This window comes from Saccopteryx bilineata, chromosome 10, assembly GCF_036850765.1.
Source record: "Saccopteryx bilineata isolate mSacBil1 chromosome 10, mSacBil1_pri_phased_curated, whole genome shotgun sequence".
Lineage (NCBI taxonomy): Eukaryota > Metazoa > Chordata > Mammalia > Chiroptera > Emballonuridae > Saccopteryx > Saccopteryx bilineata.
In genome coordinates, this window is record NC_089499.1 from 62,825,141 (window position 1) to 63,113,498 (window position 288,358).

The window sequence follows — 288,358 nt, forward strand, 5'->3', positions numbered from 1 at the left end:
TTAAGAGTGCTGGGCCTGACCTGTAGTGGTGCAGTGGATAAAGCGTCAACCTGGAAACGCTGAGGTTGCCGGTTCAAAACCCTGGGCTTGCCTGGTCAAGGCACATATGGGAGTTGATGCTTTCTGCTCCTCCCCCATTCCCTCTCTCTCTTTCTCTCTCTCCCCTCTCTATAATGAATAAATAAAATCTTAAAAAAAAAAAAAAGAGTGCTGGGTTGTAGTCTGTGTTTAGGTGTTAGAAATAAAAATCACTGGATTACACAATGTAATCAACAGTTTGAATGTTATAGAGTTGTTCACCTGAAACCTATGTACTCTTATTGATCAATTGTTGTGGTGCAACCGCAACAAACCGAAACCGGAGCCCCAAACTGATGCAATCAATTTGGGTTTTATATACTGGCCAGTGGTCTGCCCGCTGCGCCTCTCGCAACGGACAGCGAACGAGCTGGCAGGGGGGTATATATAGGCAAAGACCACAAGGTTACAGTTACTTCAGCACATTTGTACAATATCTTTGCAAAAGCACACAAACACACACTGTTCTAATATAATAAACCGCCTTCCTGCAATATCTGCAGGGCTGATGCACAAGGAACGCACCCTGCCTTTGCTCGCAAGATTAGAATTGCTGAGGCTCGTGAGAATTTTCTACTTTAGCTGGAGCTATAAGCTAAATTGGGTCAGGGGTCCTCCCCAGCATGTGCTGACATGCCAGTACATCAATATCACCCCATTAACTATAATTTCAAAACAAAAAAAGGAAAATAATTACTGTATTAGTTGAAAAACTATTTCAGAGCATTAGATGGCTATTGGCAATGAAATCAAATGTACTATGCCTGTAAAATACTGAATAAGGCAATCACACACTTTGCCATACCTGTTCAGCAGACAAAAAGGTTTTACTTTCTTTTGTTCAAAAAAAGCAGGAAAAGGAAAAAAGGGGAAGAGGAAGTAAAAGATTATAAAACTGATACAAATTTACAGAAAAATAAGTATAATAAACCGAAGGAAAATTTAATTTGAAAAAAATGTAGAGCAGTGATACAGAAATGGAGTGTAGATCATGATATATTAGCAGTGATAAAACAAATTGATCTAAAAAGGTGGTGAGGCCCTGGCCGGTTGGCTCAGCGGTAGAGCGTCGGCCTAGCGTGCGGAGGACCCGGGTTCGATTCCCGGCCAGGGCACACAGGAGAAGCGCCCATTTGCTTCTCCACCCCTCCGCCGCGCTTTCCTCTCTGTCTCTCTCTTCCCCTCCCGCAGCCAAGGCTCCATTGGAGCAGAGATGGCCCGGGCGCTGGGCATGGCTCTGTGGCCTCTGCCTCAGGCGCTAGAGTGGCTCTGGTTGCAATATGGCGACGCCCAGGATGGGCAGAGCATCGCCCCCTGGGGGGCAGAGCATCGCCCCCTGGTGGGCAGAGCGTCGCCCCTAGTGGGCATGCCGGGTGGATCCCGGTCGGGCGCATGCGGGAGTCTGTCTGACTGTCTCTCCCTGTTTCCAGCTTCAGAAAAATGAAAAAAAATAAAAATAAAATAAAAAGGTGGTGATAAAACATGTTGATCTAAAAAGGAAACATTTGGAGGTGGTTGAATAATTTTTAGACTTTGACCTACCTTTCAACCTTTATATCTACTTAGTCATCAGGTTCTGCCTATGCTTGAATCCTCAGCAAAACTGGATGATATTAAAAAATGGTCTTCAAGTTTCACCACCTGTTCTAATTCATTCCTCCAATTCTATCCCAAATTCTTACCCTAAAGCTTAAATTTAAACGATTTTGCTATCTGTGAAAGATAAATCTAAAACTCTAATTTTTAAAAAAGATTTTATTTATTGATTTTACAGAGACAAGAGGCTGTGGGGAACAAGACATATCAACTCATAGTTGCTTCACTTTAGTTGTTCATGGTTGCTTGTCACATGTGCCTTGACTTGGTAAACCCAGGGTTTTGAATTGATGACCTCAGCACTCCAGGTCGACAATTTATGCACTGTTAAATTTTATTTAGATTTTAATCCACCCATGGAATGAATTGTTTACATTTTAAAAACAGATGCTTGCATGAAAATGACTTCAAAACTTAGTGCCCAACTTCAGCCTGGCCTTGCAGCGTCTTGGTTTCCAGACCAGACCAGTGTTTCCAGTTGGCCACTATACATGTTTACCTGAATGACCTACAGATCACTCAAACTCACCCCCTCAAAATTTGCTCCTCTTCATGGATCCCACATCTTTCCTTTCCCTCATCCCTCCTAAAAGCCCTCAGAATCCATTCCCTCTTTTCTGTTCACCCTAGTTAGGCCTTAGTTCAGTCACTAATTATTTCTCATCTGGACTTGCAGTAGCTTCTAAATGGTTTTTCTGCCTCCAATCTTCCACTTGGCCATCATTCTAAAATATACAATTGATCATGTCAGTTGCATGTTGAAAATTTCTTCAGTGGCTCCTCATTGTCCTTAGGATAAAAAATCAATGCATATGGCAAATAAGGTACTTTGTGAGCTGGTTTCTGTCTACTCTTCTAATCTCTCCCTACCTCATTCTTTAAACATACTGCACCTAGTCATGCTGAACTAATTGCTGTTTTTCAAACAAGTCATGCTCTCTTACTTCTGGCCTTGTGGTCAAGCTGTTTCTTAGCCTGAAGTGACTCCCTTTTCTCTGCCTTACATCAACTTGCACCTACTCATCTCGAAGATTCAGTTCATGATCCCTTTTAGTGAAGACTTTTTTTTACCAATTAGGCAAAAGTTTCATACAGACATTTATTCTATATAATCTATAGCAGTGATTTTCAACCTTTTTTGAGCCGCAGCACATTTTTTACATTTACAAAATCCTGGGGCACACCACCTACCAAAATGACACAAAATGACACTCTAACACAGTACATATAATACATATAGTTAATAATATAGTTTCTAAATGTATTTATACTCACTTAGTGTGAAACCTGGGCCTGTTTCGATGAACACAAAAGGGATATCCCGGCAGGAATGGTAGAAAGACACACACGAAACTCTTCCTCAACAGTTCTCAGTCTCTCTCTGTTTATAGTTTTTATCGCAGTCAAGCATGAGAAGCTCAGCTCACATAGATATGTGGTTGAAAACGGGAGCAATGTCAAAATAGCTTTGTTGGCCAGAATGGGGAACTCCTTGGCAACAGATAACCAAAAACTGTCCAAAGGAAGATCAGCAAACTTTAGCTTTAAAGTTAGATAACATTGTGATGCATTGTGATGAATTGTATATCACCCTGTGTGGGGGCCTCTTTTTTAAAAAAAGGTCAAATATCTATATACACCATCAGGATAGACATAACCAGCTGAGGCTGAGGCTTCATCTAGTGGTGGCAACATTTACGTCCAGTACTGACCAGGATTAGAAATCGGGACCATGGGGAGGAGTAGGAGCTTCAACTACTTGCAGCGGCCACACAATGACAAGTGCACGGCAGTCAGGAGTGTGGACCTTCCTGGGTGTGGATGAGAGGCGGCCTACTATTGGTTCATCGCTAGTGGTCGGGATGAATCCTAGAAGGTGATTGGTCAGTGAGCGTTCCCTGTGCCTCCACTCTTCCTGTCACTGATAGCGGAGGGATTGTGAGGGGAATGTTTATGTTCAGATGGAGGTGGGCCGGATAAATAGCCTCCACTGGCTGTATCAGGCACGCGGGCCGTAGTTTCGGGACCCATGTTTAATTTCCCCATGGCACACCTGACTATGTCTCACGGCACACTGATGTGCCACGGCACACTGGTTGAAAAACACTGATCTACAGGATAGTGTTGTACAGCCCTGGCTGGTTGGCTTAGTGGTAAAGCATCAGCCTGGCATATGGATGTCCCAGGTTTGATTACTGGTCAGGGCACATAGGAGAAGCGACAATCTGCTTCTCCACCCCTCCCTTTCCTTTGCTTTCTCTCTCTCTCTCTCTCTCTCTCTCTTTTTCTCTCTCTCTCCCTCTCCCCTGCTGCAGCCATGGCTTGATTGGTTCAAGCACATCAGCCTCAGGCTCTGAAGATGGCTCTGTGGAGCCTCCACCTCAGGCACTAAAAATAGCTCAGTTGCCAGTATGGCCCCAGATGGTCAGAGCATTGCCCCCTAAAGAGCTTGCCAGGTGGATCCCAGTTGGGGCGCATTTGGAAGTCTGTCTTTGCCTTCCCTTCTCTCACTAAAAAAATTAGAAAAAAAAAAAGGAAAGTGTTTTACTTATTGCCACATAATAAATTATCTTAAAACTTAGTGGCTTACAACAGTAATAAATATTTGTGTCTCATAGTTTCTGTAGGTCAAGAATATGAGAACCATCTACCTGGAAAGTTCTGGCTCTGGGTTTCTTATGAGGTACAATTGAATGTCAGCTGGGACTACAGTCATCTGAAGGTTTGAATGGGGTTGGAAGAACCATTTCCAATGACTTAACACATGGCTGGCAAGTTGGTGCTGGATGCTGCTGGAGGCCTCAATTCCTCTTCTGTGGGTCTCTTCTAGAGCTACTTAAGAGTCTTTATGAGATTACTGTGCCTCCTCCAAGCAATTCAAGAAATCAAAGCAGAAGTTGCAAATCCTTCATAACTATTCTTGGAAGTCACCTACTGTAACCTCCACCATATTTTGTCGTTCACATAGGTTAGCCATGATTCATTGTGGAAGATGACTACATAAGAACATGAACACAAAAAAGTGAGGATCATTGGGAGCCATAGGTGATTGCTACTTCCATTTTTGTCAACATTTTATTGTGGATAAAAAAGGGTTTTTTGCCTGACCAGGTGGTGGTGCAGTGTATAGAGTGTTGGACTGGGATGTGAAGGACCCATGTTCGAGACCCTGAGGTCGCCAGCTTGAGCACGGGCTCATCTGGTTTGAGTAAAGCTCACCAACTTGAACCCAAGGTCGCTGGCTCTAGCAAGGGGTTACTTGGTCTGCTGTAGCCCCTCGGTTAGGGCACATATGAGAGAGCAGTCAATGAACAACTAAGGTGTCGCAACGAAAAAAATAATGATTGATGCTTCTCATCTCTCTCTTCCTGTCTGTCTGTCTGTCCTTATCTATCCCTGTCTCTGACTCTCTCCCTGTCTCTGTAAAAAAAAAAATAATAATTTTTTTTCTTCTTTTCCAAATGAGAGGAGGGGATATAGAGATACAGATTCTTGTATGTGCCCTGACTGGGATCCACCTGACAAACCCTATATGGGGCCGATGATCTGCCCATCGAGGGTCATGCTGTCAACCGAGCTATCTTTAGCACTGGAGGCAGAAGCTCCATGGAACCATCCTCAGCACCAGGGGGCCAATGCGCTCAAATCCAGCAATGGTTGAGGGAGGGGAAGAGAGAAAATAAGAGAAAAGGGGAGGGGGAGAAGTGGAGAAGCAGATGGTTGCTTCTCCTTGTGTGCCCTGACTGAGAATTGAACCCAGGACATTCACATGCCAGGCCGATGCTCTACCACTTAGCCAACCGATAAGGGTCAAAAAACATTTTAAATAGCAAAATTATTAGAATTTTATAGTGAACACAGGTCTACACACCACCTAGATTCTATAATTAACATTTTATTATACCTGCTTTATTATGTATCTATCTACTGATCCATTCCTCAAACCAGCCATTGATCTGGTACCTTTCACAGTAAATTCCAGACGTTAATATCACGATTGAAGGTCGAATTTTGTGTTTTTTTCTAGATATAAAATTGACATACAGAGTAAGGCACAAATCCTAAATTTGCTGAGTTTTGACAAATGTAACCCGAATTTCTAAAGTATTACCATCACCCTAAAATGTTTTTTCATATTTCTTCCCAATTTCTATCTCAATCTCCCTCAAAGTTAGCTACAGTTCTGATTTCTTTTTTTTGTGTGTGTGTGCTTATATTTTCCAAAAGGAGCCTTTATGAGTACTTAGCTTCAGTATTTTCTTACGTGGGTGCATAAAATATTCTGCAGACTGTAAATTAGGAATGGTAAGTCTAGGATACTCTGGGGAATCAAAAAATACTTGTTCAAACAAAGATTGAAACTAGGAAAATCACTTTATTGGTTTTTTTAATAGTTTCATTATTATTATTTTTTGTAACAGTGATACAATGTGTACTCCAGAAAAAAAATGTATATAATCTGAAAAAAAATACAGAGAGGAAATTAAAAATTATTCATCATGGAGAATAAACATTTTAAATATTTTTATAAAAATTCTTCCAGATATTTACATATACATATAGTGACCTATGTATAAAAGTCTATAAAAATGACAAACACATATATTATCTGTTTCTATCACTTAACAATATGCTATAGATATTTTCTTTATCAATAAATGCAGAGTGGAGCCTGACCAGGCAGTGGCGCAGTGGATAGAGCGTCAGACTGGGATGCAGAGGACCCAGGTTCAAGACCCTGAGGTCGCCAGCTTGACCGCAGGCTCATCTGGTTTGAGCAAAAGCTCACCAGCTTGGACCCAAGGTCGCTGGCTCAAGCAAGGGGTTACTCGGTCTGCTGAGAGCCCACGGTCAAGGCACATATGAGAAAGCAATCAATGAACAACTAAGGTGTCGCAACGAAAAACTGATGATTAATGCTTCTCATCTCTCTCTGTTCCTGTCTGTCTGTCCCTGTCTATACCTCTCTCTGATTCTCTCTCTGTCCCTGTAAATAAATAAATAGATAAATGCAGAGTGGAATCATCATTTTTAATGGTCACATTAGGTGGACATACCGTTCTTTAATGAAACAGTTACCTACCTATGAACTTAAGACTGTTTCCAATTTTTCAATATTATCTGCAATATTGCAATGGACTTTCTTTTTTTTTTTTTTTTTTTTTCATTTTTCCGAAGCTGGAAACGGGGAGGCAGTCAGACAGACTCCCGCATGCGCCTGACTGGGATCCACCCGGCACGCCCACCAGGGGCGATGCTCTGCCCATCTGGGGCGTTGCTCTGTTGCATCCAGAGCCATTCTAGCGCTTGAGGCAGAGGCCACAGAGCCATTTCCAGCGCCTGGGCCATCTTTGCTCCAATGGAGCCTCTGCTGCGGGAGGGGAAGAGAGAGACAGAGAGGAAGGAGAGAGGGAGGGGTGGAGAAGCAGATGGGCGCTTCTCCTGTGTGCCCTGGCCGGGAATCGAACCCGGGACTCCTGCACGCCAGGCCGACGCTCTACCGCTGAGGCAACTGGCCAGGGCCACAATGGACTTTCTTGTACATACAGCTTTCTCTGAGGTGTATAATTACCTTATGGGAATAAATTGTTAGGAGTGAGATTACTGGGTTATAACCTGAGTACATTTTTCTTTTCTTTTTTTTTTTTTTTTCATTTTTCTGAAGCTGGAAACGGGGAGAGACAGTCCGACAGACTCCCGCATACGCCCGACCGGGATCCACCCGGCACGCCCACCAGGGGCGACGCTCTGCCCACCAGGGGGCGATGCTCTGCCCATCCTGGGCGTCGCCATGTCACGACCAGAGCCACTCTAGCGCCTGAGGTAGAGGCCACAGAGCCATCCCCAGCGCCCGGGCCATCTTTGCTCCAATGGAGCCTTGGCTGCGGGAGGGGAAGAGAGAGACAGAGAGGAAAGCGCGGCGGAGGGGTGGAGAAGCAAATGGGTGCTTCTCCTGTGTGCCCTGGCCAGGAATCGAACCCGGGTCCTCCGCACGCTAGGCCGACGCTCTACCGCTGAGCCAACCGGCCAGGGCCTGAGTACATTTTCATGCTGCTTTATGACACCAGAATGCCCTCTGAAAATGAGGCAGCAATCTATATATACTGACTGGCTAAGTTTTAAGTTTATTTTTGTTTTTTTTCTTAGAGAGAAAGAGAAGACAGATGAAAAGCATCAACTCCTAGCTGCTTGACTTAAGTTGTTTATTGATTGCTTCTCACTTGTGCCTTGACAGAGACAGAAGGGGGAACCTCAAACCAAGCCAGTGACCTCTTGATCAAACCAGCAACCTTTAGGCTCAAGCCAACGGCTTTAGGATCATGTTGATAATCCCATGCTTAGCCTGACCTGTGGTGGTGCAATGGGTAAAGCATCAACCTGGAATGCTGTGGTTGCTGGTTCAAAACCCCAGGCTTGCCTAGTCAAGGCACATATGGGAGTTGATGCTTTTTGCTCCTCTTACTTTCTCTCTCTCTGTCTCCTCTCTCTAAAATGAATAAATAAAATCTAAAAAAAAAAGAGAGAGAGAGAAACCTCCCGATAATCCCGCGCTTGAGTTGGTGACCCCACACTCAAGCTGGCAAGCCTGCACTCGATGGGCAACCCTGAACTCAAGCTGGCAAGACTGTGCTTAAGCGAACAAGCCGATGCTTTAACTGGCAACCTTGGGGTATTATAGAGCAGGGGACCCTCAGCGACCTAGGTTGATGCCTTAGCCACTGCACCACCAATAGGGCTTAAATTCTTAAGAATAGAAAAATGAATGTTAAAAAAAATGATGTTTTTCTCATCCTTCTTTTCCTTTGACATAGAAAAGGGAGAAACACATGAAGGGCTAATATGCTTAGATTGATACCAGCAATCATAAAGTATATAGATGTGCCCCTAAAAGCATTGAAAATCAATCCAGTTGAACTCAACTCTACAGACAATCATTAAGCACTTAGTACATACAAAGATAAGGACAGGTGCTAGGAGCAGAAAGATGAGAGAAGCTATGGACTCAATATTCAGAATATTCACACTCTAATAGGGGTTGGGAACCTTTTTGGCTGAGAGAACCATGACCACCACATATTTTAAAATGTAATTCCATGAAAGCCATACTACGACCCATGTACATTACTAATTATTCAATAAAAATTTGATGTTGTCCCGGAGGACAGCTGTGATTGGCTCCAGCCATCCACAACCATGAACATGAGCGGTAGGAAATGAATGGATTGTAATACATGAGAATGTTTTATATTTTTAACATTATTATTATTTTTATTAAAGATTTGTCTGCAAGCCAGATGCAGCCATCAAAAGAGCCACATCTGGCTTGTGAACCATAGGTTCCCGACCCCTGCTCTAATAGGACAATTTCCCTGGTGACAGTGATTTATCTTTTATTATTGTTAATTTAAGAAAGAGAGAAGAAGGGAGAATGAGAGAGAGAGAGGAAGAAAGAGCAAGAGAAAGAAAAACACTGATTTGTTGCTCCACTTATGTGTTCACTGTTTGTCTCTTCTTTTTTTTTTTTAATTTTGTTTGAGAGACAGGAAGGGAGAGAGCTGAAACTTGTATTTGCAACACTTTCTAAAAATTGTTCACTGGCCCTGGCCGGTTGGCTCAGTGGTAGAGCGTCAGCCTGGCATGCAGAAGTCCCAGGTTCGATTCCCAGCCAGGGCACACAGGAGAAGCGCCTATCTGCTTCTCCACCCCTCCCCCTCTCCTTCCTCTCTGTCTCTCTCTTCCCCTCCCGCAGCGGAGGCTCCACTGGAGCAAAGATGGCCCAGGCGCTGGGGATGGCTCATTGGCCTCTGCCCCAGGCGCTAGAGTGGCTCTGGTCGCAACATAGCGACGCCCCCGAGGGGCAGAGCATCACCCCCTGGTGGGCGTGCTGGGTGGATCCCGGTTGGACTCATGCGGGAGTCTGTCTGACTGTCTCTCCCCATTTCTGGCTTCAGAAAAATACAGAAAAAAAAAATGTTCACTGATTGCTTCTCATATATTCCATGACAGGGTGTGGGTGGGTGGGAGGCTCAAGCTGAGCCAGTGATCCAGTAGTGGGATTCAAGTAATTTGACAACCAGTTCTCTGCTCTAATGACCATTTTAAGTATAAAAAAATGATATGCCGGCCTGACTAGGCAGTGGCTCAATGAATGGAGCATTGGACTGGGACATGGAGGACCCAGGTTTGAAACTCCGAGGTCATCGGCTTGAGCGAGGGCTCATCTGGTTTGAGCAAGGCTCACCAGTTTGAGTCCAGGGTCACTGGCTTGAACAAGGGGTCACTTGGTCTGGTGTAGCCCCCCCAGTCAAGGCACATATGAGAAAGCAATCAATGAACAGCTAAGGCGCCGCAACAAATTGATGCTTCTAATCTCTCTCCTTTCCTGTCTGTCCCTCTCTCTGTCTCTGTCACACACACAAAAAATGATATACCGAAAGATAGTTTATTATTTCATGCTTTTAATACTTAAATAAGAGCAATAAAAGAGGTACACAGAACTAAATTTAAAGTTGGCCCGGTTGCTGAGGATGGCCCATGGACTCTGCCTCAGGCGCTAGAATGGCTCTGGTCGCAACAGAGGAACGCCCCAGATGGGCAGAGCATCGTCCCCTGGTGGGCGTGCCGGGTGGATCCTGGTCGGGCGCATGTGGGAGTCTGTCTGACTGCCTCCGTTTCCAGCTTCAGAAAAATACAAAAAAAAAAAAAGAAAACCATAAAAACCAACAGGAAATCTCCACCCACTTAGTTATTCTCCTTAAGAGGAGTAAATATACAGGCCTTATCCTGTGTCTTCCAAGTCCACAGTAGAGTTTTGTCACATTAATAGTGAAAAGTTATTGTGTAGTCTATGCCTTGGCACTAAAAACTTCCCCTAGAGAATTTGGATCTAGCAATACAGACATACAAATACTCATTTGTCACACAAATAATTCATCAAAAGGCTTTTGGATATGCAAGTGGAAGAACAGATTTCCTCTTGCCCTTTCCCACTGATTTGTTTTTTTAACTTAATTTAGAAATTACACTTAAAGTTTCAGCCTGACCTGACCTGTGATGCCACAGTGGATAAAGCATCAACCTGGAATGCTGAAGTCACTAGTTCAAAACCCTGGTCTTGCCTGGTCAAGGCACATATAGAAGTTGATGCTTCCTGCTCCTCCCATCCCTTCTTTCTCTTTCTCTTTCTGTCTCTCTGTCTCTCTCTCTCTCTCTTTCTCTCCTCTCTAAAATGAATGAAGTTTTTTAAAAAAAGATTAAAAAAAAGCTTCAGGCCTGACCAGCTAGCTCAGTGGTAGAGCATTGGCCGGGCATGTGGAAGTCCTGGGTTCGATTCCCGGTCATGGCACACAGGAGAAGCACCCATCTGCTTCTCCACCCTTCCCCCTCACCTTTCTCTCTATCTCTCTCTTCCCCTCCTGCAGTCAAGGCTCCTTTGGAGCAAAGTTGGCCCAGGCGTTGAGGATGGCTCCATGGCCTCCGTCTCAGGAGCTAGAATGACTCCATTTGCATTGGAGCAATGCCCCAGATGGGCAGAGCATCGCCCCCTGATGGGCATGCCAGGTGAATCCTAGTCTGTTTGACTGCCTCCCCACTTCTCACTTCAGAAAAAAAATTTTTTTTCAAGAATAGCAGAGAACTACCACACACTCTTTATTCAAATTCTGTGTTTTTTAACATTTGGCCACATCCCCCACCCCAGTGCCTCTTCTCTTTTTCTCTCTCTCTCTCTCGTTTTATATATATGGATATATATTTAAATATATTTTTATAATTATATTTAATATATAATACATACATTTTTCCCCTGGATTATTTGAGAGTAAGTTACATACACAATGCCCCTTTACCCTTTGATACTTTGGTGTGTATCTCCTAAACACAAGGATATCCCATCGATTTGTGGGGAAAGGACTGATCTGGCTACTTCCAATTGTCTTTTTAGAGAATCATGGACTTTAAGAGGTAGAAGGAACCCAAAGGGGTCTAGTTCGACTCTTTCTTTTACACACAGAGTAACCCAGAATTAGCAAACGAGTCAGCCAACGTCATATTGACAATATCTAGGAGAAGTTCCTCTCTCTGTCTCTTCCCACTTTATAAGCCATTAGAGATCATGTGGTCCAAACTGTTCAATAAATTTATAAATAAGGAAACCATGATTCAGAGAAAGTTTATAATTTGTCTAAGGTTATATAGGAAGTTACTTGCCTGGACTCCATAGGCAGCTATACCTCTTTGCTAAGAGGCTCGAAGAGAACACTAATTTTCCTGAATGCATATTCAGTGAATAAGCTAAGTGAGTATCTAACATGTTAGTCTGCCCAGTAATCCTTCCCTCTCCTTCAGGCAAGAGTTTTGGGAAACCATCACTCTTCTACTGGATACAAAATTAGTGGGACTGTCCTTCAAAGTGCCTTGCCCTTCTGGTCATGAAATGGGCATGTAACTCAACCTAGGTCAATGGTCTCTGGCGTTTTTAAATTTTGAGGAGAGGATCTCAAGGACTGAAAAATGGTGACCTGAAAAAAAAGAAAAGAAAAAGAAAAATGGTGAACTGATTCCTCTTAAAGGTGGTGCCCTGAAGAGACTGGTTATTGGCTTTTGCTGCTCATCCATTCTGCTTCCAATCCCACTTGAGACTTGCTTCTTTAGTGTTTATTTTCATTCTTTCAGGTACCACCCCATAAGATGTTTCCAATAATTGACATAGCCTTAAATCAGTCAGGGTTAGATTTCATTGCTTATAAAACCAGGATCCTAAACAATAACAGCAGACTAGAAAATATTTTTGCTTTCAGAAACACTTGCCCAACCAGAACTATGATTTGGGTTGCACAAAAAAAAGTTGGGGCCTGACCTGTGGTGGCGCAGTGGATAAAGCGTCAACCAGGAAATGCTGAGGTCGCCGGTTCGAAACCCTGGGCTTGCCTGGTCAAGGCACATATGAGAGTTGATGCTTCCACCTCCTCACCCCCTGTCTCTCTCTCCTCTCTCTCTGTCTCTCTCTCTCCCTCTCTCTCTCCTCTCTAAAGTGAATAAATAAAATAAAATAAAAAAAGTTGGGCCTGACCTGTGGTGGTGCAGTGGATAAAGCATCCACCTGGAGTGCTGAGGTCACTCATTTGAACCCTGAACTTGCCTCCTCAAGGCACATACGAGAAACAACTACAATAAACTGATGCTTCCCGCTCTCCCCCCCCTTCTCTCTCTCTCTCCTCTTGCTAAAATCAATAAGTCAAATCTTTAAAAAGAAGAAGAAGGAAAAAGAGTAGAAGGGAAAAGAGAAGAAGAAAAGTTGGGCCTGAGTACATCCGTCCTCAAAGCTTCGTGTGGAAGTACTTTTCAGGCTCATCATTCTGCTGTTCAGTTTAACTTAGGACACTTCCCTTTCATACTCGCAGAAGTGACTATTCCTAGAAAAATAAAGTAACCTTTCTGTTACCTGTTGCTCTTAGAAATGTCTTTAGCATGGGGGCACAATTTAGTCAGTGTTTATTTTAACTCCATTTCCCTCAACTTACTCCATCTGGACTGTTAAGAGTGCTGAAATACAATCTGACTTGAGCACAAAGGCGCAGGGTGGGCTCCCTGCCTGATTGGTTGTAGGGCCTGCTGTCAGTAGAAGTGAAGACCCCGCTCATTGTCTTTACTGACAATCTGTTTCTGACTTCCTGAGACTTTTGGAAGGAACTCACACATGCAAGTAAGGCATTCAGACAGTGTAGTCTAAATCTGCATCCAGGAAAAAAACCTTCATAAAAGCATAATCATCTGCAAAGAGGTTCCCAAGCTCATGCTGAAAACAATTGTTTCTTTCTTAAAAAATTTTAATTTTAATATTATTTAAAATAATCTACTATATATTACTTATAATGATATATCATATATAATTATTACTTTTATTACACAGCAGTTTAGCTTCTCATTAACCACTCAAGAACCAGATCTTTGTATAGCCAAAGATCCAATCATTTAACAAATTTTTTGTGCCTACTATGTGCCAGGCAATGTCCTAAGTGCTGGAGAAATAAGTCCAGATGGAAAACAAATATTAATGAAGATGTTATCCTCATATTTCATTACAAATTGTTACTAATGCTATGAATAAGAGTAGTAAACCACTTTCCTCAAAACAAGTAGTTTCCATAATTTCATGTGAATATCTTAAAAGTACTATAGGGCAATCTTTTCTCCTATTCAATCAGCCTATATACAGTGTGTCCGTAAAGTCATGGTGCACTTTTGACCGGTCACAGGAAAGCAACAAAAGACGATAGAAATGTGAAATCTGTACCAAATATAAGGAAAACCCTCCCAGTTTCTGTAGGATGATGTGGCAGTATGTGCGCATGCGCAGATGATGACCTAACACCGTGTATACAGTGGAGCAGCCCACGGCCATGCCAGTCGAGATGTGGGTGGTACAGAGGAAAGTTCAGTGTGTTCTGTGGCTCGCTAAATTCGAATCCATGACCAAAGTGCAACATGAATATCGGCACGTTTATAATGAAGTGTCACCACATAGGAATAACATTACTCGGTGGGATAAGCAGTTGAAGGATGCCAGCAGTTTGGTGGAGAAACCCCGTTCTGGTAGGCCATCAGTCAGTGATGAGTCTGTAGAGCTATCCGGGATAGCTACCTAAGGAGCCCTAAAAAAATCTGTGCGTGAGCCCACATCAAACTGCACTGAATAGGTATGAAACTGGGAGAGTTTTCCTTTTATTTGGTGCAGATTTCACATTTCTATCCTGTTTTGTTGCTTTTCTGTGACCGGTCAAAAGTGCATCATGACTTTACGGACACACTGTACAATGGTTTGTAAGTATATCTACACAGCCCTGGTCAAAAACCCATAGACAAGCCTGACCAGGTTGGTGGCACAGTGGATAGCACATTAATCTGGGATGCTAAGGACCCAATTTCGAAACCTCAAGGTCACTGGCTTGAGCATGGGTTTACCAGGTTGAATGCAGGGTTACTGACTTGAGCGTGGGATCATAGATATGACCCCATGGTCCCTGGCTTGAGCCCAAGGTCACTGACTTGAGCAAGGAGTCACCGGCTCTGCTGAAGCCAACCCGGGGACATATGAGAATCAATCAGTGAACCACTGAAGTGCTGCAACTACAAGTTGATGCTTTTCATCTCTCTCCCTCCTGTCTCTGACTCTCTCTCTGTCTCTCTTGCAAAAAAAAGAAAAAGAGAAAGAAAGAAAAGAAAAAGCCATAGACAATCAAGTGTCCTTTTCAGAACGAAATGCAGGGATTCTGCCTTTATTTTCTCATTGTTTTAATTATTAATGTTTTCAAAGCCAAATAGGAGAGGAACACCACTCAGATAAAATGTCCTAATGGATGAAAGATTACCGTTTGAAAGGCAAACACAAATGGAGAGATGTATTCAGTTTTTATTGTTGATGTAATAAATTATCACAAATTGAGTGGTGTAAAACAACACAAATTTATTTTCTTAAAGTTTTATAGGTCAGATGTTTAACTGGTTTTCACTAAGCTAAAATCAAGGTGTTGGCAGAATTTAATTCCTTTCTGGTGGCTCTAGGAAAGTATGTTTCCTTGCTTTCATCCAGCTTCTAAAGGCTTCCTTCATTCCTTGGTTCTTGGACACCTTTTTCCATCTCCAAAGTTAGCAACAGGTTGAGCCCTCTTGTCATGTCTCTCTGTCCTGACCTCTGCCTCCCTCTTCCACTCTTAAGGACTCCTGTGATTAAATGTAGCTTCACCCAAATAATCCAGGATAATCTCCCCAGCTCAGATTCTGTACCTGTAATCATACCTGAAAAGTCTCCTTCGCTTAACACAGGTGCTGAGAATTAGGACATGGGTCTCTTTAAGATATTATTCTGTTTACCACAGAAGGCATGGAGATACTTCATTCTGTGTGGGTAAAGCAATAGGTGTAAGATGAATACCATTTTTTTTATAGTACCAAACTGCTTACAGTAGTTATCTTGGGCAGTGGAACTATGGGTAATTTTTATTTATGATTTTCTGTTTCTACACTAAAAATAGAACACTTTATAAACAAAACCCATATATTATGGCTTTTTAGGAGGATATATTGTTAGGAGATGCATGCTAATCTATTTTGGTATAAAATGTAATTACGTCTTCAACTTAATGTCAAAAGTTGCAGAAAACACATACTTTGGAAGATAAGGCAAATATGGCCAAACAATAACTTTAAATCAAGGATGGATATATATGTTCAGGGGTGGGCAAAAATAGGTTTAGAGTTGTGAATATGTGGAACAGTTTATCTTGTATTATTATTTATTATTCTGTCATTTTTGTATTATTTGTCTTTTTCTTGAGCACTTACAAGATTGTACAAAAGTATAGTTGGCTGTTGTGACATTCTTTAGCGTTACTAAAGCTATTATGACAATCATAACCTGCATGTCCATACAAACAACTGCAGATCTACTTTTGCCCACCACTGTATATTCATTGTAATTTTATTTCAATTTTCCCATACATTTGAAAATTTTTATAAGGAAAGTTATAATAAAAGGCAAAATTCTATATTTTATATTATTCTCATTATCATTTTCAAGAATAACTTCAGCATCTAAGCTAGAGTGGATAAGTTAAAAAACAAAGACAAGTTTTTTTCTGCAAACATCTTTGCCACTGATATCATTATATAATTAGATCCCAGGAAATGGGGAGATGAACCTGTCTGATTTCATTTAAAATGGTCTCAAAGGTCTCTGAGAAATTGATCTATTCTCCAAAGTATAGCCATTTGGTGAGATGCTATTGACTACTATCAATGACAGTGTTGTGCAGTAGTAGCAACAACGCATTTCTCTAAAACAAAAGCTCTAATGTAGTTTATTAAAAGGAAACAAATAATTATATCCAAAACAATGATTTAAAGTGTTATAGTTTTCCCAGAACAAAGAATATACTTAAAAATTTTAAACTACTGGGCCCTGGCCGGTTGGCTCAGCGGTAGATCCCCTCCCGCAGCCAAGGCTCCATTGGAGCAGAGATGGCCTGGGCGCTGGGGATGGCTCCTTGGCCTCTGCCCCAGGCGCTAGAATGGTTCTGGATGCAACAGAGCGACGCCCCAGAGGGGCAGAACATCGCCCCCTGGTGGGCATGCCGGGTGGATCCTGGTCGGGCTCATGCGGGAGTCTGACTGCCTCCCCATTTCCAGCTTCAGAAAAATACAAAAAAAAAAATTTTTTTTAAACTACTGGATGAATAAAGCCACCACATATAAACAGTCTCTGATATATATATATATATATATATATATATTTTTCTTTTTCTTTTTTTTTTTTTCATTTTTCTGAAGCTGGAGATGGGGAGGCAGTCAGACTGACTCCCGCATGAACCCGACCGGGATCCACCCGGCATGCCCACCATGTTCTGCCCCATGGGGCGTCGCTCTGTTGCATCCAGAGCCATTCTAGCACCTGGGGCAGAGGCCAAGGAGCCATCCCCAGCGCCCGGGCCATCTCTGCTCCAATGGAGCCTTGGCTGCGGGAGGGGATGAGAGAGACAGAGAGGAAGGAGAGGGGGAGGGGTGGAGAAGCAGATGGGAGCCTCTCCTGTGTGCCCTGGCCGGGGATCGAACCCGGGACTCCTGCAACGCCAGGCCGACACTCTACCACCGAACCAACCGGCCCAGTCTCTGATATTTTAATTGGTTATTTAACTAAGTTATGTAAGAATAAACCTAGATATACCAAAAAAAAAAAAAAAAAGAGAAAAAAAGTGCCTCATGTGCCTTTTTGACCCATCCTTTTTTTTCTTATGCATTTACTGAAGTCCAGGTAACATCCCTCAATTGATTATAAAAGCAAAAGAACACTTTCAGTAATCAAAAGGGGACTTACAGGCCCTGGCCGGTTGGCTCAGTGGTAGAGCGTTGGCCTGGCGTGCAGAAGTCCTGGGTTCGATTCCCGGCCAGGGCACACAGGAGAAGCGCCCATCTGCTTCTCCACCCCTCCCCCTCTCCTTCCTCTCTGTCTCTCTCTTCCCCTCCAGCAGCCGAGGCTCCACTGGAGCAAAGATGGCCCAGGCTTTGGGGATGGCTCCTCGGCCTCTGCCCCAGGCGCTGGAGTGGCCCTGGTCGCAAGAGAGCATCGCCCCCTGGTGGGCGTGCCGGATGGATCCCGGTTGGGCGCATGCAGGAGTCTGTCTCTCCCCGTTTCCGGCTTCAGAAAAATACAGAAAAAAAAAGGGGACTTACACAAGAGTGACAAAAATAAACATAATTTCTTCCGTTTCCTCTCAACAATGGCTTTTTGTTATTGATATAAAGTGTCTATCACTTTTAGGAATAAGGCTCCTACTGTTCATTTTTCCATTTCTAATAAATAATGTGGCTTTTAAAATTGATTTTTATTTTTAGAGAGAGAAAAACATTGATTTGTTGTTTCACTTATTTATGCATTAATTAGTTGATTCTTGTATGTGTCCTGACTAGAAATGAAACCCACAACCTTGGCACATTGGATGACACACTAACCAATTGAGCTACCTGGCCAGGATCATGTGACGTTAAAAAAATTTTTTTAAACTTATTTATTGATTTTTAGAAAGAGAGGAAGGGAGAAAGGGACAGAAATATTAATCTGCTTCTGTATGTGCAGTGACCAAGGACTGAACCCGCAACTTCTGTCCATAAGCTAACCATGAAGCTATCCAGCCATAGCCCATGTCACATTTTTTTTTAAAAAGAGCATGCCTCAGTGGTTTAGAAAAACATCTGGAAAGATATACCTCACAAGCTGTTAACAGTGGTTAGTTCTACACTGAGGATTTGTGATGAGGCTAGAAAGGACTTTTACTTTCCTCATTTAAATATATGCAATGAATATGTATTAGTTTTATTGATCCCCCGAAAATCATTAAAAAAATTTTCTTGAAGAAAAATAAAAGCTCCCTGAACAGGTAGCTCAGTTGGTTAGAGCGTCAGCCCTATATGCCAAGGTTGCAGTTTCAATCCCTGGTCAGGGCACATACAAGAATCAGTAAATGAATGCATGAATAAGTGGACAAGTCAATGTTTCTCTCTCTCTCTCTCTCTCTCTCTTCCTCTCTCTCTTTATCTCTAAAATCAACAAGTTAAAAACAAATTTTAACAGAAAAAAAATCCCCACCAACATGTACTTTAGATATAACATGGTGATTTAGGACCAGTCACTTAATCTCTTTGGGTCTCAGTTTTCCTACTTATAAAATGGGATTAATAACAACCCAGAGAGATATCATGAGAAAAATGCCTTACCATATGGCAAATATACATTCAATATAGGTTTCTTCTCTGAGCCTCACATTCCTTGCCTGCAAAATGAGGGAGCTAGATTAGTTGTCTGTGATCCTTTTGAGAATTAATGTTCTGATACCCTCTTTTTATGTTCACAGAAAAAGATTGCTAATTGAAAAATAAATGTCTTACTCGTCCTCAAGTAATTATACTTCTTTTATTTCCTGTAGAACCAGGAAGCCAAAAACAGATGAGCAGTACTGCTGGAATGTTTGGGCCACTCCACCCTGGGCACCTGGGAAATGACAGGGTTATTTCCACTCATTAGAATCTCCCTGATGAGGAGAGATTTCCTTATTGGGAAAAGGATCAAACTTAGTTTTAATAAGCCAGTGTGTGCCATTAAAAATATATATTATATACTCTCAATTTTAATCTTTGACTATTCCAAGCCTCCTCTTTAGTTTACTTACCTATATTTGCAATCCATATACTTTGCTTAAGCAGTTATGCAAGTGTTCTATAATTCATTATATCAAATGTCATTGGTTAAAGTCCAGTTAGATCATTATTACTTAGGGAGGGGCTGCATTTTATTTTATTTGATTGATTGATTTTAGAAAGAGTGAAGGAGGAGAGAGAGAGAGAGAGAGAGATTGTTTCATTGTCCACTTGTTTATGCATTCATTAGTTGATTCTTATATGTGCCCTGACTGGGGATCAACCCTGCAACCTTGGTGTATCAGAATGACGCTCTAAAGCTGCTCTAAAGTCTAACCAACTGAACTACCCACCCAGGGCTGGGAGAGCTTACATTCTAAGATTTAACAGAGATGTCTCTTACACATCTGAAATGCTTGTCTTTCATGGTGTCAGAATAATGATTTTTACAATTCTTTCTTTGCTTTTCTAAGATTGAAAGTAGCATGGTTCATAGCAGAGGTAATAATTATTTGTTTATTAAAACGGTAAAAATAAAAAAGGGAGAGAAAGCCACAACATTGGGAAATACTACTGTTCCAAATTTCTCAAAATATTTTTTATTTTAAATATTGTATAGATACAATATCATAGAGAGGAACACCCACATGGCCTAGAATTCTAAATATTTCATGTATGAGATTTCTTAATTTAATTGTTTTCTGTGTCTGCTGAATACCAGTGGGTGAAGAACGCCTTCAATGTTGTTTTGGCATTTCCAGCACCTTGCATAGCTTGGTAGGATTCATTACCCTTCAGGTTATAGCAATCTCAGATTTTCTTGCAAAAAAACCCTTATTCTGCCCTGGCCGGTTGGCTCAGGGGTAGAGCATCGGCCTGGCATGCAGGAGTCTCAGGTTCGATTCCCAGCCAGGGCACACAGGAGAAGCACCCATCTGCTTCTCTACCCCTCCCCCTCTCCTTCCTCTCTGCCTCTCTCTTCCCCTCCCGCAGCCAAGGCTCCATTGGAGCAAAGACAGCCCAGGTGCTGAGGATGGCTCTATGGCCTCTGCCTCAGGCCCTAGAATGGCTCTGGTTTCAACAGAGCAACGCCCCAGATGGGCAGAGCATCGTCCCCTGGTGGGCATGCCGGGTGGATCCTGGTCGGGCGCATGCCGGAGTCTGTCTGACTGCCTCCCCGTTTCCAACTTCAGAAAAATACAAAAAAACCCTCAAAAAACAAACCCTTATTCTGTTTGTTTAACATTAACTTTAAAAGGTATTGTAGAACTGAACATAAAGAGATGTGGTTGTTTGTTTGTTTGTTTTTTCCCCAAGATTGAGGGAGAGAGAGGGAGAGGCAGAAAGGGAGAGAAATGAGAAGCATCAATTCACAGTTGGTTCACTTTGTCTTCATTGATTGTTTCTCAGACGTGCCTTGACCGGGGCCTCAAACCAAGCCAAGACAGTGACCACTAGTCTTCAAGCCAGCGACCTTTGGGCTCAAGGTAGCGACGCCACACTCAAGCTGGCAAGCTCATGTCCCAGACAATGCTCTATCCACTATGCCATCATTGGTCAGACAATACCTACTTTTTTCGAATGAGGAATATGAGACTTAGAGAAGCTAAATGATTTACCATTCATAGTGCTGGTAAATGATGATGCAATATTTGATTCTGAAACCTTAATTTTCACTACTCTACTTCGATCTTCTCGGAGAAAGATGGAAATGTTCTGAAATCCATTGGATTGCCTCCAAGTTCTTCAGCAATTAAAACCACACTTTCGTGCCCCTTTCCTTGACTCCCACAACTCATGCTTCTCACGCAGTAATACAGGCTACTTGTAATTCTCCTAAGTCCTGCTGTATCAAGCTTCTGGGTTTTGTTTATGTTTTCTTTTCTTTTCTTTTTTTTGTTTTTTGTTTTTTTGCATTTTCTTTTCTGAAGCTGGAAACAGGGAGAGACAGACAGACTCCCGCATGCGCCCGACCGGGATCCACCCGGCACGCCCACCAGGGGCGACGCTCTGCCCACCAGGGGGCGATGCTCTGCCCATCCTGGGGGTCGCCATGCTGCGACCAGAGCCACTCTAGCGCCTGGGGCAGAGGCCACAGAGCCATCCCCAGTGCCCGGGCCATCTTTGCTCCAATGGAGCCTTGGCTGCGGGAGGGGAAGAGAGAGACAGAGAGGAAGGCACGGCGGAGGGGTGGAGAAGCAAATGGGCGCTTCTCCTATGTGCCCTGGCCAGGAATTGAACCCAGGTCCTCCGCACGCTAGGCCAACGCTCTACTGCTGAGCCAACCGGCCAGGGCTGTTTATGTTTTCTTGACTTAAAATGTTGTTGTCTCACTACTACAAACCTAGCTGGCCTACTCTTACTAACTTGTCAAGTCTGAGTTTAACTTATTCTACCATGTTCCCTGAATTTTTAAAATCATATTTTATTTTCCCGTTATAGTTGAAAAAAATTCCAGTTGACATACAATATTATATTAGTATCAGGCATACATCCTAGTCATTAGACATTATACAATTTAGTAAGTTATTATCCCAATAAACCTAGTACCCATCTGACACAATATATAGTTATTACAATATTATTGACTATATTCCCTATGCTGTACTTCACATCCCCCTGACTACTCTGTAACTAACAATTTGTACTCTTAATCCCTTCACTTCTTAACCCATCCCTCCAACCCTCCTCCCATCTGGCAACTGTCAAAATGTTCTCTGTATCTATTAGTCTGTATTTGTTCTGCTCACTAATTTATTTTGTTTTTTTAGACTCATTGTTGATATATATATGTATTTATTGCCAAATTTATTAGTCATCTTTTTAAGTCTTTTTCTTCTTCTTCCTCTTAAAGAAGACTACCATTTCATGTAATACTGGTTTGGTGCTAATGAATTCTAGCTTTTTTTTGTCTGGGAAACTCTTTATATGTCCTTTGATTCTAAATGATAGCTTTGTTGGGTTATCTTGGTTGAAGGTCCTTCCTTTTCATCACTTTGAATTTCTTGCTGCTCCCTTCTGGTCTGCAAAGTTTCTGTTGAGAAATCAGCTGACAGTCTTATGGAAGCTCCCTTGTAGGTAACTTTTCTCTTACTGCTTTTAAGATTCTCTCCTTGAGTTCTGGCTGAGTTGCTCAGTTTGTTAGAATTTCATCCTGATACGCCAAGGTTGTGGGTTCAATCCTCACTCAAGGCACACACAAGACTCAACCATGAAAACATAAATAAGTGGAACAACAAACCAATGTTTCCCTCTCTTCCTTCCTCTCTCTCAAAAATCAATGAATGAATTAAAAAGTTTTTTTTTAAAGATTCTCTCTTTGTCTTTAGCCTTTTCATTTAATTATGCAGTGTCTTGGTGTGGGCCTCTTTGGGGTCGTCTTATTAGGAATTCTCTGTGCTTCCTGGACTTGTATATTTATTTCCTTTACCAGGTTGGGAAATTTTCTGTCATTTTTTCAAGTAAGTTTTCAATTTATTTCTCTCTTTTCTCCTTCTGGCACTCCCATGATGCAAATATTAGTATGCTTGAAGTTGTCTCAGAGATTCCTCACACTATCCTCATTTTTTGGATTCTTTTAGCTGTTCTGATTGGGTGTTTTATTCTTCCTTATAGTCAAAATTTGCTGATTTGATTCTCAGCTTTATCTACTCTATTAGTGTTTTCCTGTAAATTAGTCTTCATTTTAGTTAGTGTATCCTTCATTTCTGACTGGTTCTTTTTTATGGTTTTCATGTCCTTTTTTATACTGTTGAAGTTCTTTCTAAGTTCAACTACTCTTCCCCTAAGTTCATTGAACATCCTTATAACTAGTGCTTTGAACTCTGCATCTAGCAGATTGCTTATTTCCATTCTGTTTAGTTCTTTTTCTGGATCTTTGGTAGCCTCTTTGTGTTTGTTTCTATGTATTAGGTAGACTGTTACATCTCCCAGGCTTGGTAGAGTGGCCGAGAGTAGTAGGTATCCTGCAGGGTCCAGTGGCACAGCTTCTCTGTTCATCCAAGCTGGGCACTTCAGGTGCACTACAGCCCCCCACCCCCATGTGGTCTGTGTATACCCTCTTCTGTTGTTGAGCCTTGATTGCTATTGGCACATCAATCCCTGAGGAGGCTGATGGGCTGCAAGGACTGGCTGTAACCACCAACTACCAGTCACCATGGAAGATCACCTGTGCCAGCCTCACCCTACAGAACAGAACATACTTCGGCAGGGCTCTGGTGCCTGCTGAGTCTGCCTTTTGAGTGTATCACTGTAGGGGTGGTTAAACGGTGCTTCAACATGATGTGAAGCTGTCTACTGGGTATGCTGGCTCTGGGGCCTCCTAGGAAGTACAGACCAAGGTCATCTGCCACCCGTGCCCTGCCTGTGACACCCCCCCCATGCAAGCTTGAACTACAAAGTGTTCTGCAAATGGCTGGTACTTGTGCTGGGTTTAGGGTTGCCCAGGAGAGGCCAAGCTGTGAATCAAGGCCACCTGCTACTGGTACCAGGCCTGGGGCCACTTAGTTAGAGGTATGAGGCATGCTGAGGCCAGATGCTGTTTGTTTGAGAGATTTTAGGAGAGTTTGAAGGATGTGCCAAGACAAGCCATTCATATCATAAAGCCACTGGAAACAGCTTGAGTGGGCCTACAAGTTAGGTGGGGTGGGGTCTCAAGGACTCACCACGGTGGAGCAAACAGTGATAGCCAGGTTGATAGAGACTCAGATATGGTGCCCTCTGTGTGGGGAGGGCTCACAAAGGAACAGTGGCCTCTGCCAGCACTTCTGAGAGAAAGCCACCTTTCTAGGCCTGTCCTGATTCCAGATATTTCAGTTCCTCCCTATATGTCCCTGGTACCATTTGAGCTGCTCTCCCAGTGCTGGAGCTCAGAAGGAGTGAGTCAGAGTAAGTCTGAGTATGGGCCCATTAAGAGGAACTGCCTAGGACTCCAGTAGCCCTCTATCTCACACAGCCTCAATACCTGCTGAATTTTATAGTTAGAAGTTATGAGGCCTTCTCTCTCTTTTTTGAGAGAGGCAGAGAGAGAGAGAGAGAGAGAGACAGACAGGAACATTGAACAGCTCCTATATGTACCCTGACGAGGGAGTCAAACTGGTAACCTCTACACTCTGGGATGACACTCCAACCTAGCTATCCAGCCAGGCATTTTCTTTTTTATTTTCAGAGAGACAGAGAGAGTAAGGAAGAGAGAGAGGACGGGGAAGGGAAGCATTCATCTGTCATTCCAGTCAGTCAAGCATTCACTAGTTATTTCTCATGTGCGCCCTGACTGGGGATCAAACCTGCAACCTTGTTGTTTCAGGAGGATGCTTTTTTTTTTTTTTTTTAATTTTTTTTATTTTATTTTATTTTTTTTTAATTTTTTTAGAGAGGAGATGGAGAGACAGAGAGAGAGAGGAGAGACAGAGAGAGAGAAGGGGGGGAGGAGCTGGAAGCATCAACTCCCATATATGCCTTGACCAGGCAAGCCCAGGGTTTCGAACCGGCGACCTCAGCATTTCCAGGTCGACGCTTTATCCACTGCGCCACCACAGGTCAGGCTCAGGAGGATGCTCTTAACCAACTGAGCTAATCATCCAGGGCCAGTTATGGAGACTTCTCTTTCTACCACTGAAACCCTAGGCTTGGGGGCCTGGTGTGGGGCTGGAACACTGCCCCCAAACCCTACCCTTCTGAGGGGACTTCTGCAGCCAAGATATCCCTCCTGGGTGGGAATGGGTGTGGGACCAGCCATTCCACATCCCCACCCCTATTACCTATCTCAATGTGGCTGCTTCTTTAAATCCCTAGTTAGAGGACTTTTATTCAGCTATAGTTTGGGCGGTTCTGAATTATAGTTGTTCCATAGCTTAGTTGTAACTTTGATATGGTTGTGGGAGAATGAAATACTGTATTTACATATGCTGCCGTCTTAACTGGAAGTATCATTACTTTTGATATATGCACTTACTATGGCTCTTATTGTGTCATCACTTATATTGTGTGCAACTCGAGGAAGTCTTTTTTTCTCTCACTGTTGTATTTCCAGGTACTTTCAAAGTATCTGTTTCCCAGTAGGCATTCAATGAAATATTTATAGAATGAATAAATGAAAGAATTCATAAATGACTTATAAATTTATGTATAGTAGTCATTAGAAATGTGTGGAGGGACCTATATAACTTTATTGCATATAAGCCTAAAAGTTACCAAAATAAAAACTTTTCATCCTCTTATTTTAAAACTTTTCAGCATATCCTTGTTTTTCTCTAGAATAAAGAATGTTGAACACAGGGGTAGTTCAATACATGTATGTTGAATTAGTGAAGAGTCTTAGAAAAGTAATACAAATTCTTTATAATCTAGTGAGTATTCATCTCTCCAGACTCACTTTGTGCCACTCCTACTTTATCCGGTAATAATGAGTAACAGTATGTAATTTTCATCTATGTATCAAATATTTATTGAGTCACTAGTAGGTGCTAGACACATTGGTCCACTGTTTCAAATAGCCTTGTTCTTTTTCTCGCTATTCCCTTTTTTGGAAATTTATGAAGCTATTCAGCAAATATATTTATCATAGTTTTCCTACCTTACTTTCTTCAGTTCAATTACCTTTGCTAGAAGGCTGCCCTGGACGTCTTCAGCACCCCATGCTTGCCTCCACCCTTTAGCCCTAATTACATAACAGTCAAGTTACCTGTATCTGTGTTTGTCATCCCCCTAAACCTGCATCCTTATCCCAAAATACCCAGGTGTGCTCTCAGAGCACAGTGATTGAGGTTTTGTTCACCTATGTGTCCCCAGGACTTAGGACAAAGTTTAGCACAGCGCCAAAATCCTATATATAAGTACTGACATAAAGAACAGGTACTCTTTATTAATGTAGATTACCACCTTGAATTCTCATAATAGCAGGTGAGCTATGAATTATCTCCATGCAATAAATGAGAAAACCTGGCTGAAAAGATTTGGAAAGGTCATACTGGTGGAATCTGTTGTCAAGGGAATTTGATGAAGCTGACATTGATTCTAAATAAGACTCCTTCTCACTGTCTTTTCTTGAAATTTTCTTTAAGACTGTAGTTTTCCTTCTTGAGATCAACGACGCCTTATCTACCTTAATATAATGAGTGGGGGAAATACCCCCTTTTTTCATATCGGAAATTGGACGACCTTTTCCTGGAAGCAGCGTGAGCGTGATTTAATCTTGCTATAGTTACATTTTTTCTGGGGTATCATCTGCGTTTGGAGCCCTGGGAGACATGATAGATCCATTGAGAAGACCCGTCATTCGAAATGGAAAGCAGAGACTAAGAAAAGAGTTTTTCTCTCGCCAAGATCCACAAGAGGATAAGGACCCTCTCATCTTAGATGCACAAATTCTAGGACTTGTGGGAATTTGGTTGCTTACACCTAAAGCAGTTGTGGGTAAACAGTATTGCCCACAGATAAGATGGCTATTAATAACATCTCCTGTGGATGGGTCTATCCTCTTTGTTCGTTAGTATTTTCAACGCGGGCTATAGTGAATAAAACTTAGTAAAAGTTGGTGTCTTCTTACCAAGATGGTTAAGTAGGAAGTTGGCCCGTTTTATTGATAAAACCTTCAATGGGTCAAATTCTTTCTTGCCCTCAACTAAAATGGTCGTTGAGGTTTGTCCCATCAATTGAAGCTTCCGGCCCTAACTAAGATGGCGTCCGGAGGCAAATTAAAAATTAGTTTGCCCTCTTTTCTGCCCCTTACCATCATGGCTCCCACGGCGTCGATCACGTGACGTCCACGGACTACGGCGCGGTAGAGGGGGTAGGAGGGCCCTTGAAGGGTGCGCGTTCCCGTGGCGGTGCACCCGGTAGGTTTCAGTCAGAGTCACTATGGCGGCCGGCGCTGGCAAGGTAAGCTGAGGCGGTGGCGGCGGCGAGGGAATGTGGACTTGTCGTGGCGTCCGGGCTTCAAATCCCCGCACTCCGTCTGCAGAGAGGTCGGCGGAGTTTGCAGCCAGTCGTGGGGATTGGAGGGCGGCGGGTTTAGGGGAGCGAGAGCTGAGGCGGGCGGGCACCGCGCTTGACGGCCGTTTGTTTTGGTGTTTCCCTACCAGGTCGGAAAGTTTCCTGGCTCGCCCGGCACAGCCTGAGTGTGTCCCATCCGCCAAGAGTGGTGGAGGCTGCGGCGGACTCAGCCTGGGGCCTCCAGGCCTTTCCCTCAACCTCCGGGCCAGCCTCCCTCCCCCACCCCGTCCGCCGAGAGCGGCGGCTGGTGTCCCTGAGATGCGACCCTCGCTGGGGCGACCCTGAGAAGAGGCGGCCGGTGTGCTGACCAGCGCCCAGGCGCCCAGGGACCAACTTCCTGCGGGCGGAGACCTCCGAGCCTCCGCGAGGTCCTGCCTAGTTCGGTCCGCGCCGGTCTGCGGAGCCAGATCCCCGCCCTCGTGGTGCGGACTCCCGCCAGGTGCCTGGGAGACTCGCTGCGGCCGCCGCCCGCGCCCCCGCGGGTCCCTGCCCCTGGAGCCCAGGAACCCAGCCCCGCCGCCTCAGCCTGTGCGGGCCGGGACCCGGTGCCACCTCCCGGCGGCCTCCGCGCATCTGGGGCGATGCCGACTGTCCCGCCGGCGGTCTAGACTCCCCCGGACCATTCTCGCCCTTCCACTTCCGAGGCCCTCGGGGACGGGTGCTGGCTGCCCACAGGTGCTCGGCGACACCTCCCTCAGCCCCGAAAGGACCTGCCTTCCTGGCTGCATCAAACCGATCCTTCCTTCATGCTGCAGTGCTGCAACATTTCCGCCACCAAGGGGCAAAAGCGGCCGCGATCTCAAACAAAACACAAGAATTGGTGTGTGACTCATCTGGTTGGATACCTCCAGTCTCCAAACTGTCTTCCAGGAGGTTCTTGGCTGAAGCTGTCCGATGTTTGAGCCTTTTTCTCTCGAGGAAGAAGATGGACTGAAAGCTGCCAGGGGACTTTCTGCGATCAGGCGCTGCTGGATTTGGGAGGTGATGGGGCTTGCGCTGGCTTGTCTTCCCACTCAAGCGAAGAGTTGTTGATGCTCACTGGTTATGCTTAGACAATGCGCAGTTTGTTTTAATATAAAATTTTGGGGGGGATAGGGGAATAGGCTTGTGAAGGGCAGTCGGATCCGGTGGAACTCCTCTTTGTCCTTTGGTAGGAGAGACACCCTCAGTCTGTCCTCGATGCCGTCAGCCTTGGCCATCTTCACTTGCCGCCCGAACTCGCACCCATTTCAGGAGCGTCATGTCTACCTGGACGAGCCCATTAAAATTGGCCGCTCAGTGGCCCGTTGTCGACCCGCGCAGAATAATGCTACTTTTGATTGCAAAGTGCTGTCAAGGAACCATGCTCTGGTCTGGTTTGATCACAAGACGGGCAAGGTAATGTCATCACATTGTTTAACAATCATTACTTTTTGTTTCCCTTTACTTTTTATGCATAATGTATGCGGGATCCCAGGGTTTGGACCCAGAGGAGACTTTCAGCAAGGCCACGGAATCAACTTTTTGTGTATCTGGTTCTAGTAGAAATTTAATTGATGTTGGTTGAATGGAAAACAGAGAAGGTATTGTAATTAAATGCCTTGGTAGGGCGATGGCATCTTGATAACGTGGTCATTCCCAGTGAAATCCCAAACCATAATTCGTTTTGGAAAACTAGATAGTGAAACTTGGCTTCTTGCTTTCAGTCTTTTTAGAAAGGTGAATTTGCAGTTCAGAGCTTGATTAAGCAAGCGGCAGTTCCCAAAGCAATGTGGGGAATCCGTGGCCATTATTTCACTGAGGCTTAAGTGTCTCAGTGCTGAGATGTAATTGACACATAATTTTTAGTTGAGTTCATATCAGGGCCTGTCTAGTAAAGGCAGTGGTTTGTGTACAGTTAGATTTTGGAAGATTTGTCACATATATATATATGCCCATGAAGGAGTAATTTGCAATTATCAAAGCCAGTTTAATTAGGCATGAGCAACTAACTACATTTGCAGAGTTTTGTTTGCAAATTAAGTGAACATACAATGCTCACAAAAATTAGGGGATCAGAGAAAGTGCAGATACTCCAGTACTTTCAGCCTTTTGTATAGTGCATTTTCACCAATGAAATCAAAGTTAGTTTTGCATCATTTGCATAATTGAACAACTTTCTTTGACTTGTCATTTGCTTTTCTGATGTTCTTGTTTAATAAAAAAAAAAATCAAATGCTTTTTCTTTTTATCACTTCATATTCATTTTGAAATAACCCCTAGTTTTTGTGGGCAGTATATATTGTTTCTGGAAATCACTTTTTAATGTTGCCTACAGTATGCATATACTTTATGCATACTTAACAGGTGATATTTAAAAATCAGTGTTTGAAATTAATTTTTCTGATTTTATATTCAATTCTATCAATTATTGCATTACCTAGCTGTGATAGGATGAACTTAGTGCTCTTTAAGTGTTACCATTTTATTATTGTTATGTTTGCATCCTAATTTACTATACAAGTCGGTGCTTATATTTTAAGAATGCAAGGAAAAAGTAAAGATCCTTTCAGTTTTTAAAAACTATGTGGGATACTAAAGAGCTCATCTTTGTGCTTAAAACTTTGGTTTTAGTTGAGCAACAGAATCAATTCCAATTTATAGCTATTTAAGACTAAAAGAATATCTCAGATTTCACCTCCTGACTTTTGCTCCCTTTTTTTGAGTTAAATAATTAAGTCTTTTTTTAAAAGAAGTATTTAAGTCTTCAAAAGTAGTGTTTTGAAATACAGAAACCTGAGCCTCAAAAGGAAGAAAGTGACACTCTTGCTACTGAATTAAGGAATTACTATTATATAAATCATTTTTCAAAGAAAGGAAGAAAAGCTTGCCCAAGTGCTGTGTGCTTGCATAATACCTTTATCCTATTCTTAACACCAGATGCTCATTTACCTGTGGAATAGACACTTTTTTCTTCCCTGGAAACTAAAGTTTGGGTGCCTGAAAGATTCCATAGTTTGCCCATAATAATTTAAAGTGAATATTCATAGATCTTATCTTTCCATCAGTCGGATTCAAACATCAGTTAACTGCTAGTGCATTAATTCAATCAGCTTTTACATTTTTGTCTCATTATGTCCCTGGGCAACAGTTATGGTCCTGCTTAATTAGATTACAGGTTTGCTTAAAGTACATACTCTGAAAATGCACATTATTTAGTTTGATTCAGTACTCAAAGGAGACTCAGGTTTTTTTCTTTTACTTATTTACTTATGTACATGAACAGTGCTTTTTATGGTTATACTAAAACCCCCACAGTAAGATAGTTTGAGATGACTAATAATAGGTCAGTAGTGAGTGTTTATTGTATAAATGGTGATGACATGTTAAAATTTTAAATGGGATTTGTTATTAGAAAAACTTACTTTTAAAGGATACACAACTTAATTTTTGCCATTTTTCTTTTTATTTCTGCTTTATTAGCCAAACTAGACTATGAGGCCATTACTTTAGATGTAGACATAATTATTGGCTATTGTATCACCTAATCTAGTTAAAACAAAAAATCTGTCAGATTTTGCTATATGATCCAAGTTATTTTAGGAATTAACTATTTAAAATTTAAATTTGAACAGACTGGTTTTTATTGAGGATCTGTTATATGCCCAATATTGTGAGGTACACAGTTCCAATGAAAACCTATGGTTTGACCAAATACCATTTATTTTCTCTGTGAAATTTCCAGTTTGAGGATTTTTGCTTTAATTGTCTCATAACAGAAGTTCCTGGGCCATTCCCAGTAAATTTTTATGTACAACATATGAATCCTCTCCTTCTGTAAGCATCTCCTCAGGCAATCCTCCCCCCCCCCCCAACATCTCTGAGCCTCTTGTTTTCTCTTCTGGGGCTAATAATGGTACCTACTTTTGTTTTGAGGATTGAGATAATCATGTAAATCACTTAGCACCCTTTTCTTGAGCCTTATTAAGGGCTCAATACTTAGGGAGGTGGGTGTTTGGGGTGGGGGAAAGAAGGACGAACCATCTAGGCAGCTCTCTGCAATTTGTTGTTGTGCTCTGGAGTCTTAGGAAGGTAATAAGAAATATTTTTCTCTGAAGCATCTGTAGAAGTAATTTCTTTTTCTTTCTTTTGAGAGAGGCAAGGAGAGAGAGGTGGGGGAGAGGGAAAGGGAGAGAGAGAGAGAGAGAGTGGGAGAGAGATAGGAACATTGAGTTGCTCTTGAATGTGCCTTGACCAGGAAATTGGACCTGGCAACCTCTGCACTTCAGGATGATGCTCCAACCCACCGAGCTATCTGGCCAGGGCTTAATTTTTATTGATTTTTAGAGAGATAGAGAGAGGAAGGGAGAGAAGGGGAAGGGGAAGGGAAGCATTTGTTGTTCCACTCAGTTCAATTTTTTTCGGTTGCTTCCTGTGAGTGCCCACACTGGGGATCGAACCTGCAACCTTGTTTCCGGGTGATGCTCCTAAATGACTGAGCTAACCTTTCAGGGCCAGAAATAATTTTTAAAATTGAAATATACAAAATTGAGAACTTTGTCTAAATGGGCACTTTATTTACCTGGGAGATGGAAAATTGAAGTAATATGCCCTTTGGTTGATTCTTCATTGTGATTGTTGTGTTCTGCATTGGCCATTATGGGAGGCCCATTAAAATGTGGAAGAAATAATAAACATTTGAAACTTTCTTACTATTCAAGTAGTATATGTCCATTACAGGAAATTTGCAAAGTGTGAGCACATAGAAATGTAGGTGACACTTTTGAATGCTAAGTTTGTGGAATGTGTTATGGTACTTAAAACCTACATGGTAAAGGGTGATAGGCTTGCCACAAAGTGGACTTTAACAGGCCTTCCCAAATCATCTACTCAGGGAGGTTAACAGTTGGATATTGCCCTGCTTGGATGCTGGCCCAGTGCATCATCCTTTTTGAAGGTTAAGCTTTTCAAGTTAGATGGTAATAACAGAATGGTTAATCCTCCTGTTGACTCAAGGTACCATTGAAAAGCAAATCTACCCATATGGTTGTTGGAGAGAAAGGATAGTGAGTGGACTGCCTCTTTCTGATTTGATGGCTCCATCTGATTTGAGGCTCTGTGGACAGGTAATATGATAATCAAGTGTTTGACACAGTATGTAGTCTATTTCCAGTCTCACTGTAGTAATAATAGTTGCTGTTTAGTTCCATTTTCACTTTTTTACTTAATTTCAGCACATACTTTTGAGCTCCTGTTCTAGCACGATCTATTTTAGTGGAGGGCATTGAGAGGGGAGGAAATGGCAAGAACTGGTAAGAAATTGTTATTTCTTTCTAGGAGCTTACATTTTATTTTTATTTATTTTTTTAATTTATTCATTTTAGAGAGGAGAGGGAGAGACAGAGAGAGAGAAGGGGGGAGGAACTGGAAGCATCAACTCCCATATGTGCCCTGACCAGGCAAGCCCAGGGTTTTGAACCGGCGACCTCAGCACCTCCAAGTCAATGCCCCATCCACTGCGCCACCACAGGTCAGGCAGGAGCTTACATTTTAGAGAGGGTGACCATAGTCATCCCTCACCATATTGTGGTTCACTTTTCGCGATCTCATTGTATTGCAGACCTAAAAATTGTATACATCTAATTTTGTATTGTGGATTTTTTGCTATATCGCAGGATTTTGCAGTACATAGGTATTTTTATATATTTATTATTTAATTATTTTTGCAGTAAAATAAGCAAAATAAATGTGGGAAAGGTTTATAAGAGTTTGGGGAAGATGTATAAAGCCTTAAAATATATATAAATAATAAAAATATAAGGTCGCTACTTTGTGGATTTTTGCCTATTACAGGGGTGGGGGTGGGGGCGGGTTCTGGAACCTACCCCCGCAATAGATGAGGGGCCACTGTATACACTTAAACAGTTGGTTGAGATTAGATAGTATTATATAAATTCAAATGGCAAGAGAGGTAGTGTGTGAATTGGTCTTTAAAATAAGGGGTGGATAGATACCAGTTAAGAAAAAGTGATTTCTGGGTTGTTTTGTGTGTTTTGAGGGGATGACAGTGGAATAAAACAGACAAAAGCAGATAATTTTGAATAAGTCTGACATCTTTCAAATACTGTGGAAATGGATTTTGTTCGATTGTAGAGTTCTTTTGGAGAGCAGCTTTGGTGAACATCCATTCTATGTGATGGTTTTAATTTGTTCCTTTTTTTTTAAGAGAGAAAGACAGGAAGGGAGAAAGTTGAGAAGCATCAACTTGTAGTGCTTCACTTTTGTTGTTCATTGCCTCTCATAATTGCCTTGACGGGGGTAGGGGGTGGGGGCTCACGCTGAGCCAGTGACCTTTTGCCTCAAGCCAGCGACCTTTGGGCTCAAGCCAGTGACCTTGGGATCATGTTGATGATCCTGTGCTCAAGCCAGCAGCCCTGTGCTCAAGCCAGTGACCCCACGGTGAAGCCAATGACCCTGTTCTCAATTTGGCAACCTTGAACTGGGTACCTTAGCATTTTGAGCTGATGCTCTATCCAGTACACCCCCACCAGTCAGGCTGTTCCTGGTTTTTGTAATTAGTTGTTGGACCCTGGAGGAAAGAGCCTCTGCCTTTTATGTCTGTTTCCTTTTAATTTTATATAAAGTAGATTTGGGGTAATTGAAGCTGAGTAGATAGTGTGTGCCAGGTTGTGGAGTGCCTTGATTACCAAACTAAGTACATGGATACATAGGTTATGGAAAGCCAGGAAGAGTTTTGTGCAGAGTACTGACATACCAAAACCACCATTTGAGAGTGATAGAACAAAATTTAGAGAGGCATGGGGCAGGGAAAAATGAGTAATAGCTCATAACTAACACTTGTGATGCACTATGTACCATGATGCCCTGTTCTAAATACTTTACGTGTAAATTTATTTAATGCTTAAATAACTGTTCAAGATAGGTGTTTATTTCCCTCATATTAAAATATGAGGAAAATAGGGCACAGGAAGATTTGATTAGATTAACTTGTCCATGTTTACATAGATAATAAATGATAGAGCTGGGATTTGAACTGAGGTATTCTGACTCTTGATTCTGAGGTCAAGAACCCAAACTCATAACCACTCTGCTCTTCTGAGACTTTCTAACAGTTTAGATATGATGTCATTTTTTGTAAGGTGTAGATCAGATTCACATTAGGAATGAAAGTATGTAATTAAATGCCAGAAAGTAAGAAGAGATAAGTGTATTAACTTATCCATTAGGACTTAGCAAAGAGAGAGGCTCTGTATGGACTTGAGATTTTAGGGATGGTTTCATGGATGGGACGGTTTCACAGTGAGATGCAATTTGAGCTAAACCCTAGGACTTTTTGAATAGGGGAAAAGATAGAGTCAGTCTGGGAAAGGAATTTTGGGTGGGAAGAACTGCTTAAGAAAAGGCATAGAAACATGAATGATACAGCATGTTCCAAGGACATTTCAAGGAAATCATTGCAAAGGAAGATTCTCCAGAATTCTACAACCAAGATCGTTTTTTTCCTTCTTCCTTCCCTTATCTAAATATGACAAAAAAGATTCTGGCCTTAGTTTTTGGAAGGATGGCATATTATACATTCATTGATTTTGTTTGTCTTTTGTTTTGACAGATACCTAATTTTTTGTTGACTAAAGTAAAAAGGTGGTTAGGAGGTTCTGCTTTTTGTGAGAAGTCGTTTATTTAACATGTTATATTTAAGGCAAATTAATATAAATATGTTTAGAAGGCCACATTTTATATCCAAAGCACATACTCATTTTCTTCTATGTTACTTTTTATAGAAGTGGAAAATTAATGAAATGCTTAATTTATTGTTTCAAGTTGTAAAACATTTGGATGGTATATGTACTTAAAACATTTTTTTCCTATATAGTTATTTGACTTTACTCCTTAGGTTAAATTTATTCTTTACTTTCTAAGGCTCCTATTTGGTTTTCTTAGGTGGTATTTATGTTAGAGCTTAGTACTTACTCTCTTTGATATATAGGGAAACTATCATTTAGAGTTTTAAGTGAAAAGATTGTGAGATTGTTTCTTATTGTATGTAAGTTACATGAATCAAGAAAGATGGTGGCATTTATTAGCTGTAGAAATGTTCTCAGGACTCTGTCCTGCCCATGCTTCTGTCACTGCCACTACAGGTAAATTAACAGTTTACACCACTGATCAAAAATCTTTGTTGTTGGGGGCTTCTAGTCAAGATGGCGGTGTAGGTAAATGGTACCCTCATCCTTCCACAACCATGTCAAAATTACAACTATATTACAGAAAAGCTATCATTCAGAACGGCCTGAAATTTGGCTGAATGGAAGTTCTACAACTAAGGATATATAGAAGAAGCTAAATTGAGACTGGTAGAATGGGGAAGATAAGGGACGAGCTGGTTCCACACCCACTGTGGTGGATAAAAATTGTTTGAGATATATAGTATTGTTGCAAAAGTCCACTCTGAGGAATGAGAGGCCCTAGACGCATAGCAGTCCCCCACAGCCCAGGGTTCCAATGCCAAGAAAAGAAGTCCTCACAACTTCTGGCTATAAAAACCAGCAAGGATTGTGGCTGAGTGAGATGGGGGTCTGCCTGAGTCCCATGTGTTTCTCTTAAAGGGCCCACGCATGGACCTACTTGGACTCTGAGCTCCAATGCTGGGGCAGCAGCCGGAAGGGCACCAGGAACCTATGGGGATGAACTGAACTGTCTGACATCAGGATGGGTCTGCAGAGGTGGCTTTCTCCCATACAGAAGTGTTGGTAGAGGTCATTGTCTTAGTCTCCATCAACCAGGCTATCACTGTTTGTCCCACCCTGATGATTCCCGGAGACCCCGCCCACCCAATTTGTGAGCTTACTCAAGCTGTTTACAGTGTCTTTCCATACCAGTGGCCTGTCGTGGCTTATGCTTCAGACTTTCCCAAAATCTCTCAAACAAGCAGCATCTGGCTTAAGCATGATGTGTACCTCTTGCTAACTGGTCCTAGGCCTGGCACTAGCAGCAGCCAGCCTTTGGATCACCACTTGGCTTCTCCTGTGCCCCCACCCCCAAGCCCAGCACAGGTAGCAGCCAACTGCAGATAGCTTTGTAGCTCATACTGGGAGGCCCCAGGCAGGATATAGGATGCTGTGGACCGTGGCCTATACCTCATGGGTGGCCCCAGAACCATCAGATCTGATGAACGGCTTCAGATCATGTTGAAGCACCATCCAGGCACCTCTATAAGCGACATACTCAAGGGTGGGACTCAGTGGGCACCAGAGCCCTGTGAAGTATGTCCTGCTCTGTGGGGTCAGCCTCTGCACTGATCCTCCACAGTGGTCATAGCCAGTCCTTGCAGTTGATTGGCTATTGAAATGTTAGCAGCAGTCAAGGCTCAACTATAACAGGAGGGTATACAGAGACCACATAGAGGGGTGGGAGATACACCTGAAGTGCCCAGCTCAGGTGAACAGGGAGGCTGTGCCACTGGACTCTATAGGACACCTATATTAGACCACTCTACCAAGCCTGGGAGACATAGCAGCTCTACCTAATACATAGAAACAAATGCAGGAAGGCTGCCAAAAGGAGGAGAGAAGAAAACATGTCCCAAATGAAAGATTAGAACAAAACTCCATAAAAAGAACTAAACAAAATGGTGACAAAGCAATCTACTAAATGCAGCATTCAAAACATTGGTTATAAAGATACACAATGAACTTAGAACTTCAAAAGCATAAAAAAGGACATGAAAACCATAAAAGGAACCAGTCAGAAATGAAGAATATGCTAACTGAAATGAAGAATAATTTTTTATTTTTTTTATTATTTTTTTTTCATTTTTCTGAAGCTGGAAACGGGGAGGCAGTCAGACAGACTCCTGCATGCACCCGACCAGGATCCACCCGGCATGCCACCAGGGGGTGATGTTCTGCCCCTCTGGGGTGTCGCTCTGTTGCATCCAGAGCCATTCTAGCGCCTGAGGCAGAGGCCACAGAGCCATCCCCAGCGCCCGGGCCATCTTTGCTCCAATGGAGCCTTGGCTGCGGGAGGGGAAGAGAGAGACAGAGAGTAAGACAAGCGGGAGGGGTGGAGAAGCAGATGGGCGCTTCTCCTGTGTGCCCTGGCCGGGAATCAAACCTGGGACTCCTGCACGCCAGGCTGATGCTCTACCGCTGAGCCAACCAGCCAGGGCCAAATGAAGAATAATTTACAGGAAATCAACAGAGTAGATCAGGGGTCCCTGAACTTTTTACACAGGGGGCCAGTTCACTGTCCCTCAGACCATTGGAGGGCCGGACTATAAAGAAAACTATGAACAAATCCCTATGCACACTGCACATATCTTATTTTAAAGTAAAAAAACCAGAACGGGAACAAATACAATATTTTAAATAAAGAACAAGTAAATTTAAATCAACAAACTGCCCAGTATTTCAATGGGAACTATGCTCCTCTCACTGACCACCAATGAAAGAGGTGCCCCTTCCGGAAGTACGGTGGGGCTGGATAAATGGCCTCAGGGGGCCGCATGTGGCCCGCGGGCCGTAGTTTGGGGACCCCTGGAGTAGATGAAGCCAAGAATCAAATCAGGGATTTGGAATATAAGGAAGCAAAAAACACCAAATCAGAACAGCAAAAAATTGAAGACCTCTGGGACAACTCCAAGCATACCAACATTCATATCATGGGGTGCTGGAAGAAGAGAGAGCAAGAAACTGAAAACTTACTTGGAAAAATAATGACAAAACTTCCCCAACCTGGTGGAGGAAATAGACATACAAGTCTAGAAAGCACAGAGAATCCCAAACAAGATGAACCTAAAAAGAATCATACCAAGACACATCATAATTAAAATGCAAAAGGTTAAAGACAAAGAGAATTTTTAAAGTAGCAAGAGAAAAGCAATTAATTACCTACAAGGGAGCTTCCTTAAGACTGTCAGCTGATTTCTCAACAGAAACTTTGCAGGCCAGAAGGGATTGACAAGAAATTCAAAGTGATGAAAAAGGATGACCTACAACCAAGATTACTCGAACCAGCAAAGCTATCATTTAGAATTGAAGGACATACCCATAAAAAGCTTCCTGGAAAAGGAGTTCATCACTACCAAACTAGTTTTATGTGAAATATTAAAGGGTCTTCTTTAAGAAGAAGAAGATAAAAAATGTGAGTAATAAAATAGCAATAAATAAATACATATTTACCAACAAATGTATCTAAAAAACAAAATAGACAAAGAAGCAGAACAAAAATAAAGTCATAGATACAGAGAACATTTTGACAGTTGCTAAATGAGAGGAGAGTTGGGGAAGTGGGTGAAAAAAGGTGAAGGGATTAAGAAGTACAAATTGATAGTTAAGGAATAGTCATAGTGATGTTAAGTACAGCATAGGGAGTATGGTCAGTATTCTAACAACTTAATGTGGGGTCATATGGGTACAAGATATATCAAGATGATCACTTAGTAAGTAATGTAATAGTTAATCACTGGAGTGTACATCTGAAACTAATATGTTGATGTATGTTAACCTTAATTGAAAAATAAAAGTGATTAAAAAATTGTTGCTCCATTAATTTTTAGCGTAATAATACAAATTCCATCAAAATCTGGCTCCTATTTCCTCCCTCTTCAGCTCTGTCTTCTATTATGCCTTTATTTGTTTGCCCCAAACTCTGTGCAGTAGCTATGTAACAGTGCTGACTGTTCCTAAAACAAATGCCTTTTTTGCTGTTTTGTCTTGTCCTTCAGAATGACCTTTCCCCTTCATCCCTTGAGGCCCAGTTCCAATGTGAAACCCTTCCTGACTCTCACTAACTGAAGAATTAATTGATTCTTCCACTATACTCCCATAGAACTTTGTATATAATTTCATTATGGGATACAGACAACAAAATAATTATGATGCAAATATGTACTGTTGCCCTGCCAGATGCGAGCTCTTGAGAACAAAGAAGCACTACATAAATGTTTGAGTGAAACATGAACAATGGAGTAGTTTGTATTTCTGCAAACCATGAGGAGGATCAAAGGACAGAAGCTCATTTGAGTTAGTTCTTAATTTGAGATCATGGACTCAATTACCAATAAGTAGTCTTTATATAAATCATTACTTATTAAGAACTACCAATTTGCAAGATACTTTGCTCAGTGTTTCGGTATTATAAATAATTTGGTTGGTGATAATAATTTTGAGCTATTACATGTACCCCTATTCTCATGCAAAATAATACTTTTAAGGATTTTATAATATTCGGAGTGCTTTCTTATTTTACTTGATTTATGTAACACTGTTAGGTATGTAGAGCAGCTACAGACTGACTCCCTTTTATCCAAAAGGAGTTTGATGTTTAGAGGTTATTTGTACAAGTTCACCTATTAAGAACTATGGAAATTGGAACCAGAATCTAGATTTTTCCTGAAATAAATGCCAACTGCTAAGACATTTATTCTGAACTATCTCATTATATTGATAGACTAAACAATTACTGTAATGAAAATCTGTCTTTTGTTCTCTTGAAAGATAATCTAAGATATTTTTTGGGGCGTGTAGAACTAAAATGCTTGTCATATGACAGACTTTTAAAGACTGAGAGAACCTGAGTTAATTATTTCTCTAACTAGCATTTTAAAAACACATCTCTACTACTCCTAGCAATAAATATATTTTCTGTTAGGCTTGCATTCAGGCAACTGATTTGGATTTGGGTGTTCATGGAAATGAATGGAACAACCTTAGAAAAACTTGTTTGCCATGTAAATTTTTATCCTTTAAAGAGAATAGCTGATAGATGTAAATTAAAAAGTGAAGTTTAGGCCCTGGCCATTTGGCTCAGTGGTGGAGCGTCAGCCTGGCGTGCAGGAGTCCTGGGTTCGATTCCCGGCCAGGGCACACAGGAGAAGCGCCCATCTGCTTCTCCACCCCTCCCTCTCTCCTTCCTCTCTGTCTCTCTCTTCCCTTCCCGCAGCCGAGGCTCCATTGGAGCAAGGTTGTCCCGGGCGCTGGGGATGGCTCTATGGCCTTTACCTCAGGTGCTAGAATGGCTCTGATTGCAGCGGAGCAACGCACCAGATGGGCAGAACATTGCACCCTGGTGGGCATGCCGGGTGGATCCTGGTCGGGTGCATGCGGGAGTCTGTCTGACTGCCTCCCTGTTTCCAATTTCAGAAAAATACAAAAAAAAAAAAAAGTGAAGTTTATATTGGTACTTGAACACATGGAAGCTTTCGGTGATTAGTACTGTATCCTTTGTCAAATATACAATTTAGGTTTGATTTTAATTTTGTTTTTCTTGTTTTTTGGGGGGAATTAGAAAACTTTGTTTTTTTTATTTACATTAAGGTTTTATCAGTACTTGCAGGCTTATAATTTTATCTACATTTATAACTACTGATTTGTTCTAGTTGAGCCAAGTGGAAATGAATTTCCAATGTGGACTTTCAAGCTGTTATTTCTTTTCTTATTTTTTACTAATACAAATGACAGGAATACATTCTCATAAAAATTGAAGCAATAGGGAAGTATATGTCCCTATTCTGTATATGTCCTCCTTCACATAGGTACTTCCCATTCTCTTCCATTCTTCCAAAAGTAATGGTTGTTACAAGTTTGGTATGTGACTTTTTGAACTTTTTCTGTGCATTTACCTATTTGGGTATGTAGGTAAAGAAGCATAGGTTTTGTTATTGTTACTTTTTTTCATGTTTAAATCATAATTTGAAATGTACTTTTTGGCTGATTATATCAAATGAATTGTGGTAAGCTATTCTGAAATGTGTTAATATTCTCTAAGTTTGACCAGCATTCAGACTGTTGTAAAATTAATAGCTTTCATTTATTGAGCACTTACTAGGTGGTGTGCTAAGAGTTATATGCTTTATCTTAATCCTCACAGCAAATTTTTCAAGTAGGTAGTATTATTATTTTAAGTTTATAGATGAGACACAAATAGTGATGGAGTTAGGAGTCAAACTATCTGATTGCAGAATGCACACTCCTGGCCTCTCTGTTGCGTGCCTCAGATCTCTTAGTTATTTAATTTCATCACCAATCTGTTAGCTAACAAAAGTGCATTGAAATAAAAACCTTATTATCTGTTAATGCTTAGATATTTTGGTAGTAAATCAGTTTAGAGTTTTAGTTGAAGATCCATTCCCCAAACAGTATGTATTTATTCATCACTTAACACTTTACAGTTTGAATAAAAACAACTCTTTACATGTAAATTCAGGGTGGGGCAAAAGTAGGCTTACAGTTGTTTGTATGGAAAATAATACAATAATTAATAAATAATAATACAAGAATAAACTGTTCCACATACATACTCACAACTGTAAACCTAGTTTTACCCCCCCCTCCCCGTATATTGGAGTATCACTGTTCAGATACTATAATATAGTAAAAGGGGTACTTCTTTTTCCACTGGGTAATTTCTAAGTTTAGTATATATGGAGTTTGTGTTTTGAATGGAATATATATATCCCCATAGGTAAATCTAATTTAGAAAAGTAACTATATATATCTTTTTTAACTGTTTAGTTATAGAAATAGTAACTATATTATTAGATGGCTAGTTATAAGATTCCTTCCATTTCAAAAATTCAGGGATAGGAAATAAGATCATGTTGTAAGTTACAAGAGAAATCAAAACATACATCCACACAAAAAGTTGTATGAATGTTCGTAGCAGTTTTATTCACAGTAGTAAATAAAAAAAGAAAGTAGAAAGAACCCAAATGTCCATCAACTGATGAATGAATAAATAAAATGTAGTATACCCTGTTATGGAATATTATTCAGCAATAAAAAGGAATGAAGTACTGATAAATGCTACAACATGGATGAATCTTGAAAATACTACGCTAAGTCGAAATAAGCCAGACATAGAAGGCCACATATGGTATAATTTAGTTTATATGAAATACGTGGGATAGGCAAATCAACAGTCAGAAAGTTCATTAGTGGTTGCCAGGTACTGGGAGTAACAGGGAGTGATAATTGATTTTAAATGTCAACTTGGCTATGCCTGACATTCAGTGTTTAGCCAAATACCAGTGTAGATGTTGCTCTGAAGGTATTTTTAAAAATGTGATTAACATTTAAATCAGTAGACTTTGAGTAAAGCAGATTATCCTCCATTATGTGGTGGGCCTCATCCAATTAGTTGAAGGCCTTAAGAGAAAAGATTAAGGTTCCCATGAAGAAGGAATTCTGCCTTCAGAGAGCCATCATACTCAAGACTACAACAGCAACTCTTCTTTGTGTTTCTAGCCTGCTGGCCTGCTGTGCAGATTTTAGATTTGACAACCCCCACAGTCATATGAGCCAATTCTTTAAAATTAATCAGTCTCCCCTCCTCCCAAACACGTGCGAGCGCGCGCACACACACACACACACACACACACACACACACACACACCCTACACCCCTTCTGTTTCTCTGTAGAACCTTGACTGATACAGGGAGTGACTGCTAAACAGGTACAGTATAGGTTTGTATTTAGGATGGTGAAAAGGTTATAAAATTGATTGTGGTGATGGTTGCACAACTCTGAATTGTATACTTTAAATTAGTGAATTGTATGGTATGTGAGTTATGTCTCAAAAAGCTCTTAAGGCCCTGGCCGGTTGGCTCAGTGGTAGAGTGTCGGCCTGGCGTGCAGGAGTCCCAGATTCGATTCCCAGCCAGGGCACACAGGAGAAGCGCCCATCTGCTTCTCCACCCCTCCCCCTCTCCTTCCTCTCTGTCTCTCTCTTTCCCTCCCGCAGCCAAGGCTCCATTGGAGCAAAGTTGGCCCGGGCACTGGGGATGGCTCTATGGCCTCTGCCTCAGGCGCTAGAGTGGCTCTGGTTGTAGCAGAGCGACGCCTCAGATGGGCAGAGCATCGCCCCCTGGTGGGCATGCCCGGTGGATCCCAGTCGGGCGCATGTGGGAGTCTGTCTGACTGCCTCCCTGTTTCTAGCTTCAGAAAAATACAAAAACAAAAAAACAAAAAAAACTCTTTAAAAAGTGTTAGATGGAGTAATAGCTTAGTGAAAGCCGATTAGGGTGTAGGAAGTGGAAGAGTGAAGGGCAAGTGTTCAAATGTATGTAGGATTAACAAACAGGTCAGGCCCTGGCCGGTTGGCTCAGTGGTAGAACGTCGGCCTGGCGTGCGGGGGACCCGGGTTCGATTCCCAGCCAGGGCACACAGGAGACGTGCCCATCTGCTTCTCCACTCCTCCCCCTCCTTCCTCTCTGTCTTTCTCTTCCCCTCCCGCAGCCAAGGCTCCATTGGAGCAAAGTTGGCCCGGGCACTGGGGATGGCTCTATGGCCTCTGCCTCAGGCGCTAGAGTGGCTCTGGTCGCAACATAGCGACGCCGCGGATGGGCAGAGCGTCACCCCCTGGTGGGCGTTCCGGGTGGATCCCGGTCGGGCGCATGCGGGAGTCTGTCTGACTGTCTCTCCCCGTTTCCAGCTTCAGAAAAATCCAAAAAAGAAAAACAACAAACAGGACAGCTTTTGAAGTACCTTTAGCTTAATTTTTGTTACTACCTTCCTATTGTGAATTGTCTTGCTCGTGGTTAGACTTTTGTTTTAAGAAATTTAATAGGTGGAGAGTATTTTCAATTTTGAAATATTTGTTAATAGGCACAATTTGGGTATTATTGAGAAGTTGTAGTGTCAAAGTCTTAATGTGGGAGTTGAGAAGTGGTTAGAAAAATACAGCTTAAGAATCTCAGTCTGAAACTAGGAAGCTTAAGATATTAGTCTGACTCACTAGTGAATCTTCCATGTATGCAAGCACATAAAGTGCTATAAAATGTTGTTAGAATGAGTTATGTCTTGACCAGAAGAAGGTGTTCATTTAAATTATAGTTGAACTTAAATTGGGACAGTTATCATTCCTAGTCTTCAACAAGTATCTGAGTGTCTCATGCTTGCAGTGTAGTGTAGTGTCCAGTAGGTACATAGTACTGAAAAATATAATTACAGTGCAAATAAGTCCAACAATAGAACTATCTGTGAATCATTGTTTCCAAGGAGTGTGGATGGAATGAAGAGGGCTTCACAGAGAAAAAAGTTGTTTTTAAGCCTGTTTGAGGAGTGAGTAGGGCTTTGCTAACTGGATAAAAAAAGAGTAGGGCATTCCAGTCCAAGGGAACAGTATGTGCTTAAGGCAGAAAAGCTTGAAAGAGAATGATGTACTTTGGGAAATGTAAACTCAGAAGTTAGCAGAGAATTAGGGAAGGGAAAATAGAGCTTCTCTCAAAACTTTGAGGGTAGTTGCAAACTGCTTACTGAGGGCCTAGGAGAGGCAGTGTGACAAAAAGCTTAAAGGTTCTGGAGTTGGACTACCTGGTTAAAATTCTGGCTCTCTGCTTGCCAGTTTTGTGAACTTGGGAGTTTCTGTGCCTCAGTTTCCCTCATCTGTAAAAGGAGGCTAATAGTGGGATTCACCTCATAGGATTGTTGTAGAGACTTAATGATAATTTATGTATAGCAGTTAGTAGAATAAGTATCTTGTGGCTATTACAATTTTTCAGTTTTTAGCTATGTGCTTACATAGTAAAACTTATGCGTTTATTTTTCATGTGTGCTTTTTTATTGTTAAAAAAAGTTTTTTTTCTCTTTTAAGTGAGAGGAGGGGAGATTAATGAGACAGACTCCCACATGCGCCCTTACCAGGATCCACCTGGCAACTCCATCTGGGGCTGATGCTTGAATACCGAGCTATTTTTAACACCCAAGGCTGACACGTCAGATCAACTGAGCTATCTTCAGTGCCCAGGGCTATGCTTGAACCAATTGAGCCACTGGTTTCAGGAGGGGAAGAGGGAAAGAAGGAAGAAAGGAAGGGGGAGAGAAGCAGATGGCCACTTCTCTTGTGTGCCCTGACTGGGAATCGAACCTGGGACATCCATATGCTGGGTCGATGCTCTAACAACTGAGCCACTGGCCAGGGCCAAAAAAGTATTTTTCTTTGAATATATGTCTTTGGAGTTATTTAAACTAAGATAATTCTTTAAAAAAATTATTTTTGCATTGATATGAGATGAGAGAGAGAGAGAGAGAGAGAGACGAAGGGAGGAGGGTAAGGGAGAGAGAGAGAAAGAAGCATCAATTTGTTTCACTTAGTTCCATTTAGTTGTGTGTTTATTGCTTCCTCCTCGGATATGCTCTGACCAGGGGTTGAACCCATGACTCCTAATGTGCCTGCATGATCTTTATCTACTGAGTTTTCCTGCTAGGGCTAAGATAATTCTTTTTTTGTTGTTGTTTGTTTGTATTTTTCTGAAGCTGGAAATGGGGAGAGACAGTCAGACAGACTCCCGCATGCTCCGACCGGGATCCACCTGGCACGCCCACCAGGGACACGCTCTGCCCACCAGGGGGCAATGCTCTGCCGCGACCAGAGCCACTGTAGCGCCTGGGGCAGAGGCCAAGGAGCCATCCCCAGCGCCCGGGCCATCTTTGCTCCAATGGAGCCTTGGCTGCGGGAAGGGAAGAGAGAGACAGAGAGGAAGGAGGGGGTGGGGGGTGGAGAAGCAAATGGGCGCTTCTCCTGTGTGCCCTGGCTGGGAATCGAACCCGGGTCCCCCGCACGCCAGGCCGACGCTCTACCGCTGAGCCAACTGGCCAGGGCCTAAGATAATTCTTTAATACCTTGAAACTTTTGGGAGTGTATGTAATATAATGATAATAATAAAAAATTTTGGTCTTTGTCCCAGGTTCCTGGCATACAACTCCTAAAATTCTTGGAATCTCTGGAGTGATAAGAATGTCTTTTGTATACTAATAAGATGATTGGGAACCCCTAGGTAGTTTCAGGATGGAGCTGGTCACCAGAAAGACCTAGTGATTAGAGGGTTGGAATTTTCATTCCCATTTACCAATCTCCTGAAGAGGGATTGTGGCAGGTTGAAAATTAAACTCTGCAAAATATTGAGATTCAGGGAACTTCGGATTTGATGAACACATTCAGGTGCTGGGAGGGTGGCTCCCCAGAGAAGATATGGAAACTCGAATCAGCTTCAGTTATATCTTACCCTTGCATCTTTTCCATTTGGCTGTCCCTAAGTTGTATCTTTTGTAACAAACTGGTAATAGTAAAGCACATTGCCAACATGAGTCATTTTAGTGAATTATCAAACCTGAATTTATAGCTGGTTGTTTGAAGGTATCAGTGACAACCTGGGACTTTTGGACTGGTTTCTGAAGTGGCAATCTTGTGGGACTGAACATCTAACTTGTGGGTTCTAATGTTAACTCTAGATGGTATCAGAATAAAATTGAATTGAATTGTGGGACACCCAACTTATATCAGAGAGTTGCAGTGGTGTTGGAAAAGACACTATGCATTTGATGTTAGAAGTGTTGTGAGTAAAAATAGTTCCAATAGTCTTATAATTAGTAACTGTTATCCAGTACTACCAAGTTTATATAGTTTACCTGTTAAAGCAATAAAGATCAGTAACATACTTGGCTTGCCTTCCTTGAAGATTTGAAATAAAATTGAGTTAACTTTTTCTTTAAACTGAAGCTCTTTTTTTTTTTAAACTTACTGATTTTAGAGAGAGAGGAAGGGAGAGGAACATTGACTTGTTGTTTTACTTATTTATGCATTCATTGGTTGATTCTTGTATGTGCCCTGACTGGAGATCGAATTTATAATCTTGGTGTATGTTGGGATGATGCTGTAACCAACTGAGCTACCCAGCCAGGGATAAGTAAATTTTATGACAAGAATCTAGTCAGTTAATCTGGAAGCATGTAAAAGAGCATATATTAGGTAACATGGGGCATAAAGAAGATGTTAAGATGTTACTTCAGTTTTCAATGAGTTCAGTTTAATTGGGAAGTGAAAGCTAACCCTCCTAAACAATTAGGGAAGAATTAAGTTCATGGAATTAAGAGCTTTGTATAATTAAGGTAGGAAAGGCTTGTTTGTCTGGGAAGGCAGACTTAAATTGGACCTTGAAGATTTAGGGTAGAGAGTAATAGGAATTCTTGGTATAGAGAGGTCTGCATAAAAGGCATACTTTTAGAGGGATAGTCAGGAGGCAGTTTATGTTAAAGAGCCCTACTACTGGACTGATCAAATAGTTGAGATTAAATCGGGTCCCCAAACTATGGCCCATGGGCCACATGTGGCCCCCTAAGGCCATTTATCCAGCCCCCACTGTACTTCCGGAAGGGGCACCTCTTTCATTGGTGGTCAGTGAGAGGAGCATAGTTCCCATTGAAATACTGGGCAGTTTGTTGATTTAAATTTACTTGTTCTTTATTTTAAATATTGTATTTGTTCCCGTTTTGTTTTTTTACTTTAAAATAAGATATGTGCAGTGTGCATAGGGATTTGTTCATAGTTTTCTTTATAGTCCGGCCCTCCAACGGTGTGAGGGACAGTGAACTGGCCCCCTGTGTAAAACGTTTGGGGACTCCTGGATTAAACAATAGAGGTGAAGCTGAGTAAGGTTCCATTTCAGGAAGTCTGTACAAAGTTTAAGGTAGAAAAATTGATGGAGCAGTATAATCCAAAACCTTTAGGGAACCAAGGCCCAGAACTTGGGGGTAAGAATCTTGAATTTACAACTTTGGGGAAATCCATACCTCCCCTTAATCCATTTAGCTAACCCTAATAACTAAACTGATATGGTTTATAGATTATGAAACATCCATCTGCTTTACTTGCTTCTCATATGTGCCTTGACTAGGCAAGCCTGGGGTTTTGAACCTGGGACCTCAGCATTCCAGGTCAATGCTCCATCTAATGCGCCACAACCAGTAAGGCTTTCACATGCAAATTTTCAGGTTTGATGGTTTTTATCTGTTGGCTATTTTAAGTGTGGATATGTTTTGGGTAAATTATAGATTTTGTTGTTATTCTAAATCAGCATTAAGTGAAGGTTTTCATGGAATTTTATTGATTACCACAGTTCTTACTGATTTAGCCCTTCTAGTAATAGTTTGAAATTTGATCATATTTATTACAAAACTTAACCCTTAATTCCCATAGTTTTCACTCTGTAAGACACACCTGACCATAAGACACACCTAGGGTTTTTTTTTTTAATTTTTTTTAAAATATCTTATTTATTGATTTTTTTAGAGAGAGAGGAGTGAGAGAGAGAGACAGAGAGAAAGAGAAGGGGGAGGAGCAGGAAGCATCAACTCCCATATGTGCCTTGACCAGGCAAGCCCAAGGTTTTGAACCGGCGACCTCAGTGTTCCAGGTCGACGCTTTATCCCACTGCGCCACCACAGGTCAGGCCAACACCTAGGGTTTTAAGGAGGAAAATAAGAAAAAAAAATATTCTGAACCAAATGGTGTGTTAAAATATTTAATAAAATACCTGATTTTTTGCTCCATAAGATGCACGGGCATTTCCCCCTCCACTTTTGGGGGAGGGGTAAAGTACATCTTATGGAGCAAAAAATATGGTATATATTATTCTGGGTTAGCTCTTTATTTATTATGGCCCTAATTTGTTTATAATCTCCTTAAAGACCACTATAATAGCCTATGCTGCCTATAATCCTACAGTAAAGGAACAGTGCCTAGTAGTTAGTAGGTAGTTAAAAAATTACTGCCAACATAATACTTTTCTCCAAAGAAATTACATTATAGAAGTACTAACTTAAGAAATTTGTCTTTTTTTTAAAGCCTCTTAGAAAAGAATATAGAATATGTTTATGACTTTGGCGTAGGGAACAATAGTAAGTACGTAATGCACACAGAGCACACATTGAAGTAAAAGATTGATAAATTTAGGTATATTAAAGTTAATTTTTAGCCTGACTGATGGTGGTGCAGTGGATAGAGTGTTGACCTGGGGATCAGAGGTCTCAGGTTCAAAACCATGAGGTCACCGGCTTGACTGCAGGCTCATCTGGCTTGAACACAGGCTCACCAGCTTGAGCTCAGGATTGCTGGCTTGAGTGCAGGATCATCAACATGATCCCAAGGTCACTGGCTTGAGCCCAAAGGTCACAGGTTTGAAGCCCAAGGTTGGTGGCTTGAACCCAAGGTCGCTGGCTCGAGCAAAGGGTCACTGGCTCAGCTGGAGCCCCCATTTAAGGAAAGTATAGAAACAATCAATGTACAACTCATGTGATGCAATTATGAGTTGATACTTCTCCCTCTCCCTTCCTGTCTCTCTCTCTCTCTCTCAAAAAATTAAATTCTAAATTAAAATAGAATGAAAAAAGTGAAAAAGAAAAAAAAACAATGGGAAGATAACTATAATACATATCACATGCAAAGAATTAGTATCCAGAATATAGGAAAGACTTGTCTAAATTAATAAAAAATACAACTTAAAAATGGTCAAAAGACACACAAATAAGAATGTAATAGCCTGCCTGCCTCACCAGGAGGTGGTGCAGTGGATAGAGCATTGGCCTGGGATGCAGAGGACCCAGGTTCGAGACCCTGAGGTTGCCAGCTTGAGCACGGGCTCGTCTGGTTTGAGCAAGGCTCACCAGCTTGAGTCCAAGGTCACTGGCTTCAGCAAGGGGTCATTCAGTGTGCTGTAACCCCCCAGTCAAGGGACGTATGAGAAAGCAATCAATGAACAACTAAGGTGCCGCAACAAAGAATTGATGCTTCTCATCTCTCTCCCTTCCTGTTTGCCTGTCCCTATCTGTCCCTCTCTTGGACTCTGCCTCTGTCACAAAAAACAAAACAACAAAACAAAAAAAAGAATGTAACAGCCTGACCAAGTGGTGGCGCAGTGGATAGTGTCGGATTGAGATGCAGAGGATCCAAGTTTGAAACCCTGAGGTTGCTGGCTTGAGTGCAGGCTCATCTGGTCTGAGCACACCTCACCAGCTTAAGCCCAAGGTTGCTAGCTTGAGCAAGGGATCACTCGCTCTGCTGTAATCCCCTGGTCAAGGTACATATGCGAAAGCAATCAATGAACAACTAAGGAGACTAAGGAGCCACAATGAAGAATTGGTGCCTCTCATCTCTTTCCCTTCCTGTCAGTCCCTATCTGTCCCACTCTGTCTCTCTGTCTGTCACACACACACACACACACACGCACACACGCACACACACACACACAAAAGGTGACAGAAGTAAGAATGGCTTATACTCAAACATACAATAGTATCATATGTTCAACATAACTAGAGAATAGTAAACTTAAACTTGAGATAGCGTTTATACTCATTTACAGGGTTGGATAATATCAAATGTGGGTGACAGTGTAGAACAATAGCAATTCTCATGTTCTGTTTTTGGGAAGTTACATTGATTTTTGAATGTTAAACTAACTTTACATACCTAGGACAAATTCCACTTGATTGTCCTGTATTATCCTTTTGTATTATGTTGCTGGGTTTGGTTTGCTTACATTTTATTAAGGAATTTTGCATCTGAAGGATTAGCCTTAAATGCTTGTTAGAATTCACCAATGAAGACCATCTGGATCTGTTTATATTTTATATTATATTTTGGTTGTTTATTTTTTTGTTTTGTTTTTGTTTTTGTGACAGAGATAGAGAGTGAGAGAGAGAGAGACAGATAGGAGATAGGGACAGTCAGACAGGAAAGGAGAGAGATGAGAAGCATCAATTCTTTGTTGCAGCACCTTTGTTGTTCATTGCTTGCTTTCTCATATGCGCCCTGACCAGGGGGACTACAGGCCTTGACCAGGGTGGCTACAGCAGAGTGAGTGAACCCCTTGCTCAAGCTAGCAACCTTGGGTTTAAGCTGGTGAGCTGTGTTCAAACCAGATGAGCCAGCGCTCAAGCCAGCAACCTCAGGGTTTCAAACCTGGGTCCTCCGTGTCCCAGTCTGACGCTCTAGCCACTGCTCCACCTTCTGGTCAGGCTTGTTTTGTTTTCGTTTATTTATTATTTTTATTTATTTATTTATTTATTTATTTTGTATTTTTCTGAAACTGGAAACGGGGAGAGACAGTCAGACAGACTCCCGCATGCGCCCGACTGGGATCCACCCGGCATGCCCACCAGGGGGCGATGCTTTGCCCACCAGGGGGCGATGCTCTGCCCACCAGGGGGCGATGCTCTGCCCCTCCGGGGCGTCGCTCTGCCGCGACCAGAGCCACTCTAGCACCTGGGGCAGAGGCCAAGGAGCCATCCCCAGTGCCTGGGCCATCTTTGCTCCAATGGAGCCTTGGCTGCGGGAGGGGAAGAGAGAGACAGAGAGGAAGGAGGGGGGGGGTGGAGAAGCAAATGGGCGCTTCTCCTATGTGCCCTGGCTGGGAATAGAACCTGGGTCCCCCGCATGCCAGCCCGACGCTCTACCGCTGAGCCAACTGGCCATGCCCTGTTTATTTTTTTTTTAAGTGACAGGAAGGGAGGCAGAGACAGACTCCCACATGTACCCAGACTCAGATCCACTTGGCAAGCCCACTAGGGAGATGCTCTGCCCATCTGGGGCCCTTGCTCAGTTGCAGCCAGAGCCATTTTTTAGTGCCTGAGGTGAAGGCCATAGAGCCATCCTCAATGCCCAGGGCCAACGTGCTCTAATTGAGCCATGGCTGTAGGAGGAGAGGAGGAGAGAGCGAGAAAGTGAGAGTGAATGTGAAAAGAGAGGGGGGGAGGGGTGGAGAAGCAGGTGGATGCTTCTCCTGTGTGCCCTGACCAGGAATCAAACCTGGGACTTCCACACAGTGGGCTGATGCTCTACCACTGAGCCAACCGGTTTTGTGGAAAGTTTTAAGCTATAAGTTCAATTTCTTTGATATGCGATAAGGCTCTTTGTCCTATTTCATTCTTTTCCAACTAACTTAGGTAGTTTGTATCTTTTAAGAAATTGGCCTATTTCATTTCAGTTGGATTTATTTGTATAAGATTATAACATTACCTTGTTATCCTTTTATTGTCTATAGAATCTGTAACGATGTCACCTTTTTCATTTCCAATATTGGTAATTTGTATCTTTTCTCTTTTTTTTAATTTTTATTTTTCTGAAGTGAGAAGTGGGGAGGCAGAGAAACATACTCCTGCATGCATGTGCTCGACCAGGATCTACTTGGCGAGCCCACCAGGGGGCAATGCTCACCCATCTGGGGTGTTGCTCCGTTGCAACTAGAGCCATTCTAGCACCTGAGATGGAGGCCATGGAGCCCTCCTCAGTGCCCAGGCCAACTTTACTCCAGGGGAGCCTTGGCTGTGGGAGGGGAAGAGAAAGCTAAAGAGAAAGGAGAGGGGTAAGGGTAGAGAAGCAGGTGGGTGCTTCTTCTGTGTGCCCTGGCTGGGTATTGAACCCAGGACTTCCACACACTGGGCTGACGCTCTACCACTGAACCAACCTGCCAGGGCTACTTTGTTGTTTTGACTAGTCATTTAAAGAATCGTTATTTTTTATAGATTTTTCCTTTTTGTTTTTTGTGGATTTTTGTTTTTATCATATCCTACTTTCTGCTTACTTTGGGTTTAATTTCCTCTTCTATTTTCTAGATTTTTAAATTGAAAACTTTAGATCATTGATTTAACATGTCTTTATTTAAAAAAAAATTATTATTGATTTGAGAGAGAGAAAGAGGGTTGAGAGGGGAAGAGAGAACAAGAGAGAGAGAGAAACATGATTTGTTGTTCCATTTATTTATACATTCATTGGTTGGTTTTTACATGTGCCCTAACTGGGGATTGAACCTGCATCCTCAGTGAATCTGATCAGTGCTCTAACTCAGTGGTTTCAACCACTTGTTCACAGAGCTGCAGTTGAAAAATACAGCTTTAACCAACTGAGCTACCTGATCAGGGCAGACATCTCTTCTAATAAAAGCATGTTATGCTATGATATAACTATTGTTATAATGCTAAATTTTTTTTATACCTAATAAACCAGCAGTTCTTTACCTAGGTATATACTCTAAAATACTTTTTATATCTGCAGCAGGATATGGTCAAGCATGTTTATAGTAGCATTTTTCATGATAGTAAAAAAATGGAAATAATTCAGATAAATGTCCATTTATAGGAATGTGTACACATTTCTGTAAATTTACACCATGGCATACTGTATAGGAGTAAATATGAATTAACAACAGCTGTATTTATTAGTTTGATTAAATTCTAAAATGTTGAATGAAACACGCAAGTTGTAAAAGAATACTTAGACTATGATGACAGTTAATATAAAACTGAAAAGGCATAAATTTATTCATAAATCTTTTTTTTACTACATATACAGTAATAGAATGGTAAACATACTTCCTTATGAGAGAGGCAGAGAGGGAACTAAAAATAGCTAAATTTTGTATAAAATATGCTGGAAAGTGTTAAATACTTTATAAATATATACTTATTTAATTCTCATAATTAGATGAATATTTGCTGTGAAGAGGCACTATTATTATTCTCATTTATAAATAAAGAAACTTGAGATACGTTTGTTCTTTTCTGCCAGTGCATGCCACAAAGCAAGCATCATTGAAGTCTCCCCTCCCACAGTCATCATGTCTAAGTCAGAGTCTCCCAAAGAGCCTGAAGAGCTGCAGAAGCCCTTTATTGGAGGTTTGAGCTTTGAAACAACCAATGAGAGTCTGAGGAGCCACGCTGAGCAGTGGGGAACATTCACAGACTGTGTGGTGATTAGAGATCCAAATACCAAGTGCTCCAGAGGCTTTGGGTTTGTCACCTATGCCACTGTGGAGGACGTGGAGGCAGCCATGATTGCAAGGCCTCACAAGCTGGATGGAAGAGTTGTGTAACCAAAAATAAAAATCTATCTCAAGAGAAGATTCTCAAAGGCCTGTTGCCCACTTACCTGTGAAAAAGATTTTTGTCAGTGGTATTAAAGACACTGAAGAACATCATCTAAGAGATTATTTTGAACAGTATGGGAAAATTGAAGTGATTGAAAAATTGACTGACCAAGACAGTGGCAAAAAGAGAGGCTTTGCTTTTGTAACCTTTGATGACCATGACTCTTTAGAAAGATTGTCATTCAGAAATACCATACTGTGAATGGCCACAACAGCCAAGTAAGGAAAGCACTATCTATTTAATCAAAAGACAACTGGTGCTTCATACAGCCAAAGAGGTCAAAGTGCTTATAGAAACTTTGGAGGTAGTCGTGGAGGTAGTTTTAGTGGGAGTGACAGCTTTGGTGATGGAGGAAACTACAGTGGTCAAGGTGGCCTTGGTGGCAGCCAGGCAGTGGTGGATATACTGGCCGTGGGGATGGCTATAATGGATTTGGTAATGATAGCAGTTTTGGAGGTGGCAGAAGCTACAATGATTTTGGCAGTTACAACAATCAATCTTCAAACTTTGGAACTATGAAAGAAGGAAACTTTGGAGGCAGAAACTCTGGCCCCTGTGGTGGTGGAGGACAATGCTTTGCTAAACTGTGGAACCAAGGTGACTATGGTGGTTCCAGCAGCAGCAGTAGCTAAAGCGGAGATAGAAGGTTTTAATTACTGCCAGGAAACAAAGCTTAGCAGGAGAGGAGAGCCAGAGAAGTGACAGGGAAGCCTGTCATAGGTTACAACAGATTTGTGAAGTCAGCTAAGTACAGTGGTGGCAGGGCCTATCTGCTGCAAAGAATACATGTTTTAGACAGTACCCATGTGAATGAGCATTGTGTAACAGTTTATTTTAGTTTCTGTTCCATGGAAAGTGTAAAGCATTCCAGCAAAGAGTTTTAATGTAGACCTTTTTTGCAATCATGCTGTTGATTGCTAAATGTAATAGTCTGATCATGACACTGAATAAATGTGTCTTTTTAAAAAATGTGTTATGTAAAGTTACTCTACTCTCATGTCATCTTGATAAGTTACCCCAACAGTGTGAAGTTAAAATTCCTTCAGGTTGATGCCAGGTTCTGCTTGAAATTTGTTTACAACCTGCTTGGGCACAAAAGCCATTGTCATCAGAAACCTTGGTATAGTTGAATTGATAGTATGTTGTGATCTGGAGTTCACCATTTAAAGGGTCATCCAAGCAGAGGTGTGGGCTTTATTTGGTTATTAACGATTGTTGGCACATCCTATGCACTATATCTAAATTGAATTATGGTACTAGATAAAATTATAGATGAGAATGAAGCTTGTGTAGCTTCATTATTGATTACACATAATAATGAATGTGTAGCATTCATTATTATGTGTAATCAATAAATGATTAAAGATCCACTTGATAAAATGATTGATTGAATGAATGAATGAATAAATAAATAAATAAATAGAGGAACTTATAAGTAAGGGTTCAGAAAACCTTAACGTCCCAAAATCACACGTCTAATAGGTGGTAAACCTAATCAAACCCAGGCAATCTGTTTCCAGACTCTATACTCTTAACCATTAAGCTATACTGCTTGTCCTGGTGGGAGGGGGAGGGAGCTTTTGAAGCTGGGTGTTAATTAGGTAAATGGATGTTATTTTTATTCTTTAGTTTTCATTCCTGTATTTAGGCTTTTTTTTGTTTGTTTGTTTGTTTGTTGTTTTTTTAGCAACAGAGACAGAGAGAGGGACAGATAGGCAGGAAGGGTGAGAGATGAGAAGCATCAATTCTTCTTTGTGGCTCCTTAGTTGTTCATTGATTGCTTTCTCAGTGTGCCTTGACCAGGGGACTACAGCAGAGGGAATGATTCCTTGCTCAAGCCAGCAACCTTTGGGCTCAAGTCAGCGACCATGGGGTCATGTCTATGATTCCACTCTCAAGCCAGCAACCAGCCAGTACTCAAGCCAGATGAGCCCACTCTTAAGCTGGTGACCTAGGGGTTTCGAACCTGGGTCTTCTGCATCCCAGTTTGACACTTCTATCCACTGTGCTACTGCCTGGTCAGGCTATTTATGTTTATTTTTGTATGTATGAACTATTTAGTTAAAATAACAATGGTCAATCCATCTGAAATAGAATGTAAGAAACAATTTTTTTTAACTGTATTCCAAATGGAAGTTTAGGAAGTCAACACAATTAATTTTGTCTAACACTTTCTAGATATTAGTAAATCATGAAATATTTAAAAATCAAATAGATGATATATACTTAATTTTTTATATCTTGACCTGGGTAGTAGTTACAAGGGTGTGTTTACTTAGGGTGATTCACCAATCTGTAGACTTCACATTTGTTCACTTCTTTGTAGGTGTTCCATACTTCAGTAAATTCTTTATAATAATGATATCAGATAAAAAAAATTTTTAATTCCAGGATTTTTTTATTGTGCCTGCAATGTATATGCCTTTGTTGAGATGATTGTATGGGGATTTAAGATGAGTTATAAAGTAAAGGGGCTAATACAAAATAAATGAGGAAATATATTGTCAGGCAACAAAGCAATACAACAAAGAATAGCACTGTATATATAGTAATTACCTTATATATGAAGAGGAAAAATAGGTTACTATATTTGTTATTCATGAATAAAGAAATTAGGAAGGATACATAGGAATTAGTAACTGTGGTTACCTGGGAGTGAGATAAAGTGGAGGCTGGGTTGATATGAGATAAGGATAGCAGGAAAACTTTTTGGTGTATAGAATTTCCCAGGTTTATGATGGTTTGACTTAAGATTTTTCAAGTTTACAATGGTGCAAAACTGATAGGCATTCAGTAGAAACTGTACTTCGAATTTTGATCTTTTCTGGGGCTAGTGATACACAGTAAGATAATCTCTTGTGCTGCTAGGCAGTGGCAGCTCCCAGTCAGGCATGTGATCACGAGTTAAACAACCAGTAACCTACGGTGTGTTCATTGTGGTAAATGATTTTGCCCAACTGTAGGCTAACGAAGTGTTCTGAGTATATTTAAGGTGGACTAAGCTAAACTATGATGTTGAGTAGTTGTATTAAATGAATTTCGATTTACAGTGTTTTTAGCTTACGATGAGTTTATTGAGCATAATCCCATTGTAAGTCAAGAAACATTGTATAGTATAATATTTTTATAGTGGTATATGGTTGGATGTTATGGTAGTTTAGAGGAGGAGCATCTAATTCAATCTATCAGTTAGTTTATGCTAGTTATACTGTGACCTCGGTGTTTTATAACATTGATTTATTTCTTGTTCATGTTACATGTTTAGGTAGATGGCAGTACTATTCACAGTTCTTCTTTCTGGAATTCAGCCTTAAGTATCAGTTCCTATCTGGGCCATGTTCTGGTGGTAGGAGGAAAAGTCTATGCAGAGCCATGGAGTTACAGTGTAAGCTTCTGCCCAGAAGTGGCATAAATCTGTTACACTCATATTTCATTGGCCAAAGCAAGTCACTTGTCCCAACATGTCGCAGTTGGACAGGTGTAATTAGTATTTATATAGGAAGAAGCAATGGAATAATTGAGTACAATCATGCATGCTGTTACACTTGGCTCCTTTCCAACTCAAAGTGAAAATTATGTCTTTGAGAGCTATCAAATAAGAATGCATTTTAGCAAAAATCAAGTTGTTTTACAGTCACTTATGAGCATTCTGATATTCATAAGTGAAATGATTTGTCTCAGAAAAGTTAAAATTTGAAGTAGTGTTCATATGAGAGCTAGAAGACTACAGCATTGATACACTGCTGAATATCTTTTGTGAATAATTGACATTGAGTTAGGAAGTTTAGTCATAGTTTTTTTCAAAATATCTCTTTAATCTACTTTATTCTGTTTATTCATCTGCTTTGTCACAGAATGAATCTACATCAATTTTCAAATAAAACACTGAGATATATTAGTTCATAAGGTCAAATATTAGGATATTTAAAATAGTGACAAATTACATAGCATTTGCTTATTGAGCATCTCTTTATAAGCGTCTGTGTGACATATTTGCTAGCTGAGAGGGATACAAGAGTGAGAAAATGTGACTCCTGCATATAGGGATTCTGCATAAGTAGACATGTTTACAGATAAGTATAATAAAGTGAAATAATTGTTGAGAGGTAATATTTAATGAACTACAGTACAAATGTTAAGGATGGAATAACCAATTGGTAAGGCAATGAAGGAAAGAATAGAATGGCTTCTCTGGATAACTGAAACAAGTCTTAAAAGAAGAGCAGGATTTTAGCATGCAAAGAGAGGGAAGTACATTTTAGGCAGCATTAATAGCATGAGTAATAGCCTGAAGGAGTAAAAATAGGTGGCTTGTTTGAGAAACTTTGAGTGATTTTGTGTGACATCATATGAGGGAAGGATCAGAAGATAAGGCAGAAAGGTACTTGAGAGATTTTATTTTATTTTATTTTTTTGGTGAGAGAAAGAAACAGACAAACGAACAGGTCCAGACAGACAGGAAGGGAGAGAGATGAGAAGCATCATCTTGTGGTTGTGATACCTTAAGTTGCTCATTGATTGCTTTCTCATATGTGCCTTGGCCAGGGACTCCAGCCAAGCCAGTGACCCCTTGCCCAAGACATCGACCTTGGGCTCAAGTTAGCAATCTTGGGCTTCAAGCCAGCAACCATGGGGTCATGCCTATGATCCCACACTCAAGCCTGCGACCTCAGGGTTTGGAACCTGGGTCCTCAGCATCCCAGGCCGATGCTCTATCCACAGCACCACCACCTACCTGGTCAGGCAAGTTTTGAAGGATTTTAATGTCACGCTGCTTTTTCATTTACAACAGGTTGTGAGGAGTTCCAAGAAATTTTAAGTAATAGAATCACATGGTTAGATCTTTGCTTTTAGAGTAGCAGTTTTGATGATAATGTGGAAGACATTGGAATTTTGCGTTGAGGCAAGGAGACCTGGTAGACTGATACACAGTAGAAAGGCCAGTTAGAAATATATTTCTGGCATCCAACCAAATCATCTGGATGGAGAGAGAGAGACACTAGTGTAATGAAGGCTGTAGGAAATACACTCCCAGAGAAGTTGTACATTTCTAGAAAAGTAGAGGCTAAGGAAGAACCCTGGGGGATGATCAACATTTGAACAGCTGGCAGGGAAAAAGAAAACAGAGGGAAAAGAACAGCAAGAGAAATAAAAGGACTGGGAAAGACCGGATTTGTGAGGTACAAGGCAGGGGAGAGTTTTTGAGAAGGTAATTATTAGTAGCACTCAAAGTCTAAGTAGCCCAAATAGGCCTTGGGTAAGAGTCTCATCAGTGGCTTGAGGTCTGTTCAGTGGAATGGTGGGTAGGGAAGCTCACTGGCAATGGGTTAAGAAGGCTGTGAGTGTGACAGCTCTGAAAGTGCTTGACTGAGTTGATACAGAGGGTAACTAAAGGGCATATTCTTCCATATACAGCTAGTGCTCAATTTACAACCATGATTGGTCCCGACAGACTGGTCGTAACACGGTTTGATCGTAAGCTGAGTAGGCTATATGTACAGTACTGTGAAATGATGTTATAAAAATCTTTAAGTCATATTTTATCATAATTTTCTTTCACTATTGTTATATATCATAATTTTCTTTGTTCATTTTATACTATTTGTATCATCTCTACACATTTTGTTTTTTATTTTTACATTCGTCTGGTTTAAGTAAAACACTGCATTACCAGTACAACTGATTTAATATTTGCAAAGACAATTTCCTCTTAGTAGACATCTTGGGAAGGGTTTGATGAAAAATATCCAAGACACAAAACACGAATTGCTGTACCGAATCTGGGATAACAGTTGAAATGGAGCACACAGAGATGGTAGTGCTGCCGGAAGCTGGTCCGCACTGTCGTAGGCCCAGCTGGGCAGCGCTTGCGTTGCCAGACGTGGAGCAGTCGGAGCAGTCGTGGCTAGCGATTGTGCTTGTAAAGTTGAATGATCGTAAGTTGCATAGGTACTTGTATTTTAAATACATTTTATGAATTCTGGAATGGGAAAACTTATTTTGAGCCGGGGGAGGGAAAGAAGAAGATTTTGGAGGACTGACTTATTTATGAGTTTGGCTTAGTAGTATATAGCAGCAGTCTTTTTTAAAAAAACAATACCATTTTTATTTAGCATGTGTTGCAGTTGGGAACGTTTGTACTTTTTTACTTGCACAATGTTTTCTATTGTAAAGCATGTATGTCAAAACCCAGAATTTGCATTATCACTTCCTTAATTGTAATTCTGGCTCTGCAAAGATAACATGCCTGAAAAAAATGCAGATTTCTAAGGTTCTTGAAAAACAGTTTGAGAATGTAAGAAAAGTTAAAGTATGATTAATTTTCTAGTTATATATTTTTAAAAGTATATTTTAATATTGTCAATATAATAATTTTCAAAAAACTCTCAAATGAAGTCCTATATCAACAGAAAACGCGAAAACCACTTGTTTTTGGCATGACATCTAAATTCACTCAGATAAGCATTTAAAAATTGTAATTTTAATGAATAAAAAATCTCATACTTGATCCAATTTATGTCCTTTACTAAACTTTAACCCATAGAAAACATACTATTTATTAATGGAAATCAAATAATTTCACATCAAATTTTGCTTGATATTTTAGATTCAAATAAAGTCAACAGAGGTAAATCAAAAACAGTTTCAAATGTGAGAAGTATAACAGGATTTTTATGTGGGCTATCATTTTAATTTGTTCAGAGGGAATTGTTTGAACTTGAACTGCAGCTTTAATTTTATGTCCATTGCCTGCAGGTGTCTTGTTTAAAAAGAAAAGTGAGTTAAAATGAACTAACTAGTGACATCTGTCATTATTCTAACAATAGTGTACTGTGCTTTAAAGAACACAATTTTGTATTAATTTTATTGATTAAATATTTAAACGCAACAGTGTCAGTGATATTTTAATATTAAATACCTTTTGTTGGTATTAACTTTACTGTATATGTGACAGGCATAGAAACTTAACATATGTACTAATGCTTTAAAATAAAATGCCTTTTTTTTATTCTCCATGTAAACTTACAATTTGCTCAATCAGTCATTGTTATAAATTGCCCTTGTCTCTTTTATGACATTTATGACTGTATTGTAGTTTTTTCTTCTCTGTTATCCTAATTGAATTCCTGTAAGTTGTGACTTTGTCTTTTATTAAAGTTCGTTGTTCTGAGTTTAGTTAGGATTCAATGAATTTTAACAGGTTTTATGTTTTCTTATATCTCAGATACTCATTTTTTCTATTAGAGTTTACTTAAATCATACCTTAAGGGATTTTATCATCTATACTTTGTGTTCCTTTAACTTGATTATGATAAATACTAAGTGTATATATTTATTTTTACTATTTTGGAATCATTTATATTTTTTATTATATTATACTAACAAAATAAGAGAAATTAATATGTTTAAACATTTAAGAACAGTAGCCTACTCTCTCACTGCTTCATTAAGTAACTATTTCATTTAAAAAAAAAAAAAAGCCTGACAGTAGACAAAACGTTGACCCAAACACTGAGTTCACCAGTTTGAAACCCTGGGCTTGCTTCGTCAGGGTACATTGGGGTGCTGATGATTTCTGCTGCTCTCCCTTTCTCTTTCTCTCTCTTTTCTAAAATGAATAAATGAAAAAAAGTTAAACCAAAACAAAGCATAAGTCAGGCAGAATTATGTACTTCTTGGTCAGTGTGCTATTAGAGAGAAATTCTTTTCTTCCCTGAAACTCTAGTTTCAGATTTCAGGTATTTCTGGTTTTCTACCCATTAACATTACATTTTTATTATTTTTTTTATTTTTCTGAAGTTGGAAACAGGGAGGCAGTCAGACAGACTCCCGCATGCTCCCGACGGGGACCCACCCGGCATACCCACCAGGGGGCGATGCTCTGCCCATCTGGGGCATTGCTCTGTTGCAACCAGGGCCATTCTAGCGCCTGAGGCAGAGGCCATGGAGCCATCTTCAGCGACTGGGCCAACTTTGCTCCAATGGAGCCTTGGCTGCGGGAGGGTAAGAGAGAGACAGAGAGGAAGGAGAGGGGGAGGGGTGGAGAAGCAGATGGGCGTTTCTCCTGTGTGCCCTGGCTGGGAATCGACCCAGGACTCCTGCACACCAGGCCAACGTTCTACCACTGAGCCAACCGGCCAGGGCCAACATTACATTTTTAGATGTATAGAATTCCCTAATTTAGATGTGAATTCTTAAAGCATATGTACAGTGTTCTATAGATTTCAAAGTGCTGTTGATTCATTTAGCCATTATTATTTCCTACGTGCCAAGCACTGTCCCTGCTGCTGTGGAGCTAACATTCATGTATGCAGTGTGCCATCTACCATCTTTCATCGTTACCTCATCCTATTTAGGACAAATAGGAGTGCTTCTCATTTATTGATAGGGAATTTAACATAGTTCAGTTCATCAAATTTGCTGTGCAAAAGCAATACTATCATATGTCTCCAACATATTCTGGTTAAATTTCACAGTCATTAGAGAACCTGTTAGATGATTTTGTTGTAGTAGTTATTCTTTTTCTCTCCCTGCTCTTTTCTGTCTTCTTCAGTATGAATTTTAATAGGACTTTTCAAACTTTTATTTTCATGACACTGTAGTTTTTTATTAATTTTTTTGACAGTTTTGACATTTCCATCTTTATTTCCATTGTCTATGATTTCCATAAAGACTTTTATCTTAGTTTCAGATATATATATTTATTTATTATTATTAATTTTAATGGGGTGACATTGATAAATCAGGGAACATATGTTCAGAGAAAACATCTCTAGCTTATTTTGACATTTGATTATGTTGCATACCAATCACCCAAAGTCAAATTGTCTTCGTCACCTTCTATATGGTTTTGTTTTGTGCCCTTCCCCTCTCCCGGTAACCACCACACTCTTGTCCATGTCTCTGAGTCTCATATTTATGACCCATCTATGTATGGAATCATATAGTTCTTAGTTTTTTCTGATTTACTTATTTCACTCAGTATAATGTTATCCAGGTTCTTATGACTGAATAGTACTCCATAGTATATTTGTACCAAAGTTTTTTAATCCACTCGTCCACTGACGGACACTTGGGCTGTTTCCAGATCTTTGCTATTGTGAACAATGCTGCCATAAACATGGGGGGGGTGCATTTTATGGTGTTCTTATGGTATATTCCTAAAAGTGGGATAGCTGGGTCAAAAGGCAGTTCGATTTTTAATTTTTTGAGGAATCTCCATACTGTTTTCCACAGTGGCTGCACCAGTCTGCATTCCCACCAGCAGTGCAGGAGGGTTACCTTTTCTCCACATCCTCACCAGCGCTTACTCTGTGTTGTTTTGTCAAGTGCCATTCTGGCTGGTGTGAGGTGATATCTCATTGTGGTTTTAATTTGCATTTCTCTAATGATTAGTGATGTTGAGCATCTTTTCATATGCCTATTGGCCATCTGTATGTCCTCTTTGGAGAAGTGTCTATTCATTTCTTTTGCCCATTTTTTGATTGGATTGTTTTGTCTTCCTGGTGTTGAATTTTACAAGTTCCTTATAAATTTTGGTTATTAACCCCTTATCAGATGTATTGTCGAATATGTTCTCCCATTGTGTAGTTTGTCTTTTTATTCTGTTCTTATTGTCTTTAGCTGTGCAAAAGCTTTTTAGTTTGATATAGTCCCATTTGTTTATCCTTTCTTATTTCACTTGCCTGTGGAGATAAATCGGCAAATACATTGCTGCGAGAGATGTCGGAGAGCTTACTGCCTATGTATTCTTCTAAGATGCTTAGGGTTTCATGGCTTACATTTAAGTCTTTTATCCATTTTGAGTTTATTTTTGTGAGTGGTGTAAGTTGGTGGTCTAGTTTCATTTTTTTGCAGGTAGCTGTCCAATTTTCCCAACACCATTTGTTAAAGAGGCTGTCTTTACTCCATTGTATGCTCTTACCTCCTTTGTCAAATATCAGTTGTCCATAAAGATGTGGGTTTATTTCTGGATTCGCTGTTCTGTTCCATTGATCTATATGCCTATTCTTATGCCAGTACCAGGCTGTTTTGAGTACAGTGGCCTTGTAATATAACTTGATATCAGGAAGTGTGATACCTCCCGCTTTATTCTTCCTTTTCAAGATTGCTGAGGCTATTCGTGTTCTTTTTTGGTTCTATATAAATTTTTGGATTATGTGTTCTATATCTTTGAAGTAAGTCATTGGTATTTTAATTGGTATTGCATTGAATTTATAAATTCCTTTGGGTAATAATATACATTTTTTAAAATTTTAATTATTTTTATTTATTTATTCATTTTAGAGAAGAGAGACAGAGAGAGAGAAGGGGGGAGGAGCAGAAAGCATCAACTCTCATATGTGCCTTGACCAGGCAAGCCCAGGGTTTTGAACCGGCGACCTCAGCGTTCCAGGTCAACGCTTTATCCACTGTGCCACTACAGGCCAGGCAATATAATATGCTTTTTTTTTTTTTTTGTATTTTTCTGAAGCTGGAAACGGGGAGAGACAGTCAGACAGACTCCCGCATACGCCTGACCGGGATCCACCCGGCACGCCCACCAGGGGCGAAGCTCTGCCCACCAGGGGGCGATGCTCTGCCCCGACCAGAGCCACTCTAGTGCCTGGGGCAGAGGCCAAGGAGCCATCCCCAGCGCCCGGTCCATCTTTGCTCCAATGGAGCCTTGGCTGCGGGAGGGGAAGAGAGAGACAGAGAAGAAGGAGGAGAGGGGGGTGGAGAAGCAAATGGGCGCTTCTCCTATGTGCCCTGGCCAGAATCGAACCCGGGTCCCCCGCACGCCAGGCTGACGCTCTACCGCTGAGCCAACCGGCCAAGGCCAATATAATATACATTTTAATGATGTTTATTCTTCCTAACCATGAGCATGGTATATGCTTCCACTTATTTGTATCTTCCTTGATTTCTTTTATCAATGTTTTATAGTTTTCCAAATACAAGTCTTTAATCTCCTTGGTTAAATTTACTCCTGGTACTTTATTTTTTTTGGTTGTAATAGTGAAAGGGATTGTTTCCTTAATTTCTCTTTCTGACAGTTCATTGTTGGTGTATAAAAATGCTTCTGATTTCTGAGTATTAATTTTATATCCTGCCACTTTGCTGAATTCATTTATCAGGTCCAGTAGTTTTTTGACTGAGACTTTAGGGTTTTCTATATACAGTATCATATCATCTGCAAATAATGATAGTTTTATTTCCTCTTTTCCAATTTGGATGTCTTATTTCTTCTTGTCTGATTGCTGTGGCTAGGACTTCCAGAACTATGTTGAATAAGAGTGGTGAAAGGGGGCACCCCTGCCTTGCTCCTGATCTTAAGGGGATTGCTTTTAATTTTTGCACATTGAGTATGATGTTGACTGTGGGTTTGTCATTGATGCCCTTTATCATGTTGAGGTATGTTCCCTGTGTTCCCACTTTGTTGAGAGAGTTTTGATCATGAATGGGTGCTGGATTTTATCAAATGCTCTTTCTGCATCTATTGAAATTATCATGTGGTTTTTCTCCTTCCTTTTGTTTATGTGATGAATCACATTGATTGATTTGCAAATATTGTACCAGCCTTGCCTCCTCAGAATAAATCCCACTTGATCATGGTGTATGATTTTTTTCATATATTGCTGGATCCAGTTTTCTAATATTTTGTTGAGAATTTTGGCAGGTATATTCATCAGGGATATTGGCCTGTAATTTTTTTCTTTGTGTTCTTTTTGCCTGGTTTTGGAATCAGAATTATGCTCGACTCATAAAAGCAGCTTGGAAGTCTTCCTTCCTCTTGAATTTTCTGAAATAGCTTGAGAAGGATAGGAGTTAGTTCTTATTTGAATATTTAGTAGAATTCACTTGTGAAGCCATCAGACCCTAAACTTTTCTTTTTTGGAAGTTTTTTGATAACTGTTTCAATCTCATTTGTTGTAATTGGTCTGTTCAGGTTTTCTGATTCTTCCAGATTGATTTTTGGAAGATTGTATGTTTCAAGGAATTTGTCCATTTCATCTAGGTTGTCTAGTTTTTTGGCATACAGTTCTTCATAGTATTTTCTTACAATATTTTGTATTTCTGTTGTGTCAGTTGTTATTTCTCCACTCTCATTTCTAATTTTATTTATTTGAGTCCTCTCTTTCTTTTTTTCTTTGTGAGTCTAGTTAAAAGTTCATTGATGTCTGACCTGTAGTGGCGCAGTGGATAAAACGTCAACCTGGAAATGCTGAGGTCGCCGGTTTGAAACCCTGGGCTTGCCTGGTCAAGGCACATATGGGAGTTGATGCTTCCAGCTCCTCCCCCCTTCTCTCTCTCTCTCTGTCTCTCTCTCTCTCCCCCCCCCTCCTCTCTAAAAATGAATAAATAAATTAAAAAAAAGTTCATTGATCTTGTTTACCTTTTCAAAGAACCATCGCCTAGTTTCATTGATTGTATTGTTTCTTTAGCCTCTATGTCATTTATTTCCGCTCTCATCTTTATTATTTTCTTCCGTCTACTACCCCTGGACTTTAATTGCTGTTCTTTTTCTAGTTCCTTTAGATGCAGGGTCAAGTTGTTTATTTGAGCTTTTTCTAGCTTTTTTTTTTTTTTTTTTTTCTTTTCATTTTTCTGAAGCTGGAAATAGGGAGAGACAGTCAGACAGACTCCCGCATGCACCCGACCGGGATCCACCCGGCACGCCCACCAGGGGCGAAGCTCTGCCCACCAGGGGGCGATGCTCTGCCCATCCTGGGCGTCGCCATATTGCGACCAGAGCCACTCTAGCGCCTGGGGCAGAGGCCACAGAGCCATCCCCAGCGCCCGGGCCATCTTTGCTCCTATGGAGCCTTGACTGCGGGAGGGGACGAGAGAGACAGAGAGGAAGGAGAGGGGGAGGGGTGGAGAAGCAAATGGGCGCTTCTCCTGTGTGCCCTGGCCGGGAATCGAACCCGGGTCCTCCGCACGCTAGGCCGACGCTCTACCGCTGAGCCAACCGGCCAGGGCTTTTTCTAGCTTCTTAAGGTATACCTGTAATGCTATGAACTTCTCTCTCAGTACTGCTTTTGCTATGTTTCATAAATTTTGAGTTGATATATGCTTATTATTTGTTTGTAGGAATTTTTTTTTTCTTCTTTGATCTCATTGTTAACCCATTCGTTATTTAATAACGTGCTATTTAGTTTCTAACTGTTTGAGTATTTTTCAGTTTTTTTGTTGTGGTTGATTTCTAGTTTCATGCCATTGTGATCAGAGAAAATACTTGATTTGATTTCAATCTTCTTAAATTTGTTGAGACTGCTTTTGTGCCCTAACATGTGGTCTATCCTAGAGAATGTACCATAAGCACTTGAAAAGAATGTATTTTCTGCTGCCTTAGGGTGAAAGGTTCTGAAGATATCTATTATCTATTAAATCAAGTTGATCTAGTGTGTCCTTTAAGTCTGCTGTTTCTTTGTTAATTTTCTTTTTTGAGAGTCTATCTAGTGATATTAGTGGGGTATTGAAATCCCCTACTATTATAGTATTGCTGTTGATTTCGCCCTTTATATCTATCAAAGTCTGCTTTATATATTTTGGTGCTCCTTTATTAGGTACGTAGATATTTATACTGGTTATATCTTCCTGTTGGATTGTTCCCTTTATCGTTATGTAGTGCCTTTCTTTATCTCTTACAATAGCATTTGTTTTAAAGTCCATTTTGTCTGATATAAGTATTGCTACCTCAGCTTTTTTTTCATTTCCATTTCCATGAAATATTTTTTTTTCCATCTTTTTACCTTCAGTCTTTGTGCATCTTTTGTTTTAAGGTGTGTCTCTTGTAGACAGCATATTTAAGGGTCCTGTTTTCTCATCCATGCAGCTACCCTATGTCTTTTGATTGGATCATTCAATCCATTTACATTTAAGGTTATTATTGATATGTAGTTGTTTATTGCCATTTTATTCTTTAAAGCTGTATTCCTCTTTTGCTATATTCTTTTCCCCCTTTGATCTGTTTACAACAGGCCCCTTAGCATTTCTTTTTTTTTTTTTTTGGTATTTTTCTGAAGCTGGAAACGGGGAGAGACAGTCAAACTCCCGCATGCGCCCGATCGGGATCCACCCGGCACGCCCACCAGGGGTGATGCTCTGCCCATCATGGGGCGATACTCTGCCCCTCCCGGGCGTCGCTCTGCCATGACCAGAGCCACTCTAGCGCCTGGGGCAGAGGCCAAGGAGCCATCCCCAGCGCCCGGGCCATCTTTGCTCCAATGGAGCCTTGGCTGCGGGAGGGGAAGAGAGAGACAGAGAGGAAGGAGGGGGGGGTGGAGAAGCAAATGGGCACTTCTCCTATGTGCCCTGGCCGGGAATTGAACCTGGGTCCCCCGCACGCCAGGCCGACGCTCTACTGCTGAGCCAACCGGCCAGGGCCCCTTAGCATTTCTTGCAGCATTGGTTTGGTTGTAGTAAATTCTTCGAGGTTTTTTTTTTTTTGGTCTGGGAAGCTTTTTTTTTCTCCTTCAATTTTAAATGATAGCTTTGCTGGATAAAGTAGTCTTGGTTGTAGGTTCTTGTTCTGCATTACTTAGAATATTTCTTGCCATTCCCTTCTGGCCTCAAGTGTTTCTGTTGAGAAGTCAGATGTCATCCTTATGGGCACTCCTTTGTAGGTGATAGCCTTTTTTTCTCTAGCAGCTTTTAGTATTTTCTCTTTATCACTTAGCTTTGATATTTTAATTATGATGTGTCTTGGTGTAGATTTTTTTGGGTTTCTCTTTAATGGAGTTCTCTTTGCTTCTTGAACATGTGAGACTTTTTCCTGCCTCAATTTAGGGAAGTTTTCAGCTATGATTTGATTGAACAAAGTTTCTATTCCTTGTTTCTTCTCTTCTTCTTCAGGAACCCCTGTGATGCGGATGTTATTTCTCTTCAAGTTGTCACAGAGCTCTCTTAGAGTTTCCTCAGACTTTTTGAGTCTCATTTCTTTTTTCTGCTCTGCTTCTGTGCCTTCGTTTATCTTGTCCTCTAACTTGCTGATTCGATCTTCAGCTTTATCCATCCTGATTTTAATTCCTTCCATTGTGGTCTTCAATTCTGATATTGTATTTGTCATTTCTGACCAATTCTTTTTATTTCAATGTCCTTTTTTATATTTGCTATTTCTTTATTTAGGTGTTCGTAATGACCATCTATTGTTGTTCTAAGTTCTTTGAACATCCTAACAATCATTTTTTTAAACTCTGCATCTGGTAATTTGGTTATATCTGACTCATTCAGTTCCTTCTCTAGGGATTTCTCTTAATTCATTTGGGTTGTATTTCTCTGCCTGCTCATTTTGTCTTTGTATAAGAAGGGTTTGGCCACTGGAGTCTAATGGGTGTTGCCTCTGTGTTTCCTTGGTGTAGTCAGTTTGCAGGCCTGCCATCCCCTCTGCTGATGCCTAGGGCGTTCAGGTATGGGTGTTGCAGGTTCCAGCCTGCTGAAGCTGTCGTTGCGGTTTCCGCCTCTCCCCCATGGGAGGGGCTGTGTTCATGTGTCCAGTTCTACAAGCCTCAGTGGTCTTGGCGTTTGCCCCGCCCTCTCAGGTGGGGTTGAATGCTGTGCACGGGCCACAAGCCTCGACATTAAGGGCAGGGGTGAGCACCTTTGCCCAGCTGTGGGTTTCCCAGCTTCCAGGGGGTGTTTTGGAGAGGTGTTAGGGTGGCTGTGCTCAAAGTGTTACTCCCTATGCCTCTTAGATTACACTCTTTTCCTGCTACTCCGGTCTTTTCTTTTCTTCCCATGCCCTGTAGCCCTGGGTTGGTGGTTGTGAAAGAGGTTTTCTTGCCGGTCCCTTTAAGAAGAATCCTGGGTCTGAGAAAACTCTCTCTTTCTCACAAACAGTATCCTGACTTGTTTCGCAGCTAAATACTGTCTGTATGCCTCTTCTGGGCTCTGGAGCTGCAGGCTAGGGCTTTGTTCCTGGGTCCCAGGTCCCTCCGCTCTCCACTAAACTCTCTTCCTGCCATGCGAGTCTCTCTGGGCTGCGGTTCACTCCAGGGAACTGGGCAGCCCTCTCCGCGTTTCCGCTTTTCCTACAGGTCTCAATGTGGCTTTTTCAGTGTTCCTTGCTGAATAGTCCTCTTAGTTTAGTTCAAAGTTGGTTTTTTCAGATGATGGTTCTTTAATCCACTTTGGTTCTCGGAGTTTGAAGTTGGTACATCTGCCTATTCCATCACCATATTGCTGCTCGCAAGACTTTTCTAAGTGATTTATTTCTGAATTTATGTCCTTATCATGAATCTCTTCGCCATATTTTTAGTTTATTTTTAAATTTTTAAAGTGTGCACTTCAGTGGATTTTAATATATTTAAAGAATTGTACAGCTGTTACCACTATTCAATTCTAGAACGTTTTCATTGCCCCAAAAAGAAACTCTGCACCCATTAGCAGTCACTCCCCGGTTCCTCCCTTCTCAGTCCCTGGCAAGCACTAATCAATCTACTTTATCTACTTTCTGTGTCTAGAGATTTGTTTATCTGGGTATTCATATATTCATATATATATATATTTTTTTCATTTTTCTGAAGCTGGAAACAGGGAGAGACAGTCAGATAGACTCCCGCATGTGCCCGACCGGGATCCCCCCGGCACGCCCACCAGGGGCCAAGCTCTGCCCACCATGGGGCGAGGCTCTGCCCACCAGGGGGCGATGCTCTGCCCATCCTGGGCGTCGCCATGTTGTGACCAGAGCCACTCTAGCGCCTGAGGCAGAGGCCACAGAGCCATCCCCAGCGCCCGGGCCATCTTTGCTCCAATGGAGCCTCAGCTGTGGGAGGGGAAGAGAGAGACAGAGAGGAAAGCACGGCGGAGGGATGGAGAAGCAAATGGGCGCTTCTCCTGTGTGCACTGGCCGGGAATCGAACCCGGGTCCTCTGCACGCTAGGCCGACGCTCTACCGCTGAGCCAACTGGCCAGGGCCTATTCATATATTATGTAAGTGGAATCACATGACATGTGGCCTTTTGTGTCAGACTTCTTTCATTTAGCATGGTGTCTTCAAGGTTTATCCATGTAGCATGTTTTGACACTTCATATCTTTTGTTGCTAAATAATATTTCACTGTAGGGATATACCACATTTCATTTATCCATGCATCAGTTGATAGATATTTGGGTTGTTTCTACTCTTTCACTATTATGAATAATGCCTCTGAGAACATACATGTACAAGTTTTTTTTTTTTTTTTAATTTATTCATTTTAGAGAAGAGGCGGGGGAGGAGCAGGAAGCATCAACTCCCATATGTGCCTTGACTGGGCAAGCCCAGGGTTTTGAATCAGCAACCTCAGCATTCCAGGTCGACACTTTATCCACTGCTCCACCACAGGTCAGGCATGCATGTACAGGTTTTTATGTAGACATATGTTTCCAGTTCTCTTGGTAATATACCTTTAATAGAATTGCTGGGTTATATCATAACACTATATTTGACATTTTGAGGAACTACCAAACTTTTCCAAAGTGCTTGGACTATTATATATGCTCAATTTCTCTTTTTTTTATATTTTAAATAATTTTTAATTATCTTAAATTTTTTTTAGAGGAGGAAAAACAGAGAGAGACTCCCACATGCGCTCCAATGGGATCCACTAGGCAAGCCCCCTACAGGGTAGTGATGCTCTGCCCATCAAGGGCTATTGCTCAGTAACTGAGCCACCTTTAGCACCTGAGGAAGAGGCTCCACGGAGCCATCCTCAGCACTCGGGGTCAAGTTGCTTGAACCATTTGAGCAATGGCTGCGGGAGGGGAATAGAGAGAAAAAGAGAAAGAAAAGGGAGGGGCGTGGAGAAGCAGATGGTCCCTTCTCCTGTGTGTCTTGACTGTAATCAAACCCAGGATATCCACATGCCGTTCTGATGTTCTACCACTGAGCCAACTGGCCAGGGCCAATGATATTAAATTTTTAAATTTATATTGTATCTTGTGCTTTTGGTGTCATATCTAAGAAGCCATTGCCTAGTTCAGGGCTATGAATATTCACTTTAACCATTTTTGAGTACTTGTTTACTTCACCCTCCTATCCGTATTTAAAACATCAATATAATTATCAAGGTTTTTATGGGAAGTGTTTATTTATTTATTTATTTTTTTAATTTTATTTTATTTTATTTTCATTTTTCTGAAGCTGGAAACAGGGAGAGACAGTCAGACAGACTCCCGCATGTGCCCAAACCGGGATCCACCCGGCACGCCCACCATGGGGCCACGCTCTGCCCACTAGGGGGCGATGCTCTGCCCATCCTGGGCGTCGCCATGTTGCGACCAGAGCCACTCTAGCGCCTGAGGCAAAGGCCACAGAGCCATGCCCAGCGCCTGGGCCATCTTTGCTCCAATGGAGCCTCAGCTGCGGGAGGGGAAGAGAGAGACAGAGAGGAAGGTGTGGCGGAGGGGTGGAGAAGCAAATGGGCGCTTCTCCTGTGTGCCCTGGCTGGGAATCAAACCCGGGTCCTCCGCACGCTAGGCCGACGCTCTACCGCTGAGCCAACCGGCCAGGGCCTGGGAAGTGTTTATTAAGTGTTCTCTTTTTACATTTTTAGATCAAGTTAGTGGAATTCCAACTTTAAAATTAGAATTTCCTGAGATGCTTACTAAAACATCGGTTCCTCAGATGACTTTTGTAGAAAACTTCTTGTAGACCTGGCATCGTGTGATTGAAAAAGTATGAAATTAAAGTAGTCCAGCATGGTGATTAAAAGCGTGGCTTCTAGAGCCTGACTACCTGGGTATGAATTCTGGCTGTGTTACTTTCTTGTTGTACAATCTTGGGCAAGTCACTTTTTTCTCTCTGGGTATTCATTTCCTCTCAAAGGATTGTTGCATGGATTAAACAAGCTAATATCTGTAAATTTGGCAATAGTAAGCACCATATAAGTGTTAGATATTGTTATATATACCCTTTAACTCAGTAATGCTCTTTCTAGGGACTTAATGTAAGAACATTATCAGAGATATCACCTAAAGATGTATGTATAGCAACTTCATAACAGATTAATCCCAAGAAATCTATCATATTTCATCAGTAGACACATTAAATAAACTAATGAATCTTATGAAATGTCACTTGTCATTTAGTCATATTTTCAAAAAATATTTAATGCCATGGGAAAATAATGATATAAGTGAAAAAGTCAAGTAAATAAACAACTATATAAAAAGTATGTCTCTAAACTTTTTTTTTTTGTTTGTTTGTTTTTTAAGTAAGTTAATTTTTTTTAATTATTATTATTTTTCCTTTACAGGGACAGAGAGAGAGAGTCAGAGAGGGATAGATAGGGACAGACAGACAGGAATGGAGAAAGAGGAGAAGCATCAATCATCAGCTTTTCGGTGCAACACCTTAGTTCAGGGGTCTGAAACTCGCGGCCCGCCAAACAATTTTGTGCGGCCCGCAGACTAATCCACGAAGTTCAAAATATTTTGGATAAAATTAAGTAAGCCTAGAGGCCTACTTGTATTTTTCATTTCTCTAGCATCCTAGCTAGATATTAGCTTAGTTAACAGCAGTTGTGATGCGAACTACAGTTTCTGGTCGTTTTGTGACACTGAGTAAACTGCATGTACGATTGTGCTTGTTGTACTGATTTTTTTTTGTTTTCAACTGCAGTGAGAAAAGTGTTGCGTAACAGTTGCCTTTTGTAGACCTAGTGCGGCCCGCTGAACGGCTGTGATCTTGCTCTGCGGCCCACATGCTGAGTTGAGTTTGAGACCCCTGCCTTAGTTGTTCATTGATTGCTTTCTCATATGTGCCTTGACTGCGGGCCTTCAGCAGACTGAGTAACCCCTGGCTTGAGCCAGCGACCTTGGGTCTAAGCTAGTGAGCATTTTTTTTTTTTCATTTTATTTTGCTCAAGCTGGCAACCTCGGGGTCTCGAACCTGGATCCTTGGCATCCCAGTCCAATGCTCTATCCACTGTGCCATCGCCTGGTCAGGCTGTCTCTAAACTTTTTTTTTTTCTTTTTGTATTTTTCTGAAGCTGGAAATGGGGAGAGACAGTCAGATAGACTCCCGCATGCGCCTGACCGGGATCCACCCAGCATGCCCACCAGGGGCAACGCTCTGCCCACCAGGGGGCGATGCTCTGCCGCTTCGGGGCATCGCTCTGTCGGGACCAGAGCCACTCCAGCGCCTGGGGCAGAGGCCAAGGAGCCATCCCCAGCGCCGGGGCCATCCTTGCTCCAATGGAGCCTTGGCTACGGGAGGGGAAGAGAGAGACAGAGAGGAAGGAGAGGGGGAGGGGTGGAGAAGCAAATGGGCGCTTCTCCTGTGTGCCCTGGCTGGGAATCAAACCCGGGACTTCTGCATACCAGGCCGACGCTCTACCACTGAGCCAACCGGCCAGGGCCTTCTAAACTTTTTAAAAAATGTCAGGCTGGCAAGTAGAATGTTAGTCTTGTATGCATACAAAGAAATATGTTAAACTGTTGAGTGGTTATTCTTGGAAACTGGAAGGAGTGGTTTTAATTTCTTCTGTACTTTATAGTACTCTCTTGAGTTCAACAATAAGTATTTTCTACTCAGAAAAACAAGTTATTTTTGAAAAAGACTAAATGGAGGGGAAGCTCAGTGTGAAATAGAAAAGCATAATTTGAATTCATATTAAAAAAACTTGAGTCCTAGACCTAGTCCTGCTATTAAATAGTTTTGAACCTTGAACAAATTCTGTTTCTTCCTCAGGGGTCACAGTTTTCTCATCTGCATGGTTGGACTAACCAAAATTTAAGAAGGCAATGTAGTTGAGTAATTAAGAGCTAGGAGATCAGAAGTGGGGATTTAGGGACTACAGCTGAGATCACTGGATGGGTTCATATCCTGATTTTTCTTTGCTTGGTGACTTTTTTTTTTTTAAGAGAGAGACAGAAAGGGAAAGAGATGAGAAGCATCAACTCAGCTATGTCACCTTAGTTGTCCATAAATCACTTTCTCATATGCGCCTTGATTTTGGGGTTGGGGGCTTCAACCGAGCTAGTGATCCCTTGCTCAAGGCAGCAACCCTGGGCTCAAGTCAGTGACCTTGGACTTCACGCCAGTGACCATGGGGTCATGTCTATGATCCCACGCTCAAGCCAGTGACCCCATGCTCAAGCCAGATGAGCCTATGCTCAAGCTGGCAGCCTCGGGGTTTAGAACGTGGGTCCTCAGCGTCCCAGGTCAATGCTCTATCCATTGCACCACCACCTAGTCCTTGGTTACTTCTGGCAAGTAACTTAACTTCTCTGTGCCTCAGTTTCCTTGTTTATAAAGTAGGAATAATAAATACTTTACCAGGGAGTTGTAAGAATCAAATTAGCTTATATATGTAAATGACTTAATATAGAGTCTGGCACATAGCAAGGACTTAAGTTCTTTTTCAGTGAGTGATTCTTTTTTTTTTTTTAAATTCCATTGATTTAAGAGAGAGAGACAGAGAGAAGCGTCAACTTGCTGTTCCACTTAGTTCCACTTAGTTGTTCCATTTAGTTATGCACTCATTCATTGCTTCTCATACATGCCCTGACCGAGGATCAAACGCATGACCTCCATGTGCTGGGATGATGCTTTATCCACTGAGCAACCCAGCTAAGGCAAGTGAATGATTCTTAAATTTGTCTATCATTTGAAACTTTAACCAATTTTGTCTTGAGATATTTTTGAGATTATGGAGGCTATTGATTTGTGAAATAGAATATTTTGGAGTCTCTGGTCCCCTTGCCCAGCTTTCCTTATTTGTCTTGTGTTGTTCTTATACTGGCCATTTCTTTCAGGCCCTAAGTTATCTCATCTGTGAGGGTATTTTACAGGCCTTTTCAGCAGTAAAACTGTCATCGTTGATTTTCTGGAGTTTATCTGACTTTTTGTTATGAAGCTATGGGCACAGCTTTATCTCTGATTAAGTTGCATAGACTGTTAGGTTGTACCTTTTTTTTTTTCACCTGATGTTTCTATTTTATTTTTTTTTTAATTTATTCACTTTAGAGAGGAGAGGAAGAGACAGAGAGAGAGAGAGGAGAGACAGAGCGAGAGAAGGGGGGGAGGAGCTGGAAGCATCAACTCCCATATGTGCCTTGACCAGGCAAGCCCAGGGTTTCGAACCGGCGACCTCAGCATTTTCTGGTCGACGCTTTATCCACTGCGCCACCACAAGTCAGTGATGTTTCTATTTTAAACTTAGGAAATGGCATAAAGCCCAAGGGAATGTTATAGCTTAATTGACTGGGCCATTCTAGGAAAAATTAACATTATAATTAGAACTCAGCTAAAAGTTGGTTAAAATGACCAAATGCTTTAAGAGTTAATTCTGAAGCCCTAGCTGGTTGGCTCAGAGGTAGAGCATCAGCCCGTGTGTGGAAGCCCTGGGTTTGATTCCTGGTCACAGGGCACAGAGGAGAAGTGCCCATCTGCTTCTCCACCCTTTCCCCTCTCCTTTCTCTCTCTCTCTCTCTCTCTCTCTCTCTCTCTCTCTCTTTTCCCCTCCTGCAGCCAAAGCTCCAGTGGAGCAAAGTTGGCCCAGGTGCTGAGAATGGCTCTATGGCCACTGCCTCAGGTGCTAGAATGACTCCAGTTGCAGCAGAACAACACCCCAGAGAGGCTGAGCATTGCCCCATGGTGGGTATGCCAGATGGATCCTGGTGGGGTGCATGCCGGAGTCTATCTGCCCCCCCCACATCTCACTTCGAAAAAATGCAAGGAAAAAAAAATTATTTCTGAGTATGTGAAAGTCACTTTCAGAGTCAGCAACCATGTTGAAATTCAATTTGGAACCCTACGAAGCAAAGACTATAGAAATAGATGACTTTCATAATATTATATTGTTTTCTTTCACTGATTGTATGAGATAATTAAATCTTCAGTGAATAAAGGACTCAGCTATTCCATTGTTTTTTTAAATTAAGTTAAATTATTTTTGTTGGTTTTTTAGAGAGAAGGTGGGAGGAGAGAGAGAGAGAGAAATCGATTTGTTCCACTTATTTATGCTTTACTGGTTGATTCTTGTATGTACCGTGATTGGAGATTGGACCTGCAACCTTGGTGTATTGAGACGATGCTCTAACCAACTGAACTATGCAACCAGGCCAGCTATTCCATTTTTTGGGGGAAATTTTGTTCGTGAGCAAGTTACTCTGGTACATCAGTTTATAATGGTAGTCATAATGAAATGATGATACATTTCCCTCTGAGGGGTAAAAAAAGAAAATTGTATTTTTATACATTTATTTTTAGATTTTCAGAAGCTCTCTTCTTTTTTGTATAGTGTAGCTGCAGTAGGCCACCTAGTGAGGGGGTCATTATTTCTGTTTTAGGGAGTAAATTAATATAGTAACATGGCCAGGAAGTAAAATATAGGAGTTTGATGGCTATAGTTGAGTGATGCAATTTGTTACTTATAACTGATATTAGAAGATATTTTCCTCTAATCATAATAACTTTTGTTTATAAAACATACTGTACTTAACATCTCTCTCCCTGTAACAGGAGAGAGATGGTGTGTCTACTGGCTTAATAGGCAAAATCACCCTAAGAAAGCTCTGTGACTCACTGACAAGAGGGGAGAGCTTTGCTTGCCTTAGAGATTAGATTTTATTTTAGGGTGAGTTTTGTTTCTGTAACTGTAGTTATGAGAGAGTTCCTACCCTACATGTCCTATGTGTCAAATATCTTACTCTGTTTTCCCAGAAATTTAACTTAATGCCTCCCAGTTCCCCAAGTGTATACATTTTGTATCTTCTGCTACTTGGGTCATGCTAATTATATAATATTTGTATTTTTCCCTCAGTGCTTTTCTTTCTGAATAAGAATTTATTAGCTTTCCCTTTAAACATTTTGAGCAGTCATTTATGTTTTGTTTTTTTTCATCTTTCCGAAGCTAGAAACGGGGAGGCAGTCAGACAGACTCCCGCATGCGCCCAACTGGGATCCACCCGGCATGCCCACCAGGGGGCGATGCTCTGCCCATCTGGGGCGTTGCTCTGTTGCAACCAGAGCCATTCTAGCGCCTGAGGCAGAAGCCACAGAGCCATCCCCAGCGCTTGGGCCATCCTTGCTCCAATGGAGCCTCGCTGCGGGAGGGGAAGAGAGAGACAGAGAGGAAGGAGAGGGGGAAGGGTGGAGAAGCAAATGGGCGCCTCTCCTGTGTGCCCTGGCCGGGAATCGAACCCGGGACTCCTGCACGCCAGGCCGACGCTCTACCACTGAGCCAACTGGCCAGGGCCCATTTTATGTTTTTTTTTTTTGTTTCAGTTTAAAAATTCCATTTAAAGTTGAGGTCACAAAAATTTTTAAAGGTGACCATGAAGTCCTTTTGAAAGCATAATAATAAATTTTGTCTTTTTAAAAAAATGATCTACTTAAACTTGATTCACTGATTCTCACCACAAGCTTCAACAGGTGAATCACTGCCGGATCGCTGCTGTAAAGGTGATAGCTTAATTTTTCCAAAGTGGTTTGGAATAAACTGGGTAGCAAAATGGACCGTATTCTCTATTTCTTTTCTCACTTCAACATCAGTATCTTTTAATTTGTCAACACTGGCAATGTTATGTACTGTTCTCTGAGATGCATAATAAAGTTACTCTTACTTGAATTTTTTCTTGTGAATGATAACTGACTCTAGGATCACTAACATTCTGTGTGTGTGTTTTAAGATTTTATCTGAGTTTTTAAAGAGAGAGAGAGAGAGAGAGAGAAAAGAAGAAGATGACGGGAAGCATCAACTAGTAGTAGTAGTTGCTTCTCGTAGGGGCCTTGACCCGGCAAATCCTGGCGTTTTGAATTGGCAGCTTCAGTATTCTTTCTAGGTTGATGCTTTATCCACCGTGCCACAAGTCAGGCTGTGTTCTTGATAATGGTAAATCTGCAGCTGTATTTACATGGTCTCCTATAATAGGCTGCTGAAATCTTTGTTGCCTCCTGGACACATGGAGCATCTCTTCTATCTGCCCTTAGCCCAGGAATAAAATTGCCTCTTTTATAGTAATCAGTACTGGCTTTGGATGCTCCCATTCCATTGTGGTTATTTTCACAGATAAAAATAAACAGTGATTTCCACAAAGCTGCCATATTGTAAGCTTCATATATGAAGTCAGCTCCTAGGGGAACCTGATCTCTGACAGTGCCATTACTTTAGTAGAAGTTCTTGGTGTACTTGTGCATTGATCTGACTTCCTTTAGTGTAACTTTCTCTTTCTTTTTGTAAAACTTAGAAATTTCTGGCCCTGGCTGGTTGGCTCAGTGGTAGAGCATAGGCCTGGTGTGCAGAAGTCCCGGGTTCGATTCCCAGCCAGGGCACACAGGAGAAGCGCCCATCTGCTTCTCCACCCCTCCCCCTGTCCTTCCTCTCTGTCTCTCTCTTCCCCTCCCGCAGCCGAGGCTCCATTGGAGCAAAGATGGCCCCGGCGCTGGGGATGGCTCCTTGGCCTCTGCCCCAGGCGCTAGAGTGGCTCTGGTCGCGGAAGAGCGATGCCCCGGAGGGGCAGAGCATCGCCTCCTGGTGGGCAGAGCGTCACCCCCCCCCCCAGTGGGCGTGCTGGGTGGATCCTGGTTGGGCGCATGCGGGAGTCTATCTGACTGTCTCTCCCCGTTTCTAGCTTCGGAAAAATACAAAAAAAAAAAAAAATTTCTGGAACAGAAGGTCTACACGTAAATCTAAAGCCATGAACCCAACTGGCTGTGCTTAGATGATCTTTGATATTTATTTATCCCAGTCACAAGCCCCACCACATGCTTCAGACAGTAACTACAAATAATTTTCTGTTTAACCCTATTGGTGAACAATCTGTATCATCCTATATTTAGTTCCTCTTCCCTCCAGAGCACGGTTTTGATTGGACTCTCTTCCAACCAATGAAGGTCACATTTAAAAAATGTCAAATGTATATAGCATCATTTGCAAAGTTAAAGGATATAACACCAGCACTCTGCTAGTCATGGCATGCAGGAAATGGTATCTTCCTCCTAGAGCATCTTCCTCTTGAGTGCCTGTGGTGGCAGTGGCTATGCCATTATGCTCTGCACTGGGTTGTAGGCCCACAAACTTTTTTTTTTTTTTTTTTTTTTTAAGAGAAAGGCAGGGAGAGGGAGACAGAGACAGGAACATTGAGTCATGACCGGGATTGAACCAGCAACCTCTGTGCTTCCAGACAATGCTCCAACCAACTGAGCTATCTGGCCAGGGCTTAATTTTTTATTTATTAATTGATTTTTAGAGAGACAGAAAGAGGAAGGGATAGAGAAGATAGGGGAAAGGGAAGCATTCATTTGTTGTTCCACTCAGTTGTGCACTCATTCGTTGCATCCCGTGTGTGCCCTGACCAAGGATGAAGGCTGCAATATTGTTGTTTTGGATGACGCTCTAACCAGGGGTCCCCAAACTACGGCATCGAGGGCCACATACAGCTCCCTGAGGCCATTTATCTGGCTCCGCCGCACTTCCGGAAGGGGCACCTCTTTCATTGGTGGTCAGTGAGAGGAGCATAGTTCCCATCGAAATATTGGTCAGTTTGTTGATTTAAATTTACTTGTTCTTTATTTTAAATATTGTATTTGTTCCCGTTTTGTTTTTTTACTTTAAAATAAGATATGTGCTGGCCTTGGCCGGTTGGCTCAGTGGTAGAGCGTCGGCCTGGCGTGCAGGAGTCCCGGGTTTGATTCCCGGCCAGGGCACACAGGAGAAGCGCTCATCTGCTTCTCCACCCCTCCCCCTCTCCTTCCTCTCTGTCTCTCTTTTCCCATCCTGCAGCGAGGCTCCATTGGAACAAAGATGACCCGGGCACTGGGGATGGCTCCTTGGCCTCTGCCCCAGGTGCTGGAGTGGCTCTGGTCGCAACAGAGCGACCGCCCCGGAGGGGCAGAGCATCACCCCCTGGTGGGCGTGCTGGGTGAATCCCGGTCGGGCGCATGTGGGAGTCTGTCTGACTGTCTCTCCCCGTTTCCAGCTTCAGAAAAATAACAAAAATACCAAAAAAAAAAAAAAAAGATACGTGCAGTGTGCATAAGGATTTGTTCATAGTTTTTTATATAGTCCGGCCCTCCAACAGTCTGAGGGACAGTGAACTGGCTCCCTGTGTAAAAAGTTTGGGTGGGGACTCCTGCTCTAACCCATGGAACTAACTGCTAGGGCCCACAAACATTTTTAAGGTATTATTCTTGGATGTACTGTAATTTTTTTTTTTTTTTTTTTACAGAGACAGAGAGTCAAAGAGAGGGATAGATAGGGACAGACAGACAGGAAGGGAGAGAGATGAGAAGCATCAATCATTAGTTTTTCATTGCGACACCTTAGTTCGTTGCGACACCTTAGTTCATTGATTGCTTTCTTTTTCTTTTTCTTGCACTGAAGTTATGTATTTTAACAGCTTTACATGTAATACTCATATATAAGAAACTTTAAGTGCTTTTCTCCAATTTAAAAATCTAAAGAATTCAAAAATAAGGCATTCAATATTTGAAAAAAGTACATTTACAAAATGTGTATATTCTGTCATGAAAACTCCACACCAGCATTATACACTTGGAAAAAAATACAAACAGGATATATTACAAATTTATGTAAGCAATAACTTAGTTCACACCATGCAATAAAAAGTACATTAATCAAGATACACAAGCTTTTGTAGGTTCTAAACGGAAGGGCCTTTTTTTCCTGTAGAATCCTTAAAACCTGTGGCACTTAAAATTTGTTAGCCTTTCTCTTCTGAGAGGTAAATTATACACAACAATGATGAAAAAGATTAACAGACCAGTTGTCTATTATTATGAATCATTCCAGCTTTGTTCAACAATGGCTGAAACTCTTTTCTCATATTCTCATTTGTTTTACTGATAAAGTTGTGCTGCCTGGCTAATGGCCGGGCTGTTTGGATTTGGTTCATCCAGCAGAGACTGAATTGATGTTAAAAATAGAAGATACATCATATGTTGGACTCCATCTGAAGGATATCTAAACATATGCTACCATCAGCATACACATTTGGATGAAACATTTTGGATAAAAACCTAACAGTTGGCGGTTTATTTGGATATTCTTCAGAAAATTCTATTACTAGTTTAAAAGTACCATCTTCAAAGGGTGTCCCTTCTGGCCCAAATATAACTGCATTCCATTGCATGATGTTGTTTTCAGATGGTGCTCCACTCACACCCACAGGTGGGTCCTCTTGCAATCGCTTGAAATCCCTCATGAGCCTCCTCCGGGCGGGGGTCAACATGCTGCCAGCTGCCCCACAGTCAGTCTGAAAGAAAAGAGTCATGTGTCCCGTCCCCCCCCCCCCCCCCCCCCCCGCGCGGGGGCCGAATCAGCGCTCAAGCTGGCAACCTCAGGGTCTTGAACCTGGGTCCTCCGCATCCCAGTCTGATGCTCTATCCACTGCGCCACCGCCTGGTCAGGCGGTAATTTTCTTAACATTCTTCCTATGGTGACCATTTACAGTTTCTATTAAAAAAAACTCTTAGAAGTTTTGCTTTGCTGAATATCTTTATAAATACATTTTTCATATATTTTACTACTTTAGGCTGTGAAAGGACATATGTTTAAAACTCTTTTGGTAAACCTTGACAAACTCTTTTCTAGACAGGTTGTGCCAGTTTATACACCCATGACCAGTTTGTGAAAATGTTTCTCTTATGTCACTCTTGGAAGCACTGAATATTTATTTTTTAAAATACTTTCTGCTACTTTTATCAGTAACAAATTGAATCCCTTAAATTTTTTCTTTTTTTCCAGAGAGAGAGTCAGAGAGAGGGCTAGATAGGGACAGACAGACAGGAACGGAGAGAGATGAGAAGCATCAATCATCAGTTTTTCTTTGTGACACCTTAGTTGTTCATTGATTGCTTTCTCAAATGTGCCTTGACCGTGGGCCTTCAGCAGACCGAGTAACCCCGTGCTCGAGCCAGAACCTCGGTTCCAAGCTGGTGAGCTTTTGCTCAAACCAGATGAGCCCACGCTCAAACTGGCAACCTTGGGGTCTTGAACCTGGGTCCTCAGTGTCCCAGTCCGATGCTCTATCCACTGCACCACCGCCTGGTCAGGCAAATTTTTATCTTTCAAGATTACTTAGTATCTGTGTATATATTTATATTTTCTTCTTCCTTTCTTCACTGACTTTTCAAAAGCAGCTTTATTGAATTATAATTTACATTCTATAAAATTCCTCCGTTATAGCCTGACCAGGTTGTGGCGCAGTGGATAGGGCATCGAACTGGGATGCGGAAGACCCAGGTTCAAGACCCCGAGGTCACCAGCTTGAGCCCAAGGTTGTTGGCTCAAGCAAGGGGTTACTCGGTCTGCTGACGGCCTGCAGTCAAGGCATATATGAGAAAGCAATCAATGAATAACTCAGATGTTGCAATGCGCAATGAAAAACTAAAAACTAATGATTGATGTTTCTCATCTCTTCGTTTCTGTCTGTCTGTCCCTGTCTATCCCTCTCTCTGACTCTCTATGTCTCTGTAAAAAAAAAAAAAAAAAATTCCTCCGTTATAAATGTAAGATGAGTTTACTTGAAGTTAATTAATTTTAGTAAAGTTCCCTTGTACATCATTTGTATTCAGTCCTTGATCCCATACCTAGTTTTAGGCAACCACTGGTCTGTTATCTGGCACTGTAGATTTACATATTCTAGAAATAGCAAATAAAAAATTGTTATATGTAATCATTTTTGAGTGGTTTCTTTCACTTAGCATTATATTTTTGAGGTTCATCAACATTGTATTATGTATCAGTAGTTAATTTTTATTGCTAATTATTTTGTTCAATGGTTGATGGGCAATATATCTTATTTTATTCAGTGATTGATGGACATTTTGATTGCTTCCAACTTTTGGTTATTATGAACAGTGCTGCTAGGAACATTTGTGTACAGTTCTAGTGTATTTCAGTTATTTTGGGTAGCAATCTAGGAGTAGAATTGCATGGAACCCATTAAATTTTATATAAATACTTATCCACAAAAAATATTTATTTTAAAGAATGGATGATAATGTATTTGATAAGAAGCAATTAAATGATATAAAAGAATTAAAGGGGAATGATTGGAGCAGACAAGTTGGAAAGGTCCAAGACATGCAATGTGACTGTGTAATAATGGAAACCACTTCAGAATTTAATGTTAGAAGAGTAACTTACAGCCTAAAGCCAAGTGAAGGCAAATGAAATCAATGAGCATCTAAATAAACATTAGAAACTTTTGTTCCAAGACAAATGGAAAGTGGGCATCATTTGTATTTATTATGACAGAAAAATGAATATGTATAACATATAAAATGCCCTTTTCAAAATAAAAGAAGGCCATCAAGATTATTGTAGATAAATATATGACCAAAAAATAAGCAGTTTGTTCAAGATAAATATATGTAGTAAATAAACATTCATTCTTGCTATCAACCATAGAAATAAATATTTTACAAATTGGATATTATATTAAAGTAAAATCAAACTAGTGCTAGAAAGGTTGTGATAGTGATGTTAGCTTTATATGTTAGTCTCATCCATGTGCAAAGCAACGTGGCAAAGCCTGTCCAAATTCTGAGTAGTAGAATTCTGAGGTAACTTTTCTCCACTGTGTCCTTGACTCACCCAACTCTACAGGCACTGACCCAACATGCCCTTTTTTCTTTCCGGCCTAGAGAGTGCATGTTTGCTCTGCCGTAGTCTGAATCCTGCTTTTCTAGCTTTGACTAATGACACACACTTTGGGAGTTCCCACCCCTTCACCCCATTCCAAGAAAATGCTGCTACCTTTCCAATTTTGAGTCATGTTTTTTCTTTGTTTTACTGATTTTGCTTTAGGTGGTCATCTGAGAATATGCTTCATATTAATTTTTTTAAAAGTTTTTTGTGGAGTTCGGTATGGGTGGGACCAAACACTTAGGAACCATTCTCAGTTAGTACAGTACACTACAGTCATCCAAGAGGGAGTGATTTTTTTAGATGGTCTGTCAAAAGTGTATTGTAGATAAAATAGAGCTAAAATCAATAAACAGAAATTGACCCTTGCTCTATTTATGTCTCCTTTTATCTTTTAAAATACCTTTTTTCTTTCAACATCAAAAATTCTTTCCATTTCTGATAAATTTTTATTGTATTGGTAATACTTTCCCCTAATTACTAGCATTATAGGTTTCTACATCACCCATGCTTAAATCCTTTCCCTTGTTATGTAAGGCTGTAAGATTTTATATTGTTAGTTGAGTTTTGTGAAAGTCATAGATGAGGTAATGTGTAACGATCAGGAAGCCAGGAAAGGTAAAATGTAAACATTTTGCTATTCATTTTATTATGGTTGAAAACAATTTTTGGTTTATTAAGAAATATATTACTGATTTACTTTGTATAGAGCAACTGTAAATACTCTTCTACTAAACTGTAGATAATCTTCTATAGGTAGTTTACAGTAGTGTTTAATCACTTTAGTTTTTTCCACTCAGATTGGTTTCACTACTTAAGAACCTCAGAAAGAAATGGCCCTGATTTTTAAAAAATTAATACAACAGAATTGGAAAATCCAAACTGTTATGGGATTTGACACTTCTTGATCTCTGCCAACCTACTCTCTTTCTCCTTCCTTCCTTCCTTCCTTCCTTCCTTCCTTCCTTCCTTCCTTCCTTCCTTCCTTCCTTCCTTCCTTCCTTCCTTCCCTCCCTCCCTCCCCCCCTCCCCTCTCTCCTCTTTCTCCTCTCTCTCCCTCTCTGACTGCTGGATATTAGCTTTTAGCTGTTTGTCTGGCCTTTGCATATTTTCCCAATTTTTCTTGTACCTTTCTGACTGTACTATATGAAATTTCTTCAGGCATTTGCTCCACTAATTTTTCCTTGAATGTTAGTGTTTCTAAAGTTCAGTCATTGTTTTCTCTATAAATGTTATTTTTGAATATTTTATTTATTTTATTTTAGTGAGAGAGACAGATAAGAAGGGAGAGATGAAGGATCAACTTATAGTTGGCACTTTAGTTGTTCATTGATTGCTTCTCATATGTGCCTTGACAGGGGTGCTCTTGAGTCAGAGACCCCTTGCTTAAGCCAGCAACCTTGAGCTTAGCCAGTGACCGTTGGGCTTAAGCCGGCGACCATAGAATCATGTTGATAACCTTATGCTCAAGCTGGTGATCCCACGCTCAAGTTGTTGAGCCTGTGCTAAACCTAGATGAGCCCATGCTCAAGCTGGCAACATCAGGGGTTGCAACCTGGGTCCTCAGCATCCCAGGTTGACGCTCTATTGACTGTGCTACCACCTGGTCAGGCAGACAGAGAGACAGAACATCAAACTGTTTGTGTATGTACCCTGACTGGGTATCGAACCAGCAACCTCTGTGCTTTGGCATGATGCTCTAACCAACTGAGCTCTCTGGCCGGGCTTGAATCAGCTTATATTACAATTATTTTCATTGTAAACCTCTCAAATGCTGATGCTTTTCATATGTCTTGAGCCCTAAGGTCTGAGTTTTCTGCCCAACTGCCTGCATACATGTACTTGCTTGGGTGTCCTAGAGACTCCAAAAGCAGTATAGTCCAAACTGAAATGAATTATTCAGTACCTTCCCTCCAAATACAGGTAATGGCATTATCATCTTTCCAATAGTCCACTCTAGAAACTGTAGTATTGCCTTTATTACTGAGCATATAGGATCTGTCACTAAGCCTCTTTCACTACTTTTAATGCTGTCCTAGTTTAGGACTTTATTATTTCTTTATTTTAGTAACCTCATAACTATTTTCTTTGCCTTCTAATACTCCTCAAGCCATCCCCTCCCTCAGTGAAATGTCAGTTTGATTTTAGTACTTTCCTGCCTGAAAACCACTGGGCTAGGCCCCTATTATCTATCTGATAATAGTTGTAGTGCTTGACTTATCTGAAAAGGATTGGCAACTGCTTACTTCTCCATCCGTACACTCACTTCCTATCATTTTCACTTTTGTCTACTTCACATGTTGTCATCCCCCCCCCCTTGCGTGCATGCTCTCTCTCTTTTTACCTCTGTTTGCTCATGCTGTCTCAGTCTCCTCCCCACTCATCCTTACTCATTCTTACCCTGCATGACTCAGCATGTGTCAGCTCCTTTAGGAAGGCTTTTCTAATTCCTCAGGGGTTTGGCTAAATGCCCCTCCCAATTACTGGATTTTTTTTTTTTTTTTTGAAAGAGAGAGGAAGGGAAATAGAAAGAGAAGCATTAACTCATTACTCCAGTTAGTTTTGCATTGATTGCTTCTCATACCTGCTTTGACTGGGGATTGAACCAGTGACCTTGGGCTCAATCCAGTGCTCTTGTGCTCAAGCTGGCGACCCTAGGCTCAAGCTGGTGCCTTCGGGTTCAGGCCGGCAACCTTGGGATCATATTGGTGACTCCATGCTCAAGCCAGCAACCTTGGGATCGAGCCAGTGACCCCAAGCTCAGATTGAAGACTTTGGAATTGAGCTAGTTGCCCTGGGCTCAGGCTGGCGACCCCGGGCTCAAGGCAGCAATATTAGGTTTCAAATCAGCGGTCGATGCTCTATTCATTGTGCCACCGCTTGTCAGGCTACTGAATCATTCTCGTTAGTGTATGAAACAATGTGATTTTTCCCTTACTTAATAAAAAGTAACCTTAACTTTATAACTTTAACTTTCCTTCTAGCTATTGCAAAATTTTTTTATTGACATATAATTAATATACAACATTAGTTTCAGGTATACAACATAATAATTTGATATTCATATATGTATATTGCAAGATGTTCACCACAGTAAGTCAAGTTAATATACACCAACCACCATACATGGTTATAGAATTATTTTTTTTGTGATGAGAACATTTAAGATCTATTCTCTTAGCAACTTTCTAGTATGCAATAGAATATTATTATTTTTTATTTTTATTTTTTTTTTGTATTTTTCTGAAGTTGGAAACGGGGAGGCAGACAGGTTCCCACATGCGCCCGACGGGTTTCCACCCGGCACGCCTTCTAGGGGGCGATGCTCTGCCCACCTGGGGTGTCGCTCTATTGCAACCAGAGCCATTCTAGCGCCTGAGGCAGAGACCACAGAGCCATCCTCAGCACCCGGGCCACCTTTGTTCCAATGGAGCCTTGGCTGCGGGAGGGGAAGAGAGAGACAGAGAGGAAGGAGAGGGGGAGGGGTGGAGAAGCAGATGAGCGGTTCTCCTGTGTGCCCTGGCCGGGAATCGAACCCAGGACTCCTGCATGCCAGGCCGATGCTCTACCATTGAACCAACTGGCCAGGGCCTATTATTATTATTATTTAGAAATTAAATTTAGCCCTGGCCAGTTGACTCAGCGGATAGAGCATTTGCCTGGCATATGGGACGAATGCTTTATCCACTAAGCAAACTCTCCAGGGCCAAAATTGCAGTTTTCAAAGTTGTGTTATTTATTTCTGTAGGTTAGATTTTGATGTGGAATTACTCATTCAAGAATATAAATATTTAGTGCTCGCTTCGGCAGCACATATACTAAAATTGGAACGATACAGAAAAGATTAGCATGGCCTTGTGCAAGGATGACACGCAAATTCATGAAGTGTTCCATATTTTTAAATGACAAAATATTAATTTGTTATTTTAATTTTTTTCAAATTTTCTTTTCTTTTTTTGTGTGTGTGTATTTTTCTGAATTTGGAAACGGGGAGGCAGTCAGACTCCCGCATGCGTCCCACCGGGATCCACCTGGCATGCCCACCAGGGGGCGATGCTCTGCCCATCTGGGGCGTCACTCTGCCGCAATCAGAACCATTCTAGCGCCTGAGGCAGAGGCCACAGAGCTATCCCCAGCGCCCGGGCAAACCTTGCTTCAATGGAGCCTTGGCTACGGGAGGGGAAGAGAGAGACAGAGAGGAAGGAGAGGGGGAGGGGTGGAGAAGTGTGCCCTGGCCGGAAATTGAACCCGGGACTCCTGCACGCCAGGCCAACGCTCTACCACTGAGCCAACCGGCCAGGGCCTTTTTTCAAATTGTAAATGAAAATATTTTTCTTTTAATTTAGCTTTAGTATGACTAATTCTTCATAGATAAAGTACACTACACTGTGGTCTAACCACACCTTTTTGTTTTACAAATTATTCTCAATATTTGTCTCTTCCTTAGTAACCCAAATAAACTATTATATTTATACCAAAAAAATATAAATGTTTAAAATTATAATAGTTATTGCTGAGTAATTTTCCAAAAAGACTGTAACAATCCTTTACAATCCCTCGTCAGGGCACACATGAGAAGTGACCATCTGCTTCTCTTCCCTTCCCTCTCCCCCTCCTCTTTCTCTTCCCTTTCACAGCCAGTGGCTCGATTGGTTCTAGCATTGGCCAAGGCGCTGAGTGTAGCTCAGCTGGTCCAAGTGGTGAGGATAGTTCAGTTGACTCAAGCATTGGCCCCAAATGGGGGTTGCCAGGTGGATCCTGGTCTGGGTACACATGGTAGTCTTTCTACTTCCCCTCCTCTTACTTTAAAAAAAAAGAAAAGAAAAGAAATTAAATTTAATGAGGTGACAGTGTTCAATAAGAGTACATAGGTTTCAGAACTGTGATTGCATTGTGTGTCCATCACCCAAAGTCAAATCATGTTCTGTCACCATATATTTGTCTTCTTTACTTTATCTTCTTCTCCTTTCCCTGGTAACCATGTCACTTTTTTCAATTCCATGAGTCTCAGTTTTATAGCCCACCTATGTGTGGAATTATATAGTTCTTAGCTTTTTCTCATTTACTTATTTCACATATAATGTTCTTACAATATAGTATTACTAACTGTAGCTGCCATATTGTACGTATTACACCCCATGACTTATTTATTTTATAATTGGAAGCTTATTCCTTTTGACTTCCTTTACCCATTTCACTATTCCCTCCCCCTGCTTCAGGCAACCAATAGTCTGTTCTCTTTCCATGAGGTTGGGTGCGGATTTGTTTATTTTTAAGATTCCACATACAAGGAAGATCATATGGTATTTATCTTCCCTGACTTATTTTTCTTGGCGTAATGCCCGACAACTTCCAAGTTGTCACAAATTGCAAAATTTCTTTCTTTCTAATTCATCTGTCAATAGAATCTGTTTCTTTATTGTGGCTGTTGTTAATAATTCTTCAATGAACAGGGTAGTGCATATTTCTTTTTGAGTTAGTGTTTTCTTTGAATAAATACCTGAAGTGGAACTGCTGGATCATATAGTAGTAGTTGTATTTTTAATTTTTTGAGGACCCTCATACTGTTTTCATAGTGACTGTAACAGTTTACATTCCCACCAACAGTGTACAAGGGTTCTCTTTTCTCCACATCCTTTACAATACTTATTTCTTGTCTTTTTGGTAGTAGTGGTTCTAATAGCTGTAAAGTGACATCTCACTGTTTTGACTTGCATTTTCCTGATGATTAGTGATGAGTATTTTTTTTCATGTGCTTGTTAACTATTTTCTTTGGGAAAATGGCTAGTCAGATCCTCTCCTCATCTTTTTAATCTGATTGCTTTTCTATTGAGTTGTATGAGTTCTTTATATGTTTTGGATATTAACCCTTTAGATAAATGATTTGCAAATATTTTCTTTCAGTAGGTTGCGTTTTCAGTTTGTGTTGCCTTTGGTGTGCATGCTCATTTTTTTGCTTCCCTTTTGAGTAAAACTCCTATTTGTTTTCTGTTGTTTTCCTTCCTTCCATTTTTCTTCCACTCTCTTCCACTAAATGACCATAATATGTAATTGAAGATTTGGTAGGATTATTGAATAAAGTTTTATAGTTTTAAGGTTTAACTCTTTAAGATTTGTTTTTGGGTAAATAAGCTCAGTAAACAGTTTGTATACACATTGATTCAGACTTTTGTTTTCTAATGGTGTGTTAGAATATGTCATTCTTTGTTTTTTAATCAAAGGAGATCATTGTATATCTGATATATTTTAATTTCGGAGCCAGTAACTCTGCCTTATTATTATTATTATTATTATTATTATTATTATTTTTATTTTTATGTATTTTTCTGAAGCCAGAAACGGGGAGAGACAGTCAGACAGACTCCCGCGTGCACCCGACCGGGATCCACCCGGCACGCCCACCAGGGGCAATGCTCTGCCCACCAGGGGGCGATGCTCTGCCCCTCCGGGGCATCGCTCTGTTGCGAGCAGAGCCACTCTAGCGCCTGGGGCAGAGGCCAAGGAACCATCCCCAGCGCCCGGGCCATCTTTGCTCCAGTGGAGCCTCGGCTGCTGGAGGGGAAGAGAGAGACAGAGGAAGGAGAGGGGGAGGGGTGGAGAAGCAGATGGGCGCTTCTCCTGTGTGCCCTGGCTGGGAATCGAACCCGGGACCTCTGCACGCCAGACCGACGCTCTACCACTGAGCCAACCGGCCAGGGCCTGCCTTATTATTTTTGATGATTGTGATATTGTGGTTGTGATGTCTGCTATTTCATCAGATGAGCATAGTTCACTTTGGGTGGGTATTAGTTTCCAGTTTTTAACTCCTTTTGTTTTTGCTTCAGTTAATGTGCTTATGCATTTGTCATTATACATGTGTGTATTTCAGTGTTTCTGTAGGTTAGATTCTGATGTGGAATTACTTGTTCAAGAATATAAGTGTTTGAAATTTTAATAGTTTTTGCTGAGTTATTTTCCAAAAAGACTGTAACAGTTTACACTCTCATACCTGGAGTATGAGAGTACTATTTTTCTACATTCTTGCCATAGCCAAACTAGTCTTAATATTTGTGGAACTGATAATGATTACTTTGTTAATTGTCCATCTTCCTGAGCCTTTAAGTCTCTTGAGAGTTTTGGAGTTAGATGCTTATTTTGCCCCTTCTCATATATGTCTCTTTTTTTAAAACATAAAATTTAGATAGTACAGGAGGGTGTAATCTTTTACTTCCACCCTTATAGTTTATAGGGTATCCAAAGTAAGCATTTTGAATTTTGCACTGAGTGCATTCTGGCCTTCTGTTGCATTATTTCATAAATTTAGTGGAATTACAACCCTGTCATGCTAGGCCAAGAGTACATTATGGTTCTGGGTTAGAAGTGGAATTATGAGATCTGCTAAATATCACTTGGCTTAATATATTCATAAGTTGGTTCATACTGTTCACTGAGTTGTAGATTGCTCATCTATGTAATACTGTATATCCTAAGTGTATTTAAATACACCTAAGAATAATAATTTCCTTTTTTTTTAATTTAGGTGAGAGGAGGGGAGCTAGTCAGGTAGACTCCCACATGTGCCCCAAACGGGAGCCACCAAGCAACCACGTCTGGGGCTGATGCTTGAGTATCGAGCTATTTTTAGCATCTGAGGCTGATGCACTGGGACTAACAGAGCTATCCTTAGTGCCTGGGTCCATGCTCAAAGGAAGACAATGGGGAGAGAGAGAGGAAGAGAAGTAGATGGTCGCTTCTCTTGTGTGCCCTCACCTGGGATCAAACCCGGACATCCATGTGCCGGGCCAATGCTCTATCCACTGAGCCACCAGCCAGGGCCAGTAATTTCCTTTTGATTTAAATATTATGAGGGAATTCTCTAATCATACTGTGATATATGTTTCATGTTTTTCATAAAAGATTTTCAGTTTGGCCTGACCAGGCGGTGGCGCAGTGGATAGAGCGTCGGACTGGGATGCGGAAGAACCCAGGTTTGAGACCCCGAGCTTGCCAGCTTGAGTGCGGGCTCATCTGGTTTGAGCAAAAGCTCACCAGTTTGGATCCAAGGTCGCTGGCTCCAGCAAGGAGTTACTCAGTCTGGTGAAGGCCCGTGGTCAAGGCACATATGAGAAAGCAATCAATGAACAACTAAGGTGTCACAACGAAAAACTGATGATTGATCTTTTCATCTCTCTCTGTTCCTGTCTGTCTGTCCCTATCTATCCCTCTCTCTGACTCTCTCTGTCTCTGTGAGAAAAAAAAATTACAAAAAAAAATTGGTTCTTTCATCAGAACTATTAAGCTAGCATGAATTGTCTGAAGCAGTTAATTTAGAATTCTGGAGTCTGGTCAAATACTTGCTGCATCCAGCAGAGTGCTAAGTAAGAAAAGACTGGTAAATTTTTGAGAATTTTGGTGTTCTGTATAGTGGCTACCATATTTTATTCTCTAGCCCTGCAGCATGCAGCTGTGAGTATTATGGCCCGTTGTTTTGAGTGTGACTTGCTTGTCCTTTAGAAATCAGAGTTGTGTGTTGTGTGTGTATTTGACCATTGTTTTTGATTGATGAGGAGCTGGCACAGATGCTGATCATTGTTTCAAACACTACAAGTCTAGTACCTTCTCTGGCAACTGTCAAGGGGACTTAAAGAGACAAAACACCCCACACCACCCCCTCTTTTTTTTTTTTTCCTTATTAGCTCTTGGCATTTAAGGAAATCTCTGTCAGGTCACTGGCTGACTGGATATAATAGAACAGAGACTTCAATGACAACACACCATAAGAAATACAGTCTTTGCAAAAGGAAAAAGTTTGGAAAAGTCACTAAACAGACAACTGCAGCCTTCAAGCAATTAAGCCCAACTGTTTGTGGTGCAGTGAATAGAGCATGGACACAGAATACTACAGTCACTGGGTTTGAAACCTGATGTTGTTGGTTTAATTGTGGACTCCCTGAATTGAGCGTGAGCTTGCCAGCTTGAGTGCAGGATCATGGACACCAACCCAAGATCACTGGCATGAGCCCAAAGGTCACTGACTTGTGCCCAAGCTTGCCAGCTTGAGCACAAGGGGTCACTGGCTTAGCTTGAATTTACCTGATCTGATCTCCAGTCAAGGTACGAAGCAATCAATGTACAATTAAAGTGAAGCAACTACGAGTTGATGCTTCTCTCTTTGCCTCTTCTTTTCTCCCTCTCTCCCCTCCTTTCCCTGTCTCTCCTTGACTCTCTTCTCTCTCTCTTCTTTCTGTTTTGCAAGAGAGGGAGAGAGAAAGACAGGAAAGGAGAGAGTTGAGAAGCATCAACTTGTAGTTGCAGTACTTTTAGTTGTTTATTGATTGCTTCTCATACATGCCTTGATGGGGAGAGTGCTCCAGCCAAGCCACTGACCCCTTGCTCAAGCCAGCAACCTTTGGGCTCAAGCCAGTGACCCTGGGATTATGTCAACTATCCCATGCTCAAGTAGGCAACCCCACGCTCAAGCTGGTGAGCCTGCACTCAAGCCGGTGACCTCGGGGTTTCAAACCTGGGTGGACTCTATCCAGTGCGCCACCACCTGTTAGGCATCTCTGTCTCTTTCAAAAGAAAGAAAAGAAACGTTAACAATCCCTAAGAGAGAACCTAATTTCTAGAGTTACTGCATTACAATATTTAAAAAGTCCAATTCTCAACAAAAAATTACCATTCAAATAATTAGGGAATTATGGCACATTCACAGGAACAACAAATTGATAGAACTCATTCCTGAGGAAGTCCAGACATTGGACTTATTAGCCAGAGACTTTAACTATTTTATATATGCTGAGAATGCTGAAGAAAACTATTGACAAAGAACTAAAGGAAATCAGGAGAGTAATTTATGAACAAATGGGGAATATCAATAGATAGAAATTGTGAAACGTATAGTAGGTGAAAATAAAAATTCAATGGAAGTTTTTGTAGCAGGTTTGAGCAGGAAGAACGAATTAAAAAAAAACAAGACAAAACGCCTGAAGAATTCAAATTGAAATTACCCTGTCTGAGGACCAGAGAAAATGATGAAGAAAAATAATAGTACCTAAGGGACTTACAGGATACTACCAGTATACCAATCAATGTATATATTATGGAAATCCCAGAAAGAGAAGAGCAAGAGAAAAGTGTAGGCCCTGGCTGGTGGCTTAGTGAATAGAGCATTGGCCTGGTGTGTGGCACATAGGAGAGGTGACCATCTGTTTCCCTTGCCCTTCTCCACTCCTCCTGCAACCAGTGACTCAAGCACTGAGGATAGCTCCGTTGGTCTGGACGCATCGGCCTCAGGCACTGAGTGAGGTAGCTCTGTACTTGAGTGTCAGCCCTAGATGGGGTTGCTTGGTGGATCCCAGTTGGGGTGCATGCAGAAGTCTACCTCACTATCTCCCCTCCTCTCACTTAAGTAAAAAAAAAAAAAAGTGAGAGATTGGGAGAAAAAAGCAGAAAAAAAATATTTAAAGAAATAATGACTAAAAAGTATTTTATAGTTTTATATTTTATATTTAGGTCTTTGGTCCATTTTAAATTAATTTTTTGTATTTGGAATGAAGTAAGATTGAACTTCATTATTTTGCATGTGGTTATCCAATTATCCTAGCACCATTTGTTGAAGAGACTAGTCTTTTCCCATTGACTAGACTTGACACCTTTGTTGAAATTAATTTGGCTGTAGATGTACAGGTTTATTTCTGGACTGTTACTCTCTTTATGTCTAGCCTTATGGCAGTATCACACTATTTTGATTACTGTAGTTTTATATAAGTTTTGAATTCAGGAAGTGTGAATCCTCCAATTTTGTTCTTTTTAAAGATAGTTTTGCCTATTCAGAGTCCATTGCAATTTCATATGAATTTGAGGATCAACTTTTCAATTTCTGTAATAAAAAGGCTGTTGAAATTTTGATAGGAATTGCATTATCACTTTGGATAAAACCTTCACAGCCATGGCTGGATAGCTTGGTTGGTTAGACTAAGAGCTTCGTCTCAAAGCGCAGAGGTTGCCAGTTCAGTCCCTGGTCAGGAGACATACAGGAACAGATCTATATTCCTGTCTCTTTCTCTCTTGCCCTCCCACTCCCTCCACACCTTGCTCTCTCTCTCTCTCTCTCTCAAATCATTTTAAAAAGCCTGACCTGTGATGGCACAGTGGATAAAGCGTCCACCTGGAATGCTGAGGTCACCAGTTTGAAACCCTGGGCTTGCCTGGTCAAGGCACATATGGGAGTTGATGCTTTCAGTTCTGCTCCTCCCCCCTTCTCTCTCTCTCTCTCTCTTTCTCTCTCTCTCTCTCTCTCCCCCCCCCCTCCAAAATGAATAAATAAATAAATAATTGAAAAAACAAACACAGCCTGACAAGGCGGTGGTACAGTCAGCTTGAGCGCAGGGTCGCTGGTTTGAGCATGGGATCAGAGACATGACCCCATGATTGCTGGCTTGAACCCAAGGTCGCTGGCTTGATCAAGGGGTCACTCACCTTGCTGATCCCCTGGTCAAGGCACATGAGAAAGCAATCAAGGAACAACTACAGAGCTGCAGTGAAGGATTGATGCTTCTCATTTCTCTTCCTTCTTGTCAGACTGTCCCAATCTGTCCCTCTCTGTCTCTGTCACAAAGAAACAAAACAATAATCATTTAAAAAAAAAAAAAAAATTAAGTCTTTCAGTCCGTGAACATGGGATGTCTTTCTACAATACTTATTTAATTCTTTAATTTCTTTCAATAGTATTTTGTAGTTTTCCATATACAAGTTTTTTACCTGTTTCATTAAATTTATTCCTAGATATTTTAATTAGATGCTGTTGTAAATGGAATTGCTTTCTTTTTTTAAGTTATATTTTTTATTTCGAAATTAAATTTAATGGGGTGACAGTGATCAATAAGAGTACATAGGCTTCAGGTAAACATTTCTATAGCATATGAACTGTTGATTGTGTTGTGTGACCATCACCCAAAGTCATTGTATATTTGTCCCTGTTTTCTTCCCTCCTTCCCCTGAAAACCACTTCACCTTTATCTATGTCCATGAGTCTCAGTTTTATATCCCACCTATACATGAAATCATATAGTTCTTAGCTTATTTCACTTAGTATAATGTTCTCAGGATCCATCCATGTTGTTGTAAATGGCAATATTTCACCATTTCTTATGACTGAATAGTATTCCATTATATATATGTACCATATCTTCTTCATCCAATCCTCTGTTAAAGAACACATTGGTTGTTTCCATGTTTTGGCCATGGTGAATAATGCTGCAATGAACATGGGATTGCATGTGTCTTAACATACCAACATTTTTAAGTTTTATGGATAGATACCCAGGAAAGGGATTGCTGGGTCCTATGGCAACTCTATTCTTAATTTTTGGAAGAACCTCCATATTGTCTTTCATAATGGCTGTGCCAGTTTACAATCTCACCAGCAGTGAATGAAGGTTCCTTTACTCTACAGCAGGGGTAGTCAACCTTTTTATGCCTACCGCCCACTTTTGTATCTCTGTTAGTAGTAAAATTTTCTAACCGCTCACCGGTTCCACAGTAATGGTGATTTATAAAGTAGGGAAGTAGCTTTACTTTATAAAATTTATAAAACAGAGTTACAGCAAGTTAAGGCATATAATAATAATTACTTAGCAAGTACTTTATGTCGGATTTTCGCTGTTTGGCAGAATAAATCTTTATAAAACAACTTACTATAGTTAAATCTATCTTTTTGTTTATACTTTAGTTGCTCCACTACCACCCACCATGAAAGCTGGAACACCCACTAATGGGTAGTAGGGACCACGTTGACTACTACCACTGCTCTACAGCCTCTCCAACACTTGTTATTATTATCTGTCTTGATAACAGCCAATCAGACAGGTATGAGGTAGTATCTCATTGTAGTTTTGATTTGCATTTCACTAATAGCTAGCAAAGTTAAGCATCTTTTCATATATCTGGTTATTGTTTGTAAGACTTCATGGGAGAAGGGTTTGTTTAGGTCCTCTCATTTTTAATTGGATTGTTTGTTTGTTGAGTTTTGTGAGTTCTTTATTCATTTTGGATTTTTTTTTTTTTTTTTTTTTTTTTTTGTATTTTTCTGAAGCTGGAAACGGGGAGAGACAGACAGACTCCCGCATGCGCCTGACCGGGATCCACCCGGCACGCCCACCAGGGGGTGATGCTTTGCCCATCCGGGGCGTCGCTCTGTTGCGACCAGAGCCAGTCTAGCGCCTGAGGCAGAGGCCATGGAGCCATCCCCAGTGCCCGGGCCATCTTTGCTCCAATGGAGCCTTGGCTGTGGGAGGGGAAGGAAGAGACAGAGAGGAAGGAGAGAGGGAGGGGTGGAGAAGCAGATGGGCGCCTCTCCTGTGTGCCCTGGCTGGGAATCGAACCCAGGACTTCCTCACGCCAGGCTGACGCTCTACCACTGAGCCAACCGGCCAGGGCTTGGATATTAACTCTTATCAGAGCTGTTGTTTGTGAATATTATCTCCCATTTAGTTGGCTGCCTTTTTATTTTGTTTCTGGTTTCTTTTGCTGTGCAGAAGATTTTTAGTCTAATATAGTGCAATTCATTTATTTTTGCCTCTACTTCCCTTTCCTTTGGGGTCAAAGTCATAAAATGTTTTTTATGGTCAAGGTCCATAAGTTTAACACCTAGTTTTTCTTCTATGTAATTTATTGTTTCAGATCTTACACTTAGGTCTTTTATTGATTTTTGAATTAATTTTTGTGCATGGAGACAAACTGAAGTCAAGTTTTATTCTTTTGTGTGTGGCTTTCCAATACAAGTAGTTTTCCATATACAAGTTTTTTTTACCTGTTTTATTAAATTTATTCCTAGATATTTTAGTTAGATGCTGTTGTAAATGGAATTGCTTTCTTAATTTTCTTTTTGGGCTGTTCATTGCTGCTGTATAAAAACACAATTGAGCCTGACCGGGCGGTGGCGCAGTGAATAGAGCGTCAGACTGGGATGCGGAAGACCCAGGTTCGAGACCCTGAGGTCTCCAGCTTGAGCGAAGGCTCATCTGGTTTGAGCAAAAGCTCACCAGCTTGAGCCCAAGGTCACTGGCTCGAGCAAGGGGTTACTTGGTCTGCTGAAGGCCTGCAGTCAAGGCACGTATGAGAAAGTAATCAATGAACAATTAAGGTGTTGCAATGCGCAACCAAAAACTAATGATTGATGCTTCTCATCTCTCCGTTCCTGTCTGTCTGTCCCTGTCTGTCCCTCTCTCTGACTCTCTCTCTGTCTCTGTAAAAAACAAACAAACCAAAAAAACCCCACCACAATTGATTTGTGTGTTCATCTTCTCAGCTGCGGTATTGCTGAATTCACTTATTTGCACTAGTTGCCTTTTTGTAGGTTGTGTGGGATTTTTCACATATAAAGTTAGTCATCTGTCAGTAGATGTAGTTTACTTATTTCTTTCCAGTTTTTTTTTCTATTTCTAGTGGTACCTTACACAGAATGTTTAAAAAATGTTTTTTTTCTATTACAGTTGACATTCAATATTATATTAGTACAGCGTAGTGGTTATAACTTATAAAGTGGTCCCCCATAAGTCTGATACCCAACTGGCACCATACATAGTTACTAACAATATTATTGACTATATTCCCTATGCTGTACATTATACCCTCATGACTGTTTTTTAACTTCCAATTTGTACTTCTTTATTCATTTTTTTTTTTTAGATAGGAGAGAGAGAGGGAGAGAGAGAGACAGAGAGAGAGAAGAGAGAGAGACAGAGAGAGAGAAGGGGGGAGGAGCTGGAAGCATCAACTCCCATATGTGCCTTGACCAGGCAAGTCCAGGGTTTTGAACCGTCGACCTCAGCATTTCCAGATCGACGCTTTATCCACTGCACCACCACAGGTCAGGCCCAATTTGTACTTCTTAATAATGCCTTCACTGTTTTTCATCCAGCCCCCTTAACCTCCTCTCATCTGGCTACCATCAGTTTCTCTGTATCTATGTGGTTCCTTCTGTTTTCTTTGTATTGTTTTTTAGATTCTACATATAAGTAAAATCCTATGATATTTATCTTTGTCTGATTTATGTCACATAGTCTAATACCTTCTAGGTCTATCCCATGTTATAACAAATGGTAAGATTTCATTTTTTTTTTTTTTTTTTGTATTTTTCTGAAGCTAGAAACGGGGAGAGACAGTCAGACTGCCGCATGCACGCAACCGGGATCCACCCAGCACGCCCACCAGGGGGTGATGCTCTGCCCACCAGGGGGCTGCCCACCAGGGGGCGATGCTCTGCCCCTCCGGGGCGTCGCTCCCTTGCGACCAGAGCCACTCTAGCGCCTGGGACAGAGGCCAAGGAGCCATCCCCAGCGCCTGGGGCCATCTTTGCTCCAATGGAGCCTCGGCTGCAGGAGGGGAAGAGAGAGACAGAGAGGAAGGAGAGGGGGAGGGGTGGAGAAGCAGATGGGCGCTTCTCCTGTGTGCCCTGGCCGGGAATCGAATCCGGGACTTCTGCACACCAGGCCGACGCTCTACCAAAGATTTCTTTTTTTATGGCCAAGTAATATTCCATTGTATATATGTACCACATTTTTAAAATTCAGTTGTCTATTGATGGGCACTTAGGTTGTGTCAATATCTTGACTATTGTAAATAATATTGCAATAAATATAGGGAAGCATATATCTTTTCAAATTAGCATTTTGGATTTCTTCAGTTCCTTCCCAATTTGTATGTCTTTTATTTCTTTTTCTTGTGCCTAGCTAGAACTTCTAGTATTGTATTACACAGCATTGGTGAATGCAGGCTTCTTTGTCATGTTCCTGATCTTAGGAAGAAAGCTTTCTGTCTTTTATGGTTGAGTGTTGTGTTACCTGTGAGTTTTTCATAAATGTTCTTTATCATGTTAAGGAAGTTTTCTAGCTTTCTCAGGCCTTTTTTTTTGCATCAACTGAGATGATCGATGATCTCATGTGTTATTTTTCTTTTTTCTGTTAATGTGGTACATTGATTGACTTTGTTATGTTGAACCACTTGGGATAAATCCCACTTTTTTAGCCAGTCACTTATTTTTTAGCTTGGGTAAGTTCCCAGTTAGGCTATAAAGAGATAAGAGCCTTGCGTCAGTCCATCAGGTTGCTCCCAGACAGGTTAGAACAAACACAATGATTTGAGATTTGGTCTGCTTTGCTCCCTCTGGCACCAGTAACCAGGGTCCCACACTGGGAATGCAAGCTCGTGTCTTCAAGACTTCTGTTGTACTGGGGAAGTGGATGGGACTAGGGTAAGTAATGCCACAATGATTTCCTGCCATTTATAAGTTGACTTTTTCTTAAGTATTCACTGGCTTCTGTACAACACTATTCTCCAGAGTTCTAACAAAGTTAGTTCTCATGGTTCCTGCTTGTTTTTCAACATTTCTGAAGGGAGCTGGGAGCTTAGAGCTGTCTCTTCAACCATTTTGCTGATGTCATTTTCATAATTTCTTTAAAAAAATCTTTTTTTAAATTTACTGATTTTAGAGAGAGAGGAAGGGGGAGAGCGAGAGAGAAAAAGAGAGAGAGAGAGAGAAACATCGGTTTGTTATTCCACTTATTCATGCATTTACTGGTTGATTCTTGTATGTGCCCTGATGGAACAAACTTGCAACCTTGGCGTATTGGGACAATACTCTAACTGAGTTACGAAGCCAGGGCCTTAATTTTTTTTTTTAAACTTTCCTCCTTTTTACCTTTTATTTCCCTTAATGTATTATTATACTTAACCACTCATATTCTTCTAGTTTTGTATTCTTTTCTGGAATGACTTTTCTCTGTTCTTCTTATTCTTTGGAGTTCTTTCACCTTTTTTAGAATATTATAATTGTGATTTATATTTTTCTTTCATGCCTTGAATTAATTTTTAATGTCTTTTAGCTTGTTTTAAAGTAGTAAATTATAATTTTGATGTGTGCCCAAGGTCTGTCTTTCATTATCTGTAGGGATCTTATTCTGCTCTTCAGTGTCTTTTTTTCTTAAAATAACTGTATCAGATGAGACCTTGACATTTTTTCTGTTGCTTTTTTTTTTTGTATTTTTCTGAAGCTGGAAACGGGGAGAGACAATCAGACAGACTCCCGCATGCGCCCAACCGGGATCCACCCGGCATGCCCACCAGGGGCGACGCTCTGCCCACCAGGGGGCGATGCTCTGCCCCTCCGGGGCGTTGCTCTGTTGCGACCAGAGCCACTCCAGCGCCTGGGGCAGTGGCCAAGGAGCCATCCCCAGCGCCCAGGCCATCTTTGCTCCAATGGAGCCTCGGCTGCGGGAGGAGAAGAGACAGACAGAGAGGAAGGAGAGGGGGAGGGGTGGAGAAGCAGATGGGCGCTTCTCCTGTGTGCCCTTTCCGGAATCGAACCTGGGACCTCTGCACGCCAGGCCGACGCTCTACCACTGAGCCAACCAGCCAGGGCCCTGTTGCTTATTTTTATGTGAAATTTGTTTTCCTGAACTTTTAGAAGGGGTCATGATTCAGGGTAACTTTTCTGTCATAGAGCTCCCTCTTCTGGTTTTTTGTTTTTTAGTAAAATGTTAAGAAATATGGCAAACTTACTTTTCCTTTCTTTACTTTTATGTGGACATTTTCTTTCCTTTTCTTTATTGTTTCTGTTGCTCAATTTTCGTCCCACACCTAGTAGCTTTCCCTCAGTATGGAGCCTCCAACCAAAGCTTGGGGGGGGGTTCTGTTTTGGTTTGTTTTTAGAGAGAGAGAGAGAGAGAGAGAGAGAGGGAGACGGGAGAAGGGGAGAGATGAGAGGTGAGAAGTATTAACTCTAGTTGCTTCACTTCGTTGCTTATTGATTGCTTCTCATATGTGCCTTGACCGGGGGCTCAAACTGAGCCAGTGACACCTTGTTCAAATCCATGATCCTGCATTGAAGCTGGCAAGCCTGTGCTCAAGCTGACGAGCCCATGCTCTAGCCTGTGACTTTGGGGTGTTTTTTGTTTGTTTGTTTTATGTATTTTTCTGAAGTTGGAAACGGGGAGGCAGTCAGACAGACTCCCGCGGGTGCCCGACCGGGATCCACCCGGCATGCCCACCAGGGGGCAATGCTCTGCCCATCTGGGGCGTTGCTCTGCCGCGACCAGAGCCACTCTAGCACCTGAGGCAGAGGCCACAGAGCCATCCTCAGTGCCCCGGCCAACTTTGCTCCAATGGAGCCCTGGCTGCGGGAGGGGAAAAGAGAGACAGAGAGGAAGGAGAGGGGCAGGGGTGGAGAAGCTTCTCCTGTGTGCCCTGGCCAGGAATCGAAGCCAGGACTCCTGCACGTCAGGCCAATTCTCTACCACTGAGCCAACCTGCCAGGGCTGACTTTGGAGTTTTGAAGTGGAGCTCTCAATGTCCTGGTTCAACACTATCTCAGGGGTCAGGAACCTGTGGTTCACGAGCCAGATGTGGCTCTTTTGATGGCTGCATCTGGCTTGCAGACAAATCTTTAATAAAGAAAAAAAAAACGTTAAAAATATAAAACATTCTCATGTATTACAATCCATTCATTTCCTACCGCTCATGTTCACGGTTGCTGGTGGCTGGAGCCAATCACAGTTGTCCTCTGGGACACCAAATTTTTATTGGATAATGCGTAAGGTACACGGGTTGTTGTATGGCTCTCATGGAATTACATTTTAAAATATGTGACATTTATGGCTTTTTCAGCCAAAAAGATTTCCGACCCCTGCTCTATCCACTGCACCACCATTGGTCAGGTGGTTAGGGCGTTGATTTTAAGAATTTATTATGACTCATACTACTCCATCCTTTTCCAGAACTTACCTGGCTAAACCTTTCCAGTTTTCAACTTCTCATCTCATACTGGCCATCATACTGTCCAGTAAATATCTGGTGACTATTTTGATGTTCTCCTTAAGTTTCTCAAATGCCCCATTGCTTCCCTTGTGTCCTAATGCACAGATGCTTATATGATGCAGGTTCTGTGGCTGCCGAGGTTTTCCTATAAGGTTCATGTGGATACCTTGTCACTTACTTTTGTTGTAACTGTTGTCTATAGGATTTTAGTTTTGCTATCATAGTAAAACACTGTTTAGTTTTAGTTTAGGTGGTGATCTGGATAATTAAAAATAGATGCTACAGCATCTGCCATTAAAAATCCTAATCCATTCTGCATGCATATTTTAAAAATTTCCCTGTATGGCTTGACTGGTGGTGGTGCAGTAGATAGAACATTGGCCTGGGACGCTGAGGTCCCAGGTTCAAAACCCTGGAGTATCTGGCTTGAACGCAGGCTCACCAGTTTGAGCATAGTGTCATGGGCTTGAGCATGGGGTAATCAACAAGATCCTATGGTCGGTGGCTTGAGCAAGGAGTCACTGGCTCAACTGAAGCCCCCCACCTCCCAGTGAAGGCACATATGAAAGCAATCAATGAATAACTAAAGTTATGCAACTATAAATTGATGCTTCTCATTTTTATTCCTTCTAGTCTCTTTCTCTCTCCCTTTTCCTTTATCTTTTTGCACCTTTCTCCCTCTCTCAAAAAAATAAAACTAATAAATAAATGAAAATTCCCCTATGAGGACATAGTTTCTGACCTCTGGCCTATGTCTACTATGTCTGTGCTTTGATCTGAAGCTTTAGTTCTAATATTATTAATTTATTGGTGTTTGGATATTGTGAAACTTATCAATGTAGAAAAGGCTAATAAGAACCAGTTTATCATAATAGTGGAAATGAAAGTATTTACTGTTTGTAACAAAGTTGAAAATGACTCAAAATGTATTTGTTTATGGAATGAACAGCAGGAACTTCCTGTTCAGAAAGCCAAAGAACAAATTATGCAATCTGTGAAGTGCGGTGCCTGTGTCATTGAAGGTAATCAACATGGTCCCATGGTCTTTGATCAGCAAGAGACCAGGAAAAGGGTCCTGGGTCACGGACATCTTTCAGTGCAAGGATCACTGTCAATGCCTGATACCTGGGAGTTTAATATTCAGGAGAAAACAAAGGGTTAATTCGAGTTAAAGCCTGAACACAATGAAAGTTGAACTTTGGCCACAGGCTACAGATGGTTTTATGAACTCTAGGTTGCTTACACACCTCAACGTAAATAATAAATGGCTGCTGGTTGGCTATGCAAGCACTCAAGCTGCTTTTGGGTATTCCTTGGGCTGGTAGGAAATATAGTTAAAGCTTCAACAGGATTTTCTTTAAGTAGGCAAAACTGATTTCTTTGGGATACGTAGGGGCAAGCCTGACAGAGGAAGGTTTATCAGCATAGAGGAGAAAGGCATAACGGGTTTGAAAGTGACAAAGGGCCAACCAACATATCGTCTTACAGGAAATACATCCAGGTACTGTATGCATACTCCTTTCTCAGTCCCTTGCAAACAAGTTGATTTCTATATATGTATCTTAAAAAACTGATTCTTGAATAATGGCAGAGTATTTCATAGGTGGTGCAGAACTTTTTTTTTTTTTTTAAGTGAGAGGCTGGGAGGCAGATACAGACTCTCGCATGTGCCCTGCCAGGGATCCACCGCAAGCCTCTGCAGGGTGATGCTCTGCCCATCTGGGGCTGCAGTTCTGTTGCTCAGCAACCGAACTATGTTAGTGCTTGAGTCGGAGGCCATGGAGCCATCCTCAGAGCCTGAGGCCTACTTTGCTCGAACCTTTCAAGCCCTGGCTGCAGGAAGGAGAGAGAAGGGGTGGAGAAGCAGATGGTCGCTTCTGTGTGCCCTGACTGGGAAAACCTGGACTTCCACATGCCAGCTGACCCTCTACCACTAGCCAATTGGCCAGGGCTAGAATCATTTTTCATATCAATTTTTCAAAATAGCCAAGGACAGAAGGTTAAATCATACCAATAAAAATATTTCTTTAGGGAAATAAACAAATGATGTCTAGCTGTACATAAGCACAGAGACTCAGGATCATGAGTGGAGGTTAGTGTGGCTGAGAGGGATGAGGGAAGAGAGTGGTGGAAGAGAATGAGTTTGGAGAAAGAACCAAGAGCCAGATTATGTGGGACTTTATAATCTGTAATGGTGAGAACTTTGGACCTTATTCTAAGGTGTGTGGAAGCCTTTAGGTTGAGAGCAAAGAAAGAATGAGCAACTAATATAAATGATACATGTTCTAGCTAAATGGGTACCAAGGTACCGTGGAGTGTTTTAGATAGTAATATAGGTGTGCCAGGATGAAAGAACCTGGGTTAATATTGTTTTAATTTTCTTTCTTTTTTTTATTTTTGGAGAGAGAGAGTCAGAGAGAGAGGGGTAGACAGGGACAGACAGGCAGGAACGGAGAGAGATGAGAAGCATCAATCATCAGTTTTTTCGCTGAGACACCTTAGTTGTTCATTGACTGCTTTCTCATATGTGCCTTGACCGTGGGGCTACAGCAGACCGAGTAACCCCTTACTGAGCCAGCAACCTTGGTGATTCGCGCTCAAGCTGGCGACCTCAGGGTCTTGAACCTGGGTCCTCTGCATCTCGGTCCGACGCTCTATCCATTGCGCCACCGCCTGGTCAGGCTTAATTTTCTTTTAATTTGAAATTTTGTGGTGGAGTTACGTAAGAATTACAATCATGAGATACTGAGACACACACACACCTTTCTGTTTTCCAAAGTTTGCTAAATAGTACTGAACCTCATTTCATGTATTCTTATTTCTTTTCTGTTCTCTTTAATGTTTAAAATAAAATGCTAGTTGTAGCCTGCTAAATTAACTTAGTAACACTAATGGATCAGAACTTGAAGTTTGAAAACCACTGTAAATATAGTATAATCCCTTTATTTGGTTTTCTAAGGCATACATTACTGAAAAATGACCAAACCAAAATACAGATATTGCAACATTTCCCAAGAATATATTTATTAAAAAGCAAAAAACAAACTTCCTTATGCAGTGTAATGGTAGGCTCCAGTGTAGAAAGATTTTTGAGGCTAAGTGGTCTTACTTGAGTGTATTGCCTGTGCTCTTCTCCCTGGTGTGGAATGTTAAGGCCTGTAAATTTCAAAAGGACTTGTAAAATATTAAAACAATTTTTTTATTATGGTCTGTAATTAAATATACAAACTGTTAGCCAAAGTAAGAGTTGATGATCTTCATATATGTGCCTTGACCAGGGTGCTCAAGCCAGTGACCTTGGGATCACATTGATGATCCCATGCTCAAGCTGGATGAGCCCACACTCAAGCTGACAACCTCTGAGTTTCGAACCTGGGACCTCAGTGTCCCAGGTTGATGCTCTCTCCACTGTATCACCACCAATCAGATGAAGGTACATCATTTTTTATTGGTTGTTCTCTTCCTAGTAAGTCTACTGTTTGTGTTCCCAGTTCCTAATTTCTTGTAGGATAGGTAGGTGATCAACAGGTAGGTTTCTTGAACTTCCTTCTCTCCCTTCCCTTTTTGAAGAGTAAATATTACCTAAGTGATGAAAGGCAAGTTCAAGATGCCAGGAAAAAGTACTTTCATAATTGGTTCCATTGTTTTAGTTTCTAGTGTCTTCACTGTGCTTTTTCACAAAAAATTTACTGAAGATATATTGGTCCTGATATCAAGAATGTTAGCTAACTGATAACTATTAATTATAATGTTGCCTAAAACCATTAAATCAACACTTCCTTTGATTTAACCAAGACATCCTAGGAAAACTACAAACTCAGTGAGATGTAAAGACAGAATTTTGTCCAGCTGGCTTTAAAATACATATATAACAGCTTTATTGAAATATAATTTATATACCATAAAACTCAGCCTTTTAAAGTATACTTTTTTATTTTACTGAGACAGAGAGTCAGAGAGGGGGATAGATAGGGACAGACAGACAGGAACAGAGAGAGATGGGAAGCATCAATTATCAGTTTTTTGTTGTGGCACCTTAGTTGTTCATTGATTGCTTTCTCATATGTGCCTTGATCCTGGGGCTACAGCAGACCGAGTAACCCCTTGCTCAAGCCAGCGACCTTGGGTCCAAGCTGGTGAGCTTTTTGCTCATACCAGATGAGCCCACACTCAAGCTGGTGACCTTGGGGTCTCGAACCTGGGTCCTCCACATCCCAGTCCGACGCTCTATCCACTGCGCCACTGCCTGGTCAGGCAAGTATACAATTTAGAGCAGTGGTAGTCAACCTGGTCCCTACTGCCCACTAGTGGGCATTCCAGCTTTCATGGTAGGCAGTAGCGGAGCAACCAAAGTATAAATAAAAAGATAGATTTACTATAGTAAGTTGTTTTATAAAGATTTATTCTGCCAAACAGCAAAAATCCGACATAAAGTACTTGGTAAGTAATTATTATTATATGCTTTAACTTGCTGTAACTCTGCTTTATAAATTTTATAAAGTAAAGTTACTTCCCTACTTTATAAATCACCATTACTGTGGAACTGGTGGTCGGTTAGAAAATTTTACTACTAACAGAAATACAAAAGTGGGCGTTAGGTATAAAAAGGCTGATTACCCCTGATTTTTAGAGGCTTTATTTTTTAAATGAGAGGAAGGGAGATAGACCCTCACATGTGCCCCGATTGGGATTCACTCAACAACTCCCATCTAGTGCTGATGCTTGAATCAACTGAGCTAACCTCAGTGCCTGAACCAGTGCTTGGACTAACCAAGCTATCCTCAATGCCGAGGCTAGGGCTCAAATTACTCAAGCCACTGGCTGCAAGAGGGGAAAAGGGAGAAAAATGGGAGAAGGAGGGAAAAAGAAGCAGATGGTTGTTTCTCATATGAGTCCTGATCGGGAATCAAACCCAGGATGTCCACATGCTGGGCTGACGCTCTATCCACTGAGCTAACAGGCCAGGGCTTTTTTTTAAAAAAAATATTTTAACACACCATTTGGTTCAGAAATTGTGTTTTGTTTTGTTTTTAAATTTTTTGTGGCAGAGACAGAGAGAGTCAGAGAGAGGGATAGATAGGGACAGACAGACAGGAAGGGAGAGAGATGAGAAACATCAATTCTTCCTTGCAGCTCCTTAGTTGTTCATTGATTGATTTCTCATATGTGCCTTAACAATGGGCCTTCAGCAGACCGAGTGACCCCTTGCTCAAGCCAGCGACCCTGGGTTCAAGCTGATGAGCTTTGTTCAAACCAGATGAGCCCGTGCTCAAGCTGGTGGGCAACCTCGGGTCTCAAACTTGGTCCTCCGCATCCCAGTTCGACGCTTTATCCACTGCGCCACTGCCTGGTCACGTTTGTTTTTTTTTAAGTGAGCGAAAGGAAGATAGACAGACTCCTGCATGCACCCTGATCAGAATATACCAGGCAGCCTCTGTCTAGGGCTGGTTCTCAAATCAACCAGGTTATCCTCAGTGCCTGAGGCCAGTGCTCTGACTGGTCATGTCACTGGCTGAGAGAGGGTAAGAGAGAAAGAAGAGGAAGAGGGAGGGGAAGAGGTGCAGATGATTTCTTCTCATATATGCCCTGATTGGGGATCGAACCTGGGACACACTGGACTATCCACACACACTCTATCCACTGAGCTAACCACTCAGGGCGAATTTTAAATATATCCACAGTTACACAACCATCAACACTATCTAATTTAAATCATTTTAAAAATTGAGAGAAAGAGAAGAAGGGGGAGAGAGAAACGTCAATTTGTTGTTCCACTTGTTTATGCATTCATTGGTTGATTCTTGTGTGTGCCCTGACCCGAAATCAAACCTGCAACCTTGGTGTATGGGGACGATGCTCTGATCAACTGAGCTACCCAGCGAGGCTCCACCATCTAATTTTAGGACCTTTTAATCACTCCAAAAAGAAACCTTATACCCATTAGCTGTCATTCTCAGCAACCCCCCACCCCCACGCCTTGGCATCTCAGCCCCTTGTGATTACTAATATACTAATATATCTCTATGGATTTGCTTATTCTGTATATTTTATGTAAATGGTATTATATAATATATGGTCTTTTGTAACTGAATTCTTTTACTTTACATAATGTTTCAAAGATTCATCCATACTATTCATCCTTACTATTGCCAAATAACATCTTATGGATACCCATTCATCAGTTGATGGATATTCAGGTTGTTCTTTTTAGCTGTTATAAATATTGCTGCTGTGAACATTTTGTACGAGTTTTTGTAAGGACATATGTTTTCAGTTCTCTTGAATATATAGCTTGGAGTGGAATTCCTGTGTCATATGCTAACTTTATGTTTAATATTTTGTCCTTATATATTCTTTTCCAAAATGATTATATTATATTGTCTAGCTAGGTTTTAAATTGCCAATTTCAGTGTTCTAATTTTATATATATTAAGAAGCTCAGCTGAAACAAGCAATTTTAATTGATAGTAGGATAAAGATCCATCTGCGGTAGCTTGCAAAATAAAGTACTTTTTTTATTGTAAGTTTGGAATTATTAATCTTTTGGCTTTTTTCTTTCCAATTTTATTTTTGCAGTTTTATCTTCAAGACACTAAAAGTAGTAATGGTACCTTTATAAACAGCCAGAGATTGAGTCGAGGCTCTGAAGAAAGTCCACCATGTGAAATTCTTTCTGGTGACATTATCCAGTTTGGGGTAGATGTGACGGAGAACACACGGAAAGGTACGGGTATGGATCAATTTTTCCTATTATTTGTCTTTTTAACTTTTTTTTTATTCTATCATTAAATATTAGAAAAATATTTTGTGCTTATAGAAGCAATTTAAATATGGCATTTTATGGAGTGAAAGTTTAAAGTCTTAAATCCTTTATTCTTTTTATAAAATTTTAAAATCTGAAATGTTAATAAGTAATTTATATTCTTCACAGTATGAAAACATAGGGCATGTCTGTGACAGTTAGGAAACAATTGGCTGCAGTGACTCCATACTCAATCAGTAGGAGCTTAAACCATAAGGATATTTATTGTTAACAAGAAGTCTAGATGCCTGACCAGGCAGTGGCGCAGTGGATAGAGCATTGGACTGGGATGCAGAGGACCCCGGTTCAAGGCCCTGAGGTCGCCAGCTTGAGCGCAGGCTCATCTGGTTTGAGCAAAAGCCCACCAGCTTGGACCCAAGGTTGCTGGCTCCAGCAGGGGGTTAGTAGGTCTTCTGAAGGCCCGCGGTCAAGGCATGTATGAGAAAGCAATCAATGAACAACTAAGGTGTTGCAATGTGCAATGAAAAACTAATGATTGATGCTTCTCATCTCTCTTCATTCCTGTCTGTCTGTCCCTGTCTATCCCTCTCTCTGACTCACTCTCTGTCTCTGTAAAAAAAAAAAAAAAAAAAATCAAATGCTTCTTTTTAAAAAAAAAAGTCTAGAGACAGGTAGGTCCAGACTTTGTTCACTTTACTCAGTGATGTTACAAGAAACCAGGTCTTACTGTCCTCCCATGCTGTTATCCTTAATGTGTTGGTTTCTTATGCTTCAGCTTTTTGTCTCATGATCAAAGAGTGATGGCTGCAGCCCCAGGCCTTATTTTCCTCACTAAAGGATGAGGTGGGGACGAAATACCTTCCTGTGTGGCTCTCTTTTTATGTTAAAGAACAGTCTTTCATAGAATCTTCTCATGAGATTTCTCCTTTTGTTTAATTGGCCACATGGTTATTTTACATACATAGCTACCTCTAGCTACAAAGGAGCCAGGGAAGTTACTTGCCTGGCAAAGGTGAGGAGATTCATTATTGACATAGATCGATTATAATTTATCCCTTCCAGTTTTGCATGCATTGTTGCCCAAAACAAAATCAGAGTTCTGAAAGCAGCTAATAGTACCTATCATAGATACAAAATTTCATGTCTCCGTGTTTGAAACTGGAAGTTCTCTAGCTGAATAAATGTAGATTGTCTGTATTTTTAGCATTCTGAAGCTTTCTGGCTATAGCTAGTAACCCTTTATTTATGATCATGAAATTTTATGACTGAGTCATAAAACTAAATGAATAGGAAACAAAAGAGTGCAGTTCCACTATCATAGTATAGTAGGGACATTGGAACCAATTGGCAAGTTTCTTTTCATTTCTCTGAACATACTCTGATCTGGTGACACCCTAAGTTATCAGTCTCTGACATTTTACACAGTATAGGTGAGGATTGTGTGGTGGTGGTGATGCTGGTGTGTGTGTGCATGTGTATATATTTGTACATACTTTCATTGATGTTGCAGGCAAAGTATTATTTTTTCCTGGGTTTTGTTGGCTTCCACAAGGTGTTGGGTTTTGATATTTGAATTTATGTAGTGCCAAAGTTTTAGGAATTTCCATTTATAATTGTAAAATAGAAAGGAAAGTGTGTATTTTGATGCACAATATTTAGTACTTCTTAATAAAAGAACTCAATTTAGCCTGACCAGGCGGTGACGCAGTGGATAGAAAGTCAGACTGGGATACAGAGGACCCAGGTTCGAGACCCCGAGGTCGCCAGTTTGAGCATGGGCTCATCTGGTTTGAGCAAAGCTCACCAGCTTGGACCCAAGGTCACTGGCTCGAGCAAGGGTTTACTTGGTCTGCTGAAGGCCCACGGTCAGGGCACATATGAGAAAGCAATCAGTGAACAACTAAGGTGTCGCAACGAAAAACTGATGATTGATGCTTCTCATCTTTCTCCATTCCTGTCTGTCCTTATCTATTCCTCTCTCTGACTCTCTTTCTGTCTCTGTAAAAAAACAAAAAACAAAAAAAACCCCAAAAAAACAAAACTCGACCCTGGCCGGTCAGCCTGGCGTGCAGAAGTCCCGGGTTCGATTCCCAGCCAGGGCACACAGGAGAAGCGCCCATTTACTTCTCCACCCCTCCCCCTCTTCTTCCTCTCTGTCTCTCTCTTCCCCTCCCGTAGCCAAGGCTCCATTGGAGCAAAGATGGCCCGGGCGCTGGGGATGGCTCCTTGGCCTCTGCCCCAGGTGCTAGAGTGGCTCTGGTCACAACAGAGCAATGCCCCGGAGGGGCAGAGCATCGCCCCCTGGTGGGCAGAGCATCGCCCCTGGTGGGCGTGCCGGATGGATCCCGGTTGGGTGCATGCGGGAGTCTGTCTGACTGTCTCTCCCCGTTTCCAGCTTCAGAAAAAGAAAAAAAAAACAAAACTCAACTCACTCATGGCCATACTGAGAGCAGCTGTAGTGGACACTCTAACATCTGCTGTTGCCACATCATACCTCCTCTGCTACCAAGTTATTCAGAAACATTTATCTGAGCCCCAGGTGTGAGTAACCCACAAATGACAGAAAATTTGATTACACTGTATTTCATTCCAAGGAATTTCTATCTCCTTGGCTTGCTTTTCCCAAAAAGAATTGATAGGTGTTAATTGATAAAAGGATAAGGTAATCAAATACATTTAGGACATCTTAGCTATCCCAAGGTAAGGGGAACTTCCCAGAAATTTTAATATGTTAACATACATGCAGATCTCCAAGGGGGTGACTGCTACAGAATGCGGCTCTTTCCCAACTCCTTCTCACTAACGCTAACCCTATTTTACAATTAAAACAGAATAAAATAGCAAAAAATATTATACAGCTATTAAAATGTATGAACTATATTTGCAATATCAATAGGGATAAATTGCAAACATCTTAAACATATTGCAGAAGGATGTGTGTGGCATGGTACCACTTACAAAAAACATGAATTCATGCAAAACAATACTATATAGTGCTTTTTTTTATTTTTTCAGAGACAGAAAGAGAGTCAGAGAGAGGGATAGACAGGGACAGACAGGAACGGAGAGATGAGAAGCATCAATTATTAGTTTTTCGTTGCTCATTGTGACAACTTAGTTGCTCATTGATTGCTCTCTCATATGTGCCTTGACCGCGGGCCTTCAGCGGACTGAGTAACCCCTTGCTTGAGCCAGCGACCTTGGGTTCAAGCTGGTGAGCTTTTGCTCAAACCAGATGAGCCCAGCTCAAGCTGGCTACCTTGGGGTCTCGAACCTGAGTCCTCGGCATCTAGTTCGACGTTCTATCCACTGCACCACCGCCTGATCAGGCTATATAGTGCTTTTGAATATATTTATAATAAGGATATAAAATTAGATAATTGAAATGATAAAAATTGTGAGGATTTTGAAAGGATTTTTTTCACCAGTGTACATAGTACAAAAAAAAATGGAAGCATAATTTTTAAATTGCCCACATGCGGCTTTAAAAAGAAAAAATTAGGATTATATGAATTTCAGGAATTTCCATAAGATACATTGTTGAGAGAGGAAAGAAATTACTTTTAATAATTATTTTTATAAGTCTCACCAATCTTTATACATCTACATGTATATGTATATGTTTGTATATGATTATATGAACATGGAGGAAAAACATGGAAGATTGCATTAATGTTGAGTCATTAATGTTGAGCCATTAATGTTGAGTCATCCTGGAGAATTTGGTGCAGGGAGAGGGGGAAGAGGGAGTCAAAAGGATGGGGCTAGCCTGACCAGGCAGTGGTGCAGTGGTGCAGTGGATAGAGCGTTGGACTGGGATGCGGAGGACCCAGGGATAAGAAGAAAAATTGCTGGGCATGGGGCCTAGACATAAAAAGCCTCTGATTGTTATTTCAAACAACTAAGTTTAAGAACCCTGATCAATTACATTTCTGACAACTGTTTTATATGCTTTCCCTTATCCTCAAGCCCCAAGTGTCGCTTCTTGCTCTGCTGCTGTAAATCTGTTCATGCTTGCTCTATACCTGTATTTCCAGCTCCTTGCTTGTTGTTTTTTCTTGAATGTCCTGCTGTCACCTTATAATTACTCTTTACAAAGCTTAATTTCCTCTTCAAACTAGAGCATTCTACTGACTTGTCTATTTCTTTTCTTATTCCATTATTCTCCCAAACATTCCAGCTCAGCTTCCTGGTATCTTTTCTGAATCCTCTTTCTTAACTCCAGCAGTTGTCATTATACCATTTGCCTTTTTTCCTGCTACTACTTGTCTTTCTTGTTGCCAACCTAGAGTGTTACATTTGCTGTCCCTTCCAGACATCATTCTTCTCTTACAGATTTATTTATGTCATTCTCCTGCTTTTTTACAAGCCTTAGTGAGGCCGTGGCCAGGTTAAGTGTCGTCCGGATATGCTGAGGTTTGTGAGTTTATTTCCTGGTCAGGGCACATACAAGAAAGAATCAACCAATGAATGCGTAAGTAAGTGGAACAACATATTGATCTCTCTTTCTCTCTAAAATCAATAAATAAAAATTTAAAAAGAAGCCTTAGTGACTGTGCCATATTGCAGAATAAAGTCTGAAATGCTTAACTGTACACTTGAGGCCCTCAAAAATATGAATTCAAGACCCTGGCTGATTGGCTTAGTTGTAGAGTGTCAGTCCGGCATGTGGAAGTTCTGTATTCAATTCCCAGTCAGGGCACACAGGAGAAGTGACCATCTGCTTTACCACCCCTCTCCCCAATCTTTCTCTCTCTCTTCCCCTCCCACAGCCCCAGGCGCTGAGGATGGCTCCATGGCCTCACCTCATGTGCTAAAATAACTCAGTTGCCAAGCAACAGAGCAGTGGGCCAGATGGGCAGAGCATCACCTGGTACGGGGCTTACTGGGTGGATACTGGTTGGGGTGCATGTGGGAGTCTGTCTTTGCCTCCCCATCTCTCACTTATTTTAAAAAAATGTGGATTAAATTTAACCTTTTGATTTTATTTCCCATTACTTCACTTATAAATGTTAAGCTATTAAACTAGATTATTTAGAGTTTGCCAAAGATGTGATCTAAGTTACTTTAGCCTCTTTGACTTTAGTTTCTTCATCTGTAAAATAGAACATAAAACTAACTATTTGCATGGTTTGTCATAAGTAGCAGACATCCCCAAACTATGGCCCGCGGGCTGCATGTGGCCCCCTGAGGCCATTTATCTGGCCCCCCCCCGCCGCACTTCCAGAAGGGGCACCTCTTTCATTGGTGGTCAGTGAGAGGAGCACTGTATGTGGCGGCCCTCCAACCATCTGAGGGACAGTGAACTGGCCCCTTGTGTAAAAAGTTTGGGGACCCCTAAATAGTGTGCTTAGCATGAGGGCTGCCACCTAGAGGGCCTTGAAATACATTCTTCACCTCTTATCTTTGCCTTCTTTCCTTAGCTTTGTATTTTTTCATGCCCTTCACTTTTTCTGTTTCTTTGCTCATACCATTTTCTCTGCCTTTTCTTCCATTTCCAACTTTTGCAATTCTATTCTTTTTTTTTTTACCCTTTTCATAAATCCTTCCCCTGCTCTTGTCCATTCCAAGTTCTTATAGTGTTTTGTACCTCTTGTAGCATTTCTGAAAATTTCTTCCTTTGTTATGTTAAGTATTTCTAGTTCTCTCTATAAACTAAATTGAAATATCAAGAACAAAGACTTAGTCGTAATCATCTTGGTTTTTTCCATCATTCTCAACTGCTTTCTAGCTAGCAGTTTTCAGTGAACATTGAACAAACAGGTAAAACCAAAGAACCACCATCCCTTGTGGGTGAACTGAAAAATAAGCCAAGGAGTTAGTATCATTCCACAGTATAGCTAGTGCTTGACTTACGACCACGATTGGTTCTGACAGGCCAGTCATAACACGATTTGGTCGTAAGTTGAGTAGGCTATATGTACAGTACTGTGAAATGATGTTATAAAAGTCTTATGTTATCATAATTTTCTTTCATTATTGTTATGTATCATAATCTTCTTTGTTCATTTTATGCCATTTGTATCATCTCTACACCATTTTGTTTCTTATTTTTACATTCATCAGATTTAAGTAAAACACTGCATTACCAGTACAATTGGTTTAAATATTTGCAAAGACAATTTCCTCTTGGTAGACATCTTGGGAGGGGTTTGATGAAAAATATCCAAGACACAAAACACAAATTGCTATACTGAGTCTGGGATAACAGTTGAAATGGTACAAGAGTTGAATGGTAGTGCTGCCGGAAGCTGGTCTGCACTGTCGGGCAACGCTTGCGATGCCAGACACGGAGCATTTGTGTCTAGCAATTGTGGTCGTAAAGTCGAATGGTCGTTAAGTTGCATAGGTCGTAAGTCGATCAATATTTGTATGCAAGAGAATGTTGAATGAATTTACATATCTAGAGAAAGAATTCCTCCCACCAAATTATTAGGTAGAAACAGGATTCCTGGTAGAGATAGTAGCTGTTTCTGAATATAAGGCAGGAAATATACAAATTGAGCCTGGAAGATTTATTATATTAGAAAGAAATGAAGCCGTCTAAAATTGCTATGTTTCTGTTGCAAGGACTCAGGAATAAATGGGTGTTCTGACTCATCAAAGATGGGACAATTTGAGCATCAAATAATAATAACAGCAGTGGATTGAAATGTATCAGATTTATTTAAATCCACAAATGCATAGTGATTCTAAAAAGAAAAGAGAAAGATTTGGGACATAGGTAAAAGTGAAATGGTTACCCATGTTAGAGGAGAAGGGGAAGGAGAGTAAACAGGGACAAATCTATGTTGATTTGACTTTGGGTGATGGGCACACAATTCAATCAATAGTTCAAATAGACATATTCACCTGAAACCTGTATACTCTTATCGATCAGTGTCATCCCATTAAATTTTATTTCAAAATAAAAATTAGAAAAGATTTAATCATTTTGAAAACAGGTAAACAAAGAGAAAGACTAAAGCATTTTATGCGACCTTTCCTATAGGAACTACACCTGAGAGAAAGTTTTTATAACTGAACTCAGCTCAGAAATGAAGACAGAATGATACAAGATCCATTCAAAAATACTTTTTTTAGAATTGGGTACTTGCCTATTCAATTAACTTTCCCTGTTTCTTTGCTAACTAGGGAGGGAGGAAGTATTTGAATTAGGAACTTTATTAAGCAAAAATTCAGAAGTGAAAGTTTGATAACTCTTTTATCTTAGATTGCAGTCAAAAGGAGATAAAGCAAATAATCCCCATCTTGGGGGAATTGTACTTCCTAGTATAACCAGTCATTTCAAGAAATCCTTCAAATTCAAGCCTGACCAGACGGTGGTGCAGTGGATAGAGCGTCGGACTGGGATGCGGAGGACCCAGGTTCGAGACCCCGAGGTCACCAGCTTGAGTGCGGGCTCATCTGGTTTGAGCAAAAAGCTCACCAGTTTGGACCCAAGGTCACTGGCTTGAGCAAGGGGTTACTTGTTCTGCTGTAGCCCCACGGTCAAGGCACATATGAGAAAGCAATCAATGAACAACTAAAGTGCCACAATGAAGAACTGATGATTGATGCTTCTCATCTCTCTCCTTTCCTATCTGTCTGTCCCTATCTATCCCTTTCTCTAACTCTTTCTCTGTCTCTGTAAAAAAAGAAAAAAGAAAAAAAATCTTTCAAACTCAAGTAGATTGTATTGACCTTACTACACAATGCAGAAAGGAAGACAGATCCAGACTGCAATATACTTAAGAAGTTTTAGTTTCCTAGTCTAGGGCCTTAAACAGCTTTTAAACTTATCATAATGAACATGGTTCCTTTAAGTTGTGTTCATGTGAAGAGGCAATAGAAAAGGCTGGCTCAAAAGCAAAATAAATAATCTGTAAGATAATAAATAAAAATTTCATATAAATGGCAGTCAATTCTTTTTTTCTGCAACTCATGAATCTTAATTCTGATTTTCAGTCTCATAACTATGGTGGGTGATTGCAGATTTTTCTTCTGCAGATACCATTTCCCCTATTCAGACACTCCTGTTCTTCATGTTTAAACATGTCTGAATTTTGCATGTAGCTTATAATGCGTGTGTATATTTAATATGGCAGTGTACCTACAGCCTCCTTACCCTGCCAGAGAAACTTTTAAATTGTGTTTAGTAATCAGTTTCCTATTTGATTCTTAGAAATACAGTAATAGTGCTCTGGGTGAATTTTGAGAACAAAGTTTATTTTTAAAGTATTTTATAGAATACTGTACAGCAGCATTTTCCAAAGTAGAAGGTGGGGCAAAAGTAGGTTTTTTACAGTTGTTTGTATGGAAAATAATGCATGTTAAAGAAGTAACTAATGTTTCTGTGCATCTAGTTATCACAAAAATCTTTTCAAAGGCAGGGTTGGCTAGACTACATTCTCAGCCTAATCAGATGTGGTCTTGAATGCCTTAAGCAGTGTGGCAACTCTGTATTGCCCAGTCAGTGTTAGCCCTTGTTCATCTCACAGTTTGTACATAGTTCAGTTACTGGGTTTCCTGGTGCTATATCTGAATAACAGAAATCCTCACAGTTTGTTTAGCACTGTAACTCGTTACATTTATTTAAGATTTTTTTTTTAATTTATTGATTGATTTTAAAGAGGAAGAGAGAAAAAAGAGAAACACCAATTTGTTGTTCCACTTATGTATTCATTGGTTGATTCTTCTTCTTCTTATTTAGAAATTAAAGTTAATGGGGTGACAGTGATCAATAAGAGTACATAGGTTTCAGGTAAACATCTCTATAGCATTTGAACTGTTGATTGTGTTGTGTGCCCATCACCCAAAGTCAAATCATTTTCCGTCACTGTATATTTGTCCCTCTTTACTCCCTTTCCCCAGATCCCCTTCCTCTTGTAACCACTTCACTTTTATCTGTGTCCATGAGTCTTATATCCCACCTATGTGGGTAATATATTTGTCTCTCTTTATTTCCCTCCTCGCTGTCCCCCTCCCCTTGGTAACCACTTCACTTTTGTCTATGTCTATGAGTCATTGGTTGATTCTTATATCTGCCTTGACCAGGTATCTATCCCACCACTTTGGCATATTAGATCGATGCTCTTACCAGCTGAGCTATGTGGGAAGGGCTAACTATGCCTATTAAAAAAAAAACTTTATTTTTAATTTAAATGTATTGGTAAACTATCAGTCTTGCTGGATCTTCTTGTATTGTGCTCCTGTATTAATTATAGCCTGTATATAGTAAATTTCTGGGGGAACCAGAGAGCTGCAATAAATCCATCTCTTTCCTTTCATCTACCAAAGCTTGCAAGTGGAGATGAACCCTGCCATTCTCTAAGTGAGAGGCAGGCAGCTTCTCCCCTGAGTAATGGAAGCTGTAAAATATTAACCAGACATGTTCTTTGACATATTCAATAAGCATTTATTAAATGCATGCTTTGTACCAGAAGCAACCAATCCTTGCTGCCCTCAAAGAGTCGAATCTAATTTTTGAGACATTGGTTGTGTAAATGATAAATATTCAAAATGCAGTGTGCTTAGTGTTATAATGAGTAGACATAGGAGGCTCTGGGGACACTTAACACTGAGGTTTGGTGAAGGAACTATAAAGTCTGAACCTAGAGAATAAGTAGCTCCACTTCATAGTGGAGAGTTGTAGAAACAATTTCACTTGTCTGAGGACTTGGTTTTCTCACTCATAAAATGAGGAATCGAAAGGCATATTTCAAGCTGTATAATGCAGAACTTTAGAGTTTTATGAGAGATGATAAGATTATAAATTGGGAACAGGTGAATTAGGAATAGAGCTAAATTTTAAACTGGGGAATAGTTGGACTTAGGTTTGATGCCAGCAAATAGGGGAGAAAGTGTATCCCCCCCATTGTACTTCTATATATTCAGCTGACTTTTTATTGGCTTGTTATAGCTTTGGAGTCCAGGATACTTTTCAAACCATAATTCTGCCTATAATTATTATTTGTAATGGATAGAGATGAGTTTCTCCAGGGAATGAATATTGCCATTAAACCACCAGATTTATTTTCTTTTCCCAAAGTTATTACACATAAGAATAAAATAATGTTTACATATGATAGGTATGAATATTTATATTTTTAAACAATTATTTTATCCATCTTAATTTGTTTATTTTAACCAGTTACCCATGGGTGTATTGTTTCCACAATAAAACTTTTTCTACCAGATGGTATGGAAGCCCGACTCCGCTCAGAGTAAGTATAATTCAGTGCTATGAAGTTTTTGTATTAATTACCTTGCTTACTAATATTCTAGATGATGTACTGCTAATACTTCAGGATTATTCTAACAATGTTAGAAAATTTATGTAGTACTTTGGAATATGCATGTCAGTTTGTTTTTTTTTTATATTAGTTGTAATTCTACTAAGTAATAATGGAGGCACGGGTTATTTTGTTTTCAGATTATCTTTGCAGTTTATATTTTAATGGGTAATTAGTTGTTTTCCAAGTATTTATTCACAAGTGAGTGGTGAGTGATAACTATATTCATTTTGATCTGCATTTAATATATGACGTCTTAGACTAGATTGCCTCTGAAGCTAATGCCAGTGTCACAATCTTATGGAACCTTGAAGATGTTGATATAGTTAGTAGCCCATTTTAGTGGGAATTTTTGGAGGGATTTTTTTTCTTTTCTTTATAGCCATATAAAAATGATTAATTGGTGCTCATACACACACAAAAATGTTGGCTCTATGACAAACATTGTTAAGAAAATTAGAAAGCAAGCCACAGAGAGGAGAATATATTCACATTACACTTTTTTTTTTTTTTCTGATGTTGGAAACGGGGAGGCAGTCAGACAGATTCCCACATGCGCCCGACCAGGATCCACCTGGCATGCCCACCAGGGGGTGATGCTCTGCCCATCTGGGGCGTTGCTCTGTTGCAACCAGAGCCATTCTAGCGCCTGAGGCAGAGGCCATAGAGCCATCCTCAGCGCCCAGGCCAACTTTGCTTCTTGGCTGCGGGAGGGGAAGAGAGAGACAGAGAGGAAGGAGAGGGGGAGGGGTGGAGGGGTGGAGAAGCAGATGGGCGCTTCTCCTGTGTGCCCTGGCCAGGAATCGAACCCGGGACTCCTGCATGCCAGGCCGACGCTCTACCACTGAGCCAATCGGCCAGGGCCCACATTACACATTTTTGACAGAAGAACATCTCCAATACTTAAAACTGTCAGACTTCGGTAAAATCCAGGTATGAAGTGGTACCTCATTGAGGTTTTGATTTGCATTTTCCCAATGACTAATGATATGTATCTTTTTGTGTGCTCATTATATATTTTTATATCTTCTTTTATAAAGTATCTGCCCATGTTTATTAGATTGCTGTTTATCTTACTATTAATAAGGTGCAAAATTCTTTCCTTGGACAGATTTTTCAATGCTGTAATTTTTTTCTGAAGAACACTTAGAGAAGGACAAACTTAAAAGTGAAAAATTAGTCAAAATCTAGTGTTAATATGTAAACATAAGTACATTTTAATTTGTACCTTTCACAGATTATCATTATGAAGTGTTGGAGGAAGCTAAATAGTCTTCAAACTTTAGTATTTTTTTATTTGGGAGGAGAACCTTGAGTATGCTAGAAGCTTGTTTCTCTAACATAATTTCTGTTTTTGAAAGCAGAGAGATCTGAGGATAGGAGGTTGAGAGAAGCAAGTTGTAGGCAAAGTAGATAGAGTAGTGAGTAAGAAAGAGAGGGAGTAAGAAAGCAGAGAGAGGCCTTCATTACTATGAGAGTCTGTATTTGTTAGAATTATATATGTATTATGCCTCAGTTAGAAGCTACTAATTTTATTTTTAGTCTTAAATAACTTTTAGTTTCATGGATATCTGAAGCAAATCAGACATTTAAAAACGTAAATGTTGCCTGACCTGTGGTGGCGCAGTGGATAAAGTGTCAACCTGGAAATGCTGAGGTCGCCGGTTCAAAACCCTGGGCTTGCCTGGTCAAGGCACATATGGGAGTTGATGCTTCCAGCTCCTCCCCCCTGTCTCTCTCTCCTCTTTCTCTCCTCTCTAAAATGAATAAATAAAATAAAAAAATAATTATAAAAAAAAAAAACAAAAAACGTAAATGTAAAACATTAATGTTTCCTATTCTAAATTATAGCTTAATTAAAAAACTTTGGGGAACTTTGGTGACTCCCCTTTTATAAGTCAAGATTTAAAAATAAGAGTTACTGTTAATTAGCTAATGAAGTATGGCTTCTTAGAGACCTTGGTGTTTGTATTTGATAGTAAGATTTTTCTTTCATTTAGTCAAAAGCTTTGAACAATTACATAAAGGGTCATCTGTGTTCTCAGGTTTCACCTAGTAGGGCATGTGAAGCTTTTCAAACTGTGTCTCAGAATTGTGTCCCTACCCTTCTTGTTTCCCCAGTGCTTTTCATTTTTGCCCATTTCCTTCTCATTGTTTGGTTTTCCTTATGTGGTTAAATATTAGCATCATTTAAAATTTACTGCCAATTTTATTGAACATAATCTAGCTGACTTTCTGGACAAGATGGATTTTGAACAGGCAAGTCTCTAGAGGTGGAGGATGATTAGAATGGTCTTTAGAGGTGGATAGTCCAGTTCAAGGCCTGACTCCACCCGTTCTGTGACTTGATCAGGCCATCCTTTCCTCATTTGAAAATTAAGACAATAAAGTACCTGTTTAACAGGAATTGTATGAAGAGGATTAAGCAAGACTGTATACTTAAAGAGCTTGTCATATAATAACTGGCATCAAGATAAGTACATGATGTTTCTGTTAATTGTAATCTAATATTTTTTAGCAATCAAGATGTTTTTAGGTATGCTGGAATACTTAGGGTTTAGAGTACATTGTATATATAGCATTTAATGTTTTCAGGTCTTCAGTAAATAGTTCTCAAAAAGTTACTTCTTTTTCTTGCTTGATTTTTATTTTACAAATCTGTTTTAAATAGTAAGAAACAAGTCCCACCACCCTAACACAATAATTTTCATTTTCTACCTTTCTTGTTTTGTGTGAACTTTTTTCATAATTCAAGTAGAATACACCCATATCCAAAATAGTTTTTAATTTTTTTTTAAATTTTATTTATTTATTTTTTACAGAGACAGTGAGTCAGAGACAGGGATAGACAGGGACAGACAGACAGAAATGGAGGGAGATGAGAAGCATCAATCATTAGTTTTTCAGTTGCGCGTTGTAATACCTGAGTTGTTCATTGATTGCTTTCTCATATGTGCCTTGACCGCAGGCCTTCAGCAGACCGAGTAACCCCTTCCTGGAGCCAGTGACCTTGGGTTCAAGCTGGTGGGCTTTTGCTCAAACCAGATGAGCCTGCGCTCAAGCTGGTGACCTCGGGGTCTCAAACCTGGGTCCTCTGCATCCCAGTCCGATGCTCTATCCAGTGCGCCACCACCTGGTCAGGCCCAAAATAGTTTTTATAAAATACAATTATATATCACTTATAAAATGTTTTTGGTGGGTATTTATCTTTCTGTTTGTTAATAGTTTCATGAGAACAGAAACATTTGTACTTGGGTCACTAAGAAAACTGGATTTAAAAACCCTTCATTAATACCACTTGTTTCTATTTAGAGTTTTTAAAGTCCATTTCCCTATATGTGCATACTTGCACATAAAAGAATATATACCTGCCTAACCGGTTGTGGCTCAGTGAATATAGTGTTAACTGGGATGTTGAAGACCCAGGTTCAAAACCCCGAGGTTGCCAGCTTGTGCTCAGGCTCACCGGTTTGAGCATGGGGTCACCAACTTGAGCATGGGATCATTGATTTAATCCCATGGTCTTTGGCTTAAAGCCCAAGGTTGCTGGATTGAGCAAGTAGTCACTGGCTTGACTGGAAAGTATGGTCAAGGCACATATGAGAAGCAATCAATGAACAACTAAAGTGCTGCAACTATAAGCTGATGCTTCACATTTCTCTCCATTCCTATCTCTCTCAGTGTGTCTGTCTGTCTCTCTCAAAAAAAAAGAAAAAAAAAGATGTGGGGTATATACCCAAAATGATCTCTGGATGCCAGCAGTGGGTAATTTTTATTTATTTCCTTATGCTTCACACACATTTTTCCATAATCAATATGCATTACCTATATAGTCAGGAAAAAGAAACTTATGTTTTAAAATGTCTGTTCTGTTTTTGGTTTTTTTTTTGTATTTTTCTGAAGTTAGAAGTAGGGAGGCAGTCAGACTCCCGCAAGCACCTGACCGGGATCCACCCGGCATGCCCACCAGGGGGCGATGCTCTGCCCATCTAGGGCGTTGACCTGTTGAGGCTGGAGCCATTCTAGCGCCTGAGGTGGTGTCCATGAAGCCATCCTCAGCGCCCAGGCCAACTTTGCTCCAATGAAGCCTTGGCCGCGGGAGAGGAAGAGAGATAGAGAGGAGGGAGAGGAGGAAAGGTAGAGAAGCAGATGGGCTCCTCTCCTGTGTGCCCTGGCCGGGAATCGAACCCAGAACTCCCATACACCAGGCCGACGCTCTACCGCTGAGCCAACCAGCCAGGACTGTCTGTTCTGTTTTTAAATCTTCATTAGGCACCAGCTTTGTTAGTGCCTTCTGATAGGTTCCGATACTAAGGCAAATTGGTTACAGTGCTAGGGAGCACAGACATGACATCAAAGAAGGATTATAAGGTCTCAGTTGGAGTCTGTATAGAATATCAAATGTTCAGAAGAGAACTTTTTGCTGGTACTTAATATTCCCCTTTGTTCAGCATTTTAGTGTATTTGTGATTAATTGAATTGAAACAGTTCTTAGGATGTTTGCACTTAGTACAATGAGATCAGAATTGTCATTTCTGTTTTTAAGTCCTGACAGATCAGTTTCTCAGGAATTTACACATGATTAACCCATTAAATCTAGGAATTTTACCCAGTTGACTTGCAAGCTAACCATCACCAGAGTGACCTCTAGGATATGGAGTGATTAGCAACTGGTAGGGGACATGGGTGGCATCATCCTTACTCTTTGATCCCTCTACTCATACAGGACACTGTAAGATAGGAACCCTGGCTTCTTTAGCTGCTGTGTCTCATGGGAGTAGTGGTGTAGTGATCAAGTGTTACTGTGTCCTAGGTACTGATATTAGCACATTTAATACTCAAAATAATCCCAGGGAGTTGGTTTTATAATTAATACCATTGTACGGATGAGGAAACTAAAACCTATAAATTTGCCCATGATTACACAGCTGATAAGTAGTTGCCCAGGATTACACAGCTGGTAAGTAGAACCATAATTTGGGCTCCGTCAGTATAACTTCTGAGTTTATATGTTTAACTGTTTACACTATACTGCCTATCAGTAGTACTTTATAAGGTCAAAAGACAACAGTACCAATTGATACTGTCTGTTTACTGTTTAGTTTTAAAGGGATACACATAAGCTTTCAGTTGTCAATTGTATGAGGGGGCTGATGGATAAAGAAGAGTAGTACTACTGTTCTGATTAGCTAAAGTTGTTCTCCACTAGAACAAGCTTCCAAATTATAGCTTTCTTTTCAGTAATACTTTGCTTTTTAAGACTTTCTGTATAGGAATATTTAATTTGAAAAGAACTTAATTTATATATTCTGCAATTGCAAATGGACAATTTAAGGGGTGCTTCTTTTCTGTAAAGAAGTTCTTATGACCAAGGAATTAATCATAACCCTAATTAAGTAGAAGATCCTTACAGGGCATTTAATGCGTTTTGGATTTTGAATTAGTGTTTAGAAATATATTTGTGTGAAAAGGAGGTTTACGTATTATCTTGTTTTCTAAGAATTCTATACATTTAAGAAGGATTAAAAAATAATTATTTTAATCATATGAAGATAATTATATATCGACTTTGGGGGTTAAGATACTCTGCTACTGTCATACTCTGTTTCCTCTATTGTCCGGAAATGAGATAAAAATTCTAAATTTTACTTTTCAGTGTCATCCATGCTCCATTACCAAGTCCTGTTGACAAAGTAAGTTGCTAATGATTATTTTTTCCAAACTGACTCAGCTGTATTGCTTTGAAAAATGTTTCTATTTGTTTTTAATATGTTTTGCCTAGGAGCTTTTTCTTTTTTGTAACAAATTGATAGCCTTAATATAGCTATATAGTTACTATAGTCTTCTGATCTTTAATATCTGGAAATTTTAGAATGGATGTTTCTTAGGAAAAAGCTTTTGTTATTTCAAGTAAATAGCTGTATAGACTACAATACTTGTTTTGTGCTTAGCCTGAGGTAAGAAGTGTTAATTACTGCTCTTTGTTCTGGAATACAGTTCTGTCTAGAAATATTTATTGAATTTTTCTGCCTGGAGAGTTCACGTAACATATACCTTATACATGGGAATAATACAAAAATATGGGCTTATAACAATTACTCTTTTATTATCCTTAAAGATCTGTTTCAGCCTGATTTGCCCCAAAACTTTGCAATAATTACTTATTAGAAAATATTTTTTCTTTTGTCCAACAGTAATGGTGCCTTAAACTGTAGATATCATTGTTAAATGATGAGAAAAAAGATCCAAGCATCTTCTGTATCTTTTGACATAACTAAACTACTGGGGAAAATATTTTACTTTTTCTTTTCTTCTTCCATTTGGGTAAAGAATGAAAGCCTACTTGAAACTTAAGCTGTTAGATTCCTTTTTTCTAAAATCTTAATCTTCAGCAATACCAAGAATTATTATAGAAGTAAATGATAGCCTTGTTGATTTAGGACTAACTTTAAAAAATAATGCCACCTCTCTGTCTTATATTAGCATATGAATAAAAGTATACTTTCTGATCTTAATAAAGAATGATTTTATTAATGATCATCAGTAACTTAGTAATGATGTGATCATGAATAAGTTAAGATATAAGGCTTGGGAATGTTGAAGATTTGGGGAAATCTTACAGCAACCTATTAGTGCCCTTCTTTTGTTTGTTGTTTGGAATCATGTCATGGTTTTATATTTCAAACTTGGGAGAAACCCCTCCTAGGAGATAATGTGTTCTTATATGCTTGAATTCTAAGCATTTGAATATGATTTGTAATATTTAACCACCGTTATTTTTCATCTTTTTCTTCTTAAAACCTACTTATAGTTTAAAGGGGGAGGAGGAACTACCTGCTTACAAAAATTAGAGGATATTTTATAGTTTCCTATTCATTTTGAAATATCCCCTAATTTTTGTGAGTAGTATATTTTCATTGCTTCTGGCCATTGGATTCAGTGTTACATTTCATTGTCCTCTGGTCGTTGGATTCGGTGTTATATTTCATTGTCCTGTCTCTCCACATAATCGTACATACAAAATTTTGAAGGTGGCTACTTCTGGAACACTCTCCTCCCAGGAGAATGCCTGTGCCTTTTCCTTCTCCTTCTTCCTCCTCCACAGGCTTGCATCTCCTAAACTCTTATGGGATCCCTTGAGGCTTGCTACTGGGGAAGCAGTGGACAGAGGCAGCTCATCCTGGGCTAAACCTCTGAACTTGTCTCCAAGGCTCTTATTCTCTGGCTTCTCAGTGAGCCAAAGCAGTCCTGCCTAGGCTCTCTGTTGTTGCTTCTTCTATCCAAAGCCCTTGTTTCACTGTCTCCAGGTTTAATAAATGTAACCTCAAGATCAAAAAAGAAAAAAGAAAGAAAGATGGCCACTTCTAAATGAATTGTGACTGATTGAAAGGGGGGAAATGTCAATTGATTGATTAGGAGTTATTATTTCTGGATTAAGAAAAGGCTATAGGCCCTGGCCGGTTGGCTCAGCGGTAGAGCGTCGGCCTGGTGTGCGAGGGACCCGGGTTCGATTCCCGGCCAGGGCACATAGGAGAGGCGCTTATTTGCTTCTCCACCCCGCCCCCCTCCTTCCTCCCTGTCTCTCTCTTCCCCTCCCCGCAGCCAAGGCTCCATTGGAGCAAAGATGGCCTGGGCGCTGGGGATGGCTCCTTGACCTCTGCCCCAGGTGCTAGAGTGGCTCTGGTCGTGGCAGAGCAACACCCCGGAGGGGCAGAGCATCGCCCCCTGGTGGGCAGAGCGTCGCCCCTGGTGGGAGTGCAGGGTGGATCCCAGTCGGGCGCATGCGGGAGTCTGTCTGACTGTCTCTCCCCGTTTCCAGCTTCAGAAAAATACAAAAAAAAAAAAGAAAGAAAGAAAGAAAAGGCTATATACCTGTTAGATTGACTGCTATTAACAAGACAGGTAATAAAAAGTGTTGGAGAGGTTGTGGAGTAAAAGAACGCTCATTCATTGCTGGTGGGACTGTAAACTGATCCAGCCATTATGGAAGACAGTATGGTGTTTCCTCAAAAAATTAAGAATAGAGCTACCATATGACCCAGATACCCTACTGGGTATCTACCCCCAAAATGCAACAACATTGCTATGCAAAGACATATGCACCCCCATGTTCATCTCAGCATTATTTACAGTGGCCAGAAGACATGAAAACAACCAGAGTGTCCCTTGATAGAGGATTCGATAAAGATGGGATACATACATACAATGGAATACCATTCAGCCATAGGAAATGATGACATATTGCCATTTATAGCAACATGGATGAATCTTGAGAACATTATACTAAGTGAAATAAGTAAATCAGAAAAAACTAAGAACTATATGATCTCACAGGTCGGGGGAAAGGGTGTAAAGAGGAAAAAATATGGCCCTGGCCGGTTGGCTCAGTGGTAGAGCGTCAGCCTGGCGTGCAGGAGTCCCGGGTTCGATTCCCGGCCAGGGCACACAGGAGAAGCGCCCATCTGCTTCTCCACCTTCCCCTCCTTCCTCTCTGTCTCTCTCTTCCCCTCCCGCAGCTGAGGCTCCATTGGAGCAGAAAGATGGTCTGGGCACTGGGGATGGCTCCTTGGCCTCTGCCCCAGGCGCTAGAGTGGCTCTGGCCGCGACAGAGCGATGCCCCGGATGGGCAGAGCATCGCCCCCTGGTGGGCGTGCTGGGTGGATCCTGGTTGGGTGCATGCAGGAGTCTATCTGTCTGCCTCCCGGTTTCCAGCTTCAGAAAATTAAAAAAAAAAAAAAAGAGGAACAAATATACAGTGACGGAAAATGATTTGACTTTGTGTGATGGGCATATAATGCAATCAACAGTTCAAATGCTATAGAAATGTTTACCTGAAACCTATGTACTCTTATTGATCAGTGTCATCCCATTAAATTAAATTTCTAAATGAAAAAAATTAAAAAAAAATGCTACTTAAAAATAAAAAGAGGCCCTGACCAGTTGGCTCAGTGGTAGAGTGTCTGCCTGGCGTGTGTAAGTCCCGGGTTCGATTCCCGGCCAGGGCACACAGGAGAAGCACACATCTGCTTCTCCACCCCTCCCCCTCTCCTTCCTCTCTGTCTCTCTCTTCCCCTCCTGTAGCCAAGGCTTCATTGGAGCAGAGTTGGCCCAGGCGCTGAGGACAGCTCCATGGCCTCTACCTCAGGCATTAGAATGGCTCCCGCATCCACAGAGCAATGTCCCAGATGGGCAGAGCATAGCCCCCTGGTGGGCATGCTGGGTGGATCCCAGTCAGGCACATGCAGTAGTTTGTCTGACTGCCTCCCTGCTTCTAACTTTGGAAAAAATACAAAAAAAAAAAAGCTGTATAGCTTTTGTGCTATAAGTCTGTGATTTAGTTTACTAAGGAATATTTTCATGAGTAGCACTTGTTTCATCACCCTTCTTATAAATCTCAGTCTATGTCAGCATGATATAATACCATTTACAAATTCTAGATATGGGGTAGAAATAATTTGAAAACCAAAGGAACTGGTTAATTTGAAAAATAAGCCTGACCAGGCGGTGGCGCAGTGGATAGAGCGTCGGACTGGGATGCAGAGGACCCGGGTTCGAGACCTCGAGCTCGCTGGCTTGAGCATGGGCTCATCTGGTTTGAGCAAAAAGGCCCACCGGCTCCAGCAAGGGGTCACTCGGTCTGCTGAAGGCCCACGGTCAAGGCGCATATGAGAAAGCAATCAATGAACAAACTAAGGTGTTGCAACGGCACAATGAAAAACTAATGATTGATGCTTCTCATCTCTCTCCATTCCTGTCTGTCTGTCCCTGTCTATCCCTCTCTCTGACTCACTCTCTGTCTCTGTAAAAAAATTAATTAATTAAAAAAAATCTTTAAAAAGAAAAAAGAAAAATTTTATTTTGCATATTTCAGTAAATAGGTATTTTAAGGACTTGGTTTGGTTTTAATGTCTTCTATAAATATTTTGGGTGACTATTGACATTATGTCATTTTGTTTCTAGGTTGCTGCTAACACTCCAAGTATGTACTCTCAGGAACTATTCCAGCTTTCTCAGTATCTACAGGTAAAAGTAAATCTTGAGAATTCTTAGTCGTTTCTTTTGTTTGTTTGTTTTATTAAATGAGAGGTGGGGAGGCACAGACAGACTCCCGCATGCACCCCAACCAGGATCCACTTGACACGTCCACTACCAGGAAATTCTCTGCCTATCTGGGGCCGCTGCTCCGTTGCTCGGCAATCAAGCTAATGCCTAGGCGAGGTTCTGGAGCCATCCTCAGCACCTGGGGACAACTTGCTTAAATCAAGCCTTGGTTGCAGGAGGAGAAGAGACAGAGAAAGAGAGAGAGAGAGAGAGAGAAGGGAGATGGATGGAGAGGCAGATGGTCACTTCTCCTGAGTGCCCTGACTGGGAATTGAACCTGGGACTTCCACATACCAGGTTGATGCTCTACTGCTGAGCCAACTAGCCAGGGCAAGAATTCTTAGTCTTTAAAAGCAAAATTAAACAACTTAGGTTTGATTTTGTTAGTTCACAAATATAGGTTAAAAAATATTGGTTGGAATCAAGTACAAAACAAATATCTTTTCAAAGTAAAAAGATCATTAAAAATAATTCTTATAAAAAAATAATTCTTATGAAGAAAGGATAAAAGGAGTTAGCATTGTTAAGTCTAGAGAAGCTAAAACTCTGTACAAGTGAAATTTTTTTCTTCAAATATGAGGAAATTTTAAAAATTCGTTACATATAGATGAGTTTTAAATAAAGTTAAACCTAGAGAGATGTTGGTTGCTTAGTATGATACTAATAGCAAATAATTATATAGCACTTATATGCTAGACTATAGTCTAACACTTTAATTAGTTCATTTAATACAACAATCCTATAATTGAGAAGCAGGGGGGAGGCAGACAGACAGACTCCTGCATGCACTCAACCAGGATCCACCCGGCATGCCCACCAGCGGGTGATGCTTGGCCTCTCTGCTGCAATGCAGCCATTCTAGCGCCTGAGGCAGAGGCCATGGAGCCATCCTCAGCGCCCAGGCTAACTTTGTTGCAATGGAGCCTCGGCTGCGGGAGGGGAACAGAGAGACAGAGAGGAAGGAGAGGGGGAGGGGTGGAGAAGCAGATGGGCTCTTCTCCTGTGTGCCCTGGCTGGGAATCGAACCCAGGACTTGCACACGCCGGGCCAATGCTCTACCACTGAGCCAACTGGCCAGGGCTTGTATTTTATTCCTATTTTTATAGATGGAGTAATTGAGGGACAGGAAGGTTCAACAATTTACACAAAACCACATACATAGTATGTGGTAGAGTTGGAATTTGAACCCAGTGAGACTTCAGAATCTCTGCTCTTAAGTACCATGCTGTGCTGTTGGATCTATAAAAAGATTAAAAAATTTTTTTATTTAGAGAGAATGAGACAGAGTCAGGAAGGGAAAGAGATAAGAAACATCAATTCATAATTGCAGCTCTTTAGTTATTCATTGATTACTTCTCGTATGTGCCTTGACCTGGTGGCTCCAGCTGATACAGTGACCTCTTGCTCAAGCCAGTGACCATGGGGTCATGTCTATAATCCCATGTTCAAGCTGGTGAGCCCGCACTCAAGCCAGTGACCTTGGAATTTTGAAGCTGGGTCCTCAACATCCCAGGTCAACGCTCTATCTATTGTGCTACCACCTGGTAAGGCTAAAAAGGTTTCTTAGTAGGGCAAATAATTTAAAATGGAAGTTAATACCATACTTAAAGAGCCATACAAATCTCTGAAAAGGAAACAAATGCTATTTTTCTCTCTTTTTTTTCTTTTCTGGTTTTGGTATGTTGGGGCTGGATTATGGTTCTTATTCTGGTGAGAGAGCATGGTTAAGGAAAACCCTGGATGAGAAATTGAGCAACTGACATTTTTATTTTGGTTTGGCTACTCAATGAGTTCGGTGACCTTAGGTGAGTCATTTTATATGTGTAGGTCTTCAGTTGCCTTTTGTTTAAATCAATAGAACTAAACCAGTGATCCCGGGTCTCTACATTCTTTATAGGAATCAGTCAATAAGAACAGTTCTACCTCAATTAAGAATGTACACATTCAGGCCCTGGCCGGGTTATTCAGTGATTAGAACGTCATCCAGACTCACTGAGGCCATGGGTTTGATCCCCAGTCAGGGCATATACGAGAAGCAACCAATGAATGCACAACTAAGTGGAACTACAAATTGACACTTCTCTCTCTCCTCTCCTTCTCTCCCTCCTCTCTCCCTCTTCCCTCCTCCCTCCTGCTCCTTCCTCCCCCTTTCTCTCTCTCTTTCTCAAAGCAATGGAAAAGAATTTTTTTAATCTTAAAAAAAAAAGAATTTACACATCTGTGAAAATAAAAATTATCAGTGTACTAATCAGATTTTATCTTCTACTGGGCATAATGTAATGGTACATGGAAAAGCAGCTTTAAACACTTGCAATTTGATAGAGTTAAAAGCATAGACTGTAGCCAGAATTCCCTGTGGCTTTAACTTCTGACCCATTGGGAAAGTTGTTGAACTCTTTTGTAAGGGTTTTTCTCACCTGTGATATGGATATAGTAATAGCACTTGCCTCACAGGATTGTGAAGAATAAATCAATTAATACATGTAAAGCACTTAAAACAGTACTTGGCACATGAAGTGTATCCTGTGTTAGTAGTTGTTTACCATTCAGTAGGAAAACACATTAATTGGCCTCAGTCTCTCTTATATAAGAGAGGTGGAAGTTAGGTTAATTTAATCTAACCTTTACTTTAAAAAGCTTTTTCTATTGATTTGAGAGAGAAAGAGGGAAAGGGGGAGAGAAAGAGATAAGCATCAATTCACCCTTCCACTTAGTTGTTCCATTTAATTGTGCCTTCAATGTTTGCTTCTACTATGTGCCTTGACTGAGATTGAACTCTGAGCCACTGCTTATCCACTGAGCACCCAGCCAGGGCCTAACCTTCAAATTTTCACATGAGAAATCTGGGGCTCATATAGATAAAATGATTTCCTAATACTATATACATTGTTGTTACTAGTTATCATAGATGGTAAATCTAATGCTCTGAATCACTCCAGTACTCTTTCTAACTTTCTTATCAGTTTTTTGAGTACTCATTGTAGACATACTCTTTCAGTGTTCTTTTATTCTTCAAGAAAAAATTATGCACTGTCTTTTCTGCATATATCTTTTTGAATAAAATTCTAAATGTAAATTGTAAATCTTTCAAATAAAAACTGGACTAGATGCAATTCATGCCTTAGAACTAAAAGCCCATTCCTAGAAGTATTAGATTTCTGTTAAGATGTGGTTTATGGAGGTATGAAGATTTACTAAGTGGAGAGTTGAGTTTTGTGTTGTTGTTTTTTTAAGGTGAAATTACACCATCTAGTGGAGGTAGTGGTTGTTTAGAGAGGTTTTTTTTGTTTTTTTGTTTGGTATTTTTCCGAAGTTAGAAGTAGGGAGGCAGTCAGACAGACTCCCACATGCGCCCAACCGGGATCCACCCAGCATGCCCACCTGGGGGCAATGCTCTGCTCATCTGGGGCATTGCGCCGGAGCCGTTCTAGCACCTGAGGTGGAGGCCATGGAGCCGTCCTCAGTGCCCAGGCCAACTTTTTGCTCCAATGGAGCCTTAGCTACGGAAGGGGAAAAAGAGAGAGAAAGGAGAGGGAAAAGGGTGGAGAAGCAGATGGGCGCTTCTCCTGTGTGCCCTGACTGGGAATCGAACCCAGGACTTCCACATGCCAGGCCAACACTCTACTGCTGAGCCAACTGGCCAGGGCCTCAAGGTTTTGTTTTTAAGTAAAACTTCTTGCAGCGTGAGTATAATTTCCTGAATATTGGGAGTGTTTTAGAAGTTTAAATAAATCTGGCATTTAATCTCTTTAAGTATAAGCTGTGTTTTAATGTGAGTTCTGGGCAGGATGGCTTTTTATTAGGTTTTTTAATATATTCTTTTGGAGTTATATTAAAAACAGTGCCTCTAAATCTAATTAGACCAGGTTTTCCCTAACCATTATTTTCCAAGAATGGTGGAGAGCAGTAAGTGCATGCTTTAAAACTCAAGTACTGTGTTTGAAGCATATACTTCTCTGTTGAGGTGGCTCAGAGGTATTAGAGTAGGAACTATTCTTTTTCAGGTAACGACAGAAATAGAAGAAGTGAAATTAAAGATGTGCCAAAACCACAATTGTGTGAGCATTTTCACTTTGACTTCCAGTAAAGGAGACCCTCTTAACAGCTATCAGATGTTAACAAGAGACCTAGCAATAAGGCCTTAATCACCAATGTCCTTCTCTGTAAAAGTATTTCTTTGCAGCTGCCAATAGTTATATTACTCCTTGATCCTTAGTTACATTGAACTAGTACTTGGAGTCTTACTTATTTTTGGCATATTGAATTGCTGCTAAGTGATATACAGTCATAGAGAGAATCAAAACACCTGAAAATACAATAGGCTTTGAGAGTGAAGCAGTTTCTCTTTTTGTAAACAGTGTATGTACTATGTGTGTATATATATAAAATTTTGCACAGGAAAAATTAAGATATTTTTATTTTAGCTGTCATATCTGTGCAGCTAAGCCATTAAAAAGTATTTGTACATGACCAGTCGTGGTGCAGTGGATAGAATGTCAGACTGAGACATGGAGGACCCAGGTCAAAATCCCGAGGTCACTGGCTTGAGCGTGGGCTCACCAGCTTGAGTGCGGGGTCACTGGCTTGAGCCCAAAGGTCTCTGGCTTGAAGCCCAAGGTCACTGGCTTGAGCAAGGGGTCACTTGGTCTGCTGCAGCCCCCAAGTCAAGGCATATATGAGAAAGCAATCAAAGAACAACTAAGGTGCTGCAACAAAGAGTTGATGCTTTTCATCTCTCTCGCTTCCTGTCAGCCTGTCCCTATCTGTTCCTCTCTCTGACTCTCTCTGTCTCTGTCTCTGTCAAAAAAGAAATAAAGAAGTATTTGTTACAGACCAGATTGTTTTGGTTTAGTTTGGAATGAAATTGATTAGTGCCCTGGCCGGTTTGCTCAGCGGTAGAGCGTCGGCCTGGCCTGCGGGGGACCCAGGTTCGATTCCCAGCCAGGGCACATAGGAGAAGCACCCATTTGCTTCTCCACCCCCCCTCCTTCCTCTCTGTCTCTCTCTTCCCCTCCCGCAGCCAAGGCTCCATTGGAGCAAAGATGGCCCAGGTGCTGGGGATGGCTCCTTGGCCTCTGCCCCAGATGCTAGAGTGGCTCTGGTCGCGGCAGAGCCGATGCCCTGGAGGGGCAGAGCATTGCCCCCTGGTGGGCAGAGTGTCACCTCTGGTGGGCGTGCCGGGTGGATCCCGGTCGGGCGCATGCGGGAGTCTGTCTGACTGTCTCTCCCCGTTTCCAGCTTCAGTTTAAAAAAAAAAAATTTGATTAGCTTGTTCTGAGCTGGATTGATTTTTATAAAGTTCAAGATTAAAACATTTGTTAGATTCTTCTCTAAGTGTTTATTTTTAACTCTTGTTTTCTGTTATGAGGAAGTTGCAGCTAGAGTACCCCTAATACTAGTAGTTACAGCCAAAATGAAGCCAGCGTGATATGGCTTATATATATTTTACAAAGTAGATTTATCAAGTTTAAAAGTAAGATACAGCCTGACCAGGCAGTGGTGCAGTGGATAGAGCGTCGGACTGGGATGCGGAGGACCCAGGTTCGAGACCCCAAGGTTGCCAGCTTGAGCACAGACTCATGTGGTTTGAGCAAAGCTCACCAGCTTGGACCCAAGGTCGCTGGCTCGAGCAAGGGTCTGCTGTAGCCCCACAGTCAAGGCACACATGAGAAAGCAATCAATCAACAACTAAGGTGTTGCAACGAAAAACTAATGATTGGTGCTTCTCATCTCTCTTTGTTCCTGTCTGTCCCTATCTATCCCTCTCTCTATCTCTGTAAAATAAATAAATAAATAAATAAATAAATAAATAAATAAATAAATAAGAAAGATACAAAGTGGAATGTAATATAAGAGAATTTTCCAAATGTGCTAAAAATTGATTACTTTTCAAAGGAATCATGCTGAGTTAATTAGAATTTCTTTTGTAACTTGTAATATTAGGAGGCCTTACATCGAGAACAGATGTTGGAGCAGAAGTTAGCTACACTTCAGCGGCTACTAGCCATCACCCAAGAGGCTTCTGATACCAGTTGGCAGGTATTCTGGTTACCTTTATTTTTAAGAAACATTTCACCATAGTTTAATATCCCTTAGATGTTGATTAAACTAAAACTAAAATTTTGTAGCAAGCAAAAGCAAAGTTTTTTTAGCATTTTACACTGGATATTGGTCAGTTTTATGGTTTTCTCTTTTTTTAGCAGTAGCAACCTTCTTGATGTATTATTTTTAATTACTCTGGGACTTTATTTATATTTGACTTTTCTTTAACAGGCTTTAATAGATGAAGATAGACTCTTATCACGGTTAGAAGTTATGGGAAACCAATTACAGGCATGCTCCAAAGTAGGTATTAATCTAAAGTACATAAAAATGCATAGTTTTTTAATGTAGCTTCATTTCTTTGACTGTCATTTTGAGTACATGCTACAACATTTGTACATTTCACCATTCTTTTTCATCTTTTGTCATTATAGGAAATTTCAAACATACATGTACGTAGAAAGAACTGTATAGTGGATATCCATGTACAACTTTTTGTCTTTTTCTATCACAGTTGATATTTGTTGGAGAATTTGGGTCATTTGTTCTCTATAATTTATCTCAATCTGGATTGTTATTTAAACATTCTTGTAACTTCCCCTCTCACACCATAAATTGATAGTTTGATCTGAGGATTTGATATGACTTAAGTTCAGTTTATTTACTTTTCTTTTTCTTCTTAAATGAGAGGTGGGGAGGCAGAGAGGTCGGGTGTGCCCCGACCAGGATCTACCTGGCAAGCTGTGTACTGGGTGATTCTCTGCCCGTCTAGAGCTGTTGCTCCATTTCTCAGCAACTGAGCTATTTTAGCACCTGGTGTAGGTCATGGAGCCATCCTCAGTGCCCAGGGCCAGTTTGCTGCAACCAAGCCATGGCTGCTGGAGGGGAAGAGAGAGAGAGAGAAGGAAGAGGAGGAGGGGTGGAAAAGCAGATGGTCGTTTCTCCTGTGTGCCGTGACCAGGAATCGAACCCAGTACATCCACACACCAGGCCGACACTCTGCTACTGAGCCAACTAGCCAGAGTCTTATTTAATTTTTTGCCAACACACTTCATGAATGGTATTGTGTACTTTCATCAGGAGGTACCAAAATGTCTAGTTCTCTTTCTTATTGAGATATTAGCAGTTATTGATGGTCCTTGCCTAGATCCACTATTTCATTAACGCTTTTGAGTAGAATGAACATTCATGTATGCTCTCATGCTTCCTGACCATCCAGAGTTTAAAAAAAAAAAATTATTTAAAAAATGTGTAAGGCATGCCCTGGCTGGCTGGCTCAGTGGTAGAGCATCAGCTTGGTGTGTGGATGTCCCAGGTTTGAATCTGGTCAGGGCACACAGGAGAAGCACCCATCTGTTCTCCACCCTTCCCCCTCTCCTTTTTCTCCCTCTCTTCCCCTCCCACAGCCAAGGCTTCATTGGAGCAAAGTTGGCCCAGGCGCTGAGGATGGCTCCACGGCCTCCGCTTCAGGCTCTAGAATGGCTCTGGTTGCAACAGAACATCCCAGATGGTCAGAGCATCACCCCCTGGTGGGCATACCGGGTAGATCCTGGTTGGGCACATGTGGGAGTCTGTCTCTCTGCCTCCCCACTTCTCACTTAAGAAAAATACCAAAAAAAAAAGTGTGTAAGGCAACATTAAAAAAAGGCAAATGTATGTTCTTCTTGTTTCCATAAATTGGTTATCAAACAAACATGATTTTAAGTTAATGAAACTGGAACTGGAACTAATTTCATTTTTTGAAAACAAAACTCACTCCTAGGGGTCAGTGAGCGTGAAAAAAACTCACTACTCAAATGGTTAAGGGTTATGAAAATGGTGATGTAAGTTCATCATTCTTTCATTTATTAGCTGAATTACTTGTATAAGAAAAACTTCTCATAAACCGTTTGGTTACCCTGAGGTACATTTTCTTTAGGAAAAGCAGAATAAATGATTTTCTCCCTTTATTTACTAAATTTCAAAATAATGAATTGATTTCTTCTTATCTACCAAAGAACAACCAAGAACTGTTTCTTCCTCCCAACTTAAATTTAAATATATTTGGTCTTGTTTCAACCTATTGTATTTGTTTTTTTTATTGATGCTGAAATTATCCCATCTTTGATCCATGGAAACTTCTGTATGTTGGCACAGGAGTCCTTTTGGAAGAACCCTAGCAGACTTCAATAGCTTCCTGCTATCAGATAAGACAAGATATTCCAGGTTCATCTTTTATATTTCCTGCCTCAGACTTAGAATCAACTTTTCCCATGGTGTTCTTATTCCTTTTGGTTAATCGTTGTTTTAAAATGGTTGGGCCCTTTAAAGGTAATAGATTATTTTTGTCCACAAATATAAATATTGTGGATTGCAAAGAATATGAAAAATAGAAGAAATAATTCATTTTGTATATTTGAGACAAATTCTCAATTTCCTTTGACTTTTTTTTTTCTATTGGAAGTATGAATTAATATAGTTGTGAAGGCATAATTTAACTAATGCATCTTTTCAGTGCAGCTTCAATTAATACAGGGTCAGCATCATTTGTGTTTGGAGGTATCAATACAATTTAAAGAGCATCATAATGTGTTATTTTTTCAAATGGTAAATACTTTTAAAAATAACTTGGCTATAATTATAAATATCTTTTAATCCTAGAATCAAACAGAAGACAGTTTACGGAAGGAACTCATAGCATTACAGGAGGATAAACACAACTATGAGATGACAGCCAAAGAGTCCCTGAGGCGGGTTCTTCAGGAGAAAATTGAAGTGGTTAGAAAACTTTCAGAAGTTGAGGTATTTTGATTTAACAAATATTAAATAGTATGATTTTTTAAATTTTAGCATAAAATGCTAATATTTCAGGACATTTTAAACTTGGGTATTATTATACAGGTAGGAAATATTTTTTGTCTGTCAGATGGGAAGGAGCAGTATGCTGTTTTCATTGTCAGAAATTCCAACATAAGCAACATCACTGTGTGAGTCCTGGTGCTTATGTTTCCTAGTCAGTGATTGTGGAAAGAAAGTCTAACCAGGGCATCTTACTATTTGCACTCTGCTTAGGATTCATCCTCCACACAATGGGTTGTGATATGTGCTGGGAATTGCTTCCCATCACCTTACTTTGCTTTTCTTCCAGTTAATAGTCAGTATAAGGCAGATAATTTACACTAATTATTCTTCCTTTACCCATTCCTCAGAGAGGAGAACTGTGTCTTAACTTTAAAGGTTCAAAGGGGAGATTATCTCTAAGATCCTTTCTAAGTCTATTACAAACAAAATATGGTTCTCATTGCTTTAAAAACAACCTTATTGATAACACAGGTCAATTCCTTTGAACCAATGTAGAATTACCACAGAAGTTATCTGTTAACTGAATTTAGTTTAAATGCCTGTTGTAAAATAAATAGTAAACATACCTTCATAATGGGATAGTTTCTATAATAGCCCCATCCCATAGTGACTGATTCACTGTCATGCCATTAACTTGACATACAAGGAAAGAAAGTTGCTAATTGTTTTATAATTTTGTTATTAAATGGATTGCTGCATATTATTAAATTGCTTTCAGGAATTGATAGGCTTAAAATATTTTTAAGACTAAATAATATGTACATTGGCCTTTTAAAAGTGTAATTATATAAAGTTAGTATTCTCTCCTCTCCCTGTTTTGTTTGTGTTTTTTTAAATTCTTAGTTGTATTTATTATTTAGCATGTACCTGGAATAAATTGAAATTTTTGTTATTTAACTCAGACTTAAATGAAGTTCAGGGCAGATGCTGATTTAGAACAGCCCATGGCGTTTTACATTTAGAATGTGCATTTATTCTAAATCAATTACCTGTAAACTTGAATTGCAGCGAAGTCTGAGTAATACTGAAGATGAATGTACCCACCTGAAAGAAATGAATGAACGGACTCAGGAAGAATTAAGAGAATTAGCCAATAAATATAATGGAGCAGTTAATGAAATTAAAGATTTATCTGATAAATTGAAGGTATGTATTTACTCAATCTGAAAATATATTAAGTTAATTGACCCTAACACACTGGATAGCTTAAGAATTGGTATTGCTGAACAGTTGCTGATGTAAAATTTGGTAATGGTTGAAATTTATAGTAAAAATAAGGTGCTTATATTCCGTTTAGCCCAAACTCCATTGCCATAGGCATAGATAATTGAAAGTCTATAAAAGCTGTCATAGTTCCTCCGATGGAAATAAATAGTACATCACAATGGGCAGTGAAACTCAAGATTTTCTGACTTTTATATTTTTAACTTCGATCTGCTTATCTATAGGCAGGCCTAAGGGCAAGGCCGAGCTGTTAGTGCTGATCAAGCCCTGGAAGAACCTTGGAGTGATCTGCTTTAACCTTGTAGTTTCCTAGGGATGCTTTTGCCTGTGCTTCATCTTCAGCTCTCTGTAGCTGTAGGACATGTAGGGTGAGGACAGATCATACAAGTTGTCCTTTAAATGTTATATGTTATAACTGAGTTTGTGAAGACCTATGTTTATATAATTCAAACCATGGATTGAATGGCTTAAAGAAATGTATCTGTTAGAGAATATGAGATCATACCTCCCCTCTTGTGTGGTTGGTTAACCTATAGTAGCTTTAAAGATCAATCTTGTTAAAAGGAGGTTATTTTGAAAACCTAATTTTGTTTAAAATTTCAGAATAAGTTATATTTTAGAACTTGTAAACTAATTGCAGCAATAGTAATTTCAAGGGAAAAACCTTACTTCCCTCTTTAAAAAATCTGTTTTCGTTTGACCACTTGATTTCTATACTGAGGCCTGCTTGCTTGCCACAAGTTTTTTTCTCCTAGGTGTTGAAGACATGCCCAGTGCAGATCACTTTTGACATCATTTTGATATTTATAAATATGTTCTGTAATATTGAATATTCTCCTTAGAAGTTTCGTGAGTAAAAGCAGTTTTGATTTAGGTATCTTAAAACAAGGTTAGGTTTTGCCTGACCTGTGGTGGTACCTAGAACGCTGAGGTCAATGGTTCGAAACCCTGTGCTAGCCTGGTCAAGGCACATATGACAAGCAACAAGCAAGCAATGAACACCTAAAGCAAAGCAACTATGAGTTGATACTTCTCACATGGCCTCCCCACCCCCATAAAATCAATAAAATAAAATTTTAAAAAATAAAACAAGGTCAGGTTTTATTAAATAACTGAATTTTCTATTTGTTTTTCAACAGGTAGCAGAGGGAAAACAAGAGGAAATCCAACAGAAAGGACAAGCTGAGAAAAAGGAATTACAGCATAAAATAGATGAAATGGAAGAAAAAGAACAGGAGCTCCAGGCAAAAATAGAAGCTTTACAAGCTGATAATGACTTCACCAATGAAAGGCTAACAGCTCTACAAGGTAAATTAGCTAATTCAGAAATTGATTTAATTTGATTTTTTTCTTTTTATCTGTGAAATATCTTTTTCTTGGACTTTTATTTACAGTACGGTTAGAACATCTTCAGGAGAAAACTCTTAAAGAATGCAACAGCTTAGGTAGGTGTCATCAAGTTTCTTAATTAAAACTGAATCTTATCATTAAACTTTTGATGTTTACTACCTCACATAGGTATGAAGTATTTATACTCTTTCATAAAATTTGCTTTAAAATATGCTTGATTTCTACCAGTGGGCACCATTGTTTAGTCCTTTGAGATGAATGGAATTTCTGCATCTGAGACATTACACTAGAGATATTTAAATGAGAAAAATACATGAATAGCAGGGTCTTTTTTTGTTTGTTTGTTTGTTTGTTTTGAGAGTCATTGAAGACTACTAAACAGTTGTAGCCTTTCTCTGTGTTAAGAGAAGATGGCAAGTTGAACACTTCTTATAAAAATAAATGTAAAGTATTCTATGCAGGGTTAATGAAAGTAGGAATACGAAATGCCATGGTTACACTTGAGACCAGGTTTAAAGCAATACTTTCTTTGATCAGGCAATGATACACTGTCTTAATCCTAGGGATACAAGTTGATGACTTCTTACCTAAAATAAATGGGAGCACAGAAAAAGGTAGTGTAAAAAACTTAAATATTTTTCTTTCATAATATCCTTTTATTATTTAAGCAGAATAGAGAGGTCAGGTTTTAAGTGTTTGGAATAAAAAGCATGCAGTTCACTGACCACTGAATCCCTTTGTTTTATAATTCTTAATGTTATAATCTATGGTTCAATATCCTTTGTTATATATGGAAATTATGATTATTCAAATAATAAGAAAATAATATAGCTTTTTCTCCACTACAGTTTTCAAAGAACTATACTTTTCTTTCACCAAATACTACTTCCTGGGGATAATTGGCCTCCATTTTTCATATTTGTGCCCCAGCCAAGAGTTTACTTACCATCCCTTTGAGCCCTTGGCATGTCGTAGAAACTGCTTTCTTTATTCGTTTGTTTCAGAGATCAGAGAAAACAGGGTCAGTCATTTCTGCCATCTGGAAAATCCTTTATTAGTTCTTGGCACTATGATCCTTCCTTGTGGATAGTTCGGGTTATCTCTTGCCAAAAATCTGTAGCCACTGTTGGTGTTCCTACTACTACGTGAGGTACTTTTTCCCAATGGCTTCTAAATTCCTTCAGTCATGAAGATACCTACACACTCTTCCCCCTTCCCTATCCATCCAACATTAAATGAGTACCAAATATGTGCCAGATTCTGCATTAGATGTTTGGAGTACAATATGACTAAAACTTTTTTCTGTTTGCAAATCTATATGCTTCTCAGCTCAGTTTTTATATAAAAGCCAATGGAAGATAAATGGTTGATACCCAGAACAATTTACTAAATATTTTTTTCCATGTATTAGGGGATATTTTTATAGTTCTCAGGCACAGCCAAACTCTGATAAAGTTAGGAAGTACTTTTGTTTGTTTTGTTTTTGATTGGTTTTTAATCAAAGTACTGGCAAAATATACTCAAGTAATTGTGTATATGTAAGCCGCAAGATCAAGACCTGATATTGAATATATAATGAATTTTGAAACTAAATTTTTTAAAAATTTCTTTAATCATTGTTATTTGACTATTCTATATATGTTTTGTAAAGTACATTGACATTTTAAAATTTTAGTTTGCTTGAGTTCCAATTTGAGAATTTTTAAAGGTGTAGTTTATATTCATTGTACTAATATTACTCATTTGTTTCATAAGTATATTTAGCAAACATATGTAAAATGAGTTAATTCTCCTCTTCTAAAAGCTTTTCATCCTTAAATGAATTTATATTTTCTGTTATTATTTTGCCTTTTTATTCTCTTTCTGGCATGTATACTTTTTTTTTTTTTTATTTTTCTGAAGCTGGAAACGGGGAGAGACAGTCAGACAGACTCCCGCATGTGCCCGACCGACCGGGATCCACCCGGCACGCCCACCAGGGGTGACGCTCTGCCCACCAGGGGGCGATGCTCTGCCCCTCCGGGGCGTCGCTCTGCCGCAACCAGAGCCACTCCAGCGCCTGGGGCAGAGGCCAAGGAGCCATCCCCAGCGCCCGGGCCATCTTTGCTCCAATGGAGCCCTGGCTGCGGGAGGGGAAGAGAGAGACAGAGAGGAAGGAGGGGGGCGGGGTGGAGAAGCAAATGGGCGCCTCTCCCATGTGCCCCTTTTTATTCAAATTCTTTACTCTTTTGATATGAGTATGAATTCCTTCAGTTGAGAGAATCCTTTTATATATACTGAACCATCTTTATACTATTTAGAGTTGTCAAATTACTGCCGAAATTTTTTTTTGCCAGTTCTAATAGATGTATATAAGCATAGTTTTAGACAGCTCCTTGACTTAGGACTGAATAAGATATTTTGGCTACTTTGAGATATTCCTTGATATAATTATTTTCCCCTTGCTGATATGTTTGCTTTTTTAGTGGTGATAAATTGAGTAGTGTGACAGTGACTAATAAAACATTTTTAAAGAAACTGGGTATTAAATATCTGGATATGCACAAAACCTTCATATACCAGAGTTAGTTACAGAGAGGATTTTGAAATAAGATGAATCTATTCTAAATCATTTGTGATAAAATAATAAGCCAGTTATCAAGTATTCCAATATTACTAAAGTTTATAGCCATAATGGGCTATCAGATATGATTTTAACTAAAATTACCCTTTAAATAGTAGAAAGACAACCAAGTATAATATAATAGACTATTTCAAAAATGTCTGGAGATGTTAAGATTAAAACTTCTCCAGTAAACTCCGTTTTTGAAATTAAATCTAACATAGCTGTTATAAATACAGGTTTGTACTGTAAAATTTTAAATATCTTATTAATAAGCATAATTTGAATATATTTACATTTGAATTGAATATATTAGAGGGTATAAAAGAGCACTAATACAAATATTAAGAGAGCCACATATGTAATTTTTTTTTCTTATAGCCATTTTCAAGGACCTTAATGACTTCAGTGTCTTTAAGGCTCGTAACTTGGCTTTACTATGGCCAGCTTTCTCTAAAGTTCTGAAGAAACACAAGGGTCACATACGTAATTTAAAAGATTTTGGCCCTGGCTGGGTGGCTTGGTAGATAGTCATTCTGGCATGCTGAGGTTGCGAGTTCAATCCCTGGTCAGGGCACATATAAAAAGCAACCAATGAGTGGACAACTAAATGAAACATCTAAGTGGAATGATGAGTTGATCTCTCTCTCTCTCTCTCTCTTTCTCTTTCTTTTTCCCTCTTTCTCCCTCTCCCTCTCTCCCTCCTGCCCTTTCTCCCTTCATTTCTCTTCTTCTCTTTCTCTCTCTCTCAAATCAATAGAAAATTTAAATTTTTTTTGATCACTACATTGAAAATATAAAAAGAAACAGGTAAAACTTTAATACTGTATTTTAGTAAAACAGTTAATTTAACCCACTATATCCAAAATGTTATTTTAACATTAAAAGATTATAAATGAAGTATTTAACATTCTCTTTTCCTTAATAAGTCTTTGAAGTCAGTCTATATTTTATTTATAACACATCTCTCTTTTTAAGAGCTTAGCAGCCATATGTAACTAATGGCTACTATATTGGACGACGCATACAGAAAATCAAACTTTATCGGAAACTATGGATAAATAAAATGCATTTTAAGTATTGTGGTTCTCTATTATGGTTCTGTATCTGTCTTTTTCTTTATATTTCTACAGTCCTATTTAGTATCATAGACATACTACCCGCCCGCCCACCCCCACACTCCTTTCAGATTTTCAGTGACATCTTCTATAGTTTTGGCCAAGTGAGTTCCCAAGGACAGGAAATCAAGTAAAGGATTTTTTCTTTCTTTTTTTTTTTTAGAGAGAAGGCAGAGACAGGAAGGGAGAGAGATGAGAAGCATCAGTTGTAGTTGCATCACTTTAGTTATTCATTGATTGCTTCTCATACATGCCTTGACCCTGGCGGGGGGGGGGGGGTTCCAGGTGAGCCAGTGACCCCTTGCTCAAGCCAGCAACCTTTGGGCTCAAGCCTGCAACCGTGGGATCATGTCTATGATCCCATACTCAAGCCAGTGACTCCATGCTTAAGCTCTGGCAACCTAGGGAGTTTTGACCTGGGACCTAAGTGTCCCACATTGATGTGCTATCCACTGTCAGGCACCATCCGTCAGGCAGGTAATGGAATATTAAAAGTGTCATTGTTTAAAGTATATTATCTGAAAGACATTTCTCTATGTGTCTCAGGAGATGCCTTTGTGGAAATCATAGATATATTTATCTTTTCATATTAATCTTGTATGTTACCTAAACTGGTATAGTAAACATTTTAATGAAGAATCCTAAGTATTTTTTTTTCAATTTTTTAAAATTTATTTATTCATTTTAGAGAAGAGAGACAGAGAGAGAGAGAAGGGGGGAGGAGCAGGAAGCATCAACTCCCCTATGTGCCTTGACTGAGTAAGCCCAGGGTTTTGAACTGGCGACCTCAGCGTTCCAGGTCGACACTTGATCCACTGCGCCACCACAGGTCAGGCCGAATCCTGGTATTCAAGTCAGTAGATAAAGGGGTGATTTTTTTGGTTTAGTGACAGATGGTGGAATTACCTGAATTAATAAATGTCATCTGGCCCTGGCCAGTTGGCTCAGTGGTAGAGCATCGGCCTGGTGTGCGGAAGTCCCGGGTTCGATTCCCGGCCAGGGCACACAGGAGAAGCGCATATCTGCTTCTCCACCCCTCCCCCTCTCCTTCCTCTCTGTCTCTCTCTTCCCCTCCCGCAGCCGAGGCTCCATTGGAGCAAAAGATGGCCCGGGCGCTGGGGGTGGCTCCTTGGTCTCTGCCCCAGGCGCCAGAGTGGCTCTGGTCGTGACAGAGCGATGCCCCGCGCCGGATGGGCAGAGCATCGCCCCCTGGTGGGCGTGCCGGGTGGATCCCTGTCGGGCGCATGCGGGAGTCTGTCTGACTGCCTCCCCATTTCCAGCTTCAGAAAAATACAAAACAATAAAAAATAAATGTCATCTAAGGTCCTGTGGTATTCATTTGAAATTTGGTTTCAAATAAGTTTTATCAAGTCCTTTAGTCAGGTTAAGATTTGGTTTCAAGTGAGTTTTTATATTTAACAATGTAGTTTAGTTCTAAAAATGTTATAACTTAGATAGGATTTATGTAAAACAAGTTTTTTTCTTAACTATTTTAGTAGTACGAACATTCATGTACATTTTTGTGCCTCCTGACCATCCAGAATACGATCGATTTATTTTTAAAATGTGTAACACTAAAAAAAGGCAAATGTATGTTCTTCTTGTTTCCATAAGTTGATTATCAAACAATCATCATTTTAAGTTAATAAAACTGGAACTGGAACTAATTTCATTTTTTTTAAAAACTCACTTGCGAGGGTCAGCGAGCATGAAAAAAACTCACTACTCAAAGGGTTAAGGTTTTATTTATTGATGTTACAGACAGAAGGGAGAGAGAGAGAAATGGGGGGGGAGTGGGAAGCATCAACTCCTAGTAGTTGCTTCTTGTATGTGCCTTGACCAGGCAAGCCTAGGGTTTTGAACTGGAGACCTCAGCATTCCAGGTTGACGCTTAATCCACTGCACCACCACAGATCAGGCCGAAACAAGTTTGTTTATTTATTTATTTATTTATTTAGTATTTTTCCGAAGCTAGAAGCAGAGAGGCCGTCAAACAGACTCCCACATGCGCCCGAGCAAGATCCACCTGGCATCCCCGCCAGGGGATGATTCTCTGCCCATTTGGGGCATTGGTCTGTTGTGGCTGGAGCCATTCTAGCGCCTGAGGCAGAGGCCATGGAGCCGTCCTCAGCGCCCAGGCAAACTCTGCTCCAATGGAGCCTTGGCTGCGGCTGCAGCTGCGGGAGGGGAAGAGAGACAGAGAGAAAGGAGAGGGGGAAGGGTGGAGAAGCAGATGGGCTCTTCTCCTGTGTGCCCTGACTGGGAATCGAACCCGGGACTTACACACGCCAGGCTGACGCTCTACCGCTGAGCCAACCAGCCAGGGCCCAAAACAAGTATTTTTATCTTAGTAATTACTACTGAGTTGAGGGCTCCTGTTTGGACTTTTTTGGCTCCAATTGGCAAATGCTATTTATTTGATTATTTTTAAATTTCAATTTTCTGTTGCAGTTTTTTTTTCTTTTAGGGGCTATATTATATCTCTGTTCTAAGTATATAATGCCTTGGTCTCTAGAACATGAGCTTTCTTTCCATGTTTCTGACTTATACTGGTGATGACTGTAGACTGGAGGCTCTGCACATGTGTAACCAGATAAAGGACAATGATGGATTTGATTATGAAAATGAAAAAGAAGACTTATCAGTAAGGATGTCAAGAGAGGCTGACAAGTGACCAGAGTAGGGATGCCAGCTTCTTAAGCAAAGTTGAGATGAAGAGGGGTAGGGTGGATTGAGATGGAGAAGAGAAAAAAGACCTTTACAGAAGAGTACTAACTCATTGTTCTCTTTGACAGGTTTTAGTGCTTTCACACTTTCCAGAGAGTCATCATATTAGAGTATATTTTTAAGACTTGAACTTCCTAACTCTATTTGGAAGTTTTGAAAGATACAAATATGTAATTGATGGATGTTATCCAAATTTAGAAATTAACTCTTTGACAAACTCAAGATCATTATAATAAAGGGGCTAAAATTTTTATTAAACTACTGTTATATTTTGATTCTCTAAACCCATTAAAAAATAAAAAAATTTTGTTTGACCTAAGAAAAACCATTTACCAAGCTCTTATATTAAAATGTGCAGGCACTAATTTTAATTATGTGGACAGAGATAAACAATTTAGTATTTTGATAGTATATGAAGTACAGATTAAGTGACTCAAAAGGGAAGACTGAGAAATGAAAGTGTAAAATTGAAATATTGCATCATTTTCTTAATTTTTTTGTTTTGTTTTGTTTTTTTTGTATTTTTCTGAAGCTGGAAATGGGAGACAGTCAGACAGACTCCCGCATGCGCCTGACCTGGATCCACCTGGCACGCCCACCAGGGGTGACGCTCTGCCCACCAGGGGGTGATGCTCTGCCCCTCCGGGGCATTGCTCTGTTGCGACCAGAGTCCCTCTAGCGCCTGGGGCAGAGGCCAAGGAGCCATCCCCAGTGCCCGGGCCATCTTTGCTCCAATGAAGCCTCGGCTGCGGGAGGGGAAGAGAGAGACAGAGAGGAAGGAGAGGGGGAGGAGTGGAGAAGCAGATGGGTGCTTCTCCTGTGTGCCCTGGCCGGGAATCGAACCCGGGACTCCTGCACGCCAGGCCGACACTCTACCACTGAGCCAACCGGCCAGGGCCCATTTTCTTAAATTTCTTAAGGCATTATTTAATGGTATTCATAAAGTACCTTTCTGTCCTACCTAATTTGAATAGGTTTGAAGAGGGACTGTTAGGGTACAGTCATTTGAAAATTAATTCAGTAAGAACAAATGTAAATTTTTAAAATTAGTTAAGGTTATTTATTAAGCTCTCATGAAGAAAGGTGTATTTTAAAAGTGTTACAAACTATTTTTTTATGTTTATTTTTTTATTGATCTTAAAAGGAAGAAAGGGAGAGGGAGAGAGACAGGAACATCGATCCATTCCTGTGTGTGCCCTGATCAGGAATTGAACGGGCAAGGCAATCTCTGCACTTCGGGCCAGCACTAACCAAGTGAGCTATCCAGCAGGGCTAAGTGTTAGAAACTTGTTAAAGCAATAGATTTCTGTGGTTTTCTTGAGTACTTTGGATAGAAACTGCACCTTTAAAAGCTGACCATTCAGGATATAAAGTAGTGATTATATAACTATAATCTTCAGTCATTTCACCCTAACTACAAAATATATCTAATGTTAGGCTTAAAATATATTAAACTTTTATTAACTTTAGTCAGAATTACCTATGTTGAAACATTTTAGTTTTTCTACCTTTGCTGTTGGTTTTCAAAAACAGCAACAAATTATATCCTTAAAGGCGTTTCTCTCTTCATTAGAGCACTTGCTTTCAAAGAGTGGCGAGGACTGCACTTTTATTCATCAACTCATAGAATGCCAGAGTGAGTACAGAGTATTTTTTACATTGATTTTAATGAAGTAAGGGACTAAAAGGGAGAGGAAAACTGAAGAGCTCAATGTGTTTGTTATTGTGGCAGTGCACAAAGGACCATCTTCAGACAGCAGTGAACCTTTTCATACTGTTTATGTTTCTCTTTTGAGAAAAATATTTCTGTTGCATTTGCCCTTCAGAGATGGAGGTGAACATTTCATATTGCCCACAAAAAAAAAAAAAAAAAAAAAAAAGAGGAAGTTTCAAGCTTGTTAATTAAAACTCATTATTGAGCAGGAAATAAAATAGAATGTCAAGCACCCAAACTTAAGAGATAGTAATAACGTTAGCCTGTTTTACTTATGTTCTAGTTCTGTTTTAGGTTTGTATTTTGAGGTTCTTAAATAAGCTGCTTAGATGAAGCACAGAAACAGTGATTTAGTTTGAACACACAGATATGAAGGTGACCGTTAGGCTAACATGAGTTTTCTAGGGAAGGAGTAGCAACAGATTGTCCTATAGTCTGACATCAGCTACCTCCTCATGGAAAGTAATTGTGCAAGGCTATTTTTAAGGATTGATAGGTTGGTTTTGAGGTGATTGAGACCTCTGCTGAATTCTGAACAAAAGTATGGTGAATTCCTTCTTGAAAATTACATGGCTCATGGCTTCTTAAATTTGTAACAGTCACAAGGTCAAGATATTCTGTTGAACTTGTTAGTAACAATTAAAGGTTACTATGTGTAGTGAAGTTCGTTGCTGATAGCTATACTTTTCCTATCAGGCATATACTTTGTCAGGCATTTTCTCTTCTTTGCTCTCTTTTTCTGAAATGAGTGGTTTTCCTAGTTTTAGTTCAGGAATTCATGTTGTGGGTGTGCTTCACCCGACCTCCATTCCAGGGCACCTGGGGTTTGTAAGGGTTATACCTGATATTGCAGCAGATCAAATGTTATACTCCTTAGAGATATTTTAAGGGATTTCACTTAATAGTCTTAGGAAAGCTTCTGTTTTTGTCCATTTAGAGACTATAATGTTGAATGTAAATCTAATAATACTTTGAGGCAAACTATTTAGTAAATATGACATTTTTCTTTGACCTTTAAAATTCTTTTGAACAAAAATTTTTCATGAAGCAAAAATAAGTACATCTTTTTATCTTTTGATTACTAAATCTCACTTTTATAGAAAATCGGCACACAGTTTGGGGCAAAATAAGTGGTACCCACTGAAACCAACTAAAAGCAGAATATATAAAAACCAAATATAAATTTTTAGAGAAAGATTTTATACTTATTTTTAATACATATGACAATTTTTTAAATGTTATGGTTTTTTGGTTTTTTTGTATATATATTTTTTTTCTGAAGCTGGAAACGAGGAGAGACAGTCAGACAGACTCCCTCATGCGCCGGACCGGGATCCACCCTGCACGCCCACCAGGGGTGACGCTCTGCCCACCAGGGGGCGATGCTCTGCCCCTCCGGGACATTGCTCTGCCGCAACCAAAGCCACTCTAGCGCCTGGCGCAGAGGCCAAGGAGCCATCCCCAGCGCCCGAGCCATCCCTGCTCCAATGGAGCCCCTGCTGTGGGAGGGGAAGAGAGAGACAGAGAGGAAGGAGGGGGGGTTGGAGAAGCAAACGGGCGCTTCTCCTATGTGCCCCAGCCGGGAATCAAACCCGCGTCCTCCGCACGCCAGGCCGACGCTCCACCGCTGAGCCAACTGACCAGGGCCTAAATGTTATGTTTATTTTGAACTTTTGAATTCAAAATAAACATAACATTTATATTTTGAGCCTAAAGAACTAAGAACAGAGAACTGTCAAAACAATGTTTTACTAAATAACAATTTACAAAAATCATTTAAAATATAAAATGTATAAAATATTTAGCTATAGTTGTAATGCAGAACAAAGTTTACTTTAAATAAAAAGATGTTTGGAGACTTTTATTGGATCATAGTTATAGGCAGAAAATGGACCAAATAGATATTCAGAGGTAGAGCAGAAGTTACATAAATTGCAACAGTCTCTCATTGGGAGTATTAACCTATAAAATGTTCATGAGGATTATGTAATGGCATGGGAAGATGCTGAATGTGGTACATGGGTGGTGGTGGGGAGATAAGAATATAAAATCATGTTCTTTTGGACAAAGAGTAAACCAAAGTACAGGGAAATGCCTGGCCTGTGGTGGTGCAGTGAATAAAGTGTCGATCTGGGATGCTGAGGTCGCTGGTTTGAAACCCTGGGCTTACCCAGTCAAGGCACATAAAATCAATAAACAATGAAAGTGAAGCAACTATGAGTTGATACTTCTTGCTCCCCCTACCTCTTTCTCCTCTCTCTGTAAAATCAATAAATAAAATCAATAAATAAAATCTTGAAAGAAGGGAAAAGAAGGAAAAGAGAGAGGGAAGGAGGGAGGGTGGAAAGGAAGAAGGGGAAAGAAAAGGACAGGACAGGAAAGAGGGAGGAAGGGATAGGAGGAAAAGATTTATAAGCAAAGAAGTATTTCTAGACATAGGAATTTACTTGATTCTTAAGTATAAATTGTGAAAGTTTAGACTGGAAATTCAAGTAGCTGGAGAATATAGCCCACTATATGAATTTGTTTGGTCCTGTGTGCAAGATTTTGGTTAATGAGGATACCAGTTTTATATCAAAAGTTTCTAAATCTGTTTGGTTCCTTAAATTTGAATAGCCAGAGTTGGCATAGTAAGGGTTACCTTTAGTTCAATTTGTTGTCACAAGGATCATTTTTATTATTATATGACAAGCTGCCATTATGGAAATTGTTGTGTTTAATAAGTATTATGGTAAGCAAGGCAGTTTCAGCAAAAATCTTCAAGTGAACTTCTGAAACAATTTTGGATTATTTTATTATCTTGAATTGATTTATGATTTTGCACATGAAGTGTGTATTCTGTGAGCAGTGACACTTCATATTTTTGTAATACATAGCTTTCATTATTTACTGTGCTTGTACAGTGTAAATTCATGTTGTGTTTTAAAAATTAGAAAGCAAATAATTCACTTCTGTAGGATTCTGGATGTCTATTTTTAATTTTTTTTTTTTGTATTTTTTTTTTTTTTATGAAGCTGGAAACGGGGAGGCAGTCAGACAGACTCCCGCATGCACCCGACCGGGATCCACCCGGCACGCCCACCAGGGGGCAATGCTTTGCCCCTCCGGGGGCGTCGCTCTGTTGCGACTAGAGCCAGTCTAGCACCTGAGGCAGAGGCCATGGAGCCATCCCCAGCACCTGGGCCATCTTTGCTCCAATGGAGCCTTGGCTGCGGGAGGAGAAGAGAGAGACAGAGTGGAAGGAGAGGGGGAGGGGTGGAGAAGCAGATGGGCGCTTCTCCTGTGTGCCCTGGCCGGGAATCGAACCTGGGACTCCTGCACGCCAGGCCGATGCTCTACCACTGAGCCAACCGGCCAGGGCCTGTTTTTAATTTATTGAGAGATTTTATGAAGCCATAAGAGACAGTTTAGTTGTTGCTTCTCTCCATTATAAAGTGATTTTGAGGATATTAAATGAGTTGGAATACATTTCAATTTGTTTTTATGGTAAAATACACTGTTTCTTTCATTCTTTTTTTAGGAGAAAAGCTTTTAATTCAAGGCAAAGAGATTGGATTTGAACATATTTTTGTATAATTCCAGGACTGTGAAATAAATTTTCTGTATAAAAATACACCATATATAGCCTGACTAGGCGGTGGCACAGTGGATAGAGCGTCAGACTGGGATGTGGAGGACCGCGGTTCGAGACCCCGAGGTTGCCAGCTTGAGCACAGGCTCATCTGGTTTGAGCAAGGCTCACCAGTTTAAGCCCAAGGTTGCTGGCTCGAGCAAGGGGTCACTCAGTCTGCTGTAGCCCCCTCCCACCCCACCCCCACCCCCAGTCAAGGCACATATGAGAAAGCAATCAATGAACAACTAAGGAGCTTCAACAAGGAATTGATGCTTCTCATCTCTCTCCCTTCCTGTTTATCTGTCCCTCTCTCTGACTCTCTCTGCCACAAACAAACAAACAAAAAATACACCATATAAAATCTACCATTAACCAGTAACTTCAGTAAAACTTGCTAAAAAGCCCTAGCAATATTTTCTTCTTCAGAGATTCAGGCATGAAGTTTGATTTAAGGAGAATTCGACATTCCATGTTCCCTGCAAGTTTTAAGTTACTCAAAAGTTTACTGTGAAACTTAATGTGTTGAGACTATTGTGTTCTGCTAAAGATGCTTTCTCAGTTAAATTGTGCATCTCTTAAATCTGTTTCATACATATTTCTTGAACTCAGTCACTTGATTAACTTGTATGTTGAGTGAAAAGATAAAAGATAGAGAATCTAAGGACTTGAAGACCTGCTATCACTTCATGGACATAGAGTGAAAGACAGTCTTCTTTGGACTGCTGCCTGCCCCTTTGATTTCTTTTGCTGCTGTGTCTAGGAGAGGGCAGAGGCTCACTGCTGAGTGCCAGAGAAACTTTCCAGTGAGGTCTGCTTTGTAGACATAAATTGTGTCCTCCAGCAAGGGCATCTTACTTTTGATGGCAGAGTTAAAAAGTTCCCTGAAGTAAACCTCATGTCTTTGAATTCTTAATCTGTGTTTATTAGGAGACTTAACAGTTTTTATTATTATTAGACAAGAGTCTAATTCTCTTATATTTCGTGTCTTAGTGATTTTTTCATGATTTTTAGAAAAATTCTTTCCCTATCTCCCACTGCATTTTAAAATCACAGTTACTATCTGTGTCTGCTTCTCTCATTTCCTCCTCTTCTTTAGAGCTTTGCTGTCACATAGAAATTGCCTTATTTGGAGTAATGAATGCATTGAATTGGTGTTGCTCTTGTTATTGTTTACTTTTCATCACTCTGAGATCAGCTGCTATAAACAATCTCTGTATTATTCTGATTACATATACTACATCAAACACATTTTAAACTTTTTGTTTTTTTAAACTTATTTTCCTAAGCCAAAACACTTTATGACAAAGAATAGAAAATACTTGGTGTGGGTCCCTCCCTGCTCATAATAGTTTATGTCCTCATTATAAGAAAACTCCTGAGTTTAAATTAGATGTTACTAATTTTCTGGCTTTTCAATTTCTTTTTCAATTTTTATTTATTTATTTATTTTAGAGAGAGAGGAAGAGAGAGATTTGTTGTGCCACTTATCCATGCATTCACTGGCTTATCCTTGTATGTGCCCTGACCAGGGATCAAATCCATAACCTTGGCATATAGGGATGATGCTCTAACCACCTGTGCTACCCCTGCCAGGGCTCATTTCATTTAGTTTTCAATCTATTTTTGAATTCCAATTTTTTCATTTATTCTTCCTTATTCTTAGGTTTTAGAACAAATAGCTTCTGAAATTGTTTTTATAAAGATGCAAACTGTCTTCTGTAGCAAAAATTGCTTGAATTTTATTTTGCCGCAGGAACAAATAACCTTGTAAAAATCTGTATTATTGAAATTAGCAAACTCACAGGACTTCCTCTTTGAGTTTCTAAAGCTCTATTTCTACTTTGTGAACTGCACGTTTCACTTTTTAAGAGCTCAGTAGCCACATGTAACAAATGGCTACTAAATTGGATGACACAGGTATAGAAAATCAAAATTTATTGGGAATTTGTTGATTTGAGATTGAATGCTGATTATTTATATTTACTTTTATTGTATCTTGATGTTATTTCTAATGTCAGTTTCTTTGCTCTATTTCCCTTTAATAATATGTTAGGTGACTTCAGCACATTTTTATTTATAATGCTTAGAATAGGATCATAGGGATGTTGGTGTGAATTCTGATTTGCTCCCTCACTGACAGTAGTATGTCTGTAGGCATTGTGACCTCTTTAAATCTCAATTTCTTCATTAGTAAAACAGGATGGTAGTACCTACTTAATAGGATTAGTATGAGAATTAAATGAGATGATATTTACTAAACATTCTAAGTAATGCCTGGTACATATAATAATAGATAGGTAGAAAACTTACTCATGTGCTCGGGAGGGGGATTTTAGTGGGTGCTTTCTTATTGAAGTAACTTGTTTTCTCCTTTTTATTTATTTTTATTTTTCTGAAGTGAGAAGCAGAAGGGCAGGGAGACAGACTCCTGTATGTGCCCAATCGGGATCCACCTGCATGCCCACTAGGGGGCATTGCTCTGCCCATCTGGGGCATTGCTCCGTTGCAAACGGAGCCATTCTAGCGCCTGAGATGGGGCCACGGAGCCATCCTCAGTGCCCAGGCCAATTTTGCTTTGGAGCCTTGGCTGCAGGAGGGGAAGAGAGAGATAGAAAGGTGAGAGGGAAGGGTGGAGAAGCAGACAGGTGCTTCTTCTGTGTGCCCTGACTGGGAACTGAACCTGGGACTTCCACATGCCAGGCTGACACTCTACCACTGAGCCAACTGGCCAAGGCCTGTTTTTCTCCTTTTTATTCCCAGTCACAAGATAGTGAAAGCTGATTGATCTAGCTTTATTGTTCCTGATAAAGTAATATGTATCTTACATAGAGATTAACTTTTATATCAGTATGCATGCCATATTAAAAATTGGTTTCAAGCACACTATTTTGATGCCCTACTTACAACATTATTTTTTGGGTGAAACCTATCTTTGAGATTTAGAAATATTTTCCAGGTTGTTAGTTACAACAACAGATTATATAGTTCTTTTATATTCATGTATTCTCTCTGTCAGTATAAGATTCCTAGGCAACTGACATCAATATCTGAAAGTCAATATTGTCTATTTTCTTCTTTCAGTGGGTTGTAGCTGTCTTGTGAAGAAGGTGACTCTTTAGCTTTAAGAACTTAATCCAGTCTAGGCACACCTGTGCTATATTTGAGCTTCTTTTCAATGCATTGTTTGCATTGTTTCTAATTTTTATTTTGTGCATGGTAGTGTAGTTAGTGCAAGTGTATTTTTATCAACCAGGAAATAAATTTGATTCTGTTCTATTCAGACTTTGTAGCTTTGTTAGTTTTTGCAATTTCATCATGTTTTCTGACCAAACTTAAGTGCTTAGGTTTTCAAATGTTGGCAAATACACATTTATTAGTTCTACTCCTTGGTAGGTTCCCTACAGAAATGCCTGCACATATACCTCAGGTACAAATATAAGATTTTTTGCAACCTCATTATTCACAGTAGTCCAGAACAACCCCGAAGACCTTCAGTAGTCAAATGGATAAATACACTGAGATATATTAGATCAGCTGTATTAGATGAAGGAAGCCTGATACAACAGAATATATACTGTAGTATTTCATTTATTTAAAGTTCAAAACCACTAAAATTATATCGTATTATTGGGTCATGCATATTTAGGTAGCGTGACCATAAAGAAATACAAGAAATAAATTACCATAAAAGTCAGGACTGGAAAAAGGAATGTGGAAGTCTTTGGGGGTGGGGATTAGTTCTGTTTCTTGATTTTGGGTCTAGTTATATAGACATTTGCTTTAAAAAGGCTTATTAACCTGAATTTTTGTGTTTTATGCCTCTCTGTGTTGTTTTTCACAATATTGTATTTTTGTTTTTTTTTTGTTTTTGTGTTGTTTTTTTACAGAGACAGAGAGAGAGTCAGAGAGAGGGATAGATAGGGACAGATAGACAGGAATGGAGAGAGATGGGAAGCATCAATCATCAGTTTTTCGTTGTGGCACTTTAGTTGTTCATTGATTGCTTTCTCATATGTGCCTTGACCGTGGGCCTTCAGCAGACCAAGTAACCCCTTGCTCAAGCCAGTGACCTTGGGTCCAAGCTGGTGAGCTTTGCTCAAACCAGATGAACCTGCGCTCAAACTGGAGGCCTCGGGGTCTCGAACCTGGGTCCTCCACATCCTAGTCCGATGCTCTATCCACTGCACCACTGCCTGGTCAGGCTGTTTTGTTTTGTTTTAAGTGAGAGGAGGGGATATCAAGAGACAGACTCCCGCATGCACCCTGACTGGGATCTACCTGGCAACCCCATCCGGGGCCAATGCTCAAATCAACCAAGCTATTTTTAGCACCTGAGGCCGATGCACTCAGAACAACCAAGCTATCTTCAGCACCTGGGCCAATTTTCAAATCAATGGAGCTACTGGCTGTGGGAGAGGAAGAGAGAGAGAAAGGAGAGAAGAAGGGGGAGAGAAGCAGATGATAACTTCTCCTGTGTGCCCTGACCAGGAATCAATCCTGGGACATCCATATGCCAGGACAACACTCTCCCAACTGAGCCCACTGGTAAAGGCCACAATATTGTTTTAAAATAAGAGAAAATGAATAATTGTCTTTCTAGAGTATTCCTCAAAAATAGGAAATTTTCAAAAAGACAGAAAATCCTCTTATTTTATTTCCCAGTTGTGCCCAAAGTAAATAGCTCCTTCAAGACCTCCAGTTTTTATTACTTGGAATTTCTCATTTGAGATTCTTAGAGGTCTCTGACTTTTAGTACTCCTAACAAACTGAGGTCTCTACCCCAAGTTTGTGAACCAGTTATAGAAACCTTTTTAAAAACAATATTTCTTTTTTAATCATAGCCTACTAATAATTCACCAGATTTGATAATACATAAAACCTTAAATAATTTCAATAGTAATAGTAGCAGCAGGTAATTAATATTTAGCACTTATATACTAGTACTATTCAAATATTTTTATATGTATATGTCTTAGTTTTAGAATGAAGAAAACATTCAAATAATTTTTCCTAGTTTGATCCCTTTAAAAATAGATGCTCAATTCATTAATTCACCAAATATTTATTAAGCATCTACTGTGCATATACCATGCATTATTTTAGCTGCTGCTGTTATAGAAATAAACAAGACAAAGAAAGCTTTGCTTTAATGGAAACATTTCCTTGAGGAGACAAAAACTAATAAAACATCATGTTGGGTAATAATGAGTCCACTGAAGAAAAAATAAAAGAATATAATGTAAAAGGGAGTGACAAAGATAGTATGTGGGATCTGAATAGGAATAGTATTAAACTGAAGAGTTGTACATGAGTCTGTGAGCTAGAAATTGTGTGGAACCCAAAGTGGGTCTGAAATTGGAGTTTTAGAACAATAAAAATGCTTTAAAAAGATAAAGGGCTAGAGAATAAGTATTTTAGGCTTTGTAGGCTATAAAATCTCCTTTGAGACTGCTAAACTCTGCCAATGTATTTTAATCTCTAAATGAATGGACCTGTCTGTGTTTGTATTTACCAAACAGGCCTGTGTGGCTGTAGTTGACTGATCTCTGGGCTAGATCACATAGATACTGTGGGTAATAGTAAAGACTTCAGACTTTATTCTAAGGGTGAGAGAGTTTTAAGGAATAAATTATTCCTGATATGTTATGTGTTTAAAATTTATTAAACAAGATGGTACTTAGATCTTCAGCATACTAGAGATTTAGAATGGCTTTCAAAGTTCATGTTTTATTTTATTATTTGCTGTATTCATAGAACAAACATTTGTGAAACTTGTATTTTGTGTCAGAATTGTTTTAGGAACTAAATTATTAATACAAGGCCCTGGCCAGTGGCTCAGTGGATAAAGCATCCTAGCATGCTAAAGCCATGGGTTTGATCCCCCATCAGGGGATGTGGGAGAAACAATCGGTGAATCCACAACTAAATGGAACAAGTTGATGTGCTCTTTTTCTTTTTCTCTTTCTTCCTCTTTTTCCCTCTTTCTGTCTTGCAAATCAATGGGAAAAACTTATTTAATGATATCTCCCTACTTTTAGTAGACTCTAAATTCCTAGATTTCCCACAATTCTCTTGATACTCGATGAAGAGTTCCTAGTACTGTACCTGATGCATAGTAAACACTTGAAGGAATCTTAAAAGTTCGTAGTATGGCCTGACCAAGCGGTGGCTCAGTGGATAGAGTATCTGACTGGGACAGAAGACCCAGGTTCAAAACCCCAAGGTCACTAGCTTGAGTGCAGGTTCACCAGCTTGAGCATGGGGTTGCTGGCTTGAGCGTGAATCATCAACATGACCCCGTGATTGCTGGCTTGAGCCCAAAGGTTTCTGGCTTGAAGTCCAAGGTCACTGGCATGAGCCCAAAGTCTCTGGCTTGAGCAAGGGGTCACTCACTCTGCTGTAGCCCCTGGTCAAGGCACATATGAGAAAGCAATCAATGAACAATTAAGGTGCTGCAGCGAAGAATTGATGCTTCTCATGTCTCCCTTCCTGTCTGTCTGTCCCTATCTGTCCCTCTCTCTGTCTTTCTCTGTCACACACACACAAAGATTCGTAGTATATTGGGATGGGTAGGCATAAATAGATACTTCAATAGCTAAATAGAGATATAAATGAAAAGCTATAGAAAGGAGGAGAGAGAGATACCAAATCCATGTATATAGAGGAGAAAGAAAGAAAAGATAAATTCTACTTTAGAGATGGTGAGATTAAGTTCTGTGAGATTTCTGGATGAAGATGTTTGAGAAGTAGTTAGACAATAGGGTTCTGAGACCTAAGAGCGAGGCCTACACTAAGCATCAACATTTAGAAATTATAAGCATAGCAGGTAGTTAATGCTATTAAAAATAATTTTTCTTGTTGTTGACAGAGATTTTGAAGACTAACACATATTTAGATAATAATCAGAAGAAGGGAAAGCCAATAAAGAGGCTGAGATGGAGGGAATGAGCAAGCACATAAAAGAAATAGGAATAGGTGGTATCCTAGAAGTCAAAGGAAAAAGAGTTTTAAAAGGGAGGCAGTAAATTTTTTGTTAAATGTGGACCCATTCATAATAAAAGTTCATAAAAGACATAAGATTGCAAAGACAAAGAGAATGGGAGTGGAGATTAGAATGGATAATAGATGGCGACAAAATTTTGGAAGACATAAAACAGATAATTGAGTGGTAAGAAATTTTGGATTTTTATTCTTGCTTGTTGAAGGGCTTGCAAGTGGGAAGGGGTAAAGGGCTTCCTTTAACCAAAGAAAGTTAAAAATGTGGCTGAGTTATCAGAGGCTCTTAGTACCTGTCAGGCAGAGCAGAGCAGGAATGAGAGGTGGTACATTTTTCTTCCCCTAGTCCATGCAGAGAGACAAATGTTTCTTTTCTCCTGCATAAAGACTGAAGGTTTGCTCTCTGGGGCTGAAAATAGAGAGTCTCTAGACTGGGATACTCAGACATGGCTGTAAGTGAGGTATGAGCATCTTACTTAAAAAGGTGGGGAGCGGCCCTGGCCGGTTGGCTCAGTGGTAGAGCGTTGGCCTGGCATGCAGAAGTCCCGGGTTCGATTCCCGGCTGGGGCACACAGGAGAAGCGCCCATCTGCTTCTCCACCCCTCCCCCTCTCCTTCCTCTCTGTCTCTCTCTTCCCTTCCCACAGCCGAGGCTCCATTGGAGCAAAGATGGCCCCAGCGCTGGGGATGGCTCCTTGGCCTCTGCCCCAGGCGCTGGAGTGGCTCTGGTCACGACAGAGCGACGCCCCGGAGGTGCAGAGCATCGCCCCTTGGTGGGCAGAGCGTAGCCCCTGGTGGGCGTGCCGGGTGGATCCTGGTCGGGCGCATGCGGGAGTCTGACTGTCTCTCCCTGTTTCCAGCTTCAGAAAAATACAAAAAAAAAAAAAAAAAAAAAGGTGGGGAGCCCTGGCCAGTGTACTCAGTGGTAGTGCATAATGCATTGGCCCAGCATGTGGAAGTCCTGGGTTTGAAATCTGCTCAGGGCACACAGGAGAAGTGCCCATCTGCTTCTCTACCCCTCCCCCTCTCGCTTTTATCTCTTTCTCTCTTTCTTTCTCTCTCTCTCTCTCTCTCCCCCCCTTCCCCTCCTACAGCCAATGCTCACTTGATTTGAGTGAGTTAACACCGGGCAATGAGGATGGCTCCATGGCCTCTGCCTCAGGTGCTAAGAAAATGGCTCTGGATGCAATGGAGCAAGGGCCCACATGGGCAGAGCATCACCCCCTAGTGGGCTTGCCGGGTGGATCCTGGTCCGGGCTCACGCAGAAATCTGTCTCTGCCTCCCCTCCTCTCACTAAAATGAGGGGAAAAAAAGTTGGAGAAGTAAAATGAAAGCCTATATGCTGAATCACAGTGCTGGTCACTTGGTTTACATTCCTCAGAAAGGAGGTTAGAGAAGTCTACTCCAGAGAAACTGATCAGACCAAGAGAAAACACTGATACTGACAGTTGAAGGTCTCAACAAACTGCCAGTGTGTGGCCCAGCAGGTAACAAGTCCTGCCCATGCACATAGAACTTTGTCAGCTTTTTTTTTTTAAGATTTTATTTATTCATTTTGGAGAGGAAGAGAAAGGGAGAGACAGAGAGACATGAGGGGGGAGGAGCAGGAAGCATCAACTCCCATATGTGCCTTGACCAAGCAAGCCCAGGGTTTTGAACTGGCGACCTCAGTGTTCCAGGTCAACGCTTGATCCACTGTGCCACCACAGGTCAGGCTTTGTCAGCTTTTTATTGCCTCACCTTAAATATGATGAGATGGCCAACATCATCAGACTGTGAGGAAATTTTCTGTTGAGAAAGAGATCAAAACAAATAAAAAGCAAACAGAAATGGTGACTAAAAAATAAACATGAGCCTGACCAGGCAGTGGCACAGTGGATAGAGCATCAGACTGGGACGCAGAGGACCCAGGTTCAAAACCCCAAGCTCGCAGCTGAGAGTGGGCTCACTAGCTTGAGCACAGGGTAGACATGATCCCCATGATCGCTGGCTTGAACCCAGAGGTCGCTGGCTTGAACCCAAGGTCACTGGCTTGAGCAAGGTATCACTCACTCTACTGTAGTCCCCTGGTCAAGGCATATATGAGAAAGCAATCAATGAACAACTAAGGAGTCACAACAAAGAATTGATGCTTCTCATCTTTCTGTCTGTCTGTCCCTGTATGTCCCTGTTTCTGTCTGTCTTTCTATCTCTGTGACAAAAAAAAGGAGGAAGAAACACAAAAACTACAGGAAACAATACAACTTTTGAGAAATGTTTTTTTTTTTTTCAGAAAGATAAGGTGGTTCATGGATGAAACAAGATAAAGATGCTATTTTTAAAAAGAAACAAAATACATGTAGAATTCTTGAAAACTAAAAAATGATATCAGCCCTGGCCGGTTGGCTCAGTGGTAGAGCGTGGGCCTGGCGTGCAGGAGTCCCGGGTTCGATTCCCGGCCAGGGCACACAGGAGAAGCGCCCATCTGCTTCTCCACCCCTCCCCCTCTCCTTCTTCTCTGTCTCTCTCTTCCCCTCCCGCAGCCGAGGCTCCATTGGAGCCAAGATGGCCCAGGCGCTGGGGATGGCTCCCTGGCCTCTGCCCCAGGCGCTAGAGTGGCTCTGGTCACAACAGAGCGACGCCCCAGAGGGGCAGAGCATTGCCCTTTGGTGGGCGTGCCGGGTGGATCCTGGTCGGGCGCATGCGGGAGTCTGTCTGACTGTCCCTCCCCATTTCCAGCTTCAGAAAAATACAAAAAAGAAAAAAAAATGATATCAGATATATATTTTAAATTAAGCAGTAGAAGGATTAGAAGAGAAAATAGAGGGGATCATCCAGAAAATACAGGAAAAAAACTCAATGATTTTTTTGTTTTAAGAAAAAAGTGAAGTTTTAAGAAAATTATGGAATTAATCCTGGAGATCTGACGTCTGAATAATATTCCCAGGGTATGAGAAAGGAGAGAGTAGGAGAGGAAGTGAGAGAATAGAGAATTTATTAATGAAAGAAAATTTCTTAGAGTTGAAGCTATGAGATTCTAAATTGAAAAGATGCACTGAATGCTTAACACCATGTATTTTAAAAGAGCACACACGAAACCAGAAACAAAAAATTATATATTGTATGATTCTATTTGTATGAAATATCCAGAATAGGAAGTCATAGAGACAGAAAGCAGATGACTGACTGCTGAGGCTGGGGAGGGAGGATATATGGTTTCCTTTTGGGGTGATAAAAATGTTTTGGAACTGGATGAGGGTGTGGTTGCATAACATTGTGAATATACTAAATCAGGGGTCCCCAAACTTTTTACACAGGGGGCCAGTTCACTGTCCCTCAGACCGTTGGAGGTCCGGACTATAAAAAAAACTATGAACAAATCCCTATGCACACTGCACATATCTTATTTTAAAGTAAAAAAACAAAACGGGAACAAATACAATATTTAAAATGAAGAACAAGTAAATTTAAATCAACAAACTGACCAGTATTTCAATGGGAACTATGCTCCTCTCACTGACCACCAATGAAAGAGGTGCCCCTTCCAGAAGTGCTGCGGGGGCCGGATAAATGGCCTCAGGGGGCCGCATGTGGCCCGCGGGACGTAGTTTGGGGACCCCTGTACTAAATGCTACTGAATTGTTTACTTTAAAAGATTATTTTATGTTATGTGAATTTTATCTCAATAAAAAAAAGAGCATATACTGAGGTGTATGAAATTTAGGAATACCCAGGATAAAGAGAAGATTCTGAAAAAAGCCAAGAGAAACAAAGGATTTTATATTACTCGTAATAAACTAAATTATAGTATAGAAATAAACCCTGGAATTGTAATGGGTTAATTGAATAAACATTTATTTTTCACTTGTGTTACACGTCTATGGTGAAGGAGAACACTCTGTTCCACATTGTTACTCAGGGATCTAGGCTAGTGGAGGCTTTATCATTTTATGATTTTGCCATCTCAACATGTAGTTTCTAGAGTGAGAAAGAGAAAAGTATAGAAAATTCTACTCTCAAACACTTTCACTAGAATCAGTCATGTGGACCTTCCTCAGTTCTAAGGAGTTGGAACATGCATTCCTCTCAGATGCCCAGAAAGGAGAGGCAAGCTAGGCATTGCTAAGCACAAGAAGTCTCTACTGTACATACTGGTGTAACAGGAGTCAGACTGGCATTAAACTTACCTAGTCTAAACTAGAAGATAGTGAAAAAATGCTTTCAAAATTCTGAAAGAGAATTATGTCCTGTAGAATTTTGTATCTAGTCAGACCATCAGTCAATTGTGAGGGCAAAAGAACATTTTCAGAGAAACAAAGCCACAAAGCAATGGCCTTCTCTCTACCTGTTTCAGGAAATTATCCGAGGATATGTTACACTAAACAGGGGTCGGGAACCTATGGCTCACAAGCCAAATGTGGATCTTTTGATGGCTGCATCTGGCTCACAGACAAATCTTTAATAAAAGAAATAATGTTAAAAATATAAAACATTCTCATGTATTACAATCCATTAATTTCCTACCGCTCATGTTCATGGTTGCGGGTGGCTGGAGCCAATCACAGTTGTCCTCCAGGACAACACCAAATTTTTATTGGATAATGCATAATGTACACGAGTCGTTGTGAGGTCAGGAAGTAAACTTCCCTCCTTTTAATCAAGTAGTCAGCTAGCTAATTGCAGAAACCCTTTTGACGAAGAAGATGGCTAAAAGAAAAAAAGATGAGTATCATACTTTTCAGCAGGAATGGACAGAGGAATTCGCCTTTGTGGAGAGAGCAGGTTCTGCAGTGTGTCTAATATGCAGTGATAAAATGGCATCGATGAAACGGTCAAATATAAAGTGGCACTTCAACACACGCCATACTACATTTGCATCGAAATATCCAGTGAGGGACAGCAGGAAGAAAGCATGTCATGAGCTACTGTGCAGAGTGCAAGCTAGTCAGCAGCAACTCCGTGTTTGGATCCAACAAGGTGACTGAAATTCGGCTAGCTTTGCTGGTGCTTTAGCAATTGTGAGAAACGGAAAGCCATTCACAGATGGGGAGTATGTCAAAACATTCATGCTTAATGTTGCCAGTGAACTTTTTGACGACTTTTTGGATAAAGACAAGATAATCAAATGAATAAAAGACATGCCTCTGTCGGCAAGAACTGTTCACAATCGTACCATCATGATGGCAAATCAAATTGAGGCAACACAAGTGAAGGACATAAATGCAGCACCATTCTTTTCTCTCGCTTTGAATGAGTCAACAGACATAAGCCATTTATCCCACTTCAGCATGATTACAAGGTATGCTGTCAGTGACACAGTACATGAGGAAAGTCTTGCTGTTTTGTCTATGAAAGAGACAACAAGAGGGGAGGATTTATTCAATTATTTCACTGAGTTTGCTAAAGAAAAAAATCTACCGATTTTTTCCGATGTGTACTGATGGTGCTCCATGCATAGTGGGGAAAAACAGAGGATTCATAGCGCTTCGTGAACATGAAAAGAGACCCATCCTAAGTTTTCACTGCATCCTACATTAGGAGGCACTTTGTGCTCAGATGTGTGGCGAGCAGCTTGGTGAGGTGATGTCACTGGTCATTCGGGTGGTCAACTTTATTGTTGCCTGAGCTTTAAATGATTGCCAGTTTAAAACACTGCTGGCCCTGGCCGGTCGGCTCAGTGGTAGAGCATCGGCCTGGCGTGCAGGAGTCCCGGGTTCGATTCCCGGCCAGGGCACACAGGAGAAGCGCCCATCTGCTTTTCCATCCCTCCCCCTCTCCTTCCACTCTGTCTCTCTCTTCCCCTCCCGCAGCCGAGGCTCCATTGGAGCCAAGATGGCCCGGGCGCTGGGGATGGCTCCTTGGCCTCTGCCCCAGGCGCTAGAGTGGCTCTGGTCGCGACAGAGCGAAGCCCCAGAGGGGCAGAGCATTGCCCCCTGGTGGGCAGAGCTTCGTCCCTGGTGGGCGTGCCAGGTGGATCCCGGTCGGGTGCATGTGGGAGTCTGTCTGACTGTCTCTCCCCATTTCCAGCTTCAGAAAAATACAAAATAAATAAATAAATAAATAAAATAAAACACTGCTGAATGAAGTTGGGAATAATTATCCTGGTCTGCTTCTGCACAGCAATGTGCGTTGGTTGTCAAGAGGGAAGGTGCTCAGCCGTTTCGTGGCTTGTCTAAGCAAAATCCAGGCTTTTCTTGAAATGAAAAATGTCGAGCATCCTGAGTTAGCTAACACTGAGTGGCTCCTGAAGTTCTATCTCTTGGACATGACTGAACATCTGAACCAGCTCAATGTGAAAAGGCAAGGCTTTGGAAATATAGTCTTATCCCTTCAACAAGCAGTGTTTTGGCTAAGGGGGGTGGGGGGAGGGAAGGAGGGAGAAGGGGAGGGGAGGGGGAGAGGGGTACAGAGAGAACTGGATGGAGGGTGGCAGAGGACGATCTCTCTTTGGGTGATGGGTATGCAACATAACTAAATGACAAGATAACCTGGAAATGTTTTCTTTGAATGTATGTACCCTGATTTATTGATGTCATCCCATTAAAAAAAAAAAAATTAAAAAAAAAAAAAAAAGAAATGATGACATCGGTTCATTTACAGCAAAATGGTGGGATCTTGATAACATTATACGAAGTGAAATAAGTAAATCAGAAAAAACCAGCAACTGCATTATTCCATACGTAGGTGGGACATAAAAGTGAAACTAAGAGACATTGATAAGAGTGTGGTGGTTACGGGGGGAGGGGGGAGAGGGAGAGGGAAAGGGGGAGGGGGAAGGGCACAAAGAAAACTAGATAGAAGGTGACAGAAGACAATCTGACTTTGGGTAATGAGTATGCAACATAAGTGAAGGACAAGATAACCTGGAGTTGTTATCTTTGAATATATGTATCCTGATTTATTGATGTTGCCCCATTAAAAATAAAATATTAAAAAAAAATATGTAGAGTTGATAAAAAATAAAAAAAAACAAACAAAACAAAACCAAACAAACAAAACACCCACAAAAAATAAGAAAAAATATAAAAGTGAAATTCAAAAGAGAAAAGAAAGAAAAATAAAAAAGGAAAAATAAAAAAAAATTAAAAAAAAAACAAACAAGCAGTGTTTGCATTTGAAAATAAGCTGGAACTCTTCATTGCTGACATTGACATTGAAACAGGTGGTTTACTACACTTTGAAAAACTGGGAGAGTTTAAAAATGCATGCACAGCAAGTGACCCTGCTCAACATCTTGATCTCCAGCAGCTAGCGGGCTTCACATCTAATCTCCTGTGGTCACTCAAAGCGCGCTTTGGAGAATTCAGTGAGCGCACTCGTCTTTTTAAGTTCATCACCCATCCGCACGAGTGTGCAGTGGACAGCACTGACCTGAGTTACATCCCCGGTGTCTTTGTCAGAGATTTGAACTACAAGCTGCTGACCTGAAGGCCTCAGACATGTGGGTGAATAAGTTCAAGTCACTGAATGAAGATTTGGAAAGACTTGCACGACAGCCAGCAGAGTTGGTGAGCAAACAAAAGTGGGGAGAAATGAAGAAACTTCAACCCGCGGACCAGCTGATTGTCAAAACTTGGAACGCGCTTCCTGTCACATACCACACACTGCAGCGTGTGAGTGTTGCTGTATTGACAATGTTTGGCTCTACATATGCATGTGAGCAGTCTTTCTCACATCTGAAGAATGTTAAGACCAACCTACAATCACGTTTAACGGATGGAAGTCTCAACGCCTGCATGAAGCTTTACCTCACCACATATCAACCAGACTACAAAGCCATCAGCAAAACCATGCAGCACCAGAAGTCGCATTAATGGTAAGAAGTACTTTATTCAACATTGGTTAGCAACAGCATAACAACGTTATTAAGAAGAATTCAGAGACTTATTGCACTTTAAAAGTGTTGGTCTTACACAAAATGCACACATTTCCTTGTATTTAGTGTTAAACATATTGTATGGCTCTCACGGAATTAGATTTTAAAATATGTGGCATTCATGGCTCTCTCAGCCAAAAAGGTTTCTGACCTCTGCAATAAACCAAGGGAGTAAAAGCAAGAAGAGGAAGATTTGGAATTTGGGAGCAAGGGATTATGCACAGGATACAGCCCAGACTGTACTAAAGGAAGATTAAAGGGCTGGAGGAAGGGAGGAATAGGGAAATATATAATGTGATAGATTACCTTATATATTTGACAGTTTTGAAAGTTTTATGGTTCTATAAGGACTTGGTAAAAAAAAAAAAAAATTAAGGAAAAAAAAAACCTGACCAGGCGGTGGTGCAGTGGATAGAGCATCAGACTAGGACATAGAGGACACAGGTTCAAATCTCCAAGTTCACCGGCTTCAGTGTGGGCTCATCCAGTTTGAGCGTGGGAACATCGACATGACCCCATGTTCTCTGGCTTGATTCCAAAGGTCTCTGGCTTGAAGCTCAAGGTTACTGGCTTGAGCCCAGGGTCACTGGCTTGAGCAAGGGGTCACTCGCTCTGCTGTAGCCCCCCTGGTCAAGGCACATATGAGAGCCTGACCAGGCTGTGGCGCAGTGGATAGAGCATTGGATTGGGACGCGTAGGACCCAGGTTTGAAACCCCGAGGTCACCAACTTGAGTGCGCGCTCATCTGGTTTGAGCAAGGCTCACCAGCTTGAGCCCAAGGTTACTGGCTTGAGCAAGAGGTCACTTGGTCTGCTATAGCCCCTCCCCGCCATCAAGGCACATAGTAGAAAGCAGTCAATGAACAACTAAGGTGCCGCAACGAAGAATTGATGCTTCTCATCTCTCTCCCTTCCTGCCTATCTGTCCCTATCTGTTCCTCTCTCTGCCACTCTCTCTATCCCTGTCTTTCTCACTAAAAAAATTTAAAAAAGAAGAAATTTGGCTGTGTTTGAGATAGATACATAAAAAAATTAACGAAACATAAGGCATTATAAGCTCCAAAAATACTAAATGGTTGTATAAGAGAAATACAGTATATTATATGACTGATATATAAATAATAGTCATAACATGTATAAATACTGATTATAAATGGGCAATCATAATCAGTATTTTTTATGAGGACGATAGTAGGATATAAGGGTTTAATCCCCCAAAGAGATTGTCAATAAATAATGTCTAAAATGAAAAATAAAGAAGTCACAATAAATTATTTTAAAACATAAATGTAAATACCAGAGCAAATGTCTAAAGTTCAAAGGTTGTTGCTTATAGGAAATGAATTTCAGGAATGGAGTGGAGTGGTATAGCTCACATTATATATTTTGTAAGATTATCGTAGGACCAGTGACTTTAAAAATTATCTAAATCTATTACTTTGGTGCCTTTAAAATTTTTTTTAATGTTTACTATTATTTATTATTATTTAAAGAGGCTGGGGCAAATAGTGCCTTATGCTGCAGAGCCAGTAAGAAATGAAATTTGAAAAGGAGCCATGGGATTTGAAAGATAGGAAGTGATCTTGGAGTAGTTTCAGTTGTGTTGTGAGTGTAGTGTAGACCAAGCTGTGGTGGGTTGAAGAATGAAAGAATAGAGAATTTATATCACATACCACAAAAGTGTAAGTTGAAGGAAACCAGCTGACATACAGGATTAAATAAGGGAATATATGGGATAGATATATTATTCTCTTCAGTGAAATGTAGAATATGAAAATCTGACTTAAATTATAAGGAGGCTTACAGAGAATTCCTCATTAAACAAAACAAAAAAATGTTTATTTTTTTAAATTAGCTCTTCTAAAATGATTCATTTTCCTGAAAAATGTTTTATTTTATAGGCTTCTCTGCTGATTTGTATCAATAGAGAAAAGTAAACTATTAGTATAATATAATTTGAATTCTTTAAATCAGTTACCTTCTCAGAATTTCTTTATTCCAACTTAATATCCTTGATTTAAAGAGGATTGCTTTGTGTTTTCTTTTCCGAGTGTTTTTTAAAAAAATTCTAAGCATTTAAAATAAGGTGAAAACTAATGAAAATAAAAGGCAAATTGTTCCCCTACCCTCAGATTTCTGCATTACTCTGATTCCTCTGTTGTAGTTCGAGTTCTCTTAGTTCCCCTTCCAGGGTCTAGCTTTTGTTCAAGCCTAGTCATGGGAGTAATGTTATCATCTTTAAATTTGGTCATGGAATGTGTTACACTGCCCTGCTCAGGGAAATGCTACTCTGTTTGGGCTTGGATAGTAACGTTTATTTTCTTTGGCAGAGAAGCTGATCGTGGAGGGGCATCTAACCAAAGTCGTAGAAGACACAAAGCTTTCAAAAGGTTTGTTTTCTGTGGGATTTTTCTGTGGGTTTGTCAACTCTTGAATAATGAAGGTTAGTGTACATTTTCAAGGTTATAGTGTTTTAATAATCAGTTTCTTTCTTATAGCTCACAAGATGGCAGTCCGGTAGTAGTATTGTATAATAATATAAAATATAGTTCTGTTTTAAGAAGGATGTTTTAATTGGAAAGTTTATTTTTAAAAGAGGTATATGTGTGTGTGTGTGTGTGTGTGTGTGTGTGTGTGTGTGTGTGTTTTCAAATGCTAAGAATAGGTCTCTTTAAGTATTAAAGATTTGTTGGGATCTCTCACTTCCAGCATTATTTTTAGCTTTGATCTCATATTTTTAATCAATACAATTTTTAATCAGTACAAATAAGATTTATTTGAAACAACAGGTCAAAAATGTTTGCAGTTTCATTTTGGGGGATATTATACCTTTAACATTTCTTATAATTAATATTTTCTTCATTTTTGGTATCTCAATTTGATTTAAACAAAAGTGAATATGTTAGATTCTTCTTATATTTTATAATGAACAGTCCTAGAATTGCCTGAAGTAGTTTATTCTGTTTATTTATTGTTCAGTTGTCAGACTTAGAGAAGATAAATGAGTTTTAAAGAATCTTATTGTCAAGTCACTTTTGTGCATAGGGAAATTGGGCAGATTTGATGGGATATGCTTCCTATTCTAGGGCTTTTGTCAGACCATAGCAGTATAAAATCTAAAGCTAGATTCCTGGTCATTTTGTTTAATTAAAACAAGTGGTTGAGGTTTAGATACTCGATTTCAATATATTCTATTTAATGAAAATAATTGGATCTATTTGGCTTTTTAAAATATTTGAAAGGATAATGTTATTTCAGATATCTGGTGGCTTCCATTCTGAATTTTGTACATGGCAGATGCCATATTTGGGGAAAGAATGCATAGACTATCTCTAATATTGTTTTGGCAAACAGGCATTGAATTTCAGAACAGTGAACTATTTTTAGTACATAAGGCAATTTATTTCATCTTATTAAAGTGAGATGAGGACAGACTTTAAAATAACTTTTACTTCACCACCTAAATACCTATTCAGATTAGCTGGTTGAATAGCCAACACTTTGAAGTAGAAGTAGAGCCTTAGGAAAAAATATCATAGGAAAAGAAAATCAGCACTTCTTTAATTAAATGAAAGTATCTTGGTACTTGTTTTTAATGCATTCTGAATTAGACTATATATGCTTAAAAGTATGTAATGTCATTTTTGAAAAAGTTTTATGCAATCTTACTGGTTTCTTTTTGAAACCTGGCTGTAAAATATATATTGAAAGTTTTAAAGAACATGCTTTTTGATCCAGCAATTTCAGCAATTGAACAAATGTGCAAGGGTATTTGTTTTAATGTTTTAAAAGCAAAAAGAAAAACATAAGTGTCTAATAAGAAAGGCATTTGTTAAATAAATTACAGCAAGTAAGTCCATATAAGAGAATACAATACACTCTTTACGAATAATAGTACAAATACAAGTTTTGTATACCCAGAGACATTTCTGTCAGCAGACATTTTTCTAATACTTCTCAAGTAAACATGCAGAGGTAGTACTTGTAACAAAGTGGGTGACTGAAATAAATTATATTTTAAATATTTCATATCTGGCATAAAGTATATATTTTCTTTTGGATCTGGCTATATTGTCTTATTTTTATTTCATTGGTGATGTTTTGGGGGGAATTTTCTTTTCTGCATTGAAAGTATCAGTTGCTAGAAATTGCCAATTTTGAGCTGTACAATCTTAGTATTTTCTTCAGATATTTCACCTAATTTAATACAAATGTAATCATAGGTTGCATATGCTTTCTGTTTAAGCCCTTATTCGGTTTGCAGTTATTGTATGTTTATAGTTGCTTTAGGGGTGAAAGTAGTAAAAATATGAGTGGGTAAGACAGCTGGATTCAGTTTCAAGTTCTGCCACTATCTATATGCCGTTCAGCAACTTACCTTAGCTCTTTAAACCTCAGTTTTCTCATTTGTAAAATAGGATCGACAAGATTTAACTTGTAGGGTTTTGGGGGAACTTAATGAAATATTGTTTATAAACCAGAAAGCACCTTTCTGGTGTCCACACAAATATTAGATCTTCATTTCCTTCTTGATCCTTAACATTGCTCTCTTTCCAAGTACTGATTCTAGTGCTAACTGAAGTGGCCTGCAGCCTGTATGATTGTTTTGTCCATTCATTGTTATGTCTTCACCAAGATACAGTGAAAATAGTAGTCACGTTGTGACTTCCCAGTTTGGAGATAGTTTTGGTATTGATGTGGGTAGCTGTTATTCCATTCTTTCTGTATACTATTGGTATTTATCTTAGTGATTGAATATTGCAGAGAAAATGAACCAGTAATGACTTTTTATACTAGAAAGCTGGGTGCTGCTTCAGAACTGAAGAAAATGGGTTTTGAAAAGAAGTTGTTACTTCACCAGTCATTTGTTGTATCCTGTGATTCATTCTTAAATAGATTTGGTTTGCCTCCATATAATAATTGTAATGGACATAAATATGATGGACCATACATTGACTAGCTAAAATGTTGCTTTTTTTTTATTTGTGCCTTTGATCATCCTTTTTTGAAGCACCCACTATGGACTGTATACTGTTCTATGCAATAAGGTGGGAGGGGTCATAGCAGTTAACAAAACAGACAAAAATCTCTGCCTTCATGGAGCTTATATTCTAGTAAGATCTTTTTTTTTTTTTTTTTTTTTTTTTTATTTTTCTGAAGCTGGAAACGGGGAGAGACAGTCAGACAGACCGCATGCGCCCGACCGGGATCCACCCGGCACGCCCACCAGGGGTGATGCTCTGCCCACCAGAGGGCGATGCTCTGCCCCTCTGGGGCGTCGCTCTGCCGCGACCAGAGCCACTCTAGCGCCTGGGGCAGAGGCCAAGGAGCCATCCCCAGCGCCTGGGCCATCTTTGCTCCAATGGAGCCTCGGCTGCGGGAGGGGAAGAGAGAGACAGAGAAGAAGGGGGGGGTGGAGAAGCAAATGGGCGATTCTCCTATGTGCCCTGGCTGGGAATCGAACCCGGGTCCCCCGCACGCCAGGCCGATGCTCTACCGCTGAGACAACCGGCCAGGGCCTCTAGTAAGGTCTTAATAAAAGAGTTGGTCCAACTTTTTTTTTTTTTTTTTTGTATTTTTCCGAAGTTGGAAACGGGGAGGCAGTCAGACAGACTCCCGCATGCGCCCGACCAGGATCCACCCGGCATGCCCACCAGGGGGCAATGTTCTGCCCATCTTGGGGCATTGCTCTGCTGCAATCAGAGCCATTCTAGCACTGGAGGCAGAGGCCACAGAGCCATCCTCAGCGCCCGGGCAAACTTTGCTCCAATGGAGCCTTGGTTGCAGGAGGGGAAGAGAGAAACAGAGAGGAAGGAGAGGGGGAGGGATGGAGAAGCAGATGGGCGCTTCTCCTGTGTGCCCTGGCCGGGAATCGAACCCGGGACTCCTGCACGCCAGGCCGATGCTCTACCACTGAGCCAACTGGCCAGGGCTAGATTTGGTCCAACTTTTAAGGCAATTTTATACTCCTGGCTAATACTCTAAATATAAAATAAAAATTTTGAGCCAAAAGAATTTTTACCTCACTGTCTTGATCATAAAATTGCCAATAGTATCAAAATCAAAAGAGTCATTTTTCTTCCTTTCTGTTCCCCTAGAGTGCTTCCTTTTCTATCTATATACAGGGTAGGCAAAAGTAGGTTTAGAGTTGTAAGTACGTTAAACACAGAGTTTATTCTTGTATTTATTATTGTATTTTCTATATGAACAACTCTAAGCCTACTTTTGCCTCATCCTGTATATGGGTTAGATGTATTAGTCTGCCTTATTTGAGGCTGAAACTTTGTGATCAAAACTAGAACATTCAGAAATGTCTGATTATAGCATACTATGAATGCACCATCGGATGCCTAGGAGCCTCCATATACAGTGACTTTACTTCTGGTCTAATTCCCTTTCTGTCAGCAGTTGACCTTTGACTAGAAATGTCAGTGAAAAAAGAAGCAAAGGCTTTTTGTAATCCAGCATCCATTTCACACGTTAAGCCACAAATTCTAAGGGTGTTCTTATATAGAATAGCCATAACAAGTTCTATTTTAACATTATATTAAATATTTGGACAGAAATGGTTTTAGATAGGTTTTTTATTGCTTTCAAACTGGAAAATACATCTTGATTTAGTTGATTATAAAACAGTATATATTCACTATAATTTTCAAACAAAGTATGACTATATGAAATTAGAAAGTAAGTGTCCCCTATGTCCTTGTTTTTAGAAGTAACCATTAGTATCTCTATTATAGGTTCTCCTACATTTAAATAAATATTTACAACTAGCTAGCCCTAGCCAGATACCCTGATTGATTAGAATAGTGGTTCTCAAAGTGTGCGCCAGGGTGCACTGGTGTATCCTAGAAGATTTCCAGGTGCCTCCTATGGTATTCCAAAGAAATATGTGTCTGATGGGGACCAAAAAACCAACAGGGTTTTTGGAGTTTAGATTTTTGAGGGACAGAGGTGTGGGGAATTGGCTGTAAACTGACAGTCTGCCCAACCCCCCACCTCCCTTGCCTGATTAGGTTGCAAAAGTCTGTTAAGCTGTGGTGCTGGATTGTTTACACTACCCCCATGTTCCTGGGAAAGACTGGAGGCAAGTTTCTTCTGTCCTTTTGCTCAGTGTAAAGTTAAGATGATATGTATGGTGGGGGTCAGGGGTCCCCAAACCTTTTACACAGGGGGCCAGTTCACTGTCCCTCAGACCGTTGGAGGGCCGGACTATAAAAAAAACTATGAACAAATCCCTATGCACACTGCACATATCTTATTTTAAAGTAAAAAAACAAAACGGGAACAAATACAATATTTAAAATAAAGAACAAGTAAATTTAAATAAACAAACTGACCAGTATTTCAATGGAAACTGTGCTCCTCTAACTGACCACCAATGAAAGAGGTGCCCTTCCGGAAGTGCGGTGGGGGCCAGATAAATGGCCTCAGGGGGCCGCATGCAGCCACGGCTGTAGTTTGGGGACCCCTGGTGGGGATTTTCTGCACTCAACACAATTAAGAGTAGAAAGAGAGGAATTCTTCAATGTATTGATGAGGAAATGAGAGTTTGCCTTTCAAATATATGCCCAAACACTGAAGAAATCACTAGGACATATCAGGTTCATGTTTCTCATAAACACAAGAATGAAAAAACTTAACACATTTGCACAGGGACCTGCCAAATTTACTAAATCTTACTAAGAATGTATCTATATATATATAAAGATAACTTTTTTGTCGTTTTTTTTATTTTTTAACTCTTTTTTACAAATTCTAAAAAGTATAACTCAAAAATGTAACATTAAAATGTTTTGGTTTTTTTTTCTTTTTCTGAAGCTAGAAACGGGGAGAGACAGTCAGACAGACTCCCGCATGTGCCCTACCAGGATCCATCTGGCACGCCCCCCAGGGGGCGACGCTCTGCCCACCAGGGGGCGATGCTCTGCCCCTCGGGGCCTCGCTCTGTTGTGACCAGAGCCACTCTAGCGCCTGGGGCAGAGGCCAAGGAGCCATCCCCAGCGCCGGGGCCTTTTTTTTTTTTTTTTTTTTCATTTTTCTGAAGCTGGAAACAGGGAGAGACAGTCAGACAGACTCCCGCATGCGCCCGACCGGGATCCACCCGGCCCGCCCACCAGGGGCGGTGCTCTGCCCCCCAGGGGGCGATGCTCTGCCCATCCTGGGCGTCGCCATATTGCGACCAGAGCCACTCCAGCGCCTGAGGCAGAGGCCACAGAGCCATGCCCAGCGCCCGGGCCATCTCTGCTCCAATGGAGCCTTGGCTGCAGGAGGGGAAGAGAGAGACAGAGAGGAAAGCGCGGCGGAGGGGTGGAGAAGCAAATGGGCGCTTCTCCTGTGTGCCCTGGCCGGGAATCGAACCCGGGTCCTCCGCACGCTAGGCCGACGCTCTACCGCTGAGCCAACCGGCCAGGGCTCCGGGGCCATTTTTGCTCCAATGGAGCCTCGCTGGCTGCGGGAGGGGAAGAGAGAGACAGAGAGGAAGGAGAGGGGGAGGGGTGGAGAAGCAAATAGGTGCTTCTCCTGTGTGCCCTGGCCGGGAATCGAACCTGGGACTTCTGCACGCCAGGCCGACGCTCTACCACTGAGCCAACCGGCCAGGGCCTAAAATGTTTTTTAATGTCAGAATAAATTTAATTTTGTCGTATTTATTTTGTTTTATTACCATAAAAGCACGCTTGGACTTTATATTTTTTCTTTAATATTTGACTTAATTATTATAACATATTTCTCAGAAATTTGTATATAATGCACCTACAATTATTTGTAGGATTTTAAATGCACCCCAACTTCAAAAAGTTTGAGAACCACTGAATTAGAGCATCGTCCTGAAGTGCAGAGGTTGCCTTTTTGATCCCCGGTCAGGGCACATACAAGAACAGATTTGATGTTCCTGTCTCTCCTTCTCTCTTCCTTTCTATCTCTAAACTCAGTAAAGTAAACATTTAAAAAATTCATAGCTAAATGTATAACTATTTTCTATCAAAATGGGGTTATATTATACTTACTTTTCTTTTTTTTAATTTTTATTTTATTGATTTTAGAGAGAGGAAGGGAGGGAGCAGGAAAGTGAGAGAGGAGAAGACAGAGAGAGTGAGAGAGAGAAATATCGATCTGTTTCTGTTGTATTTGCTTGACCTGGGATTGAACCAGAAACCTTTGCATATTTGGATGATGCTCTAACGAACAAAGTTATACAGCCAGGGCTATGTATACTGTTCTTTAATAGACTTTATTTTTTACTTAATAGTACTCAATATCTTGAATATTTTCTACTTTTTTTTTTTTTTTTTTAGAGACAGAGAGTCAGAGAGAGGGATAGTCAGGGACAGACAGGAACAGAGAGATGAGAAGCATCAATTATTAGTTTTTTGTTGCGCATTGCGACACCTTAGTTGTTCATTGATTGCTTTCTCATATGTGCCTTGACCGCGGGCCTTCAGTAGACCAAGTAACCCCTTGCTCGACCCAGCGACCTTGGGTCCAAGCTGGTGAGCTTTGCTCAAACCAGATGAGCCTGCGTGCTCAAGCTGGCGACCTCGGGGTCTCAAACCTGGGTCCTCTGCATCCCAGTCCGACGCTCTATCCACTGCACCACCACCTGGTCAGGCTATTTTCCACTTCTTGATGAACAATGCTACAGTGAACATTTTTATAGATACTATATGTAGTCTATTATTTCCTTAGGAAAAATACTAGAAGTAGATATGTACATTTAAGTTCTTATACATATCACCACAAACAGTACAGTCAATTACATATAAAGTAAGTTATAATTTTATAACATTATAAACATAATTATATGCTTAATGAATTTATAATCTCACTAAGGAAGTAAGATATATATGCAAACAGAATGATATCAAATAGAACATGATTAATTTCTAAATCATGTGATACAGAAGATGCAATAAAATGGAGCAGCATGCTAGAGATATGAAGACTTCCTTAGAAGTGATAGGACTTAAGCTGTACCTTACAGAATGAATAAAGAAGAGAGAATGGTCATTGAGTTTAGGGAAATTCAGCTTTAAGCAAAGAATTTCAGGTCATAATGAGCTGACATGCTGAGGCCCTGTAAAGAGTCGAGTGTGAGTGAAACAGAGCTCTTGTGGGAATCAATGCAGGGACCAGATTATGACTAATTGTCCAAGGCTTTGTGGAGAATAGGGAGATGCTATAGGATTATGGTCAGAGGAATAATCATCACTGTAAATGCTATCCTAATGCATATCATAGAATACATAGATGTGTCATTTTAGATGAAAGTCTAGGGCCTAATTTATTGTCAGTCATCTATAATTAATTGTTAGAGTTACAGGAAGGATTTTTTAGATCATTTTGTTGAAAATTATACCTAAAATACCTTCATTGGATTAGGTAGCACACTAGTTGCAAATATACAACTTTTTTAAAAGGTTTTTCTCTCATTGTGGTTTAGGTTCTGTTGTATTTTCTTTACATATAAAAAGCTGTTAATTTTATTGTTTTAAAAGTTACTTTTATAACAAATAATTGTGAGTTTATTTCAGTTTTGTTATGAATGTAAATTTTCTTGCTAAGGCGACGTTACTAGTGTTTTTATATAATAGAGCCATTTTCTTTCATCATCTTCATACAATGCCACATTGTCCTGGGAATTTTGCTATATTTGTTGCAGTTCTATGAATACTTGAGCAAAGCTTGCTTCATTTTTATTTCCAGTTGGCCAGTGGACAGCCTTGAACAAAAGCCCCAGCCCTCTGCACAGCAGACATGATCCACATTATAATTTAATATGAGCTACGTGTAATAACCAGCATTCCATTTTGGACTAGAGTGGTGAAGAAGTAAGAGACTTAGTGACCTCAGTTGATTTTGAAAGTATTTTGCATACCAGTAGATTTAGAGCACGCATAGCCTGAAGCAGTTTTATTGATGGAAGCTATTTGATTATAATAAGATTCTACTTTTAATTTTTTTTCTTGGTAGAAAACCAGGCAAGAGCAAAGGAATCTGATTTATCAGATACTCTGAGTCCAAGCAAGGAAAAAAGTAGTGACGACACTACAGGTGAGCTTTAAATTAATGTTTATTAATCTGTAGATGTTACCGTTAGCAAACAGTTTAGATATTTAGGTTAATGTGGGTAGAGATTTGAAAGTTTGTGTTCGAGGGAAAAGCAGTGCTTCCACTTATCAAATCACTTTCTTGATTATTTGGTATATTGATAAAACTATCCAAATACAATAGCTGTATAAATTTCAACTATTCAAATGCGGTAGGAGCCTGACCTGTGGTGGCGCAGTAGATAGAGCATGGACCTGGAATGCTGAGGTCATCAGTTAGAAACTGTGCTTCCCTGGTCCAGGCACAAATGTGAAGCAACTACAAGTTAACGCTTCCTGCTACTGCTTTTTCTCTCTCTCTCTAAAAAAATAAAATCATAAAAAGAAAACAATATAATAGGAATATAGGAATATAAATTTTAGTTATTTATTTTGATTGTGACAACTTGCTGATCGAGTTGAGTACTGTTTGTAATTATCTTTTTCCCCCTGTAGACATCCAAATGGATGAGCAAGACCTAAATGAACCGCTTGCTAAAGTGTCCCTATTAAAAGGTACTTTAACATGTTTTTATGACATTTTAAACCAGGGCATCAGGTTGTTTACCCCTTGCCACAAAATTAGTTTCAGGTATAATGTGAAGTTTTAAGTTTTAATGAAAAATTTAGGATAGGTTCTGTAAAGTAGCAGGAGCTAAAATAAAAATGTTGGTGTTGATGCCAGTGCTTCAAACAAAAATAGTTAAATTGTGAAATTATTTGTATCAATCTAGTTTATAAAGGGCAAAGCAGAAAGTGATAGACTATGAGATTTAGCTATGTTTTTTTGTGTTTACCTTGATGTCTCTGATAGAAATTTATTATTTTAACATAAATTAGAAAAAAGTAGAACTATTAACTTTCTTGAAAAAGCCATCTGTTTGCTCTGTTATCATATGATAGCATAGCAGTTGTAAATTTTCTCATTTTCTGGTTTTTCTTCTCTAATAAAAATAGCCAGGTTCGAGGACATTCATCTAGATATGGGGGTAAAATAAGCACTGTGTGCAATAAATTCTTTCACTTGTCTCACTTCTAAATAAGAAGTATATAATGTCTTGATATTTATTTATTTAGAATGAAGTGGGTAGGTAATAAATCAGCATTTATAGAAGTGTTTTTAAAATGAAGTGCCTTGGGTTGGCTTATTTATAAATCTGTGATTATCAGCATTTTAGATTCTTTTATGTTGCCTTATTGAACACAGGAAATACATATAAGTTCAGACCAGTTGGTTAAGCATGTTGGTAGCAATGGACCAACACCAGGAAGCTCTCTGAAATCAGCAGCAGAAAAGCAGCCTGTGGAAGTTTCTGTGTAGAAATACTTTTGCTTCTGGCTAGGCTATTAAGGGATTTCCCAGTCCAGACCCTGAGTTTTAGATTACACAGGAAGCCTTAGTTTCACCTTGCATGACCTCTCTGTTGTCCTGGTTGTGCAATAATGAGGATTGAGGGTGATTAACAAAGAGATTACCTGTTTTTTCTTAAGAGTTTCTTAGTCTGGGCATCCTGGCCTTTTTTCCTTCCCTTGGACACTGAAGCTCATATGATTCTTTGAGCCACCTTTGGTTGAATTCCATTACCAAGGGAAGCCCTGAAGATTACTGACCCAGGCAATGAATTGCCAACTTATCTTTAAGTCTGAGCATATTTTCCATCACACCTCTCAGAGCATCTTTAATGTTGATAAGGCATGCTTTTTCTCTAGTGTTGAAATAAAAAATCTAAGTTAATATTTGCATAGTCCAGAAATCATCTTGGATCATTTCTGATTTCTCACAGAAATGCGATACTGTTATTATATAAAAAGTTGTTACTGATCTGACCTGTGGTGGTGCAGTGGATAAAGCGTCGACCTGGAATGCTGAGGTTGCCAGTTTGAAACCCTGGGCTTGCCCTGTCAAGGCACATATGGGAGTTGATGCTTCCTGCGCCTTCACCCCTTCTCTCTCCCTTCTCTCTCCCTTCTCTCTCTGTCTCTCCTCTCTAATATTAATAAATAAATAAATAATTTTTTAAAAAGTTGTTACTGAAAACCCTTGGGCCTTTGTGGGAACATAGAGAAACAAAAAGGAAGGTGAATGAGTAATGAAAATCTGTCATACAAAAGTAGCTGTTCTTACGATCTTTTTTTTTTACTGTAGAAATCTCCAGAAATCTTTTCAGCAGCAAGTTCAGATTGATTTTTAAGTAGCGTTTATGATCGTGTTAATTATATTCAACTATTATTTGTGCTTTTATAATTCTGTCAGTCTGTTCTAAATTTTTATTTTTATACCATTGCCCACCAGAATGCCAGATGTTCAGTAAAACTCAGATATTTGTTGAATGAATTAGTAACAGACCTCTTACATCAAAGTTATAAAACCACAAGAGCATTAGGAAAGTAACACTCTAGCCAAGAAACTAAGAGTCAAAGAGCTCTGGGCTTAATCTCAGTTTTGCCATTTACTTGTAATATGTCCTTGGGCAGATTGCTTAACCCTCTGTGCTTCACTTTTTATTTGTCAGACTGGGAAAAACTGACTTCATAGGATTATTTTGAGGATTAAATTAAATAATGCATTTACCATGATGTTGGAAATATAACATGTTAAGCACTGCACCATAATGAAGACACTTATAATAGTAATGGTGATTGATAAAAACAGACCAGTCTGTTACAGAGTACCTTTTTATCAATTGAATAAGATTCTGAGATTTAAAAAAAAAATTGTCTACTTTATCTATTAGGAAAAAGTGGTTGTTGGTGGTGGATCTTTACCAATTAATAATGAATGCCCTTCTAGTTGCTAGATGGGATACTACCCAATTCATAAATCACTTAATAAAGACAATTAGATCTTCAAAAATAATAATTATGTGTTTATTACTTTACCATGTCACAGAATTTTTTTTTAATCCTTGAGTACCACAGGAAGGCTAAATTATATCTATATGAGTGCCCATAAAAGGGAAAATTGTGGGAAAGACTGGAAAATGCAGGGTGCCTGTGGAAGGGGAGGGTGGGTGTCCTGATGATGCTAATTGCTTGGGGTGCCATTGGTGAAGAATTTCTTAACCTTACTTCACATTAGCGTAGAAAAACAAAAATAGAACCCCCAAACTTGTCTTAGGTTACTATATGATTGCCAATTTTTTTATTTTTTATTTTTGTATTTTTCTGAAGCTGGAAACGGGGAGAGACAGTCAGACAGACTCCCGCATGTGCCCTACTGGGATCCACCCGGCACACCCACCAGGGGGCGACGCTCTTCCCACCAGGGGGCGATGCTCTGCCCCTCCGGGGCGTCGCTCTGTTGCAACCAGAGCCACTCTAGCACCTGGGGCAGAGGCCAAGGAGCCATCCCCAGCGCCCAGGCCATCTTTGCTCCAATGGAGCCCCGCTGCGGGAGGGGAAGAGAGAGACAGAGAGGAAGGAGGGGGGGAGGGGGGGAGAAGCAGATGGGCGATTCTCCTGTGTGCTCTGGCCGGGAATTGAACCCGGGACTTCTGCATGCCAGGCCGACGCTCTACCACTGAGCCAATCTGCCAGGGCCATGATTGCCAATTTTTGGTAACGAAGTAGTATCTTTATCAACACCTACTGAAAGATTTTGCAGCTTGATTTTAAGAATGGACTTAATTCAGTCGCTAATTAGATATAAAGAACAATCAACGAGTTTAAAGTCAGGGTTATTTTAGAAATGTCTCCAAGAAACAGCTACCATGGCCCTAAATAGTTGTTTAATTCATTGTTTTTTTCTTTTGTAAGATTTGTAGCCTGACCAGGCAGTGGCACAGTGGATAGAGCGTCAGACTGGGATGCGGAAGGACCCAGGTTCGAGACCCCGAGGTCACCAGCTTGAGCGCGGGCTCAACTGGTTTGAGCAAAAGCTCACCAGCTTGGACCCAAGGTTGCTGCCTCGAGCAAGGGGTTACTTGGTCTGCTGAAGGCCCGCGGTCAAGGCACATATGAGAAATCAATCAATGAACAACTAAGGTGTCACAATGAAAAACTGATGATTGATGCTTCTCATCTCTCTCTGTTCCTGTCTGTCTGTCCCTCTCTCTGACTCTCTCTCTGTCTCTGAAAGAAAAAGAAAAAAAAAGATTTGTATAAATTTTTTTTTATAATTAACACCCATAAACTCCATTCCTAATTTTTTTTTATTTATTCATTTTGAGAGGGGAGAGAGAGAGAGAGAGAGAAAGAGAAAGAGAGAAAGAGGGGAGGAGCAGGAAGCATCAACTCCCATATGTGCCTTAGACCAGGCAAGTGCAGGGTATTGAACCGGCGACCTCAGCATTCCAGGTCGATGCTTTATCCACTGCGCCACCACAGGTCAGGCTATAAATTCTTAAAAATAATGTACGGTATTCGCTGCTGTTTATTAGAAACATTTGGGTTATGCTTGATTATGTGTGATTGTGCTTTATAACCTATATAAATTCAATTGGTTGACAGAGTGTTTTTCTTAAATGAATAGTAAATTATTAGACCACAGTATTAACCTTTATAACTGTATAAAAGCTAGTTTAAGTAGCCCCTTTATTCTCAAATTTTACTCTTTTTAAAAATAGCTAATGTTTTTTTGGAATTATAGTATGCTAACCTTCATGTTAGTCATCTAGGATTAAGAAAATAAAGTAGATTAAACATTTACCATGAGACGTAAATAAGAGAATGTAAAGACAGTAGGCACGGCCACCATCACAGCCGCCTGGCCCGTGCAGGTTCGCGTTTGATTCAGACAGATGGTAATGAAACAACGGAGCCAAGAACTGGTGGGCATTACCTTTAATCCTAGCTTGCTCCCAGCGGGCAAGTAAAAACACATACTGGGCTCAAAACCCACTCATTCAGTGCTCACAAAGTTACTGACTTATCCGAGTTTCCTAGAATCAAAGGTTTCTAGCTCACTAGCCTTATTCAACTCTGTTCCCCATATCCTTCTCTCTGCACAAACTCTACACAAACTGGCTTCTCCTTCAGCATTCTGCCATTTTGGCTCCTCCTCCTCTCCTCCACGTGGCCTTTCTCTGCTCTCCTCTCTAATGCTAAACTCAGGAACCAAGAAAGAGCAAGCTCCCAGTCTGCCCCACTTTATAGTATAGAAATCAAAACCTTTTAATCCAATATACAAACAAAGAAGTCTCTGATACAAAGTCACTTATCTGAGGCATAATGGGATTCCTTATAAGAGTGCACCACCCCACATCATGCAATCAGTCAAGGGTGTGGGGAAAAGCTTAGTCTTAAAACTAAGCCTCAGGCTGTAACGACCAGCCTGCTTCCAGCCTGTCTGCCACACCCAATGCAAACTATGAGTGAGCAAACATATATCATATTTAAAAATGTATTTGACCAACAGAGGATGATAGCAAGAGTACCTTTTTCCTGAAATATTAATTATTTTCAACCAAAAATTTATGCCACTTTTGAACGAGAAATAAAGATATGGCTTAAACCACAGGTTTTTCTATGCTTGAAATCATTTTCAAAAAATGATAAAAAGAAAACTGGAATTCAGTCTAAGTGGTATTGAATGCAAGTTTGCTCGACTTAGGGAACTGTACCAGGGCAATTCATGGTTTCAAAGTCTGATAAGACTGTCCTTGGAGTGGGAGGAATTTCTAGTCAAATGGTGATTGAAAGGTTACAGAAGATAAGCTGCTTCTTGGTAGATGTTGCAATTAGGAGTCAAAGAAAGGAGAAAAAATGTTCGGATTTTTAAAATTTGTTTATTTTGTTTATTTTGGAAGATGGGGAGGAAAGCAGGTTGAGCTCATGAAGAAGTATCTTTTGAGATGACCCTGAAAATGTGTAACACCATTTATGACGTATTCAATACTAAAAAAAACCCTGAATCTGAATCTGGTCAACTTGCAGGACTTGTAAAGAGCTAGGCTAGGGGCTTATTCTAAATGTGGATACAACAGCAAAATCAGAATGTGGAAAATTCTGTAGGCTGTATGACCCACTTTCAAGTAAATTGCAAGATTTGCGGTGGAAAAGTAAAGAGGAATGAGGATCCTATAAATTAAAAGAGATTTAAGAGATGTGTCATCAACTAAATGTAATGTGTGAACATTGCTTACATATTCATTTGAACAATCCAACTGCCAAAGAAATTAGACACAATTGGGAAGTTTTTAATTCTAAATGGATAATAAGTGTTAAGCCAATAGCCAGGGCCACCATCACAGCCGCCTAGCCCATGAAGATTTGCATTGGATTCGGATAGTCGGTAAAGAAACAATGGAGCCAAAAACTGGTGGGCCATCATCTTTAATCATAGCTTGCACCCGGCGGGCAAGTAAAAACACACACTGGTCTCCAAAACCCACTCACATTCAGTTCTCACAAAGCTACTGACTTATCCAAGTTTCCTAGAATCAAAGGTTTCTAGCTCACCAGACTTTATTCACCTCTGTTCCCCATCTCCCTCCTTCTCCCTGCACAAACTCTGCACAAACTGGCTTCTCACTCAACACTCCGCCATCTTGGCTGCTTCTCCTGGCCTCCTCCACGTGGCCTTTCTCTGCTCTCTCCTCTCTAATGCTAATAATCCCAGGAACCAAGAGAGCAAACTCCCGTCCTGCCTCCATTTTATAGTGTAGAAATTAAAACCTTTAATTCAATATACAAAATAGCGAAGTCTCTAATACAAAATCACTTATCTGAGGCATGATGGGATTGCACCACCCCACATCAAAAAGGGTGGGAAAGACTTAGTCCTAAAACCAAGCCCCAGGCTACAAGGATCCTGCCTGCCCATAGCCCGCCCCCAACACACATTAATATCACCTGGGCGACAGCTTTCATGTGGGCAGCGCCATCTTTAACAAAGTGAGCATAATATATTTTATCTGCCCAACAATAAGGAATTACTTATTTTCAATGTGATAATTGAATTACAGTTATTTCTTATTTTTAGTTCTTGACTTTTGGAGAATATATTGATAGCAATACATTTTTAGGGTTTTAAGAAGAGAAGATTGGGATATCATCTCAAAGGAAATATTAAAAACTATAAGCTAGAAAAAAAAAACTACAAGCTAGATAAGTTGGGCTGATTATTTTGGTGGAATTCAGTGGCCTCAGCACAGAAATTTGATTAGACCTATATTTCTGGGAGATTTGTTGGATAAATTGGAAGCTGGAGGTAGGGCAATCAATTAGGAGGTGTAGGTAATCACTGACAGTCTGAACTGCAATGACTGTTGTGGAAATTTAAATCAAAGAAGAAAGTCTAGTTTGGGGCCCTGTAGTTCTTGATCACAATCTGGAATCCCTTTATAATAATCTGGAATCCATAGGTCTAAGAATCAGTATATGAGAGAGAAGTGAAAGTCAGATATAATTTTAGCATTTGACCCTGAATGCCCAAAAGGATGGTGATGTTATTTAAAGAAGTATTTCTTTCTGGAAGAAGAGGTATCCTGGTAAGAAAGTAATGGTTTTATTTGGGCTTGGGTCAAACAGAAATGGTGACCATAGGCTCTGGTTTGCCTAGAACCATTTATGCCTGTTGTCCCAGGGAATTATTAAAAGTGGTCCCTTTCACATTTGAAGGTGCCCTTGTTTGATATTGTCACCCTGGAAACTAGAAATGCTTTTGGATGTGCAAAACAGAAACTAGGACTAGAAAGTCATTGTCATTTATTTTTGAAAGATTCATTGATCTAAGAGATACAAAGATAAGACACATGCGAGGCTACAATCATGAAAGAGTGTTGATAGTGTTTTAAATAGGTGTGGTGGAAACTTTGGAGAGCACAGCTAACCTCTTTGGGAAATTCTTTGCATAGAGGTGGACCATAGAAGCAAGGGAAAATTATAGAGGAGGAAGAAGAGAACAATGGGGAGGACAAAGGAACCAATTAAAGATCCAATTATCATGAAGGAAGTTAGCAGGCCTGGCCATTTGGCTTAGTGGTAGAGCGTCAGCCCAGCTTGTGGAAGTCCCGGGTTCGGTTTCCGGCCAGGGCACACAGAAGCGCCCATCTGCTTCTTCAACCTTACCCCTCTCCTTCCTCTCTATCTCTTTCTTCCCCTCCCGCAGCCAAGGCTCCATGGGAGCAAAGTTGGCCCAGGCACTGAGGATGGCTCCATGGCTTCTGCCTCCAACGCTAGAATGGCTCCGATTATGTCGGAACAATGCCCCAGAGGGGCCAGGCATCGCACCGTGGTGGGCATGCTGGGTGGATCCCAGTTGGGCGCATGCAGGAGTCTGTCCACTCCCACCCCCACCCCCTGCTTCTCACTTTGGAAAAATACAAAAATAAATAAATAAATAATGAACTTAGCTGGTCAGAAGGAATGGCAAAGGTGTGAAAATCAGCAATTGCAGGCTGCTCCCTAGGACTGTCTCATATGGCTGCACATACCCACAAGGGAAAAACAGTCTTTTTCCATTATAAAGGTTGTTCTCATCAACCAAGCCTAAACTGTCATCAGACCTTCCAAAGGGAGGAGTGCTGGTAGTTGTAAAAGGAAGCACCCACCTGGCCTGCTGCCTCAGCCAGATCACTTCTATCAGTAGATGAGTTAACATGTGGCTACATCAGCCTCAGCAAACATGCAAAATAGAACTTGGGAAAATGCTTTGATTTGGCCCTTACCAAGTAGTTCATAGTATCTTTATTTTCAGAGCAAAGAGCAGAGTTTAAGTTAAATCTCCAGTTATTCTTAAGAAGAAATAGACCAAATTTAATTTAGAATATCATGTAAGTATAGCATGTGCCAAGGTTGGTTCATTTAGTGCAGGGGTAGTCAACCTTTTTATACTGCCGCCCACTTTTGTATCTCTGTTAGTAGTAAAATTTTCTAACCACCCGCTGCTTCCACAGTAATGGTGATTATAAAGTAGGGAAGTAACTTTACTTTATAAAATTTATAAAGCAGAGTTACAACAAGTTAAAGCATATAATAATAATAATTACTTACCAAGTACTTTATGTCAGATTTTCACTGTTTGGCAGAATAAATCTTTATAAAACAACTTACTATAGTTAAATCTATTTTATTTATACTTTGGTTGCTCTGCTACCACCCACCATGAAAGCTGGAATGCCCACTAGTGGGCGGTAGGGACCAGGTTGACTACCACTGATTTAATGGGTTCTCGTGTGGCATGGAAGTCTTTATAGGATTTAGCCTTAGTCTGAGTAAAGCTAGCCTCTGACCCATACTGTACATACACCAGGTAATTCTAAATATAAACCATTTGTGTTAAAGGGAAAATAGATTCTGTTACTTTCTATGCCATCATAGCTCCTAAAAAAATTTATTTCCATTTGACTTGTACAACTAAACAAAATAGATTTGGGTCAGTAAGACTTTATCTTTATTCTAAATACTTTCCACCAATACACATCACAACACTTTTCCCAAGATGGTGAAGTAGATTGATACAAAAGGTCCCTTTCTGTGACAAAAGTAAGACACCATGAGAATAGACTCAAGCCACAATAAACTAGTAATACATTTTCCTACACAACTGTGTGAAATGCAATGAGCCGTTGATCAACCTTAGCAGAAAAAGATTTGCTCATTTGTCTTTGGGGGGAAAAAAATTGTCACTTGCTTTTCTGAAATGAGTATCTGCACACTTAACTACTTGATTAGTTTGAATATAGTAATTTGTGTTTATATTAAACTTAATTTGTAAAGATTTTGGGTTAATATTTTTACTTCTATGATGAAACACTATGTAGAATTTATATATATACATTATTTGATACATGATATCATATTTCCTCTAATTAAAATACTGGTCCTTTTTATTATGTGGTACAGAGAACTAGTTTGTTGATTCTTGTTTTAGTAGAACTTGTTTTCTAAATTAAAATTGTCTCCTGAAAATAATTACTTAACATAAAATCTGAAAATTTGAAAGGCAAGTATTAGTTTTATTTCACAACATCACTGATCAGGAGAATTGTTCTGCTGCAGACAAGAAATATATCTACTTTATCCCTGGGCAGGTAGCTCAGTTGGTTAGTGTCATTCTGATACTCCAAGGTTGTGGGTTCAATCCCCAGTCAGGGCATATAACTAATGACTGCATACATAAGTGAAACAACAAATCTTTATCTTTTCTTCTCTTTCTCTCTGACTCTCTCTCCCTCTCCCTTCCTCTCTATCTCTAAAAATCAGTAATAATAAAAAGTTTGCTTTAATAGATCTTCTGTGACAGATCTGCTGTGATAGAAGGATTACTTAACGATTCATTTATGAAAAGATCCCCTTCCTCAAGATAAAAGTTCTTTAGTTGTATTTATTTATGGTTATTATTTTTAAAGTTTATACATTTTATATGCAAACCTTTGACTATCTTGTATATTAACCAGTTAAGTGCTTACTGTATGTCTAACATCGTATTAGATGGGGTATAGTGTGTTTCGTATAATATGGAGCAGAAGTATGAAACATATATGCATTTAACATTTATGACTAAAAAGAAAACAATGATAGGAATCCTCTTATTTCTAGATTAAAAAATAAGAGTTGGTTCTTAGGAAAGCATACTGCTTAATAGCTGTGATATAACCAAGAAGGTACCATCATTTATAGGAAAGATGGTTGAGCTAGAGTGAGAATTCTAGTACTGTCTTCACCATTTCCCAAATGTGTAAGCCATTTCTGAAATCTGAACCTTTATTTCCTCATCTATCAATTGAAAGGAGTGTGATACTTGACCTCAAAGGTCTTTTCAAAAATCCTGTTTACCTATATAGATTCATGTTCTTTTAAAAATGAAACTAAATGCTATTAAACAATTAGGGAACTTGGAAGGCTTCCTGGTTTGCTTGGGTTTTACTGTTAAGTTCTAGAAATGAAGCAAGAAACCACTGTGTGCTGGGAGTTAGATGCAGTCATGGGGCTAGATGTGAAGGCTTGAGCCTGGGCTCTAAATGACAGGTTCAGAGGGGGAAATGAGATTGACATGAGCAAAGATAAATGAGGAATGTAGTCAGGAGCTGGAGTTACTAAGGGGACTATTAGGAATTGAGTATGTTAGTGAATAAATGAAAATAAGTGACGACTGGATTATGGAGAACTTTAAAAGTCAGATAAAAGGCCCTGGCCGGTTGGCTCAGTGGCAGAGCATTGGCCTGGCGTGCAGGAGTCCCGGGTTCGATTCTCGGCCAGGGCACACAGGAGAAGTGCCCATCTGCTTCTCCACCCCTCCCCCCTCCTTCCTGTCTGTCTCTCTCTTCCCCTCCCGCAGCCAAGGCTCCATTGGAGCGAAGTTGGCCTGGGCACTGAGGATGGCTCTGTGGCCTCTGCCTCAGGCGCTAGAATGGCTCTGGTTGCAACAGAGTGATGCCCCAGATAGGCAGAGCATCGCCCCCTGGTGGGTGTGCCAGGTGGATCCTGGTCGGGCACATGCGGGAGTCTGTCTGACTGCCTCCCTGTTTCCAACTTCAGAATAATAAAAATATAAATAAATAAAAGTCAGATAAAGATGTCTAGATTTGATACACAAAGGAGTCAACATAGGTCCTTAATATAAATAAGAGAATTGCTCTAGTCTTATAATCTAAGATCAGGGATCGGGAACCTATGGCTTGTGAGCCACAGGCTGCATCTGGCTCGCAGACAAATCTTTAATAAAAAATAATAATAACATTAAAAATATAAAACATTCTCATGTATTATAATCCATTTCCTACCGCTCATGTTCATGGTTGCGGGTGGCTGGAGCCAATCACAGCTCTCCTCTGGGACAACACCAAATTTTTATTGGATAATGCATAATGTACATGGGTCGTTGTATGGCTTTTATGGAATTACATTTTAAAATATGTGGCGTTCATGGCTCTCTCACCCAAAAGGGTTCCCGACCCCTGATCTAGAATACAGAAAAACAAGATAGGTTAGGAAGAAGAATTTGGGAAGAAATGATTGGGGCTCATTCTAAGACTGTGTCATTAGGATTGGTAATTTCAAAAGACCTTTTTAATTAAGAAAACATTCAAACACAAGAAAAATTGGTCTGACCAGGTGGTGGCACAGTGGATACAGCATCAAACAGGGATGCTGAGGACTTGGGCTCAAGATCCAAGGTCGCTGGCTTGAGCAAGGGGTCACTGGCTTGGCTGGAGCCCCCCATTCAAGGCACATATGTGAAGCATTCAGTAAACAACTAAAAAGGCCGCAACTATGAGTTGATGCCTCTGATCTCTCTTCCTTCTTGTCTGTCTCTGTCTCTGCTTCTATCTTGCAAATAAAATAAACAAAAAGCAAAAAAGTTGAAGAGGACCAAGAATACCCATACATGCCCACCAACAAGATTCAACAATTGTTACTATTTTACCATATTTTCTTTACTTGTATGTGTGTATATGTAGAAATTTTCTTAACTTTTTATTTTGATATAATTTCAGACTTAGAAAGGTTTTAAGAATAGAACAAATCTTTATATTCTTTATCCAGATTCTCCAAATGTTAACATTTCACCCTATATGCTGTTAACATTTTGCCGAAATTCGTAGATTCATTATCTTCCTTTGTCTCTTCCTTTTCCCTCCCTCTGTGCCTTTGAACCATTGAGAAGACAGCAGGTATCATAGCTCCTAAATACTTCAGTGTGAATTTTCTATTTCTCTTACATAACCATCATACAGATCTCAAAAGGAAATAACATTGATATACTATTACTATTATCAAATTCACAGACCTTACTCACATTTTGTCAGTTGCTTTAATAATGACCTTTATGCCCTGACCAGGCGGTGGCGCAGTGGATAGAGTGTCAGACTGGGATGAGGAGGACCCAGGCTCGAGACCTCGAGGTCACCAGCTTGAGCGTGGGCCCATCTGGTTTTTTTGTTTGTTTTTACTTATTTACAGGGACAGAGAGAGAGCCAGAGAGAGGGACAGATAAGGACAGACAGACAGGAACGGAGAGAGATGAGAAGCATCAACCATCAGCTTTTCATTGCGACACCTTAGTTGTTCATTGATTGCTTTCTCATATGTGCCTTGACCGCGGGCCTTCAGCAGGCCGAGGAACCCCTTGCTGGAGCCAGCAACCTTGGGTCCAAGCTGGTGAGCTTTGCTCAAGCCAGATGAGCCCACGCTCAAGCTGGCGACCTTGGGGTCTCGAACCTGGGTCCTTCTGCATCCCAGTCCGACGCTTTATCCACTGCACCACCGCCTAGTCAGGCGGCCCATCTGGTTTGAGCAAAGCTCACCAGCTTGGACCTGAAGTCGCTGGCTCGAGCAAGGAGTTATTCGGTCTGCTGTAGCCCCATAGTCAAGACACATATGAGAAAGCAATCAATGAACAACTAAGTTGTTGCAATGAAAAACTAATAACTGATGCTTCTCATCTCTCTCCGTTCCTGTCTGTCTGTCCCTATCTATCCCTCTCTCTGATTCTCTCTCTGTCTCTGTAAAAAAATAATAATAATGACCTTTATGACCAAAGAAAATTCTGAATTGTATGTTGCATTCTGTTGTCATGTCTCTTTAGTCTCCTTTAATCTGGAACAGTTTCTCAAGTCTTTCTTTGTATTTTGTGACATTGGCATTTTTGAAGAGAACCATTATTCTATAAAATGTCCCTTAGTTTGGCTATACCTTATGTTTCCTCATTATTAGCTGTGCATTTTTGGTTGGGATATAACAATAATAATACTGGACATCATATAAGGAGGTATCTGATTTTGAACTGTTTTTTATCACTGGTATGTAAATTTCCTGTTACTCCTTTTATCTATTTAATTTTAGCATCTATTGATTTTTTCCTGAATCAACTCTCACTTGTCAAATAGTGATTTTATAATTCTATCATTTCTTCTACATTTATTAGCTGGCTTTTACTATAAGAAAGAGTTTTCCCTCCTCCCCTCATGTGATCGATGAGTGTGAAAATATGTGTATATAACATTTGAGACTTTCTGTGATTGTATTGTAATATTTTATTCTCAGCTCTCTTTTGGTGGATTAAAATTGTTATGTCTGAGCTACTTGTAAACGAAAGTAATAGCCAAATGGCATGTACTCAAAGAATACGACCTACCTGATTTATTCAGGCATTGTTCAGTAGCAGAAAGTTTTCATACAGTGAAGGATGAGCAGCGTGACTAAACAGGAAAGAAGCCAGGGAGGGGAGCAGGCATATTTGAGATGTAATGGTGGACCTAATTTATTTTGATAAAACCATTTAGGTTGCATCATTTAATAATTCAGCAAGTATATTTGATGTGTATAGTGCTGGGAAAACAGTGATGCCACAGTAAGCACAGTGCAGCCTTCAGCCTACTTTTTATTTTGTATCCCACAATCGGGGAAATCATGCTAAACACTGTTTCTTGAAAAACCAACTTTGTTTCTGCTTTTCCATTTCCAGTTAAGTTAAAAGAGAAATTTTTCTGACTTGATATCAAGAATTTCAAAATTAATAAAGAATAGCATTATGCCTGTTTTACTAAATTTCAGACCTTACATAAGCTCTACAGCAGGGGTCCCCAAACTACGGCCCCACGGGCCACATGCGGCCCCCTGAGGCCATTTATCCGGCCCCCGCCGCACTTCTGGAAGGGGCACCTCTCATTGGTGGTCAGTGAGAGGAGCATAGTTCCCATTGAAATACTGGTCAGTTTGTTGATTTAAATTTACTTGTTCTTTATTTTAAATATTGTATTTGTTCCCGTTTTGTTTTTTTACTTTAAATTAAGATATGTGCAGTGTGCATAGGGATTTGTTCATAGTTTTTTTTATAGTCCGGCCCTCCAACGGTCTGAGGGACAGTGAACTGGCCCCCTGTGTAAAAAGTTTGGGGACCCCTGCTCTACAGAGTGAAATTTATCATTTTAGTATGGATTAATATGTATTTTTCTAATACCATGCTATGAATTACTAATATATTTATTTAACCTGTACTTGTGTTCTTTCTTCAGGGTAAAATGACTAAAATGCTTAATATAATTTGCTTCCAAGTTTTATTTAACTCAGTTGTTCTGTGTTTAACTATGCATGTCTAAACATGAAAGAGATTGCTAATCTTTGGGAGTAGCAATTATATTATGATACTAACTCTTGCTTTTAAAATAAACATATTTTTGTCAGATGACTTGCAAGGTGCACAGTCAGAAATTGAGGCAAAACAAGAAATTCATCATCTTCGCAAGGATTTGATTGAAGCCCAGGAGCTAGCTAGAGCAAGTAAACAAAAATGCTTTGAACTTCAAGGTGAGATCAAGGTTACTTTGATTCTTTAGGGGATGTGGAAGCAACATGATACAACTGAATGGCCCCAAACTTGGAGTCCAGAGGCATGGTATCTTGTTTCAGATCCACAACTTTATTAGATATGTGATCTTGGGACATAACCTCTCTGAACTTATGTTTCAAATAAGTAAAGTCAGGAGCATTCAGTTGCTCTACTTCCTTCACATTTTTGGTGTGACCATCAAGAAAGACCTCTAACAATGAAAGATCTTAATAATTAATTACATATTAAGTGCAGCACAAGGAAAAAACAATGTATATACATTTTGATTTTAGTTACTCTAATGTATACTACACAGTTTATAAGGTAAGGAAGATTTATATTCTGTGTGGCTTTTTAGTGTATTTATCAGTAAATGGGAGGAATCAGGCTAGGTTAAGATATAGAATCTTCTAACATCCCAACCATTTCTTTTCTAGTAGCTCACTTACCTATAGTGTCATAGGCCAATGGAGTCTGTGCTATTCCCCCTAGAGCTTACATTTCTGTATCATTTATTGTAACTAACTGGTTGTAGTCAATTAGTACCTTAAAAAGCCTTAACATGAGGAGATAGTTAATGGCCTCTGGAGTCTTCATGATCTCTAAGATGGCCTTCCTGACCTGGAAGAAGATTCTCAAGGAGAAGTTGCTACTTCCTTTCTTTTCTGTTTCTTGAAGAAACTTGAGTTGGTACTCATTTGACTTGAACCTTTTGGAGAGTCCAAGCTAATTAATTAATTGAAAAGTATTTAGCAAACAGCAGTTATTTATTTATTTATTTATTTATTTTCATTTTTCTGAAGCTGGAAACAGGGAGGCAGTCAGACAGACTCCCTCATGCGCCCGACCGGGATCCACCCAGCACGCCCACCAGGGGGCGATGCTCTGCCCCTCTGGGCGTCGCTCTGTTGCATCCAGAGCCATTCTAGCGCCTGAGGCAGAGGCCACAGAGCCATCCTCAGCGCCCGGGCCATCTTTGCTCCGATGGAGCCTTGGCTGTGGGAAGGGAAGAGAGAGACAGAGAGGAAGGAAAGGGGGAGGGGTGGAGAAGCAGAGGGGTGCTTCTCCTGTGTGCCCTGGCCAGGAATCGAACCCGGGACTCCTGCACGCCAGGCCGACGCTCTACTGCTGAGCCAACCGGCCAGGGCAACAGCAGTTATTTAGTCAGTACTTTCTAGGTACTTGGTAGTACACATGAGGATTTTAAGTTTGTTTTATAAATTTAAGCACAAAATGCTGATTAACAACTATCAAGAATGCTTCTCATGTGAAGAATAGCACGTATCTTGGTGATTCAAAGTCTAGAAAATGCCACTTACTCAATTGAATAGATTTATTATTTGCTACTGTTTTGTGCTCCTAAAATCTGTAAACTGTCTGCTGATACTGATGATACTTATTGCCTAACTTTTGTTGCCTTCATTAACCTTTAGAAGAGAATGTTTAAGAAATTTCCAGCTGCCCAACCTGAATACTTTCATTAACTCACAAAATTAGATATACTGTGTTTTACTTCTAGCTCTTTTGGAAGAAGAAAGAAAAGCCTATCGAAATCAAGTTGAGGAATCCACTAAACAAATACAGGTTCTTCAAGGTATGGAACACTCCCAGGTATTTGAGATTGTTTTTAGTGATTCAAGAGGCATAGAAAATAAGAGTGCAGAGAGTTCCCATTTTTCATGGCTTTTGTTCTTCTCTACAATTTGAGACTCTAACTGGGGGAGCTTTTTTAAAGATGATACAAGGGAAGATTCCCCTATACTCTAACAAGACACTGGAGTGGGAAGAGCTGGGGTGAAACTACGGATTTGGTAGGCTTGTCATTTTCTGAGTTATTGTAGTGAGTTACTACAGAGAGACCCTTGAGACCGGAAATGAGTTTGAGCTGCTCTGTGCATCAGCACTTTTAGCTTTTTGGTGGCATTATTAGTAATGTCCAAACACACTTGTCATTGCAACAAAAATCATACACCACATGAAATAGAATAATGGTTCCTGTACTGCCTTTAGTGGTAAAGGCTCCTCTTCACAACCCCCGTTTAGTGGGCTATCACGAGGTTGGTACAGAAATGACCAGAAAGACCACTGCCTATTAAGGGTTTCTTTGAACTGGAGCTCCTGCTACTGTGCAGCTATAATTGTGAGATACCCCAGGAGAGATCTTTCTTTCCTATGTTATTGTAAGATTCCTAAAACAAGATTAATTTGCCTTCATTGTCAAAGAGGAAACCAATGATATATATATATATATATATATATATATATATATATATATATATATATATATTTTTTTTTTTTTTTTTTTTTTTTTGTATTTTTCTAAAGCTGTAAACGGGAAGAGACAGTCAGACAGACTCCCGCATGCGCCCGACCAGGATCCACCCGGCACACCCACAAGGGGCTAGGCTCTGCCCACCAGGGGGCGATGCTTTGCCCCTCAGGGGCGTCGCTCTGCCACGACCAGAGCCACTCTAGCGCCTGGGGCAGAGGCCAAGGAGCCATCCCCAGCGCCCAGGCCATCTCTGCTCCAATGGAGCCTTGGCTGCAGGAGGGGAAGAGAGAGACAGAGAGGAAGGAGGGGGGGGGTGGAGAAGCAAATGGGCGCTTCTCCTATGTGCCCTGGCCGGGAATTGAACCCGGGTCCCCTGCACGCCAGGCCGACGCTCTACCGCTGAGCCAACCGGCCAGGGCCGGAAACCAATGATATTTAAAATTTTTAGCTTGAGGCCCTGGCCGGTTGGCTCAGCGGTAGAGCGTCAGCCTGGCATGCAGGAGTTCCGGGTCGATTCCCGGCCAAGGCACACAGGAGAAATGCCCATCTGCTTCTCCACCCCTCCCCCTCTCCTTCCTCTCTGTCTGTCTCTTCCCCTCCAGCATCCAAGGCTCCATTGGAGCAAAGTTGGCCCGGGCCCTGAGGATGGCTCTATGGCCTCTGCCTCAGGCGCTAGAATGGCTCTGGTTGCAACAGAGCAACGCCCCATGATGGGCAGAGCATCGCCCCCTGGTGGGCATGCCAGTGGATCCCGGTCGGGTGCATGCGGGAGTCTGTCTGACTGCCTCCCCGTTTCCAACTTCAGAAAAATACAAAAAAAATAAAATTTTTAGTTTGAGAAATAGGGTGAAAAGAAATTAAATAGACAAGTAATCTCACTTTAGAAGAAATGAAGGCTCATTGTATGAAGCCTGTGATGTTTGCCCTAAATTATCCCAGAGAAAAACCAGTCTTTGGGCTTGTTTTTCATTTTTTGCTTTTATTTTTTTGAGTGGGATATTTGAATTATTTACATTTTTAATTTTTTATGATCAAATTAGAATTTCTGGTGTAGGTTATATGTCTCAGTTGAAAACTCTTTAAATCCTTATTATAGTGTAATGCTATTATTCATTAGTTTATATAAGTCTTATTTGAATCTAAAGTACTATTTTGTATTGTATAAAGGCAGATTTCCCTGAAGGTCCTTTGACTTTTTGTCCTAAAGATGGCTTACCTAGGCATCAAAGAGTGCCCCCTAGTGCCAGCATGCAATTTCAGTACTTAGTCCACAAGTCTGTGGTCATTACCTCTGTCTCTTCAGATTTTGAACCTATTACCTCTCTGCTTCTTAAAATTTTTAAAGGCCTAATATTTTTCTTTAATGATTATTTATGGAGCAACCTCCTGCCTTCCTGGCCTTAAATCCTCTTAATTATTTTAATTATTCTTTCTATCTAAGGAATTTTTCTACCTATAACTTTCTTGTTTTATAGCTATCAAAACTAGTATTTTAGTCCTAAAGCTAGTTATTATTTTATACAGATTATTTCCTGTTCTACTGATAGGGCATAAGACCAGATCTTTTTAAAATGTACCTCTTTGATTAGGCAGTATTCATTAATTTTATTAATTCAATCAATAATTCTTGATTATTTACTCTGCTAGTATTGGGGATAGAACATGCATGAGATGTACAGTCTAGTTAAAAAGATAAATGACATGTAAATAAATATATAATGAGACATCCAATAAGGACAGAATAAATAGAGAATGATAGAGAGCTTTTTTTAGGTAAATCATCAGAGAAAGCTTCAAGGAATTGACATTTGAACAGAAAATTGAAACAAGAAAATCAAAGATTTTTCTGATGCTTCCATTTGACCAAGCAAGTCTATGTCTAGGAATTCACCATAAGAAAAAAAATTAGAATTGTGTTATAAGCAATATTGTTTATAGTTATAAAAACTTAATAGCGTACAATGTCTAAAATAAAGGATTTGTCAAAAAAAAGTTAGACGGTGTAATAATTTTTTGTTATTAAGAGATGTTTGTCACCAGCAGGATAGAGAACATTACATATATTATGCTCCCTCCCTTTTTGTTTTTATGTATATATAAATGCATGGAAAATACCTAGAAGAATAAGTACCAAGTACTATAGAATCAATTTTCTCTGTGTGGGGGAAATAAGGATTACTTTGGTTCCTTTGTGCTTCTGTATTTTGACATTTTGTGCATTAAACATAGGTTGCTTGTCCAGTTTACTCAAAAGCAACAAACAGCTATGACAGCCTGGGCCGTGTAGTGACTACAGTCCTGTATGGGCTGTTCTTTTATTCCTGATTGCTGTGGATTAAGAAAATGATAAATAAATATACTTTTTTAGCCCAACTGCAGAGGTTGCACATCAATATTGAGAATCTCCGGGAAGAGAAGGACAGTGAAATCACAAGCACTCGAGATGAATTGCTTAGTGCCCGAGATGAAATTTTGCTTCTTCATCAAGCAGCAGCAAAGGCTGCCTCTGAGCGGGACACTGACATTACTTCTTTACAACAAGAGCTTAAGAAGGTGCGAGGTGATCTTGAGCGGTGGCGGAAAGCAGCGTCTGAATATGAGAAAGAAATCACGAGCCTACAAAACAATTTTCAACTTCGATGTCAACAGTGTGAAGACCAGCAGAGAGAGGAAACAACAAGGCTACAAGGTGAATAAGTGTATTTTACATATTAACTCTTGACAATGATAACCTTATAACCTGTAAACATTAACCATTCAGGCTATTTTTCTCTGATAGCAACTGGTTGTACAAAGCAGAGTCTTGTAGTGGGGCTATAAACATTCTTCAGGTCTACAAGTTCTATAATAAAATAAATTTTTTAATAATTTTATATTTTATTTAAATACTATTAAAAACTATTTGTCTTATAAAAGTAAAGTAGGAAAAAGAATTACCAAAGTTCAAGGTGATGGGACTTTTCTGCAGTTATAGATGCAGAGTAACAGGAATCTAAGAATAACCATATAAAATCTATGTTTTTCAGGGGAAAGAAAGATGTTCTTTGAAATTCTTCCCTTTATTCTCTGAATTATTATGGAAGTTATGTTACTATATTAATGAATATGTTTTGTGATTCTTTTAGGTGAATTAGAGAAGTTGAGAAAGGCATGGAATGTATTGGAAACTGAATGCCATTCTCTAAAAAAGGAAAATGTTTTGCTCTCATCAGAACTTCAGCGACAAGAAAAAGAACTGCACAAGTATGCAAGAACTTTTTTAGCTTCAAAATATTTACCTTAAACTTTAATCCAAATTTAATTTAATTTTGATACTTAAATATACTTTTAAAACAAACTGTTCAGCCAGACTCATTTCGGCTATTTAGCAGGGTCACTGTGCTAAATGAATACTTCATTTTTTTTTGTATCACCACCATCATCATACAACTTCCTTTCCTTTTGTTATACTCATGGAATACAGATTCATTAAATGCTGCCTCCCGAAAAAAAATTTCATTGAAAGATACAGATTCAGCTTCTGAATTTCAAATGGTTATATTACATATAAGTTATACATATAAATGTATAAGATCAAGAATTCCCCAGTCTGACCAAGCGGTGGCACAATGGATAGAGCATCAGACTGGGATGCGGAGGACCAGGTTCGAGACCCAGAGGTCGCCAGCTTGAGCACGGGCTCATCTGGTGTGAGCAAAGCTCACCAGCTTAGACCCAAGGTCGCTGGCTTGAGCAAGGGGTTACTCGGTCTGCTGACGGCCCACAGTCAAGGCACATATGAGAAAGCAATCAATGAACAACTAAGGTGTCACAACGAAAAACTAATAATTGATGCTTTTCATCTCTCTTTGTTCCTGTCTGTCCATCCCTGTCTATCCCTCTCTCTGATTCTCGCTCTGTCTCTGTAAAAAAAAAAAAAAGAAGCTCTAAATCAGTTGAATCTAACATCTAGTACTTTACATGCAAACCAATGAATACAATAGATTTATTTCAGCAAATTTAGTGGAGTCCTCCTTTCCCACAAAAATTTTGTTGCAGAGTTCAAAATTTATTTTTTCCTTAAAAATGTGATATTCTATTCCTGACCAGTGGTGGCTCAGTGGATAGAGCGTTGACCTGGGACACTGGTGTCCCAGGTTCGAAACGCTGAGATCACCAGCTTGAGCACAGACTCATCTGGCTTGAGTGCAGGGTCACTGGCTTAAGCCCAAGGTCACTGGCTCAACTGAAGGCATCCCCAGTCAAGGCATGTATGAGAAGCAACCCATAAAACAATTAAAAGATGCTTCTCATCTCTCTCCCTTCCTGTCTCCATCTCACTTAAAATGATATTCTATATTTTTATTTAAACAGTGTTTGTATTCTTATTCAGGAGCTGGGAGTATTGCCTGATTATTATTGAAGCCATTTTGTGTGTGTGTGTGTGACAGAGACAGAGAGGGACAGACAAGAAGGGAGAGAAAAGAGAGGCATCAATTCTTCATTGTGGCACCTTAGTTTTTCATTAATCGCTTTCTCATCTGTGTCTTGACTGGAGGGGCTACAGCAGCGCAAGTGACCCCTTGCTCAAGCCAGCGACCTTGGACTCAAGCCAGTGACCGACCTTAGGCTTCAGGCCGGCGACCCATAGGCTCAAGCCAGTGACCCCACACTCAAACTGGATGAGCCTGCTCTCAAGCCCGATGAGCCTGTGCTCAGGCCGTCAACCTCAGGGTTTCAAACCTGAGTCCTCTGCGTCCCAGTCCGATGCTCTGTCCACTGTGCCACCACCTGATCAGGATTATTATTGAAGCTACTCTTCTTTTTTTTTTTTTTTAATCTCAAGGCATTGCCTTTTTTTTTTAAAGAATTTATTTATTGATTTTACAGAGAGAAGGGGGGTGACAAGTAGTTGCTTCATTCTAGCTGTTCACTGCTTCCTTGTTGTACGTGCCTTGACCAGGCAAGCCCAGGGTTTCAAACCGGCCACCTCAGCATTCCAGGTCGGTGCTTTACTCACTGCACCACCACGGGCCAGGCTGAAGCCACTCTTAATTAATCTATCTCCTTCTCCCCAGTACACCAAAAATGGGAGTCATTACTCTCTTGCTAACTTTATGGTTACACCCCTCAAGAGCATTAAGGTTGGCAAAAACTCAGTGATCAAGGTCAGCTCCCATAAAAACAAGCTTTAGAAAAAAACAAGAAAGAACCAGATCTGTCAGAAAATAGTAAGCCTCATTATCTGCTTATAAAAACAAAAACAGCTGTAATATTGATTGAACATTTTTAAAGATCAAGAACTACCGGTAGTTGAAGGAACAAGATGTGCTGATTGAGTGTCCTGACAGTACCACAGGTTCTCATATCGGCGTCTGTACAGTACTGTTTCCTCTTTCAGAGTCGAATCTTTACGTAGTCTTTTCACACATTTATACATATTTTTGAATGTTTAGAGACATGTTTGTTTATAACATGTAAAAGTTTGTAAAAGAAATTCCAAAATATATCTAGAACAAAATAAAGACCCAAAACAATACATTTAGGCAAATTGTTTTGGTATAAAATATGTGTAAACTGATGTAGACACTCAAGTTCTTCATATTTGGAGTATATTAGGACCTTAGTGAATCCATTAATTTGGAAACAAGAAGAAATACTGATGTTTGATTACCAGTATTGATTATCTTAAGTTATTCTTACTTTGCAATTATTGATATTTTAAATATTCAGACTTGATCTCTCATTTTGAGATGTAATTAATTGGATTCTGACAGACTGTTAATTCCTTCTTTTTCATTTTTTTACTTTTAAGTTTTGTTTAAGTATTGAATAAGCTAACAAACTCCTTTTGAGTTAGGAGCTTATGGTTTAAAAATATTAGGTGCTGGAGTGTGGAATATATATATTATTAAATCATTGGTTAAGTTGTCTGCCTGAACTCACATAAACTATTTAAAGAAATTAATTCTGTTTGTTAAAGTTTTCTGGTTTAGTAGTTCTCTAAATTTATTTGGTAAGCTTCCTCAGCATATGTGTATTTAGAAGCTAGTCTTTCTTCACAGGTTCTTTTCTGCCATTTAGTTCCTAGCTATATTGGCCTGACATTAGACCCTGCTCCCTAAGAATCTGTCTAGCGTACAATCAAAATGTGATTTATACTCCATAGTACCTCAGTTACAGTATTGAATCTGAGTCTTATGATTAATCCTCAGAGGCATAAAGCAGTCATTTTGAAAACCCTACCCTCCTTTAACTATTTCAGTTGTATATAGAGCCTTTTTTTTTTTTTTTTTTTTTGTATTTTTCTGAAGTGAGAAGCAAGGAGGCAGAGAGACAGACTCCTGCATGTGCCCAACCGGAGTCCACCTGGCAAGCCCACCAGGGGGCGATGCTTTGCCCATCTAGGTCATTGCTTTGTTGCAACCAGAGCCATTCCAGCACCTGATGTGGAGGCTACACAGCCATCCTCAGCACCCGAGCCAACTTTGCTCCAGTGGAGCCTTGGCTGCGGGAGGGGAAGAGAGAGAGAGAAAAAGGAAGAAAGGAGAGGGGGAAAGGTAGAGAAGCAGATGGGCACTTCTCCTGTGTGCCCTGGCTGGGAATCGAACCTGGGACTTCCACACACTGGGCCAACACTCTGTCACTGAGCCAACCGGCCAGGGCAGGAGCCAAATTTTTTAATACAAGTACATTATATGGGTGTTTTGTTCTTTGCTGTCTATGATGTAGAAGGAATTGAATAAAGAATTTCTATTTATGCCTGTCAAGCTGTTTTCCTGGTATGTAAATTGGTGTTTTTTTTATAATCAAGTTATAAAAATAATAGAATTTAAGCCAAAAAACAGCCTCAGAAATTGGGTTCAGTCTTCATGTTGGACCATGGAGGGCACTGAGGCTCTCCCTGTGTTATTTGTATCTGTATATCATGGTTCCTGGCGCAGATAGAAGAGCTCAGGAAATGCTTACTCAGAGAAGGATATTATACCAGTTAAATGACTTGCTTAACATCCCACAACTAAATAGTGGCAGAATTGAGGTCTTGATTGCAGCCTCCTACTTCTCTGTCCCGTGCTTTTCCCCAACTTGTGTATCTTCTCATTTGATTAGGTTGCTTTACTTAAGTTGGCAGTGGCTTCTAAACTTTGAGTTTCTGTCCACCATCCTATTTGTCAAGTTTAAACTTATAAGAAAATAGTTGAAATACATGCTATTCTTTCCTATAGAAGCCCTACATTGAATCTTTTATGATAGTTAATATAATGTGATATAACAAAATATAGTCACCTCCTACTTCTGTTTTTTAAATATCAGCCTTTGTGTATATTTGATTATCTGAAAATAGGACACAGCTTTAAACTTACTTGCATTTTTTAGTGTTTTAACGCCTTTTGCTTATTGAAAATTGTACTCTTTTTTTACATTTTTTTCCTTTGAAATCTACTTCATCCTTCCTAGTGAATTGTATAAGGAGTTGGACTTCCTGCTATGTCTAGTTTCTATATGAATAACTCTGTCAATATTTATTTTACAGTTCTCAGAAGCAAAGTTTAGAACTTACCAGTGATCTCAGCATCCTTCAGATGACTAGGAAAGAGCTTGAGAATCAAATGGGATCCTTGAAAGAACAGCATCTTCGGGATTCAGCTAATTTAAAAACTCTTCTCATTAAGGCTGAAAACCAAGCAAAGGATGTACAGAAAGAGGTAAAGCGAAAAGACATTTTGAGCCCAATTATGGTTGGACTGAAAGCCAAAAGCAAACCAGATATTCATGCTAGCTAGAAATGAAGTTATATTACCTATTACAAAGTTGATACTCGAAACATCTATATTTGGTGAATTCTAGCTGTGTATCATGGTCCACATATAGACAATTCATCTGTAGAGTTTGGCCTCAAAAATATAAATATACAGAATTACCTTAAAATTTTTTTCAGCCCTGGCTGGAGAGCTCAGTCATTTGAAGCATCACCCCGGAGCACGGAGGTTGCCAGTTCAGTCCCCAGTCAGGGCACATACAGGAGCAGCTCAATCAACATTCCTGTCTTCCTCTCCCTGCCTCTCTCAAAAAAATTAAATAAATAAGAAATAACAAACAGTTCTATACCAGTTAGTTGACATGTATGATAAGCCCTTTGTACCAGATCACTCAATTCATTCTTTCTCTCTCAAAGACAGTATTTTATTTAACTTATAATACTTTAGAAAGCAAAGTGAGGCCAAACCGTAATGCTGTTTACACCCCTCAAATGAAACTGACCTGGAAAGTTATTTAAAATTCACCTCACAGCCAGCCAGCCAAACATATATGCTTTGACCTACTTCCTTCCCACTGCCCCATCCTATTTTCTTCCTCTTCACAATTATGCATGCTTCCTTTTCATGTCATTTTGCTTAAAACTGTGACTTAGTGGCTTTTAAAAAAAATCATGTTAAAAACGGTGAGGGTTGACTTTAAAGCAGAAACCCCACCCAGCCTCTTCCTGAACAAAGCCTTGAAGTTGACAGTGGGTCAGTAAGAGCTGTTTTCAGTCCTGTTGGCCTTGGACTACTCCCTGTATTGACTTCTGACCAGCTCTGGGGATAGAGAAGGCTGATGCATCTTGATCTACTACTGGGGCCCACCCTAGTTGTAGACTCTCTTAAACAAAGGATTTGTTATAAATAGAAGAAAGTTGAAGACAATTCTTTGTCTTTAGTAACACATTTTCCCAAAATTGTTTTTAGAAGATCTGTTTAATCAAAGCAGCTTTTCTTTGTACTTTACTTTCCTTGTAGTATCTCTTGAATTTGGAAGTGATTGTTGTTCTGTCTTCATGTTTGTTGCTACAGAAAAAAAACAAAACTGTAACATTATATGTAACCATATTGATTTTGTAATATATTCGTTTTATCCTCTTGCTAAGGATATGTGTTTGGGGAGAAATATTATTTTATTTGGTTGGAACACAAATTTTGTGCCAAAGTAAATATCGTACTATTTAATACTGTAAGCACTTTGTGTTCTTCCAGTCCATGTGCCATAATTCTTTCAAAGTCTGGGAAGAATGCTGTGGTTGGAGGATGATTTTATTGTATGTTACTATGAATTCATTACCCTTTTGTTGCATTATGCCTGCTTTTGGTCACTGAGCCATCAGTGCAAAATGCTTTATCTGTTTCCACAAATGGCAGTGGCATGTTGTCACAGAATCTAAACCGTTGATAGCCTCTGGATTGCATTAAATGCAGCATATATAAAAATATATCTGATCTTGTCAATATGTTTCTTTTCTATTTTCTTGTTCAATGTTTTCTATTGTGAAATGCTGTGTAGTCATCACACTCTTTTGTAATGTAAAATTGCTTCTCTTTCCGTTTGTCCTGATATCAACTACTGGATACTAGTCTGTAACTAAAATGTTCTTTAATGAGGTTATTACATCTGTGTAACCAATTGCAAATGAATTACTACCTTTTATCAATGCACATATATTCCCTTTCAGTGTTTCCCCTTTGTTCTCCTTTCTCTCATAGAATCATACTAATGTGCATATATAATCATTATGTATATCTTCAGCACTGTGAAAGGCTAAAATAGTACCAGCTCTTAAGCAAGGTTATTTACAAAGCAAACCGAAGGTGTTGGTAATACTGTGTGGTATTTTTCTTTTAACCAGAACTAGCTCATTTCTCACCTCTGAGTTAGAAAGCAAGATGGAGCATAACTGACATCCAAGCGAGGTGTGAAACTAAGACTTCTGGGGACCTTTGTTCCAACAATTAAATGTTTATATATGGCAGCTTTTATTTGAACATTTAACAACAACAAAAATATTCATGAGAACAGGAAATTTGAATCCTTAATATTAATTTAAAAAATGGTCTATCATCTTTATATTTGACTTAAGAAAGCATCTACATTAATTTTAATTGAGTAGGAATATCTTTTGGATTCATAATACATTGAATACACAAGTCACCCTGCACAGACTGACTCAGAAAAGGCAGTTGGCTTCACCAGCTTGCCCTGAGGCCAGAGTGCTTCCTACCCCACTCACATGCTGAAGGCAAAAAGCCGGATCTTCCCTACTGAGCCGCCTTCCTTCCTGTCTGTCACTGCTTCACAGCTCCTGGAATGGAGAGGTAACTTAAGTGCTTTGGTGTAAGGGGCAGGCTGGATGTGAGAATGGTGGAAAGGGAAAGTAAGGGAACATTTAGGTCAGCAAGGGACTTTTCATTTATTTGTTTTTCACTATTAAGAGTCAGATTATTGAGAATAGATTGTCTTCTAAGGTGCAGAGACTAGTCTAGGTACACTGAATTTCTCGTGGCAGCCTGCCCATAACCTTCTGCCTTCTAGAAGGAAGTCCACAGACCCCACAAAAAAGTCTGTCTGAAAGTCCACGAATCTTACTCCTTAACACATGCACTGGCATACTACCTGGACTTGTTCTGGGAACATTGGTAGGTGACCGCACGCTTCTTTCAGATTCTATCCCCTTCTCTGTATCCATATCTTCCCATTTTTCTGGTGACTTTTCTGCTGACCCTGTTTCCCCTATCCCCATCTCTTCTGACTGATGTTTTTATATATTTACATCCTTTTTACTATTTACCTTTAGAGTACATAATGATAAGTTCCTAAATTAATCAATCACTCCAAGGTATTTGCATTATTCAGAAGCTCCATATCAAGATATGTCCTTTATGGAGGAATTTCTAGGATACAGGCAGAAAGGAACTGGAAATGTTCCAGCCTCATGGGTTATGTTTAGGGGAGAGGAGAAATCTTTTCAGTATAGCAGACCCATAGCATATTTATTTTATACTCAGCCGTTGTCTTTCTCTCTTCCATCTGAAACCTTCAGAGCTGGCAGAGTAGGGCAGCAGAGGCCAAGACAAAGGCACTGCCAGCCGCAACAGTCTTTGCTCTTTGGTTGAGAGCCCAGCTTGCATGTAAGATGCAGTATCGAAAAGAGGAATCAGTCTAGAATTCCTGCCTCCAGGGGCATGTAAAGTGGGGGGAAACCATACTGTGTTTCCTGTTGACCTCACCTGTGTTTGAGGGATAGCTAGTGAATCTGAAAATCAAATTATATACAGTGAACTGTCTTCCAGAGCAGGAAGTAGCATGTTTCACTATGAAAAACATCTATCAGAAATATATTTTTAAAAATTATTTTTAATTGATGCTTATAAGTTTAAGTTGAGAAATAGAAATGTCCCTAGACATAATGGTTGGTACTTTAGATACATTTCTTTGCTTTATTTGCCTAGAAATACACTTATCAAAACATTTTAATAACCTATGATGCTGGATAAAGAGAGGAATAATGGGAATTAATACTTTCTACTTCAAGACTAAAATAGTTTGGCTGACATTGCTTACCAGGATATAAACTCATACTTTCTAACTTTGCCATTTAATTAAGCTATGGAGTTTTTCTTTACTTGTTTTCTTTTGCTCAAGTTTGAAATTTTACTTTTCTCCTCTAACTCACTTAGTGGAAAAAGTGATTCTTTATATTAGAAACAGATGACACAATGGTGACTTCTCAACATTTTTTTAACTTCAGAGCCAGAAGGAAAATTCTTACATAGAATCAAGTTAGGCCTGACCTGTGGTGGTGCAGTGGATAAAGTGTTGACCTGTAATACTGAGGTCGCCAGTTCAAAACACTGGGCTTGCCTGGTCAAGGCACATATGGGAGTTGATGCTTCCTGCTCCTCCCTTCTTTCTCCCCCTCCCTCACTGTCTCACTCTCTCTCCTCTCTAAAATGAATAAATAAATAAATAATAAAAAAAATTAAAAACAATCAAGTTAACATTAAGGACTATTAGTGCAAGTGATTCTTATCCTTTTTAAAACAAAAAGACTTGACTTTGGTGTTATAGGTGACTAAATATGGTCTGGTTTATAAGCCTGATTAGAACTGTAACTTCATACACATTTAAGTTGAGTCTGCACACTTTTTTTCTTTGCCTTTAGTATGAAAAGACACAGACTGTACTGTCAGAACTGAAGTTGAAGTTTGAAATGACTGAGCAGGAAAAACAATCAATCACAGATGAGCTCAAACAATGTAAAGACAACCTGAAGCTGCTCCGAGAGAAAGGAAATAATGTAAGTCTTTGCAACTTGGCTTAGCTTTGCTTGAGAGGTAGGTGAGAGCCGTGAAATTGAGTCTTCAGAGGATTTCATTACTGGTTTAAGAAACTAAGGCCTGTACTACACATGAACTAAACTTTTCATTATGAAATGCCATGATGGAATCATTGTGTTATCAAATTTTTAGTTAAGAATTTACTCCTTTAACCTGTACCTCTAGAAGAGCGTGAGGACTACTTGGAGGAAGAGCCTGTTTGCAAAAAAATAACTACCTGTGAACTGTCTGCTTTTCCCAAATTAATCTGAAGTTCTATCATTAAATTGTTATCTGGCTCTTGTTTTTCCCCTGCTGGGAAATGAAGCATTGTACCACCACAGACCCACCTGAGACAGAGTAGTTCATTTTGATTCTTTAGCATTTGGCTGTATCCAAAAATGGGAACTTAATTGTGGTTTTCATTTTATACTAACAATTTTCTCACTAAGGCACATTCCTGAAAAACTTAGTGTCATTTTGGCCTCCCATAAATGTTAGGAAATACTGGTGAGTTTTTGTAGGGTGTGTGTGTGTGTCTGTGTGTGTGAAATTGGAATAATTTGGTGTACACTGAGTTTTTAAAATATTGATTTGTTTTTCACTTGCTAGAAAGGCAGGTGGTCTTTAAAAAGATGTTATACTAAATAAATGTTGTGTTATATGTTTTGGTAATCATTGCCTTTGTGGGACCTAACTGATGGATGGTGTTCAGTGTGATTGGTTGTGCTCTGACTTATTTCAAACCTTTGTTATGGCTTAGACACTGCAGTGAGCATGAGTCACACACTTCCTATAGAGGAAGGCACTCTGCTTAACTTGCACAAGTACAAGAGTGATGTTGCATGACTGTCACAGAATGCTCATGAGTTGTGTCCAACTGTCCTTTGCTAAAGAAAGTCTTAGTTTTTTAGAACATAAAGCATATTGCTTAGTTATAAGCCTTTTAGAAGTTGATGGGTCCAGAGGCTTTAGGCTAAGCAAAAATGGATTGCATTTATTTTGAAAATGTAGATTACAGAACTTTTCTAAAATCAGATTCATAATAGTTTGATTCCAAATATGGTTACTCTTTTTTTTTATATTAATTTATACCCTTCTGAATATGGAATTTCAGTCTACCTTCTACTAAATTAACCTATGAAGACATCTAGCATAATCAGAATTGGTCCCCTATACCATTTAGAACCTTTTCAAAAGTAATCTTGCTATGATTTGTAGTTGTACAAATAATTTCCCTTAAGGGTCAGTTTTCTTTTTTACGATATTGGACTCATTATAGTAATTTTCTCCTAATTTTAAACAATTGATTACATTTGGTAATATAACTGAAAGCCCTGACACTTAGCTGCATATCTTCATGTATCAAAGTTTATCATACAGTGTGTCAGATTTCTTGCTTGGTTTAGAAAGCATGCACCACAGGGCACTTATTTTTAAGTAAAGCAATACCATCTCAAGCAAAAGAGTTTTGTTTTTTTAAAAAAAAAAAAAAGGTTTGGTGCAGAGATAAAATAAACTTTAGCCATTTCCAATATACTTATTGTCAAATAATGGATTCCAAGTATGGAACAAAAATAATGTACTATCAAGCAGAGCATCAGTTGTTGCAGTATCTTTATTGCTGTCTCGTTGTACTGCATTTCATTAGGATGTAAAGGACACCCACATTGCCTATTGCCTCCAGCTGTTCCTTTTAGACTGGTAGTTTGTCAGCTTACATACCACACAGTCCATCATTCTGGATTGTATTAGATGTCTTTAAAATGTTTGGATCCTTGCAAAACCTGAGTGCTATTACTTCTATTACCTTAGTCTTTCTACCCTTCCTCCCACCCTCCTGGGGCCTAAATCATCTTATCTAAATTATTTTTATAGCATAAAATGATTTTAATATCCCTTCCCTTCTTTAGCCTTCCATTTTACAACCCGTCCCAGCCGTATTCATCGGCCTATTCCTGGCTTTCCTGTTTTGGTGTTTCGGTCCATTGTGGTAGAGAAAGGTACAAGCACTACTGTTGAGTCCTTGTCTGTTTGTCCCCGTCACCTGTTTGTGCCATATTTGTAATATAGTGCATGGCAAAACCACACAGGTATTTGTTACCTGAAGCAAACCCTTCATTTAGTATGCCATGTTTTGTGTCATACGAATGAACTGAACAATCAACTAATCATATAACATTTTGTCTTGTTTCCTTTGTAGTAATGCTAACCATGAATTAATTGCAACCTAATCAATTGTTAATATTCTGCCTTTAACTGAGTCTTTGTCTCTAGCAAACTGGAGTAAACTATGAATTTCTGCAATATTAGCATCCCTTCCCAATTATATTCTTAATCAGATTTTAATGAGAAATGAAGAGTTTGCCTCTATGAAGTTTTCAGCCACCTTTCTTCCCTCTCCTCCCTTCCCTCTTCTTTTCCATAGTGTAGTTTCTTTGTTCTAACCCTTTGCTATGTTTACATTGTGGCTATGAAGATGAAAAAGGATGAAATTAGCATAATGGACCACTGGCTCAGAATCTCAACCCCAATGTGCACTGACTTAAGAGAGTAAACCTATCCCATATCTTTCTGAGCCCTGATCTGCAACATTAAAATATTTCCTTAAGAGCCAACTTTCTCAGTCAGAACACTAGTGAAATTAAAGTTATCAACCAAAAGCAAGTTGATACTATAAGTCCCTCTGAAAGTTAAGAGGTAACAGCCCCTCCGTGCTTGCCTCCAACAGGCATGCATGTTAGCAGATCATGAGAAGATCACATGACATTATTACACTGGACATGGTCTTTACCAAAAGTATCAGACATGCAGAGTCCCTAAATAGCATCTTCCCATCTTGAACCCTATCTGATTTTGTCTTATGTGGTTTCAAATTAGAAGATCAAAAGATTATACCATTTTCTTTCTATTACCTTACCCATCAGCCTTTTGTATAAAACTGCTCTACCATGCAAGTCTGGTTTTTATCAAGAAATAAACATTTTAGGCAGAAACATACTCCAGACATCTGTGTACATCAGTTAGTTGTAATATGTGGGTACCGGAGTAAATAAAGCAGGCTGAACCCAGAGGGTTTCTTAGAAGTCATTATTAGGTTTCAGCTATAACAAAATTGAAAACTGCCCAGGACTTGCTGAGATGTATCAGGCTTCTACACAGTGGTCCTCTAAAAGAGTTTCTGCTATTATGGCTCTCTTGACATCTACACTCCCTCACCTTTATTTATTTTCTTTTTAAAATTGCAAAGACAAGATTTTTCTAATATTCTAAGTATTCAGGACTCCCTGGAATCCAAGGGGTCATAGGTATGAAAAGAGAGGGGAGAATGTGATATTGACTCTTGGTTTCTTTCCACACAGAAACCCTGGCCCTGGATGCCCATGTTGGCTGCCCTGGTTGCAGTGACAGCCATCGTGCTGTACGTGCCAGGTCTGGCCAGAGCTTCTCCATGAGAGCGTTTCTTGAGTCTGTACACCGTCCTCCCTCTAGAAGCTGGCATCACACTCATGCTGGGGACAAACAGAACCATTTTCTTCCTTTTTACCTCTTAAAACAGAAGTGCAAGAATATAGATGTAGGGTCATTGCTTTAAATTATATAAAATGTATCTGTCTATAAAGAGAATATAAAATTGTGACTTTATTCTATTGTAAGCAATAATTTGCTTGCAATTTTTCATGTAATTTTTAAATTAGTATGTTGGGATTCTGAATATTATGGTGGCCTAAAGTAGGCTTCTTGGTACACCAAATCATTTATAACGTTAAATTTATGGGTATTTTACTCTGAATTCTAATGGCCAGATAATCCATTTTTCTGATTTGATAACTACCCAAACCAAACAATGATACATACATGGGAAGAGAGGCCCTGTGTGCTCAGTGCCTATCAGTTTAAATATATACACACATATATATATATTTTTTACATATTTACGCCATTTTTACTTGTTATAAAACCACTGAGCTATTGGGAACAAGACTTAGAGACAACTTTGCGTGGGTTTTTTTTTTAAGGAGAAATAATACACTTGGTAAATATTCTGTTCTAGTGATAATTTGGGGAATATGTGCACACTTGTTCAGCCTTAATGTGACTTGATGATGTGGAGGACATCAACTCTGAAAAACTTTCCATGAGAGTGTGTATTTTCTTGAGCAAACTGAAGTATTTCTGGAAGCAAAAAACATGGTAATTATATAATTTCAATGCAGTAAACCAAACTGTTGAGTCAATTGGAATGTAATTTATTGAACCTCATGTATTTAAAGAGATATTTTCTTTAAAAGCCAAGTTACTTTTTCATATACAGCATTTTAGGAAGCATGATTTTTTTTTCTATCATCTCTTCCTCCAAAGCATGTTTAATTGAAGAAAGAATTGATATCTCTTTAGATAAGCTTTTACTGAGTTAATTTGATTATAATATTGCAAAGTTAATTCATGTTCGAAGTAAGCTATTGTTACCTACCAACAGATTTCCTGGTTAGGTATGCAAATGGTTATTTTTTTTTCGTTGTTAATTAGGATGTTCTGTGCATGAGAAGCACTATACCCAAGATTAATAGTGTTCCATGCACAGTGAAGCACCTAAACACTGCTTGATATTATAAATTTAAAACAGGTGGTTTTGTGCGGCACTACAGTTATGTCAATAAAGTTTATTTAGATCACAATATATCCTAAAGTATCACATAGTAAAATTATTCAGGCAATGAAGACTTGGGAGGGAATGTCAGTGAACTGGCTTGAATGTTCTGTAGCAAGCCACAGGCCAGCCAAATATTGAAATAGAAATTTAGGTTATAATTTGCCTTGTGATGTTTAGAAGTCATTGTTTATACTATATTTTAGGCTATTTGGGATTTGCTGTTGGAAGGATCACTAGATTTATGGAGGAATTAGTCACAGATGACTTGTAGAAAATACTGTCATATATAGTTCATTTCATCATTTTCTGTTGCAGGAAGCCACTCCACCACAGAATGCTAATATGCCAGTGGTACCCAGTACCTCTTGTATATAGGTTATTGCAAATAATGTTCTGAAATGCTTAACTTCAGAATTACATTTTTTAAAGTAAATAATTGTTTTAAATCTATTTTGTAAAGATATAAAGTACAATAGAATTTCTGGAGTACAGATTAAACTATTTGCACTAACACATGTGATGTGCATGATTTAATAAAATAACTTTACTCTCCCTATGCATTTTTGAGTTGGATATGATTGAAATTCTTAGTGCTGACTCTATTGGATTGTTAATAAGTCTTTTCTTAAAGTGACTCATTGTGCAACATATGTATGTTTGGTGTTCTACGGGGTTTAAAAGAAAACGCTGAGCTGTTTCCTCCAGGTTTTATTAGCCTTTTATTTAACCTGCTCTAATTTTTTCCCCTTTTGCTATGGTTATTGTTAAAACATGACTCACTTGCCAGACAAGTCTTTCTAAATGTAAAGTCTAGTATCAATATTTACTTTATTTAAATTGAATAAATGGGTTTTTGTAGTTACTGCCAGTTTTTCTTAAGAATATAAATGAACCTATTCATAAGCAATACCTCCAGCTTTGTTCAGTTCACTTCCAGGTTAAATAAAGAGTAGGATTATTCACTGGTAGTAATAGAACCATTAAGGAATTTTAATCATAGCAGTTAAGACTTGAACAACCCTATAATGATACACTTAAGAATTATTCAAAGGCACAAAGTGCCTGGGTCAGAAAATGAAAAGAACATGGGATTTGAAGCTACACAGAACCAAACTGGCATCCTAACTCTGCCTTTTATCAGCTGTGTTGCTTTGGGCAAACCATTTATCTTCTCTGAGTCTTCATTTCCCCCTCTATAAAATGGAGAGAATAATATCTATATTCTTAGTGGTGTTATGAATGTATGTGAACTGTCATTTGAGTGCCAAATGAGTGTTTATGAGAATGTCATACTATAAAAAATATCAAAAATATTTAAGTTAGATGAAAATTACAGTTGTTTAAAATTATTTGATTGACTGAGATGTTAAGATTTTTATTTTTTTATTTTTTTAGCAAGAGATAGGAACAGACAGGAAGGGAGAGAGGTGAGAACCATCAACTCATAGTTGCAGCACTTGAATTTTCATTGATTGTTTTCTCATATGTGCCTTGACCGGAGGGCTCCAGCAGAGCGAGTGACCCCTTGCTCAAGCAAGCAACCTTGGGCTCAATTCAGCAACCATGGGGTCATCTTTGTGATTCCATGCTCAAACTGGTGACCCCGCTCTCAAGCCAGCAACATTGGGGTTTTGAACCTGGGTCCTCAGCAACCCAGGCCAATTCTCTATGCACTGCATCACTGCCTGGTCAGGCAAGATTTTCTCTGTGTGTGAATGAAATATAATTGCAAAGTCATAAACGAAAAAAGCATGTTCACTTAGCTCTATCCTCTTCATAGTTGTGTCTTTGGGAAGTAATATGAAAAGCCCGTTGTAACTACCTTCAGAATTACTTTGAGTGGCATGTGAAAACAAGTCACATTGCTGAATAATCAGAGGCTTCCAACCAAATATAGTATTGTCTAGCTTGATCTCTTACTTTAATCACCAAACTTGACTCCCAGTAACTTTTGGCTGCTTTCAGTGATTCTATCTATTAGCAAAAAGATGGAAATCTGCTACTAAAGAAGAAAAAAACTACATACAAAATAACTGTGTTAAAAATGTACAGCCTTGCCTGACCAGGCAATGGCGCAGTGGATTGAGCGTCGGACTGGGATGCAGAGGACCCAGGTTCAAGACCCTGAAGTCGCTTGAGCGCGGGCTCATCTGGCTTGAGCAAAAGGCTCACCAGCTTGGACCCAAGGTCCCTGGCTCGAGGGGGGTGTTGCTCGGTCTGCTGAAGGCCCGCGGTCAAGGCACATATGCGAGAGCAATCAATGAACAACTAAGATGTCACAACGAAAGGCTGATGATGGATGCTTCTCGTCTCTCTCCGTTCCTGTCTGTCCCTGTCTATCTCTCTTACTCTCTCTCTGTCTCTGTAAAAAAATAAATAAAGTTTTTAAAAATGTACAGCCTTGCTCAAAAAAACTCACTTCTGGAAATTTATTCTGAGAACATAATTATGTGCACAAAATTTTAACTACCATTTCTATTATTTTATTTGTTGATTTTATTTGTGAGGAGACAGAAACAGAGATAGGAACACCTATCTGTTCCTGTATGTGCCCTGACCCGGGATCGAACTGGCAACCTCTGCACTTTGAGAGGATGCCCTAACCATCTGAACTATCCAGCCAGGGCTAGTGTAGCTTTTTTTTCTTTTTGTAATAGTGATGGGTAAACAATCTAGATATCTAGCAATGAGTCATTGGTTAAATTAATATTGCCATTCTGCAGATTACTGTACTTGCAAATTATGTGGGGGAGGTGGGATATTTATATTGTATTCGGGAAAAGAAACAGGTTACCAGTGTAGAATAACCGTGGTTTTATAAAGAAATAATGTAGTCTAACCTGTGGTGGCGCAGTGGATAAATCATCACCCTGGAATGCTGAGGTTGCTGGTTAGAAACCCCAGGCTTCCCTGGTCAGGGCACATGCAAGAAGCAACTACTACTACTAGTTGATGCTTTCTGTTCCTCCCCCCACCTCACCTTACTCTTTCACTCTGTTCTTTCTCTGAAATTAATAATTTTTTTAAAGAAAGAATGTAGACATACAGGATATGTTTATAGCAGGAGGAATCAGAAAGTTATACCCCAAGCTACTTCTGTCTCAATTATTTTGGGTTAATTCTCTTCTCTTTTTATGATTTCTGACTTATTTTTAATAGTAAATATATGTTGCTATTGTAAGGTTTTAAAAAGCTATTTAATTTTGCTCTGAATTAGAAAGAAAAAGAATTCTGCAGAATTCCAAATTGATTTCCATAATTGAATGACTAAGTAACTTGTCAAATTTTCCACATTTTTTTTATAGTGAGAAACAGACAGACAGTAAGGACGAGAGATGAGATGCATCAATTCCTAGTTGCGGCACCTAAGTTGTTCATTGATTGCTTTCTCATATGTACCTTGACTGGGGGGCTATAGCTAAGCCAGTGACCCCTTGCTCAAACCAGTAACCTTGGGGTCGTGTCTGTGATCCCACGCTAAAGCCCCACACTCAAGCTGGTGAGCTAGCATTCAAGCTGGCAACTTCACGCTTTCGAACCTGGGTCCTCAGTGTCCCAGGTCGACACTCTATCTACTGCACCACCACCTGGTCAGGCAAAATATCTACATTTAAAGAGGATTAAGTTCATTTGCATTTATGAATTTCTGATGTGTTCATTTAAAAATCAGTCTTATACCATACTTTTAAACATGATTTGTTTACATATACATAGAATGTTGTAGGAAATCTTAGCAATCCATTCTCACCTTTTTGCCTATTAGGGGAAAAGTCCAGATAATTTCTTACTCAAAGTCAGAATAATAGGTATAAAGTTTAGAATTAAGATGATTTTTTTCTTTTTGCTACTCACCACTGTCTCCAGGCTTCAATGGTTTTATATCCATTCATTTAGCAAGTACTTCCTAAGTGTCTGATATGAGGCACTGTGCCAGATACTGGCATAATACTCAGTCCCTATCATCATAGAGGTTTTTTTGTAGTGGGGAAAAATACAGGCAAAGGAGCTGGCAGTTAAAATAGAGTGAACTAGAGGAGCCTATAAAGCCATAGAGGACGGATGCATTCTTTCTCATACTTAGCCATCCAAGCCAGAGCCACTTGGCTGCATAGCCAGAGGTGAGTTTTCCTTCTAGTTAAGTCTGCGGGACAAGACTGGTTTCTCATGCTCTCTTTTTAAATTGCAAATAAATTTATTTAAACAAGACATTTGAGTCCTAGCCGGTTTGCTCAGTGGTAGAGCATCATGATGCCTAACTGTAGAAGTCCCAGGTTTGATTCACAATCAGGGCACACAGGAGAAGCGACCATCAGCTTCTCCACCCCTCCTCCTTTTCTCTCTCTTTCTCTTCTTCTCCCGCAGCCATGGCTCAAATCGTTTGAGCAAGTTGGCTCCAGGTGCTGAGGATGGCTCCATGGAGCCTCTATCTCAGGTGCTAAAAGTAGCTAGATTGCAAGCATGGCCCCAGATGGGCAGAGCATTGGCTCCAGTTTGGGGTTGCCAGGTAGATCCTGGTCGGGGCACATACAGGAGTGTGTCTCTTTATCTCCCCTCCTCTCACTTGGAAAAGAAAAAGAAAAAAAAAGACATTTAAGACATTTGACTTAAGGGAAAACTAAGACTCATTTCTTTTAAAGTAACTTATCCCCACTTAAAGACAGGTTGTTCTACATGTAACAGCTACTTATAAAAAAGTTACAAAGTTATTCTTGGTTTTATAGTGATAAATGAAAACATTAAAATTTTTCCAAATGAGCCCTGGCCGATAGCTCAGCTGGTTGGAGCATCGTCCAAAAGTGCAGAGGTTACCAGTTCAGTATCTGGTTAGGGCACATGCAGGAGCAGATTGATGTTCCTGTCTGTCTGTCTGTCTCTCTCTCTCTCTCTCTCTCTCTCTCTCTCTCCCCCTTCCTCTATCTCTAAAATTAATAAAATAAACATTTTAAAAAATCCAATTGAAGAAGGTATGCAAGGACTTCTATGTTTCTGTTGTTGTTGTTGTTATACAATGAGAGCAAAATAACTTATTGGAATATAAAGATAAGAGGTCAGTGAGCATGCCGTGAATGGAAAAAGGGGTATTTTCACAGAACCAGTATTTTTCCCCATCCCATCTCCATTTGATGTTGATTAAAACATACTACTGGCCATTTACTTTTAAAAAATGCAAATGCTTAGGCACATAAAACAATTACTTGATGTACAATAAAGGAATGGGGAAAGGGAAAATGAAGAAAGAACTATACAGTAGTCATCAGGATGTGGTGGAACCACACTGGTTTTCTAGTCGAGAATGCCTTCTTGGTGTGAGGAACATAGTTCTGGAGTAAAGTAGCAGGTTCCCTTTTAGTAGACACCTCCTGTCTGCTGCTGGAACACATCAATTGTGTCTTCATCATCCATTTCCAACTGTGCAGGTGTGTCTGTTTCCCATCAAACCAGAATCTGATCTGCCTCACTGACAAACACGTTCACAATAGACTTTCATTAGTTTACTAAATGGTGTATGCCTCTTAATCTTAGACTGCACCTCAGAACCATCTTGCCCCACCACCTTCAAGTAATATGATCGTTGTTCTCAGTTTTGGCTCCTTCCTTGGGCTTTTCTTTGGCCATGGTGAATGCTTGAGTCTCCTCAGCTGTTGCTTCACAAAAGATAATCCAGGTCTGCACCAAACCAGTATGTAAGCAGCACCAGGAGCAGCAGAAGAAGGAAGTGACCAGGAACTGATTTCTTGAAATACCTAATTTTGCAAATCCATTAAGATATGAGATTGATTTTCCTAGAAAAGGCATTGTGATTGGAAAGCATTTTTAAGGTTTGACGTATTGTCTTGAAGTTTTGCCCTATTAAATGGTTTGAACTGTACCTTGCAAGTAACAGGTAACTAATGAAGGTTTTGGTTTTTTTTCTTTTTTTAAGCCAGGGAAGTGTCTTAGCCAGACTGTTTGAAAGAAATCTATCTCCCATTGATGGGTTGGGTTATGAATTAGATGGAGCCAATAGCCTTTTTACACATAGAAGCAAGTGTTCACTATACCTTATTGCTTCTGTTTGCAGTGCTGCTCATTCAGTAGACTAAGCAGCTGTTTATTTCTTCCTAAAAATTAAGCTTTTTTCAGCTCAGATCTTAGATGATTTGTTACCCTGTTGTACAAAGATACTGAAATAAAGCCTGTGAAAAACACAAGAACAAAACATACACACACACACACACAAGAACACTGAGAATAAATAAAAGCAATAGGGGCATGGGTAGAGGTGTGGGGAGGGGAGAGCAAAAGAACTGGTTATGCTCCCACTGTCCACTATTACTGTTCATCTCTTTTTATTTTGACTTCAAATTGGCCAGAGTATATCTAGAGAGCCAGACTTCATTTAGCAGAGATTTAAACGTCTGCTCTATGAAATTACATCCCAGAGGATTTCTTTATTCTAAATTTGTGTGTAATTTTTTGTCCCATCATTTTGTTCCATATAGAATTTGAGGCAAGCATGCCTGCTTAGATAGCATTCCTTTCCCTCTCAATGGGGCGGAGCCATTCCTGCTGAGAACCGCTTCTCCTGGTGGGCTCTTCAAGCAGATGAAAAGGGAACACAGAAGGCACTGGAAGCCTCATCTGTTTTCACTTTTTGAAAAACAGGTTTCTGTTAGATGTTACTTCATTGTTCCTAAAATCTTTATGTAGTTATGCTATTCTGGTTTGGGTTGAAATCTTGCTCTGAGAAGTAGCCTATGCTTATTTAACTGCCCCATCACACACACCACCCCTCCTCCTCGTGCACTCCATAATTAATTTTCAAAGAGTTAATGTGTTTTGGATGTTTTTAATCAACTTTTTATTTTCCTTAAAAAGTCAGTTTATATAGAACTAATCACATTTTCTTCTACAAACTAAATTTGGTATAATTTTAAAGTTGGACATTCTAATTTAGCATTTTATGTAGCTAATAAAATCACATTTAAAAACATTCCAGGGAAGCCTTCCTTGTGGTGGCGCAGTGGATGGATCATTGACCTGGAATACTGTGGTCACCAGTTCGAAACCCTAGGCTTGCCCAGTCAAGGCACATATGATAAGCAACCAATGAACAACTAAAGTGAAGCAACGATGAGTTGATGCTCCTCGCTTCCCTCCCCACCTCCCCATAAATCCAATAAATAAAATCTTTTTTTTTTTAGGAGAGAGGATGGGGAGATAGGCAGACTCCTGCATGCATCCCAACTGGGATCCACCCTTCATCCTCTTCTGGGGATGAAGCTCAAGTACGGAGCTATTTTTAGCGCCTGAGGCTGATGCACTCCAACAGAGCCATCCTCAGCACTGTGGGCCACACTAGAACCAATCAAGCTGGCTATGGGAGAGAAAGAGGGAGAGAAGGGGGCAGGGAGAGAAGCAGATGGTCACTTCTCCTGTGTGCCCTGACTGGGAATCAAACCCAGGACTTTCATATGCCAGACTGATGCTCTATCCATTGAACCGCTGGCCAGGGCCAATTAAATAAAATCTTTTTAAAAAAAATCCAGAGGGCCTGACCTGTGATGGCACAGTGGATAAAGCGTCAACCTGAGGTCGCTGGTTTGAGGCCCTGCACTTACCCGGTCAAGGCACATGCAAGAAGCAACAAGTTGTTTCCTGCTCCTCTCCCTCGCCTTTCTCTCTCATAAAATCTTTTAAAAAAAAATCCATGGGAGGAGCTTATTGTCATGTAACTTAGCCAAAAAAATAAAGAAACTGCTTTATATTTTAAATATTTGAGCCAAAAATTAGGTGATGGATTATATATGTGCTGGGTCTACATAAAACCCTTCTAATTAGTGGAGATGAGTAAGTCCTGTGAGAGCACCTCAACTAAACAGAATTTTTTATCTGATGCTCAAGTCATTTATCTTTGAATACCTAAAATGCATTTATTTTTTCTGGTCTTGTTTTATAGCAAGGTCCTCAAGATCTATTATTTTAGTTATCCATTGTCATATAACAAATTACCCCAAGATTTATCACCTTAAATAGCAAACATTTATTATTATCTCATAAAGTTTCTGAGGATCTGGGAGCAGCTTAGCTGGATAGTTCTGGACCAGGGTCTCTTATAAAGTTGCAATCAAACCATTAGCTGGGTCTGTAGGATTCGTTTCTAACTCATTCAAGTGGCTGTTAACATGAGGCTTCAGTTCCTCACCACTCAGGCCTCTTCACAGAGTTGCTAAGACACAGCAGCCATTTTCCTCCAGAGCAAGTAATGCAAGGGGAGAGCACGAGGACAGAAATGTTTGGAATCTGGAGTGATATAGCACCACGCTGCCATATTTTATTGGTCACACAGACTGACTCAGATACAATGCAGATAGGGGACCACTTAGGGCAGGGGTCCCTAAACTACGGCCCGCGGGCCACATGTGGCCCCCCAAGGCCATATATCCGGCCCCCGCTGCACTTCTGGAAGGGGCACCTCTTTCATTGGTGGTCAGTGAGAGGAGCATAGTTCCCGTTGAAATACTGGTCAGTTTGTTGATTTAAATTTACTTGTTCTTTATTTTAAATATTGTATTTGTTCCCGTTTTGTTTTTTTACTTTAAAATAAGATATGTGCAGTGTACGTAGGGATTTGATCATAGTTTTTTTTATAGTCCGGCCCTCCAACGGTCTGAGGGACAGTGAACTGGCCCCTGTGTAAAAAGTTTGGGGACCCCTGACTTAGGGTATAGATACCAAGAAACTTCAGGGATCATTGGGAGTTAGAGACAGGTTCCTCTCCTGGCTTCCCATTAGGAAACTTCTGAATTGTTGCTCGACTTGATTTTTTTTAAGCCTTTATTCATTTTAGACAGGAGAGAGAGAGAGAGAGAGAGAGAGAGAGAGAGAGAGAAGGGAGGAGCAGGAAGCATCAACTCCCATATGTGCCTTGACCAGGCAAGCCCAGGGTTTTGAACTGGTGACCTCAGCATACCAGGTCGACGCTTTATCCACTGCACCACCACAGGTCAGGCGCTCAACTTGATTTTACGGAAAAACTAAAAAGACTTCTGTAAGAATTATATCCTCCTTTGAGGTGGACCAGAGTTTGCCACCCCAAAATAGGACTTTGGGGCTATTGATTTTAAGCTGGTTATTAAGAAACAAAAGACTCAGAAAGATCCTTTGACCCTCCCCCTTATCTGCCTAAAGGAATTAAGATTAGAAATAGCCTGACCAGGCGGTGGCGCAGTGGATAGAGCGTCGGACTGGGATGCGGAAGGATCCAGGTTTGAGACCTCAAGGTCGCCAACTTGAGCGCGGCTCATCTGGTTTGAGCAAAAAAAGCTCACCGGCTTGGACCCAAGGTCGCTGGCTCCAGCAAGGGGTTACTCGGTCTGCTGAAGGCCCATGGTCAAGGCACATATGAGAAAGCAATCAGTGAACAACTAAGAAGTCACAACGCACAACGAGAAACTAATAATTGATGCTTCTCATCTCTCTCGGTTCCTGTCAGTCCCTGTCTATCTCTGCCTCTATTAAAAAAAAAAAAAAAAAAAGTTTAGAAATAACCGGCTTCAGAAAGGGAGCCTTAGCATATTTACTCTAGCACAGCGGTTCTCAACCCGTGGGTCGCGACCCCGGCGGGGTTCAAACAGAATATGTATTTCTGATGGCTTTAGGCGACCCCTGTGTTTTAGTCGTTCTACCCCCGCTGGGGTCGCGACCCACAGGTTGAGAACCGCTGCTCTAGCATGTATGAATGAGGTGTGGCAGATGGGGAAATCTCGCAGAGCTTGTTTGTTGGACTCCCCTCTGTCCCATTGTTCCTGGGACATTTGTCTACCACATGTTTGCTGTTTCTCATCTATCAGCGAATTGCCAACTTTCCCTTTGAAGTCCCACACTCCTGCCCCCCTTCTCAGTCCAGATGGCACATAAGCTTCAACCTCTGGTCTCATATTCTTATGGAACCCCTGCATATATATCTGTAATAAATTTTTGACATTTTCTGTTAATCTGTCTCATGTTAATTCATTAGCCCAGCCAGAAGAACTTAGAAAGGTGAGAAGAAAATTATTTCTTGTGTCTCCATACCTTGTATCGTTTATATTGATTCTGAACAAGTTGTAGAAATTCCAAAACAAGGAAATACACTTAGGAAACGCATTTCTTTTGATGAAGAATTATCAAGCTTCTGTATCCTCAAGATAGCTTTCATACCTGCAATTTATATTTAGAAATTTTCATCCAAGATTTCTCAAAATGCCTGACCATTGATGGCACAGTAGATAGAGTGTCAACCCGGAACAGTGAGGTCCCTGGTTCAAAACCCCAAGGTCACCAGCTTGTGCGTGGGCTCACCAGCTTAAGCACTGGGTCACTGACATGATCCCAAGGTTGCTAGCTTGAGCAAGTGGTCACTGGCTCAGCTTGAGCCCCACGATCAAGACACAAATAGACAATGAACAGCTAAAGTGAGGCAACTATGAGTTCTGCTTCTCTCTCCTCCCTTTCTCTCTCTAAAATCAATTTAAAAAAGAAAAATATGTCTCAAAGTAGACAGTTTTCTTAAAATTACATCCTTCTACCACTGGGTTAGAAGCTAAAGGGACAGATTTTATTGAGCACACTGGGCTACACGCCCTTCTCCTCACAGCTTACCTCTCCCTAGGCTGTAATTGCTAGTCATGCTCTCTCTCTAAAATCATTACATTTTTTAAAAATCTCAATGCAATTTTTACCAATTATTTTATTTTTTTTAAGATTTTATATATTCATTTTAGAGAAGGGGGAGAGAGGGAGGGGAGGAGCAGGAAGCATCAACTCCCATATGTGCCTTGACTGGGCAAGCCCAGGGTTTCGAACCAGTGACCTCAGCGTTCCAGGTCGACACTTTATCCACTGCGCCACCACAGGTCGGGCCGGATTTTTACCAATTATACTGAGTAAGCATTTATTTATGACCTACCTTTTTTCTGTATCTGCCTACACAGATACCTAAAATATGGAATAGTGTGGTTAAAATGAGCGGGGAAAGGGAAAAAAGAAAGTAAAATGAGTGAGGATATAAAACAGAGGGAAAAAATTACTTCATGCAACCCTGAACATAAAGCTCTAAACTTTCTAGTAACCAAACCAAAAATTGTAGTCACTTACCAAAGTCAGTGTTCATAAGGTTAACCAACATTATTGAGAAGTGCAAAAACAAGGAATTTTCTGAGCTTTAAAAAAAAATGCATTCGCCTGACCTGTGGTGGCACGGTGAATACAGCGTTGACCTGGAACGCTGAGGTCACTAGTTCGAAACCCTGGGCTTGCCTGGTCAAGGCATATATGGGAGTTGATGCTTCCTGCTCCTCCCTCCTGCCTTTCTCTCTCTCTCTCTCTCTGAAATAAATAAATAAAACTTAAAAAAATGCATTCTACATATATATTCTGCTCAATTTTGCTTTGAACCTAAAATTGCTCTAAAAAGAATTTTTTTAATGTATGCTATATGATATAGGGAATCCTGAGAATCTTCTTTCAAGAGTATTCAAAGTAGCCTGGCCTGTGGTGGCGCAGTGGATGGGGCGCCGACCTGGAACGCTGAGGTCGCCGGTTCAAAAAAATACCCTGGGCTGCTTCTTCAAGGCACATGTGGGAGTTGATGCTTCCTGCTCTTCCCCCCCTTCTCTCTCTCTCTCTCTCTCTCTCTTCTCTCTCTCTCTCTCTGTCTTCTTCTAAAATGAATAAATAAAATCTTTTTAAAAAAAGTATTTTTGGAAATGCTGAGGTCACCGGTTCAAAACCCTGGGCTTGCCTGGTCAAGGCACATATGGGAGTTGATGCTTCCAGCTCCTCCCCCCCTTCTCTCTCTCACTGTCTCTCCCTCTCCTTTCTAAAATGAATAAATAAAAAAATTTTTAAAAAAGTTTGCATGTTACTTCTTTAAAAAAAAAAAGTATTCAAAGTAGATGAAAAAGATTACCACCATCTGTGAAAATGAGGGTCAATGAGGATTCATTATACTTTTTTTTCTACTTTTGTATATATTTGATCTTCCCACAATAGTTTCTTTTTATTGATTTTTTTAGAGAAAGAGGGAAAAAAAACATTGACTTGTTTCACTTATTATGCATTCATTAATTGATTCTTGTATGTGCCCTGATCGGGAATTGAACCCACAACTTTGGCATATCAGGATGATGCTCCAACCAAGCTAACTGGCCAAGGCTCCACAATAGTTTTTTAAAGTGTGGGGGTTTTTTTGGTTTTTTTTTATTTATTCATTTTTTAGAGAGGACGGAGAGAGGGAGAGAGAGGAGAGAGAGAGAAAGGGGGAGGAGCTGGAAGCATCAACTCCCACATGTGCCTTGACCAGGCAAGCTCAGGGTTTCAAACCGGCGACCTCAGCATTTCCAGGTCGACGCTTTATCCACTGCGCCACCACAGGTCAGGCCTAAAGTGTGTTTTTAAATGTATAGCAATCATCATACTTAATGGGATAACTTAAATAACATTTTTATTAAAGTCAAGAACTAGATATAATACCCATTGTCACCCCAAATTCTCAACATTGTACCAGCTAATGCTATAATGACATAAGAAATGCGGCCCTGGCCGGTTGGCTCAGTGGTAGAGCGTCGGCCTGGCGTGCAGAAGTCCTGGGTTCGATTCCCGGCCAGGGCACACAGGAGAAGTGCCCATCTGCTTCTCCACCCCTCCCCCTCTCCTTCCTCTCTGTCTCTCTCTTCCCCTCCCGCAGCGAGGCTCCATTGCAGCAAAGATGGCCCGGGTGCTGGGGATGGCTCCTCGGCCTCTGCCCCAGGCACTAGAGTGGCTCTGGTCGCAACAGAGCGACGCCCCAGAGGGGCAGAGCATCGCCCCCTGGTGGGTGGGCTGGGTGGATCCCGGTCGGGTGCATACAGGAGTCTGTCTGACTGTCTTTCCCCGTTCCAGGCTTCAGAAAAATACAGGAAAAAAAAAAAAGAAATGCAACAAAGGGGCTGAACAGGGAGACATTGATTTGTCATTTTCAGATTTTGTCATCTACAGCAGTGGTCCCAACCTTTTTTGGGCCACGGACCAGTTTAATGTCAGAAAATATTTTCACGGACTGGCCTTTTGGGTGGGACGGATAAATCACAAAATAAAATTATGCGACCGGCCTGACCAGACGGTGGCGCAGTGGATAGAGCGTCAGACTGGGGTGCTGAGGACCCAGGTTCGAGACCCCGAGGTGGCCAGCTTGAGCATGGGGTCATCTGGTTTGAGCAAAAAGCTCACCAGCTTGGACCCAAGGTCTCTGGCTCGAGCAAGGGGTTACTCGGTCTGCTGAAGGCCCGCGGTCAAGGCACATATGAGAAAGCAATCAATGAACAACTAAGATGTCACCATGTGCAACGAAAAACTAATGATTGATGCTTCTCAATCTCTCTATTCCTGTCTGTCCCTGTCTATCCCTCATTCCGACTCTCTCTCTGTCTCTGTAAAAAAAAAAAAAAAAAAAATTAAAATTAAATAAATAAAATTATGCGACCGGCGTAAAAACTGTGATATTTTTAAATATAATTGTCGAACTTACGAGACAAGCATCAAGAGTGAGTCTTAGACGAATATAACAGAGGGAATCTGGTCATTTTTTTAAAATAAAACATTGTTCAGACTTAAATAGAAATAAAATGGAAATAATGTAAGTTATTTATTCTTTCTCTGCGGACTGGTACCAAATGGCCCATGGACTGGTACTGGTCCGCGGCCCAGGGGCTGGGGACCACTGATCTACAGTATATATAAAACTCAAGAGCATCTATCAACTCTCATATTAGGACTCATGAGAATTGAATAAAGGTTGTTCAGAATAAGATCAACATTCAAACATCAGTAATGTTTCTGAGTACCAGTAATAACTAATTTTAATATGTAATAGAAAAAAGCCTATGTCTGATAGCAACAAACTGAAGTATCGAGAATAAAGCTTTGAATTAATAGAGAAATATATTATGTTCATGAGGGGGAATGCTTCATAAAGATGTGAATTCTCCCAAAATGAATTTATAAATGTAATTCCAATCAACATACCAATGGGATTTTTTTTTTTACTGTAGATAAGAAACTGCCAACTTGCCTGGCCTGTGGTGGCGCAGTGGATAAAGCGTCGACCTGGAAATGCTGAGGTCGCCGGTTCAAAACCCTGGGCTTGCCTGGTCAAGGCACATATGGGAGTTGATGCTTCCGGCTCCTCCCCCCTGTCTCTCTCTCCTCTCTCTGTCTCTCTCTCTCCTCTCTAAAATGAATAAAATAAAAAATAAATAAATAAATAAATAAAAAGATGAAACTGCCAACTTGACTATATATAAAAACTGATATATTTATGAAGAAATTTAAAGATTCAAGAATTGTCAAGCCTGACTGGTGGTGGTGGTGCAGTGGATAAAGCATTGACCTTGGACTTTTGAGGACCCAGGTTAGAAACCTCGAGGTCACCAGCGGCAGGCTCATCTGGCTTGAGCATAGGCTTGCCAGCATGAGTGTAGGGTCACAGGCTTGAGTACAGAGATCATCAACATGATCCCAAGGTCACTAGCTCGAGCCCAAATGTTGCTGACTTGAGCCCAAGGTCGCTGGCTTGAACAGGGAGTCGCTGGCTTGGCTTTTCCAACCCCCCCCCCCCATTAAGGCACACATGAGAAGCAAGCAATGAACAACTAAGGAACCACAACAAAGAATTGATGTTTCTCATCTCTCTCCCTTTCTGTCTGTCTGTCCCTATCTGTCCCTCTCTCTGACTATCTTTGTCTCTGCCACACACACAAAAAAATTTTTAAATATATATATATATTATAAAGGTCAGGAAAATGCAAACTAAAACACCAATGAGATATATGAAAATCGAAAATCTTCATCTTCACTTTGCTTTTAATTGTGCCCTGTTTTTAGGTGTTTTAAATGCATCTTCATATTTTAAATATTGAAGGCCTGACCATGCAGTTAGTAAAGGTATGGGAAAATGGGAATTATCATTCGTTGCAAGCAAGAATGTAAGTTGACATGGCCACTTGGGACAGCAATTGACCAGTATAGTATTTAGCAAAGCTGAAAATGTATAACACTGACCAACAATCCCTATTCTAATTACATATATTAGAGAATCTCAGATGTATATGCACAGTCTTTGCTCACAGAAGCATTCTATATAACAGCAAAAATTTAGAGACAACCTAAATGTCAGTCAATAAGGAAAGATTAATAGGGGTATATTGGTCTATATGATGGAATACTATACAACAGTTAAAATTTGTAAGTGGGCTTATGTGCATCAACTCTGCTAGAACTCAAACAATTTTTTTTTTTTTTTTTTTGCATTTTTCTGAAGCTGGAAACGGAGAGACAGTCAGACAGACTCCCGCATGCGCCCGACCGGGATCCACCCGGCACGCCCACCATGGGGCGATGCTCTGCCCACCAGGGGACGATGCTCTGCCCATCCTGGGCGTCGCCATGTTGCGACCAGAGCCACTCTAGCGCCTGAGGCAGAGGCCACAGAGCCATCCCCAGCACCCGGGCCATCTTTGCTCCAATGGAGCCTTGGCTGCGGGAGGGGAAGAGAGAGACAGAGAGGAAAGCGCGGCGGAGGGGTGAAGAAGCAAATGGGCGCTTCTCCTGTGTGCCCTGGCCGGGAATCGAACCCGGGTCCTCCGCACGCTAGGCCGACGCTCTACCACTGAGCCAACCGGCCAGGGCCCAAACAATATTGAATGAAAGACAACCACTCTGTTTTCTACATAGGAAAATGGTAACTAGTGGCAGTAGAAATACTAACTTCATATATTTGCTTCTGGAATGGTGGTGTAAAGAAAATGAGATTTAGAGAAGCAAAGGGGAAGCGGAAAGGACGTCAGCTTTCACTGAGATGATGAGTGCTTTATTTCTTTAAAAAGGCACAGGGGGCAGAATTTTACATGTGTTCATTTGTGGTTTTTTTGTTTGTTTGTTTTGTTTTTTGTGGTTTTTTAAAAATTTTTTTATTTATTTTACAGGAGAGAGAGAGAGAGAGAAGGGGGGAGGAGCAGGAAGCTTCAACTCCCATATGTGCCTTGACCAGACAGGCCCAGGGTTTTGAACCGGCAACCTCAGCATTTCCAGGTCGAGGCTTTATCGACTGTGCCACCACAGGTCAGGCCTACATGTGTTCATTTGTGATGACAGATACATAGATGTTTCTTATATTGTCTTCCATGCTTTGTGTTTGAGGGAGAGAGTTCTGTCTGTTTCCATTAAACAGACCATCTCTATAAGAGTAGCATATTTTACCAATATAGTGGCCCCTCTAATCTGAGGGAAATACGTTCCCAGACTCCCAATGGATACCTGTAAATGCAGATAGTAGTGAACCCTATGTGTACTGTTTTTTCCCTGTACATATTTTACCTAAAGTAAAGTTTATAAGTTTGGCACAGTAAGAGATTAACAACAATGAAAATAAAATAGAACAATTATAACAACACACTGCAATAAAAGTTCCAGTAAATGACTTTGAGGCCATTAATAAGTAGAATGAGGGTTACCTGAACACAGCACTGCAGTTCTACAACAGTTGATCTGATAACTGAGACAGCTAAAGTTACTAAGGGACAGGGAGTATATACAGCATGGATACGCTGGACAGCTGGGTGATTTACATCCCAAGCAGAATGGGATGGGACGGCTTGAGATTTCCCCATAATACTCAGAATGGCATGCAATTTATAATTTAGAGTTGTTTATCTCTGGAATCTTCCATTTAATACTTTTGGGCACAGGTGACCGCGGATAATTGAATCCTTGGAAAGTGAAACCATGGATAAGAGGGAACTGCTAAGTGCTATGATGAGTTTGTTTGGACACGTATTGGTTGAATAACCAAAAATTATAACTTTTATTTTGCTTTATATTGTCCCTGTAAAAAAAAATCAAATATACTAATACCATTTTTTGAAACTTTTCTCAGAAAACAAGACTGCCATCCTTGTGGACAAAAGACCATATTCCATCCACACAGGCTTTCCACAGCTGGGCATCAGACAGGCTGTGACAATATTCCTAACAATTGCAGCTGCAGGAGTTTCTGTGAAAGGGAGAAGGAATTTCTAATTAAGGGAAATTTTTTTGTCATCTGCTAAGGAGTGCACTGAGTCGAGCAAGTGGCTCTTGGCCTCCCAGCCTCCAGCGCCCTTTGCTCCAGGCCTTCCCTGGCACAGGAGCCTCCTGGTTTTGTGTGGCAGTTTTGTCTGGAGCACCATTCCTACATGGAGCTGGTGACCAGCAATCCTCCCTCCCGTGGGAAAGGCAGTCTTCTCTAGTTCGTGCAATGGCAGTGAAGCCAGCTGGGTGTTTGAGTAGACAGAGGGGTCAGCTGGAAAACTGAGAGGCCCACCTGCTTCTTGGTTTCAGCTGATTGTGTGCCATGCAGGACTGTTGTCAGAAGCTTCTGAATTTTCAAGAGAAACTGAAAACGAGCTTGACCTGTGGTGGCACAGTGTGTAAAGTGTGGACCTGGAATGCAGGGGTCGTTGGTTTGAAACCTTGGGCTTGCCAGGTCAAGGCACGTACAAGAAGCACCTGCAGCCTGACCAGGCGGTGGCGCAGTGGATAGAGCATCAGGCTGGGATGTTAAGGACTCAGGTTCAAGACCCCTCAGGTCGCCAGCTTGAGTGCGGGCTCATCTGGCTTGAGCAAAAAGCTCACCAGCTTGGACCCAAGATCGCTGGCTCGAGCGAGGGGTTACTCGGTCTGCTGAAGGCCCGTGGTCAAGGCACATATGAGAGAGCAATCAATGAACAACTAAGGGGTCGCAAGGAAAAACTGATGTTTGATGCTTCTCATCTCTCTCCGTTACTGTCCCTATCTATCCCTCTCTCTGACTCTCTCTGTCCCTATAAAGAAAAAAAAAACAAAAACCAACTGCATGTTTCCCACTACCCCCCCACACACACACACACCCTCTCTCTCTACTCTAATCAATAAATTAAAAGAAAAAAACTCTGGAAACTATTCTTTTTGTCCACATTCCAAATTAAAGTACTGTGTGAGGTGAACATGATGTGCCTGCAGGTTCACTTTGGCCAGTGTGGCTACCAGCTGGCAACCTCTGTTCCAATCAAGCTTAAATCTGTGAAGTCAGAATTGAATCTCACAGAACAATAAAATGTTCCAGAAGTTGCAGAGCTAGATACAGGGTTGCCGACTTGTATGTTTATTAAAAAACAGAAGAGCTGACCTGTGGTGGCATAGTGGGTAAAGTATTGACCTGGAACACTGAGGTTGCTGGTTCGAAACACTGTGCTTGCCCAGTCAAGGCACATATGGGAATTGATGCTTCCTGCTCCTACCCCCTCCCTCTCCTCTCTAAAATTAATAAACAAAAATTAAAAAAAAAAAAAACAGAAGAAAAGAAAAAAATTATATGCAACTCTGGTCGGATAGCTTGGTTGGTTGGAGTGTCCTCTCAATGTGCAAAGGATTCTGGTTCGATCCCCAGTTAGAGCCTATACAGAGGCAGATAAGGGTTTCTCTCTCCCTCTCTCTCTCTCTCTCCCCCTACCTCTCTCTAAAATCAATAAAAACAAACAAGCAAACAACACATACAGCTACTATTTACTTTCACCATGTCATTAAAGAAAGTTCATTAAACACCTAAAAAGTAGGATGCACTTAACAGTGGTTCCCATTTCCTTACAAAATCCTGGAAGCCAGATTTGTTTTGGAATTGAAAGTTTTTTACATTTTTGAAAGCTAATATGGTACATATAACACTCCATCATAAAATGTAAAATTTCTTTTTTTTTTAATTTTTTTTTTTTTTGTATTTTTCCAAAGCTGGAAACGGGGAGGCAGTCAGACTCCCGCATGCGCCCGACCGGGATCCACCCGGCATGCCCACCAGGGGGCGATGCTCTGCCCCTCTGGGGTGTCGCTCTGCCGCAGTCAGAGCCATTCTAGCGCCTGAGGCAAAGGCCACAGAGCCATCCTCAGCACTGGGCAAACTTTGCTCCAGTGGAACCTTGGCTGTGGGAGGGGAAGAGAGAGACAGAGAGGAAGGAGAAGGGGGACGGGTGGAGAAGCAAATGGGCGCTTCTCCTGTGTGCCCTGGCCGGGAATTGAACCCGGGACTCCTGCACGCCAGGCCAACGCTCTACCACTTAGCCAACCAGCCGGGGCCGTAAAATGTAAAATTTCCTTAGTGGACCATATGAATATTCAACTAAGTGGAATAAGTAAAGGCTATAAATAACTATGTCAGTTCAGAACAGGATTTTTTGCCAAATGAGTTTTGGTGCCAAACCAAAAAACCTGGTTTCTGACCTTTTTGTATTATGGACTCATCAGAAAAGGAAAAGTGCCACGAACCAGCATGGCTAGTAATTCCAGGTCCTGAGTGGGAACGGTGCGGAATTAAGAAAAATAGGCTTACAGAGAAAAAGGATGGGCTTGGGGGGGGTGTCTCTTTGCAACACAAGAGATAGCTTGCAAAAAGCAAGCCTCCACCCCACTACCTGCTTTATTTATAGGGCAAAGTGAGGCCATTAGCAAATGAAAGAAATTATTAAAACAAAGTCACTTTTCCAAGGCATCCCAAGAATTCTACCAAGTGCAGAAAACTCCCACCATACATAACATCTTAACTTCACAAAACAAAGGATAAAATAAATTGCCTCAAGTCTTTCTGAGGGACATGGGGGATAGGAGGAGTATAAATAATCCAGCACCATAGCTAACATGAAGGTGTGGAAAAAAATAGCCTTTAGCAATTTCACAGAACAAGTGAAGTGGGGGGTTGGGCAGACTATCAGCTTATTGCCAGTTCCCCATACCTCTGTCCCCCAAAACTCTAAACTGCAAAGACCCTGTTGGCCTTCAGTCCCCAACAGAAAAGCCCTGCCTGACCAGGTGGTGGCTCAGTGCATAAAGCATCGACCTGGAATGCTGAGGACCCAGATTCGAAACCCCAAGGTCACTGGCTTGAGGGCAGGCTCCTCAGCTTGAGCGCCTAGTCCCAGACTTGAGCGTGGGATCACAGACATGACTTCATGGTCACTAGCTTGAAGCCCAAGGTCGCTGGCTTGAGCCAGTAGTCACTGGCTCAGCTGGGGGCCCCCAGTCAAGGCATGTATGAGAAACAATCAATGAACAACTAAAGTGCCACAACTACGAGTTGATGCTTCTCTCCCTTTCTCTCTCTCTCTCTCTCTCTCTCTCTCTCTCTCTCACTCACTGAAAAAGGAAAAGCCCTTTAAATGAAAACCTCAGCATCATGTTGCCCTTATTTTTCTCAGGTCACCCTAGATCGCTGGAGACTACCCTAATAAACATTTGAGAGCTTCTATGGGCAAGACAAGTCTATATGCTTCCCCATTTTCAACTGGCTTTCTCTTGCAACAGGAAGCGCACACCACATGTGACAGCGTGTCATGATGTAAAGTGGTCCTTGCCATTGGAGTCCGGAGTCCTTGTATCTCCAAACTTCATTGGCCCTAGTTCTGAAATCTTTGCTACCCAGAACTCAACTCCTCCTTTCATGACAACTCTTGAGTTGCTGGGATTAAACCTTTCCAAGTTGGCATAAGTCCCAACAAGCTTGGTTCCTTTCACTGTTCATTGACAAGGTTGCTTTTCCACACTGAGTGTCTTCTGAAACAGCCAGTGTTGGTTTGTCAGGATTTTCAAGAATGGCTCCCAGAAGCATCTGAACTGCAGAGAATGTGGTGGGATCAGTCAGTTCAGAATAGCTCTTTCTGTTCATGCATCCCAAGGGAGATTTAAATGTTTGAACAACCAAATCATACTAATGGCCATATTGTTTCAGAATCAAATGACTTCTCCAGGGAGCAGCTTGAGAAGTTGGAAGGGGGCAGACTTTGCAGAACGGTCTTGCAAGGCAAGAAAAATGGGGCTTGTTGGGGATGTAACAGGAAGGCATTGCAAGGAAGGTAGGAAAGCATCAGGTGTGTGTGAGTGGTTTCATGCAGACTGGAGCTGGGCTTGGAGGAAGAGCAGGGTTTGGGAGGAAACAGAAGAGAGGACTGGTGGTGGAAAAATGGCTGAAACCGAGGGAGCTGGGTGAGCATTCAGACCTTGAACCTTGTAAAGGCTGCAGGGGAGGATTCCCTCTTTGGTAGTGAGGAGCCAGTGGGATGCCATATGCAGGATTTTATCAGGAGGCCACACTGCAGGACATTTCTGTTTGCCTCTCTGTGTCTCTCTAGTTGTCCTTAGAAAACTCCCCCAAGCAGCCTCAGTGCTCTGGCCCCTAGAGGACTTCCTCTGTGACCTCTTCCTCCTGCCCTGATCACTTTCCACACTAGGAGTTGCTTATGAGTAGCTTCACTTTTCTATTAAACTGTGAGCTCCTAAGGGCAAGGCCAGAACTCCAGCCCCTACTGCCCTAGGAGTCTTATACTGCAAGTTTTCTCTCCATATTGACCCTGCCTTGGCCTCCTTATGGGGTAGTACCCACAATTCACCCTCCATGTTATCTCATCCAGCAGTCCCTTGCAAAGATTCCAATCTCAGGCTCCAGGCATCTAGTGCATTTTTATAATCAAAGCTCTTGTCCAAGCAGGATGTTTTCCATACCAGGAAGCTTAAGAGTATCCAGAGTGACCCTTGGGAAGAGGAATGAGGTGATCACAATTTTCTCCAGTTTCTGAGTGGGTTTAGCACAAGAAAAAGAATTGGACCCTTTGCTTGGCTCTTCTAAACACCAAGCTGAGCACCTTGTTAATTTAGCACACATATACTTTCTTTTCTTTGTAACTTTTTTGGATGCAATTTCAAACTTACAGAAACATTGCAAGAAAACACAAGGACCTCACATTTACCCTTCACCCAGATTCACTAATGTTTTGTATATACTTTGCCCAATTGGCTTTATCACTCTCGACATATGTGTACACGCACACACACAATTTTTTCTGAACTGCTAAAGAATGTCAACTCATTCATTGTGTTCCTTTGCATTAATGTGTACTACCTAAGAGCAAGGGCATTCTCTTGGTTTTTCACTTCTTGTTGTGAGTATTGGTTTCTTAACCCTGATATAATGTTCACTGAGAACTGGAGGGTGAGGAGAAGGGCGGTCTCATGGACTTGAGGGTTCAATCAAACATGTGGTAGCATTCCTTTCCTCCCAGCTACACCCTGCAGGGACAAAAACTCATACTGTAACAAGGGGTGGGGCTGGGTCATCTTAGAAAAGTCTGTCTGTTGTTTCTGGGTGGAAAGGCGAGCCCTGTCACTGCTCCAAAGCCAAGTTCAATTTGGGGAAGGTGTCATCAATTAAGCGAGCCAGGCTCAGACCTTGCAGCTGACGTGGTGTGGGAATCCAGAAGGAAAAGAAGTCACATGGTTGCACTTGTGGAGGAAGGTTTCTCCTCCATCTTCGCCCTACCTACCCCTGGTAATAGTTGCAGTCCTCATAGCTGGCCTGAAAGTTATCTTCCTGCCATCACCATCTGTACAGTAGTCCTCAGATCCCTGCTGCTCTTAACCAGGTTCCCAGAGAGTCTGAGATTCAGAGGCTCGCAGAAGAGCCATGGGCAACCTCCCACATTAGGGTACTCACTCTTTTGGTGATTCCTGGTAGATGGCCAGACAGTCAGATCAACCTGTATCCTTTTCCTATTATAAAGTAAATTTATAAAATAAATACCTGCTTATTGAGGGAGGATTTATAAATTTAGAATAATGTAGTAATGGGTACAGGTCACCTGTCAAGCCTCCTAGTTCCAGTGTCCAACCTTCCCAGACTCCAGCTGCATCAGGAATGAGCACTGTTGTAGCTAGAAGCCCACACTCCAGGTCTGTGAGCACTGTATGCAGTTCCGGCTCTGCCATTACTGCCTGAGTAAGGGGACTAAACTTTGAGATCCAGTTTCTTCATCTATAAAATGGAATAATGATGCCTGACCAGGCGGTGGCAGTGTGGATAGAACGTCAGACTGGGATGCCGAGGACCCAGGTTCGAGACCCTGAGGTTGCCAGCTTGAGCGCGGGTTCATCTGGTTTACCAACTTGGAACCAAGGTCGCTGGCTCGAGTAAGGGGTTACTCAGTCTGCTGAAGGCCCGCGGTCAAGGCACATATGAGAAAGCAATCAATGAACAACTAAGGTGTCGCAATGCGCAACGAAAAACTAATGATTGATGCTTCTCATCTCTCTCCATTCCTGTCTGTCCCTATCTATCCCTCTCTCTGACTCTCTCTCTGTCAAAGTAAAAAAATAAAAATAAAAAATGGAATAATGAGGCCTGACCTGTGGTGGCGCAGTGGATAAAGCATCGACCTGGAAATGCTGAGGTCGCCGGTTCAAAACCCTGGGCTTGCCTGGTCAAGGCACATATGGGAGTTGATGCTTCCAGCTCCTCCCCTCTCCTCTCTTTCTCCCTCTCTATCTCTCTATCTCCCTCTCTCTCTCCTCTCTAAAAATGAATAAATAAAATAAAATAAAAAATTTAAAAAAAAAAAAAAAAAAAAAAAAATGGAATAATGATAATACTTGCTTAAATAAGCTAATATCCTGTCAAGGGCCTAATCCAATGCCTGGTATGAAGCAATTGCCAACAAACGTTGGTTCTAAACAACAAAAAAGGACTCATGCCATATTACTGTTCAGCAGCCTGTTGTGTTCTCTTAACAGAGAGCTATTTATTTAATATTTACTTTTTGGAACACCCATTGCATGTCAGGCATAATACTAAGTCCTAGCAAGTTATTTAAACAAAATCTTTGCCTTCATGGAACTTAAATTCTAGTGGAGAGAAAGATAACAAATTTATATATCTTATGAAGTATGGCATGGTCTGATAAGGTATCTGGTCAAAGATGGCCTCTTTGGGAAGATGACATTTGAGCAGAAGTCTGAAGTAAATGAGGGAGCTGTTTGAATTATATGAGGGAATAACACATCTGGCAGCCAGAATAGCAAGTGCAAGACCGGTGAGGCAGGAACATGCTTGCCATGTGGCCCGAGTGCCAGGACAGGGTGACTAAGGAAGAGAGTGGTAGGAATGGAGGCCAGAGGGGTAGTGGAAACCCAATTGTGTCAGGCCCTTTGGCCACTGTAAGGATAGTAACTATTGATATTTCCCTTAGTGCAGTGAGGACTTGGGAGGGTTGAGGGAGAAGAGTGATGTAATTGGACCCTCAATAGATCTTGTGTGTTGTAGATCAAATGAACAGCTGCACAGCTTTTTGACTTTCAACCAGCACCCCAACTCTGTCGAGCCCTCCCCACCTGAAGCATCACTCAGTCCACTGCCTGACATGCCGCTTCCCCCCACATGCCCTGTTTTATGGATGGGACTTACATCCAGATGATATACTCAGATGCTTCCAGGCTAGACGGTATGCTCAGCCTTGCTGTAAACCTTTTACTAGCCATCGCAGCTGGTGGCCACCACTGATTGAGGTTTTGCCGTAAGCCAGACCCGCTACCCCAGGAGCTCATTTAATCCTCATAGCCATTCTGCCAGGCAGCCACGGATCGGTCTCCCTTTTGCAGCTGGTACCGTGCACAAAGTACTGAATCTAACAGGTGCAGAAGCCAGGACCCCAGCCAGTCTGTCCAACTCCCAAGACAGCCAGAGATAAGGAGGAAGAAATCACACTAATTGACCCTCCCCAAGCTCTCACTCTGTTGAGAACATGTCTGAGAAAGCATTTTGCAGGCTTGTGTAATTCATCACACAAATCTGAGAGCAGTTAGGAAGATAGAGTGAAATCCTAGGCTTCAGTGTGGCTCCTGATTTTTAGGGTAAGTTGCCTCTTCCTAGGCATTGGCATGTCAACCCCAAACTCCTGAACACCCCCAGATCTCAGTGTATTCCCCAGATTCTCTGTTGCTTTTTTTTTTAAACAAAGCAGGTCTTTTATAAAGCAAGGGGGGTGGCCTTGCTTTGGGGAACATGCTTTCACCTCTTTCCAGTTCATTGTTTTCATACAAAATTCCAGGCGCACAGGGCAGGCGAACAGAAGTCTCATTCATAGCCGGTGGGCCCCAGGCTGGTGTATTTCCCGCCTTCTTCCCCTTGCCTTTCATTTCAGTCTCCTGTTGAAGTTGTAATCCACAGAAGGGGGTGGGGGGAAGGTAGACTAAGAGCAAAGCAGATTTTGTACATGGCAGATGGGGTTGGGAGGGCATTCCCCGGAGATCATGTGATGTGGCTGAATGAACCCTAGATTTGCATGCTAAGAGACTAGACAGGTTTCCAGGCTGGTTTTGCTGATCACTAATAAAATGACCTTGGACAAATCACTTTCCCTTTCTCCTTTGAAGAATGTGGTTCTCAGAGTCAGATCCAGTGTTTCTGACAGGCACTACCTGTTCATCAGAGTCAACACATGGTTATTATAAAACTATGTGCCTCTGCCTGACCTGTGGTGGCACAGTGGGATAAAGCGTCGACCTGGAACACTGAGGTTGCCCGTTCAAAAAAAACCTTGGGCTTGCCTGGTCAAGGCATATATGGGAGTTGATGCTTCCTGCTCCTCCCCCTTCTCTCTCTCTCTCTCTCTCTCTCTCCCCTCCCTCTCTCTAAAATATCAATAAATAAAATATTTTTTAAAAACCAAAAAAACTGTGTGCCTCTTTCTTCCCATTTTGGTTAAGCTGGCACAGAGCTGAGTGTGAGGGCTCCGTGGTGGTCCTGCTAAATCACATCACAGGGTAAAAAGCCTGTTGCACGTTTCCGATTTCCACTGCTTTCCCTCCTCAGGGCCCACACCCTCCCTGATGGTGTCACTTGCAAGTAGTAACACTGCAAACTGCACTGCACATACATTTTTTGAAGGCTGAAGTCATCAACTCCCTCAGCCCGGTCAGCACAGGGCACTACCATGCAGTCAGGGCTGGGCAGCAGGGGCAGTATCAGCCACATGGGGTGGGGTGCTGGGGGGAAGGTGTCTGATCATGAACTCCAAACTTATAACATGTTGCCATTTTAGATGAGCATTCATTTGGCTCAGGTGCACTGGAGGGGTGGGGGTGACTGGTCTGATATTTGCTGGGCAATTAAAGAGAATGAGAATAAATGTGCACTTTCACCCAGAGTGGGCTGTCGTCAGGGCGGCAGTGTTCTGGACTTTGGAACCTTTCCTGTGTATACCTCTCTGTGTCTGAACTCTATACAATGAGTTCAGTTTAGACCACATTTCATAAGTCTAAGAAGTCATCGATTGAAAGATACCATTATTTTATACTCTACCCTGAAGGCAAACTGCTACCAATTAAACTCCAACATGTCACCAATTGGTAAGACATATCTTACTAATTGAGATGTTTTTGAGATGCTAAAATATGAAAAAAATGTGCATCTTAGAATTAGTGGAATGCAGTAATTTTTTTTACATGGAAAAACATTTTCAATTTTGGGGGGAAAAAAATGACAAGTTGCTTTTACATTCCACTCTCCTGTTCAGAGTGATTTCCTCAACAAAATCCAAAGGAGTATTTGAGGATGACTTAATGTTGATTTTTTCTTTTTTCTTTCTTTTTTAAAAAAAATTTAAGCATTTAAATGCCAGTTTTATTCCCAGCCCTGTGCGAGGTGCTTTCTGGGCCTGAGTCTGTTAAGTCCTCCTGGGAACTAGTGGGAAAGGTGGTCATTTTCCAAGTAAGGAAACTGATGGTCAGAATCTTATCCCTGACCACACAGGGAGTAGATGAGGGAGATGAGACTCAAACCTGCCCGCTGTCCCACCCACATCTTATCACATGCCTAAGCTCTGAAGATGTCCTGGGAGAGGAGGTCAGTTGGCCCCTGGGCCTCGTCCTGGAAGCCTTGGCATGCACTGGGGTGAAGGATGAAGCGCCCGCTCCCAGGCCCACCCTGTGCTCCCACTATTTCTGGTTCAGGGGGCTGACTTCCTCCTCGTACACTCTCCTCTGCCAGTTGGAGTGAGTCAGCCTCAAAATGACCTCCCTGTCCTCAGGGGGCTGTTTGGCCGTCTGCTTCGTGTCACTGAGCTCTAGCCCCCAGCACCTGTGGCATGGGTTCACACATGTTATCTCTGCCCACTCCTCAGATGTGGCTAGGTTTAGGGAGATAATCCTCCCAGCCCTCCACCTCTCGGCATGCAGTCGCAGGGGCTGACCTGCCCCCCAGCTGCTACAAAGACCAAGGCTGAGAGGGCTGTTTTCCTCCCGCCATCCTTGGGGAGCTGGGGACTCAGCCTGGATTTTCCAAGTGCCTGAGACAGAGGGAGGGGCAGTGGGGACACTCCACTCAGACAGTGAATGGAGTAAGCTGAAGTAACAGCTCAGAGTCAATGCTATGGCAAAAATCATTTGCAAAAGGGTTCTTATACAAGTATATAGTAATCTCATGTCAAAGTTTATTTTAATGCACTAATGGGGGAACCAAAAAAATGACAAAGCTGAAGAGATTTGAGGGGAAAAATAGTTTGCAAGGGTTGCCATAACGAATTACCACCAACTGGGTAACTTAGAACAACAGAAATGTGTTCTCTCACAGCTCAGACAGCCAAAAACCCAAAATCGAGATGTAGGCAGGGCTGGCTCCTCCTGGAAGCTCCAAGGGAGAACCTGTCCCAGGCCTCTTTGCCAGGTGCTCTTAGTTGCTGGCAGTCCTTGGTGTTCCTTGGCTGGTAGACACAGCACTCCAGTCTCTGCCTCTGTCATCATGTGACCCTCTTCCTTGTGTGTGTATCTGTGGTTTCCAAATCATCCTCTCCTTATAAGGACACCAGTCATTGGGTTTAGAGCTGTCCTAATCCAGTGTGACCTCATCTTGACTTGATTATATTTGCAAAGAACCTATTTCCAAATAAGGTCACTTTCACAGGTGGGGATGTGTGTGTTAGGACTTGAACATCATTTGGGAGACACAATTCAGCTTGTAACAACTACCTACCAAATTCATTTCTCATTACTCAGCATCACAGACCCCTGACTTCATAGGGTCAGTTTAGAGTACTGAAAAGAGCAGAGGCACGAGCCCCTTTGGTGTTAGCTTTGATGGGTCTCTGATATTTCAAGATTGAGTGTTGGCCTATTCACAAGGCTCAGGGGAAGGGAGGGCATCTGCAGCAGAAGTCAGTACTGCACAGGGCGTGGATGGAGCCAACTTCCAAGGTTCAGCTCCCAGCTCCATTTCCCACTCCTCTGTGTGTGACTCCTCTTCACCTCTCTCGGCCTGTTTTCTCATCTGGGAAGTACAGATAATAATGGTACATCCTCCATAAGATAGCACCTGGCATAGCACATATGAAGCTCATGTTCACTGTTTTTATCATTATTATCATCATAGTCACGCCCACTCACAGATTCACAGCTTTACTCTTTTTGGGGAGAGAAGTCTCTCCTACTGGAAGTACTGGAAAGCTTCCCTTCCTCCTGGGCATGGTCATGGCAGAAAAAAAATGTATAGTCTGCCTCCAGTCTCCAGAAAACACAGCAAGTTCCTAATTAGGACAGGGGAGGCCTCTGTGATTTTCACCTGTCCAGGAGATTTGTAGGCCAAGTCAGCCCAGGTCCCAGCTTTACTTCTGAACTTGTCCTGCTTTTGTAAATGAGCCTTTTTTTTTTTTTTTTGGCTGCTTGCTCTGGGTCTAGTTTGGAATGTGATTTCCCTGGTCACTACAACACTCCTAACCCATGGAGAATTTATCAGGGTCCAGAAGTAGAAGCTGGGAACAAGAACCTTTCTGCTAGAACTAGAACGAGGCCAGCCCGAGAGAGCAGGCCTCCCTGGGCCCCACAGCGTACCGTCCAAGCTGGGAGGATAGCCCCATCAGCACCCCAACAAGCACCTTACACACGGGTCCTGGGGAAGCCAGGACATCCTGCCATCTACATCCAGACCTATCCTTCCTTCAAGGTAGGGTAGCCAACCTGGTGTTGGTCAAATAACTTTTTTGTTTTATAATATACATTTTTTATTTATTTTTTTTACAGGGACAGAGAGAGAGTCAGAGAGAGGGATTGATAGGGACAAACAGGAACGCAGAGAAATGAGAAGCATCACTCATCAGTTTTTCATTGCGACACCTTAGTTGTTCATTGATTGCTTTCTCATATGTGCCTTGACCATGGGCCTTCAGCAGACCGAGTAACCCCTTGCTCGAGCCAGGAACCTTGGGTCCAAGCTGGTGATGAGCCCGCACTCAAGCTGGCGACCTTGGGGTCTCGAACCTGGTTCCTTCTGTATCCCAGTCCGACGCTCTATCCACTGCGCCACTGCCTGGTCAGGCTCAAATAAGTTCTTTTGTTTTTTGGGTTTTTTTTTGTATTTTTCTGAAGTTGGAAACAGGGAGGCAGTCAAACAGACTCCCGCATGCGCCCAACTGGGATCCACCTGGCATGCCCACCAGGGGGCAATGCTCTGCCCATCTGGGGCATTGCTCTGTTGTGACCAGAGCCATTCTTGCGCCTGAGGCAGAGGCCATAGAGCCATCCTCAGCATCCAGGCCAACTTTGCTCCAATGGAGCCTTGGCTGCGGTAGGGGAAGAGAGAGACAGAGAGGAAGGAGAGGGGTAGGGGTGGAGAAGCAGATGGGTGCTTCTCCCATGCACCCTGGCTGGGAATTGAACCCAGGACTCCCACACGCCAGGCCAACGCTCTACCACTGAGCCAACCGGCCAGGGCCTCAAATAAGTTTTTAAATATGATATATATTTGCTCGCTTACAATTTACATTGGGTGTGGAGGACAGACTGTAAGCAGGCAGGGTGGTTATAGCCTAAGGCTTAGTTTTAAGACTAAGCTTTTCCCCACACCCTTGACTGATTGCATGATGTAGGGTGGTGCACTCTCATGAGGAATCTTATTATGCCTCAGATAAGTAACTTTGTATCAGAGACTTCCTTATTTGTATATTGGATTAAAGGTTTTGATTTCTACACTATAAAGTGGGGCAGACTGGGAGCTTGCTCTCTCGGTTCCTGAGATTAGCATTAGAGGAGAGAGCAGATAATGGCCACGTGGAGGAGGCCAGGAGAAGCAGCCAAGATGGTGGAGTGCTGAAGGAGAAGCCAGTTTGCGTAGAGTTTGTGCAGAGAGAAGGAGGTGGGGAACAAAGGTGAATAAGGCTAGTGAGCTAGAAACCTTTGATTCTAGGAAACTCAGATAAGTCAGTAGCTTTGTGAGCACTGAATGAGTGGGTTTTGGAGCCCAGTGTATGTTTTTACTTGCCCGCCTGGAGCAAGCTAGGATTAAAGGTAATGGCCCACCAGTTCTTGACTCCATTGTTTCATTACCGTCTTTCCAAACCTGCATGGGTCAGACGGCTGTGATGATGGCCATGGCTACTGGCTTTACACCTGGCCAGGCCAGCCCTGAGTAGTAACCATTGTGCTGTCACTATCATTGTTGTCTGTGAAATGAAGGCATAGGTTTTTTTGTTTTTTTTTTAATTTTTATTTATTCATTTTTAGAGAGGAGAGAGAGAGGGAGAGAGAGAGAGACAGAGAGAGAGAAGGGGGAGGAGCTGGAAGCATCAACTCCCACCAGGCAAGCCCAGGGTTTCAAACCTGCGACCTCAGTATTTCCAGGTCGACGCTTTATCCACTGCGCCACCACAGGTCAGGCCAGGCATAGGTTTTTAGGATTGAGAAGCCCCCACTCCCAGGCCTCTCTGCCCCTAAGTGTGCTCACCCCCAGGAGGCCCAGGAGGCACTCGCCAGGCCCCTCATGGACACATCTCTTTTGTCCTCAAAGTCCTCCCCTTTCCAGGCCTGGAAGAGAGCAGAGTTCTTCTTGTTTTTTTCTTTTCCCTTTTTTTTTAATAGGGTAGAAATTTCTAGAAAAGGCAAAATTATAGAGGCAGACAGACCAGTGGTTGCCTGGGGTTTGGTGGGGGAGGCAGTGACTGTGATAGAAGTGGTTGAGCAGCTGTTGAAAATCAGTCATCAGTTTACTTACTGTGGGTGAATTGTATGGCATGTAAATTACTCTTTGATAAAGCTGTTTAAAATGTGTATATATTATAAAATGAATTCTCTTAGAACCACAATTGGTGAGGGAATACCATCTTCTAGATAGTTGATAGAATGTCCTCTGTCAATGATTGTAAATTTGCAAATAAGCAGGGGGGGGAGCTGAATTGGAAGCCTTTATGTGACCTAGGGCAGGTCCCAACTCTGTCCAAGTCTCAGTGTCCCCTTCTGTGACTTCCTGAGTTGATGCGCTTTGAGAGGGTGAGCAGTGCGGGGATCCAGAGCCTCTGCTGTGACTCCTGCCCAGTTCTCTGTGCTGCAGGCCCTCAGGTTGCACCAGGCACCGCCGTGAGCTCTGCCTTTGCCGCAGAACCTCTGCTTTCCTGTCTTTGTGCAGAGAATTTGCTCCCACCAGCCCCCAGGAGCAAACACACAGCTGGGAACAACTGGAAAAGCAGGGTTGGCCTGACCTCGTTTCCCCTCTGTTGGAATCCATGGGAGTCCGAAAGACCAGAGTAACAGGCTTTATTGAAAGGAAGGAACCCTGCCGGGCACTCCTCCTGGGGGAGAAGAGCACCGGTTACAGACTAGGGGCCAGTTATATAGTGTTTGGGAGAGCCTGAGGGGATACTGAGGCAAAAGTCCTGGTACGTCCGGAATGCTCCTCCTTGGGGGGCTTCGAGCATGTGGGTGTTGAATCAAAAGTCCTGGTGTGTCCGGAGCCCCTCCTTGGGGCGGCTTCTCAGCTTTTTGGAATTCCTCTGTCTCAGGGGCGATAGTCCAGTAAGGGTGAGGTCTGACAGATAAGCGGAACATCAAGAGGGCAGTTTGGAATTCACGTATCTATCACCCTCAACCCTGGCCCTTTCCCGTGACCCAGACCAGCGAGACAACCAAGAGACTGCCCAGAGAGAACCACCTCAGACCAAACGGCCAGGCATCCACTGGGCACTGATACACGGGGCAGGCTCTCCTCTCCCCCAGCAGTCCTGACAGATGACCTCAGCCTGGTTAACAGAGAAGATCAGAGATAAAGAGACACTTGTCTGAGGTCACAAAGCTGGTAAGTGCTGAGTTTCCCACTCTTTCCACTAGAAGCCACTGCCTGGGAAGAGGGCCAGGCTCTTGCTCAGGGAGAAACTGGTGAAGTGGAATTGTTGGCTTGTTTGGGAATCACCTGCCTTCTCTCCTTCTTGTCAGAATACCAGGACAGCTCAAATGCTACGTTGTCCAGGATGCCTTTCCTCAAACCTTCTCCCACTCACCCAGAAAGTTCCTATACCCATCCTCCTCAGGGTCCTGGGAGTAGAAACCCAGAAGTGTGAGAAGCCCTTAGGTAGGAACTGTGAAGGGCTCCATCTGCAGGATGGCAGGAATGATCCGTGGGGGTCAGAAGAAAACCTGGCCTCTCCCCCAAGGGCAGCAGGGAGCCACGGCTGGGTTCTGAGCAGAAAAGGACAAGCAGATGTCCTGTCAAGATGGTTCTAGCTGCTGGCTGGAGGAGTCAGACCAGAGTGGGGCTGCTGGGAGGCTGGGGGCCACTGAGGAGGCCGAGCCACCACGGCTCCTCCTGCGGGAGGGCAGGGCCTGCCCCTCCCTTCACCTTTCCCCTCCTTCTGCACGCTGCTCCTGTCCCCCGCCCCCTCCCCGCCCCACAGGAGCCTGCCGATCTGATCAACTCCAGGGAGCGCCGGCCGCGTGGCTGCTCCTCCCAGAGGCGTTCAGCTGGTTCCTTCTGGTGGACCTGCACCAGGCCGGCTGTGGAGGAGCTGGGGAATCAGAGGGGCTCTGAGCCCTCAGTGGGGTTGGAGCAGGCCTGAGGCTGGGGCAAGTCACGAAACAGCTAGTTGCTCTGGGGTGACTCAGACCCTCCTGTTCCTCTTATCAGGCCTGAGGAGTGATAAGGGGTCAGTTCCCGCAATGTGGATCCTAGACCTTTGTTTGGGGCCGCCAGGAAGTGACTTGTGGTTTTGCTGTGCCTTAAGGAGTGGGGCTGACTCACAGGGGTGGGGGCCTGGATGTGCCAGGGGTGAGGGGAGCCTGCAAACGCCAGGCTGCACCACCAAGAACCAACTGACAGAGGAAGGTCCCCTGTGGGAGTGTCTGGCCTCCACACCCACCTCCTCTGCAGCCACAGGGAGGATTCCTTGCCTCTTGCCTTGCTAGTTTAGGATGGGAAAGATGGCCCAGGGCATCTCCTCTATTTCTCAAACAGAAATATTTTCAGATTATTATTACCCCAAAATATTGACTGCCTGCTAAGCACCTGACACTAGACTGAAGGTTTTGCCTATACTATCTCCTGTAATCTTCACCCCAATAACAACCCTAGGGATTGGTGTTTTTCACTCTTCACATCTTACAGATGAGGAGACTGAGGCTCAGAGAGGGAATGAATTGCTCAGATTTACTCATCCAGGAAGCAGCAGATTCAGGATTCAAACCCAGTCTAAAATTCATAGAAAGGTCCCCTGAAAAACCCAAATAGAGGATAGGCAGGGCAGGGATGGGCATCAGGAATTTTGTGAACCCCCGAGGGCCATCCATAGCTTACATCAGGTCCTCAAAGGGGCCCAACCAGACTTGCCCCGGGGAGTCCTGCCAAGCTGACGTGCTGCTTTCCCAGCTACAATCTCCTCATCTGTGTGATGTGATGAGAGGCTGGGGCAGGTGTTCTCTGTGGACAGACAGGTGAGTCACTTGAGGGCATCGATGAGCAGTTGCGTGGCCCTGTGGAGGGCAGACTCCTCTTTAAGGCTCTTGGAAGGGGGAAGAGGCGTGATGCAATAAAAGAACAGGAAATTCCCAACCCAGTGGCAGCAACAGTGCCCTATTAGTCAGGACAGAAAAGGCACTATGTTGGCCAAATAAGTTTGTAAATATTGTTTGCTCACTTATAGTTTGCATTGGATGTGGGAGGGCAGGCTGTAAGCAGTCAGGATCCTTATAACCTAAGGCAGGGGTCCCCAAACTATGGCCCCCGCGGGCCACATGCGACCCCCTGAGGCCATTTATCCGGCCCCGCCGCACTTCTGGAAGGGGCACCTCTTTCATTGGTGGTCAGTGAGAGGAGCACATTAACCATCTCATTAGCCAAAAGCAGGCCCATATTTCTCATTGAAATACTGGTCAGGCCCTGGCCGGTTGGCTCAGCAGTAGAGTGTCGGCCTAGCGTGCAGAGGACCCGGGTTCGATTCCTGGCCAGGGCACACAGGAGAAGCGCCCATTTGCTTCTCTACCCCTCCGCCTCGCTTTCCTCTCTGTCTCTCTTCCCCTCCCGCAGCCAAGGCTCCATTGGAGCAAAGATGGCCCAGGCGCTGGGGATGGCTCTGTGGCCTCTGCCTCAGGCGCTAGAGTGGCTCTGGTCGCAACATGGCGACGCCCAGGATGGGCAGAGCATCGCTCTCTGGTGGGCAGAGCATCGCCCCATGGTGGGCGTGCCGGGTGGATCCCGGTTGGGCGCATGTGGGAGTCTGTCTGACTGTCCCAGCTTCAGGGGGAAAAAAAAAAAAAAAAGAAAGAAAGAAATACTGGTCAGTTTGTTGATTTAAATTTATTTGTTATTTATTTTAAATATTGTATTTGTTCCCATTTTGCTTTTTTTTACTTTAAAATAAGATATGTGCAGTGTGCATAGGGATTTGTTCATAGTTTTTTTTATAGTCCGGCCCTCCAAGGGTCTGAGGGACAGTGAACTGGCCCCCTGTGTAAAAAGTTTGGGGACCCCTAGCCTAAGGTTTAGTTTTAAGACTAAGCCTTTCCCACCCTTTTTGATGTGGGATGGTGCACTCTTGTGAGGAATCCCATTATGCCTGATATAAGTGACTTTGTATCAGAGACTTCCTTATTTGTATATTGGATTAAAGGTTTTGATTTCTACACTATAAAGTAGGGCAGATCAGGAGCTTGCTCTCTCGGTTCCTGAGATTAGCATTAGAGAGGAGAGAGCAGAGAAGGGCCACGCGGAGGAGGCCAAGAGAAGCAGCCAAGATGGTGGAGTGCTGAGGGAGAAGCCAGTTTGTGTAGAGTTTGTGTAGAGCAGTGGTTCTCAACCTTTCTAATGCCGTGACCCCGCAATATAGTTCCTCATGTTGCGGTGACCCCAAACCAAAAAATAAATTTGGTGGCTACTTCATAACTGTAATTTTGCTACAGTTATGATTCAGAATGTAAATACCTGATATGCATTATGTATTCTCATTGCTACACATCAAACATAATTTAAACATAGTGATTAATCACAAAAACAATATTTAATTATATATTGAGAAATATTTATTACTAATGAACCTCCTTACCTAGTGTATTGGGGCTACCATTCCATAAATAGCTGCTTAACTAATGGATCTGTTTTTTCCAGATTAGTGGCAAGTTTTCTGTATAGAACAGTGTGAACTACGTCATAGGATACACTGCAGTTTCTGCACAGCATGGTATCTTTCAGGGCTCTTTCACACTATAAAGCAGCGGTTTCTGCGGTGGAATCCACATCTCATTTACTTCAATGGGAGACCCGTGGATTCCACAGAAGAGAGATCCCCTGTACGGCAGAAATGCAGTTCCGACACATTTCTTCCTCTCCTATTCAAGTCAATGGGAGGCCGCAGCAGATTCCGCTCAAATATAGAGCATGTTGCTTAATTTTTTCCATGCTAGAACTTTTCCTAGAGCAGAAAAATCCCAAAGGTGGAATCCGCCACCCCCAATAGACTTCTACAGGAGGCAGATCTTTTACACTGCAGAATCCCCACAGCAGATTCCTCAGTGTGAGGCCTCTTTCAGTCTGATTTCAGCAGTTTCCTCATTCAGAATATGGGAAAATAGTGGGAGATATGGGAGATAATTATACATTGGGGAACAGTGTGAACTACATCTTATAGTGATCTCTTATAGTATAAGACCGATGTAGTTCACACTGTGTAAAAGTGCTTTGTGTAAGTGTAAGCTGTACTGTGTAATGATTACACACAAAGCACCTTACACTTACACAGTATTGTGTGTATGGTGTGTGTACTGTTTTTACATTATTAACCTTTTTTACACCAGCAGGCTGTCTTACAGGCTTTCTTTTTTTTTTTTTTTAATAAATTTTTATTAATTTTAATGGGTGACATCAATAAATCAGGGTACATATGTTCAAAGAAAACAACTCCAGGTTATCTTGTCATTCAATTATGTTGCATACCTATCACCCAAAGTCAAATTGTCCTCAAATTGTCCTCTCTCGCCTTCTATCTCATTTCCCTTTTTTTTTTATAAATAAATTTTTATTTTAATGGGGTGACATCAATAAATCAGGGTACATACATTCAAAGAAAACATTTCCAGGTTATCTTGTCATTTAGTTCTGTTGCATACCCATCACCCGAAGAGAGATCGTCCTCTGTTACCCTCCATCCAGCTCTCTCTGTACCCCTCCCCCTGCCCCTCTCCCTTCTTCCCTCCCCCCACCCCCCATAGCCACCACACTCCTGTCCATGCCTCTTAGTCTCGCTTTTATGTCCCACCAATGTATGGAATCCTGCAGTTCCCGTTTTTTTCTGATTCGCTTATTTCACCCCGCACAATGCTACCAAGACTCCACCATTCCACTATAAGTGATCCGATGTCACCATTTCTCCTAGCTGAATAATATACCATGGTGTATATGTGCCCCATCTTCTTCATCCAGTCCTCTATATTTTTTTTACAGTGATTAAAAGCCTTTAAGCAAACTCTTGGCCAATACAGCAAGAATCCCTAAAAGAGTAGTGTCCTTAACATGTTCCCCAAGTCCAAGTTGGCCCCATCACCATGCCAAATCCCTGATAAATGCAACCCAACCACAGTTCAGTCTGTTAGGAGCTGTCACAGGGAGCAGGAGTCCAGGAAAGTTCCCCACAGGAAAAGTCCGCATGACACTGGAATTGTTGTCACCATTCTATACTTTGCAGCTCATGTCCAAGTCCCAATGACCGCTGCTTCTAGCTGGTAATGATTCAGGTAGACTGGAAAAAGCCATTTGCAGCATGCGTGGATATGGAGCTTCTGTTCCCCTCTACCTGGAGAGTTGAGACCAGGTTGCTTTTCCCTGGAGCTCTGTGACTGTGGCCTGGTAAAGAGAACCTTGGGATACACTAAGCTGGGTGGCAAAGGTAAATTCATAATACAAGTTGGCAAAAGGAGGAAAGAGAGCTCTAAATTAGGAGTAGGTCCCAGCCTGAAATATGAGTGGGGCATTGAGGTAGGAGGGATAAAGGAAACACTATATATTAAGCAAAGCAGCAGAAAATAGGACTATCAACACCCACAACAGAGATCTTTGAGGGAAGAATAGAAAACCTGACTATTCAGGCAAAACAGTTAAGTGGCCCTTGTGCGAATGAGATCAGTTTACCTGCTTCTTGGAAGAAATACCCTAGGCTCGTCCACAGTGTCGTAGATGGGGCCAACGGCCCTGGGCACCTTCAGCCTTCAGTGGCAAGCCCCAGCTTTCTGGGCAAGGTTAGGTTATAGGTGGCTGGAGCAGGGCTGGAAGAGACTGAACCCTCCCTTAGAGGAGCGAGGGGGAAGCCCACCTTCCAGTGTCCCTGTTTCCTCACAGCAGAGGCGTGTAAGCCTGGCAGGCTTTAGCTCAATGACCTTCCTTTCCACTATTGAAGCAGGACCCAGATGGCATCCTATGAGACCCCTTTGGGGTGTTGGAGCCTTTAAGGGTGTATCCTAAAAGCTGGTAGTTCCCCTGATCTCTATTGGGCTTTTTCTGCCTCTAGGTATCTTAAAAGCCATTCTCAGAAGATCTCGCTGAGGGGTTTGAGGATCCCCATCCACCTATATAAATCTTTTCCATATATCTGGAGCTATTTGGAAAAAAGACAGAACAGTGTTATTAGCTAGATCTAATAAAGAAGGTAGTAGTTTGCAGGTGAAAAAGATTTGGTGTCTCCTGTTCATCAGCATTCAAAAGAAATGTAATTTTTTTTTTTTAAGTAAAAAGCATGATATGGTAGACCCGTCCTTACAGGCTCTCTTGGCTCTCCGCCTCTTGCCTCTCCGCCTCCTAGGCTTCTGTCCTTCGGCGCTTGCTGCACCCGCCCACTGATGACGTCACAAGCACCATACACACGTAATGCGCTGCTATGGACTGTGGAGCGTTCCCCCCCCCCTTCCTCCGCCCCTTAGGCCCCGGCCGGATGATGCAATCACGTCTGCGCATGACCGCAGGCATTCAGTTTGGAACGCACGTCCATAACGGCGTGCGCGGCGTGCGAGTTCAAGCTGAATAGCGCTGCTGCAAACGGTAGCACTGCTTCTCAGCTGCTAAAGCCATTGGAAATATGTATTTTCCGATGGCTTTAGGCGACCCCTGTATTTTGGTCTTTCGACCCCCGCCAGAGTCACGACCCACAGGTTGAGAACTGCTGTAGAGAGAAGGAAGGAAGATGGAGAGCAGAGGTGAATAAGGCTAGTGAGTTAGAAACTTTTGATTCTAGGAAACTCGGATAAGTCAGTAGCTTTGTGAGCCCTGAATGAGTGGGTTTTGGAGCTCAGTGTGTGTTTTTACTTGCCCTCCGGGAGCAAGCTAGGATTAAAGGTAATGGCCCACCAGTTCTTGGCTCTGTTGTTTCATTACCATCTGTCCGAATCCAGTGCGAACCTGCATGGGCCAGGCAGCTGTGATGGTGGCCGTGCCTACTAGCTTTATACATTCCAAGAAAGGGAGGGTTCTGATTCATGTCACCAAATCGTCTATTTGTCATCAGGGCTCTGCCCTCTTGCATTTGTCAGTTAAGCTTTGCTAGTCCTAGTGGAAAGTGAGCATCTCTGGTGGGAAAGTTCTAGAGCATATTCTGATTAGCTTGTCTAGAACAGGACTGGCTGTCCCCTGAATAGACCACCATGGTGTGGGGTGGGGGTTTCGGATTGGCCACACCTTGCCTTGGATGCCCTCCTTTGCACTGGATCTTGTGGCTCTGAGACAGCAGAGCAGCACAACCACACGGAATGGGTGGGAGATGGAAGGGGGAGATGGGAGGCAGGCAAAAGCCAGAGGACCACAAACTAATCCCCCACCCTTCAAGCCTGTCCCTACCCCACCTTTGCTGGGCTGTTCTTGACAGGTCAAAGATGCCAGAGGGTTCTCACCAGGAAGAGGCCGCTCAGTGGGATTTTCAACCAGAGCACTGTTGATGTTTTATGCCAGATAACTTTGCTGTTGGGGACAGCTCTGTGCATTGTAACATCTTCCCCCTCTTTCACTGTAACAATCAACAATGTCTCCAGACCTTGCTGAGTGTCCCTAGGGAAAAATCACCCCTGGTCAAGCTGGTCCCAGAAGCAGATCCTGAGATGAGAAACCTCAGAGAGCACAAGCAGGGAAGTGGGTAAGTGGCGCAGGGAGAAGGCAGCTGATACCCAGGCTGTGAATGGGCAGGTCATCACTGTGGGTGACGGGCTTAGGACCACAACGCTGGGAAATGGTTTGGAACAGGCCAATTGAGGAACCAGGGAGCTGGAGTATGTATGGGCTGTCTGCTGTCAGTCTCCTTGAGGGTGCTGGGACAGAAGGGTCATGTCGGGCCTGCCGAGTGGCACAGGGTGGACCATGGCAACTTGGAGAAAACTGGTGCTGGCAGCTGAAAGCCAGGCCACAGACACTGAAGTGGTAAGGGACATGGCATGTGGGAACACACTCAGTAATGCCAGGCAGAAAGTCCTGGCCAGGTAAATCAGTTGGTGAGAGCGTCATCTCAGTACACCAAGGTTGCGGGTTCAACCCCCAGGCAGGGCACACACGAGAATCAACCAATGAATGCATAGATAAGTGGAACAACATGTCAGTGCTTCTCCCCCTCTTTCTCAAATCAATAAATAAAAATTAAAAAAAATTAAAATGCCAAACAGGGCTCTTTTCCCCTGGAGAAGTGCCGGCAGGGTTCCTTTCTTCCTTTCAATAAAGCCTGTTACTCTGGTCTTTCGGAATCCCATGGATTCCAACATTTGGTGCCAAAACCCAGGACAGGGTTGATTGGCTGGCAGTCTAACCCTGTCCTGAACCCCTGCTGGACCAGAAAGGTTTTCGAGGACATCGCCTGGTTCAGACCTCACAGTACGGAAATTGACGACCTCCTTAACTGGATGAGGGACTTGGCTTGGCAAGAGTTGAGAAATGATCGATACATGAATTCCAAACTGCCCTCTTGATGTTCCGCTTATCTGTCAGACCTCACCCTTACTGGACTATCGCCCCTGAGACAGAGGAATTCCAAGACGCTGGCAAGCCCCCCCAAGGAGGAGCGTTCCGGACATACCAGGACTTTTGCCTCAGTATCCCCTCAGGCTCTCCCAAACACTATATAAGTCGCCCCTAGTCTGTAACCAGCACTCTTCTTCCCTGGAGAAGTGCAAGGCACTTCTTTATTTTCCTTTCAATAAAGCCTGTTACTCTGGAAAAAATAAAATAAAGTAAAATAAAATAATAAAATGCCAAACAGAATCTCCTCCTCCTTCTTCCCTTGTTTTGTCCCCTTCCAGCAATATAACCATGTAAGGAAGGGCTGCCTCTGAGGACGCTTTCTGAGGCTTCCTCACACCAAGGTCTCCTTATTTAGCTTCGTCTTTCCCGTGAATCAAGCCCCATTGGTTAATTAGAATCCTGATCCTGTTATGTTCAGGTTGTGTGACCTCAGGCAGATTTCTTAACCTCTCTAGGCTTGGATTTCTCCTATACAGGGAGAAATAGGGCTAATGACACCTGATACATGCTTTCAGGGGTTATGAGGCTTAAAAGAAATAATGTGGTGGACACATAAGTAGCTTTGCTGTCCTTTCTTCTGTTAGTGACTGCAGGACTCCTGAGGCAGCTTTCCCCTTGGGTACTCACTCCAGAGCTCACAGCACCCTCCCGCCCAGGGTGGCGCCACACAGGAAGACTGAGTCAGAGGAAGACTCCTAGATAGGGAGTCAGACGCCCTGAGTGCTGTTGACTGACTGTAACACCCAAGATGTTTCTACTCCTACTAATTCTTTCTTTTAATATTTAAAAAAATTTATTGATTTTGGCCCTGGCCAGTTGGCTTAGTGGTAGAGCAGGGGTAGTCAACCTTTTTATACCTACCACCCACTTTTATATCTCTGTTAGTAGTAAAATTATCTAACTCCCCACCGGTTCCACAGTAATGGTGATTTATAAAGTAGAGAAGTAACTTTACTTTATAAAATTTATAAAGCAGAGTTACAGCAAGTTAAAGCATATAATAATAATTACTTAGCAAGTACTTTATGTTGGATTTTTGCTAAGTTTGGCAGAATAAATCTTTTTTTTTATTTGTTTATATTTTTACAGAGACAGAGAATGAGTCAGAGAGAGGGATAGACAGGGACAGACAGATAGAAATGGAGAGAGATGAGAAGCATCAATCATTAGTTTTTCGTTGCACATTGCGACACTTTAGTTGTTCATTGATTGCTTTCTTATATGTGCCTTGACTGCGGGCCTTCAGCAGACCGAGTAACCCCTTGCTGGAGCCAGCGACCTTGGGTTCAAGCTGGTGGGTTTTTTGCTCAAACCAGATGAGCCTGCGCTCAAGTTGGCGACCTCCAACCTGGATCCTCTGCATCCCAGTCCGACGCTTTATCCACTGTGCCACCACCTGGTCAGGTGGCAGAATAAATCTTTATAAAACAACTTACTATAGTTAAATCTATCTTTTTATTTATACTTTGGTTGCTCCGCTACCACCCACCATGAAAGCTGGAACGCCCACTAGTGAGAGGTAGGGACCAGGTTGACTACCACTGTGATAGAGCATCGGCCTGGCGTGTGGAAGTCCCGATTCAATTCCTGGCCAGGACACACAGAAGAAATTCCCATCTGCTTCTCCACCCCTCCCCCTTTCCTTCCTCTTTATCTCTCTCTTTCCTTCCCGCAGCTAAGGCTCCACTGGAGCAAAGTTGGCTCGGGCACTGAGGATGGCTCCATGGCCTGCGCCTCAGGTGCTAGAATGACTCCAGTTGCAATGGAGCAATGGCCCAGGTGGGCAGAGCATGGACATGCTGGGTGGATCCTGGTTGGGTGCATGTGGTAGTCTGTCTGTCCCCCCACTTCTCACTTCAGAAAAATTTAAAAAAAATTATTGATTTTAGAGAAAGTGGAAAGATTAGAGAGAGAGAGAGAGAGAGAGAGAGAGAGAAACATCAATTTTCTGTTCTACTTATTTATGTATTCATTGGTTGATCCTTGTATATTCCCTGACTGGGGATCGAACCTGAAACCTTGGCATATTGCAAAGAAGCTTTAACCAACTGAGCTACCTGGCCAGGGCTACCCCTACTGATTCTTTTTTTTTTTTTTTTTTTACAGAGACAGAGAGAGAGTCAGAGAGAGGGATAGATAGGGACAGACAGACAGGAATGGAGAGAGATGAGAAGCATCAATCATCAGTTTTCGTTGTGACACCTTAGTTGTTCATTGATTGCTTTCTCATATGTGCCTTGACCGTGGGCCTTCAGCAGACTGAGTAACCCCTTGCTTGAGCCAGCGACCTTGGGTCTAAGCTGGTGAGCTTTGCTCAAACCAGATGAGCCCGTGCTCAAGCTGGCAACCTCGGAGTCTTGAACCTGAGTCCTCGGCATCCCTGTCCGACACTTTATCCACTGTGCCACCGCCTGGTCAGGCCCCTTACTGATTCTTTATCAGAGCTGGTGATGGGGAGAGCTGATGGTTCAGCCTAAGGACTCCCAGTCAAGCCTCACCTCACCCCTTCCCACTGTGTGACTGGGGCAAGTCCTCCACCTCTCTGTACTTTTTTCTTTCTGAAAAAATGGAGATAACTGGAAGGTTTTTGCCAGAGGTGAATAAGATCATCACAAAATCTGCCATTTATTAAGTACCTGCTGTATGTGTGTTTATGTTGCTGAATCATGACAATATAAGGCAGCCCTCCTGCTCTTATCCCTATTCTACAGAAGCCTCAACTGAGGCCAAGAAAAAATAAGCTGTCCAACTCTTCCCAGGCACCTGAGAGTTGACTCCGGCTTCTGCAGGCATCTTCCACCCTGCCCCACGGTTCCTGGCCCCACCAACCAGCTCCTATTCCTGAGCATTCGCTCGCTGTCAGGCACTGTGTTGAGTATGGGGCCCATAGGCCTTGTCACTGAATCCTCCCAGAAGCACTGCAATATCCGTACTGTTAACATCCTCATTCTAGAAAAGAGGAAACTAAGGCTTAGCAGGACAAACCCAAGTTACTCTCATAAATGACTGATCTAGGATTCAGACCCAGAGCTGCATGAGTTATCCAGCAGACTGAGCTGGCTAGTCCTGGGTCCAGGCCAGCCAAGGAGGAGCTGCTGGCCTTGGCATAGAGGAGAGCCTCTGAGTGGGCCTGAGACTTGGTGACTGTCCCTGCCCAGAGATTACACAGCAGCCAGGCTGAGTGTCTATCCCCCAGGAGGCTCTAGGCATTGTGTTTCTCTGACTCACAGCCTCCCCAGCTTCGGAGAGGGGCCAGGGCCAAGGTCTGGGCTGAAGTGCCTGCTGTAACAGCCAGGAAGGGGCAAAGCCAACAGTAGGCAATGCACACCTACCAATGAAATCTACTTCTTGCTGTCTCAGGAAGGCAGCTCCTGTTGGATCTTGGTTGAAGCCCTGGAAGAGGTTTGTGGGTCTAAGGTACCACCTCTGTGAAGCCCTACTGGATTGTCACACTGGCTGAGCCCCTCCAGTCTGCTCTTCCCAGCTCTTGAGATACCTGGCTTGCACTGAAGTTGTATATGACCATTATATGGATGTTTAAGTTAAATGATAGGTGAAGGTTCTGTATATCTAGAACGATCTGGTATACCTAGAGAGGCCTGGGGACTTTTCACAGAGATTCCCCATGGCCCCCAGCACAGGGCTTACCTAGCACACAGTAAGTGCTCAATAAACGTTGACAAACTGTCACATCAACCGACCGGGTGTTAAAAATGGAAATGGCCTGACCTGTGGTGGCGCAGTGGATAAAGCGTCGACCTGGAAATGCTGAGGTCGCCGGTTCGAAACCCTGGGCTTGCCTGGTCAAGGCACATATGGGAGTTGATGCTTCCAGCTCCTCCCCCCTTCTCTCTCTCTCTGTCTCTCCTCTCTCTCTCTCTCTCTCTCTGTCTGTCTCTCCCTCTCCTCTCTAAAAAAAAAATGAATAAATAAAAAAAAATTAAAAAATGGAAATGATAACCCTAGTGTTTCTCTTTGCTCACTAAATGGGAGGCAAGGTGAACCAGTGGTTGGCACCCCAGCTCTGGCATGAAATTGCTGCTTGCCAAGTCTTGGTTTTGCATCTCACTGACCTTGAGGAAGTAATTTGACTTTTGTATGCCTCAGTTTCCCACCAGTAAAGAGGGAATACAGTCATCCCTCACCATATCACAGTTCACTTTTTGTGGTCTCACTGTATTGTGGATTTTAAAATTGTATATATCTAATTTTGTATTGCAGATTTTTCGCTATATTGCAGGATTTTGCGGTATATAGGTATTTTTATATACTTATTATTTTAATTATTTTTGTGGTAAAAAGAGCTGTAATGCTCTTCTTGGCTGTACAGCAGTGGTTCTCAATCTTTTTTGGGCCATGGACCGGTTTAATGTCAGAAAATATTTTCACAGACCAGCCTTTAGGGTGGGATTCATAAATGTATCACGTGACTGAGACAAGCCTCAAGAGTGAGTCTTAGGCCCTAGCTGGTTGGCTCAGTGGTAGAGCGTCGGCCTGGTGTGCAGGAGTCCCAGGTTCGATTCCTAGCCAGGGCACACAGGAGAAGTGCCCATCTGCTTCTCCACCCCTCCCCCTCTCCTTCCTCTCTGTCTCTCTCTTCCCCTCAGCCAAAGCTCCATTGGAGCAAAGTTGGCCCGGGCGCTGAGGATGGCTCCATGGCCTCTGCCTCAGGTGCTAGAATGGCTCTGGTTGTGACAGAGGAACGCCCCAGAGGGGCAGAGCACCGCCCCCTGGTGGGTGTGCCAGGTGGATCCCGGTCGGGAGCATGCAGGAGTCTGTCTGACTGCCTCCCGTTTCCAACTTCCGAAAAATACAAAAAAAAAAAAAAAGAATGAATCTTAGACAGATGTAACAGAGGGAATCTGGTCATTTTTAAAAAATAAAACATCCTTCAGACTTAAATATAAATAAAACGAAAATAATGTAAGTTATTTATTCTTTCTCTGCGGACTGGTACCAAATGGCCCACAGACCAGTACTGGTCCACAGTCCGAGGGTTGGGGACCACTGCTGTACAGTACATTCATCTTGTCATCACCTTCATCGTCATCAGTACCGCACAGCTAATTCATCATCTTCATCATTCAAGTTGTAGTATATTCACTGGTGAGTACCCATATAGAATTTTATATGTTGTGAAAATTATATAGGTTTAAGAGCATAGTAAGTGTTTATAAGAGTGTGGGAAAGGTTAATAACGGTGTGGGAAAGGTTTATAAGAGTGTGGGGAGGGTTTATAAAGCCTTAATATATATATATAAATAGTAAAATAAATATAAGGTCGCTAATTAGCAGATTTTTGCCTACTGCCAGAGGTTCTGGAAACTAACCCCCGCGATAGATGAGGGACCACTGTAATAATAAGATCTAGACACTAATCATCTAATTGTAATTTGATAGTGAATGTGAATCCTGGAGGAGCTCAGTGCTTATTAGCTGTCTCCATCCTTGGGAGGCAGATGCTCATGATATATACTGTGTTTCATTGGCTCCAAGATGTCATGGGTTTTTGGGGGTTTTTTCATAAATTTTTATTAATTTTATTTTATTTTTTGTATTTTTCTGAAGCTAGAAACCAGGAGAGACAGACAGACTCCCACATGCGCCCAACCAGGATCCACCCAGCACGCCCACCAGGGGGCGACGCTCTGCCCCTCCGGGGCGTCGCTCTGTTGTGACCAGAGCCACTGTAGCACCTGGGGCAGAGGCCAAGGAGCCATCCCCAGCACCTGGGCCATCTTTGCTCCAATGGAGCCTCGGCTGCGAGAGGGGAAGAGAGAGACAGAGAGGAAGGAGAGGGGGAGGGGTGGAGAAGCAAATGGGCGCCTCTCCTGTGTGCCCTGGCCAGGAATCGAACCCGGCACTTCTACACGCCAGGCCGACACTCTACCACTGAGCCAACCAGCCAGGGCTATAAATTTTTATTAATTTTAATGGGGTGATGCCATGGGTTTTAAGAACACACCATATTTCATGTGCCACTAAGGGAGAGAAGACTCTACCAATTAAACTGATGGAAAGCTACTATCACTTAGAATTTTCACTTTTTTCTCATTGGAAAAGTTTCTTTATTATATGACATAGCATCTCTACATGCATAAAAAATAGAGTTGAAATAAGTGGATCAAAATATTTGTTAGGCAGTGCAGTGACAATTTTAGTACAACTGCCACCTTGCCAACAGCGATTATGAGATTTATTGACCTAATCACAGAGGTGGTAAAATGTGCTCCTTATGAAGACAAAATACAGAATACAGAAATATGAACAACAAAATCAAGATAACATTGAGAGAAAAGTCTGTACCTTTTTATTCTTTTGCTCATTTGTTTACTCATCCACTTGACAAGTATTTCCTGAGCACATACTCTGCCAGGAATTGCCCTCGGGAAGACCTAGGAGCTATGAGGTGGGAGCCCAGCTGGGGTGGGAGCATTGGGGAGTCCAGAGTGTGGGCCTCTGATCCTCCCCTACACAAAGGCCTCCCAAGTCATTGCCCTGTTAGATGCTGGGGAAAAGAAAGCTGCTGTCGGTAGGCCCTGGGCAGGTCCCACACCCTCAGCCTGAGGTTCCCATTGTTATACTCAACGTCAGGAAAGTCTAGAAACTGCTGTGTCTTCCTGGCTCTTGAGCTCTGCAGGGTCCACCTCCCAGGCCCAGGAAGGCAGCAGTCTAGAGTTGGAAGAATACAGGGTTTAGCCTCAGACACATCAGGGCTCTAGTTCCAATTCTGCCTGCTTTCAGCTACCTGACCATGAACAAGTGACACTGTCTCCCTATGTGCCTCAGTTTCCCCATCTTGGAAATGGGGGTAATGATAGTATGTTACTGACTTGGTTGTCATGAGGACTGAAGAAGACAATCTGGAGAGGCCTGAAATGAGGTAAGTGCCTACTATACATCAGCCCTCATCCTATTTCTGCTTTAGGTGACCCATGTCTGGGTCTCCCACTGGATCCAGCTGACTTCCACTCTCCACCACCCCCAGGCTTTTCTGCTCCAACCACTTTCCTCTGGTTGATTTAAGGTGATCTTCAGGGGCTGTTAGGGGCCCGGCATTAGGTCCCCAAAGGAGCTCTCTGCTCTTTCCCATTATGACAGACCATGAGGATTTGCAGGTCTAGTTCCCCTCAGGACCCTACACTGACTGAACATCGTGAGTCCTTGTATAAAATCCCATTGTGATGAGCATCTGTTAAATGTGGCCTCTTGCTTATACCAGATGCTGGGGCTCATTAAAGGCTTGATTAGAGCAAGCTTGTACCTTGGACACCATGCCTGTCTCCTGAGTGAGGGTAATAAGCTGGGTCATGGAAAGGGAAGGTATATGGACAATGTGACATAGCCACAATCCCACTTGCCCGTAAGGCTCAGGATACACAGGTAAGTGTGTGGCTCCACTGATTAGTGCTGGGACTTTGATCAGGCCTCAGTTCTTTTTTTTTTTTTTTTTTTTTTTTTTTTTTTTTTTTTTTTTTACAGGGACAGAGAGAGAGAGAGAGTCAAAGAGAGGGATAGATAGGGACAGACAGGAATGGAGAGAGATGAGAAGCATCAATCATGAGTTTTTCATTGCGACACCGTAGTTGTTCATTGATTGCTTTCTCATATGTGCCTTGACCATGGGCCTTCAGCAAACCGAGTAACCCCTTGCTCGAGCCAGTAACCTTGAGTCCAAGCTGGTGAGCCTTGCTCAAACCAGATGAGCCCATGCTCAAGCTGGCGACCTCAGGGTCTCAAACCTGGGTCCTTCAGTATCCCAGTCCGATGCTCTATCCACTGCGCCACCACCTGGTCAGGCAGGCCTCAGTTTTTTATCTAGAGACAGAATTAAAATGGAAATAGTATATACCATATTCACATTCTTCTTTTCTTCATGGGCACCAACCAGAATGCATTTCCCAGACCCCCTTGAAGTATGGAGTGACTATATGACTTGTGCTGCAGAAATTATAAGTGCCACTTCTAGGCCTGGCCCCTGACAAGCCTCCCACACACCATCCAAGCTCTCATCCCTCCTACTGACTCAGCTGACAGGATTTAGAGCACCTGAAATCGGTGGAGCCAAAAGGTAAAAGGAGCCTGGGCCCTTGAATGATGTTTGCAGAGTTCTTCCTCTGCCTCCCTGACCTACACCAAATCAAGATGTGAGCTGGACTTAAACTTTTATGATGGAGATTTGGGGTTGTTATCCTTAAAAATACAAGGAAATAGCCTGACCTGTGGTGGCGCAGTGGATAAAGCATCGACCTGGAAATGCTGAGGTCGCCGGTTCGAAACCCTGGGCTTGCCTGGTCAAGGCACATATGGGAGTTGATGCTTCCAGCTCCTCACCCCCTGTCTCTCTCTTCTGTCTCTCTCTCTCCCTCTCTCTCTCCTCTCTAAAGTGAATAAATAAAATAAATTTTTAAAAAATACAAGGAAATAATACAATGCAATAACATAAGAGAATAATACTTAACTGAATGCTTCCTATGTGCCTGGCACTGTCTTATGTGATGTAAAAAAGTAACTCGCTTAATTCTCTTGGTAAGCCTTTTTCCACAGACGAGGAAACTGGGCACAGAGAGGGCTCTGCTGCACAAGCTTGTGGTGAGGACTCAATTAGATAATGCAGGCAAGGCTCTCGTATAAGTCAAAACTCAGAGAAAGAGGTTTATACCTGCTGCTGTTGTGATTACTATGACTAAAGTGACCCTAATAAGAGGCTTTGAGATTGGCCACAGTTGGATTTGAGCTCCCCCTCACTTCCTAGATTTGTGAACTTGGATAAGTGTCCTTATTTGTCTCTGCCTTCCCCCTGCATGAAGTGGAAATTGCGGTTCATAATAGTACCTACCTCAGAGAGGTAAGTTGAGGGTTAAATGGAGCAAATACACATAAGGCACGTAGTAGCTGATACAGAAGAGCTCAATAGAATGTATTGTTACTCTATCATTATTGCTATTATTACTGTACTGTTTTATATTATTACAATGATTACTTTTATTAGTACTATCATTACTGACTGTTAGACTTGGGGCAAGTCAGTTCAGCTCTTAGACCTCATGTTCCTCACCTGAAACATAGGGGTGCTGGGAGGGGTGCTCTCTGGTTGAGAGGTTAGCAGTAGCATCAGTGTGGTGCCTGACACATGGAGGCACTAGTTAAGTCCTGCTCGTCCCAGAAGTCATCCTCCTGCCAACATGCAGCAGGTCAGGATGGAGTTAACCAGAGTCCTGAATGCAGCCCTGAGCTGCACTCCCTGTGGTCTCCCTGAAGGGCATAAATCTCTCAGGGTGGGTGAGAGAAAGGCTTAGGGAGGGAAGGAGGGGGTTGACCTTGTGTTCTCCAGGTCCAGAGGAATCTGGAATCCCCCAAATGTGCTGTGGCTGCCCAACTGCAATTTTCTGGAATTATCCTGATTTCAACTGTCTCTCTTATTGACTACATAAATCTTCCAGATGATCCCAAAATTTAACACCTTGGCATCCAAACTTAAGTGTCCTGACTACTTTTCTCACCCACAAGTGACACTCAACACACACCTACAACCTTTTGATACTTAGATTGGAAAATGTGGTGGGCATGGAGAAGAGCTCTTCATGGTTTTTTAATTAAGAATGGAAGCAGGGTGAGAATGGGTGGTTACAGGTGAGGGGAGGAGGTGCTCTCAGGACACTGGAGCCCCATCATACTTACCTCCACCCACCACCCCCAGTGTTCATTTGACACATGCCATCACCCAATTCAGGACAATAAAGAAATGGCTTGGCCCTGGCCGGTTGGCTCAGCGGTAGAGCGTCGGCCTAGCGTGCGGAGGACCCGGGTTCGATTCCTGGCCAGGGCACACAGGAGAAGCGCCCATTTGCTTCTCCACCCCTCCGCCGCGCTTTCCTCTCTGTCTCTCTCTTCCCCTCCTGCAGCCAAGGCTCCATTGGAGCAAAGATGGCCCGGGCACTGGGGATGGCTCTGTGGCCTCTGCCCCAGGCGCTAGAGTGGCTCTGGTCGCAACATGGCGACGCCCAGGATGGGCAGAGCGTCGCCCCATGGTGGGCATGCTGGGTGGATCCCGGTCGGGCGCATGCGGGAGTCTGTCTGACTGTCTCTCCCTGTTTCCAGCTTCAGAAAAATGAAAAAAAAAAAAAAAAGAAGAAGAAGAAATGGCTTGGGCTAACCTGTGGTGGCACAGTGGATAAAGCGTTGATCTGGAACACTGAGGTCACTGGTTTGAAACCCTGGGCTTGCCCAGTCAAGGCATATATGGGAGTTGAAGCATCCTGCTTCCCTGCCATCTCTCTTTCTCTCTCTAAAAATAAAAATAGGCCCTGGTCAGTTGGCTCAGCAGTAGAACATCGGCCCGGCGTGTGGAAGTCCCGGGTTCGATTCCCAGTCAGGGCACACAGGAAAAGCGCCCATCTGCTTCTCCTCCCTTCCCCCTCTCTTTTATTTCTTTCTCTCTCTTCCTCTCCCGCAGCAAAGGCTCCATTGGAGCAAAAAGTTGGCCCAGGAGCTAAGGACAGCTCCATGGCCTTCACCTCAGGCGCTAGAATAGCTCTGGTTGCATCAGAGCAGTGGCCCAGATGGGCAGAGCATCGCCCCCTAGTGGGTGTGCTAGGTGGATCCTAGTTGGGCGCATGCGGGAGTCTATCTGCCTCCCTGCTTCTCACTTCAGAAAAATAAATAAATAAATAAAAATAAATAAAATAATTTTTTTTAAAAGAAATGGCTTTATGAAACTTATAACTATGTTATTCTAAGAAGACGCAACTCTATTTTGATGACAAAGGTGTCTCTACTCTTAATTTGGGGGGAAAAATTAAAGGTAGGTGTATCAATTACCCTTTGCTGCATAAGGAAACCCCCAAAGCATGGTGGTTTTGAAGAGCAACAGTTAATATTTCTTCTGATTTGGTGGGACGATGAAGCAGTTCTAGCCTGCAGCGGCTGGAATATCTGTCCAGCCTCTCACCTGCAGAGGCCAGCCTGGGCCCTTTCCCGTGCTGGTCTAGTGTTGCCCAGCAGCAACAGGGTGCGAGCCCAGCACTTCGCCCCAGCACTTTGCTAGTCTCTGCTTGCATCACTTTTGCTAAGGATCCATTGGCTGAAGGGAGTTACAGGCCAACCCTAGATTTAAGGGAGAGAAATAGACTCCAGCTCTTGATGAGATTAGCTGAAAATTGTGGTTTTGTTCCTTTATTTTTGTAATCTACTAGAGTTATACAGTATGTGTGACCATCTGAAGAGCCTGACAGCTCGGGTCCGGGCAAACTTACCAGGGGTGCTAAGGGTGCCAGAAATTATTTTCAGAATTTAATAATTTGTCTTTATAAATTATTTTGCCTTGTGAAGATTGTGAAACATGGAACTCAGTGGTAGACCCCTGGCTGCAAGTTAAAATGGTCTGAGATTTAAAAAAAATACTAATGCTGCCCTGACTGGGTGGCTTAGTGAGCAAAGTGTCCTGATGTGCTGAGGTTGCAAGCTTAATCCCGGGTTAGGGCGCGTGTGAGAAGCAACCAAGGAGGATACAACTGAATGGAACAACTGAGTAGAACAATGAGTTGATACTTCTCTCTCTTTCTCTTTCTCTTTCTTGCTCCTCTCCTCCCATCTCTCCCTTCCTCTCTCTCAAATCAATGGAAAATTGCCTGACCTGTGGTGGCGCAGTGGATAAAGCGTCGACCTGGAAATGCTGAGGTCGCCGGTTCGAAACCCTGGGCTTGCCTGGTCAAGGCACATATGGGAGTTGATGCTTCCTGCTCCTCCCCCCTTCTCTCTCTCTCTCTCTCCCTCTCTCTCTCCTTTCTAAAACGAATAAATAAAAATTTTAAAAAATCAATGGAAAAATTTTAAAATAATAATAAATTATTTTTTAAAATACTAATGCCTGGGCTCCACCTCCAGAGAGTCTGGTTTTATTGTTCTTCAGAAGTTGTTTTTGAGGATCCCTGATGATTCTAGTGTGCAGCCAGGGCTGAGAACCACTGGCATCAGCCACGTCTCTGGGTCTTTGCACATTCCACTGTTTGGAAGACTATAACCAGAACCTTCCAGGGCTGGCTTCTCATCATTCAGGCCTTGCATTAATTTTCTAGGGCTGCCATAGCAAATTTTCACAAACTTGGCAGCTTAAAGCAGTTGAAATATATATATTCTCTCACAGTTTTGAAGGCCATAAGTTCAAAATCAAGGTGTCAGCCTGACCAGGCGGTGGCGCAGTGGATAGAGCGTTGGACTGGGATGCGGAAGTACCCAGGTTGGAGACTCCCAGGTCGCGCGCGGGCTCATCTGGCTTGAGCAAAGAGCTCGCCAGCTTGGACCCAAGGTCGCTGGCTCCAGCAAGGGGTTACTCGGTCTGCTGAAGGCCCACGGTCAAGGCACATGTGAGAAAGCAATCAATGAACAACTAAGAAGTCGCAATGCGCAACGAGAAACTGATGATTGATGCTTCTCATCTCTCTCTGTTCCTGTCTGTCTGTCCCTGTCTATCTCTGCCTCTGTAAAAAAAAAAAAAAAAATCAAGGTGTCAGCTGGTTTGGTTCCTTCTGGAGGCTCTGAGGGACAATCCATTCCATTCCTCTTTCTCCACTTCCAGTGGCTGCTGGCAACCTCTGGTGTTTCTTGGCTTGGGGCTTCGGCACTCAGACCTCTGCCTCTAGTTTCGCATGGTCCTCTTCTCTCCATGTTTTGTGTCTTCTTAAATTAATATTCTCTTAAAAGGGTATTTATCATTGAATTTAGAGCCCACTCTATTCTAGGAGCATTTCACCTTGAGGTCTTTACCTTAATTGTATCTACAATATCCCTTATTTTAAATAAGGTCACATTCTGAGATTCCTGATGGACGTATGTTTTGGGAGCCACAGTTCAAACCACTGCATACCTGGATCTAGCTGGTTGCTCAGTGGATAGAGCACCATCCTGGCACATTGTGGTCATGGGTTTGATCCTTGGTCAGGGATCAAACAATAAGTGGAACAATGAGTTAATGTTTTTCTCTCTTTCCATTTCTCCCTTTCTCCATTCCTCCCCACCCTCTCAAATTAATGGAAAAAGAAAAAACAACAAAACAAAAAAACCAAACCACTGCATACCTCATCAACTTCCCTAAGCATGCCTGCTAAACCAGCCCCCACCAAGTCTGTTGTCTGTGTTCTATATTCTTCTTAGCATAAATCACTGTCTAGACTTATAAGGATGTATTATGTCTCCCTCCCAACGAAATATAAACCCCCGTAGAGCAGAGACCATATTTCTCTTGTTCTCTACTGTATCCTCCAATTCCTGGTATAGTGTCTAGCACATAATGAACACCCAATAAATATGTGTCAAATGAATGAACAAAGTTTCTATATTTACCTTGTTTGCTAAGAGCTCAAGCAAAATTGGTGACCTATCTCTAGTAAGTAAGGCGGTCTCATGGGTCTGTTCTATTTCAACCTCACTCCTAGCCTCCTTTTACTCTTATTTCATCTCCATTTATGACTTATTTTTTTTTTTTTTTTTATTCATTTTTAGAGAGGACAGAGAGAGGGAGAGAGAGAGAAGGGGGGAGGAGCTGGAAGCATCAACTCCCATATGTGCCTTGACCAGGCAAGCCCAGGGTTTTGAACCAGCGACCTCAGCATTTCCAGGTCAACGTTTTATCCACTGCGCCACCACAGGTCAGGCCTATGACTTATTTTTATCTTATTTTATCATCTTATATAGCATTCAGATATCTTTTCAGTAAGTTATTCATAAACATTCATTCTGCAAAGATTTATTGAACCACCCAGTATCTGCCAGGCACTGATCGAGACCTAAGGATACATCGATGAGCAAAACAAAGATTCCTGCCTTTGTAGAATTTATAGATGAATGAGGACAGACAGAAGATAAGCAAAAACACAATAAGTTATATACAATAGAAAGTGAAAAGTATAACAGGATATTGTTATAATTGTAAGATGAAGTTGTAATTTTAAAATCCTCTAATGAAAAGAGAGTATTATTTGAATCAATTTATTGTATCAGGTGTGATAATAGAATTAAGGTTACAGCTGAAGAAATCCACATTTTCTAAGAGACGAATACTAATGTAGGGATGAAATGACATAACATCTGGGATTCGCTTTAAAGTGCTTTTTAAAAAAAAAGGAATAAGAGCCTGACCAGGCGGTGGCGCAGTGGATAGAGTGTCAGACTGGGATGTGGAAGACCCAGGTTCGAGACCCTGAGGTCACCAGCTTGAGCACGGGCTCATCTGGGTTGAGCAAGGCTCACCAGCTTGGACCCAAGGTCGCTGGCTTGAGCAAGGGGTTACTCGGGCTGCAGAAGGCCCATGGTCAAGGCACATATGAGAAAGCAATCAATGAACAACTAAGGTGTCACAACGAAAAACTAATGATTAATGCTTCTCATCTCTCTCCGTTCCTGTCTGTCCCTATCTATCCCTCTCTCTGACTCTCTCTCTGTCTCTGTAAAAAAAAAAAAAAAAAAAAAAAGGAATAAGAGAGAAAACAAGAATAGCTGAAATAAGAATGTCAAAAATCCTGATGGTTAAATCTGGATGATGGGTATATGGAAATTCATTGAACTATGTTTTTTACTATTGTGTTTATTTGAAATTTTTCATAATAAATTTAGTTTCTTTTCTCTTTTTTGTTTGTTTGTTTGTTTTGTTTTGTTTTTGTATTTTTCTGAAGTTGGAAACAGGGAGGCAGTCAGACAGACTCCCGCATGTGCCCAACCAGGATCCACCCAGCACGCTCACCAGGGGGCGATGCTCTGCCCATCTGGGGCATCGCTCTGTTGCAACCAGAGAAAATTCTAGCGCCTGAGGCAGAGGTCATGGAGCCATCCTCAGCACCCGGGCCAACTTTGCTCCAATGGAGCCTTGGCTGCGGGAGGGGAAGAGAGAGACAGAGAGGAAGGAGAGGGGGAAGGATGGAGAAACAGATGAGCGCTTCTCCTGTGTGCCCTGGCTGGGAATTGAACCCAGGACTCCTGCACGCCAGGCCGACGCTCTACCACTGAGTCAATGGGCCAGGGCTCCTTTTTGTCTTTTAAAAATTTACCAGTCTAGCCCTGGCCGGGTTGCTCCATTGGTTAGAAATGCAGAGCCTGAAGTGCAGAGGTTGGCGATTTGATCCCTGGTCAGGGCACATACAAGAACAAACTGATGTTCCTGTCTCTCTCTCTCCCTTCCTCTCTAGCTAAAACCAATTTTAAAAAATTTCTTTTAGCCTGACCAGGTGGTGGTGCAGTGGATAGACCGTCAGACTGGGATGCGGAAGGACCCAGGTTCGAGACCCCGAGGTCGCCAGCTTGAGCGCGGGCTCATCTGGCTTGAGCAAAGAGCTCACCAGCTTGGACCCAAGGTCGCTGGCTCCAGCAGGGGGTTACTCGGTCTGCTGAAGGCCCGCAGTCAAGGCACATGTGAGAAAGCAATCAATGAACAACTAAGAAGTTGCAACGCGCAACGAGAAACTGATGATTGCTGCTTCTCATCTCTCTCCGTTCCTGTCTGTCTGTCCCTATCTCTGCCTCTGTAAAAAAAAAAAAAAAAAATTCTTTTAATTTACCAGTCTACTTCTTTCTGAGTGTAGTTCAGTGACATTAAGTATTTTCACATTGTTGTGCAATCATCACTACTATCCACCTCCAGAACTTTTTTTGTCCTTTTAAAGGAAACACTGAATCAAAGTCTATAGAACATGGTACCCAGCTAGGGTGGTTTGGTACAGGGATAGGAGCAGAATACATGTAAAATCTGCAAAAACCCCAAACTGGGAGGGAGCAGCCTCCAAACATTGATAGGATGCCCCTAACATTATGGCTAAAGCCACCCTCAGTCTCTCTTGGGCATTAAGGTGGCCAGGCCAGGAGGGAAAGATCCCATGAAGTCATCTGGTCCAGCCCCTGACTGGAGGCAGGGCATCACCTATCCAGTCCAGGGCTGACTCACCCTCAGCGTTTACTGGAAAGTTAAGCTGCTCCCTTCTCATCCTGCCTTCCAGGAAAACCAAGCTTTTTGGAAACCAGGAGTGAGAGCTTGCCTCTTCCAGCCTGGGAGTTGGGGGAGGGTCAGGGAAGAGTAGGCTGGAAAAGTAGGAAGAGCTGGAGGGGGGCCAGCTTACCCTAACCTAATCACATTCTTGGAGCCAGGGAGTGGGTGGACCATCCCTCTTCCAGCCTCCCAAAGTCTGCTGCTGTGATTTAGAGGCTGGCTTACAGACTGAGGAATGTCCAATGGGCCCCAAGGACCCGCTGCAGAAAGGGACCCGTCTGCTTCCATCTGCGGAGGAGCACAGCACAAACCTGGCTTCAAGTCCCCACTCTGCCATGTTCTCCACTGTGACCCTGAGCAAGTTACTTAAACTGTCAGAGTTCAGTTGCTATCTCTGAAACGGTGGTATCGAACAATGGTATCTAACGCAGTGTTGTTTTGAGGATTAAATGAGATACTTTAATCTTTTGCCTAGTCCCAAGAGTATGGTCTTTGCTAGTAAATATTAGCTACCTGGAAAGCTAACACATTTGAAAGCAAAGCACTTTTTCTTGAGTGTTGGGGGTACCTGGCACCAGGTTAGAAGAGGCTGGCAGCAGCCCAGCCCCAGCTCATGGAAGAGGAGGTGGGCAGCATGGTGGTGGAGGGCTAGTGTAGCTAGTGGGTGCCTGGGTTCAAAATCCCAGCTCCACCTGTCATTAACTGTGATGTCGGGCAAACCACTGAATGACTTTCTATGGATGTCAGTTTTCCCCTCTGTAAAATGGGGAAAATAATAATAACATTGGCCTCACAGGGTTGACTCCTACATTAAGCACTTAGAACATTGCCTGGAACATGACGAGTCTGTGTTGACCATTATCCTTGATATTCTTTGGTTCTGTTAGAATCCTCCTCATCCATATCCAGTCATAATAATAATAATAATGTCAGCAGGCACTGTTTATTGTCTTTTCGCTTAGATATTCTCTTAATGAAACTTTGACATAATTCTCACTTTATTGGAGGGGAAACTGAGGCTCGGGAATTCTGGGTAAGGTACCCAAGATCACACTGGTAGTGCCAGGACTTGAACTCAGGTCTCTCTGACTTCAGAGCCCACACTTGTGGCCATTTACTAAGTTGCACTTAAGGGCCATCGCTGAATTTTATGGGGACTGTGGGAGAGGTCGGCACATAATACATAAACCCAATATATAAACCCTTGTAAAACCTTGAGACAGTGACCTGGCAACCCCGTACCATCATCCAATGTGCTGTGAGTGTTCAGAGGGAGGGTTCGGTGGAAGTCTGAGAAGCTGGTGAAGCCTAAGGAGGAGGAGGTCTGGCCTGCCCTGAGGCGTAGGTAGAATTTGGACTGGTGAGTTGGGAGGAGTGTAGCTTCAGGTGGGGACAAAGGTGTGGAGGTGGGGCTGGGCAGGGCCCTATGGGACCTCAGCCAGGGGCAGTGCCAGGGGTAAAGTCAGGGCAGGTAGGGGGCTGGCCAGCCTCCAAGTGGAATCCAGGCACAAAGCAAGAGGCAGAGGCCCCAGTGAAGGTCTGAGCTCTTTTTTCCTGTTAGCCAGGTTTTCCTTCCCCCAAGACTCAAGACTTGAGTTCCCAACTAGAAACTATTGTCCCTTACCCTCAAAATCCCAGAGTATGGAGACTCAAGGAAATAATAGACCCCCTGCTCAGACTCAACCTGGGACAGAGATTAAGGAGAGTGAGCAGGGGCCTTTAGCCCTACTTTATTAGTTCTCTCAGGGTGAACACACGCAACATGGCAGCTGGTATCCAGTGCACACCCAGGACCTGCTTCCACCGTTCCTCCACGCCAGGATGTGAGCGGGACCCAGTCCTGACACACTCTCCGTCCAAAACCAAATTCCACCCGTCATCAAAAAATGAAAGTGTCACCAATGGCTACTTAGGAATTTGAAAGGCAAGTTTCCCAGAGAGGCAGGACTTCCTGAAAACCCTCCCTCCCAGCCCAGCTCCTTCCCGAGGAACCGTTTTCCTGAGGCCTCAGCCTCACATTTCTTCTCTGCCCCTCCAGCCACTCCTTTCCTCCTTGCCCTTCAAGTCCCAGTCAACCTCAGCCCTCTCACATAAGAGTGCCGTTAGCAGGAGTGGCTACATAACTTGGAGGTCCTGGTGTCAAATGAAAATGTGACGCCCCTGCTTCAGAAATTATGAAGCATTCAAGGTGATGACAAAATAGCAGGAAGCAAGTGCTGGGCCCTTCTAAGCACAGAATCCTGTCAACAGCAAGGGCCGCATGGCCGTGAAGCTGACCCTGGCCCTAGTGCATGGCCCACATTGTCTAGAACAGTAAGTTTTCAAGAATTTTAAAGCAAAAGCCTGAGATTCATGCCCCCCCTCCCCCGTCCACCAAGCCTATTTGAGGACAGCTGTTCTGGGCTACTTCCACACCGACCCTCAACCTCTCACTCTCCATCCTGCCATGTTTGAACTGATCATACCTTTGCAGCGTGCTTTCACATGTTCTTTATGAGAGAGAAATTACCATCCCATTTTATAGTTAGGCAAACTGAGCTCCAGACTCGCCCCACCCAAGCTGGTGTCTTCCTGCCAGTAGCATATGTGGCACCAAAACTTTGGCCTCCAGACCTCCTGAGCATGAAACCATTTCCAGCAAAAAGGAACACAGAAACCATAGAGTGAATGTTCAAATGATGCAAACCACAACACTGAGGGAATTCACGTTATTTCTAATGGAACAGCAATTTCTCATGTTGAAGCAGCCTCCCCCCTCCCCAGACAAACACCAGACCTGAACAGACCTCACCAGATGAACTGCTGATGAAAACGTGGGGTCTGCCCCACCCTTCCTGACTCATCACAACTGGTGCTCCTAAGACCAGAGACCAAAGGAGAAAAACTTTTATTCCAAAAGGCCTATGGTACAGTTGCTTGTTTTATTTTATAGCTCATTAAACTTGGGGCCTCTTTTTTTCTTTCTTTTTTTTTTTTTTACAGAGATAGAGAGAGTCAGAGAGAGGGACAGACAGGAATAAAGAGAGATGAGAAGCATCAATTATCAGTTTTTTGTTGCGAGATCTTAGTTGTTCATTGATTGCTTTTTCATAGATGCCTTGACTGGGGGCCTTCAGCAGACCGAGTAACCCCTTGCTCAAGCCAACGACCTTGGGTCCAAGCTGGTGAGCTTTTGCTCAAACCAGATGAGCCCGCGCTCAAGCTGGTGACCTCAGGGTCTCGAACCTGGGTCCTCTGCATCCCAGTCCGATGCTCTATCCACTGCGCCACCACCTAGTCAGGCTAAATGAGCTTCTAATTGTGGAATTGTTTCAGATTTACAGACAAGTCGTAAAGGGAATGCGGAGCGTTCCCTCGCCCGGATTTCCCCGTTAACATTTATATTACCACAGTGTATGTAGTTGCCAGACCAAGAAACTGAAGTTGGCATGGGCACATTGCTGTTAGTTGACCTTCAGACTTGGTTTGGATTTCATCTATTTTGCCACTAATGTCCTCTTTCTGCTCCAAGACTCATTCCAGGGAAGCACCTGACGTTTAGCTTCATGACTCTCCTCTGATCTATGACAGTTGTTCCTGAAAGGTTTTGAGGAGGGCTGGCAGGAACCCTGGAGAGTGGTCTCCAATCTGGGTTCATTTGGAGGTTTTCTGCTAATAAAACTGGATTATAGGTTTTTAGAAAAAATAGCCAGGGTGAGGTGCCCTTCTTATCACATCTGTGACACCCACAGGCCACCACTGATGAGGTTCACCTGAGCTTGTCGTTGAGGCGGTGCCTGGTAGCATGTCTGCTTTGCTGTGAAGTTACTCTCTTTCACCGTCAAACTCTACTGTTTGGAAGCGAGTCAGTAAGTCTAAGTCACCCTCAAGTGGGTAGGGCAGGAACTAGCTTCTACCTCCGGAGGAAATCTGAATTTTTTTTTTTAATTTATTTATTTATTCATTTTAGAGAGGAGAGAGAAAGGGAGAGAGAGAGAGAGAAGGTGGGGAGGAGCTGGAAGCATCAACTCCCATATGTGCCTTGACCAGGCAAGCCCAGGGTTTCGAACCGGCGACCTCAGCATTTCCAGGTTGACGCTTTATCCACTGAGCCACCACAGGTCAGGCGGAAATCTGAATTTTTAAAATGTTAATTCAATTTTTTTTTGTTGTATTTTTCTGAAGTTGGAAATGGGGAGGCAGTCAGACAGACTCCCACATGCGCCTGACCAGGATCCACCCGGCATGCCCACCAGGGGGCAATAATCTGCCCATCTGGGGCGTTGCTCTGTTGCAACCAGAGCCATTCCAGCGCCTGAGGCAGAGGCCATAGAGCCATCCTCAACGCCTGGGCCAACTTTGCTCCCATGGAGCCTTGGCTGTGGGAGGGGAAGAGAGAGACAGAGAGGAAGGAGAGGGGGAGGGGTGGAGAAGCAGATGGGTGCTTCTCCTGTGTGCCCTAGCCGGGAGTCGAACCTGGGACTCCTGCACAATAGGCCAATGCTCTACCACTGAGCCAACCGGCCAGGGCTCAACTTATTTTTTAAGAAATCTATGCTCCTGCCTGACCAGGCGGTGGTGTAGTGGATAGTATGTCGGACTGGGATGTGGAGGACCCAGGTTCCAAACCCCAAGGTCTCCAGCTTGAGTGCGGGCTCATCTGGTTTGAGCAAAGCTCGCCAGCTTGGACCCAAGGTCACTGGCTTGAGCAAGGGGTCACTCGGTCTGCTAAAGACCCACGGTCAAGGCACATATGAAAAAGCAGTCAATGAACAACAATGAAAAACTAATGATTGGCCTGACCTGTGGTGGCGCAGTGGATATAACATTGACCTGGAAATGCTAAGGTCGCTGGTTCGAAACCCTGGGCTTGCCTGGTCAAGGCACATATGGGAGTTGATGCTTCCAGCTCCTCCCCCCTATCTCTCTCTCCTCTCTCTGTCTCTCTCTCTCTCCCTCTCTCTCCTCTCTAAAATGAATAAATAAAAAATAAATAAATTAATTAAAAAAAAACCTAATAATTGATGCTTCTCATCTCTCTCCATTCCTGTCTGTCTGTCCCTATCTATCCCTCTCTCTGACTGTCTCTGTAAAAAAAAAAAAAAAAAAAAATCTATGCTCCTGGTTTAAAATGCAGAGGATACAGGAGAAAAGCCCCTCCCCATCTGTGTTCTTGAAAATAACAACGTTACCATTTTCTTATGATTCACTGGAAAGGTATTTTATGCACAGACAGGTAAATATGTATATATTTTCCCCACCCTTTTTACACAAAGGTAGCACACACTGGCCACATTGTTCTGCACCCACCCACAGAGATAATTGGGCTAGTGAGACCTAAACCACTCAGTTGTCAGACCACGATAGATGCTTAAGTAAATTAATGTGCAGCTGGTAGCCTGGCCACAGCCACCAGCAGTTACACAAATAAATAGTATCATGAAAAATAATGTCATATTAAAATGAAATAGAGTGCAGAGTACATATGATTTCTACTGGGTGAATACTTTTTCAGGAGCATAAAGTTCAGAAGAAGTCACAGGAAACTGTAAATCCCTGATATAAAATAGGAGACTGAAATATAATGTTTTGCCACATAGTATAAAAAGAAAATAAAAAGATGAGACTGTGAGCTTTTGAGGAACTCAATACCAAAGACCCTGTGGATGGCAGGACCCTCACTTTCCTCCTGGTCATGGAAGTCAGGGATCTTTGACTTTCTAGAAGCTGTCTCTGTGGGTTGAGGGTATTTGCAGTTAATTGCATTGTGGACATAAAAATAGAGCAAACACCCCACCCAGGGCAGGGGCAGGACGTAGATTCTTCAGGTCACATACTTGTGATGCCCTGTGTTACCTGTAGCCTGAAAGAGTGCTGCCCTTCATCCTGGCCCCGTCCATTCATTCATTCACCTGTTGATCCACCCATCATTTATCTGTCCACCCATCTACCACCTATCCATCCAACCATCTATCCATCCAATTGTTTTCTTTATTTTTTCTATTATTTATTTATTTGTTTGTTTGTTTATTTATTTTTAGTGAGAGAGACAGAGACAGACAGATAGGAAGGGAGAGAGATGAGAAACATCAACTCATAGTTGTGGCACCTTAGTTGTTCATTGATTGCTTTCTCATACTGCCTTGTCTTGTGGACTCCAGCTAAGCCAGTGACCCCTTGCTCAAGCCAGCTACCTTGGGTACATGCCAGTGACCTTGGGGTTATGCTTATGACCCCACACTCAAGCAAGCGACCCTGCACTCAAGTTGGATGAGCCCATGCTCAGGCCAGTGACTTTGGGGTTTCAAACCTGGAACCTCAGCATCCCAGGTCGATGCTCTATCCACTGTGCCACCACCTGTCAAGCCACATGTTTTCTTTCTTTTTGTTTTAATTTTTTTAATTAATTTTTATTATTTTTTTTACAGGGACAGAGAGAGAGTCAGAGAGAAGGATAGATAGGGACAGACAGACAGGAACAGAGAGAGATGAGAAGCATCAATCATCAGTGTTTCATTGCGACACCTTCGTTGTTCATTGATTGCTTTCTCATATGTGCCCTGACCACGGCCTTCAGCAGACCGAGTAACCCCTTGCTTAAACCAGTGACCTTGGGTCCAAGCTGATGAGCTTTGCTCAAACCAGATGAGCCCGTGCTCAAGCTGGCAACCTCGGGGTCTCGAACCTGGGTCCTCTGCATCCCAGTCTGATGCTCTATCCATTGCGCCACCGCCCAGTCAGGCCACATGTTTTCTTTATTCATTCAGCACTTACAGTCTGGCTGACCCTGTGCCAGGTGCAGGGGTAGAGCTGTGGCTGAAATGGAGATAGCTGGTGAATGGCAGAGCTGAAATAGAACCTGGACTGTCTGGCTCTTGACTGTGGGCTCTCCTGGATCAGGGAGACTAACAGGTAACACTGAATTCTCTTCTGTTCTCAGAGGACAGATGAGGTTGAACCTACAGGTCATGAGGCTGAGGGTGGAGGTCCCAGGGTTAAGCAACACCTCAAAAAAAGCTTCTTTTTGGAATCTCAGATGAAGTCACGGTCTGTCCTGAATCACAGTTTTTGAACAGCTGGCCACATTCTCTCAACTGGGCTCCTCTAGGGTTCAGAACAAATAAAGGACTGAGAAGATGTTGGGGTGCAGTGTCCCAGAGCTCTGGCCTGATGTTCAAACCAAGCCTGTTCCCGTGCTCCCAGTCCCTACCATGAACTACCTGCCAGTGCCCTGGGATGGTAACCAAACTTCATCCCTTGGTTCTGGGGAAGATGCAGTTGAGGCCTCAACTTGCTGTGGCTACAGAGCAGCTGGCCTTTCCCTGTCTCTCAGGACTTCTCCCTGCTTTCCTTTCTGTGTCCACCCCCACAATCCGAGCATTATTCATGCCCCAAATATCTCAGAAAGCTACGACAGCCTTGCCTCCACCCGAGACTACTCAGCCTCATGGCTCATGTTCTCTTAAAAGGTCATCTTCTCTGCCCTCACCTTTCAACCCCCCCCGCCCCCCCCCCCGGCTCCTTCCCGGGCCCTTCCTGCCTCTCTGCCTTCCTGGAGGAAGCAGGGATATGACTGGTGTTCTGGCTGCTTGGCTCCCACCAGAAATTTGCCCATAAACAGCACCTTCTCATCAGCCTCTGGGGCCCTGGCTGCCAAGCCAGCCTCTCAGCCACCCGCAGTCAAGACCTCACCACGACAGTGGGGATGTGTTAATATTCCCGCTTTAGCCTATCCTGGACAACCCCTGTACAAGGTGGGGCAAAAGTAGGTTTACTGTTGGGAATACACGAAACACAGAGTTTATTCTGTTATTTATTTACTAATTATTGTATTATTTATTTGTATTACCTGTCTTATTATTATTGTTACATTGTGAAATTCTTTTTTTTAAATTTTTATTTATTTATTCATTTTTAGAAAGGAGAGAGAGAGGGAGAGAGAGAGAGACAGAGAGAGAAGAGAGAGACAGAAGGAGGGAGGAGCTGGAAGCATCAACTCCCATATATGCCTTAACCAGGCAAGCCCAGGGATTTGAACCGGTGACCTCAGCATTTCCAGGTCGACACTTTATCCACTGCACCACCACAGGTCAGGCGTGAAATTCTTTTGAGTTAATAGTTATTGTAGTATTGGCTGTATAGCTCAGTTGGTTAAAGCATCTTCCCGATACACCAAGGTTGTGGGTTCAATCCCCCATCAGAGCACTTGCAAGAGTCAACCAATGAACGCATAAATAACTAAAACAATAAAATGGATGTTTCTCTCTCTCTCAAATCAATAAATTAAAAAATGTTTAATAAAATAAGAGCTATTGTAATAATCATATTCTGCATGTCTTTTTCCATACTAAACACTAAACCTACTTTTACCCACCCTTGTGTTTTGGAGAAAGTACTGTATTTCCCCATGTATAAGACACACCCTTTTTTGAAAAATCTGGGGTCTAAAAACTGGGTGTGTCTTATACAGTGGTTATGGCATTTCAAATGCCATAGGTGGAACTGAGGATGAGGCAATCTATGAAGACAATGATTCATCATCAGACACAGATGAGGACAAGCTAATGGATGGCAGTTTGTATAGTGATGAGTTGTATGAATTTTAATGATGAATAAAGCTCGAGTTCAATAACTTTATGTAATACATTTGTTTTTTCAAACTTGGGCCTCAAAATTAAGGTGTGTCTTACACATGGGAGCATCTTATATGTGGAGAAACTCAGTAAATGAGACTGGGCAAGGGTCTCTCCTAACTGCACGGAGGGACCCAGAAGGCTCAGGCCTCTGTCCTGGGCCTGCTTGTTTTCAAGGTGAAGATGCCACACTCTCCTAGAGGAGCCACTTTGTGTGTAAGCCCAGATCCTAGTCCCCAGGACCAAGGTTCCCGGGCTGGGATGGTCTTGTGTGATGCCCATAGCACACTCCCAGTGCTACCTGCTTCCCCTCAGGCTTGGCCATTTTCTTTCAGCTGCCAGCATCCAGGGCTTTAGCCCAGTGACTTTCTGGTCACCTGGTTGCTGGGTGAGTGTTTTTCATGAAGTGCCTTGTTCAGTCCTGGCAGTGTCACACTCTGCCTGCACTCTCGGTAGGCCAGAAGAGCCTCTAACGAACAGTCCTCCTCCCCAGCAGGCCTGATAGCAATACTGAGGCTTACCCCCATTCCTGCCCTCAGGGCCAGGCAGCCCCCTCATGAACACCCTTGTGGGCTTCCTTCCTTGCCTATCTCACCTCCCACTGCCCCTTCCTAGGCTTTCTGGGGTCACTTCCCAATAAATGTCTTGCATTTGAATCCTAGACTGGGAGTCTACTTGTGAGGAAACCCAAACTAAGACAGTAGCTAATTGCCAACATTTATGGAGCACTTCCTCTGCGCCAAGCACCATGCCCAGGCCTTCACATGTCTTTTTTTTTTCTTTCAGAGACAGAGAGAGAGAGTCAGAGAGAGGGATAGATAGGGACAGACAGGAATGGAGAGAGATGAGAAGCGTCAATCATCAGTTTTTTGTTGCAACACCTTAGTTGTTCATTGATTGCTTTCTCATATGTTCCTTGACCGCGGGCCTTCAGTGGACCGAGTAACCCCTTGCTCAAGCCAGCGACCTTGGGTCTAAGCTGGTGAGCTTTTTGCTTAAGCCAATGAGCCCGCACTCAAGCTGGCGACCTTGGGGTCTCGAACCTGGGTCCTCCGCATCCCAGATCGATGCTCTATCCACTGCACCACCATCTGGTCAGGCCCTTCACATGTCTGAACTCATTTAACACTATGACAGCCTTAACTCATTTAACACTGTGAGATAGAGACCATCATTTATGAAAGTGATAGGAGGACACTCGCTTATAATGACTGTTACGATTGTATCAGGCCCTCTTTGATAATCCAGGAGAAACTCCCCATCTCAAGATTCTTAAATAAATCACATCCGCGAAGTCATTTTGTCATAGAAGGTGACAGTCACAAGTTCCAGATGTGGCCATCTTGAGAGGTCACTGTTCTGCCTACAATAACGGTCATGTCATTCAACGTCTAACTTGCTGTGTACCAAGTGATTCAACCTCTCCGTGCCTCAAAGGGCAGAGGGCCGGAGGAGAGCTAGCACAGCAGTTTGAGGATCCAAAAGCAATTCAGGCTGGCTAGAGGGTGGCTTCATGGGAGGAATCACTTGGCATCAAGCCCCATCGCTGAGTTAGTTTCTGCTTCTGTAAAGGGAAAATGATAACAGTCTCTATTGCACAGCACTGGCCTCAGTGTAGTTCCTGGCAACAGTTAGGAGGCTGACCTCCGGCACGGCACATCATCAAGCAGAGGGCACTTTGCAAACCATCACAGGGGATTCCTGGAGCTGGTGATGGAGAAGGGCTCTGTCCAGTCTGCAGGGTCAGGGAAAACTTCCTGAGTAAGTGCTGCTGGAGCCCAGGAGCCCGGGAAGGGGAGGGTGCTGAGCAGAGCAAGCAGGGAGTACAAAGACTGGGAGGTGAGAGAAAGCTCAATCTTTGGAGGAACTGAAATGGTTCGATCTGGCCAGAGAACAGGGTTTGAGGGAGAAAGGATAGAAGTTATGTGGTGCAATGGTTAGGAGGGTGGTTTCTGTGAGGGCCTGAGTATAAGACCCAGACTTGCAATCTCCCAGCTGTGTGATTTGGGTAAGTAACTTGACATTTCTGTGTGCCAGTTTTCTCACCAGCACACAGCTGGGTAATGCATGGTACTTATCTCACAGAGTGCTGTGAGGTTTAAATACATCTCCAGCACTTGGGACAGTGTCTGACACAGAGGAAAGGCTTAGTAAATCTGTCACTTATATTTTCCCATCTCAAGAGGGGAAGACACTAAGAGGTTGGACACACCCCTTGTGCAAGGTAAGTGTGCAGTACAGGGCTGGCCAATGAGAAGCCCACATCCCTCTGAATGTGGGACTAGGTCAGGGTCACCAGAGCCAACTGACATCAGCCCTGAGCTTCCGCTGGAAGTTCTGGAAAGAGGAGTCCTGTCCCTGTAGGGGTTGCTGAGGAGGTCAGCCTGGAGCAGCTGGGTGGTGGGCCTCCGAAGGGTGCCACCAAGGGAAGGCAGACCCCTGGGTGGAGGGAGGCAGATCTGGATGATGTCACCTTGGCCTCTGGATCCAGACATGCTTGAACCACCCCCTTGGGCTTCGGTTACAGAAAATATAATTCCCCTTTTTGCTGTAGGAGGTTTAGCTGGGTTTCTGTCACTGGCAACCAGGAGAGTCCTGACTGATAACTGTGTGCTCAGTGAACACTCACTCCTTGCTCTTAGGTCACAAAGAAGAATGGCCAAATCTGGGGTTATGCCTCTGTTCCATGCTACATGAGTTGTGTGTCCAATGTCTTTCCTCTCTGGACCTTGGCTCCTTCAACTGTGGCCAGGGAGAGGGCAAGACCTGCTCTCAGGCTTTTTAGTGGGACTGAGTGACTTATGCAAGCAGAACACTTAAGACAGCAAGCCCTTGCGACGTGCTCAGTAAATGGCAGTGTTTATCATTAATTTCCTGCAAAGACAGTAGTGTATAGTATTTCTTGGAATGAACTAAAGGGAAATGTTCCCTCAAATAAGTAATTAAATAACACAACTTTGAAAACTGCAATTTTGGCCCTGGCGGGTTTGCTTAGTGGATAGAGTGTTGTCCCAGGTTCAATTCCCAGTCAGGGCACAGGTGAGAAGCAACCATCTGCTTCTCTCCCCTCCCTCTCCCCCTTCTTTCTCTTCCCCTCTTACAGCCTGTAGCTCAGTTGGTCTGAGCATCGGCCTGAGGCCCTAAGGATAGCTCAGTTGATTTGAGCACTGGCTCCAGACGGGGGTTGCCAGGTAGATCCTGGTCGGGGTGCATGCGGGAGTCTGTCTCTCTATTTCCCCTCCTCTCACTTAGAAAAAAAAGAAAGAACATTGTAATTTCACCTAAGTTTTTTTTTCTTTTCTTTTTAATTTGAAGTCTTTACCCATGTTGGCAGAAAACTGGAAATCATAAAAAAGAATCAAATGGAAGTTCCAGAACTGAAAACAATACTGAAGTTAAGATTTGTAGTGGTTTGAGTCTCCGGCTCAGAGCCGCTGCCCAGGGTTAGGTCCTGGCTCAGCCTTTACCAGGCTGCGTCAGTCCTTGTGTCTTTTTCATTGAGGTGAAATTCACACAACGTACGATGAACCCTTTTAAAGTGTACAGTTCAGTGTCATTTAATGTTTTCATTAACTGCAAAAACCAGTTCTCCCTAGTTTCAAAAAATTTTTCATCACATCACAAAACACTTTGTACCCATTAACTTGTCACTCTGTCCTCTTTACCCCTCCCCTTGTAGCCTCTAGTCTGCCCTACATCTCTCTGGAGCTTCCTATTATGGCTGTATCATACCAAATAAAGCATACAGTATGTACAGTTTGTGTCTGGCTTCTTTCACTTAACATGTTTTCCAGGTTCATCCAAGTTGTAACATGTGTCAGTATTTTGTTTACTTTTATGGTTGAATAATATTCCACTGTGTGGGTATACCACATTTTGTTTATCCATTCATCCATTCACAGACATTTGAGTTGTTTCTGATTTCGGTTAGGATGAATAATGTGTATAAACATTTGTATACAAATTTCTGTGTGCACGTATGCTTTTACCTCTTTTGGATATATATTAGATATGGAATAAGTCCTTGTTTTTTAACTTCTTGCAACAGTTTTCCTGTCTATAAAATGGGGCCAGCAGTGGTACCTAATACTGTATGTGGAGTTATGTGAGAGACTTACTGCAAAGTGCTTAGCTTGATAAATGATTACTATAGATCAGAGTTGTGACCCAGGTAGGTTGTAAGTAAAGTATTTGTTGACATGTCTGTTTGCTCAGCGAGGTCCTGGAGGGCATGGGCTTTCTAATGCCTGTCTACACCCCAGCCTCAGAGCCTGGCATCCTGCTGGCATGGAGCAACACTCAGTAACTATTCCTGGAGTATTTGGAGGTGAATCTTTCTCATACACAATCTTGCCTGTTCCTCAGGCTCATCAGTGCCATAGGGAGCAGAAATACTATTGTTTTTTCCCCCAACCACTGGGAAAATGAGCCTTTTGGAAATTGAATAACTTAATGTTATGAGACTTAAGAGAAGCTGAACCTGAAGTCCAATCTAAAACCTCAAGCAAGGGTTAATTCATTCATTCATTCAACATCAGATATTTACTGAGCACCTGCTGTATGACAAGCATGTCCTGGGCAGTGGTATCTTTATAAATTACTTGAGATGATAATATAAAGAAGATAAATATGATATATGCCAAAGAGAAAAACAAGGCAAAAAGGAGGATAAAGAGTCAGCTAGGGATGGGGGAGAGGGTTACAGTTCCTACTCAGCTCATCAACAGCAGAACAGGGATTTGAACTTGGATCTTGTTTGAGAATTGTGCCATGCCTGGCTTTCCATGGCTTCCTGGGAGGCAGTGGTGCTATGGTTCAGAGCTTGGCTCCAGAGTCAGATGTATTAATGAGATGCTTTTGGGCTGCTTGCTTAACTTCTCTGGGCCTCAGTTCCTACCTCACAGAGGTATGTGAGAATTCAATGTGGCAATAGATATAAACCCTTGTTCAGTACATGGGGTGGTTGTTCTTATGACTCTCATTGAATAGAGAAGTTTTGCATTCTGGGAAGCTATCTGGTGCACTGGACTTCCTCTGGTCCTAACTGATTTGGGCTTACATGACTGATAAACTTTCTAGGCTGACAGATGTGCAGAGGAAAACTCAAACTTTTCACACGTGGAGAACAGGGACTCTCCGAGACCCTGTAAAGTTTGACCAACCATTTTCTGATTGTTCTCAGGTTACTTCTCTATGAGCTTCTATAGCTAATGGCTCTCCCAGTTTAAGCTTCAAGGATACCAATGAAAAGGGCTCTGTGTTAGCACTATCACACACACACACACAAAGGGCTCTGTGTTAGCACTATCACACACACACACACACACGTACATAGAGCATTTGCAGGGAGAACTGACCTCCAACTATTTTGGAAGGGCCTATCTTCTATCAGAGGGTAATTCTGGTCCGAGTTGAGAGTGTATTTACTGGCCAAAGTCTGCTCCAAAGTAAACATGTCATCACATCCTCACAGCCTGTAACCTCCATGGGGAGAAGCTGGGGCCATCATGGAGCAGGGTGGTGAGGAAAACTTATCTGACTCCATTTCAGCAGGATCCCATTTAGTTCACTCTGGGTGGGGGACATGGAAAAGAAACAGATAGTCCTAAATAAGCTGAATAAAAGAACACATTTGGTGCAACTACCCTCTGCAGTGGTGGGTAGGGGAGACTAGGATGTTTAGAAAACAAACATATTATGTAGTGAAAAGAACACACATTTTTATGTGGATGTGCCTTTGAATCTATCTTTATTGCTTTTTTCTCTCCATAGATGTAGAATAGACTTCTTTTATCCCTTCCTTTCTTGCTTTCTTTCTTGTATGATTGACTTACAGTAACTTGCACATACTTAAAGTGTAGAATTTGATGTTTTTACACCTTCCCCCACACACATATTCATGAAACTATTACTACAATCAAAATGGGGAATGTATGAATCACTCCAAAATGTTCCCTCATACTCTTTTGTAATCCCTCCCCGCCTCCTTACCCTACATCCCTAAGCACACTCTGGTCTGCTTTTTCTCACTAGAATTAGTTTACATTTTCTAGAGTTGTATATAAATAAAACCATACAGTATGTGTTCTTTCTTTTTTTTTTTTGTCTAGCTCTGTTCTCTTAGCATAATTATTTTGAGATTTAGCTGTGCTGTTGTGTATATCAGTGGGTCCTTCCTTTTTATTGCTGAGTACTAACTAGTCCATTGTGTGGATGTACCAGGTTTGTTTATTCATTCACCTGTTAATGGACCTTTGGGTCATTACCAACTTTTGGCAATTGCAAATAAAGCTGTTATGAATATCCAAGTACAGGTCTCTTTATAAACACATGCTTTTATTTCCCTTGGGTAACTAGTTATGAGTGGAATGGCTGGATCTTATGTTAAGTATATGTTTAACTTTCGAAGAAACTGCTTTCTATAGTGAGTGTACCATTTATATTCCCACCAACAGTGTGTGTTTAAAAACATTCAACACTAAATGCAGAAAGAAAGTCCTTAAGGTAGAAAGTAAAAATTCTTATAATTCTACCTCCTAGTGATTGGCCTGCTTAACTGTTTTCTATAAATCCTTCCAAGGTTCCTTTGTTTTCTTATCCACACACAGAACCAGACTGAGACATTGAAGTGCCCTGGGCAGGCTAATAATTTGACATGCCCTGAACCTCATATTTTAAAAATAGTTGTTCAAAATTTACTTAGGCAGAATGTGAAAAAACTGATTTTTTCTTAATAAAATATATCATTCTTTCTTTTCAAAATAAAGGATTTATATTACATGCATAGAGTGAAATATAACCTCTTAATTTATTTGGAATGATCCTAGAATTATAATTATATAGTTTTGGGGGGGCTGAATTAAAGGACATATGACTTGTGTGGCACACTAACAAATCGCTAGGTCTTGGCACAGCGTACAGCTCTGACCAAAGACGAAGCTGATGCGACCAAAAACCTGAGAGAATAGTCACCTAGCTGGACTCTGGTTAGGTGGCACAGCAAACGTGATCGCTCGTGCAGAGGAAGGGAATGTTCCAGTTTCTCCCAGAGGGGGCTATTTGCTGCTGCTCCGTGGTTATGACAGGTTGGTCCCACGTGGAAACTGGAGCTAACTGGCCTCGTGTTTCCACCTAGTCCAATGCAGTCTGGGCTCCCCTTCCAGACTGGAACCCTGGTAGGCTGGCTGGCTGGTCAACTCTGCTCAGGTATTAACACATACTAATGTTATTTGTATTTTAAATACAAATTGGATCATACAGATTCATGTTCATCTGTAACTTACTTTTCTTTTCCCCCACTTAGCAATAAATTCCAAGATTTTTCCACATTGTCGGTGTTTATCCTTCACACTCCTTTCAAAAAGTGCCAGGAAGTCGACAAAATGGATGTACTATCATGCAGAACTAACCAACCTGAATGAGCACAGTCGCCTCAGGGGTCTTGTTAACCTACAGGTCTGGGCGATGCCTGAGGTTCTGCACACTTCAAGGTGCCGCCCAAATGCTGGTGGGGCCGCACTCTGAGGAGCAAGGTTGGGGTGCGTGTGAGGGACCCACCAGTGGGAGGCATTTGGGCAGTTATAAACAGTGCTGCAGTAAACAGCCTTGAATATCCAAAAGGAGCACTAGAAGACATGTTTTAGAGCCAGAAGAAAGAACATTGAGCTCTGATCCTGTCACTGTGACTGTGAGCAGGTCACTTAACCTTTCTGAGCTGCCCGTGAGTCCCTTCTCCCTGGCAATTCAGTCAGTGGTCACAAATGCCTTCCCTCTTTTAGATCCTGGGGATTGCCTGACCAGGCAGTGGGGCAGTGGATAGAGCATTAGACTGGGATGCCGAGGACCCAGGTTCAAGACCCCAAGGTTGCCAGCTTGAGTGCAGGCTCATCTGGTTTGAGCAAAAAGCTCACCAGCTTGGACCCAAGGTCCTTGGCTCAAGCAAGGGGTTACTCGGTCTGCTGAAGGCCTGCAGTCAAGGCACATATGAAGAAAGCAATCAATGAACAACTAAGGTGTCGCAATGCGGAATGAAAAACTGATGATTGATGCTTCTCATCTCTCCATTCCTGTCTGTCTGTCCCTGTCTATCCCTCTTTCTGACTCTCTGTCTCTGTAAAAAATTTAAAAAAATTTTATAAAAAAAACAAAACAAAAACAAACAAACAAAAAATAAATCCTGGGGATAAAGACAACCAGTCCCTGTCCTTGAAACTCTGAGAGTAATAATAGTAATCCTGGCTTGGAGAGCACTGGTGATGGGCAGTAGGTGTGATAAGACTGGAAAGGGCTTTGACAGCTGCACAGCCACCCACAGTTCTGGCCTGACCTGTGGTGGCGCAGTGGATAAAGCGTCGACCTGGAAATGCTGAGGTCGCTGGTTCAACACCCTGGGCTTGCCTGGTCAAGGCACATATGGGAGTTGATGCTTCCAGCTCCTCCCCCCCTTCTCTCTCTCTCTGTCTCTCCTATCTCTCTAATAAAAGTAAATAAATAAAATCTTAAAAAGTAAATAAATTAAAAAATTTAAAAAAAGGGCAGTTCTGCTCCAGTTGGAAGGCAGACTGGGTTTGCCAGGTAAGCAGTGGCTAGACAAAGTTTTCTTTAGCAGAAAAGTGTTTTGTGGCACTTGAATGCACTTAGAAAAATAATAAAACAAACCAGACCCACACATAAATCTTCCAAAGAAGCCAAAGCCAGATTGGGTAGGGAAAGAGGGCCCAATAGTCACTTGCAAATTAATTTGTGTGTACGTGTGTGAGAGACAGAGAAAGAGAGAGAGAGAGAACGAGAGAGATTGTGTGATGACTTCAAGACTGGGGGAGAGTGTGGGCATGCTCTGGTTATGAGCGAGTTCCACCTTGGGTTGGGAAGGCCCAGAGGGAGAAAGTCAAGGCCGCAGCAGGCCCTGTGTCCTCACCCCTGCTGAGTGGGCAGCACGCAGATGTCCATGAATGGTGCCACTGCCTTTGTTCCTTCACCATCGCCAGGCAAACCATGTTTTGGCAATCAGGGCTGTAGGCTCTGAGGGACTGAGGAGGTTAGAGACTCAGAACTGGCCTCTGGCATTGTTTAGATGAGGGTTTAAATCCAGATTCTGATGCCTAATACTAAAGGAACCAGGAGCAAGTGACTTAATTTATTTTCCAGCCTCAGTTTCCCTACTTATAAAATGGAGATAATGATAATAGCATCAAACTCATAGTGCTCACAGTGAGAAGATTTAAAAAGGTAAGTCATGGACATATGCTTAGCTCAGTGCCTGCCACTAGGAAATGGTCGTTTACTGCAGTTGTAGGATCAAAGGAGGTAATATGGATGAAATTCCAATGAGCCCACTGTGAGCTCCACCTCAGCTGTGGGCGAGCAGGGAGAGCTGGGTGGAGGTCTGTGCCTTCGCCTTGCAGCCTGCTTACCTGACAGTCCTACCTTATCTCAGGGCTGGGCTGACTGATGGTTCTCTGGGCCTTCAAAATGGCATTGCCTTATGCCAGTCCCTTGGGGAAGGCCTGCTGTTCCAGCCCTCTTCCTGCCGGAGGGACTTTTCTCCCAGCCCACACCCACATGGTCCCGGGACTTCTGCAGTGGGGCTGGGAGTAGAGGTGCAGCCCTTCCACCTCTCTGGGGAGCTGCAGAAAAATTCAGCTCTCCTTCCCCTGAAGTGGGGGGAGGGGAGAAGAGCAAATATTTTCATTCATATT

The 288,358-nt window shown here is 41.5% G+C and overlaps 1 protein-coding gene, 3 non-coding genes and 3 pseudogenes across 45 annotated transcripts; 3 read left to right on the top strand and 4 right to left on the bottom strand.

Annotated features, from left to right (window-relative positions):
* Positions 1 to 27,117: 27,117 nt before the first annotated feature.
* Positions 27,118 to 214,516, top strand: SLMAP (sarcolemma associated protein). Of its 42 annotated transcripts, none has more exons than XM_066245758.1 (25): positions 27,118 to 27,240; positions 27,444 to 28,731; positions 109,985 to 110,138; positions 120,304 to 120,376; positions 126,102 to 126,138; positions 130,406 to 130,468; positions 136,490 to 136,585; positions 136,820 to 136,891; positions 139,229 to 139,369; positions 140,438 to 140,575; positions 141,793 to 141,961; positions 142,048 to 142,098; positions 142,567 to 142,617; positions 150,024 to 150,086; positions 170,958 to 171,017; positions 179,602 to 179,682; positions 180,174 to 180,233; positions 194,787 to 194,909; positions 196,451 to 196,525; positions 199,572 to 199,892; positions 200,329 to 200,446; positions 204,717 to 204,888; positions 209,157 to 209,291; positions 211,224 to 211,313; positions 212,673 to 214,516. In XM_066245758.1, exons 2-24 carry the CDS (start codon positions 28,534 to 28,536, stop codon positions 211,305 to 211,307), a joined length of 2,535 nt encoding a protein of 844 aa, XP_066101855.1. In that variant the 5' UTR covers positions 27,118 to 27,240; positions 27,444 to 28,533; the 3' UTR covers positions 211,308 to 211,313; positions 212,673 to 214,516. The 42 variants fall into 42 exon arrangements, with proteins under 42 accessions (XP_066101855.1, XP_066101856.1, XP_066101851.1 ...); XM_066245759.1 differs by having other exon boundaries at positions 109,985 to 110,132; XM_066245754.1 differs by lacking the exon at positions 211,224 to 211,313.
* Positions 81,368 to 82,250, bottom strand: LOC136314234 (ubiquitin-conjugating enzyme E2 B pseudogene; annotated as a pseudogene).
* On the top strand, positions 88,408 to 88,513 carry LOC136314796 (U6 spliceosomal RNA). The gene has a single exon (XR_010727378.1). It is a non-coding gene; the product is annotated as a U6 spliceosomal RNA (small nuclear RNA).
* LOC136314855 (small nucleolar RNA SNORA33) lies at positions 144,979 to 145,119 on the bottom strand (annotated as a pseudogene).
* TRNAT-GGU (transfer RNA threonine (anticodon GGU)) lies at positions 146,652 to 146,727 on the top strand. The gene has a single exon. It is a non-coding gene; the product is annotated as a tRNA-Thr (tRNA).
* A 4,787-nt stretch (positions 214,517 to 219,303) lies between the features above and the next one.
* On the bottom strand, positions 219,304 to 219,580 carry LOC136314566 (small ubiquitin-related modifier 2-like; annotated as a pseudogene).
* Positions 219,581 to 274,482: 54,902 nt separating this feature from the next.
* TRNAN-AUU (transfer RNA asparagine (anticodon AUU)) lies at positions 274,483 to 274,558 on the bottom strand. The gene has a single exon. It is a non-coding gene; the product is annotated as a tRNA-Asn (tRNA).
* Positions 274,559 to 288,358: the final 13,800 nt, after the last annotated feature.

What these genes read in the sequence shown, in the direction of transcription:
- SLMAP (XM_066245754.1), top strand. Translation starts at nt 28,534, where the DNA reads ATGCCGTCAGCCTTGGCCATCTTCACTTGCCGCCCGAACTCGCACCCA. An exon ending in TAAAGAATGCAACAGCTTAG is followed by an intron (nt 142,099 to 142,566) that starts GTAGGTGTCATC and finishes TCTTAATCCTAG; the next exon opens with GGATACAAGTTGATGACTTC. An exon ending in TCAACTCATAGAATGCCAGA is followed by an intron (nt 150,087 to 170,957) that starts GTGAGTACAGAG and finishes TTTCTTTGGCAG; the next exon opens with AGAAGCTGATCGTGGAGGGG.